General features: G+C 47.8%; 7 protein-coding genes and 1 pseudogene across 11 annotated transcripts in view; 6 read left to right on the plus strand and 2 right to left on the minus strand.

The window, feature by feature from the left end:
- The window catches only part of LOC310657702 (N-acetyltransferase family 8 member 3-like), a 6,325-nt gene extending 2,345 nt beyond the window's left edge, over window positions 1-3,980 (plus strand). Inside the window, exon 2 of the mRNA XM_083398808.1 lies at window positions 1,407-3,980. Within this exon, the coding sequence (XP_083254934.1) occupies window positions 1,431-2,102 (672 nt within the window). The 5' untranslated portion in view covers window positions 1,407-1,430 and the 3' untranslated portion in view covers window positions 2,103-3,980. The remainder of the gene's footprint in view (window positions 1-1,406) is intronic.
- A 3,536-nt stretch (window positions 3,981-7,516) lies between these two features.
- LOC310657596 (PC-esterase domain-containing protein 1A-like) lies at window positions 7,517-26,494 on the minus strand. The gene is made up of 8 exons (XM_083398490.1): window positions 26,474-26,494; window positions 24,107-24,248; window positions 17,392-17,471; window positions 16,296-16,519; window positions 15,479-15,680; window positions 12,822-13,062; window positions 10,994-11,398; window positions 7,517-8,954 (listed from the first exon to the last, which is right to left on the minus strand). Exons 2-8 carry the CDS (start codon window positions 24,201-24,203, stop codon window positions 8,752-8,754), a joined length of 1,452 nt encoding a protein of 483 aa, XP_083254616.1. The 5' UTR covers window positions 24,204-24,248; window positions 26,474-26,494; the 3' UTR covers window positions 7,517-8,751.
- Window positions 19,716-21,355, plus strand: LOC310685498 (N-acetyltransferase family 8 member 3-like; annotated as a pseudogene). Its single transcript has 2 exons — window positions 19,716-19,805; window positions 20,843-21,355. The product of its transcript is annotated as an N-acetyltransferase family 8 member 3-like (transcript).
- A 38,643-nt stretch (window positions 26,495-65,137) lies between the features above and the next one.
- On the plus strand, window positions 65,138-84,721 carry LOC310657592 (PC-esterase domain-containing protein 1A-like). 4 transcript variants are annotated; one of them, XM_083398482.1, is made up of 9 exons: window positions 65,140-65,213; window positions 69,027-69,142; window positions 70,859-71,113; window positions 72,373-72,452; window positions 77,044-77,276; window positions 79,197-79,347; window positions 80,455-80,704; window positions 82,329-82,553; window positions 83,885-84,721. In XM_083398482.1, exons 3-9 carry the CDS (start codon window positions 71,041-71,043, stop codon window positions 84,118-84,120), a joined length of 1,248 nt encoding a protein of 415 aa, XP_083254608.1. In that variant the 5' UTR covers window positions 65,140-65,213; window positions 69,027-69,142; window positions 70,859-71,040; the 3' UTR covers window positions 84,121-84,721. The 4 variants fall into 4 exon arrangements, with proteins under 4 accessions (XP_083254610.1, XP_083254608.1, XP_083254607.1 ...); XM_083398483.1 differs by lacking the exon at window positions 65,140-65,213 and adding an exon at window positions 68,334-68,362; XM_083398484.1 differs by lacking the exon at window positions 69,027-69,142 and having other exon boundaries at window positions 65,138-65,213; window positions 70,895-71,113.
- A 2,821-nt stretch (window positions 84,722-87,542) lies between these two features.
- Window positions 87,543-128,623, plus strand: VPS16 (VPS16 core subunit of CORVET and HOPS complexes). Its single transcript, XM_083398373.1, has 24 exons — window positions 87,543-87,735; window positions 91,454-91,542; window positions 92,595-92,686; window positions 94,577-94,705; window positions 96,051-96,195; window positions 96,711-96,826; window positions 98,664-98,786; window positions 100,659-100,714; window positions 100,854-100,943; window positions 101,411-101,505; window positions 102,402-102,478; window positions 104,089-104,220; window positions 104,756-104,883; window positions 105,740-105,775; window positions 106,982-107,090; window positions 108,975-109,109; window positions 114,439-114,547; window positions 116,213-116,310; window positions 118,294-118,401; window positions 120,245-120,322; window positions 121,615-121,784; window positions 123,528-123,624; window positions 126,676-126,779; window positions 127,840-128,623. Exons 1-24 carry the CDS (start codon window positions 87,683-87,685, stop codon window positions 127,982-127,984), a joined length of 2,514 nt encoding a protein of 837 aa, XP_083254499.1. The 5' UTR covers window positions 87,543-87,682; the 3' UTR covers window positions 127,985-128,623.
- Window positions 128,624-130,763: 2,140 nt separating this feature from the next.
- Window positions 130,764-152,497, plus strand: SMYD5 (SMYD family member 5). The gene is made up of 13 exons (XM_083398464.1): window positions 130,764-131,037; window positions 133,605-133,713; window positions 136,072-136,208; window positions 137,277-137,398; window positions 138,740-138,809; window positions 141,327-141,431; window positions 142,172-142,234; window positions 143,318-143,388; window positions 143,781-143,887; window positions 145,100-145,156; window positions 146,412-146,506; window positions 149,527-149,597; window positions 151,964-152,497. Exons 1-13 carry the CDS (start codon window positions 130,942-130,944, stop codon window positions 152,112-152,114), a joined length of 1,254 nt encoding a protein of 417 aa, XP_083254590.1. The 5' UTR covers window positions 130,764-130,941; the 3' UTR covers window positions 152,115-152,497.
- Window positions 152,498-154,456: 1,959 nt separating this feature from the next.
- On the minus strand, window positions 154,457-176,900 carry PRADC1 (protease associated domain containing 1). Its single transcript, XM_083398825.1, has 5 exons — window positions 176,777-176,900; window positions 164,442-164,542; window positions 162,960-163,069; window positions 161,703-161,870; window positions 154,457-157,515 (listed from the first exon to the last, which is right to left on the minus strand). Exons 1-5 carry the CDS (start codon window positions 176,835-176,837, stop codon window positions 157,395-157,397), a joined length of 561 nt encoding a protein of 186 aa, XP_083254951.1. The 5' UTR covers window positions 176,838-176,900; the 3' UTR covers window positions 154,457-157,394.
- A 2,358-nt stretch (window positions 176,901-179,258) lies between these two features.
- Window positions 179,259-201,072, plus strand: CCT7 (chaperonin containing TCP1 subunit 7). Its single transcript, XM_083398463.1, has 12 exons — window positions 179,259-179,485; window positions 183,705-183,858; window positions 185,432-185,538; window positions 186,418-186,543; window positions 188,276-188,328; window positions 191,391-191,562; window positions 192,631-192,795; window positions 194,177-194,365; window positions 195,786-195,883; window positions 196,038-196,170; window positions 198,750-198,956; window positions 200,382-201,072. Exons 1-12 carry the CDS (start codon window positions 179,480-179,482, stop codon window positions 200,604-200,606), a joined length of 1,635 nt encoding a protein of 544 aa, XP_083254589.1. The 5' UTR covers window positions 179,259-179,479; the 3' UTR covers window positions 200,607-201,072.
- The last annotated feature ends 27,302 nt before the right edge of the window (window positions 201,073-228,374 follow it).

Below are 228,374 nucleotides of genomic sequence, written 5' to 3' on the forward strand. Positions count from 1 at the left end.
CACCCCCATCAAAATAAAAATGTTGAAGTTATTTATGTATGTAAGAATAGCAGCTAGGAATTTATACCTGCAGAAATGGAACAAAGAAGTTCCAACTAAAATGGATAAATAAGATATGTAGAACTGGCAAAATGTACAGCAAAATTAAGAGAATCTAATGATGAGTGTTTTATGGAAGAATTGATTGCTTTTTCAGACTATTTTGAAGAATTATAATAGTACAATGAACTCGTGAGCAGGATTTGAGCTATGAGCAACAGAAGTAATTAGATTATAAGATTGTGGTTATGATTCGGTAGATCAAAAATAGGGTGCAGCAGAAGGGGAGAAACAACAGCTCTGCGGAAAGGCGTGGGAAGTCGACAAAAATAAAAGACGAAATTATGTTATGACCGTTTGTGCTAAAAATGTTGAACTTAATAAAATACAATTGGAAAAAGTAAGTTATGCCTCCGACGTCCCCCTTGTCTCTTTCTGCCCCCCTAGGTGGTAGTAATAGTAATAATAATAATAATAATAATAATAATAATAATAATAATAATAATGATTTTTATTTATACCCCTCCCTCCCAGCCAAGACCAGGCTCAGGGTGGCTAACACCAGGTATAGAAACAATTGATTAAAATACAACTTAAAACAAGATTCAGTACAACATTAAAATGCAGCCTCATTTCAGTAGAAACTCAAATCAAACAAATTTTGGGGATGAAAACGTCAAATCTTCACCAAGGCCAACTATCCAGACTGGTCCTATGTGGGCCAGAAAAAAGCCAGGGAAGTCCCCAAATAGTTCCATCACAGAAGGAGAAAGGAAAGAGGGGGAGGGGATCAAGTTGATTCCAATCCAAAAGCCAGGTGGAACAACTCTGTCTTACAGGCCCTGCAGAAAGAAATCAGATCCTGCAGAGCCCTGGTCTCATGAGACAGAGCGTTCCACCAGGCCGGGGCCAGTGTTGAAAAGGCCCTGCCTCTGGTTGAGGCTAATCTGATTTCCTTAGGGCCCAGGACCTCTAGGGTGTTGCTATTTATGGACCGTAAGGTCCTCTTTGGGGCATACCAGGAGAGGCAGTCCCATAGGTATAAGGGTCTTAGGCCGTGAAGGGCTTTAAAGGTCAAAAGCAGCAACTTAAATCTGACCCTGTACTCTACTGGGAGCCAGCGCAGTTTGAAAAGCACTGGGTGAATATGCTCCCATGGCAGAGACCCCGTGAGGAGCCTCGCTGCAGCATTCTGCACCCGCTGGAGTTTATGGGACAGCTTCAAGGGCAGCCCCGCGGAGAGCGAATTACAGTAGTCCCACTGCCCCCAAGAGGGACTGCCAATTTAGAGGCTCCCCCTGTCGGCTTGAAAGGAGCAATTAGTCCCACCCCAGGAAATCCGACAAGCCGTTTGTTCTGTTTTCCAGGGAGACGAGGAAGGCAAATTCAAGATGGGCGAGTACCACATTCGCAGGTATGAAGATCGGGACTACGAAGCCGCCCGCACGATATTCTCCCGGGGGATCAACGAACATGCTCCTGCAGGTTTCCGGCATGTTCTCTCTTGCCCCCAGACCCACCTGTTGCTCCTGGGCGCGCTCCTCGCAACCTACCTGGGCACCTCTTCCCTTTTCCTTTCCCTCGGCGCCGTGGCTGCCCTGTTGGCCGTGGGCTGGATTTTCACGAAGCGCCTCTGGGCGGACTATGTTCACGAGGCCCTCGCCACAGACATGAAGGACATCCGCCAGACCTACCTGGTGCCCAAAGACTGCAGCTTCTGGGTGGCGGAGGCCGGAGGCGAAGTGGCGGGCATCGTCGCCGCCACCCACCCCGAAAACCCGTCTTTGCGCGGCAGGGCACTGGAGCTGAAGCGCATGTCTGTGGCAAAGGCGCACCGGGGCCACGGACTTGGCAAGGCTCTCACCAGGACGGTCCTCCTCTTTGCCCAGGAGAACGGGTACAAGGAGGTGGTCCTGGGCACCTCCATGGCGCAGGTGGCGGCCCATCGGACGTACGAGGGCATGGGCTTCTGCAAAATCAAAGAGATATGCCCCAACACCCTCTGTAAGCTGCTGAGGTTCTACATCTACATCTACCGCTACGAGATCGGAGGATCTCGCTGACACCGGCAACTCGGGGACCAGAGGGGAGCTGCCTGGTTTCACGAAGGAAGAGATTGTGGCCTGTTTGCAGACAGGTGCCAACTAGGGAGGAGGGAGAAAGAAAGTTGATCCGGTGAGCCTTAAAAGTGAGCCTACCTAACGTGCACTGATTTGCCAGAGATGCACATACTAGCAACTGTTAGCAAAAATAACCAGGGGTTTTTCTCAGCTGGAACTCACCAGAACTCAGCTCTGGCACCTCTCAGGTGGATGCCATTTCCATTACAAGAGAACAAAGAGTTCATGGTGAGTTCCGGCACCTCTTTTTCAAGAATAATAGCACTGAAGAAAACCGTACAGAAATGCCTTCCGATTTTGCTTTGCCAAAAATGTGTATATTAGGGAGAGATTCACAACAGGATGTTAGTGAATTTTCAAGAGGATTTTCACAATAAATGAAGGAATGTGCAAACTGGAAATGCTGGGAACTGATGAGTGGGGAAATGAAATACTTTATTGTCACTTGTACAACTTGTATACAGTGAGATTACACGAGCACCTCCCACTCAGCTCTCTTAGTCTTAATTCCCCTCGTTTACTAACGCACACCCACCAAACCCAAAAGTCAGTTGCCCTGTTATCTTTTCATTCAGCAGCCTAACAGCCCAGGATAGAAGCTGTTCTTTACCCTGTTGGTGCGACTAATCATGCTTCTATATCTTCTGCCTGAGGGCAGGAGATCAAGAAAGTGCCGGCCAGGGTGTGAATCATCCCTGAGAATTTTCCTCACTCGCCTGAGCAACGTTCTTCCGCTATTTCATCCAGCGGATTCACGGGACAGCCCATAATATCTTGTGCTGTATTCACCACACTCTGTAGGCACTTCCAATCCATTGATGTAAAACCAGCGTACCACACCGTGATGCAGTGTGAAAGGACACTTTCTATTGTGGACCGGTAGAAGGAGATCATAAAATGTTGATTGACATCCTTCTTCCGCAATACTCTGAGGAGATGGAGTCTCTGTTGGGCTTTCTTAACCACCTGGGTTACATTTATTTTCCAAGTAAGGTCTTCACTGAGATAAACTCCTAGGAATTTAAAGGAAGAGACTCTCTCCACACAGCCCTCCCCGATATACAGTGGGACTAGTTCTCCTCTCTTCCTCCGAAAGTCCAACACCATCTTCTTTGTATTGCTGATATTAAGGCGCAATTTGTTCCCTAGGCATCATGTAGATATTAGACTCAAACTGACATATTTCATGGACTGGTTGGACACACAGGAATAGTGGGAGGAACCAGCCGGGGAACCCCCAAGGGAAGAGGGCTCAGAGCCCAGGGATTGGCAATGGGAAGACCGTAAGTGGTCAGAGGGAGAAGATGGGGGGAAGAGGAGGTGTCGGAAGCTGAGGAGGCAACAGGGCTTAGTGAGCGGGGAGAGTCTGTGGCAGAGAGAAGACCAGACTCAGTGGCAGAAGCTGAAGCAGGCCAGGGGAGGAGGGAGGCCAAGAGACAGAGATGGTGCAGAGTTACGGGTGTCTCCCCCTCCTTCTGAGACCAGCTCCCCTCCCCACTGGTCTCCTAGGAGAGGTATGAAAAGTGTTGAGAAGTGGGCAATGTGGATTGCTTGGAAAATACCCTGGAGAGGAAGAAACAGGCAGCCGTGGGGAGGTGGGGACCATAGCTGTCAATGTTTTCTTTTTTTAAAAAGGGAAATTCCCTTATTCCGAATAGGATTCCTCGCAAGAAAAGGAAAAAGTTGACAGCTATGGTGGGGCCCTTCAGTCTCAGCAATTGCTTCATGGGAGCAAGACTTCTTGGGGATGAGTTGCTGTGCTCATTAGGTCTGACACTCCTGCGCAGATCCCGTTTTTGCTAATAAAGTATTAACTCCCAATTGCTCAGTTTGCTTTTTTCAGAGTCAAGGCCGGCGCTTATAGAAGCTGCATTGGCCTCACTTAACCAGAGCTGGATTCTCTTCTCAGCTAGCAGTTAAGTTAAAACCTCGTCAGAGATCCTTCTGTTCTTCTCTTCCCAGTTAAGCCACCCATTAGCCTGAGCTGCAGGCCTGCAGGAAGAGCAAAACGAAAGTTTATCATCTTCATCTCAGGTCATGAATTCCACAACCAAAGTGGGTTTTCAAGACCTTGAGGTTGCTAAGAGACCTTAAGCCTGGAAGGAGAAACACCCCACCGGCTGTGCAATGGTCAGAATACCTTGCTCCCCTTCCTAATAATAATAAAAACAAATTGTTATTTATACGCCGCCCTTCCCGGTTCAGAAAACCGGGCTCAGGGCAGCTAACAACAAATTTAAAACACTTAATTGATGCAACAAAAACAGCATAAAATGTGAATAACAATAAATTCAGAATTCTAAATCAATTTAGGAGGGAAATCCATCCAATAAACATTAGATGATCACCAGGGTTAGTCCTGTTTGGGCCAGCGAGGAGACCAGGGGAGAATTAGCTGTGGGATCCCAGAGCGGGTAATCATCATAAAAAGGGGAGGGGGAGGGAAGGAAGGGGAATAAAAGATCAGGCTGATTTCAAATTAAAGGCCAGGCAGAATAGCTCTGTCTTACAGGCTCTGTGGAAGGAAGTTAAATCCTGAAGGGCCCTGGTCTCATGGGACAGAGCATTCCACCAGGTCGGAGCCATCACTGAAAAGGCCCTGGCCCTGGTGGAGGATAGTCTGGCTTCCTTAGGGCCTCTAAACTATGGTTCTTCATGGACCTGAAGGTCATCTGCAGGGCATACCAGGAGAGGCGGTCCCGTAGATACGAGGGCCCCCTAAGCCACAAAGGGCTTGTAGAGTTGGAAGGGACCCTGAGGGTCATCTAGTCCAACCCCCTACAATGCAGGAATCTCGTTTGAACATGTTTCTTATAAATGCAATCTCATGTGGATACCAACTTGGACGCTTTACACCAGGGGTCAGCAACCTTTTTCAGCAGGAGGCCGGTCCACCGTCCCTCAGAGCATGTGGTGGGCCAGACTATATTGGGGGGTGGGGGGAATGAACAAATTCCTATGCCCCACAAATAACCCAGAGGTGCATTTTAAATAAAAGGGCACCTTCTACTCATGTAAAAACACGCTGATTCCTAGACCGTCTGTGGTTTGGATTGAGAAGGCGATTGGGCCGCATCCTGCCCCTGGGCCTTAGGTTGCCTACCCCTGCTTTACACCAATGTGTATGTTTTAGTTAAGGTGGGATGTTGATGCTTAAGGTATTTTTAACCTGGCTGGTAAGTTCCGCTCCCCTCTAAACTCCCCACCTGCTTTCTGTTTTTCTCCTCTATTCTTTGTTCAAATCGGTTTTTAGAAAACTGAAATAAGCAGGCCACAAATTCCTGAGAGTCCTGCTTGCCCGTGAGTCTCTGGGGACCTCCAATGTAGGATTCCTGGAAGAAGATTTTGAACAGAGGAGAGGGGGGGGGGGACCAGATGAGTTAAACCCAAATGCAGACCACCTGTCTGGCTCTGCACAATTTGATGGGGCAGCCTGGTCTGAGGCAGGACCCAGCCAGTAGCCCACTGTAAAGCTGGCATTTTGGGGCTGGCACACTTCCAAAAGGGGGTTCCTCATGCAGCTTGCTGCAAGATGATTTTTAGCTGGCAAAGCTGCCAGGGATTTTACCCGGGACCTTCTGGGAGTAAGCCAGTGTTAAGGCTCAAGGGTCCTTCCCTGGCCATGCTCTGGAATGGAATCCCTTCTCCATAATGTCTGGTCTTCCTTGAATGGGGGGCAGTTCTGGGACCCCCCAGGCTCGAGCTACTGTGTGGAAAATAGCCTTCAGGTCCCACGCTGACAAGTTAACGCCACACAGGGCTTCTACTTCCTCCAGTGCGGCTCACAACGCCCACAAGCCTGGAGATTGGGTGGAAGATAGATGAAAGATGGGTGGGACCAAGAGGGCGGGTTCTTGTGTGAACAGGCGTGTCTGTGCACCACACTCTTTTTGCTCCACCCTTTCACTCTCCCCCAAGCAAATGCAATGGTGGGGACGCAGGAGAGGGCCTTCTCAGTGGTGGCTCCCAAACTTTAAAACTTCCTCCCTAGAGAAGCTAGACTGGCTCCCTCCATATTGTCCTTCCATTGGCAGGTGGAGACTTTCTTGTTCCAACAACTTTTGGGGAACTGACTGGTTTTTTAAAAAATGAAAGGGCTATTAATGGGAGGGGGTTATCTGCACTTTTAAGAGATCTGTATTTTACATTGTTTTAATTCGACTATTTTTACAAACCCTAACAATCCCGCCCATTGTTTGAATAAGATGGCCTGTCCCTTTAAAAAAAATATTCACCCTATATAGTATATAAACCTGTGATTGGAAACACCCAGTATCAGTCTTTAACATCAGCGGTAACATCTAGACCACGGGAATGTTTCAGCTCTGTTCTTGAGTTTGTTTAAAATCTAAAACAGCTTATCTTGTATTCCTTTCTTTGAATTTGTGCGCAACACTAGAATTTTCAGAGCTGAGTCCTCAACTCCTTATTACTGTACTTTGCTTCCTTTAAGTTGGGCTTTGTCAAAAACTTGCTATTTAGGTTTTCAAACCTTTTTTTTGTAAATTCAGTATTAGAAACTATACCTTTGAGTCCTTAATCCTTTATTACTGCGCTAGGCTTCACCTAGGTTGAGCTAGGATTATAATACTTCAGAATTTTTGGGAGTTTTACCCCCTTTTTTAATTTTGGTCATTTAAGGTTTATGATTTTTCTATTTCCTTCTGAGGAAACTGAATAGTTCAGTGAAACGAGGTTTGAACCCGGCATCCCATTAAGGCTTTGTACAATTTTAGGTTTTTCTAATTTTTTCCTTAATCTTTTTGATTTTTATTATTTAGTTTATTTTCCTAAGATAATATTTCTAGTCGATTACTTCTCGTTTCAGGGATTTTCATGGTATTTCATTTGTATTGTACAATTTCTCGGTTCCGTGACTGTCTTTTTTATACGTTCTTGGCTTTTTGCGGTTCATCTGTGTCGTTTCAATTTGTGCGAACCGTCTTGCAAAAAAGGTGGGATGCATTAAAAAAATGTAATAACAACCCCCACCCCAAAGGCACTTTAACTCTCTGCTTTTGAGTCCCTCTTCTCCCATGAACTTGTTTCACACCACTCTCAGTTCTCCATCTGTAAAATGGGGACATTTTCACTGCAAGGACAAACAGCCCTCCTCTAAACAGAAAGACAAAAAGAAGATTACCAACCACACTTTTATTATTTCCTTTCAGAGAGGAAAATCCTGCTTTTGCGAAACAGCTTTTTCTCCTCAAAAACGTGTTCTCCTTTCAGGAAATGCATTTTGCTCCAACAGACCCCAGCTGGGTTAGGAGATAAGGATTCCCCATACACAAACACACATTACCTCACCTTGAAGCTTTTAAAAAACATTATACATTCAGACTGAAAAAATTTGGGGCAGCTTGCCTGACCCTGTGGGGAGGTCTCTGACGCGAGTTCTTGCATAGCTTCAGTCTGTCTTAGTGGGGCTTATGCATGAGACCTTCCCACTAGGCCATGCTCCCGAGACCCTAGTGCAAAAGTATAGTTTCCATATAAAGTAATGTTCCCGTGTAGAGGAAGAAGCGGAGTCAACTGTGCTGGGAGGGGAAATGAAGATACTTCTAGTAACAGTCCTTTCTTTGTGGATCCACAAGCGGGGCTCACCTGGGCAGGTGCGTCGCAGGTTGGGAAATGCAAAGAGGTGGCACATTTTGCCCCCCCAAAAAAACCCAGCGTCTGCCTACCCACCCACCTGCCCACCCTACGGGTGCAATGTGAAAATGGGCTTCCTGTGCTCGCTGAATGAAAATGCCCATAAACAGCCACGTTCTCAAAGATAGATGGGAGCACAGCCGGACTTCAACTCCCTGGGGAAAGTCCAGAGGGCCTGATAGGAACATGCAGAGGGCCATATTCGGCTCCCGCTCCCCACTGCTTCAAAGGCAGTCTGTCCCACCTTCCACGGTGGGGAGATAGCAGGGGGCTTTGGGAAAGAAGATTTTCCACCCAGCCTTGCTACTGCCCTGGGCGGGACGGAATGAATTTCATGGGGAAATTAAAAATCGTGGCCAAAACAACCCAGGCGGTTTGTGCCGATATCAACAGATCACCTGCAGCTCATCCCACGACTAGGGGCACATCCCCAACACACCTTTGAGGCACATGGCTGTACCCCCAAAGCATTCTGGGAACTGTAGTTTAAGGCCCCTGTAGGTCTGTGAGCGGGGGAACTACAGTTCCCATGGGTCTTTTGGAGGGGGGGAGCTTTAAAACGTGGGCAGAATGCGCTTTGAATGCCTGGTGTGTGTCTGAGATTGGACTACTGAGCTTTCTTTTCAGAGCCGGTTGCAAATACACCCTTTTTCCACGGGACGGGCGGTCGAGGTGAAAAAGTAGAAGCGTCTGGACGGGGGGGGGGGCAACCCTGGGTCCAGAAAGACGGTCCGGCCCCCACCTGTGAGCATGTGACCAAAGGGTGTCCAGTAGCAGGCTGGAGATCAAGCAACACGTCCTTCCACTATGTGCACAGAAGCTCTTGACACCCACAGCCAACCCACACCCCCCCTAAAAAAAAATCCATCCCCAGTCCTGACATGTTAGGCTGCTGCTGCCTGCAAGAGAAGAAGATTCAAGGCTGTCGGAGCCCCTGCTAAGAGCGAAAGGGGCGTCTCCAGACGTATTTTGACCTTTGGGGGCGACGGCAAGCGTTTCTGCCGCGCCCCCGCCATGGCCTGGCGTAGGCGTGGGTTGCTTCGCGTTGCTCGTGGGGGCGGTACTGTATGAACTCGGGAGGCTGCCTTCGCCTGGAGCGCCCGGCCAGTGTGGGAATAGGGGAGCCGCCGGGGTGGGTTCCTGGAGGAAAACGAGAAAGGGGTCAGAGTGTATTTTTTCCTTTTTTGTTTGTGTTGTTTTTCTTTTTTATGTCTTGTTTATACTATATTATGAAAATTTAATAAATATTAATTGGGGGGGGGGGGAAACAGAGTGGGGAAGCAGCGAAAAGATTTTTGGATCGATTCGGCAGAAATACCATGCTGCATGGACAGAGGGGTATCATACACATAAAAGCCACACAGAAACACATGATTTTACTTCAACTCACTTGTGGAAACAACTCAAGAGGCCGTGAAAGAGGGGGAGCAGAGAGGGCACAGGAAATAAAAGCAGCAGGAAAACCCAGAATCAGCTGCACAATTGAGACATGTGAGCTCAAGATGCAGGCCTCTGAAGGCTTTGGAAAGGTATGTACCGCTTTCAGCAGCTGAACTGGTTACCAGTCTCTGTTCTAGGCAGGGTGGATAAAAATCAATGGTGTTGTGTGTTTTTTAAAAAAGGATTAATTTTTTTATTTAAATCAGATTTTTAAAAAAATAAAATGCTTTTTAGGGAAAATCTTTCTAAAGATAGTTTTCTATTTAAGTTACAGTATAGTCCAAAGGCTATACATCAGGAAATAAGGATTTGTTTTAAGTTTTTCCTGTGTGCTAAAACTCAGTCTAAGTTGCTTTATCTGCTGAACCCCCTCCTCTTATGTTTATGGAATGCTAACTGTATTTTTATGGGACGCGGGTGGCACTGTGGTGTAAACCACTGAGCCTTGGGATTGCCGATCGGAAGGTCAGCAGTTCAAATCCCCGCAATGACGGGGTGAGCTCCCCTTCCTCGGTCCCTGCTCCTGTCAACCTAGCAGTTCAAAAGCACATCAAAGTGCAAGTAGATAAAGAGGTACCGCTCAGGCAGGAAGGTAAACGGCGTTTCCGTGCGCTGCTCCGGTTTCGCCAGAAGCGGCTTAGTCGTGCTGGCCACATGACCTGGAAAAATTGTCTGCGGACAAACGTCGGCTTCCTTGATGACACTGAGCTGCACTCTGTGCAAGGCAGGTTCCTATGTTCCCCTCTAACATTGGCTCCCTCTCCAGTTGCACAGGACCCTAATGTTCCTAGTCCTTGTGAGAAGAGCCTGCTGGCTCAGAAGCCCAGGAACTGTTGAGGAGCCCAATTGTGGGACGTCCTTCTGCTTCAGATTCCCCTTCCTCCCCTGGCCCTTTTCCCCCTCCCCGTTCCTAGCAAGCAAAGCCTCTCTTGCCACCCACCCCTGGCCTTTGTTCATCCCCAGCCTTTTGGGGCTGCTGCCAAATCCCTTCTCATCCATCGTCCTCTGCCCTCCAAGCAGACATCTCTTCCCAGGTGTATCATGATAACAGATCATGTTTGGCTTTGCTGAACTCAGAGAGTTGCAAGCAAAGAACCAAGTACTTGCACATTAAGTTACATCATGCAAGAGAGTGTATTCAGAAAGGACTCATTCGGGTGCCCTACATGCCATGAAGCAAAATTCCTGCGGATCGGTTGTCTAAGGTTGTTAACAGAGAACAACTTAGGGTTTATATACAGCTCTTGCAGTTGGGTTAAAACACAGGTGATACAGGTTACACGGAAAGGGGGAGGATGTTAGAATATTCCGTTCCACCTTAAGAGGAACAGACATGATTGTTGTATGTCACATGTCTGTTTACCCTCCAGCGCAGCTTGCTGGGAACTGCCGTTTGTGTGTATAGCTATTGCTTTTGCTGCTTGCGCTTGGACACGAAGGGAGAAGACATGTTTCTCCTTTGTCCTGATGTATGCTGAATAAACTACCTGTAGGTATGCTCTCGCAGCCATCTCCTGCCACTTCTGTTTGTGCAGTGTTATTTACTCGGCTAAGAAGAGCGTGCTCCAGCTTCTGAAGCTGTGGGTCGCTGTTTCATGCTGAGCCAAGGACTGGAGATCGCCCGGCTTACTGGCCAGTGGGCTGGAGGCTTGCAAATTGCCCACGTTTCCTTGGCTACATCCCAACAGTGGGCTCCTAAACATATCTCAGAGGGACAAGGGTGGTTTGCAGGGACATACCTGGGGAAAGGGGGCTGTTCCAAATCCCACCCCTGTGGCTGAAGGAACCATTCTGATGGTCATTGAACTGAAGGTCAGGAGTGAGTTGTCCATCGTTGGGTGGACAGTCGTGATAGTCCAATCCGCCCCCTGGCCCGCCGTCGTACGGATTGCTGTGGTGCTCAAACGGCGGGTGGGCAGGAAGGAGCCAGCCATGCTGGGCCGAGGGGTCCTGGGGATTGTATTCGAATCCAGCCACAGGTCTGTTGCCATAGGGAGCGCCATAGCTGTCAGGGGCTTCTCTATTCACAAGGAGCTGCCTAATAGGAGAGTCACCAGCCGAGTAGAAGTCACGGAACAACTGGGGTGTGGAGGGCAGCTGAGGGGAAGCTTGCTGGTCTGCTGCAGTCCCATTCCAACCAATCCCTGCAAAGCAAGAGGCCATTATTCTGGGGAGGGGGAAATCACACCTGTTGTTCTTTGCAAGAAGCTCAACACCAACAGCAGGCTCTGTGGGGTGGGGGCAGCCCCTCTCTTTTTGCCCTCCTTCTCTCTTAATCTCAAGGTCATGGGTAGTGGTTAAGAGCGGTAGTCTCGTAATCTGGGGAACCGGGTTCGCGTCTCTGCTCCTCCACATGCAGCTGCTGGGTGGCCTTGGGCCAGTCACACTTCTCTGAAGTCTCTCAGCCCCACTCACCTCACAGAGTGTTTGTTGTGGGGGAGGAAGGGAAAGGAGAATGTTAGCCGCTTTGAGACTCCTTCAGGTAGTGATAAAGCGGGATATCAAATCCAAACTCTTCTTCTTCTAAGCCCCACCTTGGGCAAAGGACTCCTGCATTGCACTGGGTTGGTCTAGATGACCCAAGTGGTCCCTTCCAATGCTACAATTCTAGAGCCATTATCCCAAGGGGCACAAAGGATGACTTCCTGGTCACCCACTCACACACAACCCCCCAAAAGCAACTCTCATGAGTCCCTGGTGGGGCAGATGCATTTTTCCAAGAGAACTTCCAAATCCACACACACAATTTTGCATATTAACTACTCTGTTAGTGAGTAGTTAGTGAGTATACTGTTAGTGAGTATACTCCTTGAAAGATTCCCCCCAAAATTGGTTTGTCCAAAAAAGTTTACACATCACTTCGGAAGACAGGCAAGCTAATGCCAGTGTACCGGAAGAAGCAAAGATCACCAGCGTTGAAGCAATGATTCTTCAACATCAATTTCGTTGGACTGGTCATGTTGTGCAGATGCCTGATTATCATCTTCCAAAGCAACTACTCTATTCTGAACTAAAAAATGGAAAGCTTAATGCTGGTGGTCAACAAAAGAGGTTTAAAGATTCAAGGCAAATCTAGTATAAACTAGATTTGATTTTTGTGTGTTGTGTATTGTTATCTTTTGATATCTTTCGTGGTGTTGTTGTGTGGAAAATACTAATTCACCAACAACTGGGGAACACTGGTCTGTGAGCGCTCCAGTTGGAGAACAGCCTTTACCAAAGGTGTCATGGGCTTTGAAGACACTCGAACTCAGGACGCAAGGGGGAAACATGCTAAGAGGAAGGCACACTTTGCAAACCCTCACCGTGATCAACTCCCGCCCGGAAACCAATGTCCCCGCTGTGGAAGGACATGTGGGTCCAGAATTGGCCTACTTACAGACTCACTTTTAAAAAATCTTACTTTTTACAGTCTTACACGGCTACGAGCGATCGCCAAAGAAGAAGCAGCGAATGAAGCCCCAAATCCCCCTTCTCAAAAACTCTTTTACAGCTATAGTCTTCCGGACCTTCTGCAATCTCTGCCTTCCATCCAGCTCTTCACCTGTTCTTGAGCCACACGCTCACCTGTGCCGGACTTCCTCTTCTCAAGCTCGACTCCCCAGGAATCAGCAATGTAGGTCAGCAGGTATCTGGTAATATGCCGGTGCCCCAAGAAGTTCCAGTGGACCCCGTCTTCAATGCGGAGATGGTCCACAAAGCGGAAGAAGAAATGAAGATCCAGGACGTCGAACCCGTAGCTGAGGGCGAGGATGGCGCCATAGAAGTTGGCTTCAATCACATCCACGGGAGTCGCTTTTTCTACATCCTGCATTATTTATTTATTTATTTATTTTATTTCATAGCATGCATACAATGCTTGATTGCGTAAAAAAAAAAAAAATAAAGTCCCAAACCGTCTACAAAAAAGATAAAATAAAATTCATCAATAGGAAAAATTAACCACAATAATGCAAGACTTTCAAAAAGTTAGACGCGAAAGACTAAAAAAAAAAAGGTTAAAATTCACATCAATTTCCTAAGCATCTGGGTAAGCAATAGATGCCTGCCAATTGGTATCAGGCAGGCGGCTGAAAAGAATATGGATATGTCATCGGCCTGGGATCAATAGGCAAGGAGTTCCAAAGTGCCACATTAAAAGATCGAGTTCTTACAAATGCGGAAGAAGTACTAATGCTATACCCTTCAACATTTCTCCGATGAAAATAGGGACATCCCATAAATAACAACACTTTGGAGGTCCCGAGCCCCAAGGAGGTTACATTGGCCTCAACCAGGGCCAGGGCCAGGGCCTTTTCAGCACTGGCCCCGACTTGGTGGAACGCTCTTGTCACAAGAGACTAGGGCCCTGCGGGATTCAACATCTTTCCGCAGGGTCTACAAGATGCAGCTGTTCCGCCTGGCCTTTGGGGATGGACTCAATAACACCCCCCCCCCATTTATTTATATATTTATTTATGGAACGCCTTATAAGGGATTTTGCATATACATTTTCCCTCGGCTCTTTTTGCTGGCCCATGTAGGACCAGCATGGATAGTTGGTCCCGGTGAATATTTGATGTTTTCTCCCCTTACGGCTTTGATCTGTAGGCTACCACTAAAACGAGGCTGAATTTTAAGCTGCATTTTACACTGTATTCTAACTTATATTTTAATCAACTGTTTGTTTGTTTTGTTTTGATTTGTTATTATTGTTTTTACTGTATTCATATTCGGTGTTAGCCGCCCTGAACCCGGTCATGGCCAGGGAGGGAGGGGTATTAAAATATTATTATTATTATTATTATTATTATTATTATTATTAGAAGGATCAAAAGGGGAACACCAGGAAATAATCTTAACTAAGAGATTCAAACGAATCTGCAAACTAGCTTCCAACTATAGTGAGGAGAATCTGCTCTGCTGCATCACTTACTTGCATGAGTGAAAGAAGGATAATACATATTCAATATATCCTTTCCTACAATCTTAAACCACAGAGCCTAGGGCTTGCTGATCAGAAGGTCAGCAGTTCGAATCCCCGCAACGGGGTGAGCTCCCATTGCTCGGTCCCTGCTTCTGCCCACCTAGCAGTTCAAAAGCACGTCAAAGTGCAAGTAGATAAATAGGTACCGCTCCGGTGGGAAGGTAAACGGCGTTCCGTGCGCTGCTCTGGTTTCGCCAGAAGTGGCTTAGTCCTGCTGGCCACATGACCTGGAAGCTGTATGCCGGCTCCCTTGGCCAGTAAAGCGAGATGAGCGATGCAACCCCAGAGTCGGCCACGACTGGACCTAATGGTCAGGGGTCCCTTTACCTTTACCCTTTTACCAACCAAGGAAGGGGCGCGGGTGGCACTGTGATCTAAACCACAGAGCCACTTGGGCTTGCCGATCAGAAGGTTGGCGGTTTGAATCCGTGTGACGGGGTGAGCTCCCATTGCTCAGTCATTACTCCTGCCAACCTAGCAGTTCGAAAGCACACCAGTGCAAGTAGATAAATAGGTACCGCTCTGGTGGGAAGGTAAACGGCGTTTCCGTGCGCTGCTCTGGTTCGCCAGAAACAGCTTAGTCATGCTGGCCACATGACCCGGAAGCTGTACGCCGGCTTCCTTGGCTAATAAAGCGAGATGAGCACTGCAACCCCAGAGTCGGTCACGACTGGACCTAATGGTCAGGGGTCCCTTTACCTTTACCCTTTTACCAACCAAGGAAGGGACGCAGGTGGCACTGTGATTTAAACCACAGAGCCTCTTGGGCTTGCCGATCAGAAGGTTGGCGGTTTGAATCCGTGTGACGGGGTGAGCTCCCATTGCTCAGTCATTACTCCTGCCAACCTAGCAGTTCGAAAGCACACCAGTGCAAGTAGATAAATAGGTACCGCTCTGGTGGGAAGGTAAACGGCGTTTCCGTGCACTGCTCTGGTTCGCCAGAAGCGGATGAGTCCTGCTGGCCACATGACCCGGAAGCTGTACGCCAGTAAAGCAAGATGAGCACCGCAACCCCAGAGTCGGCCATGACTGGACCTAACGGACAGGGGTCCCTTTCCCTTTACAATCTTTAACATTCCCACATGTTGGAAGGAGAGCTTAGGGCATAGCTGTCAACGTTTCCCTTTTTAAAAGGGAAATTCCCTTATTCCGAATAGGATTCCTCGCAAGTAAAGGGAAAAGTTGACAGCTATGGGCTAGGGGGCAGGCTGACACCCCACGCCGCCCCGCCCTGGGTGGGAGCTGGCCCCCCACTCACCTCAGCTGAGCAGTAGTCTCCGTCCATCTCTTTGTAGAGGGCTCCAGAAGGCTCCTTCCATATGGGGAGGGCCGTGTTCCAGATGGCAAGGCAGGTCGGAGGAAGGACCTGATCCAGCCTCTTAAAGAGCTTCTCCAGGTTGAGCCTGTACTGCCTGATGGCCTTCGGCAGCCGATGCTTCCTGGCCACCTTCTCTTGGTACCTGCATGGAAGAAAGGAGACCATCAGATTCTTGATGGGAAGACACAAAAGGATAACAGCATTGGTCTTGGCCAAGAAAGCTGAAGGGTGTCAGGGTGGATTTGAACACACACACACACACACACACACACACACACACAACCCTGGTCCCATGTTCCCTTGATTTTCAAACCTGGACAAACCTGTGAGTATAAACAAAAGGGCATTTTCCCAATTCTCCATCCTCCAACATGGGATCATGTTTGGTAATCAACGAAATAAAAAGGCTGTTTTGGAGACCACCCATGGAGGAGTCTGCCCACCACATCTCTGCATGACTAACTGCTCCAGCGGTTATTTTTTAAGGAGAGGGAAGCACAGTTTTTCCACTAAGTCCCTGCACAAAGCAGCAACAAAAGCACCCCAAATCTCAGCTGATGCAGAGACGTTTCTGGTCAGGGATCAGCAACGGAGGGCTGGACAACACTAGGCAGAGGCCGCAGGATCGCAGCAAGGTCGGTCCATCTGGACAGCAAGAGCCCAGCACCCAGTTTCCAAGCGTAGGTCAGCCAGGTATCTCAGAGAAGCCCACACACGGAAGCAGAGGGCCCTGGTGCCACGGGTAAGACCCCCTTACCTGTTGAGGTCCCAGAGGCAGGAATTGAAGATGACCACATCCGGTTTCGGCTCTCCTTGGAGGTCGTCCATGATTTCCTCCATGTAGTCCGAATAAACGCGGGGAATAAAGTAGCACCGCACCAGGTGGTGAGCCGAGCGGAACTCGCGCACCTCCTGGTATCTGTTGCCGCAGCCTAACCCACTATATTTCACCATCTTATCGTTGAGAACAGTCGGCTCTCCCTGCAAGTAGAGATCAGGATCGTACACAAGTCCTCTTCTGCAAGCCCCTTGCAGCCAACCAACGCATTACTACGGGACCGCCTCTCCTGGTATGCCCCGCAGAGGACCTTAATGACAACGTTTTGGAGGTCCCAGGTCGCAAGGTGGTTAGATTGGCCTCAACTAGGGCCAGGGCCTTTTCAGTACTGGCCCCGACTTGGTGGAGCACTCTGTCACAAAAGACCAGGGCCCTGTGGGACTTGACATTTTTTCGCAGGGCCTGCAAGACAGAGCTGTTCCACCTGGTCTTTGGTTTGGACTCAGTCTGATCCTTATGTTTCCCTCCCCTTATGGTCTTGATCTATCAGCTACTTTTAAAATGAGGCTGCATTTTAAATTGCATTTTAATCTGTATTTTAAATTGGGTCCCCTCCCCCCATTATGTTTTTACTGTGATTTTATTGGTGTTAGCCGCCCTGAGCCCGGCTCTGGGCAGGGCGGGCGGGGTATAAATAAAATTTACTATTTACTTTACTACTACTCCTAGAAGTCTCAGTCCAGAGAACCACAGAATGAGGGGGTCTCGGTTGGTCAACAGTCACCTAACCCCCCCCCCTATTTCCATCCTACTGCCAAACAGACCTGTCCAACCAGTAGGACGCCCCCCTCTAAGTATAGACAAGGACTGCTGTGCCTGAATAAAAGGAGGAAAAGTTATTGATCAGCGAATACGGATCCAGTTCTGCCCTGAACTGGGGCAGCCAAGCACAAGTTTGCACAATTATTGCTTGTGCAGCAGCTGTGTCCTTGAGGCGTCTAGGTTTGACTGTTGTGCTCCCTTCCAACTCTAAAATTCTAGGATTCTATGAAAATACTTTAAAGAAAAAAACCACCTTTCCCTTCAGCTGATCAACAGTGAGCAACTTGTCATCCTGCAGGATGGAGATCAGGTCCTTGTATATCGATCGGTAAACTAGAATGGAAAGAAAACATGTCTTGTCGACTACGGCTGCATGCACACATTTTATTCTAGAATCTATGGAGACCAAATTATATGAGTATGTTGAGTCAGCAAAAATGACACAAAAAATTAGAAACCAAAAAAATACAAAGTTTGTTAATGATTGGAAAAAGTTTATGGTATACATTGAAGGTAACTACAGAGACTTAAAAACTATAGCAGGTTTGATATAAGTCTTACGAGGCGCAAACCAGTAACAATTAATAGCTGCAGAAAAAAGAAAGAACTTCTTATTAAGAAACCCGAAAACGGGAGGATAGGAGGTCAAGGGAGGTGTAGGGAAAAGGTTTAAATATTTAAAAATATAATGTTTTAAGGAAAAGGACAAAAATGGTAATGAATGTCATTCCTGCGTTATGTACGGATATTGTTTATTAATCTGTTGATTTGTTTTGTTTTTTCTTTTTCTTTTTGATCTTTTTCTCTTTTTTTCTTTCTTAAGAGAAACTCAATAAAAAGAATTTTTTTAAAAAATAGAATCTATGGAGACCAAATACGAGTGTTTTTTTTATGTAGTCTGCACACAATCTAGAGCAGGGGTCAGCAAACTTTTTCAGCAGGGGGCCGGTCAACTGTCCCTCAGACCTTGTGGGGGGCTGGACTATATTTTGAAAAAAGAATACGAACAAATTCCTATTCCTTGCAAATAACCCAGAGATGCATTTTAAATAAAAGCACACATTCTACTCATGTAAAAACACCAGGCAGGCCCCACAAATAACCCAGAGATGCATTTTAAATAAAAGAAGACATTCCACTCATGTAAAAACATGCTGATTCTCGGACCATCTGTGGGCCAGATTTAGAAGGTGATTGGGCCGGATCGGGTCCCCGGGCCTTAGTTTGCCTACCCATGATCTAGAGCTATTGCATATTTTCCCCCTCCAAGAAGCACTTCTGGAGAAACTGGGCTCGTTCCAAAAATGAAACACCCTTCTGGTGTGATTCTGCATTACTCTGCATAATCCATTTGAAAACAGATTGACAAAGATGTAGATTGCAAAGGAAACTTCAACTGTGTTTCTGCATGTAACCAAAGCAGCATGGAATACCGACAAATGAAAAATGGCTGATGAAAATCATGGAATATGCAGAAAACTGGCAGCTCTGATAAGAGACACAAATATAGAATCTTTCAAGGAGGACTGGAAACTCTCCCTGGTCTACTAAAAAAATAATTTTCCAAATGCAAAATTTAAGGGGGGGGGGGATACAATATATTAAGAAACTTATTTAAGAGGATGAAATGGGACATGATGGAATTTTAAGAAGCAACTGTATGCAATTGTGTTTATAAACATTGAGGATGGATGAGCAGGAACTCATTCGTATCATAGAATTATAACTGCTGAGTGATAAATGGTGACTCTGAATCTTGAAATACAGTCATACCTCTTGTTACGTTCAGTTCAGGTCACGACTTTTCAGGTTGCGTCCCGCGGCGACCCAGAAGTACCGGAAAGGGTTACTTCCGGGTTTCGCCACTCGCACATGTGCAGACACTCAAAATGACTGTCATGGCTAAAAAATTGGCCTCTGTTTCTTTAATGCTTAAAAAAGCTGGGTCAGCATGAGTCAGCGGCCTGCACCAGGTTGTATATATAGAGTGAGAAATGTTAGTTTTTGTTTGGGTTGGTTGGTTAGTGAAAGCTGGTAGTGTTGATATGTACAGCTGGTCAGTCGTTTTTGCAGAAAGTCTTTTAAGAATAAAAGCAGAAAGTACTCTGCAAAGATACTCTTCTCATGGACTCTTTTATGCCGACAAGGGTCCGAGGACCAGGCTAAGGTGACAAAGGGAGGTCAGAACCTTTTTTTTTTTTTTTTACAATGATGTCACGTGCATGCGCAGACACAGCGAATCGCGACCCACGCATGCGCAGACGTGGATTGCCTTCTGCTCAGGTTGCGAACGGGGCTCCGGAACGGATCCCATTTTCAACCAGAGGTACCACTGTAAAAGAAAAAGAAATTGGGGGGGGGGTGTAATCACCACTTCCTTTCTCGTCGACCTGTGGTGCCATGCAGGCAGGGAACGGTTTGGATAACCTAATGGGCTTTTAAAGTGTCTCAAGCAGGCACAACCACTCGCCTGGAAAACAGGATCTAGAGTCAACCCAGACTGAAAGGAACATATTGAGCACAAACCACTCTGGAGTGGGGAGGAAACAGATTTCTGCACTGCAAAGGGTTTGGGGCATGCATCACACTGGTGTGGCAGGAGAGCACGGCAAGGTGTCGTGGGAAGATTCAATGGCAAACAAAGAAACATTTAAACATTTCAGTACAGTATGGTATCAAAATAAAAACTTTCTGGGGGTGATATGCAACCAGAAACAATATCCCCACGTCTCTTCAAGGGCACTGGCTATTCTTCTACTGTTCTCCATAACATATTGTTGCAAACAATATGCAAACATATTGTTGCAAATCCCTATTTTCAACCATGATGAAAGATCAGAAAAGAGAAAAGCTTCTTTGTGTCGAGGGGAGTTTGATGGTCTCAAATTAGACCAAGATTACCCAGGACTGGGACGCGGGTGGCGCTGTGGGTTAAACCATAAAGCCTAGGACTTGCTGATAAGAAGGCTGGCAGTTCGAATCCCCGTGACAGGGTGAGCTCCCGTTGCTCAGTCCCTGCTCCTGCCAGCCTGGCAGTTCGAAAGCACGTCAAAGTGCAAGTAGATAAATAGGTACCTCTCCGGAGGGAAGGTAAACGGAGTTTCCATGCGCTGCTCTGTTCGCTAGAAGTGGCTTAGTCCTGCTGGCCAAATGACCCGGAAGCTGTACGCCAGCTCCCTTGGCCAATAAAGCGAGATGAGTGCTGCAACCACAGAGTTGGCCACGACTGGACCTAATGGTCAGAGGTCCCTTTACCTTTACCAGGACTATCTAGCCCAGGGGTAGGCAACCTAAGGCCCATGGGCTGGATGCGGCCCAATCGCCTTCTCAATCCGGCCCGCGGACGGTCCAGGAATCAGTGCGTTTTTACATAAGTAGAATGTGTCCTTTTATTTAAAACGCATCTCTGGGTTATTTGTGGGGCATAGGGATTCATCCATTTTAAAATATATTTTTCTTTCAAAATATAGTCCAGCCAATCACATGATCCAGCCAATCACATGGTGGACTGGTCCATGGCTGAAAAAGGCTGCTGCCCCTGATCTAGCCGAAGCCCCAGCAATGCAGAAATATGCAGCTGTCCCAGACGGGGCTCAAACCTCCAACCCTGGTGTTATCGGCACCATGCTCTAACCAGCGGAGCTATCCAGGCAGAGAAGCACATTTACAATTTTATTTTGGGAATGATTTGTGATCTCACGTAGCGCCTCTGGGCGGACTATGTGCACGAGGCTCTCGCCACGGAATGAAGGACATCCGCCAGACCTACCTGGTGCCCAAAGACTGCAGCTTCTGGGTGGCGGAGGCCGGCGGCAAAGTGGCGGGCATCGTCGCCGCCACCCACCCCGAAACCCCGTCTCTGCGCGGCAGGGCACTGGAGCTGAAGTGCATGTCTGTGGCAAAGGCGCACCGGGGCCATGGACTTGGCAAGGCTCTCACCAGGACGGTCCTACTCTTTGCCCAGGAGAACGGGTACAAGGAGGTGGTCCTGGGCACCTCCATGGCACAGGTGGCGGCCCATCGGACGTACGAGGGCATGGGCTTCCGCAAAGTCAAAGAGATATGCCCCAATACCCTCTGTAAGCTGCTGAGGTTCTACATCTACCGCTACGAGATCGGAGGATCTCGCTGACACCGGCAACCTGGGGACCAGAGGAAGGAAGGAAGAGATTGCGGCCTGTTTGCAGACAGGTGCCAACTAGGGAGGAGGGAGAAAGAAAGTTTCTGCATTGTTTAAATAAATAGATTCCGAACAAGGGAAAGATGAGAGGGGTTGTTTTGGCACCATTTGGTACAGATGCCCTGTAGCAAGTGTGTGAGTGTTGCACTTCCACGATAAATGCCCACTATGGAGACAAGCGCAAAAGGTTTTTCTTGCAAGGACAGACCCACTCTTGACCCCAAATCACATCTGCACCAGCCCAAAAGGATCCCTTGGGATCATTCATCGATGCAAATGGGGCGATGCTAAGTTGAAGGAGGCACAATTACCCACATATCCCAAATATGCGATGGGGATGAATGTCCTGTGTGAGTGTCTGGAGGCGGTTGGAGGATGGATGGCAACTAATGGATTGAGGTTGAATCCTGACAAGACGGAAGTACCGTTTTGGGGGGAGGAAGAAGAGTTTGGATTTGATATCCTGCTTTATCACTACCCAAAGGAGTCTCAAAGCGGCTAACATTCTCCTTTCCCTTCCTCTCCCACAACAAACACTCTGTGAGGTGAGTGGGGCTGAGAGAGTTCAGAGAAGTGTGACTAGCCCAAGGTCACCCAGCAGCTGCATGTGGAGGAGCAAGGAAGCGAACCCAGTTCACCAGATTACGAATCCACCGCTCTTAACCACTACACCACACTGGCTCCCTCACCAGATTATGAGACAGGGGGACAGGGGGCGGGCAGGTGTGGGGGACTCCCTAATCCTGAATGGGGTAATTGAGCCTCTGAAGGACCAGGTGCACAGCCCGGGGGTCATTTTGGACTCACAGCTGTCCATGGAGGCGCAGGTCAATTCTGTGTCCAGGACAGCTATCCACCAGCTCCATCTGGTACGCAGGCTGCAACCCTCCCTGCCCGCAGACTGTCTCAACAGAGTGGTGCATGCTCTGGTTATCTCCCGCTTGGATTACTGCAATGTGCTCTACATGGGGCTACCTTTGAAGGTGACCCGGAAACTACAACTAATCCAGAATGCGACAGGTAGAATGCTGACTGGGAGCAGCCGCCGAGACCACATAACACCGATCTTGAAAGACCTACACTGGCTCCCAGTACATTTCCGAGCACAATTCAAAGTGTTGGTGCTGCCATTTAAAGGCCTAAATGGCCTCGGTCCTGTAGACTTGAAGAAGCGTCTCCGCCCTCATCGTTCAGCCCGGACACTGAGGTCCAGTGCCAAGGGCCTTCTGGCGGTTCCCTCATTGCGAGAAGCCAAGTTACAGGGAACCAGGCAGAGGGCCTTCTCGGTGGTGGCACCTGCCCTGTGGAATGCCCTCCCACCAGATGTCAAAGAGATAAACAACTACCTGACATTTCAAAGACATCTGAAGGCAGCCCTGTTTAGGGAAGCTTTTAATGACTGATGTTTTAATGTACAGTGCTACCTCGGGTGATGGACGCGGGTGGCGCTGTGGGTTAAAGCCTCAGTGCCTAGGGCTTGCCAATCGAAAGGTCGGCGGTTCGAATCCCCGCGGCGGGGTGCGCTCCTGCTGTTCGGTCCCAGCGCCTGCCAACCTAGCAGTTCGAAAGCACCCCTGGGTGCAAGTAGATAAATAGGGACCGCTTACTAGCGGGAAGGTAAACGGCGTTTCCGTGTGCTGCGCTGGCTCGCCAGATGCAGCTTGTCATGCTGGCCACGTGACCCGGAAGTGTCTTCGGACAGCGCTGGCCCTTGGCCTCTTGAGTGAGATGGGCGCACAACCCTAGAGTCTGTCAAGACTGGCCCGTACGGGCAGGGGTACCTTTACCTTTACCTTTTACCTCGGGTGAAGTACTTAATTCGTTCCGGAGGTCCGTACTTAACCTGAAACTGTTCTTAACCTGAAGCACTACTTTAGCTAATGGGGTCTCCCTCTGCTGCCGCGCCGCCAGAGCACAATTTCTGTTCTCATCCTGAAGCAAAGTTCTTAACCTGAAGCACTATTTCTGGGTTAGCAGAGTCTGTAACCTGAAGCGCATGTAACCCGAGGTACCACTGTACTGGTGGTGCAGTGATTAAGAGCGGTGGACTCGTAATCTCGTAATCTCGTTTCCCTGCTCCTCCACACGCAGCTGCTGGGTGACCTTGGGCCAGTCACACCTCTCTGAAGTCTCTCAGCCCCACTCACCTCACAGAGTGTTTGTTGTGGGGGAGGAAGGGAAAGGAGATTGTCAGCCGCTTTAAGACTCCTTCGGGTAGTGATAAAGCGGGATATCAAATCCAAACTCTTCTTCTTTTTCTTCTTCTAATCTTTTGTTGGAAGCCACCCAGAGTGGCTGGGGTATAAATTTATTATTATATTATTATTATTATTATTATTATTATTTTAAAGATCTCTGTTGTTGGGAAGCATTTGCTGGTAGTGACATGCAGAGTGGCAAATGATGGGTTGAATATCCTCAACAACAAAAAAGCTTTAAGGTTTTAGCAAGCAGATGGATTGAGCGTGATAAGCAGTTAAGAAGCACATCAGCATTCGACCACACGCTAAGCATCGAGATCTGCAACCCACAGAGTTTCCGCAGATCATGTTTCCAATTTATCTAGATAGAAATATACAGAGAGGCAGTTTGAAAGAGGAAGCAAGGCTGCGGTCGAGAGATGGAGAGGCAGAGAGAGGAGGGAGGGACGCGCCGAAGGACAAGGGCAGAGAATTGTTTTCATACTCCCGGCAAGAGAAAAGGCACGCAGCCTGTGTTTCGAAGGCCAGGAATTGTTGCAGCTGAGGAACAAACCACATCCTAATTGCCACATCGAGAAGATACTCACTGGAATCGCCCATGATCACAACAAACTTGTTGTGGAGCAGCTTCTGGGCTTCTTTCGAGGAGAAATTGTGGGTTTTTGCCAAGGGGTGACTTGTCATGGTTGCATTCGCGGCGGAACACCTCAACCCGGCCGGCGTTTTCTCCTGCAAAAAGGAGACAAATAAGGACAGGGAAGACAAGCAAGGAACAAAAAAAACCTCCCGTGCCTTTCGGAAGGCATAAAACTATGAGCCCTGCAGCGAAATGTCTCGGCTTGTGAAATGTCTCGGCTTTCCGTCACCTATCTGCCACAGGAAGGACCATATTAAAGGGTTTATTACCCCTTTGTGGGTCTCCCCTTCAGCACAACAACTGGGACGGGCTCACCACTGGGTGAGCATTTTCTCCAGCATCCCTGACTTTTCTCCCCAGCCAGTAAAAGGTGCCCACACTGGAGCAGGTAGATAGACTCTGTAGTGTGTCTCCCACTTGGGTCCCCAGCCATTGTCAAGAGTACAGCTCCCACCACACCAATGGCTGTATGCTGAGAAACTATCTCCTGATTGCCAGGAGACCAGCACAGCTGAACTTTGTTTAGGCTCAGAGACCTTGAGATCAAAAGACTTCCTCTCCCTTCTCAGGCTGCTCTGACACGTACCAGGCTCTTGAGTTGTAAATTACTTTGATAGCCTCCAGAACCTTTTCACACCCAGCAAGCCCCCAGCTGTGCCAGGATCCCAGATCAGATAACATCTCATCCTGCCTAGAGTCAGGATGTAATTGTCTCACACTTCTAAGGACAGGGAGTTTTAGAATGAAAGAGACCAGATACCCATTCCCCAGAAGTCCACAACTCTTCCGCAAAGTCTGACATACCAAGATTTCCCAACTTCGCCACACCGGTGGTCAGGGAAGATGGGAGTTGTAGTCCAACAAAAGCTGGGGAAACCAGAGATTAAGAAACACTGGTCTGGTGAGTCTGCACAAAGCATTAAACAGCCTTCCGCAGAGAAGGCGTTCTTTCTTGATAACCCAGCTGACAGCCTCTGTTGTTGCTGCCAAAATGTTCCTTCTGGCCCTGCACACATCTGCACAGTGGCAGCACACTAACACTGCCCACCCCCAACCAAATTTGGTGGAAGGTTTGAGCAAAGCATTTAGCACCCGAAGCTGCAAATCAGCAGGAAGTCAGCTGTTTTGAGCTCACTTCCCTTTCTCTATAGCGCAGCTGGTGGCACCTCTGTCCTGGCTGCTAAAATGTTATCCCCAACCCAGGTCTCACATCTCGGTTTGTCTGGGGGAGATAAACCACAACCCAAGGTTCAGCTGTAACTCTCGAGCAGGGCTCTGCAATATCAGGCTTTCAACACTGTGATATGCCACCAACTAAACATTGAGATATACTGATATATCACAACGTTTGAGCTGGTTTGTAACTTTGTGACCTATCACCAGCTAAACCACCATCGTTCTGCCCAGACACTGAGATCCAGCGCCGAGAACCTTCTGGCAGTTCCCTCCCTGCGAGATGTGAGGTTACAGGGAACCAGGCAGAGGGCCTTCTCGGTAGTGGCTCCTGCCCTGTGGAATACCCTCCCATCAGATGTCAAGGAAATAAACAAGTATTTTACTTTTAAAAGACATCTGAAGGCAGCCCTGTTTAGGGACGTTTTTAATGTCTGACGCTGTATTGTTTTTAATATTCTGTTGGAAGCCGCCCAAAGTGGCTGGGGAAAGCCAGCCAGATGAGCGGGGTGTAAATAATAAATTATTATTGTTATTATTATTACTACTACTTTGCAAAGCACCCTGCAAGGCCACTGCAGGCAAAAGAAATCCCCTGCTGCCACTGTGATGTCAGGTGATTTGACGAGTGGCAAATCTGCAACATGGAGTAGACCTGTTGAAATCAACTTAGCAACGTTCATTCATTTCACCCAGTCTACTCAGATTGAAATTTTATTGATTACCACCCAAAGTGCCCCTGCCTTCAATGGGTTAGACTCCTTGCAAGGCACACAGAGTATGGCAGTCATCACCACCATCATCATATTTATTCATACTCTGCCAATCTGGCTGGGTTGCGCCAGCCACTCTGGGTGGCTTCCAACACATAAAAATATAATGGCCCTCAGGGTCCCTTCCGATTCTATGATTGTTGTCTTGGAAGGTTTTGTGGGAAAGAGTGACACAAAAAGACGGTTACATGACTCCCAAAATCCCAAGTCTCCAGCACAGCCTCTAATGACCGTTGACACAGGCACCTTACATACACCACAGCAGAGGCTCAGAAAAGCAGTCTATAAAATTGTAGCAATAAGCGGATCCCATGTTTCATACTGTTTCCTCTGACTATCCAGTACAGAATCAAACAATTGCCAAAATTCACCGGTTTGTCCGATTTCCCTGGTTCCAAGGGCTAATGACTCCTCTGGAAGAGGGGAATCCATAATCCCTTAAAGATAGGGTCACCCCTTGTTGCAGGAATTTATGTATAGGTTGGGGGGGTTGCCCCTCCAGCAGATATCATGCACATGAAGCCCATTACAAAAATCAGCACAATCACTTTTGTCCCCACAAAACAATTCATCACAGTTTCTTCCTGTCTACTCAAAGGGCCTTTGCTGCACGATACCAAATGTAAGAATTCACTGATCAATGTCTCTATGTACTGGCTCACAGGGAAAACTTCAGAAATTCATATAGACATGTGAGCTCAGCTCCTCAGCAGCCCCTCTGCCTGAGTGATACTCCCTGGCATCCTGATACCTGAGTGCCAGACAGGTAGCCATTCCAGAAATAACAAACCCAGATGAAGACAAAAGGGTGTGATTCACTTGGCTGGGAAACAGGGAAATGTAAATATCTCTTTTGTTACACTTGATGAGTGTTTGGTGGAGGGCAAGGAGAACCATGGGGCAGGGTCCAGGATGCTTAGATTATTGCCACCAGACCTCCCCTTTCATGATGTAACTGTGATGTATGAGTGATGTACCGTATTTCTCGCCCTATAGGACGCACTTTTTTCCCTCCAAAAATGAAGGGGAAATCTGTGTGCATCCTATGGGGCGAATACAGGCTTTCGCTGAAGCTTGGAGAGCGAGAGAGGTCGGGGCGCACCAACCCCTCTTGCTCCCCAGGCTTCAGGAAGATATCAGCAAGCCTGGGGAGCTCGCGGGAGTTGCTGCAGGGCTCCCTAGGCTGCAGATAGCAGCCTGTCGCCCGGGGCGCCCTTAAGCAGAGTGCCCCTCGCGCCTGGCAGACATCCGCAGCATCGGGAGCCCTGCGGGAGTTCCCACAGGGCTCCCCACGCTGCAGATAGCAGCCTGCCGCCCGGCACGCAGGACGCCCTTAAGCAGAGCAGCCCTCGCGCCGGGCAGACATTGGCCAGCCCCACAAGCTCGGGGGACAGCGGGGAGGCGCAGCGCCGCCATCCCGCTGTTCCCCGACCTGGTTTTTTGGGGGGGGAAATAAAGGAAAAAAATTTTTCCTTTATTTCCCCCCCAAAAAAAACTAGATGCGTCCTATAGGATGGAGCGTCCTATGGGACGAAAAATACGGTAGTTTGGGGGTGTGAGACAGGGATTAGCTGCTAATAAAAGTTTGGGGGCTCTTTTGTTCAGGGCTTCCATCTTGTTCCACCTGGTGGCAGGTGGGAGTCCTGTCGCAACAGTCTTCAATAAAGACCAAGCCTACTGGCTGCGGTTTTGCTCTGGTATTCCTGGCTGGTGTCCTTGTTTTTTGTCCAAGGGAGCCCTCAGATTTCTCCGTTAACACCCTCCATAAGGTGTGAACTTAGCCACACAACGGGAGCACATACCCCAGGCAGAAACCCATCAGGATGGTGGATTGAATCCTGATACTTCCAAAGGAGAAGCACAGGAAAGCCTTACAGCTAGGGGGATGTGTAAATATCTTGATTGTTCCTTGGGGAAGAGGAACTGGGGTTATTGACAGGGGTGGGTGATGGGCTCATGTTTCTACATGCCAAACACTCCTACTTTCTGACATATTTGTGATCAATGATGCTGTTGAAAAACGTATTATGGGAAATGGGGAGAGGTCTTAAAAGTGCTCGGGGTTCCTACTCTTTGTGTGTTTGAACCTTGTTGCAACAAAGATCAGGTCTACTGACCACTGTTTGCTTCTTCAACTTGCCTGCAGAATCCTACTTTTGCTGACCAGAGAAACTCGCTGCGGGGAGTGGGACGCCGACGGAGTAAATCCACACCCCAGGACTTTTCCTTATCAGAGCCCACTGGAAATGCAGGAAGAGTTAGTAGCACAGCTATCAACCATCCCTTATTTGGCGGGAAACTCCCTTATCCCAGCGCCGTGTCCCGCTGCTGTCCCGGATTGATGATGTCCCTTAAATTTCCCAGGGTTTCATGCTCGCCCGGCTCGTGAGGGAAGCAGCGGCTCGGGGCCCTCCGCCTCAAGAGAGAGAGCACGCACGAGCTTCCGCGTCTCCGTCTCTCCCTTTCCCAACTCAGGTATGCGTAGTGAGGAGATGGGTGGCGGCAGGCGGGCAGGCAGCCCCTCTCTTGCGAGACTTCCGCTGTGCTGCCAGGGGAAGCCAGAGGCAGCAGCGGCGGCTGAGGAGGCGGCCTGAGGGAGGAGGAAGAGGAGGGGATGGGGAGGGATGCAGAAGGGCGGCACTTCAGCCGCCACAACCGCCTCATGCCAGGCTCGCAGGCAGCGTGGGCAAGAGTCTCTCTCCCTCCCTCTCGGGCGGGGAAGGGCCGATGGAACCCATAAACAAAGGAAAATCCCTTATTTTGGCTGCTGATCCCTTATTTTCGAGGCTGCTGGTCCCTTATTTTCAAATCTGTAAGTTAACAGCTATGGTTAATAGTATTGCACAGGAACATACAGAGCCTGAGGGCGTGTGCATCAGCTGAAAGGCCCCAGAATGTAAATGACACACCCTGTATTGCCTCTATGCAAAGTTTGAATATATACAAATATAGACACACACACACATTTTTTGCAGTGACCAGCTGCTAACAGTAGCATTTTCAGTTTTGCTAATCTTTCCAAGTCTACAGCTCGATGAACTCTCGACTGAACTGAATCAAAGCTGGCTGATCTATTTCGAGTACAGTAATTTCAAATAACTTTCAGGTCGCCAGCAGGGTGGGGAGGGAGACTAAATGCTCAAGTTATTGAAAGTTAACCACACAAAGGAATCTGATTACCTGAATTGCTTCCCCCAGGCCACAGGGCATAACAAATGGTACGTTGATTCAGATGTCAAAATACTTAAGGTCCAAATACATACACAAACGCCTCTTTGCACTAAAAGGTACAAACGATAAAAAGTGCGCTCTGCTTAGAATTCAACTGTGCTTAGATTATGTTGAGTTAATGCTGTTAATATTATTTCAGAGATTAGGAATGCTGTAGTACTTTGTGACCCTTACATTATAATGTTGCAATTGTGCTGATTAGCTTATTGTTTTAGTTGTTTTGTCCCAGATTTTAGTTGTCTTAACTGATGATTTGTTATCTGTTCTATATGCTTTACGTCGTCATTGTGATGTTCTAGAATTTTATTGCTATTTATTGTTTATAAACCACTTTGCGACTTTGGGGAACATGTTGTTGTCATCCATCTGTCTTGAGAGATGTTTGAGACAGACAGATGCCAACAAGAAGAAGGATGAGCTGCTTTTCATTCACAAAATAGCAGCATAGATATATAAATCATATCATTATCTTTGTTGTTTTAACTGGGCATGCCAGGGACTGAACCAGGGGTTTGGACATACAGTGGGTATCTTCCACCCTGAGCAATAAGCCCCCCCCCCCCAAATGGCCATGCAAACAGAGGGCAATTTCAGGCATGGCAGGACGCACTCACTGAAATCTCCTCTTCTATACAACCATTAAAAAGATCAGTGGTCCCATCAACTTTTGCAGCCGGGTGGGTGGCGCTGTGAGTTAAACCACAGAGCCTAGGACTTGTCGATCAGAAGGTCGTGGTTCGAATCCCCGCGACTGGGTGAGCTCCCGTTGCTCGGTCCCTGCTCCTGCCAACCTAGCAGTTTGAAAGCACGTCAAAGTGCAAGTAGATAAATAGATACCACTCCGGCGGGAAGGTGAACGCCGTTTCTGTGCGCTGCTCTGGTTCGCCAGAAGCGGCTTAGTCATGCTGGCCACATGACCCGGAAGCTGTACGCCGGCTCCCTCGGCCAATAAAGCGAGATGAGCGCCACAACCCCAGAGTCAGCCATGACTGGACTTAATGGTCAGGGGTCCCTTTACCTTCACCTTTGACCACGCATATGAGAAACGACTAAAGCGTTCCCCGCCCTGTAATTCTAAGGTGTCAAAACCAAAAATGTTCATAAATACACAGGGTGGGAGCTCACACAGAGATACATAAACCATATTCTGACCCTGAGATGGAAAAAAGATAAAGTCCCTTCAAGAGAAGAATGGCAAATTGAATTATTGGACTATGCTGAAATGGCAAAATTGACCAGAAAGCTCAGGAACCAATAAGACCAAAACTTCAATAAGGAATAGGAGAAATTTATAATTTAACTTGGAGACCAACTGTAAACAGATGGAATTTTTTTGATTAGAGTAGCCTCTGCTTTTAATTTTGCAGTCTCCTTACCTTACTTAGTGGATCGTGCAAACCACTTTTCTGAACAGTGCTTTTGGTAGGGCAGGAGGCACTGAGGATGAGTTTACTGCAACCGAAGCAGGGGTCTGAAAAACTTAGGAAACCGCTGGGCTTGGTAATGTTTTCACTCTGTTTGGACAAGATACCAGAGTTTGCACTTTTTAAAGACCTGCAGGACCCTGGGCACCTATCCAGCCCAACAGCAGTCTGTCTGCAATGAAACTAAGCCCTGGGCAAGCCCAGACTTGTCTGGTGGGTGCCTGTATCCCTAGACCACCTTAAACAATTATTATTATTATTATTATTATTATTATTATTATTATTATTATTATTATTTTACACTGCAAGTATTTCCAGAGAGTTTCCACTCTCAGTGCCCTTCCCAATACAATCCCCAGTCCAGATTTTTAATCAGTGTCCCCAACGTGGCACCCGGAATATTGGCTAATCAGGTTATTACTCGCCAATGTGCAATTAAATCCCTGCTAAGAATTTCCCCGTGCATATTTTCCTGAATGCATTTTTTTTAGAGGGAGGGCTGTTTTAAGCCCCCAGCCACAACTGGAATTTATCCCGGTCCGGCAGAAGCACAGGATGTCTTTTATTACCTACTTATTTCTAAAAGAAATATTTATGTACCCCTGCATCATAAAGATACATCGCAGCAGTTTGCAACAATAAATACAAAGCCAAAAAAAGTTAGCCAAAAAAAGTTGAAAGCAGAAATAAATTAGGAATGAAGATCAATAGACCACGGTGGGGGATGATGTATTCATACGTTTTGACCAGGGGTTCCCCAACTTGGGTCTCCAGCTGTTGTGGACTACAATTCCCATCATCCCTGACACCTGGTCCTGCTAGCTGAGGGTGGGAGTTGTAGTCCAAAAACAGCTGGAGACGCAAATTTGGGAAGCCCTCTTTTAGATGCTTTGAATTTCCTATAGAATTCTGCTGCAAAGCTGTCTGGGCCTGGGGCTTTGTGTGGTTTCAGGTTTTTGAGGACCATCTCTATTTCCTCTGGGGTGATAGAACTGTCCATGAATTCTTGTTCTTCATCAGTTAAGGTAGGCATGGTCAATCCTGCTAGGAATTTTCTGATTTCCTCCTCAGGTGGGTTATGAGAGGTGTATAGGTTGGAGTAAAATTCAACAAATTCTGAGATTGTTTCTTTGCAGGGAGAATGCTATGTTGCCGTCTTTTCTGGAGATGCAGTGAATTCTTGTTTTGAGTGCTTTTTTCCTACATCTATTTGCTAATAGTCTGGAGTTTTTCCCTCCGTATTCATAGAAGCGTTGTTTAGAGTATAGAATGCTGATCATTGTTTTGTTGATTTCTAGGGAGTCTAGTTCTCTCCTTTTTTGTTCTATAAATTGAAGGAGTTTTTTTAGCTCCTGTTTGTTTGTAGCGTGATGAGAGGGCAGCGATCTCTTGTTCTATTTTGCTAATTTTTGAGGTGGTTTGTTTTTTAAAGCCTCCCCTTCATGACCAGGAATCCACCCAGTTTGGAATTTTGCTTCCACCAGTGATTGGCAGCTTCCAGGGAGCCTTCAACACAAGGCAGGAACGCAGCAGCCCTCTCCCTGTTGTCCGCAACACCTGATATTCAGATGGAGGCTCCATTAAGCCATCACAGCAGTCCACGCTTTGCATGCAGAAAGCAAATCCGTTCCTGAACGCGTGACCTTGGGTGTGGAGCAGTGGCGTAGCGTGGGTTGTCAGCACCCGGGGCAAGGCAAGTAATTTGTGCCCCCCCCCGCTGCACTGTCCCTCCCCCAGATAGTCCCTCGCTCTCTCTCCGCACCGCACCGCACGCCTGGCACCCTCCCCTCCACAGTGGGCGGCGACCCGGCGGCTCGGATCGGATTCGCACAGCCAGCACTGCAGTGAGAGAAAGTGAGTGAGCCAGGTAGGGGCAGAGAGCTGTGAGTGCGAGCGCCCCCCCCAGATGTTGCGCCCGGTGCTGCCGGCTCCCCCTGCACCCCCCACGCTACGCCACTGGTGTGGAGCACACTTCCACCCGCAGACAAAGCCACAGCTGTCTGAACATCATGCCCTCTATCTAACCTTTGGCTTTCTCAGTGTTCTGCTGTGCCCTGTCTGTGATTTTTGTCTCCATCATACATTGCTCAAAAGGGGGAAATGACATGGTGGAAACAGGTGCCAAAATAACTTTGTATTGTGGGATGTGAAACACAAGAGCAATCAAGTACAACATTCCTAGAGTGAACATGTTTACACATGGGGAAGAATGTTTGTCCAGCCAGCAGGTCAACCTCCTGTTTCCTTCTGGGCTGGGACAGATTTCCTCTTCATGTGACTAGAGGTGGGTGTGGCCTCACCTGTGCAGGTAACGACAAAAGCACAGGGCAGGGCAGCCATCTCTCTCTTTTTGACTACATGCATTGAAGAAGCAACATCTGCTTAGCCAAAGATGCTCTCTTGGCCAAGAGAGGACAAAGGGACTGTCTCCTTATGAGATAGTTTCCAGGTGTATGTTACTTTTCTAAGCTAAGTCTGCCTTCTGGGATCCGATTGTGAACAGAATGTGAGTAAACTCTTTTTATACTTTTATAGAAGACTGTGTTGTGTCTTATTATGAGGGAATAAGGGGAAAATACCAGAACAGTTATTATAGAGGCTTTAGCGAGCCTGAGCAAACGCATCCGCTGCAAGTTTAAAAGGAGGAATGTTACTCTGCTAAATTGTGACCTTGTTAACACAAGCTGGAAAGGCTATTATCAGATAATATCTCCTCTCCTGCATCCCTGAACATTCCCACATGTATCACCCCACGATCGCATGATTGGAAGATGTAAAGGGCACAGTCCAAAATGTATCTGACTGGTTTTGCATATTGTGCTAATAAAAAGAGCCTCAGCAGAGCTAGCTGGCAACTTGCTTGTGCACCTGAACGTACAACCTCTAGGTTGTGTGTGTGTGGGGGGGTGTGAATTAGATCCAGGCAACAGGCCAGATCCTGGGTTCCCCCAAATCCAGCCCACCTGCCAATCACGTGACATCAGGTGACTGAAAGCCCCATTACCAAAAGGTTAAGTGATGCAAGGAGGGAGCTGCAGACCAAGATAGGAAGAGCAGTGGTAAGGGAAGAGCTAGGCTGCTTAAATTACCATATTTTTTGCTCTATAAGACTCACTTTTTCCCTCCTAAAAAGTAAGGGGAAATGTGTGTGCATCTTATGGAGCGAATGCAGGCTGCACAGCTATCCCAGAAGCCAGAACAGCAAGAGGGATTGCTGCTTTCACTGCACAGCGATCCCTCTTGCTGTTCTGGCTTCTGAGATTCAGAATTTTTTTTTCTTGTTTTCCTCCTCCAAAAACTAGGTGTGTCTTGTGGTCTGGTGCGTCTTATAGAGTGAAAAATACGGTAATTCAAATCTCCAAGGCCTGGTGAGCTGCACCCAAGGGTACTAAAGGAGCTTGCGGATGTAATCTCAGAGCCTTTTCTATGATCTTTGAGAATTTTGGGGTAACAGGTGAGGTCCCTGCAGACTGGAGGTGGGGAAGTTTTGTGCCCGTGGTAACTACTGACCAGTAAGCTTGACATCAATACCAGGAAAGGTCCTAGAACAGATAATTCAACAGGCAGTCTGTGAGCACTTAGAAAAGGATGCTGTGATTGTGAAGACCCAGTATGGGTGGATCAGGGGAATGCTGTGAACATAGTGTATCTTGATTTCAGTAAGGCTTTTGACAAAGTCCCCCACGATATTTTCACGAGGAAGCTGGTAAAATGTGGGCTGAACAAGGTACCGGTAACTGTTGGGTGGATTTGTAGCTGGTTGAGTGATCAAGCTCAAAGGGTGCTCATTAATGGTTCCTCGTCATCCTGGAAAAAAGTGACAAGTGGGATGCCGCAGGGGTCTGTCCTGGGCCCGTTGTTCTTTAACGTCTCTATAAATGACTTGGATGAAGTATTATGAAGAACGATTGAAGGAGCTGGGAATGTTTAGTGTGGAAAAGAGGAGACTGAGAGGAGACAAGATAGCCAGTTATCGGAATGGCTGCCACATGCCAGAAACCTCAAACTCTGCAATTCTATGATCCAACCTGAAGTTGAAGCAAAGGAAGCGAAGGGCACTCAGCCGATCCAGCAGACATGAAGTCAGTGCCAATCAGCAGACAGACAGTAAATGCTAGCCTTTTAAAAAAAAAAAATTAAATAATAATGATTTTTATTAGTTTTATTTAAGCCTCTTATTGATCATTTTGTTGTTTTGTCTTTCTTTGTAAACCACTCTGCGGGTTGATATTTTTCTTACAACCAAGCACTGTGTGCCTTTTATGAAATAAATACTACAGTGGTACCTTGATTCTCAAACTTAAGCCGTTCTAGAAGTCTGTTCCAAAACCAAGGCGCGCTTTCCCATAGAAAGTAATGCAAAATGGATTGATCCATTCCAGACTTCTAATAACCCCCAAAACAGCAATTTAACATGAATTTTGCTATCTAACGGGACCACTGAGCCATAAAATGAAAGCAATAAACAATGTACTGCAGTCACACAATCAATCAGTCAGTAGCTGAACTGGGTTCCACACAGGCACAAAAACAAAACAAAACAAAAAAGAGCCGCAAAAACAAAAACACAAAATAAATAGCAAAAACAGACAGACCTCAGCGTAACACTCAAAACAGAAGTGTGGCACTCAAATTGGAAGTGTAAGACTCAAAATGGAGAACGTTCGAAAGTTGTTTGAATACCAAGGCATTTGAGAACCAAGGCACCACTGTACTGTTTCAAACATATTAAGCCACCCTTAGCTTAGTGATTGCATGCTAATCAGCAGTACCAGAATGTTTTCCACAACCAATATCACGTCTTTGACCACCTTGTTTTTGTTGATAAAACATTTAATAAAATTGAAATCATAAATGTATTTTTGTTCTCCCTGTTCAATTTAGCTGTTGGCTAACTAAAGCACATGCATATTTGCCATCTCTGAAATAATATACACTATTTGAAACACTATCTGAGTGTGGCACTCAAAACGGAGCATGTTCGACTTCCAAAAAAAGTTCGCAAACCGGAACATTTACTTCTGAGTTTGCCGTGTTTGGGTTCCAAGTTATTTGAGTACCAAGGCATTTGAGAACCAAGTATTTATTGTATTGGAAACACGCCAGAAGATGGATTGTAACTCCAAGAGGCGTTGCTGGCCTGGCACAGTAAATTCTTCCTGTCGCTATTAAATGTGGGTTGTTAGAGAAGCAGACCCCCACCTCTCTCTCTCAGGCCTGACAGTTGTTTATATTTGCTAGGTTCAAATTCCTAACAGGAGCTCCTCGTACCTGCTGCATTCCAGAGGCATAACACAGCTGTGAATTATTGGCAGGACTGCAGAGTTAAAAGTATTGTTGGCGCGCAGCCCAGACCACGAGACCTTAATGCAGCGATTCTCCAACTTGGGTTCCCCAGCTGGACTACAACTCCCATCATCCCTAGCTAGCAGGTCGGGGATGATGGGAGTTGTAGTCCAACAACAGCTGGGGAACCAAGTTGGAGAAAGACTGTCTTAGTTATTAATTTGCCAATTGGATATAGCAACCACCTCATGCATGTAAACCCCTAGAATATGACCCTGAGCTTGGGGCTTCAATGCAGATTGGGTGCGGCATTGGTGCTGCGTAACTCATTGTCTAGGGACACGGGTGGCGCTGTGGGTTAAAGCACAGAGCCTAGGGCTTGCCAATCAGAAGGTCGGCAGTTCGAATCCCTGCAATGGGGTGAGCTCCTGTTGCTCGGTCCCTGCTCCAGTAAAGCGAGATGAGCGCCACAACCCCAGAGTTGTCCGCAACTAGACCTAACGGCCAGGGGTCCCTTTACCTTTTAACTCATTGTCTAGACTGGAATCATTTTGCAAGACATTTATCTGTACACTGTTTAGTTATCCAAATAGCTTCCAGACTGTCTAGGCGCATAAATCCAACTATTTTTTTAAAAAATAGCCATGCATAATTGAAACACACAACAAAGCAATTTCATAGAAACGTTAAAACAAAAACATGTACAGTGGTACCTCGGGTTAAGTACTTAATTTGTTCTGGAGGTCCGTTCTTAACCTGAAACTGTTCTTAACCTGAAGCACCACTTTAGCCAATGGGGCCTCCTGCTGCTGCCGCGCCGCCGCAGCACGATTTCTGTTCTCATCCTGAAGCAAAATTCTTAACCTGAAGCACTATTTCTGGGTTAGCAGAGTTTGTAACCTGAAGCGTACAGTCGTACCTTGGATCTCGAACAGCTTAGTTGCTGAACGTTCCTGCAGCCAACCGGAAGCTGCACTTTGGTTTCCGAACGTTTTGGAAGTCGAATGGATTTCTGGAACGGATTCCGTTCAACTTCCAAGGTACGACTGTATTCTAAATGGACAACATGCAAGTCCATTAACAAGAGCACATCAGTTAAAACAGTCAAAACAACAACTAAGGCAATTGAAATGGAGACAGGAGATAAAAGCATGGTTGACTGGGCAGGGCAGGTGGGTTTGGTTTGGGGAAACCAGCCTCCTCGTGGCCAAATTGGGACCCCTTCTGGGTCTAATTCAGCTGGCAGGCTGGAAGTTCACAGCCCCTAGTCCAGCTCTACGAGCTTGGGTAGTCTCCTCCTGGGTAAGGGTCTCCACTACCCAAAAGCTCAGGTAGCCACTGCTAGAAGAAGCAGAGACGACTGAGCCATGTGCCCCCCCCCCCCAAGGATTGCCACACGACACAAGGTGATGGTTAATACTTTAGTTCCTGAATCCAGGTCACAAGCTCACCCTATTCATACACAAATATGTCCTTAAGACAGGATTTGTAAATGAAAAGACAATGGGAAGGCTTTCCCCATTTGCCTCCCTGACTGTAGAGGAATATTTGAGGTCATTGGGAGAGTCAAAATGGCTCCAGGATTGCTCTCCCATACTATTTCAGACACATGGTTAGTGTATTTAGATATGTGTGCATTTATGAACATTTATTCTATATTTGAGACCTTAAAATTCTTAGAACACTTGGAGCAACAAACCCTCCAGACTGAGACATCAACGGAGAGACAAAGAATGCGATGAAGTCGACTTTAGATGTTTCACTCCATTGTTACGCCACCATCAGAAGAAGAAGAAGACGAAGAGTTTGGATTTGATATCCCGCCTTTCACTCCCCTTCAGGAGTCTCAAAGCGGCTAACATTCTCCTTTCCCTTCCTCCACCACAACAAACACTCTGTGAAGTGAGTGGGGCTGAGAGACTTCAGAGAAGTGTGACTGGCCCAAGGTCACCCAGCAGCTGCATGTGGAGGAACGGAGACATGAACCCGGTTCACCAGATCACGAGACTACCGCTCTTAACCACTACACCACACTGGCTCTCATGTTCTGCTGTAATGCACGGGATAGGAAGCATTTTTATTTATTTATTTGCAAAAAGCAAGTTAAAGGTAAAGGTAAAGGTACCCCTGCCCGTACGGGCCAGTCTTGACAGACTCTAGGGTTGTGCGCCCATCTCACTCAAAGAGGCCAAGGGCCAGCGCTGTCCGAAGACACTTCCGGGTCACGTGGCCAGCGTGACAACGCTGCTCTGGCGAGCCAGAGCCGCACACGGAAACGCCGTTTACCTTCCCGCTAGTAAGCGGTCCCTATTTATCTACTTGCACCCGGGAGTGCTTTCGAACTGCTAGGTTGGCAGGCGCTGGGACCGGACAGCGGGAGCGCACCCCGCAGCGGGGATTCGAACCGCCAACCTTTTGATCGGCAAGCCCTAGGCACTGAGGCTTTAACCCACAGCGCCACTCGCGTCCCGTTGGGTGGGGGGAAATGTGGGACTGAAAGAACAGGTGAGGCATTTAGTTCACCTAAGAGTCAAATCCTTAACAAATCAGACCAGCAGCGTTGAGGGATACAAGCTCAATCGCCTCTTGTTTTGCAAAGCCGGAATCCGAAACCCGTTATCTGCCTTAAAGGCAGAGTTTAACAGAGCAACACCCACGCTCCTCCGCAGAGTGTGTCATCTGCAGAGGGCAGCAACCACAACAGCAGACAAAACTGAAAACTTCCGGCACAAAAAATAAGTACCAGAACAAAAGCCAAGTGTTTATTCGGCTCTAGGACTGCCGAGTGCTTTTTAACACTGGAAATTTGCTGCCGATAGGCGTTTAGCAGCAAAGCAGCCAATATCACGAAGGAAACAATCTTGAATAATTTGATAAAAAATAATTTGATTAAAAAAAAAAAAGACCCAAGGATCTCTCTAAACCGTTTTTGTTTTTTTGTTTTTTGAGGGGGAGAGAGAATTGGCTTTAAACCTGCCAAACATGGCTCATTGTATAAGCAAGCCTTAAGATGTGCAGATTTTTGGAATAAATGAACGACTGAATAAATAAATCCTGACTCAGCAAATGACCAGCAAAAGGAACTTGGGGACATATTATGGTGGGCAGATGAGTGAGACTGTTAGCCCAGTTTATAGCAGCTGTGAAAAAGGTTACTGGTCGGTTACTGGAACCGAAAACAAACATGCCAATATTGAAATGCAAATTTCATACTCTGCCATGTATGGAATACTGTTCAATGCTCGTTGACCTTCAAAAGGGTGCAGTAAAGTTGGAAATGGGCAGAAACTCCTGTAAGGAAAAATGGCAAAATTTGGGGGCTTTCTAGTTTAGAGAAAGGCAGGTAAAGATGTATAAGACACAGGCATATAAGATTATGCATGAGGATAGATAGATCCACCTGTGACTTCGGTCTGAAACACATTCCCAGAAAACTTACTTTATTAATTTCATTAAAAAAATAAGCAATGTTTCACTGTAAAAACAAAAACCAGTTCACAAGAAAAGATTAAACAATTTAAATTATCCCTAAGAAACAACAACTCAAGTCTTCCAAAAAGCTAAAATAACATTAGCCTAAAGACAGATCAACTTTCCAAACATTCGTGACCTCTGGCTTATTCCCCTCAAATCCTTTGAGGGAGATGCTGTATTTGCCCACCTCTCCTCCTCCTCCTCCAATCCTCTAACTCTTTCCTTTAAAGCAGGTTATTTATTCTTTTATTCTTTTCATGAGCAGCTTTGAGGCTCTGCTCCAATCAAGCCGCATATAAATCCTGAGAAATAAATAATATAAATGTGTTTTTGATTGCAGGCGCCTTGAGGGCAGGGACTTAGTAGTTCTGCGCCTCTCTCTGCAAAGCACTGCATACCCCTCACCCCAGCGCTGAAATATAAATACCGTATTTTTCGCTCTATAAGACGCACCAGACCATAAGACACACCCAGTTTTTGGAGGAGGAAAACAAGAAAAAAAATATTCTGATCTCAGAAGCCAGAACAACAAGAGGGATTGCTGCACAGCGAAAGCAGCAATCCCTCTTGCTGTTCTGGCTTCTGGGATAGCTGCGCAGCCTGCATTCACTCCATAAGACGCACACACATTCCCCCTTACTTTTTAGGAGGGAAAAAGTGAGTCTTATAGAGCAAAAAATACAGTACTTCTTTAGCATGCTTAGCAGAGAAGTTGGGTTGGTCCGCCACTAACTTTTGCTTTCAATCAGAATTACAGAAATAAGGAATTCGGAAGCCTTTTGTTCAACAGTCACGGCAAGGTTAAAAGAAAAACGCAGAAAGGGAGAGGCACTCAAGGAAGTTGCAACCAAAAGGAGGAAACAAGGAGCCACTGAAGGCTCAAAAACCACAGACCCAAACAACCACTACACAACTAATAATAATAATAATAATAATAATAATAAATTTTATTTATACCCCGCCCTCCCCAGCCAAAGCTGGGCTCAGGGCGGCTAACAACAATAAAAACAATCCAACATTCTAAAAACTTTTCACCATAAAATCAATCAAAAACAAATTGATGGCAACCAGCAAGCAAGACCCTGTGCAGAGATTGCCAGAGGAGGGAGTCAGGCTGCGCCCTGGCCAAAGACCTGGTGGAACAGCTCTGTCTTACAGGCCCTGCGGAAAGATGTCAAGTCCCGCAGGGCCCTAGTCTCTTGTGACAGAGCGTTCCACCAGATTGGAGCCGCGGCCGAGAAAGCCCTGGCTCTAGTTGAGGCCAGCCTAACCTCTCTGAGGCCTGGGACCTTCAGGATGTTTTTATTTGCAGACCGTAGGTTTCTCTGTGGGGCATACCAGGAGAGGCGGTCCCGCAGGTATGAGGGTCCTAAACCAGAAGCTTTCTTGGACAACCTCCACAGCAAGGGATGTGAGCAAAGAACGGAGGTTTCAAGCCCTTTTTTGCAAAAGCTGTCACGCAGCTGTAAATGACACAGTAGCTCTTACCATAACGATAATGGAATCATAGAATTGTAGATTTGGTAGGGACCCCAAGGGTCATCTAGACCAACCCCCTGCAATGCAGGGGTCTCAGCTAAAGCATCTAGGACAGATGGCCACCCAACCTCTGCTCAAAACCCTCCAGGGAAGGGGTCTTGCCAAACGCAAGGTGGTTCTTTTAAAATTAGATTCAGAAGCAATACAAAGCACAAGTGAGCAAGATGATTAAAGATTTTACTGTACAGTCATACCTCATGTGACATCCTTTCAAGTTACGTCCCGTGGCGACCCAGAAGTACTGGAAAGGGTTACTTCCAGGTTTCGCAGCCCGTGCATGCGCAGAAGCACAAAATGACGTCATGCGCAGAAGCGGCAAATCGCAACCCGCGCATGCGCAGACGCGCCGCTGCAGGTTGTGCTCTTTTCATTTTGCGAACGGGCCCGTTCGCAATCAGAGGTACCACTGTACTTAATTTATTCCGGAGGTCCATTCTTAACCTGAAACTGTTCTTAACCTGAAGCACTACTTTAGCTAATGGGGCCTCCTGATGCCGCTGCGCAGCCGGAGCACAATTTTTGTTCTCATCCTGAAGCAAAGTTCTTAACCTGAGCTACTATTTCTGGGTTAGCAGAGTCTGCAACCTGAAGTATATGTAACCTGAAGCGTATGTAACCCGAGGTACCACTGTATTCTAAACAGCAAGCAAAATATACATAGCAAGCAAGCACCTCAATTTGCCACTTGGAAGCCCTCAAGAAGCGGCAATGTTTTCCACAGTTTGCACGACCCTGTGGCCATCAGTCCTTACATGAGCTTCTCCCAATTCTGCCCCAAACCATCCAAATTACAGATAGCTAGCCTGTGTGGCCAGCCCCACTGGCTACGTGCAGATGATCATTCATTACAGGCTACGTGCAGATTATTCCTTAGCCGCCCCCTCCCAATGCCTCACTTTCTCAAAACAATGTTCAGTGTCAAAGAAGGTACCCAGCACTATCACTTCCTCCCAACTAATTAGGACATTAAAAGCTGTTCTTCATGCCATCAAAGAACTTAACAAGAGACAGGGAGTGCGAAGGAACAGAGGCAGGGAGCGTAACCATGTCAGATCACTAACAATTTATCTTCCAGATAGATTGCCCATACAGAAGGAGAGTCGATATTTGGCTCTACAGTGGTAGAATCATAGAATCACAGAGTTGGAAGAGACCACAAGGGCCATCGAGTCCAACCCCCTGCCAAGCAGGAAACACCATCAGAGCACTCCTGACATATGGTTGTCAAGCCTCTGCTTAAAGACCTCCAAAGAAGGAGACTCCACCACACTCCCTGGCAGCAAATTCCACTGTCGAACAGCTCTTACTGTCAGGAAGTTCTTCCTAATGTTTAGGTGGAATCTTCTTTCTTGTAGTTTGGATCCATTGCTCCGTGTCCGCTTCTCTGGAGCAGCAGAAAACAACCTTTCTCCCTCCTCTATGTGACATCCTTTTATATATTTGAACATGGCTATCATATCACCCCTTAACCTCCTCTTCTCCAGGCTAAACATGCCCAGCTCCCTTAGCCGTTCCTCTTAAGGCATCGTTTCCAGGCCTTTGACCATTTTGGTTGCCCTCCTCTGGACACGTTCCAGTTTGTCAGTGTCCTTCTTGAACTGTGGTGCCCAGAACTGGACACAGTACTCCAGGTGAGGTCTGACCAGAGCAGAATACAATGACACTATTACTTCCCTTGATCTAGATGCTATACTCCTATTGATGCAGCCCAGAATTGCATTGGCTTTTTTAGCTGCCGCGTCACACTGTTGGCTCATGTCAAGTTTGTGGTCAACCAAGACTCCTAGATCCTTTTCACATGTACTGCTCTCAAGCCAGGTGTCACCCATCTTGTATTTGTGCCTCTCCTTTTTTTTGCCCAAGTGCAATACTTTACATTTCTCCCTGTTAAAATTCATCGTTTATTTTTGCCCAGTTCTCTAATCTGTCAAGGTCGTTTTGAAGTGTGATCCTGTCCTCTGGGGTACCGCTGGTTGTGAAAGGGATCCCTTCCGGAGCCTCGTTAGCAACCTGAGAGGAATGCAACCTGCATCTGCGCACGTGCGGGTCGCAATCCGCCTCTTCTGCGCATGATGTTATTTTGTGCGTCTGCGAATGCATGAGCAGCGAAACCCAGAAGTAACCCTTTCCGGAACTTCTTGGTCGCTGCGGGATGCAACCTGAAAAGTCGTGACCTGAACCGAACGTAACAAGAGGTATGACTGTACTTTGCCTCTGGCACCCACTTGTGAATATTCCCCACCCACCCCCCAGTAATCACAAACCCAGGGACTTTTGACAGGTGGAAATTCAACAGGTCCTGCTCGTTGACAGGGAACTCTGGCGGGGGGGGGGGGGGCAACTGCGCCAAAGTATAGCCAAAAACCAGAATCAAAGAGCAGATGTTGGCAAAGAAGAGTGTTTCAGATGGCTCCAGGAAATTCCAGGCGTATGGCAGCCCTATAACAGCTCACTTTGCCAGAATTACGTCTGGATTAGTATTGGCAATGTGGTTTGTCCCATGTGGAAAACCATGTGCCAGAAGGTCAGCCCTGGTACGAAGTCGCTTTACTCCTGAAGCCTGTCCAGCAGAGAAACTATAGCAGATCTGGGAAGATTCATAGAATTCATAGTTGGAAGGGGATCCGAGGGTCATCTAGTCCAACCCCTGCAATGCAGGTCGGGACTGGTTTAGAAATTGCCCTGTGTGATAGCATTAGCCTGTCAGAACCATACACCAGTTCTGAGCAGGGTCTGGGATCTTCCCCCGAAGGCCGAAGAAGCAACAGGGAGAATTTCCTACTTTGAGGAGGGTTTTATGCATGGCTAAATTAGTATCTTCATCAAGCTACAGTGGTGCCTCGCAAGACGAAAAGAATCCGTTCCGCGAGTCTCTTCGTCTTGCGGTTTTATTCGTCTTGCGAAGCAAGCCCATTAGCGGTTTAGCAGCTATTAGCGGCTATTAAAGGCTTAAGGGATTAGCGGATTAGCTGCTAAAAAGCTATTAGCGGCTATTAAAGGTTTAAGGGATTAGCGGATTAGCTGCTAAAAAGCTATTAGCGGCTTAGATCAGCTGTTAAGCGGCTTAGATCAGCTGTTAAGCGGCTTAGCGAACAGCTGTTAAGCGGCTTAGGGGCTTGGGGAAAAGGGGGGGAGGGGGAAAAAACCCAGGAATCGCAAGGCATTTTCGTCTTGCAAAGCAAGCCCATAGCAAATTCGTCCTGCGAAGCACCTCCAAAACGGAAAACCCTTTCGTCTAGCGGGTTTTCCGTCTTGCGAGGCATTCGTCTTGCGGGGCACCACTGTATCTACTATGGCCCCAGATCTGCTTCACCGAATTGCAGAGTTAGAAAGGACTCAAAGTGTCAGTAGTCCTACCCTCTGCAAAGTCACTGACAGTTCAGGCCTTATGAGCATATATGTGAAATTAAGGTTTTTGGGCCCTGGCATCCATCAGTTTACACCTGTTTATATTGAATTGCATTTGTCCTTTTACCACCCATTCACTCCAGTTTGGAGATGTCCTTTTGGAGTTCTTCACAATCTCTTTTTGCTATAATAATAATAATTTTTTTATTTATAACCCACCCTTCCCGGTTCAAAAACCGGGCTCAGGGTGGCTAACAATAAATTTAAAACACTTAATTATAAAAGCAGCATAAAAATACAGTATAAAAACATGAATAACAATAAAATTCAAAAATCAACTTAAAGGAAATAAGCTTTAGATAATCCCCAGGGCTAGCTGGCTGAATTGGTCCTACTTGGGCCAGCGAGGAGGCCAGGGGAGAATTAGCTGTGGGGTCTCAGAGCAGGTGATCTTCATAAAAGGGAAGGGGGAGAGAAGGGAAGGGAAATAAAGGATCAGGCAGAATTCAAATTAAAGGCCAGGCGGAATAGCTCTGTCTTTCAGGCCTGATGGAAGGAGGTTAAATCCTGCAGGGCCTTGGTCTCATGGGACAGAGCATTCCACCAGGTCAGAGCCATCACTGAGAAGGCCCTGGCCCTGGTGGCGGATAGTCTGACTTCCTTATGGCCTGGGACCTCTAAACTATGGTTATTCATGGACCTTAAGGTCCTCTGCGGGGCAGACCAGGAGAGGCGGTCCCGTAGATACGAGGGCCACAAAGGGCTTTAAACGTCAAGACCAGTACCTTGAACCTGACCCTGTACTCCACCGGGAGCCAGTGCAATCGGTAAAGCACTGGGTGAATATGCTCCCATGGCAGGGACCCCGTGAGGAGCCTCGCTGTTTAGGGAAGCTTAATGTTTGATGTATTACAGTATTTTAATATTTTTTTGGAAGCCGCCCAGAGTGGCTGGGGAAGCCCAGCCAGATGGGCGGGGTATAAATAAAATATTATTATTATCATTATTATTCTGCACCTGTGGAGTTTGTGGGCCAGTTTCAAGGTCAGCCCCGCGGAGAGCGAATTACAGTAGTCAAGCCTGGAGGTGACTGTCACATGGAACACTGTGGTCAGATCCGGCGGGAAAGATAAGCACGCAGTAAGGTATGTTGTAAGGACGCAGAACAGTTTAGCATCATCAGCAAACTTGGCCACTTCACTGCTCACACAGAACTCTGTATCGTTTAAGAGCAAGTTTAAAAGCGTAGCGTCCCCGTCCCCCCAACCGTGGGAAAACACTGGCTCCCTCCGCCTGAAAGCGAGATGGGCGCCGCACCCCATAGTCGCCTTTGACTGGACTTAACCGTCCACTGCTTACCTTTTCTACCTTTTAACACATCTCTCCATTTGGAGAGCTTTTCGTTTGTTCCTACCATTTCCTTCCTGCAACTTCACCAGTTCCTGGTCCCAAAGAGGACCTTACCTCTTGCCTTCGCAGCATTTGCCCCGCGTCGTTCCGCTGCTCTTAAATTTCGCAAACCCGGCCCCGCAAAACCACCGCTTTTCCAGCCCACAACCTCCTTTTCCCCCATCTCCAAATAAGAGAACGCGCTTGCCGGAACGCTTCGGGCGTCGCCTGGGCATATTTCGGACACTGCTCGCCTACGACCTCCTTGAAAGCCAAAACGCGAACCCCGCAAGGCTGGACCAGCCCCTGCCATGTCCCCTTGGATGCGCAGAACAGACCCAGGCAGCCATCCCGAGCGGCGGCCGCTCTAGTCTCAGGGAGTTCCAGGGTCGCCCACGGAAAGTGGCAGCAGGGGTTGGACTATAGGGGTCCCTTCCAACGCTACCATTCTCTCGTTCTACAAGTCCCGAGGCCGCTCTCCCCGGGACGGAACCCCCCCCTTCCCTTTGGCCACCCTGCGCGTCCACGGCCCGGAGCGCAACACTCGAACCCAGAGCTCTGCAACGCCCGGCCAAGACGACGCCTCCCCGCCAAGCCCTTCTCACCGCTCACAGGCTGCCTGCCCGAGCTGACAGGAGGCGCTCCAGCAGGGAAAAGAGCGCCCAAGCCCCTCAGGCGAACAGGGAGAGATGCGCCCGGGAGCCGCAGCAGGAGAGCTTTTCCCCGAGAAAGACGAGCAAAGCGCCAAGCCGCCCCTCCATTCACCCCCCGAGACGCCACTCCGGGCCAGCCCCAGCTGGATTGGGCGGCCTGAGGGCCAGGGAGGCGAGGACTTCGGAGGTCGGTCCCCTTTCCGTGCAGCTCTGCAAACTTCGCGGAGTTTTCTTGCAAAGCGCGCAAAACGAAAAAGCAACGCGTGGGAAGCAGGTGCGCGCGCTTACTTTCCGTTTGGAGATGCTCCTGGAGAGCTCTGGGCGCTTTGGGAATTTCCAGCAACTGGTGCCCGTTTTCAGCAAAGCCTTCCCCAGCCGCTGTTTGTTCCCGCCTTTAAAGAAAAAAAGCGCAAGTCAGAAATCCGGGAGGTTTTTGCCTCAGCAAAGGGAAAGGAAAGCGAAAGCGGAGAGAGGCTCTTGCTGCGTTTCCATAGTTTTGCCCAATCCGGGCTCTGCCAGATCTGAGTCATCCTATGAAAGCAGAGACGCGGCTGGATGCCGCTCTCCCCGGCAGAGAGAAAGAAGGATCCCTCTTAGGATCTTCCCGTGGATTTTACGCAGTGCCCTGTCTGTCCGGAATGATTCTTTGCGGGGCGTTTCTAAGGGGACAAGGCTGAAACCGAGCAGTAGAATAAACGCGCGCGCACAAAGCTTGTTGAAGTTTTAAGTGTAATGTACTGTGCATAAAAGGCTGTGTTTAACAGCGTTGTATTTAGAAGTGCTGCATAGGAAGTTATTTCTTTAAACACAAATCTAGTGTTTTTCCATTGTGCATGAGCAAAACTAATCCCATGAACCATCACGGGATGTAACCTGAGAACTGGTGTAAGTGAATTTACCCCTAGAGGACGCCTGCACACCACTGAACCAGTGAGAGACACAGAGAAACTCCCTTTTAATAAAGATGCTTAATATCTAACTCTGGGGGAGAGAGGAACTTTATAGAACTGAAACTCGGTTTTTTGCAGTGTATTACTTTATTATTTTGTAACTGAATATTTAAGACTGTTCTGTAGTAAAGCTTGAAATTCATTCTGGCGGTGAAGAGAATTAATTTCTGCACAAGGTTCAGCCCAGAGCAGTGGCGTAGCGTGGGTTGTCAGCACCCGGGGCAAGGCAAGTAATTTGTGCCCCCCCCCCGCTGCACTGTCCCTCCCCCAGATAGTCCCTCGCTCTCTCTCCGCACCGCACCGCACGCCTGGCACCCTCCCCTCCACAGTGGGCGACGACCCGGCGGCTCGGATCGGATTCGCACAGCCAGCACTGCAGTGAGAGTGAGTGAGTGAGCCAGGTAGGGGCAGAGAGGTGCGAGTGCGAGTGCGAGCGCACCCCCCCCCAGATGTTGCGCCCAGTGCGGCTGGCCCCCCTGCACCCCCCACGCTACGCCACTGGGCCAGAGATACTAGCTGTACAACTTGTAACACAAGTGCCACAGGAGAACACTGGGTTAAAATTAAGAGACACAGAACCATACAATTGTAGAGTTGGAAGGAACATCCTACAGTGCAGGAATCTCAACTAAGGCATCCATGACAGATGACCATCCAGCCTCTGCTTAAAAACCTCCAAGGAATGAGAGTCCACCTTCTCCCAAGGAGTCCATTCCACTGTCAAAACAACTCTTATCACCAGAAAGTTGTTGGAATCCCCTTTATCATCTTGCTTCCCTCCTCTGCACACCTTCCAGCTTCTCAACATCCTTCTTAAATTGTAGTGCCCACAATTGGACACAGTATTCCAGGTGTGGTCTGGCCAAGGCAGAATAGAGTGGTACTATCACCTCCTGGCAAATAGAAGGGGAAGAAATGGAGGCAGTGAGAGATTTGACTTTCTTGGGCTCCATGATCCCTGCCGATGGTGACAGCAGTCACAAAATTAAAAGACGCCTGCTTCTTGGGAGAAAAGCATTGACAAACCTAGACGGCATCTTAAAAAGCAGAGACATCACCTTGCCAGCAAAGGTCTGTATAGTTAAAGCTATGGTTTTCCCAGTAGTGATGTATGGAAGTGAGAGCTGGACCATAAAGAAGGCTGATCGCCGAAGAATGGATGCTTTTGAATTATGGTGCTGGAGGAGACTCTTGAGAGTCCCATGGACTGCAAGAAGATCAAACCTCTCCATTCTGAAAGAAATCAGCCCTGAGTGCTCGCTGGAAGGACAGATTCTGAAGCTGACCTGGAAAAGACCCTGATGTTGGGAAAGATGGAGGGCACAAGGAGAAGGGGACGACAGAGGATGAGATGGTTGGACAGTGTTCTCGAAGCTACCAGCATGAGTTTGACCAAACTGCGGGAGGCAGTGGAAGACAGGAGTGCCTGGCGTACTCTGGTCCAGGGGGTCACAAAGAGTCGGACACGACTAAACGACTAAATAACTAAACAACAACAACAGGACCTTTCCTGGGGTTACAGGAATTCTAAGGTCATATATATATATATATATATATATATATATATATATATATATGAATGTACATAAATGTACAAGACAAACACATACATAAGTATATAAACCACGTGTCTGAAATAGTACACGAGAACAATCCTGAAGCCATTTTGGCTCTTCCAAATTGACCTCAAATATTTCTCTGCAAGGAGGAAGGAAATGGGAAAAGCTTTCCCATTGTCTTTGGATTGTAGGGGCTTACACCTCCCTTTTCAAATACAGTCTGGCAAGGATCTGTTAAGCTGAGCACTCTCAATATGCGTAAAAGATTCAGGAACTAAGTATTTACCATCTCAAAGGAATGGCCAGGCTACCCAGAAAAGGCAATCAGATAAGCTATTATCAGGTATCACACTCAAATTTCTGCTGGGGACCACCTCCTTCTGTGATGTATGTATGATGTTTTTGGGGGTGGTCTTGAGCTACAGGGGAGGCAATTTCAAAAGTCTATATAAGAGCTTGCACACCAATGTTCTGGGTTCCTCTCCACCCTCCCTGCGTGGGGTGAGCAGACCCTGTTGCAACAGTTCAATAAAGATCAGGCTTACTAGCTGCTTTGCTTCTCAATATTCCCTGGTTGGTTATCTTCTACTGATTAAAAACCTACATAAGGACTCTATACGGGCTCTTGGATACCCCATAAGGGAAAAAGGAGTTTTTTTCTTATAACACTGGTATAAACATCAAGCTGATCAGATGAGATCGGGCATGTTCAGGGTAGTATGGCCGTAGACTCGATGGTATCTAACACCGGTGAAGTTAGCAAGGATGTATAAACGATGTAATAAATGTTGGAAATGTAAAGAAAAAGAAGGTACATTCTATCATATGTGGTGGGAGTGTAAGAAAGTAAAAAGCTTTTGGGAAATGATATATAATGAATTGAAAAAAATGTTTAAATACACTTTTGTTAAGAAACCAGAAGCATTCTTACTTGGTATTACAGGGAATGAGATAAATAAGAAAGAAAGGAAGTTATTTTTATATGCAGTGACTGCAGCGAGAATATTAATGGCTCAGAAATGGAAGCAAGAGGAGTTACCTACATTAGAAGAATGGAGAATGAAGATGACGGACTTTGCAGAACTTGATAGACTGACGGGAAGGATCCGAAATTGACGAGATCAGAGATTTATAGAAGATTGGGAAAAGTTTACAGAGTATATGCATAATCTAAGTGAAAATCAAATAACGCTTGTAAGCTTTAATGAAGCTCTGTAAGAAGAAATGTTAGAATATGAGTAAAATAAGACTTAATTTATAAAAATAATAGATGGAAGGTTTTAGAAATGTGTAAGAAATTAAGAAGAGGAGTATCAGTCAAGTTGAGGGAAGTAAAAAAAAGAGAGAATGGATGTAAAAAAGATGTATGAACTGTATTAATTTTATATCGTAAAAATTGAATAAAAATTATATATATATAAAAAAATAAACATCAAGCTGATCAGTCAATTGTTATCCAGGTCTCCGCTCCCCCCCCCCCTTTTTTCAAGATGTGGCCTGTCTGAACAGAAGTGTTTATACGCCTTGCACACAAAGCCAAGCAGATGAGATAAGGTATGACAGAAATTGCAAGCTTCTTTAGGATGCACAAGATCTTGTATTAAGAGGATGCATGGTTTCCTCTTGGGCTTTAAGGTCATGTGCAGAGTGTTCTGAGCAGCTGAAATGTCCCTGGTCCTCGATAGTGGCATTCCTGGAGCCATGCAACATCAAAAGGAGACTGTAAATAGAAACCCCTGAATTGAAATGTATCAAGCAGTTCAGTGCTAACACTTGTGGATTAAACTATTTTCAGCACATTATGTTTTAATTGGCATACCTATGCCAGGATATCTACTGAAATAAAAAAAATAAGGCCTTATATATATAATAAATGTACCAAGCAAACAAATACATAAATATATAAACCACATGTCTGAAGCAGCCACTCGCACATGCGCAGATGGTCAAAATGACGTTACGCGCATGCGAACTGGGCTCTGGAATAGTTCCCGTTCGCATCCAGAGGTACCACTGTATTTATCATTACAAAAGACTGGCCAGGCTGCCCAGGGTATCCAATCAAGTAAGCATTAACAGATAACCTGTCAGACAGGAGATAAAAAACGCACTCAGATTTCTGCTGTAGACCGCCCTTTCTGTGATGTAGGTATGATGTATCTGGGGATGGCCTTGGAGTCTAGTGCGGGCAATTTAAAATGTCTATATAAGGGTGGACACACCTTTGTTTGGGGTCCTCCTCCTTTCCTGCGTGTGAGGGGAGGACCCTGTTGCAACAGTTCAATAAAGATCAGGCTTACAAGCTGCTTTGCTTCTCAATATTCTCTGGTTGGCCTCTGTTATTTTCTCCGACCGATGGATAACCTGCAAAGGAATCTACAAGGGCTCTTGTGTCCCCCCGTAAGGGAATAAGGGCAGATTCCAATGCTTCCAATAACTGTTTTACGAATTGTGGCTGTCAGCTGTGTTTTTTTCTGTGCTTCATTTCCAGCGACCTCACACTTTGCAAAAAAAGGAAAACCATGCACATAATATCCCTGTGACCCAGCATAACAATTAAAGCAGTCCATAAAAGCTTGTGCCATTATGCATTCCTAAGTCTTCAAAGTGCTGCAAGGCTATTTATTGGCTAGCTGGTGTTTTTTTTTTAAAAGCTTGCTGGCATTTGGACATATTCAAGGAGCTAAGGCAAGACACTATCCCAGGATTGTCCAGAAGTGATCAATCTCTTTGTAGATAAGAATCAGTTGCTTGCATTTAAATTCCGTTGTGAGGAGTCGTTTCACTCCAGGGAAACAATTAACTACAAACCCCAAAGACTGAATTATTCCGTTCTGCCATTGGAACCAGAAAATGTGGTTGGCTCAACCAGGCTGACTTGGTGAAAACATACATTAATTGCTTTGATCTAATAATTAAAAATACAAATAAATTAGGGTTTCCATATTTTGAAGAGAGCAAAAAAGAGGACACATTTGTCAATTTCTACTTTTAACTATGGGATGCAGGTGGTGCTGTGGTGTAAACCACTCTTGGGCTTGCCAATCGGAAGGTCGGCGGTTCGAATCCCCATGACGGGGTGAGCTCCCATCGCTCTGTGCCAGCTCCTGCCAACCTAGCAGTTCGAAAGCACGTCAAAGTGCAAGTAGATAAACAGGTACCGCTCCGGTGGGATGGTAAACGGCGTTTCCGTGCACTGCTCTTGTTTTGCGAGAAGCGGCTTAGCCATGCTGCCCACATGACCCAGAAAAACTGTGGACAAATGTCAGTCAGTAAAGTGAGATGAGCGCCGCAACCCCAGAGTCGTTCGCGACTGGACTTAACTGTCAGGGGTTCTTTACCTTTACCTTTACTTTTAACTGTGGATCGCAATGACGACTCTCATTTTTCATGTAGTAAGCGGCCTTGAGTGTGTGGAAATGTGGCATACGAATAAAATTATGTATGTATGTGTGTATGTATGTATGTACGTATGTATGTAATAGTCCGAACTCCAGTGGGGTTGCTAAGTTGGTCAGCTGCACCAGAAAGATGCAGATGGACCCAAGAAAATCTTCTAATAAAAACAATTTGAAAAAAGAAAGATGCAGATGGCCGTACAACAGAGATTTCCCTGAGCTGTGATGAATTTTAAGGGGTCTGTTGGCAGGGGGGGGGGGTCCCCAAAGGAGTGGCAGACAGACACAAACTCTGAGCAAAAACCAAGCCTATTATTGGCACAAACACACGCAAGGACAAGTCTCTCTGAAGGAGCCACAGGAGGACTGCGATGTGCTTTTTACCTTTATAGGTGAAGAACATTCTTATGCATGGGTAGGCAACCTAAGGCCCGGGGGCCGGAACTGGCCCAATCGCCTTCTAAATCCGGCCCACAGATGGTCCAGGAATCAGTGTGGTTTTACATGAGTAGAATGTGTGCTTTTATCTAAAATGCATCTCTGGGTTATTTGTGGGGCATAGGAATTTGTTCATCCCCCCCACACAAAAAATATAGTCCAGCCCCCACAAGGTCTGAGGGACAGTGGACGCTTCAGGTTACAGACGCTTCAGGTTACAGACTCTGCTAACGCAGAAATAGACCTCCAGTTAAGAACTTTGCTTCAGGATGAGAACAGAAATCGCACGGCGGCAGCGGGAGGGCCCATTAGCTAAAGTACCTGAGGTTAAGAACAGTTTCAGGTTAAGAACGGGCCTCCAGAATGAATTAAGTTCTTAACCCGAAGTACCACTGCATAACCATTACAACACACACAGGCGAGGCAAAGCCAATCAGGGATTTTTCACAAAGCCTTCACATCCTTCCTTTATTCGTTAACTTTTGATTAAATGCTGCTATCCCTCAACATCCTCATTAGTTAACTAATGATTAATTGCAGCGGTTCTCCGTGGCTGACTCCATTCTTTTATATTGACTTACGATTGATATAGTCGTTCTAACCCACTGAATTCCTTGCTTTCTGCCAGAGCATGGGAAATCTGGTTGCTATAGTCGCTATCTATAAACATCAGTCTACTGAAAAGGGCTACCTGAAGTTCATGGGCATATGGCTGCTAAGCTGCAAAACGAATTCAGATAAAACAAGAAAACATAGCTTTCCCCTTCACTTGCATTGCAGGGGGTTAGACTACAATACCCATGGGTCCCTCTTCCGACTCCACAGTTCTGTGATCACAGAGTATTTTATACTGAAATAAAAAAATTAAGGTCTCATTCATATATATATATATATATATATATATATAATGTTCATAAATGTACCAAGCAAACATGTACATCAGCTCAGGAAAACAGCCATGAAGCTATTTTGGCTCCCAAACACCAAATGTTTTCTTCAAAATCAAAGGAAAATGGAAAAGCCTCCCCATTGTCTTTTCCTTCACAAATCCTGTCTTAAGGGTATGTCTGTGTATGAATAGGGTGAGCCTGTGACCTGGCTCAGAAACTACGGTAAGTATTTGTCATTACAAAAGACTGGCCAGGCTCCCCAGGGTATCCAATCAAGTAAGCATTAACAGGTAACCTGCCAGACAGGAGATAAACAACGCACTCAGATTGCTGTTGTAGACCACCCCTTCTGTGATGTAGGTATGATGTATCTGGGGGTGGTCTTGGACTCCAGTGCGGGCAATTTAAACTGTCTATATAGGGGCGGACACACCTTTCTTCGGGGTCCTCCTCCTTCTCCTGCGTGTGAGGGGAGCACCCTGTTGCAACAGTTCAATAAAGATCAGGCTTACGAGCTGCTTTGCTTCTCAATATTCTATCCTCTGTTATTTTCTCCAACCGAAGGAGAACCTGCAAAGGACTCTATAAGGGCTCTTGTGTCCCCCATAAGGGAATAAGGGCAGATTTCCGTTTATTACAGTTCGAATTCCAAAACGCTTGGAAACCAAGGCATGGCTTACGATTGACTGCAGGAAGCTCCTGCAGCCAATCCGAAGCCACGTCGGACGTGTGGGTTCCAAAGAACTTTCGGAAACCGGAACACTCACTTCCGGGTTTGCGGCCTTCAGGAGCCCAAATGTTCGACTTGCAAGGCACTTGGGATACAAAGTACGACTGTACCATTAAATAGTAAGCTACCTGTTTATGCTACTGGGTGTTGGGGGGGGGAGCATAACAAAAACAAACCATCTCATATAAAAGGAGTAAAGTCTAAGTGCTCCAAATTCACAGCTCAAACATGCTACTCTGCATAATCCTTCCTTTAAAAAATAAAAAAACAGCTGCAGGCAGTGCTTTTTTCTGGGGGGGGGTGCATACCCCTAAACATTTTGTGAATCCTAAGTTTGGCCTCATTGAGGGGCAGTATTTCAATAGGAGTAGGAAAATGAGAGTACCCCTCAACATTTTTTTAGGGAAAAAAGAACTGGCTGCAGGAAACAAGGAACCGGAACAGACACGGACAGGCTTTTAAATAAGTGTTGTACCCCATCCCAGCCTCTGATTCCAGGTGCTTAATTTGTGGTTCCTTTTGTGAACGAGGCAAAGTGGAGACTGTGGTGTCTTTGGATATATGAAGGAGCAACAGAAGGAGGTGAGTGCTCACTGGAAGGACAGATCCTGAAGCTGAGGCTCCAAGACTTTGGCCACCTCATGAGAAGAGAAGACTCCCTGGGAAAGACCCTGATGCTGGGAAAGATGGAGGGCACCAGGAGAAGGGGACGATGGAGGACGAGATGGTTGGACAGTGTTCTCGAAGCTGACCAAACTGTGGGAGGCAGTGGAAGACAGGAGGGCCTGGCGGGCTCTGGTCCAGGGGGACACGAAGAGTCGGACACGACTAAACAACAACAGCAGAAGGAGGAGCACAAACTTCCTGCCCTGCCTCTCTGGCTTCCCAGCCTGTTGCTTTTTCTAGGTCACATTATGCACACTTTTGAACTCTAAACTCTACGTTTTGTGCGAATTGAGGGGCACTTGATGTCTCACACAGAGCCCTGTCTCTTTACCTTCCTTAATGGCTCATCACTCAAGAAATGACCTCAACACAGGAACTAGCTTGGTTTCTAGTACAGTATATGCTAACATTTGCTAGGATTATATGCATTTCTAAAATATTATTTTTCAGTTTTTAAAAAATATTTTGACAACTATACAAATCCAATATTACAATAAACAAAAATATTCTGACTTCCTCCACTCCCATCCCTTTTGGGGTTTCTAATCTTATTTTAATTTATAACCTTGCATTTTCTTCATTATTCCAAGTATTAATTATCCCTTGGTTTCCCTTTAAGTTCTATTTTACCTGTTTGGTTTAAATTAGTCCTGCTAATGAATTTATGTGTGTGCAATAACATTTCAAAAGATCTACCATTTCCCCCCAGTCTCTGATAAAGTTTTTCTCCTCTTGATTCCTTATTGTTCCCGTTAGTTTTGCCATTTCGGCATAGTCCATAAATTTATTCTGCCACTTCTCCTTGGTTGGTAAAGGGACCCCTGACCTTTAGAGCCAGTCGTGACCGATTCTGGGGTTGCGGCACTCATCTCGCTTTACTGGCAGAGGGAGCCGGCATACAGCTTCTGGGTCATGTGGCCAGCAGGACTAAGCCGCTTCTGCTGAACCGGAGCAGTGCATGGAAACGCCGTTTACCTTCCCACTGGAGCGGGAACTATTTATCTACTTGCACTGGCGTACTTTCGAACTGCTAGGTTGGCAGGAGCAGGGACCGAGCAACGGGAGCTCACCCCTTCATGCCCAAGAGGCTCAGTGGTTTAGACCACAGCGCCACCCACGTCCCTTCCTTGGTTGGTACCAGTGTTCAAAACTCCCATTGTTCTCGGCGCATTTTGCGACAGGGAATTTCATTAGCGTAAGCAGCTTCTGAGCTCTGAGCGCAGTACTGCGCCTAAGATTTCAGATTAAAACTGCAGAGTGGAAGGAAAGGAGGACCTTTTTCTGCCTCCCCATTTCCAGCTGCTCTCTGAAGACTGGAGAAGAGACCCTTTTAAGAATATTAGTATTAGGGGGTGGGTGAATTCGGGGGGGGGGAACAACTGCCCCCCCCCGCCTAGGCCCATAAGCAGCTACTATTTCGGAGAGGCACGATGACACAAATGTGTGCGTAAAGTCGAGGGCCACATCCCAGAAAGGACTCCTTTCTTTGCACCCTGCGAGCGCCTCTGACTTCATCAAACGATTCGGATTTGGCGAAGACCGGATTAGGCCAAACTCGCGTCCAAACTGTGGAAACGCGACCGGCGCCTCCCTTCGCTTTCGTTTCCTCGAAAGCCTCCGACGGCGGATGCTATTTTCATAGCCCGGGAGTCGGTTTCGTTTCACAGCAAGGTGGTTTTGTTGTTGTTGTTGTTTTGGTGCGTCGGCGGTGTCTGAGTATGGATGAAACAATTTCCGGGAAAGGTTTTGCTGAAAACTTGACACCAGTTGCGGGAAATTCCCAAAGTGCCCCAAGGCTCTCCAGGAGCATCTCCAAAGGGGAAGCGCGCGCGCGCGCCTGCTTCCCACGCACTGCTTTTTCGGTTCTGCGCGCTTTGCAAGAAAACTCCGCGAAGTTTGCGGCGCTGCATGGAAAGGGGGCCGACCCCCTAAGTCCCCGCCTCCCTGAATTGCAATTCAGTGGGTTTGTTAGTCCGGTCTTATCTGAACCCAGGTGTCCTGGGAGAAGGGCTGCTGGAACCATTGGCCAGAATGGAGGAAACTCCGAAGCCAAAGTTGGGTTCATGAGCATCCTTAACTGCCTTCCAAGAGCAGAGATGTGTGTCCTTGGTGCTGGAATGTGTGTGGGACAGAGACAGATTTATGGATACTAACAAGCCATACACAGGGAGAAAGAGAGGAAATTTGGAATTTCCAGGAAGAAAGGTTGAACAAACAGTGCGCGTGTAATCTTTGCAGCTCCAAACTCCCGTTTCCCTACATCGCAACAAAAATTAGACATTTATTTCTTTCCTGAGGTTTTTGGAATGGGATTATCGCAAAGTTTTTGTGACCTGGCTGTCTGAATATTCTGGTTTATGGCAACAAGGACAAGACAGGCTGCAATGACAGCGATGGTCGGTGAATAAATATTGATTTTAAACTCTGGATCATAGATTTTAGCCGGAGGAGTGTTATTTTTTTAACGTAAATAAGTATATAGGGAATTTTTAATTTTGTCCACCACATTCGCCCCTTTATGCCACTGTAGTACATGTTGCTGATGTTATTTCTGTTGTCTGGTCTTTGACCACAATAAAGATTGATTAATTTGATTGTGACTTGGCCATTGATCATTACAGAGCTGGTTTGTTTTTGTTTTTTTAGAATTGACACCATGATGCTAACAGGATGGGTAATGAAAGACCACTTGAAAAGTATAGAAAGTTGAGGTTTTCTGGAAGAAAGTTCATATAAATGAAGAGAATAGGGATGTTGACTCACATTCTCTCCCCCCCTCCCCGCACCTTCTTAAAACTTCCCCCACCTAAAAATAATAATTACATACCACAATATTTTTTCCCTGTGACTCTAGTTTATCTGTAAGCCGCTTTGAGTTCCTCTCAGGGAAAAAGGCAGGGTATAAATAAATATATGATAATAATAATAATAATTAGTTAAAAATATCAGAGCAGTTTACAACAATTGTGCATAAAACCACACAATAAAAAACATTAAAAAGTTAAAGTCAGAAATGAGCTAACTGCTATGGAAGGAAAGAGGTAGTCTTAATTGCCTGCATAAGCTTAATGGAATATAAAAGTTTTCAGCAGCAGGCGTTTATTAGTTGAAATAATAATAATAATAATAATAATAATAATAATAATAATAATAATAATTTATTACTTTTCCCTTGCCCATCTGGCTGGGTTTCCCCAGCCACTCTGGGTGGCTTCCAACAGTCAAGCTAGCAAAAATACAATAACCTATTAAACATTAAAAGCTTCCCTAAACAAGGCTGCCTTCAGATGTCTTCTAAAAGTCTGGTAGGTGTTTTCCTCTGACATCTGGTGGGAGGGCGTTCTACAGGGTGGGTGCCACCACCGAGAAGGGCCTCTGCCTGGTTCCCTGTAACTTGGCTTCTCGCAGTGGGGGAACCATCAGAAGACACCAGCTGAATCTCTACTGAAAGATATTTCCACAATACTGGACCAATAGCACTAAAAGACTCAGTTTCTTGTTGTCTAAGGAGTCTGGCCAACCCAAGGAAAGATCAGCCTCTTGTTGCCTTTGCCAATGTCCAGATCATAGAATCATAGAATTGCAGAGCTGGAAGTTGGCCGTTTGTGGGGGTTCAGAAAATCACTTTGTGCCCACCCAACACTTCCCCCGTTTCATCCAACTGGTGCATTTGAGGACCAGGCATTGGGGAGAGCTGTGGTGGGGGTCCGGCAGGCATTACCTTGGCAGCGGATGTCCTTTGTGGCCGCCTCAGAGTCCTCACTGCCAATACTGTATGTGTCTATTTCCCTTTGCAGTTTACCGGTCGATCTATAAAGACCTGATCTCCATGATATTCTTGTAAAGAAGCTGGTAAAATGCGGTCTTGACCATGCTACCACTCAGTGGATTTGTAACTGGCTGACTGACCGAACCCAAAGGGTGCTCATCAATGGTTCCTCTTCATCCTGGAGAAGAGTGACTAGTGGGGTGCCACAGGGTTCTGTCTTGGGCCCGGTCTTATTCAACATCTTTATCAACGACTTGGAGGATGGACTCAAGGGCATCCTGATCAAATTTGCAGATGACACCAAACTGGGAGGGGTGGCTAACACCCCAGAGGACAGGATCACACTTCAAAATGACCTTGACAGATTAGAGAACTGGGCCAAAACAAACAAGATGAACTTTAACAGGGAGAAATGTAAAGTATTGCACTTGGGCAAAAAAAATAAGAGGCACAAATACAAGGCGGGTGACACCTGTCTTGAGAGCAGTACATGTGAAAAGGATCTAGGAGTCTTGGTTGACCACAAACTTGACATGAGCCAACAGTGTGACGCGGCAGCTAAAAAAGCCAATGCAATTCTGGGCTGCATCAATAGGAGTATAGCATCTAGATCAAGGGAAGTAATAGTGCCACTGTATTCTGCTCTGGTCAGACCTCACCTGGAGTACTGTGTCCAGTTCTGGGCACCACAGTTCAAGAAGGACACTGACAAACTGGAACGTGTCCAGAGGAGGGCAACCAAAATGGTCAAAGGCCTGGAAATGATGCCTTATGAGGAACGGCTAAGGGAGCTGGGCATGTTTAGCCTGGAGAAGAGGAGGTTAAGGGGTGATATGATAGCCATGTTCAAATATATAAAAGGATGTCACATAGAGGAGGGAGAAAGGTTGTTTTCTGCTGCTCCAGAGAAGCGGACACGGAGCAATGGATCCAAACTACAAGAAAGAAGATTCCACCTAAACATTAGGAAGAACTTCCTGACAGTAAGAGCTGTCCGACAGTGGAATTTGCTGTCAAGGAGTGTGGTGGAGTCTCCTTCTTTGGAGGTCTTTAAGCAGAGGCTTGACAACCATATGTCAGGAGTGCTCTGATGGTGTTTCCTGCTTGGCAGGGGATTGGACTCGATGGCCCTTGTGGTCTCTTCCAACTCTATGATTCTATGATCCTGCAGGCAGACCAGCTGCTCACCTGGGCAGTCCTGAAGGACAAGGTGTTGCAAATAACCTTGCACAAGCCTCTCAAATACAACTCCGTTTTGGATAATCCTCATCACGCCACCAGTCTTCTCAATTGTATCAATGTAATCCAGATTTACATCTGTATTCCAGATTTATGAGACGCGGGTGGCACTGTGGGTTAAACCACAGAGCCTAGGACTTGCCGATCAGAAGGTTGGTGGTTCAAATTCCCGCAATGACGGGGTGAGCTCCCGTTGCTCGGTCCCTGCTCCTGCCAACCTACAGTTCGAAAGCACATCAAGTAGATAAATAGGTACCGCTCCGGCGGGAAGGTAAATGGCATTTCCATGCACTGCTCTGGTTCACCAGAAGCGGCTTAGTCATGCTGGCCACATGACCCAGAAAACCTGACTGCGTACAAACGCTGGCTTCCTCAGCCTATAGAGCGAGATGAGCACCTATAGAGTGAGATGTCTTTTGCCACCATGCAGCCCCTTCCCATTTTTTTAAAAAAGTGGGGTGTTTTATGGCTGAGGGTTTAGGTGTTTTAAATCTCTGGTAGTGGACTGGTGTCTGTAAGTTGCCAGCTTTCGTTCTGTGAAATGGGTATTTTTTAGAGGCCAGATCAGTTCCTGGGCATGATCCCCTGAAAATCCCACTGAGATAGGAGGCAGTATGGTGTAGTGGTTAGAGGGGTGAACCTGGGAGACCAGGGTTCGAATCCCCACTTGACCCTGAAGTTCACCGGGTGTGATCTCTCAGCCTGACCTACCTCACAGGGTTGTTGTGGGGGCTAAATGAGGAGAGGGAGAATGATTTGAGTTTCCAGGAGAAAAAAAAGGTGGAATAAAAATGCAATCAATAAATGGAAACATGGCAGAATTCGCACCAGAGACCTTTGAACTGGGTCATGCCTACTGCCTGAAATGACTGCTAGGCAGAGAGAGAGTCTTTTGGTCTGAATCAAAGCAGAAACAAAATTATAAGAGCCTTCCTATGGAGGAAAAATATGTCCTTATCACATAAGCCAGCTGAGTTCTGTGGAAGGGAGGATGTTTTTATTTGTTTTCCTTGGAGTCATTACTGAGCTGGGGGGGGGACGACACATTTCTCTGTCTGGATGGTAAAGGATAAAGGCAAGAAAGATTGTTTTTAATCTTTAAGGCCTTTTGTCTGTTTCGTTTTGTGGTGGCTCGCGTGCCCTTGCAAAAAGCCTCTCCCCACTTTACAGGTACAGAAACTGAGGAAGCGGGAATTAAGTCTGTGCCAGAGGTGGAGAATCAAAGCCGGGATCCTAAATATCTAAATCCCCTTTTTTTTGGGGGGGGGGAGGTTGAGAGCCTTATTTGCAAAAGTGAAGGGGGGGTGCTTCAAGGCCTGCAAACCCCATTTATTCATCTTCCTAGCAAGTCTTTCGCAGCATTGTAGAATTGTAGCACCCTGCTTGTGGTTAACGCTTAGCTGGAATGAAATATTCAACGCAGCAATAGAGAAATTAAAATAATAATTTATTTGTCAGACAAATAAATGATAGGCACAGTGGTATATGGTTACCAAAGCTCTGCCCACTCCACCCCTAATGGCCAGCACTTATATTTCCTCAGCCCAGCCCCCTTGCTCCTCCTTTGGCTGCCTCTGTCCAATCAGCCTGGTTGAAATTCCTATTGGCTGTTTGCTAGAACCAATCATAAAAGATACACCCATTTCCTATTACCTTTTATGGGAGACAAAGAGCTATATTTCCTTCTATCCATAAATGGCAGACAGGTAGTCATATGTCTTACATTTGCCTCAACAAGGCACCTTAATTACCAGATCACCCTTTGCCCTTTTTGCCCTTTTGCTCTTTTGCCCTTCTGCCCCTGGCAATAGGGGCAAATGGCTAAAACAGATGGCTCAGAAATTTTGTCATAAACAGAGATCTTGAGTTCACCTTCTCACACACCATCAATGGAATAAGAATCTAACATAAGAATCTAACATTTCTTACTTTCTAAAATTACATTAAAGCAAATATATTTCATACATAACATAGATAGATTTTTAGAAGAAAGGCCTTTTCAAAGAAAAAAAGGAACTTAGTAAAAACACTTTCTAAAGCAATTTCTAAAAGCAACTTCAGAGCAGCCTCTTCGGTTTTCCCAGCCAGCTGCTGTTTCTATTAGCTCTTGCCCTTTAACCTTAGGAAAATGTGGCTGATGGGAGGCCCATAGATAAACAATTTACCAACTCTTAATTAGTGTTTTTGCAGCTTGATTGTATTCTGTAATTTGTATGACCTTTGCTCCAGCCTGTAATTTCCTTTTACAACTTTTAAGTACTGCAACAAATCAATGAGGCCTCTGAGCAGGAAGACAAAACAACTGCCAGCTGCTTTATGTCTGCCATGAAACAAGCATTTGCAAATATATATTTTTTAAGCTCAATTTAAAATACAGATCTTGATCAGATACCTCATAATACAGATCTTGATCAGATGCCTCAGAATTGCAGGGTTGGAATCGGGAACCCCAAAGGTCATCCTGCCGAACTCCTCGCAGCTAAAGAATCCCTGACAGATGACCATCTAACCTCTGTTAAAAAAAAAAACTCCTGGAAAGGAGAGACCACCACCTTCCGAGGTTGTTTGTTCCCTTCTCGAACGGCTCTTGCGCTCAGAAAGTTCTTCCCGAGGTCAGTTGGAATCTCCTTTCTTGCAATCTGTATCCATTAAGTATGCGGATGATACCCAGCTCTACCTCTCTTTCAAATCAGAACCAGCGAAGGCGGTGAAGGTCCTGTGTGAGTGTCTGGAGGCGGTTGGAGGATGGATGGCGGCTAACAGACTGAGGCTGAATCCTGACAAGACAGAAGGACTGTTTTTGGGGGACAGGAGGTGGGCAGGTGTGGAGAACTCCCTGGTCCTGAATCATAGCTGTCAAGTGTCCCTTATTTGAAGGGACAGTCCCTTATTCCAGCGCCATGTCCCACTGCTGTCCCTTATTGATGGATGTCCCTTAAATGTCCCTTAAATGATGTCCCTTAAATTTCAAAGGAAGCAGCTCCTCTCCCTCCCTCCCTGCCGGCCAGGGAGGAGGGAGGCTCCAGCTGTGTTGCTTGGCTGTGTTGCTCACCCAATAAGAAGTCTAAGAACGACTGGGGGCTGGAGCTTGCATGCCTTGTGTGTGGCTAGTTAATGCAAGCTGAGGGGTTTTTTGAATGCAGGACGCCATTTTGTTGCACGTGGTGCTGCTGCAAACTTTGCAGTGCAATGCCAGGCCATCTTAAGTTGAGGCTGCATAGGCCTTGTAGTGCATGTGATTCAGATTCTATTGAACCTCTGGTTACAAAGTTAGTTGGACAGTGTTCTCGAAGCTACCAGCATGAGTTTGACCAGACTGCAGGAGGACAGGAAGACTGGAGTGCCTGGAACAGGTGAGGCTGCAGGTCCCTTATTTTGGCTGCTGGGCCCTTATTTTCAAGGCTGCTGGTCCCTTATTTTCAAATCTGTAAGTTGACCACTATGTCCTGAATGGGGTAACTGTGCCCCTGAAGGACCAGGTGCGCAGTCTGGGAGTCATTTTGGACTCACAGCTGTCCATGGAGGCGACGGTCAATTCTGTGTCCAGGGCAGCTGTCTACCAGCTCCATCTGGTACGCAGGCTGCCCACAGACTGTCTCGCCAGAGTGGTGCATTTTCTGGTTATCTCCCGCTTTGACTACTGCAATGCGCTCTATGTGGGGCTACCTTTGAAGGTGACCTGGAAACTGCAACTAATCCAGAATGCGGCAGCTAGACTGGTGACTAGGAGCGGCTGCCAAGACCATATAACACCAGTCCTGAAAGACTTACATTGGCTCCCAGTACATTTCCAAGCACAATTCAAAGTGTTGGTGTTGACCTTTAAAGCCCTAAACAGCCTTGGTCCAGTATACCTGAAGGAGCATCTCCGCCCCCATCATTCTGCCCGGACACTGAGGTCCAGCGCTGAGGGCCTTCTGGTTGTTCCCTCCCTGCGAGAAGCCAAGTTACAGGGAACCAGGCAGAGGGCCTTCTCGGTAGTGGCGCCCGCCCTGTGGAACGCCCTCACACTAGATGTCAAAGAGAAAAACAACTACCAAACTTTTAGAAGACATCTGAAGGCAGCCCTGTTTAGGGAAGCTTTTAATGTTTAATAGGTTATTGTATTTTAGTGTTCTGTTGGAAGCCGCCCAGAGTGGCTGGGGAAACCCAGCCAGATGAGTGGGGTATAAATAAATAAATAAATAAATAAATAATAATAATAATAATAATAATAATAATAATTGGTTTGGCAGAAAACAAGCTTGCTCCATCTTGCACTGGAGATATTTGAAGATGGCACTCCCTATTTCCCCTCAGTCTCCTCTTCCCCAGGTTAAACATGCCCAGCTCCTTCAACCGTTCCTCATAAGGCTCGGCTTCCAGGTCCTTGATGGGAGTTGTAGTCCAGAAAAATCTGTCGGTTTAAATGGAGCTTCCAGCTTCAGGGGCAGTCTACCTCTTCATGTTCCAGAAGCTGGGGCCAGAGCTGGCGAAGGTGGGGTTCTCATGCCTTTGTGTCCTTTTGCAGGATCCTTAGAAGCCCTTTGCCGAGGAGCAGGACTCTGGGCCCCATGGACCCATTTCCTATTATTATTATTATTATTATTATTATTATTATTAATTTTTATTTTTAAAAAATCATTTTTATTGATTTTCCAATAAAAACAGCCAATCAACATATTCGCATCATAACCTAATTAAAATCAAGAAACTAAAAAAAGTCCAAATTGTAGTCCAAATTGTCATTATTAATTTTTCGAGGCTTCCCGTATTCTGGACCTCTGAAGCATATCTCCAAATCTTCGTTCCTGCCTCTTTCATTGTTTTCATATTTTCCGCCTTCTGGTCTTAACGCTTTCAAGTTCTCCGTCCCTGGCTATGCGATTCTCAATCATGTCAGAAATCATATGTACTTTCATCCGTCGAATACAGTTTTGTTTGTAAATGGACCCATTTCCTTGACCTTGGCCCGGAGCACGGCTCCTTTAAGACCATGGAGATGCCCAAAGCCCGTTCCTTAAGTGCCATAATAAACGCGGCCAGCAGGGGGCGCTGAAGTCCCAATGGGGGCGTTTTGGGGGGAGCGGTTTGCCCTTTGCACGTGCTCAGGAGCTGCAGGCTGCAGCTGCAAGGGCTGCTAACGTCGGTAAGTGGCCTGTAAGAGCCGGAGGGGATTCTTGCAACGCATGGGGGGAGAGGAAGTATGGTCGGTGGGGTGATTGATTGATTGATTGATTGAATGAATCCCAAAGCGACTTACAAACAGTAAATAACAATAGCGCAATACGAAATCATTAACAAATCAGCAATAGAATAATTGCAACCCATAAAACTCTGTTAACAAAGCAGCAGCAACTAAGACGAATAAGCTAAACTTTGCAGCAAAATGAACCTCTGAGCCATTATTCTGGAAGGAAAAACTTATGAATGGGGTTGCCCTGTTACTTCCAGAGTAGCCCAAATAGGGTTGCTGTGCTCCTCCTGCAGGGAGCCTGTGCAGTTGCTTGCTCAACAGGTTGCAATCCTTGCATGTGTTGGAGGAAACAATCATTTCATAAAACTCTATTTTAGGGGATGATTCCGTTTTATTTCAAGTCTGTGTGGCCTAGCCAAGCTCAAAGGCCCTGCAACTGCCTTTTGCAGTACAGAACTATCTGCTTTTTGTTACTGTACTGTAAATATTAAACTGTTAGAATCCAGAGAAGCGTGCAGGTGGAAATTTGTTTTTACTTCTTTCCATGTTATTGTGTAGTAGTCATCCTTGAATAGGTTAGTATTTTTCAGGGACAGCCAGACACCCAAGTATTTTCTTTTCTTTACCACTGTTATTTCCGTTTTACTTTGTAACTGATCCGATTGTTCCACCTTCATATTTTTTTAGCATCATTTTTGCTTTGTTTTGTTTTTATTAATTTTAAATCCTGCCATTGATCTGAATTCTTCAATTACTTTTAACGCTTCCACTGTTGAGGATTGTGGTTCCTGTAATGTTATGACTATATCATCAGCGAACACTTTGACTTTATATTCTTCTTTTACCCCGCATATTATTCCTGTGATTTTTTCTGTCTCTCTTGTGTTTTATAATAGTACTTCAAGTGTTGATATGAGCAATAAAGACGACAGTGGGCACCCCTGTCTTGTGCCCTTTGTGATTTGAAAACTCTCTGCCAATCCGTTATTTACTATAAGTTTCGCATTTTGATCTTTATAAATTGCCTCTATACTTCTTAAAAAGTTTATGCCTAGACCCATTTTCTAGATTCTTTCTCATAAAGAACCAAGACACATGATCAAACGCCTTTTCCATGTCTATAAAAATTAATGCAGCTATTTATTTATCTTGGTCTCTAAGTATTCAATTGTATTCAATATGTTACGCATTTTGTCTTTTAAATGGCGTCCTGGCAGGGCGTCCAGGTGGAAATTGGCTAAATCTCCGAGAAAATCTGGACTTAGGACAACCAAGGTTGGCTGTGTTGTTTTTGCTGATTCCTAGCTCAAAAAGGGCAAACAACTTTGGGCAAAGCTAAAAAAAAACTTGTGATCCTCTGATTGGTGGAATGAAATGGCACATATACAGTGGTACCTCGGGTTACATATGCTTCAGGTTACATATGCTTCAGGTTACAGACTCGACTAACCCAGAAATAGTGCTTCAGGTTAAGAACTTTGCTTCAGGATGAGAACAGAAATCAGGCTCCGGCGGCAGCGGGAAGCCCCATTAGCTAAAGTGGTACCTCAGGTTAAGAACAGTTTCAGGTTAAGAATGGACCTCCAGAACGAATTAAGTACTTAACCCGAGGTACCACTGTAATCTGGAAGTGTACAAGAAACATTGCTTTGGATGTGGTTCTGTGCAGCCTCCTTGTTTTTGAGTTTGCCCATTTGCGTTTCAGCAAAGCCCTGTCTTTTCCCTTGGAGCCCCCATTCTTTTGCTTATAAGTTTCTGGGAGAAATCCCTCCAGTCTAAAAACCTCTTTTTAAAGTTCTCCATCACACACATTTTTAAAAAACCGATTTAACAAAAAAATATACACCACTTGATTGTAATAAAACCGCTGGGATTACAAGGACTATTAAAACTAACTGTTAAAAGCAGTTTTAAACGTTTTAAGGATAATTAACAGTAAAAGAGGTGAAATTGTAGCTCTGTAAGGTCAAGGAGACTCTTAAGCAAACTATAGTTCCGGTATTCTGTAGGTGAAGTCATGGCTAAGATTTTTTTTTTTTACTTTATTGTTTTAAAATAGATACATTTATTCCAGGAAAGCAAACAAACCAACAGACAAACATACAATTAAATAAACTATAAACAAACTATAAATTGACAAACAGAATACAGTATAAAAATTACAGTATAAAAGGAAGCTTCTTGGCAGAATTAGACTGAACCTTGCATTGTATAAACATAAGTTTATAGGGAAGTTAACAGAAACTATATAAGAAATATGTAAATGTGCGGTGTAAGATAATCAACAGATAAAGTACAGTGAGACTAATTGGAAGTCATTTTTAATTTCTTGTTTTACAAGTTTTATCATCATTCACATCATTGGGAGTACAAAGGATGTTAGTTATGAGAATTGTGTTGTTTCATATATTGCTACTGTCTGTCGGCTAAAGATTATTTTAAATGTTTGGTGTGGATCTGACCTACTCAGAAGTAAGACCCGCTGAGTTTGGTAGAGGGCTTACTCTCCAGTAAACAAACAGAAGATTGTGGCTTCAGTGATTTTGGGCTTTGGGTAGCCTCAGTCCTCAGTTTGTTCTCCCCGGAAGAAGCCCAACGAGACGAATTGGGTTACTCCTGAACAAGTGCCTTGTGTATTGCGGCCATTTTTGGTGTCTGTGTCTCGGATCTGCCCCTTTTCACTGCAAATGAAGGGCGGGGCACTCATATCCCACCTGGGATAAAGCTGAGGAGCCAATTCTGCTTGCTCACCGGTTGCTTTTAAATGCAAGCAAGAGCTCCCCAAACTTTTCCTGCTGTTTGGCTCTTTGGATTCCAGTGGATTGGGGCCTCCTTTTCATGCAACTCAAGTAAGTACTTGCAGCACTCTCCTGAGTGCTTGCTAGGCTCTGACCCCAGCAGTGGCGTAGCGTGGGTTGTCAGCACCCGGGGCAAGGCAAGTAATTTGCACCCCCTAACCCATGGATTTGCGCCCCCTAACCCTAGCCCCCAGATGTTGCGCCCGGTGCGGCCGGCCCCCCTGCACCCCCCACGCTACGCTACTGGACCCCAGTTGAGAAAGCATGGACTAGAGAGAGGCCAGAGGCACTTCAAATTGTCGGGTGAGTTTCATGGCTCTGAAATTTGAGCGTAAAATCCCAGCAAGTAAGCGTAAAAGCCTTCCTTGGCTGTTAGGATGTAGACCAGGGGTCAGCAATCTTTTTCAGCAGGGGGCCGGTCCACTGTCCCTCAGACCTTGTGGGGGGCTGGACTATATTCTGGAGGGGGGGGGAAATGAACAAATTCCTATGCCCCACAAATAACCCAGAGATGCGTTTTAAATAAAAGCACACATTCTGCTCGTGTAAAAGCATGCTGATTCCTGGATTTAGAAGGCGATTGGGCCGTATACGGCCCCTGGGCCTTAGTTTGCCTTAGTTTGTAGACCTTGCACTTAAAAAGAAAAGACCTTGATGAGTCTTTGTCTCGCAGCCTGTCCTACTTCACAGGGTTGTTGTGCATGCAAAATTAGGAAATCCTTACATTTTCCACCCTTAGCTTTCTTGGAGGAGTTGCTGGCAGACAGGGGGGGGGACCCCCCCCCCAAGGCTTGGTTTGCATTGCTGTAGCTGCATTTTGTCTGCATGTTTTGTGGGTTTTCGTAAAAGGCATTTCGACTGTGGGGTTCTCACAGTTGGACTAGATTGTCTTCCAACACTGCCATTCTATGATCTCAACTACTTTGCTTGACTGTAACTTGCCTTTAAAACAATTCGCTCGTCCCAGTATGCAAGAAGCAGAACGTTCACAATGGAAAGGGAATTAACGATGGACCAAGGCAGAGGTTTTTAAACGGTGGCCCAGAAATCTCCACCTACTCCCAGTTGGACCCAGGCCTGAAGGTAAGTTCCCTAGTTCTTTCACGCGATTTTCAGGGTTCGAAACCGCAGGGACCAAATTGGTGTGGCCTCAGATCCACAGTTGGGCAGCTTTCTCTCTGGCCCTCTCTGGCTGCGCCGATTTCCCCCTTCCTTTCCCCACCGCGGAGTTTTGTTTCTGCGGCCTTCCAGGGACTTTGGCGTGGGGGATTGTAATAATAATAATAAAATAGTAATAATTTATTAATTATACCCCGCCCATCTGGCTGAGTTTCCCCAGCCACTCCGGGCGGCTTCCAATCAAGTGTTAAAAAACAATACAGCATTAAATATTTAAAACTTCCCTAAACAGGGCTGCCTTCAGATGTCTTTTAAGATAGGATAGCTGCTTATTTCCTTCACATCTGAAGGGAGGGCGTTCCACAGGGTGGGTGCCACCACCGAGAAGGCCCTCTGCCTGGTTCCCTGTAACTTCACTTCACGCAATGAGGGAACCGCCAGAAGGCCCTCAGCGCTGGACCTCAGTGTCTGGGCAGAACTACGGAGGTTGAGACGCTCCTTCAGGTCTACTGGACCGAGGCCATTTAGGGCTTTAAATGTCAGCACCAACACTTTGAATTGTGCTCAGAAACGTACTGGGAGCCAATGTAGGTCTTTCAGGACCGGTGTTATATGGTCACGGCAGCCACTCCCAGTCACCAGTCTAGCTGCCGCATTCTGCATTAACTGCAGTTTCCGGGTCACCTTCAAAGGTAGCCCCACGTAGAGCGCATTGCAGTAGTCCAAGCGGGAGATACCGTATTTTTCGCCCTATAGGACGCACTTTTCCCCCTCCAAAAATGAAGGGGAAATGTGTCTGCGTCCTATGGGGCGAATGCAGGGTTTTGCTGAAGCTTGGAGAGCGAGAGAGGTCGGTGCGCACTGACCCCTCTCACTCTCCAGGCTTCAGGAAGCTATGCGCAACCCTCAGGAGCCCGAGGGAGTTCCCGCAGGGCTCCCTAGGCTGCGGATAGCAGCCTGCTTGCCCGGAGCGCGGGGCGCACTGAAGCAGAGCGCCCTGCGCTTCGGGCAGATATCCGCAGCCTAGGGAGCCCTGCAGGAGTGCCCGTGGCTGGGGGGGGGGAGAATTTTTTTTTCTTTATTTCCCCCCCCCCAAAAAAAAAACTACGCGCGTCCTATGGGCCGGTGCGTCCTATAGGGCGAAAAATACGGTAACCAGAGCATGCACCACTCTGGTGAGACAGTCTGCGGGCAGGTAGGGTCTCATCCTGTGTACTAGACGGAGCTGATAAACAACTGCCCTAGACACAGAATTGACCTGCTCCTCCATGGACAGCTGTGAGTCCAAACTGACTCCCAGGCTGTGCACCTGGTCCTTCAGGGGCACAGTTACCCTATTCAGGACCAGGGAGTCCTCCACACCTGCCCGCCCCCTGTCCCCCAAAAACAGTACTTCTGTCTTGTCAGGATTCAGCCTCAATCTGTTAGCCGCCATCCATCCTCCAACTGCCTCCAGACACTTCACCACCTTCACTGGTTCTGATTTGAAAGAGAGGTAGAGCTGGGTATCATCCGCCTACTGATGAACACCCAGCCCAAACCCCCTGATAAAAGACAGAATAAAAACAACAACCATCTTCTTCACTCCAGGGGGTTGGACTAGATGGCCCCTTGGTCCCTTCCAACTTTACGATTCTATGACTCCAATAATCCCCCTCTCTTCCCCTTTGATTCACACAGGCCTGCACTTCTCATAACCTGCCAGGTCAGACGCAGCCCTCCAGCCACGTATTACGATCGCCGGGACATCAGAAGCTGCCAGTTGGACCTGGAAGATTGTACCAGTGCAATCTGGGCGGGCGAGTCTTTCTCTTCTCTTCTCCAGCAAGCGCAAGGCTACTCTCGGCCGGAAGACTCAAACCATGCCGACGTTCAGTTCGAAAGAGGCTCACCAGCTCCTGCACAACAAGTTTGTGGTCATCCTGGGCGACTCAAGTGAGTGAGTCAGTTCTTCTGGAGGAGGTGAGGCAGGAGGGTTGGGCTAGATGAACTCTGGGGATCCCGTTCAGCTTCTGCCAGGAAGGGTGGAATGGAGACAGGGGAGAGAGAGGAAAGCTTCTCTCCCTCTCTCGTAACGCTGGTGGACAACCAGCGAAGCAGTTTCAGAACAGATGAAAAAGACAGTCCATTGCGTGGTGCGTGGTTAAACTCTGGAACTCCCTGCCACAAGAGGGAGGAAGAGGATTGGGCAAATTCATGGAGGAGGAGAGAATAATACGTGGCTATTAGCCAGGATGGCTACGCTCTGCCATCCACAGTCGGAGGCAGCGATGCTTCTGAATTGCTGGAAATCACAGAAGATGAGAGGGATCTTCTGTTCAGATCCTGCTCAGGGGTTTCCCACTGGGGCATATCCTCGGCCGCTGTGAAAACAGGATGCTGGACTAGATGGGCCATGGGCCTGATCCAGGAGGGGCACCTTATGTTTGCATGTACACCACCTCTCCTGTACAGTCATACATCGGGTTACAGACTGTAATGGTTCTAGGGGTTGCTCGTGCGTAAGTTGTCACCACTCCTGGCCAGGTTACCTGGTTGAACCCTTTCTGTCCGGACAGCCTCAAGTTCCGCGGCTGCCTCAGTCGCTGGCAGAATCCGTCAGTGGGCGTTTCTTGAACCTCTTCCAGCATAAAAGCTGTTTGACGCCCAGTCTTCTCCTACTCTCCCTGCGCGGAAGTCTTCTGCGCAGGGAGGGTGTGGGCAGCGGAGTACCCGTACTGTCTCCGCTGGTCTCCGGCGAGGAGTCCTGGAGCCACCTCTCCGATTCCCCCATCTGCCCCCCTTCTCCACTGGTGTTACGCTGATTTCCTTCCCCAGTGGATGGGCTGCCTCTCTCCCTGCTGGGACCCTCTCCGGCATCCCTCTGGAGCCTCCTCTCCGCCTCCAGCTCCGATGGCAGTTCCCTGACATAGACACTTCAGGATGCGCGTTTTTGGGTTACGGATGCGCCGAAACCTGGAAGTACCAGAACAGGTTACTTCCGGGTTTCGGCGGTCGCACATCCACAGAACCGCTAAATTGTGCTTTGCGCAGAAGCGCCGAATCGCAACCTGCGCGTGCACAGACGCGGCGCTGCGGGTTGCGGACATGCCTCCCACACGGATCACGTTCGCAACCTGAGCGTCCACTGTACTTGGATCAGAGGGGAAGGAGAAGGCTAATTCTCCTTGTTTTGTTTCCTCTTCCTCTTGCAGTCCAGCGATGTGTGTACAAGGATCTGGTCCAGCTGCTGCAGAGCGACTCCTTGCTCACGGCTTCCCAGCTGAAGTCCAAGGTAGCCGACGGAGGCCGTTCCACACCAGGGGTTGGGGGTGAGGTGACGACACCTGCCGTATTCCCCGGGCTGGTCCGAAATACCTGGCTTGGGTCCAAGCTCTCTGAAAGACTGTATCCCCTCGTACAAATCCGCCCAGGTCTGGAGATCTTTGCGGGAGCCCCTTCTCTCGGTCCTGCCACCTTCACAGGCAGGCTTGGTGAGGACGTGGGGCAGGGCCTTCTCTGTGGTGGCTCCTTCCAGTCTTTGGAACTCTTTCCCTAGAGAAGCCAGACTGGCGGCCTCCTTGACATCCTTCCGCCATCAGGCAAAGACTTTGTTCCAACAGGGAACTGACTGCTTCTACTGAATGGTGCTGTTTTTACTGTAATTATCTGCACTGCATAAGCAAACTCTGCCCTCCAGGTGTTTTTGGGACTACAACTCCCATCATCCCCTACCACTGGTAGGGATGATGGGAGTTGTAGTCCCAAAACATCTGGAGGTCCGACTTTGCCTAGGCCTGCATTGGGGCATCTGGTCAGCTGCTTCGAGAACAGGATGCTGGACCAGGTGGGCCATTGGCCTGATGATTATTAGCTGAACTGGGTTCCACACCATCGCAAAAACAAATGAACCAAGAAAGCCTCAAAAAGTAAAAGCGCAAAATAGGCAGCAAAAACAAAAGCGCCAAACTTACTCCGTTCTGGAAGTTCATTTGACTTCTGAAATGTTCAAAAACCAAGGTGTAGCGTCCTCCAGTCAACATAATAACCCCTTACTTGTCCAACATGTGGTATGCGGAAGATCTGACGAGACGCCGCCTGCAGCACTGCCGCCGCCATCTTGCGCCCCAGCCCCACAATCTTCATATGTGTGTGTGTGTGTGTGTGTGTGTGTGTACAATTAGTTTTTTAACATATCATTTTCAGAAATAATTAAACATACTTTTATATCTTATATCTTATACCTTATACCGTTTCTTGACTTCCATCTGAAGATTTTCCAATCTGTTCACTTAATTTACATTTCTTCAACTATTACATTTAAATCTCATAACTAATATCTCTAATCTTTCTCTTCTTTGCAATATTTCATATATTTCTCCTTACAAAGCTTCTTGTAGTCCTACGAGCGTAATTTGTTGATTACAGTCGCTCTTCAAATAGTTCGTATATTTCTTCCAATCTTCTATAAATCTCTGGTCCCACAGGTTTCGAATCCTTCCTGTCATTTTAGCTAATTCTGCGTAGTCCATTAATTTCGTCTGCCATTCTTCTTTTGTCGGAATTTCTTCTTGCTTCCATTTCTGGGCTAACAATACTCTTGCCGCTGTTGTTGCATATAAAAACAATTTAACGTCTTGTCCATTAATATCCTCATCTATAATACCAAGTATAAATGTTTCAGGTTTTTTAAAAAATGTATACTTCAACATCTTTTCCATCTCATTATATATCATTTCCCAGAAGTTTTTTTACTTTCTTACATTTCCACCACATATGATCAAATGTTTTTTTTCTTTTTCTTTACATTTCCAACATTTATTATTTATCTTATACATTTTAGCTAATTTTCACAGGTGTAATATACCATCTATACATCATTTTCATCATATTCCCACCACATATGATAAAATGTTCCTTCTTTTTCTTTACATTTCCAACATTTATTATTTATCTTATACATTTGAGCTAGTTTCACAGATGTAATATACTAGCAGCAGGAGGCCCCATTAGCTAAAGTGGTGCTTCAGGTTAAGAACAGTTTCAGGTTAAGAACGGACCTCCGGAACGAATTAAGTACTTAACCCGAGGTACCACTATATAAGAACAAACCTCAGCAAAGAGATGCCACTTGATGAGAATATCTGATGAGCACATAAAAATGCAAGATGGATGAGATGGCATTTTAACCCTTACCAGTTCACTCAAGGAACCATTGTAAGTCAAGGACTCTGGTACCTCAGGTGTATATTTACTCCCCGCCCAAGGTATTGTTCCCAACAGTTTATTTTAGGGATCCATCCAAACCTCACAAAGCAAGGCTGAAATTAAAGTTCTAATAGATCCTCTCAAAGTCCAGGAAAAAACAGTCTTCTACCTGTGTTAGTTAGTTAGGAATTTGAGAACCTAGAATCAACTAGGTAAAGATGAGTATTAAGGCTTCCTTAACAGAAGCAGGTCCGTATAGTTAAAGCTCTGGTTTTCCCAGTAGTGATGTATGGAAGTGAGAGCTGGACCATAAAGAAGGCTGATCACCAAAGAATTGATGCTTTTGAATTCTGGTGCTGGAGGAGACTCTTGAGAGTCCCATGGACTGCAAGAAGATCAAACCTCTCCATTCTTAAGGAAATCAGCCCTGAGTGCTCACTGGAAGGACAGAACCTGAAGCTGAGGCTCCAAGGCTTTTGGCCACTTCATGAGAAGAGAAGACTCCCTGGAAGAGACCCTGATGTTGGGAAAGATGGAGGGCACAAGGAGACGGGGACGACAGAGGACGAGATGGTGGGACCGTGTCCTCGAAGCTACCAGCATGAGTTTGACCAAACTGCGGGAGGCAGTGGAAGACAGGAGTGCCTGGCGTGCTCTGGTCCATGGGGTCACGAAGAGTCGGACACGACTAAATGACTAAACAACAATAACAATGTACATTTGAATTCCTGAACAGATCCCTCTACGTGGGAATTTTACACGGGAGTTCAAATGCAAGTTTACAGGTAGGGAGGTGGAGCCTGCCATCTCCCCGCCCATGACTGAACATGCACATTGAATTATGGGATGGGGCTAAAGTTTCCCAGGACTCACACTCTGTCTTCAGAGGGATGCTAGTGGAAGTTGGATTCCTTTGTGTTTTGTACAACGTCAGAGGATGGATGGACAGGCAGGTCCCAAATCTTTTACGCCTTGCGTCTCACACCCTTAGGGTCCTCAGACAGATTGACAGGGGATTGGGTGCTATGCCTGGGTCCAGTCACATTTTCAGCCATTCTGATCTTCCCGGCTCTTCAGTAATTTTGCAGCCCTCACGGTTCTTCCTCTCTTCCTCCGTAGCCTTCAGCTGGGCCTTGGTTTTCTCCTTGAGCTCTCGGGCAACCTCCTCCAACAGGGCTACCTTATGGCCACTGTGCGCCTTGGTCCGTGAAATATACTCAGAGTCGAGAGTGGATTTCATGCTCTTTATTCAGCTCATAGTGGTGAGGAGGAATGGAAGTTCCTCCAGAATGTCTGCTTTATATACATTATTTACACAATGGGCCCCACGTGATTGGCTAATTACGGGATTCTCCTGTAGGCCATTCGGGTTGCAGATTCACTTCCACCTGGAGCTGGATTGGGTGGCTCCTATGGACCAATCGGACTGCTGCATTCTGAATCCTGTTGTTCTCGGACCAATCAGACTGCTGCATTCTGGATCCTATTGTTCTAGGACCAATCAGACTGCTGCATTCTGGATCCTATTGTTCTGGGGCCAATCAGACTGCTGCATTCTGGGTCCTATTGTTCTGGGGCCAATCAGGCTGCTGCATTCTGGATCCTATTGTTCTGGGGCCAATCACACTGCTGCATTCTGGATCCTATTGTTCTGGGGCCAATCAGGCTGCTGCATTCTGGATCCTATTATTCTAGGGCCAATCAGACTGCTGCATTCTGGATCCTATTCAACTCAGTACATAACAGTCCGTTTACACACCATGCAGAGGGGGGCTTCATCATCCTTACAAAATAACTTCGGGGGCTTCTGATGCCTTTTACACACCTCCCTTCTCCTTTCTGGGTCTCTCTCCACCCACAGCTTGGCAAGCTGGACCACTTTTGCCAGTTGCCAGTTTGGCCTGCTGTCCATTGGCTGATAGAGTCTCCTGCACTCGGGGCAAGCAGAGGCTCCCTCAGATTCAGGCCAGGACTGGACAATGCAGGCTTTGCAGAAATTATGCCCACAGTCCAACATCACAGGATCTTTGAAATATCCGAGGCAGATGGGGCAAGTCATTGCATCAGTAAGCTCCTCGAGAGGTCAATCAGTTGCCGTCCTTCTCCAATTAAACACCACCAAGAAATACTGGAATCCAGACAAAGATCACGCCCACACATTTAAAGCACTTTACTTTTTGTAAGGAATCCTGGGAACTGTAGCTTGTCCCTTAAAGGTAAAGGGACCCCTGACCATTAGGTCCAGTTGCGGCCGACTCTGGGGTTGCGACGCTCATCTCGCTTTACTGGCCGAGAGAGCCGGTGTACAGCTTCCGGGTCATGTGGCCAGTATGACTAAGCCGCTTCTGGCGAACCAGAACAGTGCACGGAAACACTGTTTACCTTCCCACTGGAGCGGTACCTGTTTATCTACTTGCACTTTGATGTGCTTTCGAACTGCTAGGTTGGCAGGAGCAGGGACTGAGCAACGGGAGCTCACCCCGTCGCAGGGATTCGAACTGCCAACCTTCTGATTGGCAAGTCCTAGGCTCCCTAGCGCCACCCGCGTCCCTAGCTTGTCCCTTATGGAGCTGCAATTCCCAGCACGAACCTCTCCCATTCTTTAAGCCGTATGTTATATCCAACTGGCCCCACAATCTTCTGACTGCTTTCTGTCTCCCCTTCACCCCCATCTGCAGGGGGAGCTGCGCTTTGAAGATGACCACTTGGTGGAAGGAGGGGTGCTGGGCTCCCTCCACAACGGCACCCGTTACCGCGAGGTGCGCCAGTATCGCACCGGCCACCACCTTGTCCGCTTCTATTTCCTCACGCGCGTCTACTCAGAGTACGTGGAGAGCATTCTGGAAGATTTCCAAGCCGGACCGCAACCGGACTTATTGGTCCTCAACTCCTGTGTCTGGGACGTTTCTAGGTAGGCCTGTGGACCACCGGCAGAGTCGCGTTTATTGCGATGTTCTTGTAGGTGGTGCATGCTGGGATAGAATCATAGAATCATAGAGTTGGAAGAGACCACAAGGGCCATCGAGTCCAACCCCCTGCCAAGCAGGAAACACCATCAGAGCACTCCTGACATATGGTTGTCAAGCCTCTGCTTAAAGACCTCCAAAGAAGGAGACTCCACCACACGCCTTGGCAGCAAATTCCACTGTCCAACAGCTCTTACTGTCAGGAAGTTCTTCCTAATGTTTAGGTGGAATCTTCTTTCTTGTAGTTTGGATCCATTGCTCCGTGTCCGCTTCTCTGGAGCAGCAGAAAACAACCTTTCTCCCTCCTCTATGTGACATCCTTTTATATATTTGAACATGGCTATCATATCACCCCTTCACCTCCTCTTCTCCAGGCTAAACATGCCCACCTCCCTTAGCCGTTCCTCATAAGGCATCGTTTCCAGGCCTTTGACCATTTTGGTTGCCCTCCTCTGGACACGTTCCAGTTTGTCAGTTTCCTTCTTGAACTGTGGTGCCCAGAACTGGACACAGTACTCCAGGGGATAGTTCAGTCGGCAGAGCGTGAGAATGTTAATCTCCAGGTTGTGGGTTCGAGCCCTACGTTGGGCAGAAGATTCCTGCGCATAGCTGTCAATGTTCCCCTTTTTTAAAGGGAAATTCCCTTATTCCAAATAGGATTCCTCGCAAGAAAAGGGAAAAGTTGACAGCTATGTTCCTGCATTGCAGGGGGTTGGAATAGATGACCCTCCAGGTCCCTTCCAACTCTGGGATTCCACAATTCTATCATGTATATTCCTCCCTTTCCCTATAAGCCACTGGGCATTTTCCAAGAAGGCAGATAGGCAAAAAACCATAAAATAGTGCCGTTCTTTAGAAACATGGGGGGAATCGCTGAATAGCAATTGCCAGCAGTAGCAGCAGGGACGAAGAGGTCTCTTCCTATTCCTCCAAATTCATTTATTTATTTTAATACTTTTATTTTGCTTTAAATAAATTCAGATAAATATAAACAACCAGAATCGCAAAAGAAAAATCCTTAATAATAATAATAATGGAAAAAGCTAAAAGAAACTAAAAAAAAAAATCAAAGTACACGGCATAGAACATATTTGTGGGGCTTGCCTGGTGTTTTTACATGAGTAGAATGTGTGCTTTTGTTTAAAATGCATCTCTGGGTTATTTGTGGGGCATAGGAATTCGTTCATTCCCCCCCCCCCCAAAAAAAAAATAGTCTGGCCCCCAACAAGGTCTGAGGGACAATGAACCGGCCCCTTGCTGAAAAAGTTTGTTGACCCCTGATATAAGAAAACCAGAAGGAGGAGGGAGGGAAGATGTTATATAATTGTAAAAAATTTAAAAAGCAATAAAAAATTATAGATTCAGTGGTGCCCCGCAAGACGAATGCCTCACAAGACGGAAAACCCGCTAGACGAAAGGGTTTTCCGTTTTCAGAGGTGCTTCGCAGGACGAATTTCTCTATGGGCTTGCTTCACAAGACGAAAATGTCTTGCGATTCTTGAGGGGTTTTTTTCGCTCCCCACCCCCTTTTTCTAAGGCCCTAAGCTGCTAATAGCCTTTTAGCAGCTAATTCGCTAATCCCTTAAGCCTTTAATAGCCGCTAATAGCCGCTAATAGCCGCTAAACCGCTAATAGAGTTGCTTCGCAAGACGAAAAAACCGCTAGACGAAGAGACTCGCAGAACGGATTAATTTCGTCTTGCGAGGCACCACTGTAGATAGATAGATAGATAGATAGATAGATAGATAGATAGATAGATAGATAGAAGTGGTACTCCCCAGCCTGAAATCCCTGAAATCTCCTGGCTCGGCCAAGGGGTCTCCGCTGTGGCCTGACACTGGTGCTTTCCTCTACTCTCTGAGCAGGTACGGCCCGTCTTCCATGAAGGCATATCGCAAGAACCTGGAGACTGTCTTCAACCGGCTGGACGCTGTCCTTCCAGCCTCCTGTTTGGTCATCTGGAACATGACCATGCCTCTAGGGCCCAGGGTGACAGGGGGCTTCCTTATTCCAGAGGTAAGGGGAGGCGGGGAGGCGCTTCCGGGTTCTGGGATGGGGTCCACTGTAGTGTGAGAGCAGACTATGATGGCTACGATCTGCTCCCACGGTCAGGGGAAAAACAATGCTGTCCAGGGTTGTAAAGACTGCGGAGATAATAATTGGGTGCACTCTTCCCACCTTGGATCAGCTGCAGAGATAGTGCAGGATAGTGCGCACCCCGGAAATGATCTCTTTCAGCTTCTACCTTCTGGAAGAAGGTCCAGGGTTATAAAGACTAGGACTAGCCGCCTGAGAAACAGCTTCTACCCAAATGCAATTTTGGTTTTAAATGCAGTGTAAGGTAGTCTCTATGGGAGTATATGGGAGACTAGGGCCCTGCAGGATTTAACCTCCTTCTGCAGGGCCTGTAAGACAGAGCTATTCCGCCTGGCCTTTAATTTGAATTCAGCCTGATCTTTTATTTCCCTTCTCTCCCCCCCCCTCCCCTTTTATGGAGATCACCCGCTCTGAGACCCCACAGCTAATTCTCCCCTGGCCTCCTTGCTGGCCCAAGTAGGACTAATTCAGCCAGCTAGCCCTGGGGATTATCTAATGTTTATTGGATGGACTTCCCCCCAAATTGATTTTGAACTTTGAATTTTATTGTTATCCATGCATTTATACTGTATTTTATGCTGCTTCTATGTTGTATTACAATTAAGTGTTTTAAATTTGTTGTTAGCCACCCTGAGCCCAGTTTTCTGAACCGGGAAGGGGGGGGTATAAATAAAAAATTATTATTATTATTATTATTATTATTAATTATTTATTATATAAACCACTGATCCTCTTGGGCTGGCCGATCAGAAGGTTGGCGGTTCGAATCCCTGCGATGGGGTGAGCTCCCGTTTCTCTGTCCCTGCTTCTGCCAACCTAGCAGTTCAAAAGCATGCCCAAAAGTGCAAGTAGATAAATAGGTACCGCTCCGGTGGGAAGGTAAACGGCATTTCCGTGCACTGCTCTGGTTCGCATGGCTCCCTCAGCCAGTAAAGCGAGATGAGCGCTGCAACCCCAGAGTTGTCTGTGACTGGGCATAACTGTCAGGGGTCCCTTTTACCTTTACATTTTTCATTCTGTTCCCAGCTGCAGCACTTAAGCAAGACCCTCCGCAATGACATAATCGAGGGCAACTTCTACGGCGCCACTTTGGCCGGCTTCCACCTCTTTGACGTCCTGGACCTCCACTTCCACTTCCGCTTCGACCTGCGGAACCGGGTCAAGGATGGCGTCCACTGGAACAATGTGGTGCATCGCAGGATCACCAACCTGCTTCTGACGCACGTGGCGGACGCCTGGCGCGTGGTGGTGCCCAGCAGGCACCGGAGCCCGGATGGTGAGTGGGCAGGATCCCAGCTCGCTTCTCATTCTTTCCACTGCAGGGAAGGAAGGTTGGCACGGTCTCCGGGATGCAATTTTCAGTTTGCATTGCTTAGTGCAGAAAGCATTGATCTGATGTGTAGAGATCTTACCTATTCTAATTAATTCAAGAGGGTTCTGGGAGCTTCTCTGTGTGAAAGAAGCAAGCAGAAGGTTCGTGATGTGCGGGTTACTCCTTCAGAGAAGCTGAGTACGGCTGGCTTCAACTGTTCTGTTACCAGTGTAGTGTGGTTAAGAGCGGTGGACTCGTAATCTGGGGAACCGGGTTCGCGTCTCCGCTCCTCCACATGCAGCTTCTGGGTGACCTTGGGCCAGTCACACTTCTTTGAAATCTCTCAGCCCCACTCACCTCACAGAGTGTTTGTTGTGGGGGAGGAAGGGAAAGGAGAATGTTAGACTCCTTAAAGGGAGTGAAAGGCGGGATATCAAATCCAAACTCCTCCTCCTCCTCCTCCTCTTCTTCTTCTTCTTCTTCTTCTTCTTCTTCTTCTGTCAAGGTCATGCTGACTATAATAATAAGCGCAAAACAACAACAAACATCTGGTTACGTGAAACATATTCAATAAACACAAAAGACGTAACTGGCTGTACGTTTGAAAAAATAAGATATACTATTCATTGAATTGAATTGTAGATTTCAACAGTAGCCTATAAAGTTCAACGAAAAAAGTATATATTTTAATATTATTTTTGCTGTAAAAATGTGTGAGATTACGATATTGTATTTATTTGCATTACCTAGAGTTTGCACTACTGATGAAGCCCAGGACGGCGAAGCAAGGCTAATATTCCGGAAATCCTTGTCTTAGACTCTCTGAAAGGATTTTGTGGAACTGCAACAAGCTTTCATGTAGATTGTTGGACTCTATGAACAGACAGGTGGAATAGACACTTTCACATGCATGGACCTTATGCATAAACTGATTAGAGAATGAACTGATCCACTGGGTCTTCTACTTTTTCCGTTGAACTTTATGAACTACTTCTGTTGAAATCTACAATTCAATACAATGGATATTACATCTTATTTTTTCAGTCGTACAGCCAGTGAAGTCTTGTGTGTTTATTGACTATAATAGTAAGGCTAGAAGGAGCCTGGGCTTCACTTTTTCTTTTTGTCTCTCTTTCCTTCTGGTGTGGTGTTCTGTATACGGTGGCACCTTGGTTGTCGAACGTCTTGGCTCCCGAACAAATCGGCTCCCAAACGCCGCAAACCCTGCAGCCAATCAGAAGCCGTGCCTTGGTTTCTGAATGGTTCCGGGAGTTAAATGGATTAAGTTTGACAAGCAAGGTACCACTGTTAAGTTTTAGTCTTATTATACGTTATTGTAAGTTAAGTCTGCTGCAACTGGACTTCTTATGGACAGTGCCAATCCTGAAGGTATTGGATTTGTGGCCATTATGCTCATTTGCCTTCAGGAGTAGTCAAGCTCTGCTGGATGGAATATGAATTGCCTCTGGTCTGTTTTTGGGGAATCCTGCAACGTGTATGTATAACTGTACATTGGAATCTACTCTGGATCAATACTGAGTAGACTTTCAATGACAGCGTTGAACAGCCTTCTCCCTTCGTTCCGCAGAGCCTGCGTGGAATACGCCAGGGACACCTTTGCCGCCATTGCCGCCCCGTCTGGGTGCTTCCCAACTGCTCCCCGGCCCTCGTGACTCCCACCCACCGCCTTACCCCTGTGTCCCCCAGTTTTACGACGACTCAGTCCTCGTTCCCAGCAACTGGGGGCCCTCCGAACCCGTCTCTGGATTTTGTAGCTTTGAGGACCCCCACTTCCTGACGCCCCACATGGATGGTATGTCCTCAATCCAGCTCTTTCTCCCACCCTTCCCAGAATCCTTTGGGGTTCTGGCACCGTACCCACCCAAGGTGGACTTGACGTTAGACCTACCTGCCCTCACCACTGAATTTGGGCAGGGATGCAGAGCAGCTGGTACAATTTTGGCCATAGGACAGGAAGGCAGGATTCAGAAAAGGGCTGCTGAAACGGATCAGGGCGATGGAGGGACTGAGGAAAAGTTAAAGCGTCCGGGACTTTTTAGTGCAGAGAAAAGGCAAGTGAGAGGCATGGACGTTCTTAAAGTTACCCACGGACCCCGAAAAGGTTTTTCCTCTCACTTTCCTGACATTGGAACTGGTGGGCGTGCAACGGAGGAGAGTGTTAGGAGAGGTTAAATAGGAAGGCCCTCCTTGCGGAGTTCACAGTTAATCTGTGGAACTCCCTCCCACAGCGACAGCCACCGACTTTAGATGGCTTTAAAAGAAGACGGGGCAATTGGGCATCAAAAAGGATGGAGTATGGGGAATTGGCAAGATTAACAGCAAAGGTTAGAGACCAAAAGGACAAAAAAATAGCCTTGAGGATTGGAGTATTTCAAGAACTGCTATAGCAAGATGAAAATGCGAGCAGGGCTTCAAATACGAGCAACAAGGTTCATTATTAAGATGAGTAGGTTAAAATGGATGCATTGAGCAGTATATGTGAAATAGTAAAGGGACCCCTGACCATTAGGTCTAGTCGTGGCCAACTCGGGAGTTGCGGCGCTCATCTCGCTTTATTGGCCGAGGGAGCCGGCGTACAGCTTCCGGGTCATGTGGCCAGCATGACTAAGCCGCTTCTGGCAAACCAGAGCAGTGCACGGAAACACCGTTTACGTTCCCGCTGGAGTGGTACCTATTTATCTACTTGCACTTTGACGTGCTTTCAAACTGCTAGGTGGGCAGGAGCAGGGACCGAGCAATGGGAGCTCGCCCCGTGGCGGGCATTCGAACCACCGACCTTTTGATCGGCAAGCCCTAGGCTCTGTGGTTTAACCCACAGCGCCACCCGCATCCCTATATGTGAAACATGCAAGGGTAAATATGGAAACCATGGAATTGGGAGGGCGGGAAGTAGATGGATAAAGTAATTTTCGGACCATGTTACATGCTTCTAAACGCCAATTCTACGTTGCTGGAAACCACAGGAAGGGAAAGTGCTCTTGTGGTGGGATCCTGTTTGCCGGCTTCCCATTTAGGCATCTGGTTGCCCCCCCCCCAAGGATGCTGAGCTCGACAGCCCTGATTCAGCCAGCCTCTTGCGACGGCCTTATTCCTCCGTTCTCCCGCTTTCTTTTTCACCCCCAGCTGCAGCGCTTCACGACTTCCGCCACCTGGGCGGCAACTCTGCGCCCGTCCCGGGCCCCTTCCCTGCTTACCCCTCCCACGACGAGGAGAACGATCCCCCGCGCTCCTGGCGCCAGCGCAGGAGGAGCCGTGTCGGTGGGCACCGCGGCAGCTACGTCATGCGCCGCCCCTGCTTCTACCCGAGAGACAAGACCCCCTACCGGAGGCTCTGCCCCGTCCGTTCCCAGCGCTATTGAAAGCCTTCTGGGGTCTGGCAAAGGACTTGCGCCATGTGGATTCTCAGACAGAGCTGGTCTTTGGTGTCCGTGGGCTTAGTTTCTATCATGTCTGTCTATAGCCAAGAGGTTTGACCCTGGCAGCTGTTGGTCCTTTTTTGTGTTTTGTGGTGCCTTAATTTTTTTACATGTTGACGCAACGTCCTTCTTTGAGACATGGAGGTTCAGAGGGCATGTGGCGATGTGCTTCCGTTGCCTGCGCCTTGGCTGGTTTGTGCGTTTATAGCACTGACCCCACCTACGGACATCGTCTTTTTTGCCCAGGGTAAGGTGAGTTCCTATCCCCCCAGCGCATCTCTCAGAGAGCCAGCCAGGTACCTGGATCTGGGGGCTTCTCCTTTGTTTCCCCGCTTCCCCCACATTTAAATTTCCTCCTGGAAGCACAGAAGGAATTGTGCCATGAGAAGCCTCCCCTTCCCAAATAATCCTGCTTGCAGGAGTTGGCCAATGTTGCACCATGCTGGGAAGGTTGTTTTGTGGGTGTGCTGTAATAGTTTGAAACCGGGGCGGGGTATTTTTGTGTTTTGTTTTATACAACTCTTAATTAAAAGAAACTGCAGAAGCCCCTGTTGCATCTGTGGTTTGTGTCGTCGTCGGAGGTTTTTGTAAAGGGCGGGCTTTGAATATTGCAGCAAAGTGTCCTTGGATATTCCTGTAATTTTTCTCTCGGGAGAACCACCTTGCTTTTCAGTACCTGTGACACGCAGGTGGCAGTGAGGAGGGAGTTGTGGCAGAGCATCACACACACAGCTTTAGTACAACTTGTGAGACTCACCTGGAGAGAGCTGGTGGTTGCTCTTGTTGTAAACAAAATAAATCTGCCCCTTTTCCCTTATGGGGTATCCAAGAGCCTGTATAGAGTCCTTACATGGGTTCCCTATATGTAGGAGAAAATAACAGAGACCAACCAGAGAATACTGAGAAGCAAAGCAGCTAGTAAGCTTGATCTTTATTTATATGTTGCAACAGAGTGCTCCCCTCACACGCAGGAAAGGAGGAGGAACCCAGAACAATGGCACACAAGGCCTTATATAGACATTTTAAATTCCCTGCCCTGGAGCTCAAGACCACTCCTCCATACATCATACATACATCACAGAAGGGGTGTAGCCCAAGACCACCCCCCACAAACGTCATCCCTGCATCACAGAAAAGGTGGTCTACAACAGAAATTTGAGTGTTGTTGTTTTTCCTTGTCTGCCAGGTTATCTGATAATGCCTTATCTGATTGCCTTTCCTGGTAGTCTGGCCATTCCTTTGAGACCAGACAATTCCTGAGACAATGGGAAGGTTCCCTGACCCTCCCTCCTTGCAGAGAAAACATTTGGTCAGTTTGGGAGTTTCAGGTCGGTCTTCCTGCGCTGATCTATGTATGTACGTGCTTGGTTGGTACATTTATGAACATTTATTATATATATAGAAGACCTTAAATTTTATTATTACACTCTCCAGGTAGTTAAATATGGTCTGAAAGGAAGGTCGCTGCTGGGGTTGTGCATAACCCAGCCCTGGGTCTGCATCTGTTAAAAAGTTTTTGGATTGCTGCAAAGTCCTAGCTGAGCAAAGATAAAATCAGCAACAAAGAGACGTAGAGTTTGGAAAAGACATGTACAGTGGTGCCTCGCAAAGAATCCCGCGAGTCTCTTCGTCTTGCGGTTTTTTTCGTCTTGCAAAGCAAGCCCATTAGCGGATTAGCGCTATTAGCGGCTTAGCGGGCTTAGCGGATCACTTGATAAGCAGCTTAGCAGATCAGCTGTTAAGCGGCTTAGCGGCTTGGGGAAAAGGGGGGGGGAGGAAAAAACCCCCGCAGGAACTCGCAAGACATTTTCGTCTTGCGAAGCAAGCCCATAGGAAATTCGTTTTGCGAAGCACCTCCAAAACGGAAAACCCTTTCGTCTAGCGGGTTTTCCGTCTTGCGAGGCATTCGTCTTGCGGGGCACCACTGTACCTTGGAACTGGAGGGCCCCTGCACATTTTTAGCAGAGGTCTAGTGGTCTGGGGGTGGGGGTGGTCAAATACCCTTCCTATTTCTGCTGCATGGTCCCTCTGTCCATTGGCCCAGAGTCACCCAACCAGCATGAAAGGGCAGCTTTTTAGCCTTCTCACCAGGTCTGGATTAAGAGGTCCTAACCACTTAAAATATTTTGGCACCCCCCATACATACCCAATTCAAAATACAGTGGTACCTCGGGTTACAGATGCTTCAGGTTGTGTGTTTTTGGGTTGCGCACCGTGCTGAACTCGGAAGTACCGGAAAGAGAAAATCTATTGGAAGAGGATAATCAGGCATCCGCACAACATGACCAGTCCAACAAAGTTGATGTTGAAGAATCATTGCTTCAACAATGGTGATCTTTGCTTCTTCTGGTGCACTGGCATTAGTCTGCCTGTTTTCCGAAGTGATGTGTAAAACATTTTGGACAAACTGTTGATGGAATTTTGCAAGGAGTTGGAGATGGCGTTTATAAGTGGTCCACGTTTCACAAGCATACAGTAAGGTTGGTAGTACAATAGCTTTGTAAACAAGCATTTTGGTTTCCCCGTGAATGTCCCAGTCCTCAAACACTCTTCACTTCAATCTGGAGAAAGCTGCACTCGCAGAGCTCAAATGATGCTGGATTTCGGCTAGTTTCTAGTCCTACGTCAACCATGAATCTTGCTGGGTGACCTTGGATCAGCCACATGGGCCTCTTAGCCTAACCCGCCTTGCAGGGTTGTTGTGACGATAAAGTGTTCATGTGGGCCACCTTGAACTCAGAGGAAAAAGTGGGATAGCAATGCAATAAATAAATAATGGTCAGAGATGGGTACCATAAGCTAATAATACTTCAACCTGTCCTGGCTGTTGCATTGTTCTATATGCCTTCTCAGAAGTGATCTCATATGCACAATTTGACATCTTGACAAGGACTAGAACCTCCAGACACTTCTGACAGCAAATATGATTTGGCACTCGTTTACTACGTATGCAACAGAGCCATCGTTTTCAAGGAGACAAACCTGGAACTGTACTTGGGCAATAGGATAATGCAGATATTCTTTACCTGGAATTTTGTTATTTGTCAATCCCTCTGGCAGCTGCAACTCATTCAGTGTGCCTGCTTTTACCGCTTTTGCACCTTTCTAAAATCCTCACCTGCTTTTTGCAACCAACTCTGTTTTTAAAATGAAACAGCAGCAGCAACAACAACCCCCCCCCCAAAGAAGTAAAAATACAAATAAGAAATATTTACCACTGCCACCCAAGAAAATAATAAAAAAGAAACATAAAAATAAGATAAAAATGAATGAATGATCTCAACGCGGGCCCTTTAAAAGAGGCGTGTCTTGCAGAGTGATTGACAGAAGGGCGGCGGAGGCTCCTCCTCTAGGGGCAGCGGAGAGCCAGGCCCCGGAAGCAGCGCCGTGCCCTCGCTCAAGATGGCGGCCTCGGCTTCCCTGCGTCCGCTTGCCTGGGGTGGGCGCTGAGGGCGGAAGCGTCCCGGGGAGAAGAGCATCTCTGCTGGGTCCAGGGGCGCCAGGCATGGACTGCTACACGGCAAACTGGGACCCCCTCGGGGATGCGGCCTATTACCGGTCAGTGGGCGCCCCCCCGCCTCCCCAGCGCCCCCCCCGAGAGACCCCCCCTCTCTGACCCTCCCCTAATTTTGCCACTCCCTGGAACAACCCCACTCCCACTCCTCCCCCCCAAAAATGCTTTATATTGATGGGGGGGGTCCTCACCCCCCCCCCGCAGGGACAGGGGCGCAGCTCCTGCAAAGCATTTTGCACTGGGAGGGCACTAGCCGGATCCGAGGGTTTTTTTTTACAGCTGATTAGACGAGCATGCACTATTATTATTATTATTATTGTTATTTTTATTATTAGCCTCCGTCGGGAGAGCATGAGGCTCTCCATCGTGGGTCGTGGGTTCGAGACGCGCCTTGGGCAAAAGATTCTTGCACTGCAGGTGGTTGGACTAGAGGACCCTGGGGGGGGGGACGTCCTTTTCTAAAAATTAAATACAATTTATTAATTTTACGATAACAATCCCCACCCCGCAAAAAACCACTCACCACAATCAAAAATGTAAACCATAAGATAAGATAAGAGCCAGTGTGGTGTAGTGGTTAAGAGCGGTAGTCACGTAATCTGGTGAACCGGGTTCGCGTCTCCGCTCCTCCACATGCAGCTGCTGGGTGACCTTGGGCCAGTCACACTTCTCTGAAGTCTCTCAGCCCCACTCACCTCACAGAGTGTTTGTTGTCGGGGAGGAAGGGAAAGGAGAATGTTAGCCGCTTTGAGACTCCTGAAGGGGAGTGAAAGGCGGGATATCAAATCCAAACTCTTCTTCTTCTTCTAAATCTTGATTGACTTCCCTCCACTCCCCCTCCTGGTTCCATTATTTTATCCTTATTCATGCACGGCCATAAAATCTTATATTCTTAACAATCTAATTTTAACACCTTATTCGTTTTATTGCAAGTGACTTTTAGAAGTTCAGTTTATGTTGAAACCCATGCACAAAGCTTGCAAAGTATGCATGAAACTTTACCCCTTTTTAAAAAATAAATGTCCTTTCTTTCTTGGGTTTCAAATGATCTAATATGTCCTGTGTAGTTCATTAACTTATTTTGCAAATCTTCTTTTGCGGTGGCTTCTTCCTTCATGTGGGCCCCCCTTCCAAGTCAACTATGCTAAGCTATTTCTCTTCTCCCTGTGGTCACACCCACACCATCCATTTAAAGCACAGCCAGGTATCCTGAGAACTGTATTTGCCCCCCCCCCCCAAAGGCTGAAGTTCCCAGCAGAATTCCCAGTCTCAGTCTCCAGGATTCTGCAGGGGGAAAGATGCGCTTTAAGTGTGCATTGAATGTGCTTTCCGCACACCATTATCTGCTGAGGTGCTGTCGGGGTGGTTCCCTAGATGAGGTGGATGGGAGGTTGCCTGCTCTTGATGGAGTTGCACTCCCTTGTAAGGAGCCCGGTGTGCAATTTGGGGGTGCTTCTGGGGCCCCTGCTGTTGCTTGAGGCTCAGGTGGTCTCAGTGGCTTGTAGTGCCTTCCCTCCGCTTTGGTTGGTGGCCCAGAAGTACCCCTATCTGGACAGGAACTGAAAATTAACTGAAAATCTTACTTTATTTATATGCCACCCATCTGGCTGGGTTACAAACTGGTTTGAGCACAAAATAAATAAAAAAATTCTCCAGTAGCACCTTAAAGATAAAGGTAAAGGGACCCCTGACTGTTAGGTCCAGTTGTGGATGACTCTGGGGTTGCGGCGCTCATCTCGCTTTATTGGCCGAGGGAGCCGGCGTACAGCTTCCGGGTCATGTGGCCAGCAGGACTAAGCTGCTTCTGGCAAAACCAGAGCAGCAGACGGAAACACCGTTTACCTTCCCACCGGAGCGGTAGCTATTTATCTACTTGCACTTTGACGTGCTTTCGAACTGTTAGGTTGGCAGGAGCTGGCACAGAGCGATGGGAGCTCACCCCGTCGTGGGGATTCGAACCGGGTCATGTGGCCAGCATGACTAAGCTGCTTCTGGCAAAACCAGAGCATCGGACGGAAACGCCGTTTACCTTCCCGCCAGAAGGTACTTGCCCTTTTTAGCGTGCTTTTGAACTGCTAGGTTGGAAGGAGCTGGGACTGAGCAACGGGAGCTCACTCTGTCGCAGGGATTCGAACCGCCAACCTTCTGATCAGCAAGCCCAAGGGGCTAAGTGGTTTAGATCACACCCACATCCTTAGTAGCACCTTAGAGACCAACTAAGTGTGTTCTTGGTATAAGCTTTCGTGTGCATGCACACTTCTTCATGGTGTGGTTTGAGCACGGTGTGTTTGTGGTAAAGGCAGCTATCCAATAAATAGATTGCGAAAAATTTTGCTTAGGCACCTCCTGCTGCAGCAAGGTGTTTGTTATTATGATCAGTGCTTTTTTCTGGGGGGGACACAGGGGTACGCATACCCCTAAACATTTTGTGAATCTTTTGTCCGTTTACTGTATTTATTTCTCCTGATTTGAACTATAAAATGGTGGTTTTCTTCAGTCAAAATGAGATCACCCCTAAACATTTTTTAAGAAAAAAAGCACTGGTTATTACTATTACTATTACTATTACTTTATTTTAGGGACAGCATTTGTCGCTTAATATAACAGATGTCACTGGTGAACTTCAGGGATTCTCCTGGACTCCATCTCCCAATGGCCTCAGGGTGATGGGAGTTGGAGCCTAGGAACTTTGTACTTTTCTGTGTTCAGAGCACTGCACGAACCCCTGTCTCAGTAACCTTTACAACAGACCTGCGAGGCAGGCCGCTGTTGCTAACCCTGCATTGCAAACAGGGAAGGGAGCTGGGGCTGAGCTAAGGTGCAATTCTGGGCTGCATCAATAGGAGTATAGCATCTAGCTCAAGGGAAGTAATAGTGCCACTGTATTCTGCTCTGGTCAGACCTCACCTGGAGTACTGTGTCCAGTTCTGGGCACCACAGTTCAAGAAGGACACTGACAAACTGGAACGTGTCCAGAGGAGGGCAACCAAAATGGTCAAAGGCCTGGAAACGATGCCTTATGAGGAACGGCTGAGGGAGCTGGGCATGTTTAGCCTGGAGAAGAGGAGGTTAAGGGGTGATATGATAGCCATGTTCAAATATATAAAAGGATGTCACATAGAGGAGGGAGAAAGGTTGTTTTCTGCTGCTCCAGAGAAGCGGACACGGAGCAATGGATCCAAACTACAAGAAAGAAGATTCCACCTAAACATTAGGAAGAACTTCCTGACAGTAAGAGCTGTTTGACAGTGGAATTTGCTGCCAAGGAGTGTGGTGGAGTCTCCTTCTTTGGAGGTCTTTAAGCAGAGGCTTGACAACCATATGTCAGGAGTGCTCTGATGGTGTTTCCTGCTTGGCAGGGGGTTGGACTCGATGGCCCTTGTGGTCTCTTCCAACTCTATGATTCTATGATTCTAAGGTCGCCAGGTGGGTTTTTGGCAGAGGCAAAATTCAAACAGAGGACACCCTGGTCCCCAGCTGATCTGTTGACTCCATAATCTTCTCCTCCATCTTCATCCTCCTTCCCCACATCCCTCCAGGACCCTACCTCTCTCCCCATCTCTGAGTGTCTCTTGCCTGGTGGGGACAAAGGACTAGGAAGGCCAGCTGCCTCGATGCCCTGCTTGGGGGCTTCCCAAAGTGCAAAGCTGACCACCATTGGGAACAGAATGCTGGGTTTTGCCAACGCTTTGGGGCTCTGCTTTTATTTAACCTGGCATTTCTCCCCCAAAAAAACTTTCTGCTATTGTTTTCTTCCTGCAGGAAACTGGATTTGTACACCATGGGCTGGAACCTGAGAGAAGACCTGCGGGATTGCTTGGTCGCTGCCGCGCCCTACGGAGGCCCCATTGGTACGGCAAGAGCCAGCTCCTCTTTCTCGCGCCAGCTGTTCCTTTGCAGCTGGGAGGTTTCCTCTCTCGGCCCAGTCTCATTCACTGGTGCAGTCGGGGAATTTGCCAAGGGGTATGGGCCTGCATGATGCAGTCAGTCGCGCGCTCTCTCTCTGGCTCTGCCTAGCCTGCCCTACAGGGTTGTTGTGAGAACGCCTTGAGGTTCCTGGAGGAAGGGCGGGACCCAAACAAAATAAATCAGGGCAAGGAAAGAGGGCTGGCACTGGGGCTAGCTGTCAGAATAAAGGTAAAGGGACCCCTGACCATTAGGTCCAGTCATGGCCGACTCTGGGGTTGTGGCGCTCATCTCGCTTTACTGGCTGAGGGAGCCGGCATACAGCTTCCGGGTCATGTGGCCAGCATGACTAAGCCGCTTCTGGCGAACCAGAGCAGCGCACGGCAACGCCGTTTACCTTCCCGCCGGAGTGGTACCTATTTATCTACTTGCACTTTGACGTGCTTTTGGGCTGCTAGGTTGGCAGGAGCCGGGACCGAGCAACGGGAGCTCACCCCATCGCGGGGATTCGAACCGCCGACCTTCTGATCGGCAAGTCCTTGGCTTGTGGTTTAACCCACAGCGCCACCCGTGTCCCTAGCTGCCAGAATAGCCACTAGTAAATCCTAAGCAGTTGAGTTGGCACATATGGGCAATAATAATAATAGCTCTGTATTTTGGCTGTCTATTTGGACTGTAACCAAATTTTTTGCCTGCTGGTTCCTGAGCAGCTTCTCAGACATGTTTGGAGACAGTTGGATGCCATTTTGAATCAAGATGGCAGACTGAACTTTTTTGGTTTTGACTACTGGCTCAAAACAACACTGGGTTTTTGTTTTTTTGTTTTGGTTTCTTAGAATTTCTGAGCAGCGGTAGTTACAATGCTGCTAGTAATGGCATAATTAAAGAAATTCTCACAAAGAATTAAAGCGGGAGGTGGGAATGGCGATTATCAGGGGCTTGACTTCTCAGCTTCTTTTTATAGTGTGATAATAAAAAAAAGCCTCTATCGTTTTAGCTTTGCTGAAAAACAAGAAAGAGAAATCTCCCAGTTCCCGGCCACCTCTGGAAATCTACACTGCCTCAGGGGTCCTCTTGGCTAGCGTTCCGGTAAGCGAATTGTGTTATCAATGGTCACTGGGCATTGCATAGTAACAGATTTACGTTTAAGTAGTATAGTAACGGATTTATGTATAAGCTAAACAAGCTATAGCTTAGGGCCCCACTCTCTTGGCGGCCCCCAAAAAAATTAAAAGGAAAAAAATCCTGGATGTACATTTCCAAAATATAAGATAAAAAACAAATAAAATAAAACCTACTTACAGTAATAGTGTTTTGTAGGCTTCTATGATGTAAGTAATGGGCCTCGCCGGCTAGCCTGTTCCCTAAAATATCACTGGTTAGATACCTATGAGGTCCATAAATTACCATACAGTGGTACCTTGGGTTAAGAACTTAATTTGTTGTGGAGGTCTGTTCTTAACCTGAAACTGTTCTTAACCTGAAGCACCACTTTAGCTAATGGGGCCTCCTGCTGCCGCCGCGCCATCGGAGCACAATTTCTGTTCTCATCCTGAAGCAAAGTTCTTAACCCGAGGTACTATTTCTGGGTTAGCAGAGTCTGTAACCTGAAGCATCTGTAACCTGAAGCGTCTGTAACCCGAGGTACTACTGTATAGCATATACAGTCATACCTCATGTTACGTTTGCTTCATGTTACGTTCTTTTAGGTTACGTCCCACAGTAACCGGAAAGGGTTACTTCTGGGTTTCGCCGTTCGCACATGCGCAGAAATGGCAAATCACAACGCGCGCATGCGCACACGTGCTGCTGCAGGTTGCGCTCTTTTCATGTTGCAAACGGGCTTCCAGAATGGATCCCGTTTGCAACCAGAGGTACCACTGTATTCAGCACGAAAAACCATAGTTTGTTGTTGACAAAGGACAGCTGGACATATAAAGGGCCCCATTACCTACAGTAGCTGAGGGCCTCATCAAACCTCAATCCGGCCCTGCATAGTAACATTAGCAACAACAACAAAAAGGAGGAAGAAGGCAGGTCAGTTCTCTGCCCCAAAGAGGTTACATTTGCAGTGGTAAAGGCAACAGAGGGAAATGAGGAGGATGGGGAAAAGCAAGGGCAAACTGTCAAATTGTGCTGCGTTCACCAAGCTCTTTTTTCAGCTGCGAACGAGGGCTTTGGGGGTTCAGCAACAGGGGGGCTGGGTTCGAGTCGCGACATGGCCGCCAAATGGATGACTTTGAAAGAGGCTTAGGAAATTCCATGGAGTATAGGGCTATCGGCTACTAGCCAGGTTGGCTATGTTCTGCCTCCACAGTTAGAGACAGCAATGCTTCTGACTACCAGCTGCTGGAAGCCACAGGAGAGGAAGGGGGCTCTTGCGTTCGAATCCTGCTTCCTGGTTTCCCACAGGCATCTGGTTGGCCCCTGTGAGAACAGGACTCTGGACAAGAAGGGCTGCTGGCCGTATCTCTTACCAGAGAGTGGACAGGGTTGCTTTCTGAGTGCAGTAGGCCTTGAAGGTGTAAGCTTAGCCATAAACGGGGCAGGAGAATACCCCTAATATTTTAATAGGTCATACGTGGGGCTACCTTTGGGGCCTACCAAGAAATACCAGCTGATTCAGAATGTCAGATTGCTAAATACAGTGGTACTTCGGGTTACATAAGCTCCAGGTTACATACGCTTCAGGTTACAGACTCCGCTAACCCAGAAATAGTGCTTCGGGTTAAGAACTTTGCTTCAGGATGAGAACAGAAATCGTGCTCCGGCAGCGCGGCAGCAGCAGGAGGCCCCATTAGCTAAAGTGGTACCTCAGGTTAAGAACAGTTTCAGGTTAAGAACGGACCTCCAGAACAAATTAAGTTCTTAACCTGAGGTACTACTGTAGTTGTTTATTTCCTTGGCATCTGAGGTACCACTGTAGGTGCATCTGGTGCCTGGTTAAGTTCTAACCCTGGGCTTTTGTCTCCCCTCCAGTGGAAGAACTGTCCGGCCGTGCACCTTGGCTGGACAACCAGTGAGGACCTCCTCTGCATCCAGGAGGACGGCTCGGTCCTCGTCTACAGCCTCTTCTGTGAGTTCAAGCGGCGCTTCAGCATGGGCAACGTAAGTGACCTTGGAGAGGAGGGTTTACTGGAACCGGGGGCTTTTGGGAGCTGGGGCTTCTGCCCAGTACACCTGAAGGAGTGTCTCCACCACCATCGTTCAGCCCAGACACTGAGGTCCAGCGCCAAGGGCCTTCTGGTGGTTCCCTCCCTGCGAGAAGTGAGGTTGCAGGGAACCAGGCAGAGGGCCTTCTCGGTGGTGGCGCCCACCCTGTGGAACACCCTCCCATCAGGTGTCAAGGAAATAAACAACTACCTGACTTTTAGAAGACATCTGAAGGCAGCCCTGCATTGGGAAATTTTTAATGTCTGATGGTTTACAAATTTTTTACATGTGCTGTAAGCCGCCCAGTTTTTATTGTATAATGAAAACACTTAGAAATGTTCCGTAGGGAGTGATTCATAAATGTAAGCTCACTTCTTGCTTGAAGAAACATTCAAACATTTCAGTGTAGTATAGAATAATATAATATATCCCTTTTTTCAAAAAAAATATTTTAAATTTTTTCAAAATGAGAGCAAGAGCATTGGTTATTCTGCCCCAGTTCTCCATGACATATTGTTGCGAACAGGAGTTTTCAATGAAATATCAGAAAAGAGAAAGGCTTCTTTGTGCTGATTGAGGAGATGAGAATTTGTTTGTCTCAAATTCGACCGAATATCAATGAGATTACCTGGCAAAAGCCAGCTTGCATCTTTCATTGAATTTGTAAACATACCTAAGGTATATATAGAATCATAGAATCATAGAGTTGGAAGAGACCACAAGGGCCATTGAGTCCAACCCCCTCCCAAGCAGGAAACACCATCAGAGCACTCCTGACATATGGTTATCAAGCCTCTGCTTAAAGACCTCCAAAGAAGGAGACTCCACCACACTCCTTGGCAGCAAATTCCACTGTCGAACAGCTCTTACTGTCAGGAAGTTCTTCCTAATGTTGAGGTGGAATCTTCTTTCTTGTAGTTTGGATCCATTGCTCCGTGTCCGCTTCTCTGGAGCAGCAGAAAACAACCTTTCCCCCTCCTCTATGTGGCATCCTTTTATATATTTGAACATGGCTATCATATCACCCCTTAACCTCCTCTTCTCCAGGCTAAACATGTCCAGCTCCCTTAGCCGTTCCTCATATGCAAGAGGCTCGTTCATAATGATATTTTGGAAATGATTCATGATCTTCTGTAGCTGCCTTGTTCTATGCTTTCTGGGTGCCGCACGATCATGTTATAAAGTAGTTGTGTTCTGTGTTATAAATCAAACAGTGCTGGGACTGTTTTTTTGTGAACCACTGCTCTAACCACTACACCACCTGACCCGGTGCTTCCTTGCTTTCCTCTCTAACCCCCAGGAGGTGCTTCAGAACCACGTGCTGGAGGCCAAGGTGTTCCACACGGAATACGGCACGGGGGTGGCCATCCTCACTGGGGCTCACCGCTTCACCATAGCCACCAACGTCGAGGACTTGAAACTCCGCAGGCTGCCTCAGGTGCCAGGTAAATCTGCCTTCTGCCCACCTTTGCCCCTCGACTCGCACTGCCCCAGACGCGCTCTTCTGTTTCTGCATGTGCGCCCCCTGGAACCCAAGGTTTTGAAAAGCAAAAATCGCACCCCAAGTTTCTAGAGTTTGTTTTAGGAGCCTCTGCACATTCTATGTCAAGCTTAGGGGTCTGCTCTTGTTGTTGCCATTTCACTTTGGTGCTTTGGTGTTCTGTTAATGCCTGCTTGTTATTAACTGATAAACCGTGGACCTCTTTGGATCATTGGGTTATCTGAGAGGCAATAACTCTAATTTGTTGGAAGATATGCTCAACCTCAATATGCTTGCAATTAGAGTTAATAGGTTAGTGTTTCACAATTGTCAGTGTTTATAGGGGCTCCAGCCTGCTTCCTGTTTGTAACACAGTCCCTGCCCCAAGCAGACAGATTTGCTGCCTATGAACCTCAGCTTTGTGCAAAGTTTCATCTGCCTGAAGTTCTTTTGCCTGCATCCCTCCTGTCCCTCTTGCAGGTGTCCAGAAGCCCCCCTCCTGCTGGGCCGTCCTGTGCCAAGAGCGAGTGACCGTCCTCCTCGTTGCCGTTGGCCAAGAGCTGTACCTGCTGGACAACACGACCTGCTCCCCGGTGGTGAGTGAGGGGGGTGCAGGGCTGGATGGGACACCTCTTGTGGGAGCCCCCTGGACATTCGCTCCGGCTGGACCAATTCCTGGCCTGCTGCATTGCCGCAGAGCTATCTGTGGCTACTAGCCACAATGGCTGTGCTCTGCTTCCTCAGTCAATCACTCAATCAATCAATATATTGTTCATAGCCTTTACAAATACCATTAGAATGAACAGCAGAGGAAAAGAGCAAGGCTTTCCTCTGAAATCAAACAACATAACCTATCAAAGTTGACCGGAGAAGTAATTTACAGCATGAAATGGCTCATGTTTTGTTAGCCCCAAAATGGAAGTCGAGCGAGATCCCAATGCTTGGACTACTGCGCTCTCCGTGGGGCTACCTTTGAAGGTGACCCGGAAACTGCAATTAATGCAGAATGCAGCAGCTAGACTGGTGACTGGGTGTGGCTGCCCAGATCACATAACACTGGTCCTGAAAGATCTTCATTGGCTCCCAGTACATTTCCAAGCACAATTCAAAGTGTTGGTGTTGACCTTTAAAGCTCTAAACGGCCTTTGCCCAGTATACCTGAAGGAGCGTCTCCACCCCCATCGTTCTGCCCAGACACAGAGGTCCAGCGCCAAGGGCCTTCTGGCGGTTCCCTTATTGCGAGAAGTGAGGTTACAGGGAACCAGGCAGAGGGCCTTCTCGGTAGTGGCGCCCACCCTGTGGAACGCCCTCCCAGCAGATGTCAAGGCAATAAATAACTATTTTACTTTTAAAAGACAACTGAAGGCGGCCCTGTTTAGGGAAGTTTTTAATGTCTGATGCTGTATTGTTTTTAATATTCGGTTGGAAGTCGCCCAGAGTGGCTGGGGAAACCCATCCAGATGGGCGGGGTATAAATAATAAATTATTATTATTATATTGTTATTATAAAGAAGAACAGCAACTTAAACTGATTGACTATGCGCAGCTTGAAGACCTAACATATATAATAAGAGAACAAGGAAAACATGCATTTAAAGAAGATTGGAAAATGTTTATTGAATATATGGGGGGAAATTGTGTTTATCTAAAAACGTGGGCAGCATTAAGATAAATTCAACAGTGTAAATAAGTTTTGATGGATGTAATAATGGATGGATGTAATAATGGAATACTGAATGGTTCAGATTGTGTAAAAATTGCAGGGATTTATGATATGCAAAATGAACCATGGAAAGAGGAGAAGGGAAGTCACTGATATACTTTAAGGTTGTTTGAGTGAATATTCTGAAATGTAAAACAGAAAATTTAATAAAAATTATAGAAGAAGTTTGCATAAAGTTTCAAAACTGGAAAGCATTAACGGAAAGCTGAAACAGAGTTTCTTAGCTCAGCCAGAGCAAATTTGGCTATCAGGTGTGCAATTGGTAGATCTTTATCAGCTAAGAGTTCAACTGTTGATACGATAATCTTTATTGTCCCATACAGAACAATGAAATTGAAAAAATCTACATCAGACATTCAAAAACCAACAAGCCTGCTATCCCAGCTATCCCAGCCTGGTTAACCCCCTAAAAACTCTGATACACCATAATTAAATACAATATACTCCCATAGAGACTACCTTACACTGCATTTAAAACCAAAATCGCATTTGGATAGAAACTGTTTCTCAGGCGGCTAGTCCTAGTCTTTATAATCCTGGACCTTCTTCCAGAAGGCAGAAGCTGAAAGAGATCCGATTCCTGGGTGGAATTGGCCTGAGAACCACTTATGAATAGGCGATGGCATTTTCCCCTCCGGGCATTGCATGTAAGCTGTAAATCAGCCTCTCCTCGTGGCCCTAATGACTCTGTTTCCCTTCCTTCACCGCAGACCTTGCCTGGGCTGAGTCCTCACGCCGGCTCCTTTCTGCGGATGGCAGTATCCTTCAACTATCGCTTCCTGGCACTCTTCACCGACACAGGATACATCTGGATGGGGAAGTCCAACCTTAAGGTGAGCCTTGGATGCAGAGAGATCTGTCAGATTGAAAGGCACTTCTCTGTGGGCCTCACTGCCGGAGTCCACCTTGGTCTTCTCCAGAGGGATTAAGCTAGCCTCTCCCGCAACCGGGCGTCTTCTGGGTGTTTCGGAGCGCCTGTTGCTGATGGGAGTTGTAGTTTGAACATCTGCCGGGGCACCAGGTTGGAGTAGGGCTGGATCCAGATGAAGGGCGGTCCAGGATAACACCTTGTGTCAGTTCCGTGATTCCTTCTCCCTTTTCTGAAAGAGAATCGACCTGAAAAGAAAGGGAACGGATTTCCTAAGGGCTAGACAGTCGCTCTTTCGGTTTTAAACGGGAGCTGAGATTCTGCATCTGAAAGCTGAGATTCTGTGGCATGTGGGTCTGCACAATTCGAAGGAGGGCGTTTGCCTCTTGGCAGGCCTGCGTCTACTTCTTGTTTTCCAAAAGGGGATTCTGCATCACAGCAGCCTAAATTCTGCATCCAAACCTCTTAGAAGACTCAGCCATGGTATTAACATTAGCAAAACAACAACAACAAACCTTTGGTTACGTGAAACATACTCAATAAACAAACAAGATGTAACCGGCTGTACTTTTGAGTAAATAAAGTATACTATTCATTGTATCAAATTGTAGATTTCAACAGAAGTCGCATAAAGTTCAACGAAAAAGCAGAAGACCCAGTGGATCAGTTCATTCTCTAGTCAGTTCATGCATAAGGGCCATACATGTTTAATGTCTATTCCACCTGTCTGTTCAAAGAGTCCAATAATTGTTGTTAGTTGTTACAGTTGGGTTGTTACAGTTCCACAGAATCCTTTCACAGAGTCTAAGACAAGGATTTCCGGAATATTAGCCTTGTTTCACCATCCTAGGCTTCATCAGTAGAACAGGCTCAAATCATTTACCTTATTTTTCGCACCATAGGGCGCACCGGACCATAGGGTGCACCTAGTTTTGGGAGGCGGAAAACAAGAAAAATTTATTCTGAACCCCAGAAGCCAGAACAGCAAGAGGGATCTGGCTTCTGGGATACCGTGTGGCTGTTCTGGCTTCTGGGGTAACCACGCCAAGCCTCTTCAGGGCAGCGGGATGAAGGCTCCCCCTGCCCAAAGAGGCTGCGCAGGCCTAAAGCAGAAGCCAGGACAGACACGTCGCTGAAGGGGCACTGCGCCTTCTCTCTCTCTGTGCAGCGCCCCTCCTTCACAGGAAAGGTGCTGCGCAGAGAGGGAGAAGGCGCAGCGCACTTCAGCGAAGCTGGAGAAGGAACAAAAGGAGACCCTTCTGTTCCTCCTCCGGCTTCGCATGACAGGCGCATTGCTCAAGGGAGGTGCGCCTTCTCTCTCTCTGCGCAGCGCCTCTCCTTCACAGGAGAGGCGCTGCACAGAGGGAGAAGGTGGAGCGCCCTTCAGCGAAGCTGGAGAAGGAACAGAAGGAGACCCTTCTTTTTCTCCTCCGCCTTCCAGATCCGGCGCGTCGCCGCGTCGCCAAGGAGCCTGCATTCGCTCCATAGGACGCACACACATTTCCCCTTCATTTTTGGAGGGGAAAAAGTGCGTCCTATAGAGCGAAAAATACGGTAAGTGGATTTTAACTTGCTTTAGTAAGTTGTCGGAATCCTCTTTTGCAATTTTCTGGCGTGTTTGAGGAAGTGGCTCGCGTGCAGTGCAGATACGTAAAAGGGGGGGGGGGCTCTCCTGAAATCTGAGAAATACTGTGATGCTTCCGGCCTATCCTTCCAGTGGTTATGGCGTGGTTCCATTTCCACAGCCCTTTCCTGCACATAGCCCCACAGAGAGGGGCAGCTGACCCATTTTCCTTCCTCCCGTCCCTCATCGCCCCTCTGCCTCTTCCCTCCGCAGGAAAAACTGGGCGAGTCCATGTGCGAATTTCGAGCTCCGCCAAAGCAGATGGTCTGGTGAGTTCAGCAGGTCTCCTCCCCTTTTGTGCGAGGTTGGGGGACTTCCCAGCCTCGCACAATCTTATATTATTGTCATACCATTTATGTACCGCTTGATGGTAAGGAAAAAACCCCTCCTTTTTCTTTTATCTGATAGGTGCACCCGCTCTCGAAGCAAGCAGCGCGCCGTGGTGATGGCGTGGGAACGGCGCCTCCTTGTGGCTGGGGACGCAGAGCAGTGCATTCAGCATCCTTGCGGGGAGAGGCGGGGTGGGGCTGGTGGTCTTATTATTCAGGGGAAATATTTCAGAGCCTTCTCCAAGGTAACATTTGACTTCCCCCATATTTATTTGCCTGCTTAATTTATAGGGCTGCCCCGTGGCAGAAGGGCTCTAGGGAGGCAGTGCGGTTTAGCGGTTAGAGCGCCGGGCTAGGACCTGGGAGATCAGGGTTCAAAACGCGCCTGGCACCTGGCTAATTTCTAATACAGGTCCTGGGAGAGGCAAGCCTGTGGCTTGATCCAACACAGGTCTTTTTTATACAGTTTGGTTCTACTGGTTGTTTAGACGAGGGAGGGGGGGACGTGCTGTGGCTTGACTCCCAGCATCCCTGGCCATGCTGGCTGTTGGGGGTTGGAGCATCTGGGGTGCCCCACAGAGTTCTCCACCCTACGCCCGCCTGTGTCCTCCTTGGATTCCTTAATGCTGACCGCAGGTACCCTCTGGATGAGGATTCGTACCTCGTGCCGGAGCTCGATGGCGTGAGGATCTTCTCCCGTTCCACCCACGAATTCCTCCACGAGATCCCAGGTGAGTCTCTCCTTCAATACTGGGCAAGCGGAGAGGACTAGAAACCTGTCGCCTCCTGTTTGAAAAGGGGAGCCTGGGTTGTTTTTTTCAGTATTGCACTTGGGCAAAAAAAATGAGAGGCACAAATACAAGATGGGTGACACCTGGCTTGAGAGCAGTACATGTGAAAAGGATCTAGGAGTCTTGGTTGACCACAAACTTGACATGAGCCAACAGTGTGACGCGGCAGCTAAAAAAGCCAATGCAATTCTGGGCTGCATCAATAGGAGTATAGCGTCTAGATCAAGGGAAGTAATAGTGCCACTGTATTCTGCTCTGGTCAGACCTCACCTGGAGTACTGTGTCCAGTTCTGGGCACCACAGTTCAAGAAGGACACTGACAAACTGGAACGTGTCCAGAGGAGGGCAACCAAAATGGTCAAAGGCCTGGAAACGATGCCTTATGAGGAACGGCTAAGGGAGCTGGGCATGTTTAGCCTGGAGAAGAGGAGGTTAAGGGGTGATATGATAGCCATGTTCAAATATATGAAGGGATGTCACATAGAGGAGGGAGAAAGGTTGTTTTCTGCTGCTCCAGAGAAGCGGACACGGAGCAATGGATCCTAACTACAAGAAAGAAGATTCCACCTAAACATTAGGAAGAACTTCCTGACAGTAAGAGCTGTTTGACAGTGGAATTTGCTGCCAAGGAGTGTGGTGGAGTCTCCTTCTTTGGAGGTCTTTAAGCAGAGGCTTGACAACCATATGTCAGGAGTGCTCTGATGGTGGTTCCTGCTTGGCAGGGGGTTGGACTCGATGGCCCTTGTGGTCTCTTCCAACTCTATGATTCTATTCTAGGACCCCTCGCCAGGTTTGAGCATCCTGGCCAAGATTCTCACTTCTTGCTTCCGTTTCAGAGGCCAGCCAGGAAGTCTTCAAGATTGCGTCCATGGCGCCAGGAGCATTGCTGCTGGAAGCTCAGAAGGAGTATGAGGTGAGGGACGCTTGGCGGGTGGGGAGGAGGAAGGGGCGGCCCTGATCCCTCGATTTGGTGTAGGACCGACTGGCTGGAAGAACAGTTGGAATCTGCACTTGACCAAGCTGATAAAGCTCATTTTCCTCTGGCCGAGCCTCCGGAATCGCCTCCGACGATAATTAACGACCTGAGCCTTTGATGAGGCTCCAGGCACATCCCATTCAGCAGAGAATCCAAAACAGCACACGGAAGTGATGAGATTTATGGCTACATGCTATGCTTTATTTCTAAGCTGCGCAGAGAGCACAGAAAAATAGATCCTCTCTCTGTGAGAGCAGAGAGCAACTGAACAACAAAGGAACAGGAAACCACTAACGTCACATCCCGTCTCCCGTGAGACTTCCAACATCCTGGACTGTCTCTGGAATGTAAACAGAGTCTTGTGACTCTAAGGCACTGCTCAGTGGCAAACAGAAACTAACAAGATCAGCCAGGACCAGCTGGCAGCCTCAGGTGTAACTCTGTGCATAACCTGGGGAATTACATTTCATTTATTACATTTACAGGGTTGTGGGTTCAAGCCCAAGCAAAAGAGTCTAACTTTGACTCAAGAAAATCACCATTTTATAGTTCAAATCGGGGGAAATAAATACAGTAAATGGACAAAACTACAAAGTTTCACAAAATGTTTAGTGGTATGCGTAGCCCTGCATCACCCCAGAAAAATAAGCACTGTCCATTGGGATTTCGGCACCTAAAATTCCTAAAAGAAAGGCTTCGGGGTTTTTTTTTTAGAAAAAAATATTTTAAACATTTATTTCAATTGATTATATATCATTTCCCAAAATGGTAATAGTTTCAATCCTGTTGCTTAATAATAATAATATTTTTTTATTTATACCTCTCCCTTCCTGGTTCAGAAAACCAGGCTCAGGGCGGCTAACAACAAATTTAATTGATGCAACAAAAAACAGCATAAAATACAGTATAAAACGTGAATAACAATAAATACAGAATTCTAAAATCAATTTAGGGGGAAAATCCATCTAATAAACATTAGATGATCACCAGGGCTAGCTGGCTCAATTAGTCCTATCTGGGCCAGCGAGGAGACCAGGGGAGAATTAGCTGTGGGATCCCAGAGCGGGTAATCTTCATAAAAAGGGGGAGGGAAGGAAGGGAACTAAAAGATCAGGCTAAGTTCATATTGAAAGCCATATTGAATAGCTCTATCTTAGAGGCCTGACGGAAGGAGGTTAAATCCTGCAGGGCCCTGGTCTCATGGGACAGAGCATTCCACCAGGTCGGAGCCATCACTGAGAAGGCCCTGGCCCTGGTGGAGGATAGTCTGACTTCCTTAGGGCCTCTAAACTATGGTTATTCATGGACCTTAAGGTCCTCTGCAGGGCAGACCAGGAGAGGCGGTCCCGTAAATACGAGGGCCCTAAGCCACAAAGGGCTTATTACTGCTAAGCTTCCTGTTCCGGTCACCATCGGCAGGATGGGTGGCATATAAGTTTAATAAACAATGGGCATGGGCGAAGGAGGCCCTCTTGAAGAGATCTGGTACCCACAGCCTGCAAGGTCTTTAAGGCTTCTTGTTTTCCCTCCTCCTTCCCCCTCCTCAGAAAGAGAGCCAGAAGGCCGACGAATACCTGCGGGAGATCAAGGACCAGAATCTGCTCCCGGAGGCCGTAGAGCAGTGCATCAGGGCGGCCAGCTACGAACATGAGCCTGAGATCCAGAAATCTCTCCTTCGGGTGAGTATTGAAAGGCAGAACCCGCTGCTTGTTTTGGGGGTGGGCACAGCCCCTTTGCAAATTGGGAGATTGGCAGATTGGGAGTGGCTGATTCCTGACCTGTGTGCTGTAAGAGGTTAAACACACCTGAGCTACTAAAAAAACACCCCTTGCATTTCTGCCCACAGAAGACTCTCTGTGAATGAATGACTGACTGAATGATAATAACAAATTTTATTATACCCTGCCCTCCCCAGCCAAGACATAGCTGTCAACCTTCCCTTTTTTTGCGGGAAATTCCCTTATTCCAGCGCCATTTCCTGCTTCTATCCTGGATTGTTAGATATCCCGTAGACTGTCCCTGGGATAATAATAATAATAATAATAATAATAATAATAATAATAATAATAATGATTTATTATTCATACTCCGCCCATCTGGCTGTGTTTCCCCAGCCACTCTGGGCCGCTCCCAATCGAGTGTTAAAAACAATACAGCATTAAATTATAAATTATATATTTAACCCTTTCTATCTCTCCTGCCCCATGTCTCCAGGCGGCCTCCTTTGGGAAATGCTTCATTGACAAGTTCCCGCCCGACCGTTTCGTGGAGACCTGCAGGGATCTGCGAGTGCTCAACGCCATCCGGGATTACCAGATCGGGATCCCCCTCAGCTTTGACCAGTATCCTAGAGACACAGTTGTAGCTCAGTCGGTATCAATCAATCCGTTTTATTGTTTGTAGCCAATGGCTGTTACAGTGCAATGTGAACACAAATCGCACAGCTGTAAAAAGGGGTTGGGGGGTTGGGAGCGCATTGCATATATCGGAACAAGGCAAATCTACAACTTCAGCTCTTAATCTCAGGGTCGTGGGTTCGAGTTCCGTGTTACGCAAAAGGTTCCTGCATGGCCCTTGGACTAGATGGCCCTTGATGGTCCCTTAAAGGTAAAGGTAAAGGGGACCCATGACCATTAGGTGGCCGACTCTGGGGTTGCAATGCTCATCCCGCTTTATTGGCCGAGAAAGCTGACATTTGTTCACAGACAGCTTCTGGGTCATGTGGCCAGCATGACAAAGCCACTTGTGGGTAGTGTGGGGTCAGCGGATCCCCTGACTGTTAGATCCAGTCGTGGCCGACTCTGGGGTTGCGGCGCTCATCTCGCTTTATTGGTCGAGGGAGCCGGTGTACAGCTTCCAGGTCATGTGGCCAGCAGGACTGAGCCGCTTCTGGCGAACCAGAGCAGCGCACGGAAACGCCATTTACCTTCCCGCCAGAGTGGTACCTATTTATCTACTTCCACTTTGACGTGCTTTTGAACTGCTAGGTGGGCAGGAGCAGGGACCGAGCAATGGGAGCTCACCCTGTTGCAGGGATTCGAACCGCCGACCTTCTGATCGGCAAGTCCTAGGCTCTGTGGTTTAACCCACAGCGCCACCCGCGTCCCTGATGATCCGTTACAATCCTACAATTCTGTGATTCTAAACTGCAAATTTTGTTGCGGTTGCCGCATGCCTTTTCCTTGACGGCTGCTGCAGATACACACAGGTCACCACAGAGGTTTTGCTGGACAGGTAAGGACTACACACACACACACTCACACCCCCCGCTTCCTTGCTTGGCTGAGCTGCGTCTCTTGGGCTGTTTGGAGTGGGAAAACTAGGTGGGAGAAGAGGAAGATTCTTGGATGCATCTCTTAGACCCAGATAAAACAACACAAGTTAGGCCAATAGACCAAACATGTAGTTGACACGTTTCTGGGTGTGTGGGTCTGAGATGGAGCCAAAGAGCAAGGAAGGCATCTGCGATTCAGTGCATGGAAAATCTAGCCGTGGATCTGGGTTCAAGTCCTTCTCTTTGCCAAGCTGGTTGTTGCTTATTCAAAAGTTGGGTGGGTATGTTTGTTTATTTGCTCAGTTCCTTCAACCAGGGCGGCTTGGGAATAATAGATAAAGGTGTTCCCTGCCTAATATCAGGGCGTGATTCTACCACATGTGGTGGGCATGCAATAAGGTGAAGGGCTTTTGTGAAATGATTTACAATGAACTTAAACAAAAAATCAAATATACTTTTCCCAAAAAGCCTGAAGCCTTTCTGTTAGGAATGATGGGTAAAGAAATTAAAAAAGAAGATAAGATACTATTCTTATATGCCACTACAGCCACAAGAATCTTGTTAGTGCAAAACTGGAAAACAGAAGTTATACCCTGTATAAGTGATTGGCAGGTTAAGTTGATAAATTATGCCGAGCTCGCTAGAATAACAGGAAGATTAAGGGATCAAGATGAACAGAAATTTCATGACAATTGGAATAAATATTTGACTTACCTTGGAACTAATTTTCAGACGACACTGGCGGGGCTGAATTAACTCTAACAGTAAATGATACAGGATTAAAACGATAAAATACGTGAATACAAATTTATCTGATACTTACCAAAAGTGTGGAAGGAAGTCTACGGCTCGGCGGAGCCTAAAAGAATTTTGTGTTGTATTTTTGATTTGTTGTGATACGCGCAAGTTATGGTATAAATTTTGTATTTGTTCTGATGCATAAATGAGCAATATTAATAAAAATTTACTTGCAAAATAAAATAAAACCAGGGCGTGATAGGCAGGCGCTGCTTCCCTTAGCAGTCAAAGATGGAGGATATCTTGGGGCCAAATGTATACTACTCCTGACGACGGAGGCTTTATTCTGGCTCCTGGACAGAACTCTCCTCCGTAAGGAATAAGGAATACAGAGGCGTGACTAGTTCTCCTATCTTTTGCACCCTAAGGCTAGTTCTGCGGAGGCTTTACCCCATCGCTATCAAAATCTGTGAGTACCTGCGTCTCTCTGAGTTCCAAGGGATTAGCCGTATCTTGGCGCACTGGGCCTGCTACAAGGTAAGAACGTTTCACCCCTAAATCCGGATCACTTTATGTTCCCTCTGCCACCGCCATCTGCCGAAGCCTGAAATCTTCCAGCAGCGCCTCACATACATACAAACCTGCATAATTTTATTTGTATGCCGCCTTTCCACAGTTCAAGCCATGCTCAAGGCGGAACACATCATGGAAAAACACATCACTGCAACATCACAAAAGTAGCCACCAATAGTAAACACAAAAATACAAAACCAAACTGAACAATTTCCACATACAGTCGTACCTTGGTTCTCGAACACCTTGCGACTCGAATGTTTTGGCTCCCAAATGCCGCAAACTCGGAAGTGAGTGTTTTCCAGTTTGCAAACGTTTTTTGGAAGCCAAATGTCCAATGCAGCTTCTGATTTGGATCCAAACTACAAGAAAGAAGATTCCACCTAAACATTAGGAAGAACTTCCTGACAGTAGGAGCTGTTCGACAGTGGAATTTGCTGCCAAGGAGTGTGGTGGAGTCTCCTTCTTTGGAGGTCTTTAAGCAGAGGCTTGACAACCATATGTCAGGAGTGCTCTGATGGTGTTTCCTGCTTGGCAGGGGGTTGGACTCAATGGCCCTTGTGGTCTATTCCAACTCTATGATTCTATGATTTAGTGCAGGTAGCTCCTGCAGCCAATCGGAAGCCGCGCCTTGGTTTCTGAATGTTTTCGGAAGTCAAACGGACTTCCAGAACAGATTCCATTTGAGAACCAAGGTACGACTGTACAGTGGTACCTTGGTTCTCAAAACTAATCTGTTCCGGAAGTCCGTTCCAAAACCAAAGCATTCCAAAACCAAAGCATTCCAAAACCAAGGCGCGCTTTCCCATAGAAAGTAATGCAAAATGGATTAATCCGTTTCAGACTTTTAAAAACAGCCCCTAAAACCACAATTTAACATGAATTTCACTATCTAACGAGACCATTGATCCATAAAACAAAAGCAATAATCAATGTACTGTACTATAAAATAAATAAGACATTGTAGATGATAAAAATTAAAATTATATTTTTTTCTTACCTGCACTGATGATACTCATTGATGGGAGGCTTTTATCCGTTTCCGTGGTCACACAATCAATCAGTAGCTGAACTGGGCTCCAGACAGTCACAAAAACAAATTAACCAAAAAAGACTCAAAAACAAAAACGCAAAATAAATAGCAAAAACAAAAGCGCCAAACTTAATCCGTTCCGGAAGTCTGTTTGACTTCCAAAATGTTTGAAAACCAAGGCGCAGCTTCTGATTGGTGCAGGCGCCCCGGAAACAATAGCCGACAGCCAGTTCGGACGTTTGGCTTCTGAAAAACGTTTGAAAACCTGAACACCCTGTGGAACACCCTCCCACCAGATGTCAAAGAGAAAAACAACTACCAGACTTTTGGAAGACATCTAAAGGCAGCCCTGTTTAGGGAAGCTTTCAGTGTTTAATAGATTATTGTATTTTAATATTCTGTTGGAAGCCGCCCAGAGTGGCTGGGGAAACCCAGCCAGATGGGTGGGGTATAAATAAAAAACTCTTATTATTATTATTATTATTATTTACAATATCTTGCTCTTCTTGCTGTGTTTTCCTAGAAGATTAGTGTGCATAATACCAGCTGGATTATGTTGCTGAGCGCACTGGAGGATGCTCAGTGTTGTGGAGGATTGCATGCTCACCCCCAGGCCGTTTTCCCAACAACTTTCACTCTGCAACATTTGGAGAATACTGAAGACGCAGCTCTTTTTCCAGACTTGGGATGGATATTTCCCCCTTCTTTCTGAGACTGCATGTTGCTTTAAAACTGTTTCTAGCGTTATTGTAGCCCATCCTTCACAATAATAATAATAATGGTAATAATACACTGTGTGTTTTCCAAATTCCCAGGTACAGCAGAAAGACAAATCTGACGAGGAGGTAGCTCAGGCCATCAACCAGAAACTGGGCGATACCCCCGGCATCTCGTACTCGGAGATCGCTGCCCGGGCGTACGAATGCGGCCGGGCAGAGCTGGCCATTAAGGTACGAGAGCAGGTGGGCTGGCTGAGGTTGGGTGAGTCCTGATGAAGCAAGTAAAATTTTAAATGGCACCCACTTATAATGAAATAAAGGATAGACAGACGCAGCAACTTGGAGAAAATGAAGGTGAGGTTTATTGCTGAGCAATAATGGACCCAGTTGGAATCCTTTCCAAAAGACTGGGACCCCGAAGCATTCAAGTTCTGAGGGTAAGTACCTGTGCGCATCACAGATCATGAGACAATCACGAACGGCAGCGAAAAATAACCAATTAGCGCGCTTTCTGCCATGCTCCTGGCCATGCACAGAGTTCTTTTTTTTTTTTAAAGATATTTATTGGAAGTTTTATAGTTACAGAAAAAGAGTATAAAGGAAAAAAGAAACAATGAAAAATTTAACAGACAATACGTCAAAAACAAACAAACAAACAAAACCATCAAAACAAGAAAAAAACCCCAAAACATTTAAAAACACATCCAATTTCCATATCTTTATCTTTCATTTACTTGTTTCCTTGACTTCCTCACACCTCCCTTTTTTGTATTCTAGTTCAAGTTAGTTAATTCAGCAAATCCTTTCCCTCTTTCTCAATTTTTTGTTCTACAGTTTATCTTAACACAATCTAACTTTAAATTTTCCACTTCCACCCATTAACAATCAGTTTTTGCTTAATTCTTTATAATATTTCTGCTAAAACCTTGTAACTTCATTCCAGTATTCTTCTAACATTCATTAATTTTGCAGTATTTCTGTAAATATACTTTAAATTTTTTCCAATCTTCTTCCATCGACTCCTCTCCCTGGTCTCAGATTCTGCCAGTCATTTCCGCCATTTCCATGTAGTCCATCAGCTTCATCTGCCATTCTTCCCGGGTGGGTAGATCTTGTGTCTTCCAATGCTTTGCGATGAGTATTCTTGCTGCTGTTGTGGCATGCATAAAAAAGGTTCTATCCTTCCTTGGCACTGATTGGCCGACCATGCCCAGGAGAAAGGCCTCTGGTTTCTTCAAAAAGGTATATTTAAATACCTTTTTCATTTCATTATATATCATTTCCCAGAAGGTCTTAATCCTTGGGCATGTCCACCAAAGGTGAAAGAAGGTACCTTCCACTTCTTTACATTTCCAGCATTTATTGTTGGGCAGGTGATAGATTTTTGCAAGCTTGACTGGTGTTATGTACCACCTGTAGATCATTTTCATTAAATTCTCCTTTAAGGCATTACATGCCGTAAACTTCATACCTGTGGTCCATAACTGTTCCCAGTCAGCCATCATAATGTTATGCCCGACATCTTGTGCCCATTTAATCATAGCAGATTTCACCGTTTCATCTTGAGTATTCCATTTCAGCAGCAAGTTATACATTCTTGACAAGTTCTTAACTTTAGGGTCTAACAATTCTGTTTCTAGTTTTGATTTTTCCACCTGGAAGCCTAGTTTTTTGTCCAGATTATATGCCTCCATCATTTGATAATAATGGAGCCAATCTCGCGCTCTGTTTTTCAATTTTTCAAAACACTGCAGTTTTAGCCTGTCTCCCTCATGTTCCAGAATTTCCCAATGCTTCGGCCATTTGGCCTCCATATGAAGTTTTTTCAATGCCTTCGCTTCCATTGGTGACAACCATCTTGGGGTTTTATTTTCTAACAAATCCTTGTATCTTATCCAAACATTAAACAATGCACAGAGTTCACTCCCAACTTCTGCTTTCTTGTCTGTACCGTCCGACCTTTTCCCAAGTGGATGGAACAGGGAAAAGAGGAGGGGACCTCCTGGCACTAAGTCCCCTGTGCATGTGTTCATGTCGGGAGTATTGTGGTCAGCCCTTCCTGTTTTGTGTACAGAATTAGTCTGGAGCTGAGGGGGAGATTTGCACCAGCGTCTTCTGATTTATGGCTTCCCCTTTCTCTAGGGTGTAAAATGCACTGGGGGAAAGGTCGGTTTCTGACTTGCGGCTTCAAGCAGTTTTGCAGTTAGCCTAGGCAAAAGGCTTTTTTTGATTCAAATGGATTATAAAAATCATTGTAAGCCCTGATGATATGTGTGCATATGTGAATATATTGATAACTGATGACTGATTATATGAACAGCATAAGGGTAACCCTCCTTTCCTTGCTTTGCTGAAGCTCAGCTACACCTTGGTAAACCGTGGTGCATTGTGGGATAGGAACCGAGTGAGAGGCCAGTGTTGGATTTGTAAAATCTGCTCTGGGTGCTCACTCGTCTCTTAGCATTCACAGAACCGTACAGTTGGAAGGGACCCCCGGCGAGTAATCTAGTCCCACCCCCCGCAATACAGGAATCTCAGGATCTTGGATCTCTCTCAACAGCCACACCACTGTGATGTTCAAGACATCACAGTGGTATCTGAAGAAGTGTGCATGCACATGAAAGCTCATACCAATAACAAACTTAGTTGGTCTCTAAGGTGCTACTGGAAGGAATTTTTTAATTTTACGATACGATAATCTTTATTGTCATTGTCCCATAAAAAGGTAAAGGGACCCCTGACCATTAGGTCCAGTCCTGACCAACTCTGGGGTTCTGGCGCTCATCTTGCTTTATTGGCCGAGGGAGCCGGCGTCCAGCTTCCGGGTCATGTGGCCAGCATGACTAAGCCGCTTCTGGCGAACCAGAGCAGCGCACGGAAATGCCGTTTACCTTCCCACCGGAGCGGTACCTATTTATCTACTTGCACTTTGACATGCTTTCAAACTGCTAGGTTGGCAGGAGCAGGGACCGAGCAACGGGAGCTCACTCCGTCGCGGGGATTCGAACCGCTGACCTTCTGATCGGCAAGTCCTAGGCTCTATGGTTTAGCCCACAGCACCACCCGCGTCCCTTTCATTGTCCCATACAGAACAACAAAATTGAAAAAATCTACATCAGAGATTCAAAAACCCACAAGCCTGCTATCCCAACTATCCCAGCCTGGCTAGCCCCTAAAAACTCTGATACCCCATAATTAAATACAATATCCTCCCACAGAGACTACCTTACACTGTGCATTTGGATAGAAACTGTTTCTCAGGCGGCTAGTCCTAGTCTTTATAACCCTGTACCTTCTTCCAGAAGGCAGAAGCTGAAAGAGATCATTTCTGGGGTGCGCACTATCCTGCGCTATCTCTGCAGCTTTCTTATGGCACCTGGAAGCATGGATTTGATCCAAGGTGGGAAGAGTGCACCCAATTATTCTCTCCGCAGTCTTTACAACCCTGGACAGCATTGTTTTTCCCTGACCATGCAGCTCCCAAACCACACACAAAGACCATAAGTTAATACACTCTCAGCAGTACAATGGTAAAATGCCATCAACAGGTCCTTTGAGAGATTATTTTTCTGGAGGATTCTCAGAAAATTACAACTACGGCAGACAAACACGGCTACCTACTTGTAACATGTTCAAGACAGTTTTCCCTGGTCAGAATGACAGACGCCCCCGAGGAACCCACAAAAGTGGAGTCCGCTGGCCTATTGATTAGGTGGCTGTTCGGCACCTTGGCTGTTGTCTGCCTAATACTGGAAACAGCAGGAAGGGATATATAATAATAAAAATAATTTATTATTTATACTCCGCCCATCTGGCTGGGTTTCCCCAGCCACTCTGGATGGCTTCCAACAGAGTATTAAAAACATGACAAAAGATCAGACATTAAAAACTTCCCTAAACAGGGCTGCCTTCAGATGCCTTCTAAAATACAGTGGTACCTCAGGTTAAGAACTTAATTAGTTCTAGAGGTCCATTCTTACCCTGAAACTGTTCTTAACCTGAGGTACCACTTTAGCTAATGGGGCCTCCCGCTGCCGCCACACGATTTCTGTTCTCATCCTGGGGCAAAGTTCTTAACTTGAGGTACTATTTCTGGGTTAGCGGAGTCTGTAACCTGAAGCGTCTGTAACTTGAAGTACCACTTTAGTTATTTATCTCCTTGACATCTGATGGGAGGGCATTCCACAGGGTGGGTGCCACTACTGAGAAGTCCCTCTGCCTGGTTCCCTGTAACCTCACTTCTCGCAGGGAGGGAATCGCCAGAAGGCCCTTGGAGCTGGACCTCAGTGTCCTGGCTAGACGATGGGGGTGGAGACGCTCCTTCAAGCATACAGGGCCAAGGCCATTTCCGACTTTAAAGATCAGCACCAATACTTTGAATTGTGCTCGGAAACGTGCTGGGAGCCAATGTAGGTCTTTCAGGACTGGTGTTATGTGGTCTCGGCAGCCGCTCCTAGTCACCAGTCTGGCTGCCGCATTGCTTTTGTGAGAGTTGCTCTTGGGCTCAGATCCTGCTTGCTGTTTTCCCACAGAAAACTGTTCAGGCCCTGTGAGAATAGGATGCTGGACTAGGTGGGCCATTGGCCTGATCCCGCAGGCTCTCCTCATATACCGTATTTTTCGTTCTATAGGATGCACATTTTCCCCTCCAAAAATTAAGGGGAAATGTGTGTGCGTCCTATAGAGCGAATGCAGGCTGCGCCGCTAAGCCCAAAGACAGAACAGGAAGACGGAGCATGCGGAGCGCTCCGTCTCGCTGTTCGAGCTTGGGGACGGCTGCGTGCACAGCCTCTCCAGGGCAGCGGGGTGCCTTCACCCCGCTGTCCTGCAGAAGCTAGCAAGGCTGTTCCCAAGCTAGAACAGCGAGACGGAGGGCTCCGTCTCGCTGTTCTAGCTTGGGGATGGCTGTGCGCAAAGCCTCTGCAGGGCAGCGGGGCGCTGCGCTCCAAAGGCTTCAGGGATCTTTGAGGCTGGCGGTGGGGGAAAGCAGCGCTTCCCCCCACCGCCAGCCCCACAAGCTCTGGTGAATGTACCTTGAACGCACCTTGTTTTAGAGGGGGAAAACAAGAAAAAAAATGTTTTCCCTGTTCTCCCCCTCCTATGGTCCGGTGCGTCCCATGGAGCGAAAAATACGGTACTTACAGGCTTATTATATAGATGCATTCCTTCGCCTTAGCTTTACACATGCATGGGAAATCAAGTCCTGTTCCCTGTGAGGTCAGTTAGGCTGAGAGGTTCAAGGCCACCCAGTGAACTTCATGGCTGAGCGAGGATTCGAAACCAGCTCTCTCCTGGGTCCTAGTCCGATACTGTAACCTCCACGGCACACTGGCAGGTGGGGCTGGTTGCCTCCACACCATTTCTGCCTTTTGCAACTGCTAGTAGCCATTCTGGTCCCCTAAATGTTAGTTGCCTTTAGCTGAGATTCCTGCATTCTCCGGGGCTGGACTAGATGGACTCTGGGGGTCCCTTCCTACGATTCTGTGATTCTACAAAGTCCATGAAATAATATTGCAATGCAGTGCCATTGACCCCGCGGTGCCATTGTGTTTGCTTGCAGCTGCTGGAGTACGAGCCCCGGTCTGGCAAGCAGGTTCCTCTGCTGCTGAAGATGAAGAGGAGCCAGTTGGCGCTTAGCAAGGCCATCGAGAGCGGAGACACCGACTTGGGTAAAGCAGAGACGCACTTTCCCTGTCTTGCCTGCCTCCCTGCCTCCCCGCGAGGGGCAGTGCAGTGGCACCCCTGCACCTGATGTTTTCATCCCCCAAAAAGTTTTTGATTTGAGTTTCCATTGAAATGAGGCTGCATTTTAATGTTGTATTTTAATCTTGTTTTTAAGTTGTGTTTCAATCAATTGGTTTTTATATCAGTTGTTAGCCGCCCTGAGCCTGGTCTTGGCTGGGGAGGGCGGGGTATAAATTACTTTTATTATTATTATTAGTAGTAGTACCTTGGGTTAAGAACTTAATTCATTCTGGTGGTCCGTTATTAGCCTGAAACTGTTCTTAACCTGAGGTACCACTTTAGCTAATGGGGCCTCCTGCTGCCGCCATGCGATTTCTGTTCTCAGCCTGCAGTAAAGTTCTTAACCCGAGGTACTATTTCTGGGTTAGCGGAGTCTGTAACTTGAAGCATCTGTAGCCTGAGGTACCACTGTACCTGTGGCAGGGGACACTTTGTGCTCCTTCCAGTCTAATTAATAGCAACAACAACAACAACAACAACATATTATACCCTGCCCATCTGGCCGGACCTCCCCAGCCACTCTGAGCAGCGCCCAACAGAATATTAAAAACACAATAAAACATCAAACATTTAAAACTTCCCTAAACAGGGCTACCTTCAGATGTCTTCTAAAAGTCAGATAGTTGTTTATTTCCTTGACATCTGCTGGGAGGGCGTTCCACAGGGCAGGCGCCACTACCGAGAAGGCCCTCTGCCTGGTTCCCTGTAACTTGGCTTCTCACAGTGAGGGAACTGCCAGAAGGCCCTCAGAGCTGAACCTCAGTGTCCGATTAGAACGATGGGGGTGGAGACCCTCCTTCAGGTATACTGGGCTTTAAGGGGCTTTAAAGGTCAGCACCAACACTTTGAATTGTCCTTGGAAATGTACTGGGAGTCAATGTAGGTCTTTCAGGACCGGTGTTATGTGGTCTCGGCGGCCACTCCCAGTCACCAATCTAGCTGCCGCATTCTGGATTAGTTGCAGTTTCCAGGTGACCTTCAAAGGTTTGTCCATCTTTGGTCCTCATCCTGCACCTGTGGCTCCTAGAAGCTGTTGGCATGCGCAGAGAGTCCCTTGGTTAGGTTCTGTGAATTGGGTATACAGTGGTGCCTCGCAAGACGAAAAGAATCCGTTCCGCGAGTCTCTTCGTCTTGCGGTTTTTTCGTCTTGCGAAGCAAGCCCATTAGCGTCTTAGCGGATTAGCGCTATTAGCACTATTAGCGGCTATTAAAGGCTTAAGGGATTAGCGGATTAGCTGCTAAAAGGCTATTAGCGGCTTAGCGGGCTTAGTGGATCAGCTGATAAGCGGCTTAGCAATCAGCTGTTAAGCGGCTTAGCGATCAGCTGTTAAGCGGCTTAGGGGCTTGGGAAAAAGGGGGGGAGGGGGGAAAAACCCAGGAATCGCAAGGCATTTTCGTCTTGCGAAGCAAGCCCATAGCAAATTCGTTTTGCGAAGCACCTCCAAAACGGAAAACCCTTTCGTCTAGCGGGTTTTCCTTCTTGTGAGGCATTCGTCTTGCGGGGCACCACTGTAATATCGTTCAAGGCGGTCTTTGCTTCAGGGCTCATTGCTCTCCATCTAACCAGCCTCTCTCTTCTTCATTCCCAGTTTACACGGTCGTCTTGCACCTGAAGAACGAGCTGAACCGCGGCGCCTTCTTCATGACTCTGCAGAACCAGCCGGTGGCGTTGAGCCTCTATCGCCAGGTGAGGTTTGGAGGCACACCTGTTGCAGGGGGCGGTGGCATGCAGATGCATTTGCAGGTGGAGGGCTGAATTTGGCTGCAAAACACGTCTCAGGGCCTCCTGCAAGACTAAGGAAAGGGAGAGGTCTGGAAGCCGTGAAGAATCGGTGCCGCAGGTTAGGGGCAGAGCACAGAATTTGCAGGAATTGACAGTGTAGGATTCAACCCCCAGGCTCCGCATTTAAACGTGAGGGCCGGAAGAAGCCTGTGAGGGGGCCGGATACGTTGACCACCCCTGTCTGTTTTCAGATCTAGGAAGAAGTTTATAATAATAATAATTTATTATTTATACTCCACCCATCTGACTGGGTTTCCCAAGCCACTCTAGGCAGCTTACAGCATACCTGAAAACATAATAAAAATATCATGGGTCGTCTTAATGTTGAGGATGATGACAGCAGGAAAAAACATGCAGAGCTACTTTGATTTTCAGAGAGTTTGTTGTTTTAATATTGTAGCGTTTTTTCTTGTCCTTGCCGGACAACTTGAGGCTTCAACGGCAAGGCAGTTTACAAATTTCGACCCACTTTTCATTTTCATAATGAAAATTGGGGTGTAAATTGTTGATGACAATGATAATTGATGAGTGAAAATTGTAACAGTAAGTCATGACAAGGATAAGAGACACAGTGTTGGAACAGCTGGGAAGGAAGAAGAGAAGTTCAGGGGTTTAAAAAATAATAATTTTATAAATTGTGTGTGTTGGTTTCTCAGTTTGATCCCTTTACATGGTTTTGTATGTGTTGTGGTACCGCAGTGGCCTGAATATAAGCCACACCTGAATATATGCCACACCTTTAAAATTTGGGAGAGAGAAAAAGCCGCTCCCTCAAAATTCTGCAGGCACTCACAACCATTCCGTTTTACCATATGTCTGTTTCAGCAGCGATATCGTAAAAGCCCATTTTTGTAAGGTCGCGAATTTCAGCCGCACTTTAACTTTTCACGGTCAGAATTTGGAAAAAAAAGTGAGGCTTATATTCAGGCCAATACGGTATTTTATGCATTGCAGCTTGCAGTTATTTTCATTGATCATAGTTTGGTAATTATTTATTGTAATGGTTAAGAGTGAATTTGTGTTTAATTATTTTTTGCTGATGTTTTGAGAGTTAATTTTATTGTGTACTATTCTATTCTAATAGATTATTGAATATTACTATATTTGACATAAGTCGTTCCATTTTAAAGTTGTGTTTTATTATGACCTGTTGTATTGGAACAGATGATTATAAGGTGTGAGTTCTTTGTTGTATACGGTGGTACCTTGGGTTAAGTACTTAATTCATTCTGAAGGTCCATTCTTAACCTGAAACTGTTCTTAATCTGAGACGCCACTTTAGCTAATGGGGCCTCCCACTGCTGCTGCGCTGCCACCGCGCGATTTCTGTTCTCATCCTGAAGCAAAGTTCTTAACCTGAGGTAGTATTTCTGGGTTAACGGAGTCTGTAACCTGAAGCGTCTGTAACCTGAAGTGTCTGTAACCTGAAGCGTCTGTAACCCGAGGTACCACTGTATTTTGTTGCTGTACACCGCCTTCTGTAAAGTAGTATAGAAAAGCAGTGTGCTAATTAAAAGTCGAATGAATTGATTTTTTTTTTTAAAAAAGTGAAACCCCTATGGTTGCTTGAAGTGAAGATGCTGGAAAGCCTAGGAATTGAATTTGGAGCACTTGCACCCGAAAGGATGGTCTCTTCCTCTCAATTGCTACCTTGCTCTGTGTTACTCAGATTGTTTCTCATTGCATCCTCCCACCACCCCTGCGAGGCGGGCCCTGGATTCACATATCCATTGCCTTTTAAACTGTGCGTGTTTCTCTTGTTTCTGTTGTGCGTTCATGTGTTTTTTATATCGTAAACCGCCCTGTGACCCTCGGATGAAGGCCGGTATAGGACTTAAATAAATAGATAGATGATAGATATTTAACCCTTGGCTTGCTCGTCCCCAGTTCTGCAAATACCAAGAGCTAGATACGCTCAAAGACCTCTACAACCAAGACGACGACCACCAGGAGTTGGGCAACTTCCACGTGCGTGCCAGCTATGCCAGCGATAAGGTAAGGCGCTCCCGGGAGACTGGCGGGAGAAAAAGGGTGTACAGGGAGGATGGCAAATCTAGATTTAGGAGGTTGCGGCAGGATATATACCGTATTTTCCGGCGTATAAGACGACTGGGCGTATAAGACTACCCCCAACTTTTCCAGTTAAAATATAGAGTTTGGGATATACTCACTGTATAAGACTACCCCTCTTTCAACGCACACCAAATAAAATTTTTAAAAAAACAGTCTCCAGTCCGGCTCGGAAATCCGCTACACTTCCCAGTGGCCGGGGGTGCGCTTAATCCTGTTGTTGGTTCCCTGCCTTTGTTTTGAGCCTTTCCTTTCCTTTTACTGCAGGGGCTGCTTGGGCTGAGGCAGCGGCCACGTGTCTAGTTGCTGGGGCAACGTGAGGCTGCCATTTTGGACCATGTGGTCTACTACCAGGAGTGGTTAGGGTCATTCTGTTGCTGGTGATTGGGGGGGCTTCTCGGGCCAATTTTCAAGCGTATTTCTGCTTCATCGTTCTACCCGGACACTGAGGTCCAGCACCGAGGGCCTTCTGGCGGCTCCCTCACTGCGAGAAGCCAAGTTACAGGGAACCAGGCAGAGGGCCTTCTTGGTAGTGGCACCCGCCCTGTGGAACGCCCTCCCACCAGATGTCAAAGAGAACAACTACCAGACTTTTAGAAGAAATCTGAAGGCAGCCCTGTTTAGAGAAGCTTTTAATGTTCGATGTATCACAGTATTTTAATATTCTTTTGGAAGCCGCCCAGAGTGGCTGGGGAAACCCAGCCCATATGGGCGGGGTATAAATAATAAATTATTATTATTATTGTTGTTGTTGTTGTTGTTGTTGTTGTTATTCATCTAGAGAGCTTGGTGTCCTCTGATTTAATTGGCTGTCGTTTTGTCCTTTGGTGAGGAGTTGCCGCAGGAGCTGCTGCTGTAGCCGGCGTATAAGACGACCCCCAACTTTAGAGAAGATTTTCCTGGGTTAAAAAGTAGTCTGATACGCCAGAAAATACAGTAGTTGGGGCAGCGTCTCCTCCACGTTTGTGTGGCGCCTGGTGGACTCAGTAACCTGTGCAGAAAGGTGCAACCCGAGAACCTTTCGGCTTTCGTTTTGGAAGCCGAAAACACTGCCCCATGAGTTTCTGGCCCATAATAAGGCTGCTGTGAGCAACAGGCGGAGTGGGATTCTGGGAGGGAAGTCGGTGTTGAATTTAAGCCAGCGGTTGCCCATGTGAAAATAAAACAGGGAAATGTATGCCAATTAAGGAAGTTTGCACGCAGTTAACTCGGGTCGCAGGACTCGTTTCTCTGCGCAGAACTGTCCTGCATAAATCTTTCAGTCTCCGGAGCTCTGAGATTGCAGGGAAAAGGCAGGTCGAAAGCTCAGCAAGGAAGCAACAGGTTCCATTATTGTTCCTAGCCCAGGGGTCTGCAACCTTTAAGACAAAAAGAGCCACTTGGACCCGTTTCCGAAGGGGGGAAAAACGGGAGCCGCAAAACCATTGCGACATTTAAAACAAATATATCTCCGGAGCTGCAATCTGACAGCGGGCGGGAAGGTGACGTCACGATGGTGTGTGACTAACGCACGCACCGCCCCCATGCAACGTCACAGCCAGTACAGCGCCTGCCACAGTGGGGAGTGTCGGGGCGCACAATGCACCTCATCCCCTCACTAGTATCCGCCCCGGAGCCGCGGCAAAGGTGTAAAAGAGCCACATGCGGCTCCGGAGCTGCGGGTTGCAGACCCCTGTCCTAGCCCAACTGCTGTATATCCTGGAGCAGACATGGGCCATTTTTCTTAGCCTGTATTAAAACGCGCAAGGGGTTCTTTTTTCTTCCACAGCAGATTGACGGGCGGGTGGCCAGTTTGCAGAACGCAGTGGATGAGTACTACAAAGCCAAGAACGAATTTGCGGCCAAGGTGAGTGCGTGAAGAAGCATCTCTTGTGTGTCATGACCATCAGAAGAAGCTGCTGGGTCAAGCCAGTGGCCCATATCCTGTCCGGCATCCTGTTTTCATAGGGGCTGACCAGATTGCCTGTGGGAAACCAGCTAGAAGGATCTGAGGACAAGAGCTTGAGCACAGCCATCCTGACTAGTAGCCATCAGTAGTCCTCTTCTTTTCCCCGAATTTGTCCAGTCCTCTTTCAAAGCTACCTGACTCAGTGGCCACTTTGCCTCCTGTGGCAGGGAGTTCCATAGTTGTTGTTTTTTTAAATTTATTTAATCATTTTTTCAATACAAACAACAACCGCAAAAGACACATACAACAAAAACCATAATAACACTAATAACATAATTTGACAATTCAGATTTGAATACTGATATACCTATGACTACTGGGACGCGGGTGGCACTGTGGGTTAAACCACAGAGCCTAGGACTTGCCGATCAGAAGGTCGGCGGTTCGAATCCCCGCGACAGGGTGCACACCGACCCCTCTCGCTCTCCAGGCTTCAGCGAAAGCAATGCGAAGCCTCCGGATCGCGGCAGGAGTGTTCCCTCTGCGCTTTGGAGGCTTCGCGTTGCTATCGCTGAAGCCAAGGAGTCTGCATTCACTCTATAGAACGCGCACACATATTTCCCCTTAATTTTTGGAGGGGAAAAAGTGCGTCCTATAGAGCGAAAAATACGGTAATTCCACTTAGAATCATAGAATCATAGAGTTGGAAGAGACCACAAGGGCCATCGAGTCCAACCCCCTGCCAAGCAGGAAACACCATCAGAGCACTCCTGACATATGGTTGTCAAGCCTCTGCTTAAAGACCTCCAAAGAAGGAGACTCCACCACACTCCTTGGCAGCAAATTCCACTGTCGAACAGCTCTTACTGTCAGGAAGTTCTTCCTGATGTTTAGGTGGAATCTTCTTTCTTGTAGTTTGGATCCATTGCTCCGTGTCCGCTTCTCTGGAGCAGCAGAAAACAACCTTTCTCCCTCCTCTATGTGACATCCATTTCTATATTTGAACATGGCTATCATATCACCCCTTAACCTCCTCTTCTCCAGGCTAAACATGCCCAGCTCCCTTAGCCGTTCCTCATAAGGCATTGTTTCCAGGCCTTTGACCACTTGCTTCGTATGATTGACTGCTGGCTCTCTCCTGTCGCCCCTGAAGGGAGTGCAGCCCCCAAACTGAAAAAGGCCTGGGTGCCCCTTTGTCCGCCTGAAGCGTCCTCTAAGTCTCCCTCTCTCTTCTCGCCTTCCCTTTCCAGGCCACCGAAGACCAGATCAAGCTCCTCCGCAGCCAGCGGCGCCTCCAGGCCGACTTTGACAAGCCCTACCTAGACGAGTCCCTCCACGACACCGTCTACAACCTCATCCTAGAGGGGAACCACAAGCGAGCAGAGCAGTTCTACCGCGACTTCAAGATCCCCGACAAACGGTCAGGGCAGCGTGGGGAGTGGCAGGGAGGGAGCGGGGATCCCCTGGGCTCTCACTTGTGGGGTGCCTCAGGGTTCCATCCTCTCCCCCATGCTTTTTAATATCTATATGAAGCCGCTAGGAGAGATCATCAGGGGGTTTGGGCTGGGTGTTCATCAGTATGAAGATGACACCCAGCTCTACCTCTCCTTTAAATCAGAACCAGTGAAGGCGGTGAAGGTCCTGTGTCTGGAAAGGGTTGGAGGATGGATGGCAGCTAACAGATTGAGGTTGAATCCTGACAAGACAGAAGGACTGTTTTGGGGGGACGGGGGATGGGTGGGGGTGGGGGATTCACTGGTCCTGAATGGGGTAACTGTGCCCCTGAAGGACCAGGTGCGCAGCCTGGGAGTCATTTTGGACTCACAGCTGTCCATGGAGGCGCAGGTTAATTCTGTGTCCAGGGCAGCTGTCTACCAGCTCCATCTGGTACGCAGGCTGAGACTCTACCTGCCTGCGGACTGTCTTGTCAGAGTGGTGCATGCTCAGGTTATCTCCCGCTTGGACTACTGCAATGCGCTCTACATGGGGCTACCCGGAAACTGCAATTAATCCAGAATGCGGCAGCTAGACTGGCGACTGGGAGTGGCCACCGGGACCACATAACACCGGTCTTGAAAGACCTACATTGGCTCCCAGTACATTTCTGAGCACAATTCAAAGTTTTGGTGCTGACCTTTAAAGCCCTAAGCGGCCTCGGCCCAGTAGACCTGAAGGAGCGTCTCCACCCCCATCGTTCAGCCCGGACGCTGAGGTCCAGCGCCGAGGGCCTTCTGGCGGTTCCCTCATTGCGGGAAGTGAGGTTACAGGGAACCAGACAGAGGACCTTCTCAGTAGTGGCGCCTGCCCTGTGGAACGCCCTCCCTTCAGATGTGAAGGAAATAAGCAGCTATCTTCTCTTTAAAAGACATCTGAAGGCAGCCCTGTTCAGGGAAGTTTTTAATATTTAATGCTGTATTGTTTTTAACACTTGATTGGAAGCCGCCCAGAGTGGCTGGGGAAACTCAGCCAGATGGGCGGGGTATAAATAATAAATTATTATTATTATTATATTATGATGATCAAGAGTCACACGGGATAGTTGAGTGGAGAAAGCGCCCCAAATACACTCAGCCTGGTTCCCCACTCCTCCACCGTACAGCCTAGCCCCATAATCTGGGGCAGAGATTTGGGGAACCGGCCTTCCCCCAGGGCACTCTCTCCAAGCCACGTCCCTTGCGGGGCCCCCCTGAGTGTTTTAGCCTGGCTGGGATGGGCTCTTGAATGCTGGTCCCGCCAGGAGGATAGTGCATTATAATAATAAATAATAATAAATTTTATTTATACCCTGCCCTCCCCGGCCAGAGCCGGGCTCAGGGCGGCTAACACCAGTAAAATTACAGGAAAAAACAACCAATTTAAAATACAGGTTAAAACGTGCCCTTTGTTCCTGGATAGCCACGCCTAGTGACATGCAAAAGGAAGGATGCTCCAGCCCAGGAGGAAACAGGAAGTTCCGACTAGCTGGACCAAACATCCCCTTGCATGTCCACTCTAGGAAAACAAGGAATGTTGTACTTGACTGCTACTTACGTATCACATCCCACAGGACTGGAGGTCCAACTTTTCTCAAATCCTTGAGGACCACCCTCCCCCAATACACACACACTTTTCTTGGTCTGGCGAGCATGGCAGTTGTGACGCTGTCCCCTTCTTGCACTGTTAGGTTCTGGTGGCTGAAGATCAGCGCCTTGGCTGAGCAAGGAGACTGGGAAGAGCTGGAGAAGTTGTCCAAGTCTAAGAAGTCCCCCATTGGATACTTGGTAAGGAAGGACGTTGGAGGGGGCAGGAGACTGTCCAGGCTTGGAGCCCGGCCTTGTTCAGTGATTTCCTGGGCATCAGCCTTGGGGCTGCTTATATGAGATTTCTGCATCGCTGGGGGTTGTGCTAGACAAATGTGGCATTCCCAAAGCAAAGGAAGGATTGGACTCTGATTAATCTTAGTGATAGGTAATTTATTACGGTCGGAGACCAGCTTATAAAACGCACTTGGGGGTACAGTCACAGAAGTAAAACAGACAATTAAAACAATGTACAACAATAAATTTAAAAACAATGTACAACAATAAACTCCCAGGGAGTTGACCCAGAGTCACCCATGGAACCGAGTTTGGGGATTTTCATGACTGACTATTCTGAGCTGGAAGATGGTCTACGCCTACAGATCTGTACACAGAATCTGGCAACCACCCAGGTCATCTTCTGATCTTTGGCTAACAGAAAAAGGTCAAATATTTGCTTTTCCGGGAGGTCAGCGAGCCTCACCAGCAGGGGATCAATGGTCTCACTACGTGCCTCTTCATAAAAGGGACATCTAAAGAACAAGTGCTCTGGGCTTCCTATCTCTCCCAATGGACAGGCGCAAAGTCTCTGAGCATATGGGACTTTTTTAAAGGCTCCTTCCAGGACCGGCGAGGGCAGAGCCGAGCTTCTGGCGAGTGTAAAGGCCCTTCTTGCATTTCTAGATATGAGAAATGCAAGTATATATCTCTCAATTTCTCCAATCTTATACTTGGGGCACCTTGCACAGTCCTGTTGTCTCTCAGTGCCTAATATTCTTTGCCTGACTGTATCATCCTCCAAGTCCCCAGGTGTGTCTCAAACGCATGGGTTAGATTAGAAGCGGGGATGATGAGAGTGGAGGCTAACATCTGCCTAACATCAATCTACAAATGGCTGACATTGAATCTGCTCCCCCGAGGGATAGCCCCATTGATCCTCTGTGATCAATTCCAGTCAGGCTGGCAGACTGCAGTCCTGAACACCCTCCAGAAACTGGGTTTTGCCCCTCAAGCCCTTCTATGTCTGGGCTTGGACCAAGCAAAAGCTACAGTCAGGCAAAAAACCCCACAAAAAAGCTTAGTGTATTTTTGGTCTTTGTTGGAAGCCGCCCAGAGTGGCTGGGGAAACCTATCCAGATGGGCGGGGTACAAATAAATTATTATTATTATTATTATTATTAGAATACACACGAGACTTGACCAGCAAGACTCTGGGAGGGGTGCGTATAATAATCGGCCCAGGTCGTTTTATTCACAAAAGAACTTTTTACACAGTGTTCGTAAGAACCAACCAGAGTTCCTCTGAGCATTTCAAAAACCCCACATGGGAAAAAGTCAGATCAAAAGAAATTCTTTTAACTACAAAGACTACTCTGAGCATGCATACACAATCTGAGAGTAAATAAAACAGAACTAAAAAGGAGGACTGCATTCAGCAACCCCGGAGGTAATAAACAAGCAATAAACACGAGAGGAAGGAAGAATGGCAAGAAGCTAGGTATCTTTATCACCTTCATGTGAAAACTATTTCCAGGCCCCAAGATTAACAAAACCAAGGAAAGGTACATCAAAGTATCTTGCCATCTTTATGTCCTGAGGATGCCTGATGAAGCAACTAGCCTGTGTTTTTAGAATGCTTATACATGCCTGTCAGGTGTAGAGAAATCAGAGATGCAGAGGCTTGTGGGATTTGATCAGAAATTACAGTGGTGCCTCGCAAGACGAAATTAATTCGTTCCGCGAGTTTTTTCGTTGTACGAGTTTTTTCGTCTTGCGAAGCACCACTGCATTTAAACACTAACAACGGCGGGGAGAAGCAGGACAGCTGCTGCAGCCGGTACCTCAGACTCACCCGTGCGTTGTGGCCACCGTGCGACGCGGCTGCTGGAGGGCGGCGGAGCTCAGGAGCGCGACTCTGGCTGCAACGCTGGCTGCTGGCGGCAGCGGCTATCTGAGGGGAACGCGCGAGGGGGGTGGGCAGTGGTGCAAGGCACTAACCGTCAGCCGGAAGGTGGGAGGGAGCCGGAGGAGCGGGGAAGCGAGCGTGCGTGCAGTGACCGTCGCCATGACACGAGAGGCAGAGCCGTTTCGTCTAACAAAGCAAGCCCTTAGGAAAATCCGTCTTGCGAAGCACCTCAGAAAACGAAAAACCCTTTCGTCTAGCGAGTTTTTCGTCTTCTGAGGCATTCGTCTTGCGGGGTACCACTGTATTGACAATGCATCGAACCCAGTCAACGCCATGCTTTCATAGTGGACACAATGGCTTGATGCATACCGTATTTTTCACTGTATAAGACGCATTTCCCCCCTCCTAAAAAGTAAGGGGAAATGTGTGTATGTCTTATGGAGTGAATGCAGGCTGCGCAGCTATCCCAGAAGCCAGAACAGCGAGAGGGATCGCTGCGCTCCCTCTCTCTGCTCTAGCTTCTGGCTTAGGGACTGCTCTGTCCCTTCCCCCACCTCCCACAAAAGCCCCCAAGAGCCGCGCAGAGCATGTGTGCGAGACAGTAACGGGCTGCCCTTCTCCCTCCTCAGGGAAAAGCCTGCAAGAGCCGCACACACGCGGCTCGTGAAAGGGAGCGCTGAGCAGAGTCTGTGATGCATACAGGCTCTGCTCAGCGCTCCCTTTAAATAATTCCCCCCCCCTTGCATTCCCCCTCTAAAAACTAGGTGCGTCTTATGGTCAGGTGCGTCTTATGGAGCGAAAAATACGGTATTTTATAATTCCTCATAGTAATCCCATCTGATCCGTACAACAAACCCACGGGGTCCCTGCCAACTGTATGATTCTGTGAACCTCGAATGCGTAAAGAAAGGATAAAACGATGCAGCCACACGAGAACAGGAACCACTCCCAAAATATAATCACGGACCCACCTCTTGCAGCTGTACCTTAAGTATGGATACAGAGGGCACACGGCCCTCCAAAGGCTGTCTAGAAAAGGAGTGTGGCCCTCGGGTCCCCCGCATTTATAGTGCTCGCTTTGGGAAACTTGCGTTGTGTTGACACTGTGGGATTTTTTTTTTTGGCAGCCTTTTGTCGAGATCAGCATGAAGCACCACAACCGCCATGAGGCGAAGAAGTACGCCCCCCGCGTTGCCCCAGAGCAGAGGGTGAAAGCCTTCCTTCTGGTAGGGTACGTATCTGGTCTGGCGGGGAATTGTCTCTGCCCCATAGCAGTGGGCTTGGCTCACTTGTTCTGGGCACCTTTTGGGCTGGAGGCAGAGAGGATGCTGCTGCTGATGATAATTTATTTATACCCCACCCATCTGGTTGGGTTTCCCCAGCCACTCTGGGTTCCAACAGAACACTAAAATACAATAACCTATTAAACATTAAAAGCTTCCCTAAACAGGGCTGCCTTCAGATGTCTTCTAAAAGTCTGGTAGTTTATTTCCTTGACATCTGATGGAAGGGTGTTCCACAGGGAGGGTGCCACTACCAAGGAGGCCCTCTGCCTGGTTCCCTGTAACCTCCCTTCTCGCAGGGACAGAACCGCCAGAAGGCTCTCGGAGCTGGACCTCAGTCTCTGGGCTGAACGATGGGGTTGGAGACGCTCCTTCAGGTCTACAGAGCCAGAGCCGTTTAGGGTTCTAAAGGTCAGCACCAACACTCAGAATTGTGCTTGGAAACATACTGGGAGCCAGTGTAGATCCTTTAGGACCAGTGCTATATGATCTCACCCCCAGTGCCCACTACCCTATAAAAATCATTATTCAGAAGAGTAGTTTGCGTGGCCCCCTAAGGAAGATAATAAAATTCTACAATTTAACTGCACGCTCATCCGGATCCAACTGAAACTGTTAAGTTTAGTCAAGTCAACAAAATGGATGAACTTGAGCCAGCGATAACAGCTTTCCAAAGTCTGAAAGTCATTTACACCCGCAGTGCCCCTTTGCCACCGCACCCTTGCTTCTGAGCGAGCAGCTCAGGCCATCTTCTCCCGGGGTACAGAATCATCCAATTTGGGAAACTCTGGTTTAAATTAGGATTTTAGTGCCCGCCTTTTTAATGTGGATTTTCTAAGCTGCTTGATGGAGCGTTTTTCTTGGAAAGAGCACAGGCTATGAACACTGCTGAAATAAATAAGCAAATGAATTTTAAAACTTGCATTTCCGTTTGTTTTAGCAGGCATTTCCGCCCTGCCCTCTCCTTGTTTGTTTGTTTACTTATTCTCCGCCCATTTTTCACGGCAGGGACTTGGGCCAGGCTTCCGAAGCCGCCATTGAACGGAAGAACGAGGCAGAGATGAATCTCATCCTCTCAAAGTGCACAGCGGCCGCAGACGCTTCTGTCGTTGCCAAGATCAACCTCGCCAAAGCTCAGCTTGGAAAGAAGTAGGGGGCTCACCCCCCTTCTCCGTCCCACCTCCTCACCTTGCAGCTCCCTCTTGGCTGAAGGAGTGGGGTTGGGGGGTCAGTTTTGGACATCCCCTGTGCTGGGGGGCATCAGCCAAGCTCTGGTGCGGAAGCACCATCCAGTGTTAGCCTTTTGCAAGGAGAAAAGAGCCAGGCTCCTTGCGTTGGCCGTGGGTGAGTTTTCAGACGCACAAGGCAATTTCCTCCTTCCTTTCTTCCTCTGGATTTGATGCTCCTGGATTCCAGTTGGTTTGGAAGAGAGAAGGAGTCGCACGTGCGAACGAGGAATCCCAAACCCTCCCTTCCCAACCTTCCTTATCAAATGCTTTTTCAGTTGCACTCTGCAAAACAGCCGGCTCTTGGGCTCCTCTCTTGGGATGTTTGTTTAAGAGGGGGAATGAATCCATTTTCAGAGATGAAGTTTGCTTGCCCGGATCCTGAACTGCCTCTGTCTCTCTGTGTGGATGTGGTCTTGGAGGTCGCAGCCCAAGAGTTCGTCGCCGGTACTGCCTGCATAACCATAATGCCGTCTTCGTTTTATTTAATCCCCTTGTGAATTTGTAAAGTGGGAAGAATCTTGAGGGGTCAAAAGGATCGTAGAAATAAACAATAGCTGCTCACATCGTAGTGTCATTTGCTTCTTCCATTCTCAAGCGGTGCTCTGATCCTGCCTGCTCCCAGCCCGCGTTTATGGTATTTTAGGTAAACTGGCATAATTCTGTGGACTGTTTTATTATTATTGATTATCCTCCACAATGGCTCTGCTCTGCCTCCAGGGTCAGAGGCGGCAATGGAAACCGCAGGAGGGGAGAGACATGGCTTGTGGTCGAATCCTGCTTGCAGGCTTCCCACAAACATCTGGCTGGCCACTGTGAGAACAGGATGCCATTGGCCTGATCCTGCAGGCTCTCCTTATGTTACGCTTGCAGTCCACCCGCCCCACCCGCCTCTCCCCACGAGGATACTGGATGCACTGCTCCACCTCCCCAGCCACAAGGAGGCGCCAATCCCACGCCATCACTCCAGCCCAGAATTTGCTTCGGAAATGGGTACAGTGGTGCCTCGCAAGATGAAAAGAATCCATTCCGTGAGTCTCTTCGTCTTGCGGTTTTTTTCGTCTTGCGAAGCAAGCCCATTAGCGGATTAGCGCTATTAGCGCTATTAGCGGTTTAAGGGCTATTAGCGGCTATTAAGGGATTAGCGGCTATTAAGGGATTAGTGGACCAGCTGATAAGCGGCTTAGATCAGCTGATAAGCGGCTTAGCAACAGCTGATAAGCGGCTTAGCAACAGCTGATAAGCGGCTTAGCAACAGCTGCTAAGCGGCTTAGGGGCTGGGGGAAAAGGGGGGGGAGGGAAAAAACCCCCGCAGAACTTGCAAGACATTTTCGTCTTGCGAAGCAAGCCCATAGCAAATTCGTTTTGCGAAGCACCTCCAAAACGGAAAACCCTTTCGTCTAGCGGGTTTTCCGTCTTGCGAGGCATTCGTCTTGCGGGGCACCACTGTACAGTGTTAAGAGACAAAGGAGGTTTCTCTCTCTCCCCCCCCCCCCCCGCCATTGAGTGTTACAAAAATAATAAAATAAAATAAAATTGGGGGGCTGGTCCCGCAGAGGGCACACCTTCTTCCAACTCTGGTTGGCATCTGTCTCAGCAGCAGGGGTGTCAACTGGAATAAAATATTGAGGGGGGCAGGAAAGCAACACCCATCATAATAGAAGACATGGCACATGCAAACTATTTGAATGACAATGCCCATCAACTTGGGAAGGGGGGGGCAAATATTTTATTGGGGGGTGGCTGAAGGGACCCCAGCCACTAGGAGTTGGCGGTGTTAACTGAGAAACCTGAGGGCTCCCTTGGACAAAAAACAAGGACACCAGCCAGGAATACCAGAGCAAAACAGCAGCCAGTAGGCTTGGTCTTGATTGAAGACTGTCGCGACAGGACTCCCACCTGCCACCAGGTGGAACAAGATGGAAGCCCCGAACAAAAGAGAACCCAAACTTTTATTAGCTGCTAATCCCCATGTTACATCTCCCCCAAACTACATCCCACTTACATCATGAAAGGGGAGGTCTGGTGGCAGGAATCTGAGCATCCTGGACCCTGCCCCATGGTTCTCCTTGCCCTCCACCAAACACCCATCAAGTGGAACAAAAGAGATAGTTACATTTCCCTGTTTCCCAGCCAAGTGAATCACACCCTTTTGTCTTCACCGGGGTTTGTTATTTCTGGAACGGCTACCTGTCTGGCACTCAGGTATCAGGATGCCAGGGATTATCACTCAGGCAGAGGAGCTGCTGAGGAGCTGAGCTCACATGTCTATATGAATTTCTGAAGTTTCCCCAGTGATCCAGTACATAGAGACATTGATCAGTGAACTCTTACATTTGGTATTGTGCAGCAGAGGCCCTTCCATCACAGGAAGAAACTGTGATGAAGTGTTTTGGGGGGACAAATCACAAAAGTGATTGTGCTGGTTTTGGTAGTGGGCTGCATGTGCATGATATCTGCTGGAGGGGCAACCCCCCCCCCAGCCTATACATAAATTCCTGCAACAGCGGCTATGGATCGGGAGACAATGGAGGGCTGTGCATTTAAGGATGAAGCACTGCGGTTGTCTGCAAGGGCTTCCCACGCGGCGGGGTGGATTCTGACAGCCTGCATGTCACTTTTGCAGGCAGCTTTCTCTGGGCGGGGCCTCGGGCCCGGCAGCAGCAGCCTCCCGGCCTCCCCTACCTCGCAGGGTTGTTGTTGCGGGGAGCCAAACCCGGGCGCCGCCTGGCGCTCCTTTGCAGGGAAAGGCCGGCCAACGACGCAACGGGAACGCAAAGCTGAAATCCCGACGGGCGAACCGAGCTGCGATCCCTCCCTCCCGCGATTGCAATTGCAATTTCTTGCTCCTCCTCCTGGCGGGCAGGGTCAGAGTTGGGCCAAGATGGCGGCTCCCATGAGTGACACGTTCTCCTTTTGTATGGACCCCGCCGGCCAAGCCCGCCGCGCGCTGGAGGTGCGATTCATCAGCAACGTCAAGGTGAGCAAGAGGGAGCCGCTCCCTGATCCCCCCCCACCTCCTCCTCCTGCTGCTGCGGATCCAGTGGATCCTCCTCTGCTGCAGGGAAGGCGATCTCCTCCCTCCCTCTCCCCGCTGCCAGATCCTGCGGGGAAACGCAAGGCTGCAGCGACTGGCTGCTGTGCGCGCTTGCAAGGGACCAAAGCATCCAATGCGCCCAGGGCGCAAAGCGGCCTCCGTTGCGCGCGGACCGGGGGTGTCAGGATGCCGGCCTGCCGGGCGGCGGGGCCGGCTTCGGAGCAAAGATGCGCAGGGCGGGGTGTCTGCAGAGATGCGGGCTCCCGGTGGTCGGATCCGGCCGGGTTTCCCCACGCGCAAACACGCCCGGGCCGCCGCCACATCAGCTGAGAGACTGCCATCCTGGGGTGGGGCATTGGATCGTGCTCCGATCTGGCGATGGTGCCAGCTTGCCCAAAGGTGGGATCCAGTGAAATCGGCGGGACTTGCTCCCGAGTAACGCCGCTTGAGCGCTGGCAAGCGGGGAGAGCTGGGTCCTGCTTGTTGGGATCATCGTGGGCGCCTGGTTGGGGACAGGATGCTGGGCTGGGGCGGGAGGGGCTTTGGCAAGGCTTTTTTCTTGGGTTCTTCTTGGGCAAGTTGTGGCTTTCGATTTGACTGGGCAAATTGATCTGTGCTGGGCTGTTAGCCAGGATGAGGTGATGGAATCCCGGTTTCTGGAAGCCAATGGGCTCTTGCGGCCGAATCCTGTTTGCTGGCTCTCTGCAATGGGCAACTGGTTGGCCACTGTGAGCGCCGGGTGCTGGCCTAGGTGGGCCCCTTAGGGCCGGATCAAGTTGCAGGACTCTGTTGCAGAGACCCCTCGCGGATTACCTCCTAATACGCTTTTGATTTTGCAACCAGCGATTTTAATAAACCAATTTTATTACATGAAACAAATCTGCATTATTTTGATCCATTCCCACAGGGCCCCTGAAAGGCATGGGGCCCATAGGTGGATATAACATATAACACCGGTCTTGAAACACTTGCTCCCAGTACATTTCCGAGTACAATTCAAAGTGTTGGTGCTGACCTTTAAAGCCCTAAAAAGCCTCAGCCCAGTATACCTGCAGGAGCGTCTCCACCCCCATCATTCTGCCCGGACACTGAAGTCCAGCTCCAAGGGCCTTCTGGCGGTTCCTTCCCTGCGAGAAGCCAAGTTACAGGGAACCAGGCAGAGGGCCTTCTCGGTAGTGGCACCCACCCTGTGGAACACCCCTCCCACCAGATGTCAAAGAGAAGAACAACTACCAGACTTTTAGAAGACATCTGAAGGCTCAGGGAAGCTTTTAATGTTTAATAGGTTATTATATTTTAATATTTTGTTGGAAGCTGCCCAGAGTGGCTGGAGAAACCCAACCAGATGGGTGGGGTATAAATTATTATTATTATTATTATTATTATTATTATTATTATGCCTACTCTGCCAAGTTGCTGTGAGCAGGGAGAAGAGGCCTGCCTCCTTAATGGTGGTGACTAACCTGGATGTCTTTAAAAGAGGAATAGACCAAATCATGAAAGATAAGAGGCTAACTGTGGCTAGTAGCCACCATGGCAATGTGGGGGTTGTGTGCCTCTGAATGCTGTTTGCAGGGATTCACAAGTGGGCACACAGCCCATTAGAATAACTGAACAGTTGAGTTGGAAGGGATCCCAAGGGTCATCTAGTCCAACCCCCTCCAATGCAGGAATCTTTGCCCAACGTGGGATTCGAATCCATGACCCTGAGATTAAGAGTCTCATGCTCTACAGACTGAGCTATCCCAGAGGGGGAAATGTGTATTGTGTTGACCGTCATTAGTTTCTGCTGTTGGGGCACAACTGGTGTCCACTGGGTGAAGACCGCTAAGAGCAAGCCCAGATAATCTGGATCAAACGGCCCTGCCTCTCGTGTCATGGCGACGGTCACTGCACGCACGCACGCTCGCTTCCCTGCTCCTCCGGCTCCCTCCCACCTTCCGGCTGACGGCCGACCTTCCGGCTGCCTCGCGCCGCTGCCCACCCCCCTTGCGCGCTCCCCTCAGAGAGCCGTTGCCGCCAGCGCCTCTCTCTCCCTGGAGTCGTGCTCCTGAGCCCCGCCGCCCTCCAGCAGCCGCGTCGCACGGTGGCCACAACCCGCGGGTGAGTCTGAGGTACCGGCTGCGGCAGCTGTCCTGCTTCTCCCTGCCCCTCCCCGCCGTTGTCAGTGTTTAAAAGCAGTGGTGCTTCGCAAGACGAAAAAACTCGTACAACGAAAAAACTCGCGGAACGAATTAATTTTGTCTTGCAAGGCACCACTGTATTATGGACACTTGGGTTGCGAACGTGATCCGTGCGGGAGGCACGTTCGCAACCCACCCGTCTGCGCACGTGCAGGTCTCAATTCGGCACTTATGCGCAAAGCACGATTTAGCACTTCTGCACACGCGCAAGCGGTGAAACCCGGAAGTAACCGTTCCGGTACATCTGGGCTTGGCGCGGTGCGCAACCCGAAGCGTCTGTAGCCTAAGGTATGACTGTATTATCTTTTTTTATGTCGATGTTAAAAGGGCAAAGGACTCTTCGCCACCAGAAACATCAAGAAGGGAGAAACGATTTTCGTCGAGAAGCCGGTGGTGTCCGCCCAGTTCCTCTGGAATGCCCTGTATAAATATAGAGGTGAGCAAACTGGCACTCTCAATCCACCTGGGGAGAAGACATTGCATTGTTGAATACAAGTGTTCATTGGGGTGTGTGCATATATCTGTGTGTGTGTGTGTGTGTTATCTAGAAATTGGACTACAGTGGTACCTCGGGTTAAGTACTTAATTCATTCCAGAGGTCCGTTCTTAACCTGAAACTGTTCTTAACCTGAAGCACCACTTTAGCTAATGGGACTTCCCGCTGCTGCTGCGCCGCCGGAGCACGATTTCTGTTCTCATCCTGAAGCAAAGTTCTTAACCCGAGGTACTATTTCCGGGTTAGTGGAATCTGCAACCTGAAGCCTATGTAACCTGAAGCGTATGTAACCTGAGGCATCACTGTATATCCCACGCTGTGCCAGAAGGGGGTTCCACGGGACTTGAATTCCATCTCCTCCCCCTGTGTACCCCCAAAATCTGCTCCAGAGGATCCACCGACCTCACACTGCTGACTCTGAGGGTGTGCAGCTGAGGGGCTGGAAAGGGCAGGGGGAAAAGTGGAAATTCCCCTGTGCGTAGAGAAGTCCTTTGAAGCTGCAGCTTCGATACTCACCTAGTCCAAACCCTGCAATGCAGGGGTAATTTAGGATAACCTAAGATACTGTAAGGACTTATGTATCCTGTGTTTTATACCTTTGGTTATCTGGTGCCCTGAGCAAGGACAAAATTTGGCACACACACACCCAATTTTTTTCTTCTTCTTTTCAAAATAATTCCTTTTGGTACACTTGCTTTTTTTAACGGATCCTCTCAGTACATACCTGTATAAATATAGGTATTACCGTATTGGCCTGAATATAAGCCGCAGCTGCAAATAAGCCACACCTTTAAAATTCAAGACAAAAAAGACAATCCCCGAATATAAGCCGCTCCCTTAAAATTGGGTTACAGGCTGAAAATCGCTGTGGTTGGTAGAATTGTAACTCCGAGCCAATTGAAGCCTTTGGTCTTGCAAGCCCGTAAAAGTTACCGTGCAGTCGCTGAAATCGCAAATCGCTATTCAGTTGCTAGAATTCCACAGGCGCTCACACCTGCAAATGGCAAATGAACAGTCTCAAGCTCACAAATCAGCAATAAAACTGGTTCCAATACCATCAGTTATTTGAAAAATTCAAATCTGACAAACAAAAGGGGTTCTCAACAGAAATTTCCTGATTTGAATCTGATCTTGTAAATTCTAAAAGAAAAACTTTCCAAAACTTATTGACTCCTCCTTGACTGGGCAGAAGCGCTAAATTGTGCTTTGTGCATGCGCAGAAGTGCCGAATCGCAACCCGCGCCTGTGCAGATGCGGCGCTGCAGGTTGCGAACATGCCTCCTGTATGGATCACGTTCACAACTCGAGCATCCGCTGTATTTACTTTGCAATAAAAATTCTTTTTAAAAAAAGGAAAGGAAAGGAATCATAGAATCATAGAGCTGGAAGAGACCACAAGGCCCTTCGAGTCCAACCCCCTGCCAAGCAGGAAACACCACCAGAGCACTCCTGACATATGGTTATCAAGCCTCTGCTTAAAGACCTCCAAAGAAGGAGACTCCACCACACTCCTTGGCAGCAAATTCCACTGTCGAACAGCTCTTACTGTCAGGAAGTTCTTCCTAATGTTTAGGTGGAATCTTCTTTCTTGTAGTTTGGATCCATTGCTCCGTGTCCGCTTCTCTGAAGCAGCAGAAAACAACCTTTCTCCCTCCTCTATGTGACATCCTTATATATATTTGAACATGGCTATCATATCACCCCTTAACCTCCTCTTCTCCAGGCTAAACATGCCCAGCTCCCTTAGCCGTTCCTCATAAGGCATCGTTTCCAGGCCTTTGACCATTTTGGTTGCCCTCCTCTGGACACGTTCCAGTTTGTCAGTGTCCTTCTTGAACTGTGGTGCCCAGAACTGGACACAGTACTCCAGGTGAGGTCTGACCAGAGCAGAATACAGTGGCACTATTACTTCCCTTGATCTAGATGCCATACTCCTATTGATGCAGCCCAGAATTGCATTGGCTTCTTTAGCTGTCGCGTCACACTGTTGGCTCATGTCAAGTCTGTGGTCAACCAAGACTCCTAGATCTTTTTCACATGTACTGCTCTCAAGCCAGGTGTCACCCATCTTGTATTTGTGCCTCTCATTATTTTTTTTGCCCAAGTGCAATACTTTACATTTCTCCCTGTTAAAGTTCATCTTGTTTGTTTTGGCCCAGTTCTCTAATCTGTCAAGGTCATTTTGAAGTGTGACCCTGTCCTCTGGGGTGCTAGCCCCTTCTGTTGTTTTACATTCCCAGCACTTACTTCCCTTATTTTCCTTCATGGCTCTCTTCTTACCCCCAATCTCCCCTCCAGCCTGCGACCATTGCTTGCGAGCACTGGAGACGGCGGAAGAAAATGCGCAGAGGCTGCTGGGGAAACCCCAAGCCCTTCCTCATCCGGAACAGTGCAGCATTCGGAAGGAGCTCCATCAACACTGCCCCGCTTGCCAAGTAAGTAGGAGGCAGGCGGATCGCGCCCACTGGCATGGCCTGGGAATCTTGGTCGCCTTTCCCCGGCTGCCGAAGGGCTGTGCCAAAGCGGGGGGAGTCCCCTTCGATGACAGCTGTGCTTCGCTTCCTATACGATGCGATACAATAATCTTTATTGTCATTGTCCCATACAGAACAACGAAATTGAAAAATCTACATCAGACATTCAGAAACCCACAAGCCTGCTATCGCAGCCTGGTTAGCACCCTAAAAACTCTGATATCCCATAATTGAATACAATATACTCCCATAGGAACTACCTTACACTGCGTTTAAAACCAAAATTGCATTCGGATAGAAACTGTTTCTCAGGCGGCTAGTCCTAGTCTTTATAACCCTGTACCTTCTTCCAGGGACGCAGGTGGCGCTGTGGGTTAAACCACAGAGCCTAGGACTTGCTGATCAGAAGGCTGGCGGTTCGAATCCCCACGACGGGGTGAGCTCCCGTTGCTCTGTCCCAGCTCCTGCCAACCTAGCAGTTCGAAAACATGTCAAAGTGCAAGTAGATAAATAGGTACCGCTCCAGCGGGAAGGTAAACAGCATTTCCGTGCGCTGCTCTGGTTTCACCAGAAGCGGCTTAGTCCTGCTGGCCACATGACCCGGAAGCTGTACGCCAGCTCCCTCGGCCAATAAAGCGAGATGAGCGCCGCAACCCCAGAGTCGGCCACGACTGGACCTAATGGTCAGGGGTCCCTTTACCTTTACCTTTACCTTCTTCCAGACAGCAGAAGCTGAAAGAGATCATTTCTGGGGTGCGCACTATCCTGCGCTATCTGCAGCTTTCTTATGGCACCTGGAAGCGTAGATTTGATCCAAGGTGGGAAGAGTGCACCCAATTATTCTCTCTGCAGTCTTTACAACCCTGGACAGCATTGTTTTTCCCCTGACCATGCAGCTCCCAAACCACACACACAGAGACCATAAGTTAATACACTCTCAACAGTACAATGGTAAAATGCCATCAACAGGTCCTTTGAGAGATTGTTTTTCCGGAGGATTCTCACAAAATGTAACCTATTGCTCCTTAGGTGGCTTATTGCAGCGCAGAGTGCCGTCAGCTTGCCTGGGAACAGTATCACCAGGTTTTGTGCCTGGGGCCATCCAAGCAGGACCCCAACCACCCGCTCAGCAAACTGCAGGAGGCCTGGAGGTATTTATTTCTCATTTGGGGGTGGGGGGTGTTTAAAGCCCTAAACGGCCTCGGTCCAGTATACCTGAAGGAGCACCTCCACCGCCATTGTTCTGCCCGGACACTGAGGTCCAGCTCCGAGGGCCTTCTGGCGGTTCCCTCACTGCGAGAAGCAAAGCTACAGGGAACCAGGCAGAGGGCCTTCTCGGTAGTGGCACCCTCCTGTCAGATGTCAAGGAAATAAACAACTATCTGATTTTAAGAAGGCATCTGAAGGCAGCCCTGTTCAGGGAAGCTTTTAATGTTTAATAGACCATTGTATTTTAATATTTTGTTGGAAGCCGCCCAGCTTGGCTTTGGAAACCCAGCCAGATGGGCGGGGTATAAATTATTATTATTATTATTATTATTATTATTATTATTATTATTATACCTTGTGTTTTGATGTTGTGAACCGCCCTGAGACGTACGGATGAAGGGCGGCTATGCAGATTTAATAAATAATAATAAAGAGACTTTCTGTCCGCAGCAGGGAGGGCTTGGGGCTATAAAAGGGGGTGTTTCGTTTTGTTTTTTGAAATCAGGCTGCGGGGCTTAGTTACTTAGATTAGCCAGTTTAGAAGCCTTTTGGTTGACTGGAAAGGTGTGCCCCCATTGCCTGGATAAATGGGGCACCAGGGTTTTAAAGAACAATTATTATTCCTGAACAACCCACAACTGTACATGCAGCATCTGAAAACAAAATATAGTCTTCGCCTTTTAGAATCCTGCAAAATACCTTGGGGTCATCTGCTCTTAGCCTCTAACCTCCGCGGCTGAGGCAGGGAATCAGCTGCTACAAGACCCCTGAAAGGTGGGCCAGGCAGCTTAAATACCTCTATTATTATTATTATTATTATTATTATTATTATTAAACCCAATTGTTTGTTTTTCGGTCGCTTGTTGCCATTGCAACTGAAAGCTGCTTTGGGGTGGGAAGAAGGGGGGTTTATTGGTTTGTGCTGTTTTTATTATGCATTTTGCATTATCTTGTATTCTGAAATCTACAGATGAAGGGCAGTATGCAATTTCCTTTAAAAAAAAAAATCTTACAAAAGAAAATGCACAGAATAAAAGCAGAGAGGAGGAAATTCTAAGGTTGGGGACTTCCTTTGCAGATATTTGCAAGATGCTGTGGGAGCCAGGTGGGGCGAAGCTAATAAATAAATAAATTAATAATAATAATAATAATAATAATAATAATAATACCAGCTAATTATTACTTGAGGTAGATTCTGCTAGGACTAGAGCACTCTGCTTCCCCCCTCTGTTTCGCTTGTAATTATGTGAATAAGAAATCCCTTTCCTTTCCTTATATTCCAGGAACATCCATTACCCGCCTGAGACTTCGAGCATCATGCTCATGGCCAGGATGGTTGCAACTGTCAAGCAGGTTTGTTTTGGGGTTTGTGGTACCTCAAGATCTGTGGCCTTGTGTGAGTGTCTGGAGGAGGGATGGCGGCTATCAGATTGAGGTTGAATCCTGACAAGACAGAAGGACTGTTTTGGGGGGACAGGAGGGGGGCGGGTGTGGAGGATTCCCTGGTCCTGAATGGGGCAATTTGGCCCTGAAGGACCAGGTGCACAGCCTGGGGGTCATTTTGGACTCGCAGCTGTCCATGGAGGCGCAGGTCAATTCTGTGTCCAGGGCAGCTGTTTATCAGCTCCATCTGGTACGCAGGATGAGACCCTATCTGCCTGCGCAGTGTCTCTCCAGAGTGGTGCATGCTCTGGTTATCTCCCCCTTGGACTACTGCAATGCACCCCACCTTCAAAGGTGGGGATACCTTTGAAGGTGACCCAGAAACTACAACTAATCCAGAATGCGGCAGCTAGACTGGTGACTGGGAGCAGCCAACAGGACCATATAACACCGGTCCTGAAAGATCTTTATTGGCTCCCAGTATGTTTCTGAGCACAATTCAAAGTGTTGGTGCTGACCTTGAAAGCCCTAAATGGTCCAGTGTCTCCACCTCCATCGTTCAGCCTGGACACTGAGGTCCAGCTCTGAGGGCCTTCTGGCGGTTCCCTCCCTGCGAGAAGTGAGGTTACAGGGAACCAGGCAGAGGGCCTTCTTGGTAGTGACGCCCACTCTGTGGAACGCCCTCCCATCAGAAGTCAAAGAAATAAACAACTCTCTGACTTTTAGAAGACACCTGTAGGCAGCCCTGTGCCAGGAAATTTTTAAGGTCTGATGTTCTATTGTGTTTTTAAATAATCAATCAATATTACGGTCCAACAAATTGTTACAAAGCAATGCACAATTCAGACAGCCTACCACTAAGTTAAACAAGCATTTTGTTTAGACTTAAAGATAGGGATTGTTGGTTCTTGCAACCACCGATAAAAACTTCGCCACTGCCAATGTTCTAGCGTTTGTCCGGTCTTCCAATAGGAACCTGACATAGTGAGCCGCTGAATTTCCCAGGAAAGGTACCAGCAAGGGTAATATCAGTTCAGCCCTGGCTTGCTCGTATTTTGCACACTGCAGCAAAATATGTTTTATGGAATCGGTGTCTAGGGCACACCAGCAAAGTCTGTCCTGGTAGGGAACTCCTCTCAACCTGCCATCCAACACAAATTTTTAAATATTTTGTCGGCTGCTGCCCGGAGTGGCTGGGGCAACCCTGTTATCTGAGCGGCATATAAACAAGAAAATTATTTGGCTTTAAAGAAAGGCTAGGTCTGGGCTGGGGGAGCATTTTTGGCTCCCAAGGGCCACATTGGGCGAGCTTCCGAGGGCCGCATGGCAATAGTGGGCAGAGCCAGAGTTGTGACTTCCGCCTTAGTACGGCCGGCCGCATTCCAGCAAACACCAGAGAGATGAGCACACACATTGACCCTCACTCTTCCGCCCAGGCAAGCAGGAGACACGAGCCGTCATTCCTGCATTTCAGGGGGTTGGGATAGAAGACCGCTGGGGGTCTCTTCCAAGGCTACCGTGCTGAGATTCTGTGATTCTTGCAGTTCAGGGATGCATCCACCCACGGAGGACCTTACGGTCTTCAAACAAAAACGTCTTGGAGGTCCCGGGCCACAGGGAGGTTAGGCTGGCCTCAGCCAGAGCCAGGGCCTTTTCGTCCGTGGCCCCGATCTGGTGGAACGCTCTGTCAAAAGATACTAGGGCCCTGCGGGACTTGACATCTTTCCGCAGGGCCTGCAAGACAGAGCTGTTCCACCAGGCCTTTGGCCAAGGCACAGTCTGACCCCCTCCTTTGGTAATCCTCACAGAACTCCAGCCCAATGGTTGCCATTCAATTCTGAATTGAGTTTAGAATGTATTTTAATTAATTGACTGTGTTTTTATGTAAACTGTGTTACTTTTATTGTTGTTAGCCGCTCTGAGCCCGGCTTCGGCTGGAGAGGGCGGGATATAAATAAAAATTTATTATTACAGTGGTACCTCGGGTTACATACGCTTCAGGTTACATACGCTTCAGGTTACAGACTCCACTAACCCTGAAATAGTACCTCAGGTTAAGAACTTTGCTTCAGGATGAGAACAGAAATTGTGCTCTGGCGGCGCAGTGGCAGCGGGAGGCCCCATTAGCTAAAGTGGTGCTTCAGGTTAAGAACAGTTTCAGGTTAAGAATGGACCTCTGGGACGTATGAAGTACTTAGCCAGAGGTACCACTGTATTATTATTATTATTATTATTATTATTTATCCCAGCCTGGCTGACGCATGCAAGGAGAGCAGAGTGGAGGGCCTGGGAGAGGGAGAGGAGGGGGGGAGCAGGCCAGAGCCCTGAAGGACTTCATTTGGCCCACGGGACGGTGGTTCCCCACTCCTTGCATAGACCAAGGGGAGAGGTCTTTCAACCTCTTCTTGCCTCGATTGTTCCTCAGAAGCTCCCTGCAACAAGAGAAGTAAAACCCGCATTTTATTTTGTTTGTTTGTTTCCTTGCAGGCAAAGGACAAGGACTGCTGGATCAAACTCTTCGCTCAGTTCTGCAGCAAAACAGCCAACGAGGAAGAGGAGATCGTCCACAAACTTCTGGGGGATAAATTTAAGGTTGGGAACCCTGTGATAACGGAAGGGTTGATCTTCTGGGGCTGGTGATCCATTCATTTGCGGCGGGGTTGGACTGATGACCCTTGGGAGTCCCAGCTCTTCGGTTCTGTGGCCCTGGGGTTCTTTCTTTCTGCCCGTCTCCTTTGACCCAAAGGAAGCGTCGTAATCTTATCCTGCACCTGCCTCCCCTGTGCATGCGCAGCGGTAGGTAGAAACCAACCTGCAGTTTCCATTATCTTGAATCCCCCGGTGTGGTTAGCCTACGGAACTCCCTGCCACCGGAGGCGAGGATGGCCACCAAACCTTAATGGCTTTGAAAGAGGATTGGACAAATCCATGGAGCAAGTGAGGGTTATTCATGGCCACTAGCCACAATGACTATATGCCCCTGCCGCCTGAGGCAGCGATGCTTCTGAATACCAGCTGCTGGAAACCACAGGAGGCGAGAGGGGTTTTGTGTTCGAATCCCGCTTGCGGGTTTCCTGCAGGCATCTGGTTGGTCCCAGGATGCAGAGCTGCTGGCGTGATCCTGTTCTTATCTCAGATTTTAGTAAAAGCACATTTCTGTTAGGACTCCAGAGAGAAGTGTGGGCGGGATCTCATGGGCTGGCAGCTGATGGGAGTTGTAGTCCTAAACATCCAGAAGACCCCAGGTTCGAGAAGGGACAGAATCAAGCATGGACTTGTTTCCATTATTCCTAGCGTTGAATGACTTGTGATCTTCTCCTCCACCTCTCCAGGGCCAGCTGGAAGTCCTGCGCGTCCTTTTCACCGAAGCCCTTTATGACGACCATCTCAGCAGGGTAAAGCCAGAATTTTTGTAGCTGGGAGCAGCTCCAGGCTCCAGGTTTCCTCCTTTAGCAGAAGCTGGAATAGATGCCCTTTGGGAAGTTTTCTGGATCTGTCTTGAGTTTTCCCAGCCACTCTGGGTGGCTCCCAATTGAGTGTTAAAAGCATTAAATATTAAAAACTTCCCTAAACAGGGCTGCCTTCAGATGTCTTTTAAAGATAAGATAGCTGCTTATTTCCTTCACAACTGAAGGGAGGGCGTTCCACAGGGCGGGTGCCACTACCGAGAAGTCCCTCGGTCTGGTTCCCTGTAATGTCACTTCTTGCAGAAAGGGAGCCACCAGAAGGCCCTCGGAGCTGGACCTCAGTGTCTGGGCTGAACAATGGGGGTGGAGATGCTCTTTCAGGTATACAGGACCGAGGCTGTTTAGGGCTTTAAAGGTCAACACCAACACTTTGAATTGTGCTCAGAAACTTACTGGGAGCCAATGCAGATCTCTCAGGACCGGTGTTATGTGGTCTCGGTGGCCGCTCCCAGTCACCAGTCTAGCTGTCGCATTCTGGATTAGTTGTAGTTTCTGGGTCACCTTCAAAGGTAGCCCCACGTAGAGCACATTGCAGTAGTCGAAGTGGGAGATAACTAGAGCATGCACCCCTCTGGTGAGACAGTCTGCGGGCAGGGAGGGTCTCAGCCTGCGTACCAGATGGAGCTGGTAAACAGCTGCCCTGGACACAGAATTGACCTGCGCCTCCATGGACAGCTGTGAGTCCAAAATGACCCCCAGGCTGCGCACCTGGTCCTTCGGGGACACAGTTACCTCATTCAGGACCAGGGAGTCCCCCCACCTGTCTGCCCCCTGTCCCCCAAAAACAGTACTTCTGTTTTGTCAGGATTCAACCCGAATAGGCAGGGAGTTTCAAAGTTGTCTGAGGGCAGCCACTGAGAAGGCCCTGTCCTGCGTCCCCACCAAGTGTCCCTGTGAGGGTGGCGGGAGCGAGAGAAGGTGGGCCCGCTATCCCACTCCTCAGCATCTGGGGCAGGGATGCTGTTTGCCACCACCATTTATCTCTCTCTCTTTGCTATCTCCTCCTGACAGTGGTTCTCCCCGGAAGGTTTCCGGTCGCTGTTTGCCCTCGTCGGCACCAACGGACAGGGGATAGGAACCAGGTAAGTTCAGGTGGATTTTAGCCTCTCCCCGGAACTCCCCTGGGTGCTCTGAGGGTTAATTAGGCACTGCCAATGTGGTGTCCTCTTAGGACCACAATCCCTGCTCGTTGGCCATGCTGACCCGGACCAATGGGAGTTGTAGAACGTCTGGATAGGGGCACCGTGTTGGCTACCCCCGTTTTCAGTGGAGGCCTCCTATGGATGGCTGCAAATCCTTTAGACGTCCCAGAGTTGGAGGTACGATTTGTGGCATGCCCCGGCCCAGCAAAATGAGGGCGCTTTTGGTGGTGGCACCCCGACGGCAATTCCTTGCCAGTTCCTGCAGAGAGGAAGACTCTATAAATGGAAGGAATTGATGCCATCTGTCTGTCTGTCTCTCTGGCACTGCCCAGCTCCTTGAGCCAGTGGGTCCACTCTTGCGACGCCTTGGAGTTACCCCCTCAGGAGCGAGAGCAGTTGGACGCCTTCATAAACCAGCTGTACAAAGACATGGAGAGAGGTCAGTGAACGGGAAATGGGGGGGGGGCCTTCGAACGACGGGGGCCCATACCTTCATGGGTGGGAGGTGTCCAGCGCTCAGCAGCCCCTGGTTGTGGCAGTGTCATCATGTGCCTGGCATCAGTGGCATAGCACGAGGGGAGCCAGAGAGACTGTTGTCCCGGGTGCAAAATTTGGGAAGCGTGTGCAAAATTTAAAAATAAAATGCTCTGAGGGTTTTCTTTAAAAACAACCAAGCGCTGTAAAAATTTCACGAAATAAATAAAAATAATAAAATAAAATAAACTCCCCCCTCCACCATCACTGCCGCTGCCTGGCTCTGATAGTGGTCTTGCCCCGGGCACTGGCATCCCATGCTATGCCACTGCCTGGCATCACCAAGGAACTGGGAAGGATGCTGAACTGTGTTGGGTCCATGCATGGCCCATTCTGATTTGGAGAGCAGAAGAACAGGCGTTGCAGGATCAGGCCAAAGATCCAGCTTCTTGTTTTGCCTGATGGGCTGGGTGCTTGATCTCCTCCAACGCTCTGGTGAAACAGGATCAAACCTTGACGTCACCCAGGGACGGGTGGGAGGAAGAGGACCACCTTGAGCCCCTTGGGTGAAAATAATAATAATGATGAAAATAATAATAATAATTTATTATTTATACCCTGCCCATCTGGCTGGGTTTCCCCAGCCATTTTGGGCAGCTTCCAGCAGAATATTAAAATACAATGATTCTTCAAATGTTAAAAGCTTCCCTAAACAGGGCTGCCTTCAGATGTCTTCTAAAAGTCGGATAGTTGTTAATTTCTTTAACATCTGACGGGAGGGCGTTCCACAGGGAGGGCACCGCCACCGAGAAGGCCCTCTGCCTGGTTCCCTGCAACTTTGCTTCTCGCAGGGAGGGAACTGCCAGAAGGCCTTGGACCTCAGTGTCCGGGCTGAGTGATGGGGGTGGAGATGCTCCTTCAGGTATAGTGATAGAATCCTAGAGTTGGAAGGGGCACCCGGGGTCATCTAGTCCAACCCCAATCGCAACTCAAGCATCCCTGACAGGCTGCCATCCAACCTTTGCTTAGAAACCTCCAAGGATGGAGAGTCTATACCACGGCCCACGTGAGGGTCATATGGGCCCAATTCCTGCCTTTAGGATTCTCTTTGGGAAAGGGGGATTATTAAGAGACCGAAATTGCTTCTCATATCTTCTTTCCTCCCTCTTCGATTTAGAGACAGGGGAGTTTCTGAATTGCGAAGGGTCTGGCCTCTACATGCTGCAGAGCTGCTGTAAGTATCAGGGGAGGAATAATCTGCCCAAACACTTTTTATAGAATCGTTGAGTGGGAAGGGAACCCGAAGGTCATCTAGACCAGCCCCCTGCAATGCAGGATTCTCATCTGAAGCATCAATGACAGATGGCCATCCGACATCTGCTTAAAAAACTCCAAGGAAGGAGAGCCTACAACCGCCTGAGGGAGAACATTCCCCGGTTGAACAGCAGAAAGTTCATCGTGATGTTGAGTCGGAATCTCCTTTCTTGTAACATGAAGCCACGGGTTCGAGTCCTACCCTCCGGAGCCGGAGAAAACTAGCTTGCTCCACGTGGCAGCCCTTGAGATATTTGAAGTTGGCTCTCATATTTCAAAAAATATATACAGTGGTGCCCCGCAAGACGAATGCCTCGCCAGACGGAAAACCCGCAAGACGAAAGGGTTTTCCGTTTTCAGAAGCGCTTCGCAAGACGAATTTCCCTATGGGCTTGCTTCGCAAGACGAAAATTGACGAAATTTTTTGAGTTTTCTTCCCCGCTCCAAAACCCCTTTTTCTGAAGCGCTAAGCTGCTAAAAGCCTTTTAGCAGCAAAACCGCTAATCCCTTAAGCCTTAAAAAGCCGTTTTTAGGCCTTAAACTGCCAATAGCGCTAATAGCGCTAATCCGCTAATGGGCTTGCTTCGCAAGACGAAAAGACTCGCGGAACGGATTCTTTTCGTCTTGCGAGGCACTACTGTACAGTGGTGCCCCGCAAGACGAATGCCTCGCAAGATGGAAAACCCGCTAGACGAAAGGGTTTTCCGTTTTGGAGGTGCTTCGCAAAACGAATTTGCTATGGGCTTGCTTCGCAAGACGAAAATGCCTTGCGATTCCTGGGGGTTTTTTCCCCCTCCCCCCCTTTTCCCAAGCCCCTAAACCGCTTAACAGCTGTTCGCTAAGCCGCTTAACAGCTGATCTAAGCCGCTTATCAGCTGATCTAAACCGCTAATAGCCTTTAAGCAGCTAATCCGCTAATCCCTTAAGCCTTTAATAGCCGCTAATAGCCTTTTAGCAGCTAATCCACTAATCCCTTAAGCCTTTAATAGCCGCTAATACCCGCTAAACCGCTAATAGCGCTAATCCGCTAATGGGCTTGCTTCGCAAGACGAAAAAAAACGCAAGACGAAGAGACTCACGGAACGGATTCTTTTCGTCTTGCGAAGCACCACTGTATATCACACAGGAAATTGTTCCTTGAAGCTCATGGCTGCTCTGCTTGCTTCCTTCCTCAGGTAACCACAGCTGCATTCCCAATGCCGAGACCTCGTTCCCGGATAACAATTTCCTCCTGCACCTGACGGCCTTGGAGGATATCGGGCCGGGAGAGGTGAGAGCCCTGGGGGCTGTGGGGTGGCCCTTCAGAAACCGGTAGGGCGGGGGTCCAGGAGACCAACACTAGGTGGCGCTAGAGGACGTGCATCCTCCTCTTCTTCCCGGATGAGTTCTGCAACGGCAAGCATGAAACTTGAGGAGGAGGAGTGTCACGGTCCGGTCTATGGGCGATCAAATTCCTGGTGGAGGACATCGGGACTGGGGGCAAGATGGCGGGGTGGGAGCAGGAACGAGAGTCCAGAAGCCAGGGGTCCGAGGGTCAAAAATCAAGGAGTCACGAAGTCAGGGGTCCGAGGGTCGAGAAGCAAGGAGTCACGAAGTCAGGGGTCCGAGGGTTGAGAAGCAAGAAGCCACGAAGTCAGGGGTCCGAGGGTCGAGAATCAAGGAGTCACGAAGTCAGGGGTCCAAGGGTCGAGAATCAAGGAGTCACAAAGTCAGGGGTCCGAGGGTCGAGAATCAAGGAATCACGAAGTCAGGGGTCTGAGGGTCGAGAATCAAGGAGTCACGAAGTCAGGGGTCCGAGGATCAGGAAGCAAGGAGTCACGAAGTCAGGGGTCCGAGGATCAAGAAGCAAGGAGTCACGAAGTCAGGGGTCTGAGGGTCGAGAAGCAAGGAATCACGAAGTCAGGGGTCCGAGGATCAGGAAGCAAGGAGTCACGAAGTCAGGGGTCTGAGGGTCAAGAATCAAGGAGTCACAAAGTCAGGGGTCCGAGGATCAAGAAGCAAGGAGTCACGAAGTCAGGGGTCCAAGGGTCGAGAATCAAGGAATCACGAAGTCAGGGGTCCAAGGGTCGAGAATCAAGGAATCACGAAGTCGGGTCCGAGGATCAAGAAGCAAGGAGTCACGAAGTCAGGGGTCTGAGGGTCGAGAAGCAAGGAGTCACAAAGTCAGGGGTCTGAGGGTCAAGAATCAAGGAGTCATGAAGTAGGGGGTCCGAGGGTCGAGAAGCAAGGAGTCACGAAGTCAGGGGTCCGAGGGTCGAGAAGCAAGGAGTCACGAAGTCAGGGGTCTGAGGGTCAAGAATCAAGGAGTCACGAAGTCAGGGGTCTGAGGGTCAAGAATCAAGGAGTCACGAAGTCAGGGGTCTGAGGGTCAAGAATCAAGGAGTCACAAAGTCAGGGGTCTGAGGGTCAAGAATCAAGGAGTCACGAAGTAGGGGGTCCGAGGATCGAGAAGCAAGGAGTCACGAAGTCAGGGGTCTGAGGGTCAAGAATCAAGGAGTCACGAAGTAGGGGGTCCGAGGATCGAGAAGCAAGGAGTCACGAAGTCAGGGGTCTGAGGGTCAAGAATCAAGGAGTCACAAAGTTAGGGGTCTGAGGGTCAAGAATCAAGGAGTCACGAAGTAGGGGGTCTGAGGGTCGAGAAGCAAGGAGTCACGAAGTGAGGGGTCCGAGGGTCGAGAAGCAAGGAGTCACGAAGCAGAGGTCCGAGGATCAGGAAGCAAGAAGCCAAACGCAACAAGGCAGGGAGCGTGTTGCTGTGGCAAAGAGCCGAAGGGAAATGCTGACCTTATATCCCTTCCCAGCTCTTGCCACCAGGTGCTGTCAGTTACCAAGCGGCCTCACCTGTGCGGCCGCACCTTGCCTCTTCAGAACAAACTTAGGAAGGCCCCGGTCCTGCGAAGCCCTACTGGTCACAGGGCCTGGCTCCTGCACGCACTCCTGAGCAGGAGGAAGCTGAAGGGCCTTGGGCTAGTTGTTAAGTAAGAGAGAGAGAAAGAGAGAATGAGTTCCATAAGGGAACCCGAGGGTCATTTAGTCCAACCCACTGCAATCAGCCATGGGTTCGAGGCCCGTGATGGGCAAAAGATTCCTGCGTGGCGGAGGGTTGTACTGGATGACCCTGGAGGGGGGGGTCCCTTCCAACTCTACAATTCTGTGATTTTAAGCCAGACTCAGGTGGGCAGGCGGGTGTTTCAGTCTCCTAAATGGACCAGCCTCCAGGAGGTGAGAGGAGCCTGAGTTTTTGAGCCCTGTTGCAAAAAATTGGGCATCTCCTGGGCTGGGACGTGTCCCAAAGTTAGGAATGGGTAACGAAAATCTGGGACACAGTATGCATGTCTAAGCTTATGGTTAAGTATGTTGAGAACCAGAGAGCAAGAGAATGCCTTTTATCGTTATTATTATTATTATTATTATTATTATTATTAAACATCTTCATTGAAAATTCAAATGCACATAATTATATGTGCACTAAACGTGGTGAGAAGTAAAGAAAAGAGAGAGAAAGAAAAAGAGAAACAACCCGTGTAGAAGGGAAAATAAACCCAAACTGTATATTTTACAAAGTTGTTGTTGTACTTCACCAGATCTTAACCTATTACAGTATTTGTAAGAATCCAATCCAAGAGAATACCTTTATCGTGTTTTTATTATTATTATTATTATTATTTACTAGATTTACGTACCGCTCTTCATCAAAAGACCTCAAGATGGTTCACAAGATAAAAACACAAATAAAAAGAGAAACCACCAAACAATAACAAAACAGAATATTATTATTTTTATAATATAATTTTTTATTATGTACAGGAGCAATAAGGCACAGCATAACGCAAATCTGTTTGTGCTACTTGGAACCATGCGATATTAAATTATCTTGGTATGGGAATTCGTTCCTACGCGCTCAGTTCTAGATATTCCCTTCTGCTTTTATTCAATCTGGCAACTATGTTTCGTTATGTTTTATTATAAATAAATACCGTATTTTTCCGTGTATAAGACAACCTTTTTTAAAAATCCGTTTAAAAATTTGGGGGGAAATATAGTCTTATACACGGAAAAACACAGTATATGTTTGTCTGCCTGTTTGTTTTTAATTTAAAGCTGGATAGAACAAAGATGAAAGAACCTTCAAAGGTAAACATCAAGTAGCAAGCTCTTTTTTAAACATAGAAATTAAAAAGAAAATAGGTAGAGGAATATACACAGAGGTTTAAAAAGAAAATTTGGGCATGATACTCTGTTTGGGTCAGTGTTTGCCTTCAATGTGTGCCTTTCCTTATTCCCAAACAGGAGATCTGCATTAGCTACTTAGACTGTTGCCAACGGGAGCGAAGCCGCCACAGCCGCAACAAGACACTCCGGTAAGCCTGGGCAGCAAAGTTTGATGCCAACAGATGCCAACATAATACAGTAGTACCTCGCAAGACGAATGCCTCGCAAGACAAAAAACTCGCAAGATGAAAGAGTTTTTTGTTTTTTGAGTTGCTTCGCAAGACGAATTTCCCTATGGGCTTGCTTCACAAGACGGAATGTCTTGCGCCTTTTTCTTAAAACCGTCAATGCATTCCTATGGGAAACCGTGCTTCGCAAGACGAAAAATTCACAAGATGAAAAAACTCACAGAACGAATTAGTTTCGTCTTGCGAGGCACCACTGTATTAGGAGAGGCCTGGGGGTGTTCGGTAGCCCTACTTGACCTGTATCAAATAAAATTGGAATAATAATAATAGTAAGGGTCTGTTTGGTGTTCCAGCTGTCAGTTGTTTTAGCTATTATCTTTTACAGTCGTACCTTGGATCCTGAACGCCTTGGTCCTCAAGCGTTTTGGCTCCTGAACGCTGCAAACCCAGGAGTGTTCCGGTTTGCGAATGTTCTTTGGAACCTGAACGTCTGACAGCCAATCAGAAGCCACGCTTAGGTTTCCGAACGTTTTGGAAGTCGAACGGACTTCCAGATCGGATTCCGTAAGACTGTATATGTTTTTCGCTTTTTGCATGTTTTAATTGTGGAAGGGACACCTCGAAGAGTCGTGTCGTCCAGCCCCTTGAAAATACATGAATCCTGCCCACAGCTGTTGCTGTGTGGGCTCAAACCACCAAAAAATCTCTGTTCTTTTGATTTGTTTAAGCCGCCTTGGGTCCTGGTCCGAGGGAAAAACAGGATATAAATAAAAATGAACACTTGCTGTAATTATAATAATCTGCCTAGCTCTCGGTTGCCGCCTGATCTTCAATGGGCAGATAAGTTATCTTTTGAAAGGTTTTGTCTGCCATTGGGATTCAAAATGGCGCCCAACAGCTCCCCAATATAGGCAAGAAACCAGCTCCTCTGTCTCAGAGGCTGCCCTGCAAAATTGGGTGATGATTTAGGCAAATACATAGCAGAGAGGCAGAGAAACCATTTTCCAAAAAAATGTAGTAGATCCTTCAGGGTTTATTATTTATTTCACAAAATTCACACGCCGCTTGACTTCAAAAGGAAAACCCTCAGAGTGGTTTACAAAAGAAGAGAATGCAATGAAATGATTACTGGGAATGATTAACTGTAATTTAAGACTTTCGGAAGTGCTAAACAAGAATCCCCAGAAAAAAGCTGCTTAAATCTCGCATTGGCTTTCCGAACGCCTTGGGAGGCTCGTCGAAAACGAAATCGTAGAATTGTAGCGTTGGAAGGGTACCCCCCAAATGTCATCTAGTCTGACCCCCACAATGCAGGAATCTCATGACAGATGGCCACCTAATTTCTGCTTAAAAACCTTCAAGGAAGGAGAGTCCACCACGTCCCGAGGGAGTCTGTTCCACTGTCAAACAACTCTTACTGCCAGAAATTTTTTTCCTGATGTTGAGTTGGAATCCCCTACCTTCCAGAGCAAAATGGTTTGCTCCGCTAAAAATGGATTTTAGCAGGCACAGAAAAGTTTATCAACAGGCAGGGAGTTCCAGAAGTACAGTACAAATGTATTGTATAACACATGGTTGCATTGTCTTTACTTTCTCTCGCGCTTTATGCTTTTGAAATTCTGGAGATTCCTTAGGGCCCTCTTATTTACGGGACCACCTCTCCTGGTCTGCCCTGCAGAGGACCTTCAGGTCCATGAATAACCATAGTTTAGAGGTCCCGGGCCCTAAGGAAGTCAGACTATCCTCCGCCAGGCCCAGGGCCTTCTCAGTGATGGCTCCGACCTGGTGGAATGCTCTGTCCCATGAGACCAGGGCCCTGCAGGATTTAACCTCCTTCCATCGGGCCTCTAAGATAGAGCTATTCCACCTGGCTTTCAATATGAACTTAGCCTGATCTTTTATTCCCCTTCCTTCCCTCCCCCTCCCCTTTTTATGAAGATTACCCGCTCTGGGATCCCACAGCTAATTCCCCCCTGAGCTCCTCGCTGGCCCAAATAAGACTAATTTAGCCAGCTAGCCCTGGTGATCTTCTAATGTTTTTTGGGTGGATTTCCCCCCAAATTGATTTTGAATTTATTGTTATTCACGTTTTATACTGTATTTTATGCTGTTTTTTGTTGCATCAACTAAGTGTTTTAAATTTGTTGTTAGCCGCCCTGAGCCCGGTTTTCTGAACCGGGAAGGGCGGGGTATAAATAAAAAAATATTATTATTATTATTATTATTATTATTATTATTATTATTTGTGTCGGAAGGATAACAAACTGAAATCACCGCCGTCGTAACCGCCACCCACCTATTTCTCCCCCTCCTCTGCCCCCTTCCAGGGAAAACTACCTGTTTGTTTGCTCCTGCCCCAAGTGCCTGGCACAAGCCAACGACCCGGACGTGACGTCGGAAGAGGAAGACGAGGAGGAGGAAGAAGTCGAAGGGGAGCCGGACGACGCAGAACTGGAGGACGAGATGACGGACGTTTGACCCTGGGGGCTGGGCTGGGGGCTTCTCTCTGGAGGTGACAACGGCGGCGGCATCAGCTTTGGAAGGAGATTCCTGGACTCGTGAGCGGCCAGTGCCGGCAGCTGAGCGAAGGGCAGAGATTTTGCCAGGGTGCGATGCGAAGAGTCTGTCCCTTTGGGAAAATGTGCCCCATTTACTGACGCCTCCCCTCTCTGCATTGTATCAGAGCTGTTAACCCACCCCCAAAGAGGGCCGGATCTTCCCCACCAATTGCCGTGGGGCAGTTCTCCAACATGCAACACCCCCCCCCCAAGCCCGTGGGGCAGAGGGGCACAGGCAGAAGGAACCCCCTGATCACCATTTTGCCACTTGCCTGGGTACAGTAAAACGATTTGCAACGCAAAGAGCGGCTTTTGTGTTCACGCGGTGGGAAAGGCGAATAAGGGAGAGGATTTTGCCCAGGGGTCAGCAAACTTTTTCAGCAGGGGGCTGGTCCACTGTCCCTCAGACCTTGTCGGGGGCCGGACTATACAGTGGTACCTCGGGTTAAGTAATTAATCCGTTCCGGAGGTCCGTTCTTAACCTGAAACTGTTCTTAACCTGAAGCACCACTTTAGCTAATGGGGCCTCCCGCTGCCGCCGGAGCACAATTTCTGTTCTCATCCCAAAGCAAAGTTCCTAACCCAAGGTACTATTTCTGGGTTAGCGGAGTCTGTAACCTGAAGCGTCTGTAACCCGAGGTACCACTGTACTTTATCTGGAGTTGTGGGGGGGGGGTTGTTTTTACTTTAACAGTCATCACTAGTTTCCTCCTAAGCTGGTTCTTAGCAGTTTGGGGGCTGGCTGCATTCTTACATACAGTGGTACCTCGGGTTAAGTACTTAATTCGTTCCGGAGGTCCGTTCTTAACCTGAAACTGTTCTTAACCGGAAGCATCACTTCAGCTAATAGGGCCTCCCGCTGCCGCCACACCGCCGGAGCACGATTTCTGTTCTCATCCTGAAGCAAATTCTTAACCTGAGGTACTATTTCTGGGTTAGCGGAATCTGTAACCTGAAGCATATGTAACCTGAAGCATATGTAAGCCGAGGTACCACTGTATTTTGAAAAGGAAAAAAATGAACGAATTCCTATGCCCCACAAATAACCCAGAGATGCATTTTAAATAAAAGCATTCTACTCATGTGAAAACACCAGGCAGGCCCCACAAATAAGCCAGATATTCATTTTAAATAAAAGGACACATTCTACTCATGTAAAAACACACTGATTCCCGGACCGTCCACGGGCCGGATTGAGAAGGCAATTGGGCTGGATCCGGCCCCCGGGCCTTAGGTTGCTTACCCCTCCTCTTGCCTTTTGTTCTGGGCTAAAACTAAGGAAATTTCTTTCCACAGGGGCAAATGTCACGTTCTGCACTTAGCTGGGAAGAACCAGTTGCGCAATTATAAGATGGGGGACACCTGGCTTGCCAGTGGTAAAATATGGAAATGATCTAAGCGTACAGCTTCCGGGTCACGTGGCCAGCATGACTAAGCCGTTTCTGGTGAACCAGAGCAGCGCACGGAAATGACATTTACCTTCCCGCCGGAGTGGTACCTATTTATCTACTTGCACTTTGACGTGCTTTTGAACTGCTAGGTTGGCAGGAGCAGGGACCGAGCAACGGGAGCTCACCCCGTCACGGGGATTTGAACCGCCGACCTTCTGATCGGCAAGTCTGAGGCTCTGTGGTTTAACCCACAGTGCCACCCGTGTCACAGTGCCACCTTCTCCACAATATCATGCTTTGTTTTCCTCTGGCAACCATGAGCCAACCAGATGATGCAGCAGCAGAAAAAGTTAATGTTATTCCAGGCTGAATCAACAGAAGTCTAGTGTCCAGATCAAGGGAAGGAATAGTCCCGCTCTATTCTGCCCTGGTCAGACCACATCTGGAATACTGTGTCCAGTTATTATTATTAATAATAATATTATTTCTACCCCACCCATCCGGCTGGGTTTCCCCAGCCACTCTGGGTGGCTTCCAACAAAAGATTAAAAATACATTAAAACATCAGTCATTAAAAACTTCCCTAAACAGGGCTGCACAATTTTATGTTCTGGGCACCACAATTTAGAAAGGATGTTGACAAGCTGGAAAATGTGCAGAGGAAGGTGACCAAGATGATCAAGGGTCTGGGAGCCAAGCCGTATGAGGAATGGTTGAAGGAGCTGGGTATGTTGAGTCTGGAAAATAATCGTAGAGTTTTAGAGTTGGGAGGGACCCAAGGGTCATCTAGTCCAACCCCTGGCAATGCGGGAATAGTTCTTTGCTGTTTTAAAAGAGCAATAAGAAGCTAGTTTTGCAATTTTTGTGTGTGTGTGTGTGTTGTAGGTGGGGCAGAGTTTATCCCCTGGGATAGCTCAGTGAGTACGGCCTGAGACACTTTATCTCAGAGTCGTGGGTTTGAACCCCACGTTGGATAAAAGATTCCTGCAATGCAAGGGGGTTGGACTAGATGACCCTCATGGGCTCTTTTAATTCTCTTATTCTGTGAGGCTGCCTGGGGTAAACTAAGACCCATGAAGCAGGTTTGTGGGAGCAATGGATCGTATGATTTGTGGGTCGCTGTGATTTCATAAAAGGCAAAGGGACCCCTGACCATTAGGTCCAGTAGTTCCCAACTCTGGGGTTGCGGCGCTCATCTCGCTTTACTGGCCGAGGGAGCCGGTGTACAGCTTCCGGGTCATGTGGCCAGTATGACTAAGCCGCTTCTGGTGAACCAGAGCAGCGCATGGAAATGCTGTTTACCTTCCCACCAGAGTGGTACCTATTTATCTACTTGCATTCGACGTGCTTTCGAACTGCTAGGTTGGCAGGAGCAGGGACCGAGCAACGGGAGCTCACCCCGTCGCGGGGATTCAAACCGCCGACCTTCTGATCAGCAAGCCCTAGGCTCTGTGGTTTAACCCACAGCGCCACCCACGATAGGACGTGACAATTCTGGTGTGTCCCGATTTTCGTTTCTTTTCAAAACCAAGTTTCTAGTCCTCAGTGAGGGAGAAAAGGAGGCACATCTGGTTACAAACCATAGCTTGTCGCGTTTCAGGGAAGTCTCCTTTGTCAGGAGCTTTATGAAAAGTTTCATGACTCCCAACAGGCCCTATAGCTGCTAGATCCAGCACATGAACAAATTATTATCGCCGTGTCCTCTCCAATAGCCCTTAACTCTGGGTGATCAGCTGGCAACTGGTCTCTGCTCAGGCCCTTCACTCACTTCTTGATGTGGTGGAGCCAATATCATTTCCCAAATCTTTCTTGCTATTATTCTCTCGGATTTGATAACATGGTGTCCTCAGACATCACTGTGAGGACACCGGGGCAGCGGGGTTGGACTAGATGACCTGATGGGGTCCCTTCCAACTAAGATTCTATGACCACCACCCCTTGTCAGCTGCGGAGACCCTCCTCCTCTTCCCATTTATTTACTTTAAATTTGAGGGATTTCTTTCTGCAGCCAGAAGTGGCGAGAATGCAAAACCCAGCCATCCAGTCATCTTCTATTTCAGGGGTCAGCAAACTTTTTCAGCAGGGGGCCGGTCCACTGTCCCTCAGACCTTGTGGGGGGCCGGACTATATTTGGGGGGGGGGGAATGAACGAATTCCTGTGCCCCACAAATAACCCAAAGATGCATTTTATATAAAAGCACACATTCTACTCATGTAAAAACACGCTGATTCCCAGACCGTCTGCGGGCCGGATTGAGAAGGCGATTGGGCCGGATCCGGGCCCTGGGCCTTAGTTTGCCTACCATCCTCTATTTCATCCAAATGCTTCTGTGTGCTCTGCCTACTTTTGCAGGGATAGAGGTTGTGCTTTTTGTTTCCTTGGGGAAATTTTGGAGGCGAATTCTGCTTTCCTTTCATCTTAGATTTATTTCAGGAGGGTCTGAGCGCCTCTTTTTTTCTTCCGCGAAAGGACTAAAGTCGTACCTTGGTTGCCGAACACCTTGGAACTCTTGGCTCCTGAACGATCGAAAACCAGAAGTGAGGGTTCGGTTTTTGAATGGTTTTCGGAAGCCAAATGTCTGGCGCGGCTTCCAATTGGCTGCACGACGCTCCTGTAGCCAATCAGAAGCCATGCTTTGGTTTTCGAACGGTTTTGGCAGTCGAATGGACTCCTGGAACGCATTCTGTTCGAGAACCAAGGTACAGTGGACACTTGGGTGCATCCGTGCGGGATGCACGTTCGCAACCCAAGTGGGTTGCGATTCAGCGCTTCTGCGCATGCGCAACTGCCCAATCCCAGAAGTAGCCCATTCTGGTACTTCCGGGTTTTGGAAATCCGCAACCTGAAGTGGATGCAACATTAGGTATGACTGTACTCAAATGTGCTAGAAATAAGGTTTGGAGAAGGCCGTGAGCCAACCAGCACTTACCAGCAAGAGGTGCCAAACTTGTTGACCCCTTGGGCGCAGTTTGCAAAGTAGGAAAACTGCTATGCATAAAATGCACACAAAACCCCACAACCTATTTTATTGGGGAAGGGGGGAGGGCTTGGTGTGGGACAGCTGTGTGCCTGGGGGCACCACGCTGGCAGCTCCCAGCAGCCACACGTGATTTGCGTCCCAGAGGTCTCTGCAATCAGCTACTCCCTTCCCCAGTTTAAACAGAGTTTGCCAATGGGCACATTCGAAATTCCGAGAGGGCGCCGTGGAAGGCTGTGGCATAGCCAAACAGAAAACAAAAAACGGAACAAGAAGCAGGACTGCAAAACTGCTGGTGGGATGCTTCCCCATGGATAGAAAAAGGTAACCTAAATCATCCACAGCCCCAGTCCTCCAAGAGAGACGCACTCTGCCTCTCTTTTCCAAACAGAAAGCAGCACAGGTGCCCCGTCCTGGCAGCCAGTGAAATGGGGGCACGATCCTGAGCCCAGTGGGGAGGAGGAACAGCGCAAGAAAGAGCAAACTGTCTCTGCTGAATCACAGGATTTCGAAGGTATATTTTGCTGGAACAGTCCACTGGTGGTACCTGGTGCCAAGGACTGACTTCTGCCCGCGACCCTGGAAAGTTGTGCCAGGTGGGGAAGCCAGTGCCAGGCTTAGTACGTAGCCCATAGGGCTGAGTCGCCGCGGGCAGCTCCTTCGAACTACAAAAGCCACCCAAAAGCAGCTCCAATTCTTGAAAGAGGCGAGCTGATGGAACATCCAGAAGGTTTCTAGTTTGTAAGGCCCCAGCCCAGCTCCTTTTAGAAGGGCCGGCCGGCCAGTCTGTGGTCCGTCCTCGCCGGCATCCTTCGCCCTGCTTGCTCTCTGCTACCAAAAGGTCCACGGCGGCTGCATCAGTTCGTAGGTTGAGATGCTGGTGACGTTTACAGGGATGGAGATGACTGCCCAGGGGAGGCCGTGCCGCTCCAAGGATCGCCGGATCATGTACCTGGAAAGAGGGGGGCAAAGCCATAGTGACTTTGGCCGGTGGACGCACCGCATAGTTAAACTACGGAACTCCCTGTCACAGTGAGAGGCAGTGATGTTTCTGAATCCCAGTTGCTGGAAACCACAGGACGGGAGAGGGCTCTTGTGTTCAAATCCTGCTTGCGGGATAATAATAATAATAATAATAATAATAATAATAATAATAATAATAAATTTATTATTAATTTATTATTTATACCCTGCCCATCTGACAGCCACTCTGGGCTGCTTCCAATGGAATATTAAAATACAATAACCTATTAAACATTAAAAGCTTCCCTAAACAGGGCTGCCTTCAGATGTCTTCTAAAAGTCTGGTCGTTGTTTATTTCCTTGACATCTGATGGGAGGGCGTTCCGCAGGATGGGTGCCACCATCAAGAAGGCCCTCTGCCTGGTTCCCTGCAATCTCACTTCTCACAGTGAGGGAACTGCCAGAAGGCCCTAGGAGCGGGACCTCAGTGACCAGGCAGAACCTTGGGGGTGGAGACGCTCCTTCAGGTATATCGGACTGAGGCCATTTAGGGCTTTAAAGGTCAGCACCAACACTTTGAGTTGTGCTCGGAAATGTACTGGGAGCCAGTGTAGGTCTTTCAAGACCGGTGTTATGTGGTCTCGGTGGCCACACTAGAAACCAGTCTAGCTGCCACATTCTGGATTAGTTGTAGTTTCTGGGTCACCTTCAAAGGTAGCCCCACGTAGAGCGCATTGCAGTAGTCCAAGCGGGAGATAACCAGAGCATGCACCACTCTGGAGAGACAGTCTGCGGGCAGGTAATAATAATAATAATAATAATAATAATAATAATAATAATAATAATAATTTTTATTTATACCCCACCCTCCCCAGCCAAGGCCGAGCTCAGAGCGGCTTACAAGCAATAATAAAGACAAGTTAAATGATTACAACTTAAAAACAAAATTAAAAATACAACATTAAAATATTGAAACCTTAAAATATTAAAATGTAGCCTCATTGCAGGAGGAGAAGGAAAAGAAAGAGAGGGAGGGAATCAAATTGGCTCCAAGTCAAAGGCCAGGCAGAACAACTCTGTCTTACAGGCCCTGCAGAAAGAAAAGGTAGGGTCTCATCCTGTGTACCAGATGGAGCTGCTAAACAGCTGCCCTGGACACAGAATTGACCTGCGCCTCCATGGACAGCTGTGAGTCCAAAATGACTCCCAGGCTGCGCACCTGGTCCTTCAGGGGCACAGTTGCCCCATTCAGGACCAGGACATCAGCCTGCCTCCTGTCCCCCCAAAACAGTACTTCTGTCTGTCCCAATCTGGTTGGGCCAATCTGTCTGTCCCAATCTGGTCCCGCCGGAGCGGTGCCTATTTATCTACTTGCACTTTGACATGCTTTGAAACTGCTAGGTTGGCAGGAGCAGGGACCGAGCCACGGGAGCTCATCCCGTCGCGGGGATTTGAACCGCCGACCCTCTGATCAGCAAGTCCTAGGCTCTGTGGTTTAACCCACAGCGCCACCCATGTCCTCCATAGCGCAGTACAGCCGATCAATTTCTATTCTGGACCAGCAATGGGTTTGCCTTCGCCCCATCTGCATTTTTCCAAACCAACCAGCCAGCCAGGCTCCCAGTGGCCTGTCAAGGTCCAATCAATGTTTGCTGGAGTCTGGCAGAAACTTGAGAGGCCACACTAAGCTGGCCAGCCGTCTCCTAGTGGCCTGCAATTTCCCTTTTGGCCCACTGTGTTCCAGGTATCCCCAGTAAGAGTCCTTGTAAGGTCCTTGTTCCAAGTCAGACTCACGACATAAACAGACGTGTTCTATCTCCACATCACTCAAGAGTTTGGGGCTGATGTTTTCCAGAGCTTTGATCCTGTTCCGGAACTTGCCAACCACTCACTCAGTTCTCCGTTTTTAAAAAAGGAACTGGTTTTGCTGCTTCTGTGTGCCAATGCACTTTTAAAACAGGTGAATTTCTGCATTCCTAAAATTTGGCAAGCTTTCCTCCATTTCCCCATTGTTAGATTTTTGTTGTTGTTGCAAGGGTTGTGACTGCTGCCAGCAGATTTGCACACCAGCTCTCTGCACTCAAATTTATTTATTTCTTATAATATAGTTTATTAAACTTTCCACAAATTTCACATAAAATTCCAATATTTCTTCTGTTTTATTGACTTCTCGTCCTCTTTTCTGTGGCTTTCTTTTTTAAATACTATCTCATTGCTGCACCCAATCTTCATTCTTTTTATATCATAACCATAATCCAATAGTTAAAAAGGTACCCCTGCCCGTACGGGCCAGTCTTGACAGACTCTAGGGTTGTGCGCCCATCTCACTCAAAGAGGCCAAGGGCCAGCGCTGTCCGAAGACACTTCCGGGTCATGTGGCCAGCGTGACATCGCTGCTCTGGCGAGCCAGAGCCGCACACGGAAACGCCGTTTACCTTCCCGCTAGTAAGCGGTCCCTATTTATCTACTTGCACCCAGGAGTGCTTTCGAACTGCTAGGTTGGCAGGCGCTGGGACCGAACAACGGGAGCGCACCCCGCCGTGGGGATTCGAACCGCCGACCTTTCGATCGGCAAGCCCTAGGCGCTGAGGCTTTAACCCACAGCGCCACCCGCGTCCCAATCCAATAGTTACTGCACTCACATTTAATACTATGCACTTAAGGGGAACCAAATAGCTGGTCTGGCTACATCTTTCCAGCTTCCTGTTTCTCACAGTAACTGACCAGGTGTCTAGAGGAAGCCAGTAACAGGACCTGCGCTCAACTGGCCTCTCTCTCCACTTGTGATTTCCAGCAAACAGGTACTCAACGGGCGATTCCCTCCAACAAAGCCAGCACTGATAAAACCCCCATTTCTTTACCATTTCCAAGAGTCTAGTTACAGGTAGGTAGACATGTTGGTCTGCTGTAGTCGAAACAAAATTTTAAAATTCCTTCCAGTAGCACCTTAAAGTAAAGGTAAAGGTACCCCTGCCCGTACGGGCCAGTCTTGACAGACTTTAGGGTTGTGCGCCCATCTCACTCAAAGAGGCCGGGGGCCAGCGCTGTCTGAAGACACTTCCGGGTCACGTGGCCAGCATGACATCGCTGCTCTGGCGAGCCAGAGCCGCACACGGAAACGCTGTTTACCTTCCCGCTAGTAAGCGGTCCCTATTTATCTACTTTCACCCGAGAGTGCTTTTGAACTGCTAGGTTGGCAGGCGCTGGGACCGAACAACGGGAGCGCACCCCGCCACGGGGATTCGAACCGCCGACCTTTCGATCAGCAAGCCCTAGTCGCTGAGGCTTTTACCCACAGCGCCACCCGCGTCCCTAGTAGCACCTTAGAGACCAACTAAGTTTGTTATTGGTATGAGCTTTCGTGTGCTTTCACATCTGAAGAAGTGTGCATGCGCACGAAAGCTCATACTAATAACAAACTTAGTTGGTCTCTAAGGTGCTACTGGGACACGGGTGGCGCTGTGGGTTAAACCACAGAGCCTCAGACTTGCCGATCAGTAGGTTGGCGGTTCGAATCCCCGTGACGGGGTGAGCTCCCGTTGCTCGGTCCCTGCTCCTGCCAACCTAGCAGTTCGAAAGCATGTCAAAGTGCAAGTAGATAAATAGGTACCGCTCCGGCGGTAAGGTAAACAGCGTTTCTGTGCGCTGCTCTGGTTCACCAGAAGTGGCTTAGTCATGCTGGCCACATGACCCGGAAGCTGTACGCCGGCTCCCTCGGCCAATAAAACAAGATGAGCGCCACAACCCCAGAGTCGGCCACGACTAGACCTAATGGTCAGGGGTCCCTTTACCTTTTTAAGGTGCAACTGGAAGGAATTTTTTTTTATTTTGTTTCATTTCCAAGATTGTCTTCTATTTTTACAAGACGCAGGGCAGATCTACACTCATGGTTTTTAACGCTAAGAAAAAGTCAGGGAAGATTCTGTTAACCATATAGCCATGTGGCGTTATGTTTTAATGTCCACGGTGCGTAATTAAAATGTGACACGAGAGCAACCAGAAACCAGGGAGACGGCGGGGAAAGAAAGCAAAGGGGACTTTTATTGTCTCGACGTTTTAGAATGATATTTCCGATATCGTTCTAATAACGTTTAAAAGGTGAGTGTAGATCCAGACAAGTTGGGGATTTTGCCTGATCTCAGAAGCCTCTGCCTCCGCCAGCTCCAAGCGACTTACCCGTCCCTGCCGAGCAGGAAGAGAGCAGGGATGTCCGCCGTCCGCCTGGTGCTGTCCTGGATCATCTCCACGTAGGAGCTGTCGTTGTCATAGGCATTGTCCGCGATGATGACCGCACGGCCTCCGAGTTCCTGGACAATGCGAGTCTTGGACAGGAATGAGCAGCCCCTGCCAGAAAGGCAGCAAGAGAGTTTCAAGTTCTGCATCCCTTCAGACACTCGGATCCAAACTAGACAGGCATTGTTCTCTGTTTGGAATGTTTGGTGCTTTATTATGTTTTTATGAGTGTTTGAAGCCGCCCTGAGTGGCTGGGGAAACCCAGTAAGATGGGAGCGGTACTATGGCTATCGCTGTTATCATCATTGGGTGAAAGAGGAGAGTGCAAAATACGGTCTGAAGCTCAACATCAAAAAAACGAAGATCATGGCCACTGGTCCCATCACCTCCTGGCAAATAGAAGGGGAAGAAATGGAGGCAGTGGGAGATTTTACTTTCTTGGGCTCCATGATCACTGCAGATGGAGACAGCAGCCACGAAATTAAGAGACGCCTGCTTCTTGGGAGGAAAGCAATGACAAACCTAGACAGCATCTTAAAAAGCAGAGACATCACCTTGCCGACAAAGGTCCGTATAGTTAAAGCTCTGGTTTTCCCTGTAGTGATGTATGGAAGTGAGAGCTGGGCCATAATGAAGGCTGATCGCCGAAGAATTGATGCTTTTGAGTTATGGTGTTGGAGGAGACTCTTGAGAGTCCCATGGACTCTCCCAACATCAGGGTCTTTTCCAGGGAGTCTTCTCGTCTCATGAGGTGGCCAAAGTCTTGGAGCCTCAGCTTCAGGATCTGTCCTTCCAGTGAGCACTCAGGGCTGATTTCCTTCAGAATGGAGAGGTTTGATCTTCTTGCAGTCCATGGGACTCTCAAGAGTCTCCTCTCAGCACCAGAATTCAAAAGGTGATGTCTCTGCCTTTTAAGATGCTGCCTAGGTTTGTCATTGCTTTTCTCCCAAGAAGCAGGCGTCTTTTAATTTCGTGACTGCTGTCACCAGTTAGGGCCTACGGCAGGCAAACTGGGTCCTGAGTTATTAAGGGCTCTGTGCGCAGACGTTTGGAAAGAGACGGGGAAATGCATCAAAAAGTGTGCGGGCGAACCAGCGACTCATGGGAAGGTTAATCAAAATGCATGTGAAAGCAATCCTGTTAGTTAAAAACATAGCGCTCGAAAACAGCCCGACCCTCTCCCCATGCGAGTAGACTCACCCGCGCTCCACCAAGGCGATCTGGCCTTCGATGAAGACCCCATTGTTCAGAGCCCCACAAGCCTCCGGAGGGTCTGCTGGGACCAGATAGATCTGCTGGTATCTCGTGTTCTTGGGCAGGCGAAAGAGAGGCAGAAAGAAAGCAGAGCAAAATTACAACTTGCTGAATATCTCAGACAGAAGCGCCAGGGCTTCTTTGTTTCTCCTTCTGGCGCCATGAGAAGCCAGTGTAGCACAGTGGTGAACTAGCATACCAATGCCAGAACACCTGTGTTATCAGCTACTGGTGTGTTGTTTCTGTTTTTGCAAATTATCTCTCTTCTTTAAAGCAATTTTTGGCATCATTAGCTTATGACTCCTCTCACGCACATCCAACCATGTGAAAATGTACCAGTGACTCAGGATAACACTTCAAGTATTGGATGAATGTAAAGAAAAAGAAGGGACCTATTATCATATGTGGTGGGACTGTAGTAAAATTAAACATTTTTGGGAAATGATATATAATGAGTTGAAGAAAATGTTCCAACTAATATTTGTCAAAAAACCTGAAGCATTTTTGTTAGGGATTGTAGGAAAAGACCTGCCAAGGAAACTGAAAAATACATTTATGTATGTGACAACGGCGGCGAGCGTCTTAATAGCACAAGGATGGAAGAACGAGGAAATCCCGAACAAAGAACTGTGGCAAGAGAAATTGATGGACTAGGCAGAATTGGCAAAACTGACACACAAACTGTGTGACTTCAAAGAAGAATGGGAACCTTTTACAAAGTATGTAAAGAAACAACAAAATGAACTGGACTCCTTGGCAGGTTTTGAATAAACATTCACAAACTTCTTATTGATAACATCTAGATAGATAAATTAAGGATCTGTACAGTTTTGTAACATGCAGAAAATAACATATGTTGATAAACCAGAGAGAGGAACTGAGGGAAGTCTGGGGGGGAGGGGAGGGTGGGCTATATTTTGGAGAGGAGGGAGGGAAAAATAGGGGGCGGGAATTTAAGGATGATATGCTTTTTGATAAAATGTTATGTTGAAATTACTAATTTTTTTTTTTTTAAGTATTGGATGAAGTGAGCTATTGTTAATGGAAGCTTATGTCCTAATAAATTTGTTATCCTCTCTGTTACATTTTAAACCCACCCCCCTCCAAAAAATGAAGAGTGTTTTGCAGTCAGTGTGGCGTAATGGTTAGAGCGCTGGACTCAGACCTGGGAGAGCAGGGTTCGAATTCCCACCCGGCCATGAAGCTCACTGGGTGATCTTGGAGTCGGTCACCATCTCTTAGCCTAGCCCTACCTCACAAGGTTGTTGTAAGGATGAAATGGGGAGGAGGAGGAGGAGGAGAGCCATACACACCACCTTGAGATCCCCGGAAGATAAAGGCGGTATATAAATGTGATTAATAAAAATTAAAAATAAAACAACGCTGGGCACCGCTGGGAGGGGACGGGAGCCTGGTTCTCATACTTACAAACACCCCTCCAAAATCCTTGGCCGGGGTGGCAGTGAAGATGTAGCGGATATCGCCGGGGCTCAGCACCTGGAAGTAGAGGTATTCCTGGATACGTAAGCCTGCAGTGCCAAGAGAGAAAGAGAGCATGAACTCTTGGGGCAGATTGTGCCGAAGGAGGCTCGAAGAAAACAGAGATGAATGGAGCACTGGAATACACTGACTATCTTCATTACAGCACAGTCGCATCTTACGTGCATTTTTTTTTTTTTAGTTTAATTTTCCCCCCTACCTACAACCAAACACAAACAGTGAAACCCCCCAGGGTGCTGATACATTGGGTATACATCAATAATAACATATTCAAATCAACCATATGTACAATTTTATATACGTTAACACACCTCCATCCAGTGGCGTAGCGTGGAGGGTGCAGGGGGGCCGGCCGCACCGGGCGCAACATCGGGGGGGGGGGGGCGCACTCGCAGCTCTCTGCCCCTACCTGGCTCACTCACTCTCTTTCACTGCAGTGCTAGCTGTGCGAATCCGATCCGAGCCGCCGGGTCGCCGCCCACTGTGGAGGGGAGGGTGCCAGGCGTGCGGTGCGGAGAGAGAGCGAGGGACTATCTGGGGGAGGGACAGTGCAGCGGGGGGGGGCGCAAATTACTTGCCTTGCCCCGGGTGCTGACAACCCACGCTACGCCACTGCCTCCATCCACAAGGTTTATTTAACTTTTAACGTTTTAACTGCCCCAAATTGTTCAAACCTACCCAAATAATTCAACATCTTCTCAAACCAATCCTCCTCTTTCTCATTGACCTTAAACCCTTTCCTTCTGTGTATCTTCACAGTTAGACATTCAAAAATTATAATATTATTCGGTTTTTCCCTCCATTGGTTCATCCCCAACTCTTCTGCATTTTTCCAGTTACTCGCTATAACCTGTCTGGCTGCCGTTACCATCAATTTTACCCATTTTCATTCCTCTTTTGTTTTTAACTTGGGGCTACTCAGACTAATAAGTACCATTAATTTAGATATTCCCACCTTCCTACCCACAATTCCAGATATTCCTATACCAATCTGTTTCCAAAATTCATTAGCTAACGGACAATCCCACCACATATGACTATATCTTCCCATCACTCCACATTTCCTCCAACAATCATCTTACATGCATTTCACATGCACATTTTCAACCCCATGCAGTCGGAGGCAGGCTGGTTGAAATTGCGCAGGTTAGGTCCAAGCAAGGCGGAGAGCTCCAACGCTCTGCTTTTTTTGCGCCGGGTCCATTTGCAGTTACCCAGCAAGCAAAGAGCTTTGGAGCTTTCTGCCTTGCTTGTGAGGCAAGGCCTGCTTGGCACGCCGGCCCTGAGATGCTCTCGGGAGATCACACAGGGGCCGTTGTGAGTTCCTGCGAGGGCGCCCCATGCTCTGAGTGAGCCTTGCACAAAAAGAAAGGAACAGCTGTTAAGCTTTCTGCAGTGGCTGGATGGCCACCTATCTGAGATGCTTTGTGAAATATACTCCGAGTCTAAAAAACCAGAGGCCTACCTCCTGGGAATAACAGATTTGGATATTCCACAAAAGAGGAAGGGTATCTTTTTATATGCGACGGCGGCAGCAAGAGTTTTGATCGCAGCAAAATGGAAGAGTAATGAAATCCCCTCTATCGAAGATTGGATCCAAAAGCTGACAGAATATGCTGAATTAGATGATTTATCAGAAAAAATAAAGAATAAATCAAAACAGGAATTTGTTTCTAAATGGGAGGTTTTTAAAAAATATCTGAAAAATAAATATAGGAGTTTAAATTCTGTTGCAGCATTCGAGGAACTTCAGTAATAGTTGTAAGGTAGATATAAGAAATTAGATTTAATGAGAATAAGTTTAATTATGAAAAAAAAATGTGTACTGGCAATAAGTAATATGAATTTGAAGTATGGAATACAGGGGAGGTTGGGTCTTTAGTGTTAAGACCAATAGATGTTTTATTGTTTGCTAAGAATATTATGTGTCTATGGTTATTTTTGAAATTTGTGTATAATTTGGTATTTGTGTTTTTTTGTTGGTTTTTCTTGTATATATATATAAAAAGAAATATACTCTGAGTCGAGTGTGGATTTCATGCTCTTTATTCAGCTCATAGTAGTGAGGAGGAATGGAAGTTCCCCCGAAATGTCTGCATTATATACATTATTTACACAATGGGCCCCACGTGATTGGCTAATTCTGGGATTCTCCTATAGGCCAATCAGGTTGCGGATTCACTTCCACCTGGAGTTGGATTGGGTGGCTCCTGCAGACCAATCTGACTGCTGCATTCTGGATCCTATTGTTCTAGGCCCAATCAAACTGCTGCATTTTGGATCCTCAGTGTTGTGAACTCAGTACATAACACTTTCGTTGAGATTCCTGTATTGCAGAGAGTTCAACTGGATGACCCTCTGCAATTCTATAGTTCTATGATTCTTTCCTCCTCATCTGTCAGGGAACTGCCATCAGCAGGACAGGAGGTGCAAAGGCTCTCTGAGGTTGAGAGAGACGCAGCAGCTGAAGAGGGAACCAGTAGGGGGAGAGCAGGAACGTCAAGGGAAGGAGAGTCGGAGGAATGGCTCAGAGACGCTTCCAGCGAAAACAGCGGGGAGGTCTCAGGACCTCCTATAGGGACACCCATTCCTCGCCGGAAACTGTCACGCCGAGAGTCCAGAAGACGTGTTTCCGTTAAGGAGCTTTTATGTTGGAAACGTTTCCGAAAGCAACCACTTTCGGATTCTGCTAGCGACTGACGCAGCCATGCTGGAGGGGCTCCGTCACAGGCAGAGGTTTGAGAACTTAATCAAACTCTGAGGGACTGGCGTTTTACGCACAAGTAGCTCATCATCCCATCACAGCAATCCGAAAGTCACCGAAAGCTAGCTTGTGCAGGGAGAGGCATCATGAGCGAACCAGCCGGAACCGGAGGAGCAGGAGCAGCTGGAGGAGGTCCAAGCCTGGAGGAAAGGTACAGAGCGTTGGAGATCCAGCTTGCCTTGCAAACGGCGAGGCTTGAGGAGAGGAGGGCTCAGGATGCAGAAAAGGGGAAGGAGAAAACCACCCCGCTCGCCAGAAAGATACCAGGATTGGTGCAGAAATTCGGGGGGGACCCCAGAAACTATCATGCCTTTAGAACAGAGATGCAATACGCTCTCAACCTGCAGTTTGATGACTTCCCCGACGAGGAGTCGCGAGTGGCTTTGTAATTGGCCATCTCGAATCAGGGGCGAAGGACTGGGTTAGACCCCTGATGGCAGGGAATAATGAGATCCTAAAGGACACGATGAAGTTTTTTCGTGCCATGGACCTGATGTTTTCCAGTGACATTGAGCAGGGAGTGGTGCGAAGGCAGTTAATGGCTTGCAAACAGGGAAACCGGTCTGTCCGTGAGTACTGGACTGAGTTTACTATGTTGATTCATAGATTGGGGTGGGACCTATCGACGGAGCCCATTCAGATGCTTTTCGAAGAGGGGCTCTCTTCGTCCCTTAAAGATGAACTTTCCCGGGCCCCCAGAGCGGAGTCTATGGACCAGCTGACTAAATCCGCGCTGGCCATAGGAGCGCGCCAGGAAGCGAGGGCTTTGGAGAGGCGGGAAGGGAAAGGAGAACGTTGGAGGGAGCTCCGCATTCCAGACATTCCAGAGCAGCCTTTCCCGCCGGCAGAGCCGATGGAAGTTGGAACAGCGCGGGCGCGCGCAGTTTCAAACCTCAGTGAAGGGCGGAAGAAGGAGGGAAAGAGCGCCAAGAAATGTTATCTCTGCCAACAGCCAGGACACTTTGCCAGAGTCTGTCCACAGAGAAAGGAATGGCAAGGGATGGCAGGAGCTGTTGGGGGAGAAGAGGAGGAAAGCAAGGAGCAAGTAAAAGCCAACGCCTGGCTGCCACCGTCGGGGCACAGCAGCCAGGCCAAAAAGCAGTGAAAGTGCCCACGCCAGAACCTCCCAGACCTGCTCTGGTGATAGAGGTGTTGCTAGAGCTGCCAAACGGACACCCCCTACAGATCAAGGCGCTTTTGGATTCAGGCAGCTCCTGTAATTTCATGAGTAAGGAGTTTGCAGCTGAGCACCAGATACAGACCATCCCCTTAAGTAACCCCCTGCAGGTGACCACGATTGACGGCAGAGAGCTGTTGGGAGGAGAAGTGAACCAACAGACAGTCCCTATGATAATGAGGGTGGCAAGGCACACCGAGAGGATAGCGTTCAATGTGGCCACCTTGGGAGGAGCTCCCATCATTTTGGGGATGAGCTGGCTGGCACTTCACGATCCTCTAGTGGGCTGGCATCAGAGGGTGGTCTCCTTTGGGTCAGCGCATTGCCTAGAACACTGCAAGCAGGGGAAGGATCCAGGAGGAGCCAGACTCACCCTAGCCGGGATGGAGGTAATGAATAAAGGGAAGGTGCCTCCGCAATATGCAGATCTGAGCAACGTATTTAGCGAAAGGGAAGCGGACAAACTGCCGCCGCACAGACCCTTTGACTGTCAAATCAACCTACTCCCTGGGGCTCAACTCCCAGTGGGCAAGCTGTACGCCATGTCAGACAGGGAGATGCAGGAGCTGAGGGAGTTCATTGACAAAAACCTGAAGCGAGGTTTCATCAGAGAGTCCCGAGCGGTGGGGGGCAGCCCAGTGTTTTTTGTGAACAAAAAGAACACAGATAAGCCGAGACTTGTAGTTGACTTCAGGGCCCTAAATGCCGTGTCGGAACCCCTGGCTTTTCCTAATCCCCGAATTGATGACATTCTGACCAGGGTGAGGAAGGGGAAGATTTTTACAAAACTGGACCTGCGGGGGGCGTACAATCTGATACGCATAAGGAAGGGGGATGAATGGAAGACCACCATGTTCACCCCTTTGGGAGCATTTGAATACCTCGTCATGCCCTTCGGTCTCCAAGCAGGCTCCGCATGTTTTCAAAGTTTTATGAACCACGTCTTGGGACCTTTGCTCTACAAGAATTGTGTGGCCTTTTTAGATGACGTGTTGGTGTATTCGGAAGATGAAGAGCAGCATGTGAGGGACGTGCGAGAAGTGTTGGGCCGGCTGCAAGCCAATCAGCTGTGGGTGAAACTGGAGAAGTGCCAGTTTCATACCAAGGAGGTGGAATTCCTGGGGTACCGCTTGTCAGACAAAGGATTGGCCATGGATCCAGGCAAGGTCCAAGCGGTACTGGAATGGAAAACACCGAAGACCAAGAAGGATGTGCAAAGATTGCTGGGGTTTGGGAACTTTTATCGGAAGTTCATCAATAACTTTGCACACTTGACGGCGCCCATCACCGACTGCCTCAGTAGCAAGAAGAAATTTGTTTGGACGGCGGAGGCGGAGCGAGCTTTTGAAGAACTGAAAAGGGCTTTCGCCTCGGAAGAACAACTTCTGCATGTGGACTTACGGAAACCCATGAGAGTGGAAACAGACGCGTCAGACCGGGCGGTAGGGGCTGTACTTCTTCAGCCGGGAAGGAATACGTCGGAGTGGAGACCGTGTGCCTTCTTCTCGAGGAAGCTGAATAAGTCCGAGCGGAACTACACGGTATATGACAGGGAACTACTCGCCATTCACGAAGCGTTCCGGAGGTGGAGACATTTATTAATTGGGGCACAACACAAGGTGCAAGTGTGCACCGACCACAAGAATTTGGAGTATTGGAGAACAGCTCGAGTACTCAACCAACGACAAGTGAGATGGGCACAGGAATTCTCCAAATTCCACTTTGAGATTTGTTATGTGCCAGGCCCAGAGAACGTCAGGGCGGACGCTCTCTCACGCAAACCAGAGTATTTGGAGGGGGAGGAGGCAATCGAAGAAAGACATGTCATCCCTGAGGACCGCTGGGTGTGTGGGGCGGCGCTGGTGGGGAGACGAGAACTGGTAGAGGAAACGGAAAATGACGAGTATGCCCAGAATAAGCTCAGAGGTCTCAGGGGAGAGGGTGAGAGCCCCGAGGGTTTTGAGGAAAGAAACGGGGCATTGTATTACAAAGGGGCACTGTATATACCAGAAGGTGAATTGAGGGGAAGAGTACTCAAGCAGTTGCACGATAGTCCCACGGCGGGACATTTTGGACAACACAAGACCATGTGGATGGTCACCAGGGAATTTTGGTGGCCCAAGGTGAGGGAAGATGTAAAGGAGTATGTAAGAGGGTGTGACCAATGTCAGAGGGCCAAGGGGGAAAGAAGGGCGCCGGCAGGGTTATTAGAACCATTACCCACACCAGAACGGCCTTGGGAGGCGGTATCAATAGATTTTATGACGGATCTGCCCAAATCCAAGGGGAAAACGGCCATCATGGTAGTAGTAGACCTGTTAACTAAGATGTGCCACTTTGTAGCATGCTCACATGCAGTCACAGAGGAAGAAACGGCGAAGTTGTTTGTAGAACACATCTTCAGGCTGCACGGCGCCCCCTTGAGGGTGATCTCAGACCGCGGCAAACAATTTACTTCCAGGTTCTGGAGGAAGCTCATGAGCTTGCTGCACGTGGAAGTCAATTTTTCGACTGCCCGGCACCCTGAAACCAACGGGCAGGCGGAAAGAGCAAATGGCATTCTCCAACAATATCTGAGGTGTTATGTCAATGACAGAGAGAACGATTGGGTCGAAAAGCTGGCGCTGGCAGAATTTGCCTACAACAATGCGGAGAATGTGTCCACAGGGATGAGCCCCTTTTTGGCTAATTACGGGTGTCACCCCAGGGCATTCCCAGGGGAGGGAGGCGAGAGATGGAGCGTCCCAGCGGCCGAACATTTTGTAGAAGAGAGGGAAGCGATCCATCATCAGCTCCAGCTCAACTTAGAAAGGGCCAAGGCACAATATAAGAAGCAGGCAGACAAGAACAGAAGGGAAGGTGAAACAATAAGGGTGGGGGATCAGGTGTGGCTGTCAACCCAAGGGTTGCCGTTCAAAGGGGGTTGTAAAAAATTAAGGCCCAAGAGATTGGGACCCTTTGAGGTCATTCAGCAGGTCAACCCAGTGGCTTTCAAACTCCGGTTACCCAGCCACATGAAATTGCACCCAGTGTTCCACAGGTCGTTACTGTCACCGTACAAGGGGGGACGTGAAGGGGAGTACACCAGGGGACCAGTCTTGGAAGAGAGGGAAAGCAGTAACCATGTAGCGGAAATCCTCGATTCCAGGTGGAAGGGTAATCAGGTGGAGTATTTGGTGGCGTGGGAAGGGGAACCGGAGTCAGAAAACACCTGGGTGACGGCAGAGGAGGTCAATGACGAGGTTTTAACAGAAATGTTCCACCAAAGATTCCCGAGGAAACCACAGCCGGTAGCAAGGTTTAGGAGGGAGTATTTCGGCACCACAGACGAGGAAGAGGAACTGGAAGGATTCGCGGAGTCGGAGTTGGAAGAGGGAACGGACTCCGATGACGAGGAATACCGAGAGACCAGGAACAGCAACAAGTGGAGGAAGGTGTTCGAAACTTCGGACGATGAGGAAGGTTCTTTCCGGGGTTTTACCTCCTCACAACCCGTAGGGGAGGAGACGGGAGGGGGTGAAGGGGGCCCTGGAGGGGAGGTGGATGTCAGGGAACTGCCATCAGCAGGACAGGAGGTGCAAAGGCTCTCTGAGGTTGAGAGAGACGCAGCAGCTGAAGAGGGAACCAGTAGGGGGAGAGCAGGAACGTCAAGGGAAGGAGAGTCGGAGGAATGGCTCAGAGACGCTTCCAGCGAAAACAGCGGGGAGGTCTCAGGACCTCCTATAGGGACACCCATTCCTCGCCGGAAACTGTCACGCCGAGAGTCCAGAAGACGTGTTTCCGTTAAGGAGCTTTTATGTTGGAAACGTTTCCGAAAGCAACCACTTTCGGATTCTGCTAGCGACTGACGCAGCCATGCTGGAGGGGCTCCGTCACAGGCAGAGGTTTGAGAACTTAATCAAACTCTGAGGGACTGGCGTTTTACGCACAAGTAGCTCATCATCCCATCACATCATCCAATAGGTTTGGCTCCACATGATTTTTGTGGGTACAGTGGAACCTTGGTTTTTGAACGTAATCCATTCTGGAAGACCGTTCGACTTCCGAAACGTTCAAAAACTGAAAGCGGAAGCGTCAATTCAATAGGGAAACTCAAAATGGAAGTTGTCATATGTTTGGGTTCCGAAAACCGGAGCATTTACTTCCAGGTTTTCAGCATTCGGGAGCCGAAATGTTCGAAAACGGAACCGTTCGAGAACCGAGGTTTGACGTGGAACCCTGAAGCCCTGAACAAAATGCGATTGTACTGCATTTACCTATTTATGAATCTGCTTTTGCATTTATGCCTCACGGTGATTTGCAAACTTACCATCGAAACAGCTAGAAAATAGTTGCTTTTTTTTCCCAAATACAAAAGCAAGAACTGAAGATAGGTTCAAATGAACATCCAAGGCAAAGAGACCTTTTCATCCAGAATAAAACTGCCTCCAGCTGTTGCTGGGCTTGGGGTGTGGCTATACCACAAACTTATATCGGTTTTATACCTGTGGTTTGGTGAGGTGTTGCGAATCCTCGGTCCTCTTCCCATAGCCAAGGTCACCTCAGCAACAGAGAATGCCTTTCAAACCAGTTTAAGTCTGTCATGCAACCTTTCCTTTGACGTGATGATCAGGGAGGAAACATGGAGTAACTCAGCTTTGGCCAGCCTGGTGCCCTTTGGTTGTTTTGGACTACAAATCCCATCAGCTGGCTGTGGCTGATGGGATTTGTAGTCCAACACACCTGCAGGGCACCAGGCTGGCAAAGGCTAAACTGATTAAACCGGAAGGGTTTTTTAAAAATGTTATCAGGCGGCAGGATTATCCGCTGTTCTCCAGCACAATCGCCCTATTCACAATTGCATTCCAGGGTCCAAACCCGAAAGAAAATAAGCTGAATGCCACCTTCGGCAGAAACGCCAACACAAAGCTGCCAACCAAGACCATTCATGACAGCGGCTGGGATTTTGTGGGTCTGTGGGATTGAGAAGAGAATATCAGAGCAGCTTTGGAAATCAAGGGAGAGTCTGGGGACAGGAAGCACAGTTCCCTGGTGCTTCACACTTCTTTAGGAGAAACACTGAATAGGATGATTATTGGAGGAAAATTGACAGGAGTCGATATCTGAATATATAACCACCTCCATTTTCCGCCCCCTGCAATGTTCTATACTGTTATGTACTGAGTTGAATGGGGCCCAAAATGCAGCAGTCTGATTGGTCCTAGAACAATAGGATCCAAAATGCAGCAGTCTGATTGGTCCACAGGAGCCACCCAATCCAGCTCCAGATGGAAGTGAATCCACAACCTGATTGGCCTAGAGGAGAATTCCGGAATTAGCCAATCACGTGCAGCCCATTGTGTAAATAACGTATATAAAGCAGATACACTGGGGGAACTTTCATTCCTCCTCTCACTATGAGCTGAATAAAGAGCATGAAATCCACTCTCGTCTCCGAGTACAGTGGTACCTTGGGTTACATATGCTTCAGATTACATACGCTTCAGGTTACAGACTCTGCTAACCCAGAAATAACACCTCGGGTTAAGAACTTTGCTTCAGGATGAGAACAGAAACCGTGCTCTGGCGGCGCGGCAGCAGCAGGAGGCCCCATTAGCTAAAGTGGTGCTTCAGGTTAAGAACAGTTTCAGGTTAAGAACGGACCTCCGGAACGAATTAAGTACTCAACCCGAGGTACCACTGTATATTTCATATACCAACCCTGGGAGACCCACATTTTTCAAGCCTGCCCATAACTGCAGTAGGAAGAGGAAGAATGGAAACAATTTGCCTGGCTGCATTCCATGCAACCGGCTGTTGCCACGCTGCAAATAGGAGGCGTGGGGGGGGGGGGGAGAAGCAAGGGTTTATAAATAGGCTTGAGACTGCAAAGCCCACACACCATATACTCTGGAGCAGTTGCAAGAAGCACGTGGGCCGCTCTGGAAACCGGTGTCTTGCCAATGACAAACTTCCACGCCACGTAGCTGAATAATCCCTGACCGATAGTCCGTGTAATAGGAATTTTATGGTCTTAGATATATGGTAATGTTCATAAGTGTACCAACCAAGCACATACCTAGATCAGCACAGGAAGGCCAACCTGGAACCATTTTGATTCCTAAACTGACCAAATCTTTTCTCTGCAAGGTCAAAATGGAAAAGCCTCCCCATTGTCTTTTCCTTCACAAATCCTGTCTTAAGGGCATGTCTGTGTTTGAATAGGGTGTGAGCCTGTGACCTGGCCCAGGAACTAAGTATTTATCACTACAAAAGACTGGCCAGGCTCCCCAGGCAATCCAATCAAGTAACCTGCCAGACAGAAGATAAACAAGGACAAGAGAAAAACAACATTTAAATTTCTGAGATGTAGGTATGATGTATCTGAGGGGTGGTCTTAGGTTACACCCCTTCTGTGATGTATGTATGATGTTTCTGGGGGTGGTCTTGATCTACAGGGCGGCAATTTCAAAAGTCTTTATAAGGCCTTGCACACCATTGTTCTGGGTCCTCCTCCTTTCCTGCGTGTGAGGGGAGCACCCTGTTGCAACAGATCAATAAAGATCAAGCTTACTAGCTGCTTTGCTTCTCAATATTCTCTGGTTGCCCTCTGTTATTTTCTCCTACCAATAGGGAACCTATGTAAGGACTCTATATGGGCTTTTGGATACCCCATAAGGGAAAAGCACATATTTTTGTTTACAATTGTTTACAACATCCGCCACCTTTTGAGGAAGTCGGTCCCACCGCCAAACAGCTCTTACTGCCAGAAAGTTCTTCCTAATGTTGGAATTCCCCTTTTGCAATTTGAACCCGTCATTTGGGTCCTCCCAAAACTCACCGTCAAAATTCTGGGAACTATAGTTTACCCCGCAGAACTACAATTCCCAGCACCCTTAATAAAAATTACCGTTACGGGGATCCTTTGGGCGGGTGGGGAGAGAATGTGATTTTAAATGGATGGGGTCACAGTTGGAGGCAGCAAGGCTTCTCAATATCCGTTGTTTCCCTTGCGCCTGAAACCTGCTTGCGGGTTCCCCATAATAGGCATCTGGTTGGCCCCTGTGAGAACACGATGCTGGACTAGATGGGCCTGATCCAGCATGCTCTTGCTAGGTTTTTGTCTGTGAGTACGCAGCTGCCCCCCTCTCTCGAGAATGCCACTTGCAAAACTCACTTTTGTGTAGGGCTGAGACCCTCCCTGCTCACAGACTGTCTCAGGCTCACAGGTTATCTCCTGCTTGGACTACTGCAATGCGCTCTGCGTGGGGCTACCTTTGAAGGTGACTCGGAAACTACAACTAATCCAGAATGCGACAGCTAGACTGGTGACTGGGAGCGGCTGCCGAGACCACATAACACCGGTCTTGAAAGACCTACATTGGCTCCCAGTACGTTTCTGAGCACAATTCAAAGTGTTGGTGCTGACCTTGAAAGCCCTAAATGTCCTTTGCCCAGTTTACCTGAAGGGGTGCCTCCACCCCCATTGTTCTACCCGGACACTGAGGTCCAGCGCCAAGGGCCTTCTGGCGGTTCCCTCATTGTGAGAAGTGAAGCTACAGAGAACCAGGCAGAGGGCCTTCTTGGTAGTGGTGCCCCTCTGTGGAATGTCCTCCCGTCAGATTTCAAAGAAATTAACAACTATCCGACTTTTACAAGACATCTGAAGGCAGCCCTGTTTAGGGAAGTTTTTAATGTGTGACATTTTAATGTATTTTTAATCTTTGTTGGAATCCGCCCAGAGTGGCTGGGGAAACCCAGCCAGATGGGCAGGGTACAAATAAATTATTATTATTATTATTATTATTATTATTATTATTATTATTACTACTATTACAGTGGTACATTGGGTTACATATGCTTCAGGTTACAGATGCTTCAGGTTACAGACTCCGCTAATCCAGAAATATTAGCTCGCGTTAAAGAACTTTATTCAGGATGAGAACAGAAATCGTGCTCTGGCAGTGCGGCGGCAGCGGGAGGCCCCATTAGCTAAAGTGGTGCTTCAGGTTAAGAACAGTTTCAGGTTAAGAACGGACCTCCGGAACGAATTAAGTACTTAACCCGAGGTACCACTGTATTATTATTATTATTAAAAAGCATTGCAAGATCTTGAGAAAGGAAAGGAACCTCTTCATAAAAAGACCCATGCAACCTACGAAGGCTGGGCTGGATAAAGCAAACACAATGAACATGAAAACACGAAGGAAGATCAGGACGAATGGAACATCTACAGCCTGGGCGAGAGGGGTAAGGCAGGGTTTCTGCCATGCCAGCTGTCAGCCAGAAGCTTCCGGCAATGACTGCACCAGCCCCAGGTTAGGAAGCCGAGGGGATACTCACTGTGCGCGAAGGGGCCGAAGCAGAGCAAGATGCACAAACATCTGGGCCAAATGGGGAGCATTGCTTGGGGGAGGGGAGCCGCAACAGCTGCCTGCCAAGGGCCGCCTCTTGCAAGCGCTCTCTGGGCGCACTTGCACATCAGCTGTGGAACACTCTTCACACTGACATTAGGAGGGAAAAGCCCGCCCTCCGGCTTCCTCTCATTGGAGGAGACCAAGCTCTTGACGATGCCATTGGTGGAGGGTTCGAATCCATCAGCTGCCACCCATAATGGTGTTTTTTTTTGGGGGGGGGGAATCCTACCAACAAGCTCCTAATAGAGAGGAAAGGAGAAAGGGGGGGGAAAGAACAGCGAGAGGTTGGTTTGCTTCCTTTTTGTAAAGATCGAGGGTTTGGAGTCATCCGCATTCCCTTATTCCGAATAGGATTCCTCGCAAGAAAAGGGGAAAATTGACAGCTATGCATCAGAGCCTGATAAATATAAATTAAAAGAGACCCTCCGAAGAATATCAAGGGGGTGATGTTGAAGATTAAAGTGTTGTTCACTTTCCAGGAAAAGAAGGAATCGTATTATATAATCCTAGACTTGGAAGGCACCCAAATGGTCATTTAGTTCAAACTCCTGCAATGCAGGAATCACAAGCTAGAGTCCCACTGTCTGCATGGCCTTACTCCCAAGTAGTGAGAATATTTTAGAGCTGCAGACTGAACCTGCAGGGCTAATCCTGAGTGCTGGGGGAAACATCCTGCTTTACTATCCCTGCAACTGAAACAGCGATTCAGCAGGTGATGGTTGCCCAGGTGAAGCTTCTCAGCAAAAGCTTCACCTCTTGAATTTCTGCCCATCGCAGGGAATGGGGCAGTTTTGACCTCCAGAAATGGCTTTCACAACCTTCTTGCTAAGCCAATGGTTCCTAGCAAGGAAAACAACAACTCCAGTTAGAATTGTAAATTGGAAGGGTCGGAAGGTTCAGAAGGAAGCTCTGGGTTAAACGGGGCATGTGAGGCGTGTTTAGCAGGGATGGAGATAAGCTGCGGTTCCTCCAGGTGTTCCTGGAGTACTACAACTCCCATCATCCTTGACCACGCTGCTGGTGGCAGGGGCTGATGGGAAATGGAGTCCCATCTGCAGGGCACCTGGCCCTCCCATTCCTGCTCATAGGATTGCACACAGGATTGCCTGTAGTTTGGCTAGGGAATACCTCCCTCTCTCTATGGTAATGCCCTGAGGAAGGGCGCCGGCTCACAGGAGCCGCTCTTTCCATAGAGCTCACAGGACATGAACCATAAATCTAATAACAGAGATCCACATCTATAATAGAACTTCTGGGACACCCTATATCACTTTCTGGGAGTGGAATGATGACTGCCCATAGAAATCTACTGTATTGTTGTTGTTGTTTAGTCGTTTAGTCATGTCCGACTCTTCGTTACCCCCTGGACCAGAGCATGCCAGGCATTCCTGTCTTCCACTGCCTCCCGCAGTTTGGTCAAACCCATGCTGGTAGCTTCAAGAACAATGTCCAACCATCTCGTCCTCTGTCGTCGCCTTCTCCTTGCGCCCTCCATCTTCCCCAACATCAGGGTCTTTTCCAGGGAGTCTTCTCTTCTCATGAAGTGGCCAAAGTCTTGGAGTCTCAGCTTCAGGATCTGTCCTTCCAGTGAGCACTCAGGGCTGATTTCCTTCAGAATGGATAGGTTTGATCTTCTTGCAGTCCACGGGACTCTCAAGAGTCTCCTCCAGCACAATAATTCAAAAGCATCCATTCTTCGGTGATCAGCCTTCTTTATGGTCCAGCTCTCACTTCCATACATCACTACTGGGAAAACCATGGCTTTAACTATATACAGACCTTTGTTGGCAAGGTGATGTCTCTGCTTTTTAAGATGCTGTCCACGTCATTGCCATCAATTTTGATTTTAATTAATTTTTATAATGTTTTTATAATGTTGCACTATTTTAGTGTTGTTAGCCGCCCTGAGCCCGGTTTCGGATGGGGAGGGCGGGATATAAATAAAATTTATTATTATTATTATTATTATTATTGTTGTTGTTGTTGTTTTTCTCCCAAGATCCACCTGGAGCAGGAACCGGCAAGCCACTCCAGTATCCCTGCCAAGAAAACTCCATGGACAAAGACAACAGGAATTAAGCAAACTAGACATTTAATTAGGGGAATTTCGGGAAGGAGTCTGCACGCCTGTCAACGGTGCATAAGCTTTCTACGTGAGCTCGGGCTGAATTTTGACTGGGCAGCAGATCTGAGGGTCCTTTGCTGCAAATGAGGGGTGCTTTGCAAAGCATAGTTTTTCTTTTTTTTCCCCTTTCCTGCAAACTCAAATCTACAAGGCAATTTTTAAAAAAAGCTTATTTTTTTTTAATGATAAAGGCCTGCGTTCCAAAGAACGTGAATCCCTGCCTTTTCACTCCCACGCACCTAAAAACTCCGCGTTTCCCCATCGGTTCCCACGAGCGGTTTTCACCGAATAAACAAATCCCTCCATATAAACCCGGAAGTCTTCTAACCTGCACGCAAGAGAGCGTCCTTATTTTCGTACCTCTACGAAGCCTTCAACCAACACGCTTCCCCACCCCATTAAAACCCCGCCCGTTGGCCCCACCGCGCAGGCGCGGAGGGGAACCTTCTGGACGGGCGCGGTGCATTGTGGGGAGGGACCGTTAGCAACAGGGCTGCCGCCAAGATGATGGTGAGTGAATGAATCGACGCTTGTCGGGTGGGGGAGCCGCGCTTATCCGCTGCCATCCACCGCCAGGACGAGCCCGCTCCCCTCACCGGCGGTTCCCCGGCCCTCAGGAAAGCCTAGCCTGCGAGGACGGGGCGGTATTGGCGGGGTCCGGGGCAGCTGAGTGGCCTGTGCTGCCCGATGGCGATCCTGTGAGGCCGCGGCTTTCTCGTCGCTTGTGAGGCCAGGCCGGGCTTTCTTCTGCGGCGAGGGTCCGCGGGAAGCCTCTGGGACTACCAGTCCCATCAGGCCGTTCGGGAGCCGGCTCCTCTGAAGCGGAGGCCGTAGTCCGCGCGGGGCGTTCTGGGAGTTGTAGTCCCGCGTATCGCATGGCGCTGTCCCGCTTTGCCGGCCCTTAGGAGTTGCTTTGTATGAGCCAGGGAGGGATTTAGGTTTGATGAGGCCCTAAGCTACTGAGGGTAATGGGGCCCTTTCTATGTCCAGCTGTCCTTTGTCAAAAACAAACTTTCTCTGTTTTTTGTGTTGAATATATTCTATATAGTAATAATAATTTATTATTTATACCTTGCCCATCTGACTGGGTTTCCCCAGCCATATTTCCCCAACAATATTTACAAACGGTTTCTAGTCAGGCCTGGCTAGTGCCCTCCAGGTGTTGTTTTTTTACCAGAACTCCCCCATCATGGGAGTTGGAGTTCCAAAGATCTGGAGGGCACCACGTTGGCAAAGGCTCATTCAAACAGTCCTAGCCACTGGGCATCATCATCATCCTCATCATTATTATTATACCACACCCATCTGGCTGGGGTTCCCCAGCCACTCTGGGCGGCTTCCAACAAAACACTAAAATTAAATAACCTGTTAAACATTAAAAGCTTCCCTAAACAGGACTGCCTTCAGGCGCCTTCTAAAAGTCAGATAGTTGTTTATTTCCTTGACATCTGGTGGGAGGGCGTTCCACAGGGCGGGTGCCACCACCGAAAAGGCCCTCTGCCTGTTTCCCTGTAACTTGGCTTCTCACAATGAGGGAACCTCCAGAAGGCCCTTGGAGCTGGGCCTCATGGGGGTGGAGATGCTCCTTGAGAGATACTGGGTCGAGGCAGTTTAGGGCTTTAAAGGTCAGCACCAACACTTTGAATTGTGCTCAGAAACGTACTGGGAGCCAATGGAGGTCTTTCAAGATTGGTGTTATGTGGTCTCGGCGGCCGCATTCTGGATTAGTTGTAGTTTCCGGGTCACCTTCAAAGGTAGCCCCACGTAGAGCACATTGCAGTAGTCCAAGCGAGAGATAACTTAGAGCATGCACTACTTTGGTGAGACAGTCCGCAGATACAGCGGCCCTGGATACAGAATTGACCTGCGCCTCCATGGACAGCTGTGAGTCCAAAATGACTCCCAGGCTGCGCACCTTTCCTTCAGGGGCACAGATTCCCTATTCAGGACCAGGGAGTCCTCCACACCCGCTCACCTCCTGTCCCCCCAAAACAGTACTTCTGTCTTGTCAGGATTCAACCTCAATCTGTTAGCCGCCATATATGGTAATCTATGGACCTAATAGGTAACTAAAGCCATTTGCACATAACAAAATATGTATATTATCAAAGTAATTGTTGAACTGAAATACAATTTTTATATTTTGGAAATATACATCCATTTTTTCCCTTTAAATTTTTTGGGGCCCCCAAGAGAGTGGGGCCCTAAGCTATAGCTTATTTAGCTTATATGTAAATCCAGCACTGGTATGAGTCAGCGGGTGCCGGCCTGGTGGCCCTTGCTGCCTCCTGTGGGAGGGAGTTCCGTAGCTGAACTCAGTGTTGAATGAATAATCACAACATTTCAGGGGGTTGGGCTAGATGACCAGTGTTAGAAACTGAGATATGAAAGCTAGGAGCTAAATGGCACCTTAGACCTAGGTTATGGGCGTGACAACTGAATGTCTTTTTGAATAACAAGATTGCATTGCTGAAAATGAGTGAACTGCAGCTAAAATATGCTTTAGTCCCTCCCCTGCCCACCCCCTTGACATTCCTCAGAGGGTCTCTTCTCCAGTCTTCAGAGAGTAGCTGTAAGTGAGGAGGCAGCGAAAGGTCCTCCTTTCCTTCCACTCTGCAGTTTTGATCTGAAATCACACGCCCAGAGCTCAGAAACTGCTCACGCTAATGAAATTCCCTGTCGCAAAATGCGCCGAGAACAATGGGAGTTTTGAACTCTGGTTCCTTCCAACTCTGTGATTCTGTGAGTCCGTGAATCCTGCCAGTGGGGTTCTCACAGGTATTTGGTCAGCTGCTGTGAGAAGAGAATACTGGACTACATGGGCCATTGAATAGAATAGAAATTTATTTGTCATTGTCCGTATATACACAGTATACACAACAACGAAAATCAAACACCCACCCAAAGACCGGCTTCACATACACATTTGCACGTACCTCCAACACTCTCATCCCATTCAGACATAATCTATAAAACATACATAATCCAGAATATAACATGACCTATTAAAAGCATAACATGACCTAAACCCTATCTCATTCCTTCCTACTCCCTGCTTGCTATTTCTTACAACTGGCCCTGAGATCATTATTTAGTGCAATCAGAGCTCTTGGATAGAAACTATTCAGAAGGCGTGTGGTTCGTGTTTTCATTGTCCTATATCTTCTGCCCGAAGGCAACAGTTCAAAGAAGTTGTGAGCAGGATGGGTGGGATCTCTCAGGATATTGTGTGACTTCTTCAAAGTGCGAGACGTGAAGATCTCATCCAGGGTTGGTAGCTGGAGCCCTATAACATTCTGGGCGATTTTTGTTATTCTCAGTAAAGCTTTTTTATCCATTTCAGAGCTGCTTCCATACCACGATAATATACTATAGGTTAAGACACTCTCGATGGTACTGTGATAATAGGACAGGAGTAGGTGCTGAGATAGATTCAGTCCCCTGAGCATTCTCAGGAAATACAACCTCCCCTGCACCTTCCTCACAACCATGTTAATATTTGCAGTCCATGAGAGGTCCTCAGAGATATAAATGCCCAGGTATTTAAAACTACCAACCCTCTCCACCTCCTCGCCATTTATGTGCAATGGTAAAAATACACTTTTCTTTCTCCTAAAATCAACTATGAGTTCTTTGGTTTTTTTGGTGTTAAGCATAAGATTGTTTTCTTTACACCATTGAATTAACCCCTGTACGTTGGATCATTGGCCTGATCCAACAGAGCTCTTTTTGCATTAGGGGACTGGCTTGGTTAGCTTAAGCTGTATGGCAGAGACAATGTCCTTTTCTGTTTCTGTAATGGGCAGAAAGGGCCCTGCTTTCCTTCGTCGCAGTTGCCCCATAAACCTTGCATGCGGGGCGGTGCCTTTTCTGTAGTCCCTGTAGTTGCATGGTACCTTCAGCGTGGCTTGCTCCCAGGTTCATGCACACAGGATTGCAGGTCTAGGTCATCAAAAGAGAATGGTGGTGGTGATTATATTTGTATACAGTATTGCCTTTTTCCCAGACCAGAATTCAAGAACTTAAATCTGTAAGCTGCCTTGTAGGACTTACCTGTAACATAGTGTTGTTGTTGTTTAGTCGTTCAGTCGTGTCCGACTCTTCGTGACCCCATGGACCAGAGCACGCCAGGCACTCCTGTCTTCCACTGTAACATAGTAAACATAATCACTAAAAAGTAATTAAATACTAATAGAATTTTAAAAGTGTGTAAAAAGAATTGATTAAAATATAAATAACAGCAACAACATGACGCTGTGTCCAACCCAAACTCTGAGGTGGTGCAGAGTGCACCTGCGCCGTTAAAGAGTGCCTATGAATGTGAGTCCACTGTGGGAGGCAGTGGAAGACAGAAGTGCCTGGCGTGCTCTGGTCCATGGGGTCACGAAGAGTCGGACACGACTAAACAACAACAACAACAATGAATGTTCTGTCGCATCATGCCAGCTTGGCCAGCAGCTTGCGTTGGGCTTGAAGGTGGTAGTTCTTGGCACCTTGTGGATCCCAACAAATGCATTCCTGAAGCGTTTAAGGATGGAATCTGCTCTCCAATTCAGCTGTTTCCTGCTTTAGTGTTTCTGCATCTGTATAGGAAGTCTGGCTAACAATGCTGATTTTTCTAGTGAAAATATTGCGTTGTGCTGTTCGGCGCTGCCTTTTCTATGGCAAAAAAACACCTTTTGTCACTGTTCTGGAGGGTCTTTTGTCTGACCGTTTGTTTTACTTGCAGCCCACGCCTGTTATCTTACTGAAGGAAGGCACAGACACTTCCCAGGGGGTCCCTCAGCTTGTGAGTAACATCAATGCCTGCCAGGTCATCGCCGAGGCCGTCCGGACCACTCTCGGCCCTCGGGGCATGGACAAGCTCATTGTTGATGACAGAGGTGAGCCTGCTGCCATCTGTGAACCTGAGTTGCTCTGCCTCTGGTGTCTCTGTATGGCAACCTTTCTCTAGTTACTCTCTAAGCATCTTAATCAGTCAGTGGCACAGGTCTTTGGGGAGGTTTTGTCCTACAAAGAAATGGCAGGTGACATTGAAGGGAGGGGAATGAGCAACTGTCCATGCACCGCTGTCCATTTTGAAGACAGAAGACCCCTCAGTTCACCTGAGACTGGAATACTGGACAAGGATAGCTATGTGAAAGAGTAACCCTTCATATCAAGGTGTTTTGGAAATTTCCTGTACAGTGGTGCCTAGGGTTACAGACGCTTCAGGTTACAGACACTTCAGGTTACAGATGCTTCAGGTTACAGACTCTGCTAACCCAGAAATAGTACCTCGGGTTAAGAACTTTGCTTCAGGATGAGAACAGAAATCGTGCTCTGGCGGGGTGGCGGCCCCATTAGCTAACGTGGTACCTCAGGTTACGGTTAAGAACAGACCTCTGGAACAAATTAAGTTCTTAACCCAAGGTACCACTGTACATCTTTGCTACCTAACTTTTTTGTTAATGTGAAGACCCTAAAGATATTAATTTCCCTGAATCCAGAGTGTGGCATGGTCATCTTCATGGGTGTAGTGGCACCCTTGAGGTCTTACCTGGCTCCCACAATGCCTCTGACCCTGTCCTCCTGGTCATGAAAGGGCAAGGTGACTTTATTTCTGGAACCTCTTCAGTTGCCACCTACTGCAGAATTTTTAGTAAGTCCAAACGTACCAGTGTGTGTAGTCCCAGGGCCTCCTCCATCTATGGGAGGCAAAGACCTATGCTAACTACCTGAGTGCCTGGTTGGAATGGAAGTATTTGTGGTGGTTCTCCAGCAGCTGGATCACACACCCCCTTCATGGTTTGCTAGGGAATGAGTTGCCACGTCCTCCTGGGCAGCTTGTCATCTGTTTTGGTATGACACTCTGTCAAGGCATAAGCTGGTAAAGTCTGTTTGAAGCTCAATGTAAAGCCATGGAGACTTGCCACTTTCTGTGCTCCAGAGAAGGGCAAGGGCTTGCACTTAAATATCTAGGGGCATCAGTTTGCTAGCAGGCCCAATATGGGAATGGAAGCTATGTGGCGGCTTCTCCCCTTCCTCCCACCTTGTTCTGTGTCTTGGAATTGCATGGAGTGCCTCTGAAGCTCATTGTGCTGTCACAGGAAAGCCTCTCTGCCCTCTTTGGGGGACTGGGTGGCTTGGAAGTTAGCACAATATTTGGATGGCTTCCATGCCAAAATGTGTGGGCTTGTGGGAGGAGACTACCGAAGAGGGAGGGCTGTTGCCTCTAGGAAACCCACAGGAAGGTTCTGAAGGTATCTGGCAGAGCACGGCTCAAAACAAAGTGCTGAACTAGGTGGGACTCTCCTTGGACTGATCCTGTAGGGCTCATCTTTCTCTTCTTAACTTGAGAGTCCTGAATGATCTGCTCAAATGTTGCAGGTGCATCTAGTTGGGTTGCTTAGAACAACCCCCTGCAGTGCAAGAATCAACTTTGTTCATGAACTTTGTCGCCGTTAATCTTTGCAGGCAAAGCAACCATTTCTAATGATGGCGCCACCATCCTGAAGCTTCTTGATGTGATACACCCTGCTGCAAAGACACTTGTGGACATCGCCAAGTCACAGGATGCGGAGGTGGGTGTGGGAGGTTTGATAGTTTTCAGTGGTAGGTAGATGTTGGTTCTCCTGCTCGTGCCTGTGTCTTCTGAGCTTTACAATGTCTGTAGCTGGGATCCAACATCTTTTTCTCTGTCGCAGTGGCAAGCTGCCATTGATTTTTCCATCTTGTGGTAATCCACAGATCCGCTCCTTTGAAGGGTGATGGGAGAGTTTTGTGCCAGATGTTGGATTTGTGGCGCTTGTGATTTTGGACAAGAGATGGCAGGGCGAGGTGGATAGAATGGTGCAGAGTAGTTATCTAGAGATGCTGCGTAGTCTGTCTCTCTGTACGTTCCTTCCTCAACCACCCTGGCACCAGCTAGCCCGGAATGTTAAGTAATGTCCTGACCTTACTATCTATCTGTATACATCTTCCCCTTATCACCCTGGACTGGAATGCTAAGTGCACTCTGTACATTCTCCGAGTCCCACCATATCAATCAGTATAGATTGTTTACCAAGGAAGTCTCCATGCCTGTCTATCTCTGTGTTCCCTTTATCTAATGATGATTAATGTCTTACACGCAACCCTTGTATGTCCTATACGCAACCCTTGTAGCCCTTGTAACGTACACCACGTGTAACCAATCAGCAGCAAGCACATATGAGGCAATGCTGTAATATTCAATAAAAGGGACTCTCCGAGACTTGTTCGAGGAGATGCCTCCCACATGACACCCACTACTCGTCTGTCGCTTATTATTTCAACCCAACATCTGGTGACCCCGACGTGATCATCATGGGGTGCAGATTACTCCGTGGGAGTTGGGGCACTTGCCGCTGCTTTGTGAACTTCCCTCCTCAGAGATTTCTGGTTTTCCAGCACACATCATTTCCCCTTCTCTTTACCTGCAGGTTGGTGATGGCACCACTTCTGTTACACTTCTAGCTGCTGAATTCCTAAAGCAGATCAAGCCCTATGTGGAAGAAGGGCTGCATCCCCAGATCATCATCCGTGCCTTCCGCACTGCAACACAGCTGGTAAAGGAATCTGCTGCACCCTGCCCTCCTTTGGGGAAGCTCTTTTGCACCTGGGGAGGGAAGGAACAAGAAACAATATTTACAAACGGGTTCTAGTCAGGCCTGGCTAGTGCCCTCCAGGTGTTTTTTTACCAGACCTCCCCCATCATGGGAGTTGGAGTTCCAAACATCTGGAGGGCACCACGTTGGCAAAGGCTCATTCAAACAGTCCCAGCCACTGGGCATTATGCACCTCTGAGCCGAGTGTAGTAATAATAATAATAATAAGTAATAATAATAATAAGTAATAAGTAAGTAATAATAATAAGTAATAAGTAAGTAATAATAATAATGATAATAATCAGTTTACAGTTATACCCAAATTAAAATAACCACCACCCCAACTAAACGTTTTTTTAAAAATATTTTTATTAAGCAAATATAACAAATCAGTTTATAAATCAAATATAACCTATTACATTTCCCCCTCCCTCTCCCACCCTCCAGAGACTTCCCTCAGCTCCCCTCTCTGATTTGTTCATACATATTCTCTGCATGTTGTAAAGTTGTACATATCATTACCTTATCTGTCATATGTTCTACTACTCAATTTGTGGATGTTTATTCAAAACCTGCCAAGGAGTCCAAATCCTTTTGTTGACTTTTTAAATAGTTTATAAATAGTTCCCATTCTTCCTTGAAGTCACGGTTGTCCTCCTCACGCAGTTTATGTCTTAACTTTGCCATCTCCGCATAACTCGTCAGTTTTTCTTGCCATTTTTCTTTCGTTGGGACTTCCTCATTCTTCCATCCTTGTGCTAACAAGACTCTTGCCACTGTTGCAGCATACGTAAATAAGTTCTATGTTTTTCTTGTCCTAAAATCCCTAACAAAAATGCTTCTGGTTTGATTTTTTTTACAAAAGTTGTTTTGAACATTTTTTTCAATTCATTGTATATAATCTCCCAATTTTTTTAACTTCTCTACATACCACATATGATACAAAGTACCTTATTTTTCTTTACATTTCCAACTTATATTTGGATGTATATTATACATTCTTTACCACCCCAACTAAACATTTAACCAACCCAACAAAAACAAAATGGGAACCAAAATTAAAACCGTTTAAAACCTTTAAAAACATTTTAGCTAGTTGCCCCAACCCAAGAGTTGTTCCAGCAATGTCCCTCCGGCCTCCCAGTAGCCCTCTTGCATCTCCAGAGGTGTTATAAGACTGCCATCTGCTGTGGTGCCTATCACACCAAACACTGCTCGGGGAAGAGACTCGCACTAATCCTGTTTACGTGGAACCTGGAATCAAATACATGCCTTTAAGGCAGACCATTGTCCCACTTCTGTGCTTCCACCTCCTTCTTGCTTTGACAACAAGTAATAAAAAAGTCAAAATACGTAACTCAAGATGGCAATAGGACACTATGCTTGTGTCCATGTTGGTGAGGCTGACACAGAAAGGGGTTGCCGTAAATCATCCATGGGCAAACTCCGGCCCTCCAGGTGTTTGGGACTACAATTCCCATCATCCCCTACCACTGGTCCTGTTAGCTAGGGATGATGGGAATTGTAGTCCCAAACATCTGGAGGGCCGGAGTTTGCCTATGCCTGCTGTAAATGGTGCAGACTTCAGGCTGGATAATTGCGCATGGTGGCTGAATCATCGCTGCACTGACGCAGGAGTTTGGCAGGGGTTGAGAGCAAAGTCTTAATTCTGGTTCTTGCTTTGTTTTGGCAGGCAGTGAATAAGATCAGGAAGATTGCCGTTACGGTCAAGAAGACCGACCAAGAGTAAGTTTCCTCCATGCCTCAATTGGAAAGGTTAAATCCACAACCTCCCTTCATTGCTGGCTCAGTTGGGTGCATGTTTTTATTGACGCTCTGCACAAATGTGTGCACCTACGTGTGTGCAAGTGGTTCTTAAATGGATTGGGTGCATATAGTGCCCCTCTGCGTTTGGGGCATTGGCAGCCTGTTTACTGCTTGCTAAATTTAAGTACCATGGATTCAGCAGTAAGCTCTGGATTGATATATTGCGAAAAAAGCAGGAATGCAACAAAATGGAAAACAACGTCGCAATCCAACATTGCATTTTTGTGCACATCTATCCTTATTATGTAGCAATAAGGGCAATAAGCAATAATCTGCCCTCCCCCAAAGTCTTCCGGTATAGCTCCTTATCCCCCTCCAATACAGTTTCAGGTTGAGACAGGGCAGTTTACACTTCACCCATCTCAGTGCAAACCTCAACAGAGGCCCTGCCAGAATCCTCCCTTGTCTCTGTGTGAGATGTTCAGTCAAAGGCTCATGCCAAGTCACAGACTTGACAGGAGGCAATTGCCATCAGAAAAGGAAACGTTGGAGCTTACATGCGGGATGGAGGGAGGAATGGGCTTAAGCAACCCATTTCCTGTGTTTTGTCTTATATGGGGCTTAGCTGATGGGTAGAGCCAGTATAGACCCATCGCCACCTTGCTTAGTTTAGGATACGATTGGCAGCCAGGCTCTCCGTTGATAATGTTGTCCTTTGGATAGTCTTTTCAAAGGTTTTGCTGCCTAATCTTTGGAAATGAATGTTTGGATAGCCCTGTTCAGGCTCTTTTTTTTTTTTTTTTACAATCATTCTTAATCCCAACATGATTGATGGATACAACTCCTGGGCAGGTGGAGGGCTGTGCAGTTGTTGTTTTTTATGTATACAGGGGGGATATGTTACCTTTCCTAGAAAAAAGCAGGCTATGAAAAAATATTTGTGTAAGAAACAGCTGTTTGACAACTTCCCACCTTTTGCAAATTGCAACAGCAAAAATTTAATGCACAGAACTTTAATGCTGGTCGACATCAGCCCTTTTTGACTGTTATCCTCTATGCAATTAGAATCATGCGGAGGGAGAGAGGTGGGTCGTGTCGCTCCTGCGATGCAGGTGCAGCTGGGTGCAGGGAAGGTGTGAGAAGGGGGACCTCGTTGCATTGAGGGGGCTCCGCCTGTGGTTTATCATTGCTGTTATCGATTACGTTTCTATACTGCGCTTCAGCTGAGGACCACAAGGCAGTTTGCAATATAAAAACACAAGAATACAAACACAAGTAGTAGCAAACGAAATTCATACCACCCCCGCCACAGTTTAAAAGGTCATAGGTGTTTTAATTAGTCAAAGGCCCGGGAGTTTAGAATCCCGATTACACAGAGTTGTAAATCAAAGGGAGGCCTCTGCATAGGGCAAGCCTCCCCTCTTCACTCCTCCCCTCCAGTGCCCAGTCAGGAGGCACAGCTGATGGGTTGGGTTAGGCTGCTGGCTTGTTTCTGTTCTCCCCCCCCCCCCCCCGCCCCCCATGATTAATGATTGCGTGGAGGACATTGCCTGAGCTGATAGATTCCAGCTAAGAAGATACATGTTTTGGTGATGCAATTACATCTTCAGGCAAATGCCAGTTAATCTTTAAATGAAGGAACTGTAATTAACAAGACTTCCATATAATTGACTTCTTTTTTAAAAAAGAATTGTTCTTCTGTTAGGGGCATGCTGTCTTTCCCAGGCGTTCAGAAACCATGCCTGATGGAAATGTTACTTTCCTTAGTAAAGGTAAAGGTACCCCTGCCCGTACGGGCCAGTCTTGACAGACTCTAGGGTTGTGCGCCCATCTCACTTAAGAGGCCAGGGGCCAGCGCTGTCCAGAGACACTTCCGGGTCACGTGGCCAGCATGACAGCCGAATCTGGCGAGCCAGCGCAGCACACGGAAACGCCGTTTACCTTCCCGCCAGTAAGCGGTCCCTATTTATCTACTTGCACCCGGAGGTGCTTTTAAACTGCTAGGTTGGCAGGCACTGGGACCGAGCAACGGGAGTGCACCCCGCCGCAGGGATTCGAACCGCCAACCTTTCGATCAGCAAGCCCTAGGCGCTGAGGCTTTTACCCACAGCGCCACCCGCGTCCCCTACTTTCCTTAGTAGTAGTTGTAATAATAATAATAATAATTTATTATTTGTACCCCGCCCATCTGGCTGGATTTTCCCAGCCACTCTGGATGGCTTCCAACAAAGACCAAAAATACGCTAAAATGTCACACATTAAAAACTTCCCTGAACTGCCTTCCGATGTCTTCTGAATGTCAGGTAGTTGTTTATCTCTTTGACATCTGATGGGAGGGCGTTCCACAGGGAGGGTGCTACCACCGAGAAGGCTTTCTGTCTGGTTCCCTGTAGCTTTGCTTCTTGCAATGAGTGAACCAACAGAAGGCCCCCGGAGCTGGACCTCAGTGGCTGGGCAGAACAATGGGGGTGGAGACACTCCATCAGGTATACTGGGCTGAGGCCGTTTAGGGCTTTAAAGGGCAACACCAACACTTTGAATTGTGCTCGGAAATGTACTGGGAGCGAATGTAGGTCTTTCAAGACCGGTGTTATGTGGTCTCGGCGGCCGCCCCCAGTCACCAGTTTAGCTGCCTCATTCTGGATTGGTTGTAGTTTCTGGGTCACCTTAAAGGTAGCCCCACGTAGAGCGCATTGCAGTAGTCCGAGTGGGAGATAACTAGAGCATGCACCACCCTGGTGAGACATTATATGATGTTCATAGTAGTTCATGAGAAGTAGCAATAAGCAGGAAAGTTGTTCTTCTGCTTGTTCCCCGCACTACAGCCAGCGTCTGGCCTAATGCGTAAAAACAGAAAGCGATCCATTTTCAATGCAGTCGTGAGAATCACTTAACTAAGTGCAGCATTTCCTTTTTGTAGCCTAATGAGCTCATTTTAGACTTGCACTGTGTGTGTTGCTTCTTTGGCCTTGGGGCTGGCTATTGCTCCAGAGCACTTAGAGAGCAGGCCAGAAACGGCTCCATCTTTTCCTTCTTTGCAGGGAGCTGCGGAGCCTGCTGGAGAAGTGTGCAAGCACAGCCTTGAGCTCGAAGCTGATTTCCCACCAGAAGGAGTTCTTTGCCAAGATGGTGGTGGATGCCGTCATGATGCTGGACGAGTTGCTGCAGATCAAAATGATTGGGATCAAGAAGGTGCAGGGAGGAGCCCTGGAGGTAAAGCGCCTGGCCTCCTAAAGCTCCCTTTGGCTCAGAGGAATCTAGGCTGGAATGCCTTTCCAAGTCAGAAAGAGTGGAGAACATAAGATGACGCTGCTGGATCAGGCCGGTGGCTTGTCTTGTTCTTGCCCTGGCCGACCAGGTGTCTGTGGTGAACCCTGCAATCTGACCCTTCAAGACCGCCGTTCAGGTAGCGAGCGAACTGGGAGCTGCTGGCAAAGTCAGAGCAATTGTCTCAGTTGCCCAACTGTAGGGATGGAGAAAGGGAATGATAGCAGATCATGGGAGTGCGAGGAGGAAAATGAAAGAGGATGAAGTCACTTTGGGTGGTGTCCAGTGTTAGTCATAGGTGATGATGACGATGATTATACCACCCTTCATCTGTAGATCTCGGGGTGGTTCACAACATAAAAATACAAGTTTAAAAACACAAAATAACAAGAACAACAGCCCCACTCCCCCACCCCAGATTTCTTTAACAGGCCCATCACTGCACATCATGTGACTTTCAAAAATACTATATTTCTATCTTTTCCTCCTTCTAAGAAGCCAGGCTGTTGTACTTAAAAAAGAATAATGATCACAGAATTTATACATTGCTTTATTGTAAAAAACCTAAAGGTCATTTGCAAAAGTTATAACCAAAATCAAGAAAAAATCACAGTCATACTTTAAAACATGAAAGTTAAAATACGGAAATAGATTAAAATTACCTCAGCTTTCTAAGCATCTAGGTAGTCTTGTCTAAACAAGAATGTTTTTTTGCAGGCACCAGAAAGAGGACTGTGAAAGCCTTGCCTGCTTCATAGAGCACACCCTTTGAAATTAATGGACAAGTCCATTGACTTTGCAGGGTCTGTGGTACAATTTAGTTGGATGCACTAAGGCTGCATGTAATCCTGTATGCAATAATCCTGTATGCGTGTAATTGAAAGTAAGCCCCATTGAACTCAGCGAGGCTTCCTCTTGAGTAAACAAGATCAAGACCTAAGTAGGAACCAACAGAGGGTTGCCTGCCATCCGAGAATGGGCGTGAGGAGTGAAATGACCTTTCCTTTCCTGCAGGATTCCCAATTGGTGGCCGGTGTTGCCTTCAAGAAGACCTTCTCTTACGCCGGCTTTGAGATGCAGCCCAAGAAGTATGAGTCCCCCAGGATCGCTCTGCTCAACATTGAGCTGGAGCTGAAGGCAGAGAAGGACAATGCTGAAGTCAGAGTCCACACTGTGCAGGTAAAGGCTCAGAACCGCTTGGGGAGAGAAGCTGTGAAAATGTAACATCTTGCAAAAAGAGCCGTGTGCTTTGCGGGGTAATCTTCGACTTCCACACGGCATTTGGCCAAGTTGATAGTTGGAACCTCATTACCTAACCCAGAGCATTCCAAGCTTTGTCACGATATGTTAATGTGTTGGCTGCAGTGTAGGTTTGCTGCATGAACACTCCCCCCACACTTCCCAGGGCTGGTTTAATCTGCGGTTTGCTAGTAAAACTGTGTCACGAATGATGCGTGTATAAAAAGTGTCACCAACATGAAAACTTTGGAAAGTTCTTCTATAAGGAGCACCTCGGTTCAAGGGACTGTGAGCACAGCAGAGGACTGCAGAATGGTTGCCGCCGCCTTGGACAAAGGAAGCTGCCTTACACTGAATCAGACCAGTGGCCCAGCTAGTTCAGTACTGTCAACACTGACCGGCAGCTGCTCTCCAGGGTTTCAGGCAGGGTTCTCTCCCGGCCCCACCTGCAGATGCCAGGGATTGAACCTGGAGCATTCTGCATGCAAAGCAGACGCTCTACCACTGAGTTTTGGCCCTTCCCATCCTTTGTCTTCTGCCCTCACCCTGTCCCCATAGGGTGGCAGCTGCCCTACAAGGCAGCTTCTTGGGTGGGCAAGAGCAAGGGAGAAGGGTGCTGATGTGATAGATAGATAGATAGATAGATATACCTTTTATTGGCATCACATACAACATCCAAAACAAATCAATACAGAATTACCACTTCCCCAGAGGCACAAAACATTTGCTAAAAGAAAGGAGGCAGAGCAGTCGTATCGTCACATCTCTTGGTCTCCAGGGAGATCAGACGTCTGCAGTGTATTTCGACCACAAAAAACCAAATAGAGATATTTAGCCACTAACTTGGTGAGCTCCTGATCATTCCCCAGTAATAGAAAATGTATGACCTCCGACTCTGGTTTCCATTTGGGGATACAGAGTTGATCTAGAAATTGCTGGCGGAGATCAGTATACAGTTTACAATTGAGAACCATATGTGTGAGGGTTTCCACCAGGTGGTTTCACATGGGTGCTGATGTGGGCACCCACCTTCCAGCAGCTAACTGGTGCCACCTCTGTGACGGAAGATCCAAAACCAATGGTTGGGGAATACTTCTAAACGTGCACACCTTGGGTGAACATTGGTGCCCCTGATCCTGTTTCCATGTCGAGATTTACTGTATTGGCAGAATTGTCATTCTCCTGACGCCCTTTGCAGTAGACAGCTATGTTGGCACCTTGTTTTTATTTTATTTTAAGACAAACAGATCCCCCCCCCCCCCCCCCGCGCTTGGTTAAAGAAATAGCACCGATAGCTTCTTGCCTAAATCTCCCTCTGCAGGATTACCAGGCCATCGTGGATGCTGAGTGGAACATCTTGTACGACAAGCTTGATAAGCTCCACAAGTCAGGGGCCAAAGTCATCCTCTCCAAGCTTCCGATTGGCGACGTGGCTACCCAGTACTTTGCTGACCGGGACATGTTCTGTGCCGGCCGAGTCCCTGAAGAAGATCTCAAGAGGACCATGATGGTGAGGTTTCCCCTGTTTGCTTTCCCAGGTTGTTCGCCAGGTGCTTGGGGCTGCCCTGCCTATGCGACTAGCCTGAGCAGTTGCCTTGGGCAGCAGCCCTGTTAGAGGAACTGGTGAAGCAGCACAGGAGAGAGAGAGGTGGGCCTGGACCCCTTGCAGGTTGCTAGAGCTCAGTTCTTGGACATTGAGCGCAGCTGCAGGGAGAAGCAAAACGCCTATACAGTGGTACCTCTGGTTGCGAACGGGATCCGTTCCAGAGGCCCGTTTGCAACCTGAACAGAACGCAACCTGCTTCTGCTCATGCGCGTGACGTCATTTTCGGCGTCTGCACATGCGCGAGCGGCGAAACCCGGAAGTAACCCGTTCCATTACTTCCGGGTCGCCATAGGACGCAACTGGAAAACGCTCAACCTGAAGCAAACGTAACATGAGGTATAACGCTCAACCTGAAGCAAACGTAACATGAGGTATGACTGTATGTGATTCTCTGTTACCGTGGAACGGAATGTCTTCCACTGCCCGATTTTTTGTGCTTGAAATTGTGAGGGGTGTGCGTGTGTGCGCCGCCCAACATTTCTGTTCCTTTATTGCAATTTGCAATGGCTGCTCTTGCTATCCCCTGCCATTTGTTTAGGGTTTATTGCCTTGATTAATCCTAGGACTTTGAGGGATGCCGTTTTTATATAAAGCTTGGGACCAGTTTACTTGCAGGATCACCTTAACCGGCTATATGCTCCCTCGACCGCTTCGATCTGCAGAACTGGCGCTCTCACAGGTGCCTCACAGTACTTGCTCTGCATTTATAAGAAATAGATCTTTCAGTGTGGCATCACCAACACCTTGGAACTCCCTGTTTAATTCTCATAAAGAACTTTGCAACACTGCCCTGTTAAAGGGGTAAAGAGTGCTTTGTTATTACCATATTGGCACAAATAGAAGCCACACTTTTTTTTTTCCAAATTCTGACCATAAAAATTTAAAGTGCAGCTTAACCTTGCGACCTTGCAAAAATTGGCTTTTACGATATCGCTGCTGAAACAGACATATGGTAAAACGGAACATTTGCCATTAACGGGTGTGAGTGTCTGCGGAATTTTAAGGGGTATTGTCTCCCCCCCCCTGAATTTTAAAGGTGCAGATTATTTGCGGGTGTGGCTTATATTCAGGCCAATATGGTATTTATTGAACTGATATCCTGACCTTCCTCCCAAAGCACCCCAGGCCATTGATGTGGAATGAATAAGTCAACGCAATAGGCAGACTATTGTTTTGTAGTGATACTTATATATGAAAACGACATTCTCGTAATGGGGGGTAGAGGGAGCGGAGCAGCAAACCTAGTCAACAGAGCTCGGTTTTTACTCGTTTGATGCTAGATCAGTAGTTCTCTAAAATGGTGCTCTTTCCCCATGCACTGTAGGCCTGCGGTGGATCCATTCAGACCAGCGTAAATTCCCTGACTGATGAGGTCCTTGGGCGTTGCGACCTCTTCGAGGAGACTCAGATTGGAGGCGACAGGTAAAGGCAGCCTGGCCAGGATGGGGGTTTCTTGAGGTGGTTGGACGTAAATACGGGTCTGAAAGTGTCCTTTCTCAGAGGGCATCTCTGCTAAGGTGTGGCGCGGCTGTGATCCCCATTGACACTAAGACACGCTTCCCCCTTTCTCTGGCAGGTACAACTTCTTCACAGGCTGCCCAAAGGCCAAGACTTGCACGATAATCCTGCGTGGAGGGGCGGAGCAGTTCATGGAGGAGACGGAGCGTTCTCTCCACGATGCCATCATGATTGTTAGGAGAGCAATCAAGGTGCGGGTTGAGCAGCTAGGCTGACTTGGGGTTCTGTAGCTCTCCTGGATGTCTTGATCAACCAGAGGTCATGGCCCAGCCAGAGGGGCTCCTATAAACTGGGAGCGTCTCTCCTCTGCCTTCCCAGTTCAGATGTGCCACAGCTTAAGGTGCAGGGCCACCTGCCTGTCAATCTTCTGACATCACAGTGATGCGGGTGGGGGAGGCGGGAGATAGACAAATCAAGCAAAGAGCAGGATTGAACTTCCTGCATGTCAGCTGATGCACTGGGAGTTAAGTTCTGCTTGGTCACTGTGTGAGCAGCTGATCAAGCCACAGTACTACCTTTTGGAGCTCACCTGGAACACCGTCCAGTTCTCGATGCCACAGTTGTAAGAAGGGTATTGACAAGCTGGAATGTATGCAGAGAAGATGATAAAGGAGCTGGGTACAGTGGACTCCCGGGTTGCGAACGTGATCCATGCGGGATGCATGTTCACAACCCACAGCGGCGTGTCTGTGCATGTGCGGGTTGTGCTTCGGCGCATGCAGAAAGCGCAATTTAGCGCTTCCGCGAATGCACAAAACCTGGAAGTAACCCGTTCTTCCAGGACTTTGGGTTTCGGCAGGTGCATAACCCGAAAAAACGCAACCTGAAGCTTCTGTAACCCAAGGTATGACTGTATGTTTAGCCTGGAATAGAAGGGACCAAGAGGAGATATGATAGCCATCTTCAAATCTCTAAAAGGCTGTGCCATGGAAGATGGAGCAAACTTGTTTTCTGCTTCTCTGGAGGGTTGGACCTGAACCAATGGATTCGAGATGCAAGAAAGGAGATTCTGACTAAACATATAGGAAGACCTTTCTGACTGCAATTGCTGTTGGACTCTGGAATGGTCTTCCTTAGAAGGGGTGGATTCTCTTTCCTTAAAGGGTTTTCGGCAGAGGATCAATGGCCACCTGTCAGGGGTGCTTCAGCTGAGATTTCCACATTGCAGGAGGTTGGGCTAGATGACCCTTGGTTCCCTTCCAACTCTACAATTCTCTGATTCCTTGACTGTTCCAGAAAGCCTCTTCCAAAATTCTGCCGCTTGCACTTAACCCCTGTGTGCCATGTGGAGCCTTTGACTAGCTTGTCTTTGTGGTAGAATGTTTTTTGGGAGAACTGGGGGTGGGTAGATTTCTGGGCTTTAAATTGCCATGAGGATTGGGGTTGTAAATGGGGCGGGAGAAGGCAGGTAGGCGTGCGAGCTGCTGGGATGCTGTTGTGTGACATGCTTAGAAATCCACACACACACATAGCTCCTCTCATCTCTGAGCTTTAGCAAACAGCTCTTCTCACACATCCCTACCTCAAGAGCTGGAAACACGTATCCTTGGAAACAGGACTCCAAAGGATCCTGCGTGGGGGGAGCACAGAGCCCTGTGCTGGGACCCAAAGGACCAGCTGTGGCATCAAAACGAGGCTCTCTGCAGATGAAAGTCTGGCCACCTGGACCTTCTTGAGAGCCATCTGCTCCTCCCAGCAGCACCTCAGTCTGTTGTTTGCTAAAGCAAGCTGGGAATGGTGGAGATACGGCCAAGCGATCAAACAGCCAAAGAGCCCTTCAATGAGAGTGGCTGCCTTCTGGCTACTGGCGTCCCCCAAAGCAGCCTCTCTGTTTGTGCCCGCCACATGCCAGAGGATGCTGGAACTGCAGCCTGTTGGCCCCATGTCTCATCTAAGGAGAGCAGCAAAGCTGTCAGTCTGTTGCTGCGTCTTGGGCAGGCTTTATGCGTGACTTCAGCACTCACCTAAAAACATGAAATCCTGCAGGCACAGCGTGCGAGGGAACCACGATTCCAAGCTTTCTCCTGAAGACGCTGACTGCTGCTTAATGTGTGAATGGACTCTCCAGTGGTATTGTAAAGGGACTTCTGCTAACAGAGTTCCCTTAACTCTGGGTTAGGTGTGCTCTTCCCATGTTCTTTTCGATGCAGCCTAACGTCTGCAGCCCAGGGAGCTCCCAGAGCTCAAGAAGTTCAGCTGGGATCCTGCATCCTTTGCTAAAATAATATACAGGGAGTCTGGCAGTGCCACATATTTTTAGAACACCCTAGCAATAATCCATCTTTGTGGATTGCTAACCATGAATCTGTCCCTAGTCTTTGCTTAGAGGTCTTCCCATGCTGAAATAGCCGTCTTACTGAAGGTTATTTTGTTGTTGTGTTTTTTGATTTGATGTACGTGGCTTAGGGAATTTTTTATTAAATGTACTAAGGAGTACAGTAAATACTCCATGTCTGCTTTTAAAGTATGCAAAACGTGAGCTAGTTTTGCATATCATTCTCTGCATGGATTTCAGATTTCTTTAGCTTTGGATTACACGCCAGCTGTGCCTCCCTCTCACTGCCAGCAGGCTGGTGGATAGCATTGGCTTGTGTGAACTCGACAGACGTGCCGTCGCTCCTTCCAAACGGTGTCAGCCAGATCCGTGTGAGGCAAACTGCCAGTGGCGTCTATGAGAACAGCATAAATTAGACCTGTTGCGATAACTGACTTTTTTTTGAGAGAGAGAGAGAGAGAGGTGACCTTTCCCCGCTCAATTGTGTGCTTCCAGAATGACTCTGTTGTCGCTGGTGGTGGAGCTATAGAGATGGAGATCTCCAAGTACCTTCGAGACTATTCCAGGACCATTCCAGGCAAGCAGCAGCTGCTGATTGGAGCCTACGCCAAAGCCCTGGAGATCATTCCGCGGCAGCTCTGCGACAACGCCGGTTTCGATGCCACCAACATCCTCAACAAACTCCGAGCCAAGCACGCCCAGGTGAGCGACCTTAGCCAGGCTTGGAGGGGCCGTTCTGCAGCCTTTTCAGAGCAGCAGATTCCACTTCTATCACTTCCCAGGAGTGGGCATGTTGGATACTGCTGCATCTTCATGGCAGGCTTCTTGGTGGTTCTGCTCAGGATAGATAGGAACTACATGCTGCTCCTCTTCTCATTGCATGCAAACACAAAAGTCAAGGTCCACAGTGTTTTCTTTTTATTTACCGTATTTTTCGCTCTATAAGACGCACCAGACCACAAGACGCACCTAGTTTTTGGAGGAGGAAAACAAGAAAAAAATATTCTGAATTTCGGAAGCCAGAACAGCAAGAGGGATCGCTGTGCAGTGAAAGCAGCAATCCCTCTTGCTGTTCTGGCTTTTGGGATAGCTGCGCAGCCTGCATTCGCTCCATAAGACGCACACACATTTCCCCTTACTTTTTAGGTGGGAAAAAGTGAGTCTTATAGAGCAAAAAATGCGGTACTTAATGAAATTTGCACGCTGCTTCAATTCATCAGTAGGTTACAAAGAATGTGGAATATATATATAAATTTCTACGCCAGTTTCCTAAACATGGGTCTCAATTTGTTTTTGTACTACAATTCCCACCCTCCCTGCTAGCTAGGGATGATGGGAGTTGTAGTCCAAGAGCAACTGGAGAGCCAAGTTTGGGAAACACTGGTGTAGAGCAACTTGAAATAAAACTTGATATGGACAAAGTAATAGCACAATATATGTTGTATAATATACAGCGGTACCTTGGGTTAAGTACTTAATTTGTTCCGGAGGTCCATTCTTAACTTGAAACTGTTCCTAACCTGAAGCACCACTTTAGCTAATGGGGCCTCCCGCGCCGCCGGAGCGTGATTTCTGTTCTCATCCTGTAGCAAAGTTCTTAACCTGAAGGACTATTTCTGGTTTAGCGGAGTCTGTAACCTGAAGCGTCTGTAACCTGAGGTACCACTCAGGTATAGGCAACTCCCCATTTACGCGAGGGTTACTTTCTGAAGCACCACGTGTTTTAAGTGAAACCACGTATATTGGGAACACCCTTGAAAAAGCCTGCAAACACCACATTCTCCCTCCAAACCTTGCTCAGACTCCCAGCTCTCCACCAGCCGCAAAGGTTGGCCCAGGGGCTCCCAGGGTTGCCTTTACAAAGGCTCGCAGGATTACGAGGTTCTGTTTTTGCACCACTTTTGGGGTTTTCTTGCTCTTTTAGGGCTGGCTTGTCCCCTTTCTGTGCCCCTCCTATGTTCATGGCGATGCACGAATGCCTTGGGAATGCGCATAAATGGGGAGTTGCCTGTACAGAAATTACAGTTATGGTGCCATTGGGCTGGAGGGGGGCGCCAGGTTAGTAGGGGCAGAGTTAAGGGGCCGCCGCTTGACCACCTCACCGGGTGTGTTCTGTCTGCCCCTCAGGGCGGCAAGTGGTACGGCGTGGATGTGAACAACGAAGACATCGCTGACAACTTTGTGGCCTGCGTGTGGGAGCCGGCGGTGGTGCGCATCAACGCCCTGACCGCAGCGTCCGAGGCCGCCTGCCTTATCGTGTCCGTGGACGAGACCATCAAGAACCCCCGCTCCACGGTAGACGCTCCTCCTCCCGGCCGCGGCAGAGGGCGAGGCCGGCCCCATAACCACTGAGGGGCAGGCGTCGCCAGCAGCGCAAGACACGGGGAGCCCCTCTCTTAACAAGACCCGGCCCCAGGACCCCTTAGAAAAATGCTTTCCCCATTGGCAGTCCTCAAACAACCTTCACACTGGGGGGGGGGGGAGGGGGAGTGAGTCGCTCGCAGTGTTGCTGCTCTGCTCCCAGTGGGCCGCCTCCTTCCATAGTCTATGAAACAGGAGAAAACTCTGGGAAATCCCAGACGGTTTGCCCTCCAACGTTCAGGTCCAGGCATCCCTCGTGGTTCCAGACCTTTCTCCCCTCCTGGGTTTCTCCATATCCTTCAGCTTCTACTCTCAAGGGGCCCCCTGGATCTCTGCATTGCTGGCACAGCGCTTGTCTGCTAAAGGAGCTAGGAATGTGTTGTATTTATTGGTGGGGTTTTTTTCTACTGGGGGTTCAAACCCAGCTATGAACACAATAAACAATTAAAAAAACACACAGTTCATTGCCTGTCTTCTGTACCACACTCCTTTGCCGTTACTTGAACCTTTCTTGGGGAAAACTGTCGAAAGGTGGAGGTTTTGAAATGTAATTTGTGGCCCATGAGAGAAAGAGTACACACCCGGGCATTTGCCTGGTGTGACAGCTTGTTTAAAATCCTGTAGATGGAACCAAGAACGCTTCTCTGTGGCCCATGAGCACTCCAGGTTCCTGAATCATTATTCACCTAAAAGCAGTTAACAGTTAAAAGTTAAAGATGTTTTCTTCCACCCGGTAATCTTGCAGTTGCTAAGACGGTATTCTTCAACCACCTGGGTGAACATGAAGGCTTTTAAATCCCTCCTGAAAGTTACTAATGATGGAAGAAGGTGCACCTCACTAGGCTGGGGCAATTTGGACTGCCAGGTGTACAGCAGGCTCCTTTGAGAGCCAGTGTGGTGTAGTGGTTAAGAGCGGTAGTCTCGTAATCTGGGGAACCGGGTTCGCTTCCCCGCTCCTCCACATGCAGCTACTGGGTGACCTTGGGCCAGTCACACTTCTTCAAAGTCTCTTAGCCCCACTCACCTCACAGAGTGTTTGTTGTGGGGGAGGAAGGGAAAGGAGAATGTTAGCCGCTTTGAGACTCCTGAAGGGGAGTGAAAGGCGGGATATCAAATCCAACTCTTCTTCTTCCTTTGAGCTTAGGTAAAAGTAAAGGGACCCCTGACCATTAGGTCCAGTCATGGCCGACACAGGTTGCGGTGCTCATCTCGCTTTATTGGCCGAGGGAGCCGGCGTACAGCTTCCGGGTCATGTGGCCAGCATGACTAAGCCGCTTCTGGCAAACCAGAGGAGCGCACGGAAATGCCGTTTACCTTCCCACTGGAGTGGTACCTATTTATCTACTTGCACTTTGACGTGCTTTCGAACTGCTAGGTTGGTAGTAGCAGGGACTGAGCAACGGGAGCTCATCCCATCGCGGGGATTCGAAGCGCTGACCTGATCGGCAAACCCCAGGCTCTGGTTTAACCCACAGCGCCACCCGTGTCCCTTCCTTTGAACTTAGGCGGGTGTCAATCTCATGATTGACAAGGGGTGGTTACACATGGCCTTGCTGGTGGTGGTGGTGGGGATTCAGAAGAGGAACATAGTGTTCCACCTCTTAGGCCAGCCCTGCTTATTCTCCTGTGTGGGGTTCCTTGCTAGTCCTTAAAAATTATTTGCATCCTTCTGTCTCAAAAGACAATGGAGTTTGCCTCCAGGGCTGTAGTCAAACAGCTGCATTAATAAATCTGGGAACGCAGCCCATCTAGAAGGAAAACTGGCTTGTGGAGGGATATCTCAAATGTAAGTTGTGTGATTCCTGGTTACGTGAAAAGGGGGGATGTGTGATTAATAATGGTATCAACTGAGCCAGCTCATAACATTGAGTATATTCACCTGTGTACATCTGCTGACACAAGAATGAATTCCTGCAGTGTGACTCTAAATTCTGCAGTCTGCAAAACACACAAATTTAGCAGATTTCCATACTTCGCATTACCTCTGCCATTTTTACTGCTTTATACAATTCTGAGTTTCTGTGAAGAAGAGGAATTGGTAGGCACTGACCCCTTCCTTCAGAAATCTTCAGACTGCTCTCCCAAACTCCCATTTCAAATCTCCCATTAGCTGCCACGATCTTGGCGTGTTCCGAGCACATCTTTCCGACTAGAATCATTTGCATTCAAATAAATAAAGCAAGCGCAGTTTCTCAGGCAGCCGAGCCCCAGAGATTCTCTGCACGTTTTACAGAATCACGACATAACACAGCTGTGTGTACACCGGAGCAGTTTGCATGCACATTGATTTGGGTTGCATAAAGGGGGCGTATGTCGTTTTCCAAACTTGCAATTGCTCCTCCGGATTTTTATTTTTGTCTGGCTGTGTAGGTGGAGCTGGCAAAAGAACAACTAGGATGTGAGCATGTTTGTAACCGCAGCAGGAATGTGCCCCTAAGGAGGTGCGGTGAGGGATAAGAGAGCTATGCAGGGCTATTTCCCATCATGGCTATGCTCTTGTCTCCATAGTTGAAGGCAGCAATGCTTCTGAATGCAGGTCACTGTATCCACAGGAGGGGAAGAGTTGCTCTTGCGCTCGGATCCTGCCTGCCAGTGTCCCACAGGCATGTGTTTGGCCACTGTGAGGACAGGCCGCTGGAGTAGATGGAACATGGGCCGGATCCTGCAGGTCTCTTCTTACCTTGTGGGTCAAAGAGTACCAATAAATTGTCATTACAAACCTAGACAGCATCTTAAAAAGCAGAGACACCCCCTTGCCGACAAAGGTCCATATAGTTCAAGCTCTGGTTTTCCCAGTAGTGATGTATGGAAGTAAGAGCTGGACCATAAAGCAGGCTGATCGCCAAAGAATTGATGCTTTTGAATTATGGTCTGGAGGAGACTTGAGAGGCCCATGGACTGCAAGAAGATCAAACCTCTCCATTCTGAAGGAAATCAGCCCTGAGTGCATACTGGAAGGACAGATCCTGAAGCTGAGGCTCCAAGACTTTGGCCACCTCATGAGAAGACTCCCTTGGAAAAGACCCTGATGTTGGGAAAGATGGAGGGCACAAGGAGAAGGGGACGACAGAGGATGAGGTGGTTGGACAGTGTTCTCGAAGCTACGAACATGAGTTTGACCAAACTGCGGGAGGCAGTGGAAGACAGGAGTGCCTGGTGTGCTCTGGTCCAGGGGGTCACGAAGAGTTGGACACGACTAAACGACTAAACAACAAAATTGTCTTTGGAGTCACCAATCTGGGTGTCCTAAAGAGTTGTTTTTACCAATAATTTTATTGTTCAAGTCTCTGCAAGCCTCCACAGTGAGGTTAAGGTTGTTTGGGTTTTTAACAACAAAGCAGTGTATACATTTTATGAAATAAAGTTGTAGTTGTTGTTATTTCAATTTATACACCACCCTATACCCAGATCCTGCCAACCTAGCAGTTCGAAAGCACGTCAAAGTGCAAGTAGATAAATAGGTACCACTCCGGTGGGAAGGTAAACGGCGTTTCTGTGTTGCTCTGGTTCGCCAGAAGCGGCTTAGTTATGCTGGCCACATGACCCGGAAGCTGTACGCCAGCTCCCTCGGCCAATAAAGCGAGATGAGCACCGCAACCCCAGAGTCGGTCACTACTGGACCTAATGGTCAGGGGTCCCTTTACCTATACCCGGAGGTCCCAGGGCAGTTCACAACAAGACCACAACATATAAAATCAAACCAAAAGCAGTAACCTAATAACCCCCCCCAAAAAAGCCACGTTCTAAAAGAGTGTTGGATGTCAATTAGATCAACCAAAGGCCTGGTTAAAAAGGAACATTTTTGCCTGGCACCTAAAGGTATACTGTGGACGCCCGGGTTGCGAACGTAATCCGTGCGGGATGCACGTTCACAAGCCACAGCGTTCACACCCTGTGTCTCTGTGTGCGCATGTGCGGGTTGCGATTTGGCGCTTATGCACAAAGCATGATTTAGCGTTTCTGTGCATGCGCGACTGCCGAAACCCGGAAGTAACCTGTTATGGTACTTCGGGGTTTCGGCAGCCCACAACCCGAAAAAAACACAACCTGAAGCGTCTGTAACCTGAGGTATGACTGTATAATGAAAGCACCAGGCGAACTTCCTTGGGGAGAGCATTCCACAGATGGGGAGCCACTGCAGAGAAGGCCCTGTTCTCATGTTGCCACCCTCCGGACCTCTCGAGGAGGAGGCACACGAAGAAGGGCCTCAGAAGATGATATCAGGGTCCGGGTGGATTCATATGGAAAGGGGCGGGCCTTGAGGTATTGTGGTCCTGAGCCGTTTAAGGCTTTATAGTCAAAGCCAGCACTTTGAATTGGTAGTGCAGTCATACCAGGATTGGGGTAAGATCAGGGGTTAGCAACCTGCAGCCCATGGGCCACAAGCGACCCACGGGGGTTGTTTAAACGGCCCACGAGCTGCCCGCTCAGTGAGTCCCTGCACGCTGTGCTAAACCGGCGCAGCACAGAGCGGGGACTTGCTTCCATGGCGCTAAAAATCGCGTCTGTGCAGACATGATCCGGCCTAAAGAGCAATCTCCATGGGAGTGAACCAGCCCAGGCAAGGTAAAACTTGCCTACCCCTGGTGTAAGATACTCAACCCGTCTTGCCCTGGTGACGCTGAATTCTGCACCAACTGAAGTTTCCGAACAGTCTTCAGACGCAGCCCTACGTATAACGCAAAGCACGCTTTTCTGTATTCTGCAGGAACTCGCTGTTTCGATAGCTGAACAGAATGCCTTTCCCCCGAAAACCTGCCTTAGGTCTTGAGCTGGTACGAGGTGTTCTTTTCCCTCTGTCCCTCGTTTTTTTTTGTTTTTTTATTATTCAGGAAGCAAATTGCCTGTGCTAATTGTCAATTTGTACCGAATCATTTCCAGCTTCTTTCCCTGGTTCCTTTGAAGGCCTGGCTTATTTAGCAGGTCATTAAAATTGCGCATTCCAGCTAATGAAGCTCCATTTAGATTCTGCTCTTGCGGCTTGTCGTCCTCGGCTCCTGGGAGTGGGCGTGATTGCGCGTGAAACTCCTGCAGGGGCGCAGGAGATGAACGATTGCGGCGCCACGAGAAGAGATCCCTCCTGCTAGGATGCAAAGCCGCAGGTGCTCTCGGGGCCCCCTTACCTGTCCCCCATAAAAGCCCTGCCCAGATTTTGCTCCCTGAAGTGATGATACTTAAATACAACGACAACACGAAGTTGCTAGTACACAGAATAACTTGAGTTTTGCCTCGGCACCGGTAGACCTGAAGGAGCGCCTCCACCCCCATCATTCAGCCCGGACACTGAGGTCCAGCTCCAAGGGCCTTCTGGCGGTTCCCTCCCTGCGAGAAGTGAGGTTGCAGGGAATCAGGCAGAGGGCCTTCTCGGTGGTGGTGCCCACCCTGTGCAACACCCTCCCATCAAATGTCAAGGAGATAAACAACTATCTGACTTTTAGAAGGCATCTGAAGGCAGCCTTGTTTAGGGAAGTTTTTAATGTTTGAAGTTGTATTCTGTTTTTAGTCCTCTCTTAGGAGCCGCCAGAGAGGCTGGGGAAACCCAGCCAGATGGGCGGGGTATGAATAATTTACGAATTTATTTACGATTTACCATAATCTTTATTGTCATTGTCCCATACAGAACAACGAAATTGGAAAAAAACTACACCAGACATTCAGAAACCAACAAGCCTGCTATCCCAGCCTGGTTAGCCCCTAAAAACTCTGATACCCCATAATTAAATACAATATACTCCCACAGGGATTACCTTACACTGTGTTTAAAACCAAAATCGCATTTGGATAGAAACTGTTTCTCAGGTGGCTAGTCTTAGTCTTTATAACCCTGTACCTTCTTCCAGAAGGCAGAAGCTGAAAGAGATCATTTCCGGGGTGCGCACTATCCTGCGCTATCTCTGCAGCTTTCTTATGGCACTTGGAAGTGTAGATTTGATCCAAGGTGGGAAGAGTGCACCCAATTATTCTCTCCGCAGTCTTTACAACCCTGGACAGCATTGTTTTTCCCCTGACTGTGCAGCTCCCAAACCACACACACAGACCATAAGTTAATACACTCTCCACAGTATGGTCTCTGTGTGTGGTTTGGGAGTTGCATGGCCAGGGAAAAAACAATGCTGTCCAGGGTTGTAAAGACTGCGGATAATAATAAATAAATCATCATCATCATCCCCCCAATCTCAAATCCTGTTCCTGAATCTCTGGAGATTCAGAGACATTGGTGACTCCCAACTGTAGCAGCAAAGCGTAGCTAGAAGCCATGGATCGAATCTCCTCCACATCCTTCTGCCTGGCCATGCGGCCAAGAGGATGGTAGACTAAATGGGCCCCCTTTGGCCTGATCCTGCACTGCTCTCCTCGCTTCCCTTTGAACCGCTGCCTGCCATCTGCAGGCTTCTAAAGTATTTGATAAATATTAGCATACCTGTTAGGAATAATTAGAACTGATTTTGTTAAAAGAGCGTTTTGCCAGATTAATTAGGGATGCCTTTCTGGGAGGCTGGAAAGAGTTCTAATTGCTAATTGCTTCAGGCAAATTTCCTGTACCAAGATCTCTGGGAGTGAGTCTCGCTAAAGCCAACGACGAAGACTGCTGTGTGGCGAAGGATGGGAGTGTGTTGTAAAGGTTGCAGTCCTTATTGAGAACCTTTGTGCTGGGGGCAATGGAAGAAGGCATGAAAGGTTCTGCCGGTAGCCTCAGAGGGCAGGTAAGGGCTTGGATGATGGAGTACAGAGTTTGTGCAAACACATACAGACACAGTTCCCCGCACGTAGAAAGCTAGCTGGCGGAAAATACTTTAGCCTGGCTTTCTACATGCAGGAATTTGGATGGGGACAGAGGAGACTATTCCATTATGTGACCCCCCTCCAACCTGCCAGCCCAGGAACAAGCTTACTGTCCCACTGAGAACTCAGCCAAAGCGTTCTGTGTGAACGTGAAAGCTTACATATCTTATCATGAACACCTCTAGGTCCTCATTATATATATAACCAGGCCTTTGGTTGATCTTATTGACATCCAACACCCTTTTAGAATGTGGCTTTTTTGGGGGGGGGGGGGTTATTAGGTTACTGCTCTTGGTTTGATGTTATATGTTGTGGTCTTGTTGTGAACCACCCTGAGACCTCCGGTTACAGGGCGGTGTATAAGTTGAAAACAACAACAACGACAACAACTTTGTTTCATAAAATGTATGCACTGCTTCGTTCTTAAAAACCCAAACAAACTCAACCTCAATGTGGAGGCTTGCAGAGACTGGAACAATAAAATTATTGGTAAAAACAACTCTTTAGGAAACCCAGAGTGGTGACTCCAATGACAATTTTGTTGTTGTTTAGTCGTGTCTGACTCTTTGTGACCCCCTGGACCAGAGCACGCCAGGCACTCCTGTCTTCCACTGCCTCCCGCAGCTTGGTCAAACTCACGCTGGTAGCTTTGAGAACACTGTCCAACCATCTTGTCCTCTGCCGTCCCCTTCTCCTTGTGCCCTCCATCTTTCCCAACATCAGGGTCTTTTCCAGGGAGTCTTCTCTTCTCATGAGGTGGCCAAAGTCTTGGAGCCTCAGCTTCAGGATCTGTCCTTCCAGTGAGCACTCAGGGCCGATTTCCTTCAGAATGGAGAGGTTTGATATTCTTGCAGTCCATGGGACTCTCAGGAGTCTCCTCCAGCACCATAATTCAAAAGTATCCATTCTTCGGCGACCAGCCTTCTTTATGGTCCACCTCTCACTTCCATACATCACTGCCAGTCCAGGCTTACTGTCCCACTGAGGACTCAGCCAAAGAGTTCTGTGTGAATGTGAAAGCTTGCATACCTTATCATGAACAACTCTAGGTCCTCATTTTATATATATATGCTGATTTTGTGGATTTTTGTTGTTCTAAGGAACCAGTTCAGCTACGTGGTTTTACTCTACTAGGTAGCCATTATTTCCTGGTCCTACACAGGAAGTGTTGTTATAGCCGTGATACTTTTTAGGGTAAAAAATGTAGGCTGTTTTCTGAAGGAACAGTGCAGGTGGTTGCAGGCATTTGCGATTTTAACAGCTCCCCAAAGCAGCACACTTAGATCGATTGCCGTTCAGCTCGGGTGCGTGTGGTGTGATGCTCAGCCAAGGGAGAACGTAACCAAGGGAACGGCCCATCAGCTAAGAAAATCCATACTTCTCTTGACATTCCTTTTAAAAAGTAAGCTTAGTTTTTCCTAAGAAGTGCTTGGTTTTGTGACACCCTCTCCATGCCAACAGAGCAGCAGCCTGTTCTTTCTTGATTTAAATCAGCTTTTTCCAAACTTGGGTATCCAGCTGTTTTGGGACTACAACTCCCATTTTCCCTAGCTAGCAGTGGTCAGGGATGATGGGAACTGTAGTCCAAAACAGTTGGAGACCCAAGTTTGTGAATCCTTGATTTAAATTAAATTAAATTGATTTAAATTCTCATCATTGGACCTGCCCCAAAGTGAAAGACTTCTGGGAAAAGATTTATAATGAATTGGAAAAAAATGTTGTAATATACATTTATAAAGAAACCAGAGGCCTTTCTTCTTGGAATAACAGGTTTGGAATTGCCCAAGAAAGATGTTAAATTATTTTTGTATGCCACAACTGCTGCTCAAATTTTAATAGCTAAAAAGTGGAAAATGCAAGAATCACCAACAGTGGAAGAATGGCAGATGGAGATGATGGATTTTTCAGAGCTAGCTGACCTAACCGGAAGAGTCTGCGACCAGAAGGAGGAGGAGTATCAGGAAGAATGGACAAAATTTAATGATTATTTAGTTAAACATGTTAAGTTAAATTAATTGGAAACAGCTTGCAGATACTTAATTGGCTTAGGGTTTTATATAAGTCATGAATTAATATATTTAATTTCAAAATGGAAAGATTTAAGGATGTTAATCTTCAAGTTAAATTGTGATTTGGAAAACTGTTAAAAGGATATACACTGAAATTCAACCAAGGGGAAGCGAGGAAGTCACTTAACAATGTTAATAAGTGTAATTTTTAATAAGGTTATGATTTTTGTTTGTTTGTGTTTGTGGTTTTTTGTTTATAATTATGTGAAATCAATAACATTTTTTGAGAAAAAAATACAATCTTGTCAATGGACCATCAATTTTGCTTTGAATTTAGCTTTCGGCAAAATTTGGGAATGGTCTGGACCAGCACAGAGATGCCCCTTTCCTTCCTTGTTAAAGCTAGCTTGATTTCATGTGAATACAGACACCTTTCCCTATCGAAAGCAGCCTGGACCCCAATATCCTAATCTGATGCCGATCTCTACATACCACCTTCGAGAGAGGTCTGGAGGGTGGTGTCAAGAGAAAGGGCCTTTTTAGTGGTGGCTCCCTATCTATGTCAAATGTTCTCCCCAGGGAGGCCTGCCTGACATTGACCTTGCCCCCATTTTGACGCCAGGCGAAGCCATTTTCGTGGACGTTTAGGCCAGAGCTTTCCAGAGTTGCTCTTGTGCCCTACCTGGAGATACGAAGAATCGAACATGGGCAGCTTCAAAGCAGATGCTCTCCGCGTCCTCAAGCCAAAGCCCTTCTCTGTGTCCTCAGACCTGTCATGAGATCTCCTCTGCCCTATATGAAACCACAAGATGCCTCTCCTGCAGAGCTGTCACGAAGAATATCCGTCATGCCGGACATGTTCTGGGAAGCCTCTGTAATGAACAAAAATCTGCCCTTATTCCCTTATGGGGGACACAAGAGCGCATTGGTTGGAGAAAATAACAGAGGCCAACCAGATAATATTGAGAAGCAAAGCAGCTAGTAAGCCTGATCTTTATTGAACTGTTGCAACAGGGTGCTCCACACACACGCAGGAAAGGAGGACCCAGAACAGAGGTGTGCCCAACCTTATATAGACATTTTAAATTGCCCGCCTTGGAGTCCAAGACCACCCCCAAAAACATCATACCTACATCACAGAAGAGGCGGTCTACAACAGAAATCTGAGTGTCTTGTTTACCACCTGTCTGGCAGGTTACCTGTTAATGCTTACTTGATTGGATACCCTGGGGAGCCTGGCCAGTCTTTTGTAATGACAAATACTTAGTTCCTGAGCCAGGTCACAGGCTCACCCTATTCATACACAGACATACCCTTAAGACAGGATTTGTGAAGGAAAAAGACAGTGGGGAGGCTTTTCCATTTTCCTTTGACTTTGCAGAGAAACCATTTGGTCAGTTGGCCATTTGGTCAGTTTGGGAGCCAAAATGGTTTCAGGGCTGTTTTCCTGTGCTGCTTCAGACATGGTTTATATAATTATGTATGTGTTGGCTTGGTACATTTATGAACATTTATTATATATATATATATGACCTTAATTTTTTTATTTCACTCTAAGCCACGAGTGAACTTTGTTTAGGAGATTTAAGAAGCTTATTGTGGAAGCCCCTCCAGGCTTCCTTCCCACCCTCCCCCCCAAAACAAAACCACTTTCAAAATTGCAATCGGAGTTTCTGAAGGGAAAAGAAGGGTGGGAGCACACCCTGGGGGAATTTTTCCTTCTGCCTGGGTTCTCTTCCTCAGTTCCGGTTGCTCTTGGAAACAGCTGACCTACATCTGCATGTCAAAATGCGAGGGAGATTTCGCTTGACATGGTGTGGCAAGGCTTGGCTTCTTCCTGCGGGGAGCAACCTGGTGCTTACTCAGGACTTTCTGCGCACTGGGAGATCTCGCATGCCTGTCCCCCGCCCCTTACGGTTGGGGGCTGTTTTTTTACCACGGGCTCCGTTCCCCTATTGAATATTTAGACTAGCTTAAAAGCAAACACGCAGCTGGAGCTGCGATCAGAGCTGCCTTGATAGATGCGGCTGGGTCAACCCCATACATTTCTCCGATGAAAATAGGGACACCCTATTTCATTATAATAATGTTCATGATAATAATTTTATTATTGATACCCTGCCCATCTGACATGGTTGCCCCAGCCACTCTGAGCGGCTTCCCACATATATAAAAACCACAACAAAGCATTAAATGCTGAAAAACTTCCCTATACAGCAGGCATATGCAAACTCGGCCCTCCAGATGTTTTGGGACTACAACTCCCATCATTCCCAGCTAACAGGACCAGTGGTCAGGGGTGATGGGAGTTGTAGTCCCAAAACATCTGGAGGGCTGAGTTTGCCTATGCCTGCTATACAGGGCTGCCTTCTGATGTCTTTTAAATGGTATATAGTTACTTATCTCCTTGGCTCGAGGGTTGTAAACTCTCCAACATTTCTCTGATGAAAACAGGGGCGTCCTAAGGAAATGCGGGACATTCTGGGCTCAAGTCAGAAACTGTTAGAATTCCTGCTCCGTGATCGCAGTCATGGGATTGTTGTCTTTCACATGAGGTATATGTTTTGACTCCACAGAGTGGGAAGTGACGAAGACAGGATGTTTGTGTTACTGTGTTCCGTGAAGTGGGACTGTTGTCCTTTGTTTTTTCTCTTTGCTGTCTGATGCTAGAGAGAGAGGGAGCTATGTTGCAGTGCTCTGCGTGTGTTTATATGTAAATAAAGTAGATTAGCCAAAATGCTGAGTTGCTGAGGTCTGTTACCCAAAGCTGTGAAGACTCTGCGGATCCCTAAGTGAGCCGGTGTTGGTTGGCATTGGTCGATGTGATGTTCGGGAAGAAGAAAGCTTACGAAGCTCCCGGTTTTGGCTGCTTCTGTAAATCTGGGACTGTCCCTGGAAAACAGGGGCACTCGGAGGGTCTGCAATCCTATGGCTTTGCCCGACAAGCCCAGTGAGGATAGGATTCTCCCAGAGAATCACAGAGCCAAAGAGCTGGAAGGGAACCTCTTGCAATGCGGGAATCACAGCTAAAGCATCCCTGGCAGGACTGGGAATTTGCTCTTGGGGTTGGATCCTGCTCCAGGCTTTTCCGTGTCGGCATGTGGAAGACTGCTGTTGAGAACAGGTTGAAAGCTCCTTTTACATTCCTGTTGAGACCTGCTTTGGATCAGGCTGTAGCCCAGCAGCTGAAGACAAGTGCCTCTGCCAAATGCCATGAGCCACTGCCCAAATATTCATTGCAAAATAATAATGATAATAATTGGGAGGGTCTAGGGGTGGTGGCCCCCATGGGGGCTGCGTTGGGGGACTCCAAGCTTAATCCTACGCACAGCACAAGGGATGTTGGGGAAATCTCTCCAGTTACTTGATGCTGGTAGAGAGATACAGTGGTACCTCGGCTTAAGAACTGACCTAATTTTTTGCTCCATAAGACGCACCTGGTTTTTAGAGGAGGAAAGGGGGAAAGCCCTGTTTTTTTGAGGATCAGCTCAAAGTTGTTGAGCTTACTTTGCAAAGGGAAAAAAATCCTGTTTTTATGGGGTTCAACTCTGCAGATTCTTTAGGAAAGGAAAGGGAGCCGTTTCTACAGTTTCCAGACAGGTAATCTAATCAGCCAGTCACATGTTGCTGGGGAAAAAACCAGCCTCCGTCTGCAGAACATTCAGCAATGGAGGCCTGGGCAAGGGAGCCAGCGACCGACCACACATTCGCTCCATAAGACACACAGACATTTCCCCTTACTTTTTAGGAGGAAAAAAGTGTGTCTTATGGAGCGAAAAATACGGTAATTCATTTTGGAGGTCTGTTCTTAACCTGAAACTGTTCTTAACCTGAAGCACCACTTTAGCTAATGAGGCCTCCTGCTGCTGCCGCCGCTCCACAATTTCTGTTCTCATCCTGAAGCAAAGTTCTTAACCCGAGGTACTATTTCTGGGGTAGCGGAGGCTGTAACCTGAAGCGTATGTAACCTGAGGTACCACTGTATTCCACAGTGCCTCTAGAGAATCAGAATTATTATTAGACATAAAACAGTCTGGTGAATTGCAGGGATTTGGCCCAGATTTTGACATGCGTTGTTTTTCATCCTGTTTGTGGGTCTGTTAATTAAAAATGGAGGCTGCCCCAAGGCGTTCTCTGGAGTTCCCTAGAAATATTATTTGCATCCTGGATTCAGCGCCTTCAACCTCCCGCGACCTACATTTTGTTCCAGCTGCAACATCGCCCGCAAAACCCTTGTGCATCATTGCTGCATGCGTTTATCAGTTATTGGTTCATTTATTTAGCGGCTGGCCTTCGTTCCAAGGGATATGTATTCTGGGGGAAGCTCCTGGGACCCCTGGAGCCTGTTGCTGCTCAGAGTGGCTGTGTCACAACCCTTTTCCAGCTCCTTTGGTGAAAGGAAGGCACCGCAGTGCAAAAAGGCAACCTATGGAGCCAACGCAGCGTGTCTGATGTGGCAAATACAAGTAAGCATATAAAAAATCATACAGTTGTAGTTGTAGAGGGACCCCAAGGGTCATCTAGCCCAACCCAACAGATATCACCTTCTCAACAGATTTCACTTATACGATCTCATACAGATTTCACTTATACGGGACTGCCTCTCCTGGTATGCCCCGTGGATGACCTTAAGGTCCACAAATAACAACGCCTTGGTGGTCACAAGCCTCAAGGAGGTTAGATAGGTTTCAACTAGGGTCAGGGCCTTTTCAGCACTGGCCCCGATCTGGTGGAAGGCTCTGTCACAAGAGACTAGGGCCCTGTGGGACTTGACATCTAGGGCCCGCAAGACAGAGCTGTTCCGCCTGGCCTTTGGTTTGGACTCAGTCTGACCCTTATGTTTCCCTCCCCTTATGGTCTTGATTTATCAGCTATTTTAAAATGAGGCTGCATTTTAAATTGCATTTTAACCTGTATTTTAAATTGCTTTCCCCCCCTCCCTCTCTTTTCCCTCTATTATGTTTTTACTGTGATTTTATTTTATTGGTGTTAGCTGCCCTGAGCCTGGCTCTGGCCGGGGAGGGCAGGGTATAAATACAATTTATTATTATTAAAAAGGTATAAACTAGAGAGTGTGTGTGCAGTGTGTGTTGTGTGGAAATGGCTTGCAATCTGCCAGACGTTGGGAGAGTGTTTTGGTGCAGTTGGAAAGATGGCGGAGGGGAGGAAGAGAGTGCAAAGGATGTTGCGGAGAGTTTTGAATGACTTTGGAAATACCGTATTTTTTGCTCCCTAAGACGCACTTTTTTCCTCCTAAAAAGTAAGGGGAAATGTCTGTGCGTCTTATGGAGTGAATGCATGGTCCCTGGAGCCGAATTGCCCAGGGGCGAAAAGCAGATTGTGCTTTTTATTTTTAGGAAGAGGGAAACAAAGCCGCTTAGCAGCTGATCAGCAAGCGATCGGGAGGGGAGATAAAGGACTCTAGTGATAAAGGAGGCTGCCACAGCATGAATCCCCAAAATCAAACATCCACTGTTTCATTCAGAATATTTTTTTTTTATTGTTTTCCTCCTCTAAAAGCTAGGTGCATCTTATGGAGCGAAAAATACGGTAGATTGGAGGAGGCCTGACAGAGAGCTGTGGAGGAGTTTGGAGAGTCACCAGAGGAGGCTGGATTTGCTCTTTTTATTATTTAAAAAAATGTTTTCCGAGGGGGGGATCTGGCTGCACGTGATTTTGCTTATATGCATGATGGCCACAATTGTACCCTGTGTGTAACGACAGCAGCAAGGAGGCTTCTTGCCCAGAGATGAAAAGAAGAACTACTGACCAGAGAATAATGGCAGATCAAGCTGATGGAATATGTGGAAATGGCAAGACTGATGGGAAAGGTCAGAAATCAGGAAGACCAAGTATTTTTTTTTAAAAAAGACTGGAATAACTTTTTAACATATTTGAGAGATCACTGTAAAGAGTTGAAACCATTGGCAGGAATACAGTGACACTTGTGTTGTAATGTGGCATGGATTTTGGATACTATGATTATATAACAGATAGATTTCAGTGAAAGATGCAGGAATAAAATTTAGAATTGGAAGCCGTAGAGGGAAGGAGGTCTCAAGGTTTGAAAGGACGCTTTTCTTTTTTTAATGTGTGAAAATGTTATTTAAGCCATGAATCCTGTTGGGGAAAAGCCAGGGTGTCTTCCTCCCTTTTCAGCCGAAATGGCTCTGTCTGTTAACTGGTCACCTCGAATGTGGACAAAAAAACCCCACGCCCTGTTCAATTCAAGAACCTTTATTCACCACTGAATCATAAAATAGCTCTTAGAACACAGAGTTGGTTTTTGTTGGTTTTTTAATTTTAAATACGCATTGTTTACATTCGGCAAAGTTTCAAAGCAACAACATCAAAGTGCGTTTTACAGATGACAGTTCTGCCCCGCAAATGTCGAACAAAAAAAGTATGACGGTCTCTTGATGGGAGGAGAGGCCTCAAGAGAGTCACCGGGATTAACGTAAAGGCGGCAGGTTTGCAAATCTCTCCCTCGGCCAGTCTCAGCTCCCATCTTCTTGCTGCACCTTAAAGCTTCACCGTTCTTGCTTTGCCCTTTGCCAATTCACCCTCTAGTGCAGGCTTGGCCCAGCTAAGGCCCTCCGGACGTCTTGAGCTACAAAACCCATCAGCCATAGCACGAGCTCGCGCTGGCTGATGGGATTTGTAGTCCCAGACGTCCGATGGGCCCCAACTGAGCCAAGGCTGATAACGAAAGAAAACTTAACCTCCCGTCTGCAGTGCAAAGGTTTTTCCTCCCAGTCCCACACAGGCAAATCTCCAGGCTCCTGAATTGTGGTGGTTCTTAAACAAGGATCTTTCTTTTTGAGAATAACTCTGCATGTGTCCTCTCCATCTCTTGGAGAAGATACAAAAGAAAGTGTGAACTTTCTACTCCCTTTTTTTGCTTTCCCCAAACGATGCTTTTGTGGCTGCTACGATTTCTACGTGGAATGCAATTGCATCCCTGGATATTGTCCATGATGTAGTTTGAGATGAGATTCAAATTCGACATCTTGTGAACCTTTTGCCTCATTTTGATTGTGCAACACACACACACTTCTGAACACCAGTGCAGGATTCTTTAGTGTTGCAGGGGGTTGGATAGATGAACTCTGGAGTCTCTTCCAAATCTACTTGGTTCTGTGATTCTATGGCTGCACACCTAGCCAAATGTGGAAAACAAAATCAGGCTGAGCTGTAGCAAAGCTCTCTCCCTTTTCCTCTGGCAAATGCCACATCCCATGGCCTGAGCATGTTCTGCAATAGTTAAGCAAAGGAATCTAATACAGTAGCTCGGCTGTGGTCTGGTGTTTCCCAAACTTCTCCAGCTGTTTTCAGACTACAATCCCCATCATCCCCGACCGCTGGCCTTGCTAGCTAGGGATGATGGGAGTTGTAGTCCGAAAACAGCTGGAGACCCCTGTTTGGGAAATACGGCCCAGAGATGGCTCTGAGTACAGGTGTTCAGGACGCCGTTGCGAAAAACCTGACGGACACGGAACAAAAAATTCAGATTCCTGAAATCGAACAGAATTTTTCAAATTCTGGATTCCTGGAGACGAAATTTGGCATTTTGCGGGATGCCCGAAATTTGTGATCCACATTTTGTGCTCAGTCTGGTGGTGGTGGTGATTTTTGGGGTGGGCAGGCAGAGGATTGAATCTGCATGTTTCAGATTTGCTGCGAGGAATGAAATCTCTTTGGACTCCGAGAAACAAACCGCACCCTGCTTCCGAAAATGACACACGCTCCTCAGCATCCTATCGCAATCCCAACAGCATCTAGCTGAGCGAGGCTCAAAATTTGATTGCAAGGGAAAGACTCCAGCGTTTGAGAACCACCAGCCGCTCAGGGAACCGGCTGAGATTTAGCCTGTTGATTGCCATGTCGTGTCTTTCTCCCCCCACCCCCTCCGTGCCCTCCTCTCTCCCCCCACTTCACAGCTTTCCCCCTCCCATAAAGCCATTTTCCCACTTGGTATTTGGGATCTGTCTCGAGACACAGGGGGAAACAAACATTTTGGTTCTCAGAACACTGGCACATTTCCTCTAAAGACTAAAATATACATATATTTATATAATTAAAAAAATAGCTTAATTGCTGGACTCTTTCTTTCTTTCTTTCTTTCTTTCTTTCTTTCGTTCTTTCTTTCTTTCTGGCACACTAACACATTTTCAGTTACTTATAATGATTGATGCAGAAAGTCACAAGTGCTTTGAGAAACGAGTTTCCCCCACACGGTTCCCTCAGTTATCTTCGGGTCCCTCACGCCTTGCCCTCGACCCCCCCCCCCCCATGATGGGTTGCAATTAATTCTGGATGTAAAACCTGTTCTGGGAGGGAAATTGCGGTGGAACGAGATGCTAGGCTAGCTTTTGAAACCCCCTTTTTTTTCTTTTGCGGCGCTCTGCCCCAAACGACTTAAGCAGGATGTCCAGAAAGCATGACCATCATGAGGTTGGTTCGGTCGCCCAAAATAATGCAGTAAAGAAAGCCCTGCTTCATGCAAAATATTGTTAGCCTATGGAACTCTCTCCCACAGGATTAAAAAGGATTGTATAAATTCATGGAGGAGAGGGCTATCAAGGGTTGCTAGCCAGAATGGCTCTGCTCTGCTTCCACAGATGGAGTCAGCAATGCTTCTCAAGACCAGTTCCTGGAAACCACAGGACGGTCTTGTGTTCGAATCCTGATTGCTGGTTTCCAACAAGCATCTGGTGGGCCACTGTGAGAACAGGATGCTGGTCTAGATGGGCCTGATCTAGATGGGCCTGATCCAGCAGCACTCTTCTTAATTTTTGCATGCGGAGGGGAAGATCTCCTTATCTCCTAGCTATTTTGTGAACGAAGATTGTCCAAAAGCTCACGAGGCACTGGCGGAGTGAAGCCCGCTTCTCTGCCATTCTGACAACACTTTTGCACCTTATATCAGAGATGGGGATACCTGTGACCCTGAAGAGGTTGTTGAATTCCAGCTCCCAGTGGCCCCAGCCAGCATGTCCCAATGGTCAGGGATGAAGATCGGGAGTTGGCATTCAACAATGACCGGAGTACCAGGGCCTCCACTCATTACGTACCCCCTGTCTTGGGAATCTGCCAAAGAGATCTCATCTAAGTTGGGTCTCAAGATCCTGTTTCACCAACAAACTGGATTTTGTGTGGTCCCTCCCCCTACCTGGGGGTCGCATGCAGCCCCCTGGACCCTATGTGACACCAATATCACAGGCTTGGCCTTGCCTTCCCCAGGTGGGATACCTGGAGGTCTCCGCCTACCTCAGCCAGTTGCCCAATCCCGCTTGGGGAGGTATTGCCAAGGTGATCAGGCCAGGTAGGGGGAGGGACCACCCAAGATCCTCCCCCTAGTGTGTGGGCAGGGTGGTCCCCCTACCTGGCCTGATCACCTTGGCAACACCTCCCCAGGTGGGATTGGGCAACTGGCTGAGGTAGGCGGAGACCTCCAGGTATCCCACCTGGGGAAGGTGAAGCCAAGCCTGTGCTAATGGTGCCACACAGGGTCCAGGGGGCTGCACACGACCACGTAAAGGGCGCCCCCATTTAATGTGGGGAGCGGTCATTGGGGTGGATTCTCAGAATCTAGAAGAAGATGTCAAGGTCTGGGCCCAAACCCCTTGCAATATCTCTCTCTGTCCTTTGCACAAGATATTGGAGCCAGAATAAATGATGCCCGATAATAACACTGCGGAATTACCGTATTTTTTGCTCTATAAGACTCACTTTTTCCCTCCTAAAAAGTAAGGGGAAATGTGTGTGCGTCTTATGGAGCGAATGCAGGCTGCTATCCCAGAAGCCAGAACAGCAAGAGGGATTGCTGCTTTCACTGTGCAGTGATCCCCCTTGCTGTTCTGCCTTCTGAGATTCAGAATATTTTTTTTCTTGTTTTCCTCCTCCAAAAACTAGGTGAGTCTTGTGGTCTGGTGCTTCTTATAGAGCGAAAAATACGGTAAGTCCATGGGATGGGAACGTGAGGTGCAGTTGCAAATTTTCCTAATTTATGCAGCTCACAGAACCCAGTTGGCAGGGTTATAGATTGCCTAAGTGCAGAATTTTCACTTTCCAAGCGTCAGTTTCTCACAGCCTGCCGCTGCTTTATCTGAGACGTCGGCAAGACCGGTTGCCAAATGCTCACCCGAAGCGGAGGTTGTGTAAAGGGATCTTCTTTACATATCTGGGTTTCTCTTTCTGCACCTTTGCTGCGGATTATCTGATGGCGCTGACAGGCAAATCCGTTTCCCACCCCACCCCTTTTGTTAAGGAAGAAAGGCCTCCGAAAGCCTGCAGAAGATTTGACAACCCCGACCAATTGATCTTGCTGCTGACAAGATTTCATATCTTTTAATAAATGTCTCCATGGCAGCAATGAAAGAGATGATGCCAGTCTCCGGAGAGCCCTGCGTGCAGCTGTGCAGGGAAAACTCTCCTTCCCCTAAAGCGAGGCAGCTATGGTGTCTCTCTCTGTGTGTGGGGGGAACAGCCCCCCACAATTTGTTGGATCAGCACCGTTAAATCATCAGCTCCAGAATCCAACAGCATCACACATGCGCTGCCTGGGTGCCTAACTCAAATCACAGCATCTTTGCAGAACATCTCTTTTGGGTCCCCTGCAGCCCTGCGGTATTAGTTGGAATTTCGTAGAGGAAGAGACGGCTGAGGTGGCCGAGCCAGTAATCTTTGTGAGAGACAATGGGCCAAGTTCAAGGCATTCCTGCTACTATTCAAAGCTCTAAGCCACTTGGGGCCAGTTTGCCCAAGAGACCACCTTTCCCCTGCAATGAAGCCCCTCAGCCACTTGGATCAGTGGAACTGGAAATATCCCAGAGGCCACAAAAGACTCATTCCACATTCTCAATCTTTTACTGTGGCAGCATCTACCCTTTGGAACTCCCTGCTGCTTGATATTCGGCAGCTGCCTTCACTGTACTCTTCTTTAAATTACTCTTATTATGTTGGAAGCTTCCCAGAGTGGCTGGGGCAACCCAGTCAGATGGGCGAGGTATAAGTAATAAATTATTACAGCGGAACCTCGGTTGTTGGACACGATCTGTTCGACTTCCGAAAGGTTTGACAACCGAGGCACAATTGCCGGTTGGCAAATTCCTTTTAAAAAATGGAGAAACGTTTGAAAATGGAAGCATTCACTTCTGGGTTGTCGGCGTTTGGATTCTGAATTGTTCGGCTTCCGAAGCATTCGACAACCGAGGTTCCACTGTATTATTATTATTATTATTATTATTATTATTATTATTGCTGCCTGCTCATTTTTGTGTATGTGTTTAGACAAGCCAATCCAGAGGTTTAGAAAGGTGGTGTTTTTAGCTTGCAATTTTGTAACTTTTCGCATGCCTTAAATTACTGCACATTTTTCTTAGGCTTACCATTTTGGTAAACCACTTTGAGGGTTTTCGTTTTTCAATCAAGTGCTGTATAAAATTTTATAAAATAAATAAATAAAACAAGGCAGCGGCCCAGTCCAAATCTGTTCAGCTTCTCTTGGCACAACTGCAGAATTGGCCAAGTGCGGGTGTGTTGCCATAAAATGTTTTCCCCACCCCATGTTGGCGGTGATGACTGTCGGTTGTAGTAGAGCAATTAGGCCAGGGGTCTGTCATGTTTTCTCCCCTGTTGAGCTGCAACTGGGAGACACAGAGACTTGACTTGCTCTTTGCGCAGAAACTGACACTATCGCTCGGGGGGCTTTTCCTTAGGAACCCAGTGAAGTAGCAAGATCTCTTGTTAGTTAATGCTTCGAGCCCTTCTAATCTGATGCTCGGTCTGTACAGATATGTGCAAATAAAACTATCTATATCACCAAAATTGGGGACACGGGTGGCGCTGTGGGTTAAACCACAGAGCCTAGGACTTGCCGATCAGAAGGTCAGCGGTTCGAATCCCCACAATGGGGTGAGCTCCCGTTGCTCGGTCCCTGCTCCTGCCAACCTAGCAGTTCGAAAGCACGTCAAAGTGCAAGTAGATAAATAGGTACCGCTCTGGCGGGAAGGTAAACGGTGTTTCCTTGCGCTGCTCTGGTTCGCCAGAAGTGGCTTAGTCATGCTGGCCACATGACCAGGAAGCTGTACGCAGGCTCCCTCGGCCAGTAAAGTGAGATGAGCGCCGCAACCCCAGAGTCAGTCACGACTGAACCTAATGGTCAGGGGTCCCTTTACCTTTACCTATATCACCAAAGCACCACCAAGGAAGCTCAAACCCAAGGTGCATGCTCGCACTCCTAAAATTTCTCACAGCTTACAATTTGGGGCCCCCTTGCAACCTGGAGGCTGTATACAACGGTAACATGGGGAGATGGATGGTCATTTATTCCTTACTGGATTGGGATGCAGACAAGCGCGCACCCTCCACTCCGGAACGAGCAAGGAAATAATAATAATAATAATAATAATAATAATAATAAATTTTATTTATACCCCGCCCTCCCCAGCCAAAGCTGGGCTCAGGGCGGCTAACAACAATCAAAATAATCCAACATTCTAAAAACTTTCATTATAAAAATTAATTAAAATCAAATTTATGGCAACTATTGAGCAAGACTCTGTGCAGATTGCCAGAGGAGGGGGTCAGGCTGCGCCCTGACCAAAGGCCTGGTGGAACAGCTCTGTCTTACAGGCCCTGCGGAAAGATGTCAGGTCCCGCAGGGCCCTAGTCTCTTGGGACAGAGCGTTCCACCAGATTGGAGCCACAGCCGAGAAAGCCCTGGCTCTAGTTGAGGCCAGCCTAACCTCTCTGAGGCCTGGGACCTTCAGGATGTTTTTATTTGCGGACTGTAGGTTTCTCTGTGGGGCATACAGAGAAAGCTCTGGAGAATTTTCCAGCCCTGCTCAACAGAACTGCAATATTCTCTATACTTTGGGAATCTGCAGAAAGACAACTCTGCCCACGGCAGTCAGGGCCCACCTTGGAGGTATAAACTGCGTTGAGTTTCCCCCCCCCTACAATCAAGTGGCATATACATTTTATGAAACAAGCAAAGAAACTGCAGAAAGACGGAAGGAGAGCAGATGGCTTGAAATTAATTGGCAGATGCCTTGAAATTGGCCTGAGGGGTGATGACATTTGCAGGGGAAGGAAGAAAAGAAAGCTTGGCTTTAAAAGAAGCGTGGGCAAATACATCAAGGAATAGGTCTAACAACAGAATGGAGCATCTATGAGCAGGAGCAGTCTATCTCTGAATACCTGTTAGTGGGAGAAGCAACAGCGAGAAATGGCTGCTACCCTTATGCCCTGCTCGTGGGCTCCTCTGCGGCCATGATCCTGATCAGTAGACAGTTTTCATTTTTTCTGGGACAGCACCTGATGCCATGGACCCGAGATGTGCACTGACCACATCCCTCTGGCATTTCCCATCTCCTGCACTGGCTGCGTAAACTTCCACCATGGATCTGGTCTGACACTCTTCCCCTTAGTAGCCGACTGTGGCATTCAGGGAACTTTCTTCTACCCATACTCAAAATCCAAGCTAGTTACGTAGGACATGGCCAAAGTTCAATGCAGCTCAATACCCTGACTGGCAGTGACTTTGCAGTCTCAGGCAGGGGTCTCTTCTAGATCTACATTGTGGCCTTCTGCATGCAAGCAAGATCCTCTACCGCCAACCTATGATCCTTGCCCATAAACTGCTCCCTCCTCCTTCTCCTCCTCTTCTGGTGCCATGTGCTCCCACTGGCCAATGCTTGAGCCAGCCCTGGATCTTAGAAGCAGATCCCATGCCGCAAATGGCAGAGGCGTACCTTTCACTTCGTTCGGATAGCGCCACGTGCTAAATGACATGACGCAGAAGGCTTCACACTCAAAGTTTCCCTCTTCCCGTGCAGACTGACACCACAGTTTCAACATTTGACAGTTCTACAAAAGCGCATCGGAGCAGCAACAGCACCAACAAGCCGGGCAGCTGCAGCCACCAGAAACGGGCTTTGATCTTTGCAAAATGCAAAGAGGCGTCTCCACTTTGCAAACCACGTTAAAACAAACCCACGTGGCGGCAGAGGCGCTTCGTGCACCAGCTGTGCCAGATTTTCCCCGGGTTCATTTTGCTCAGCAGAAGGTGACATTGCAAAGGGAGGTGTGAAGTTTGCTCAGAAAGAGCGAAAGATAAATCGCTGCCTTTTGCGGCGACTCCGCCATCTGTCCCCATCTCCCTCCAAAGCACGGTCAATGCTGGGCAGTCTCCTTCAAAGGGGCAGCAGATACTTTTAGGTGTGGGGGAATCTGTCAATTTTGATTTCTTCCAGTTTCTCAGTGTTCCAATCTTAATCCACATTTTGCAGCAACTTGTACCTAATTTTCCTTTTTTTCTTTTTAAAAAAGTGCTCATGAAAATCCATCACATTTTCATGCAAATTTCTCCTAATAAACACATATTTGTATGCAATTTCACAGACCGAAGACATTTTCCCACAGCATTTCCCCTGATTGTGCTATTTTCACTGATGTATGCATTTATATGCACATTTAACACAATTCCCTTTTTGGGGGGCACACATTACTTGTCTGGAGAAATGCATTGCAAAATTAGGGGATATGTGGATTTCAAAGTTCCTGTGCTGTTTTTGAAAAACGTAATCTGGAAAATTCGAATTTGAATGCAATCTGAACCAAATTCCTCCCCCACTCCTTGCTACTATACAAGTAGCAACTGCATAGTATAGCCCATGGGTCAGCAACGTGTGGCCCATGGGCCAGATGCGGCCCATGAAGACCGTTTTACTGGCCCATAAGCAGCTCCCTTGGCGAGTCCTCCACACGCTGCGCTAAAACAGCGCAGCACAGCATGGGGCCTTGCCGAGTGGCACTGGAAATCGCATCTGCGCATGCGCAGATACCGGAGACTGCGTCTGCACATGCCCAGATGCCAAAAACCGCTACTGCGTAGGTGTGATTTTCGGCATCTGGGCATGTGCAGATGCGATTTCCAGTGTCGTGCCCATGGAGGATCTCCACGGGTGTGATCCAGCCCATGACCGGTAAGCCTCGCCGACCCCTGGTATAGCCTCTCTGAGCAAAAATAGCCACCCCAATTTTGTAGAAGGTGAACTGTTGTTGGGAAATGCCCCCCCCCCCATACACTGTGGCTCAACTTCCACTTGCATGCAAATTTATCAATGAGCGCATCATGAAGTCATAGCCTGTGTGTATGAACTTGCCATCATAGTGCAATCCCCGTAGAAAAGGATATTCGTATGCCCCCTTGCTTTTTAAGGGAAAACTGCTCGCCCATCCAAGCCCTTTTCATAAATTCTTCTCCATGTATTTAGCAGATGTGGGCAGGGAGAGCAGAGTCTGTTGCCCCACACTGTACCCATTGAAGGCATGCAGGGCAACCCAAACCTCTGAGCAGGGCTTCAGCTGTGAGCCATTGAGGGTGGAGCGATCGACTGAGACACGCTGATGTGCTAAGCAGCTCTTCAACCTGAGCATACCATTTCCTGCACTATCCGTTCAATTAATGTTTATATTCCCCAAAGGCCTTTAGAACATCCTCACGGAACCCAGTAATACAAATGATCACATTAAGAAAAATTCATTTGCCTTCAAAGCATTGCAGCGACATTTTCTGCCTCCCACCCAGCTTTTTTAAAAAAAAGAACACAAAACAAGTTTTTGGCTCAAATTTACGTTATGACACCCAGAAGGTCAGGAGGCTTGATCCAGCTCCTGTTAGTCTGCAGTTTTCTACATGCTTCCCATTGAACTCAGTTAGACTCACTTCTGAATAGATAGAAAGTAAATAGAACAAAGTAAAACACTTTTAAGTCTTATTGATGCCCATAGGAGAAAGTTAAGCCTAGGCTCTGCGGTTTCCCATTGGAATCTGTGAGGTTTGCAGGTGCTAATTGGATCGTGGCCCCAACTATCTGATTTCTGGGTTAAGAATAAGAATAATAAACATATGTTTTAAACAGGAAAGAAAACATATATCAAAAGTGCGCAGGTCCTGTTCAAAGGGTGCAAGGGTTAACACTGCAGAGATTGGGGGGGGGGGATAATTTCCAGCGAACATCACATCATCATCCACTTACAAACCTCTTTTTTCCTGCCCTTGCAGCACAGTGAGCTGTGAGACTGATGGGGTGGGGGACAGGGAAGAAGGGAAGGCCATGAACCAGTCAGGGATTTATGATACTAATAATAATAATAATAAAAGGGAGGGAGACCACACACCCATAGCTCAATTTTGACCAAAGTTCACAGGCAGAAAATCTCACAGTTATCATCATCATCATCATCATCATTCTTATTTTCTTAAAAAAAGAGAAAATAAATAGCAATGTCATTCCACCCAATAAATAAATAAACACGTAAGTAAATAAATAAATAAACATCTTGCTCTCCTCGCCCTCCCCCAACAACCCTCCAAACCTAGAGATGAAATATCTCTTAGAAGACACTTTGGTCTCTGTTCCTCTGAGTCACACCTTTTAATCCTGCTCTTCCACCTTCCCTCCTAGTTATATGTCCTGGTAACATGAAATTGTGGCTTCCCAGGCGAATCGCTGTGCACCATGTGCAGTTCTTGACCGCTGCCCTCTGTTCACACATCCCTTGGAATGCGATCTTGGGGGCAACAAGAGGAAAAGGAGGGAAAGCTTCTCCCTCCCGGTAGCCACTCCATCCAGTCGAATGCCATTGCTTGGAGGACTTGCTGTCGGTGGATGCTGTCGCAGCTGCCCCCCGCTTCCAAAAATGAAAGAATGTTCCAGCTAAATCCACAGCCCTGAGGGCACATCCCTGGATTAATCAGGGGGACCCGAACCTTAGATTGTTCCACTACCAGAGACTCTGCAGAAGGATGCATTAGAAAGAGGGCAAGAAAGATAGTATCAGGCCAGAATTGGCTCTCGAGTCCTCCTCACATCCGATGGGCTGGTTTCCTCTCTGGCACTCTCTTTCAAAAAGGAAAAGGCGGCGAGAGGGGGCAGAAAGTAATGGAAATTGTAGTCATAGCAGCAGCAAACATCCTCGTGAGCTGACCTTCTGTGCCCTTGATGAATGAGGAGGAACCAAAATAAATAAATCAGTCCCCCAAACGACTCTCAGTTAAAGCAATCCCTCACTAAGAACAGAGCATAGCGACACATGCTGAGTAAATAACTTTGCTTTAAAATCTCTCTTCGTCTTTTATTTTTTTAATTCTTTATAGAAATAAATACTGACTTTTCTTGAATTTAAGGTAACGTTTGTTCAAGTTTCTGCACTGTGTCAAAGGCGACTGTTCAAGGTCATAGTTTATCGCCACTGCCAGAAACCTCTTGTGTTTAAAAAGTATCAAAATGTGGAATTTAGGAGGCTCGTGTTCACTTTCTCCTCCATCCTTGTTGCTTTTTGTTTCGTTCCTTCTTATCGGATGATTATTTTTAATTTTTGCTGGTTTTTTAGGCATCCTTTTAGACTCTTCGGACCGTTAAGCTGGCCACACCAAACACTTTGCTCCCTTCCTCCTCCTGTCCCTTCAGTGTCACCTCCAGGGCCGTGATGAAAAAAGAAACTTTGGCAAAATGGCTGCCTTCCTTGTAAACACGAGGGCGCCCTGCTCCTTGAAGACTGCATTTCTCAGAATGCAGTGCATCTCAAGCTGCAGGTGGAGCAATGCATCCTGGGGCCTCCTTCCTGCAAGAGCTCGCCATTTACTCCAGGATTTGTGACCTTTGTGCCCTCACGACAGGAGAACAAAAAACCCCCAAAGGTTGTGCAAGTCTTTCGGAATCAGGATTAAAATAAAATAAAAATCACTACCTGTGAGAGTTGGCTGCTGGAAAAGGCAATAATTCTGCGAAGCAGAACTGGATTTTTGCAGATCCAATATCTCAGTGAGGGTTCCATTGACCCTCCTTTTCTCTGAATTCTCACTCTCCCCAGTGTTGCTATATGAATTCTCAGAGACTATTTATTGCCTGCCCAAACTGAGAGATCTTCTTAGGGCAATTTAACACTTCAGATGGCACCAAACGTAGGTTTTGCACCCAATGTGTCACTTGGCCGGGAGCTGCAAGTAGATTTGTCAATTTTTTTAAGTCCTCATGAAAACCCATCAGCTTTTGAGTCTGGATTTCTCCTAACACTAGAATCAGCAGCACCCATACCTAAGATTTCAGGGCCAAAATGCCTAGAGTTGGCCTTTGTAATGTCTTGGAGATGGAGGTTAATTGGGAGGGGTGAGTAGAGGAGGGCAGAACCTGCAGACTGTCTGTTCTCTAATTTCCAGCCAGCTCCTGCCTGGTTGAAGCTTGCAACCTGCATACACACACTTCTTAATTATTTTAAATATCTATATTAAAGGCACACTTTCCACTTGGCCCTAAAAAGTCCTCTGCATCTCGTTCAGGCAACTACTCTCTCCCCTGTGTGGGTCCAGGGAGCGCCTTCCATGGGGCTCTGTCCAGGGTCCTGAAACATTCTGATTCAGGGCCCATTCGGACTTCCACTCTTCCCTAAAAAGCATGGGTGTGAGTGGTTCTGCTTCTGCTCCACCGCCTTCCCCTGTGGAACACCCGTTCCTGCGCGATAAATCTGAGGAACTGTCCATTGGAGAAGACCCGACTGACGTTTGCTCTGATTCAGTGGCAAATGATAACACAGCCCTAAGAAGGATTAACCTTTTCACTTTGAATGGTGCATTGAAGAAGCCCAGATGCAGCCTAAACTAATTTGCAGTTTCTGCAGCCTTCCTGTTCACTGAGGGTTCTGTGTTCAAGAACCCCCCAAATCAACATGGTGTCATCATCAAGTGTGCTTTGCACAACTCATTCTTGCCACATAATTCTTGCGGTTTTTTGTGTGTGTGTGCAACATAAGGAATAAGGATCCTTCCTTCTTTTGGGTGGGGGGGGGGTTTGATTATCAGTAATAGACGCTTTATCAAGTAATAGATATAGCTTTAGATAATAGCTTTAAAACCCACCATAAATAGTCCTATATGTCTTTTTCAAATAACTTATCTTTG

The sequence above is a fragment of the Podarcis tiliguerta genome (assembly GCF_965153285.1).
Source record: "Podarcis tiliguerta genome assembly, chromosome: 9".
Lineage (NCBI taxonomy): Eukaryota > Metazoa > Chordata > Lepidosauria > Squamata > Lacertidae > Podarcis > Podarcis tiliguerta.

Bases quoted from the DNA above. Each gene is read 5' to 3' on its own strand.
- LOC310657596 (XM_083398490.1), bottom strand. From the start codon at position 24,203: ATGACAAGTCACCCCTTGGCAAAAACCCACAATTTCTCCTCGAAAGAA. The intron at 17,472-24,106 runs GTGAGTATCTTC...TTTCCATTCTAG, and splicing joins TGTGATCATGGGCGATTCCA to TTTACCGATCGATATACAAG. The intron at 13,063-15,478 runs GTGAGTGGGGGG...TAAATAATGCAG, and splicing joins GAGACTACTGCTCAGCTGAG to GATGTAGAAAAAGCGACTCC.
- LOC310657592 (XM_083398481.1), top strand. From the start codon at position 68,026: ATGCAAGCAAGAGCTCCCCAAACTTTTCCTGCTGTTTGGCTCTTTGGA. The intron at 68,111-70,894 runs GTAAGTACTTGC...GGTCAGACGCAG, and splicing joins CTCCTTTTCATGCAACTCAA to CCCTCCAGCCACGTATTACG. The intron at 72,453-77,043 runs GTAGCCGACGGA...CCCCATCTGCAG, and splicing joins CTTCCCAGCTGAAGTCCAAG to GGGGAGCTGCGCTTTGAAGA.
- VPS16 (XM_083398373.1), top strand. From the start codon at position 87,683: ATGGACTGCTACACGGCAAACTGGGACCCCCTCGGGGATGCGGCCTAT. The intron at 101,506-102,401 runs GTGAGTCTCTCC...CTTCCGTTTCAG, and splicing joins ATTCCTCCACGAGATCCCAG to AGGCCAGCCAGGAAGTCTTC. The intron at 123,625-126,675 runs GTAAGGAAGGAC...TTTTTTTGGCAG, and splicing joins AGTCCCCCATTGGATACTTG to CCTTTTGTCGAGATCAGCAT.
- SMYD5 (XM_083398464.1), top strand. From the start codon at position 130,942: ATGGCGGCTCCCATGAGTGACACGTTCTCCTTTTGTATGGACCCCGCC. The intron at 137,399-138,739 runs GTATTTATTTCT...CTTATATTCCAG, and splicing joins AAACTGCAGGAGGCCTGGAG to GAACATCCATTACCCGCCTG. The intron at 145,157-146,411 runs GTAAGTATCAGG...TTCCTTCCTCAG, and splicing joins CTACATGCTGCAGAGCTGCT to GTAACCACAGCTGCATTCCC.
- PRADC1 (XM_083398825.1), bottom strand. From the start codon at position 176,837: ATGCTCCCCATTTGGCCCAGATGTTTGTGCATCTTGCTCTGCTTCGGC. The intron at 163,070-164,441 runs GTAAGTATGAGA...CGCCTGCCCAAG, and splicing joins AGGATTTTGGAGGGGTGTTT to AACACGAGATACCAGCAGAT. The intron at 161,871-162,959 runs GTGAGTCTACTC...CCTTTCTGGCAG, and splicing joins ATCGCCTTGGTGGAGCGCGG to GGGCTGCTCATTCCTGTCCA.
- CCT7 (XM_083398463.1), top strand. The intron at 194,366-195,785 runs GTGAGGTTTCCC...CATGCACTGTAG, and splicing joins ATCTCAAGAGGACCATGATG to GCCTGCGGTGGATCCATTCA. The intron at 198,957-200,381 runs GTGAGCGACCTT...TCTGCCCCTCAG, and splicing joins TCCGAGCCAAGCACGCCCAG to GGCGGCAAGTGGTACGGCGT.